Source organism: Fistularia commersonii, chromosome 5 (genome assembly GCF_037954325.1).
Source record: "Fistularia commersonii isolate RoL2024-O1a breed Wild chromosome 5, RoL_Fcom_v1.0, whole genome shotgun sequence".
NCBI lineage: Eukaryota > Metazoa > Chordata > Actinopteri > Syngnathiformes > Fistulariidae > Fistularia > Fistularia commersonii.
Window position 1 is genome coordinate 12,751,099 of NC_141288.1, and position 288,358 is coordinate 13,039,456.

Genomic DNA, 288,358 nt, shown 5'->3' on the forward strand with positions numbered 1-288,358 from the left:
AATGTTTCTCTTGTGTTTTCATGCACTTTTAAAACCTCCACTAGCCTTATCAAATTGAGAATGTGCAGCCAGTCATAGCAGAGGAACCCCTTTCACCAGGAACCCCTTTGTGATTATATGGCTCAAAGTGCGTAAACAATTTCAAAACTACCAACAAGGTGGACACAAATCTTTTAGAAGGCCCCTGAATTGTTGCCCCAACCATCCCCCCATCCTCCGTGTCAAATGAAAAAACTGAACAGAAATGGCCCCAAACTGTTTCCTCTTAGAGGTTTATGTAAAGACTGGACGTAGTTTACAAGAGAGTGGGCATGTACAGTACAACACTTGGGGCTGTGTTTAAAGGCTTTTTTAACAAGGGAGTACTGATGAGTAGCCATTAAATATAATGAGAGGCTGTACAATGAATGCAGGCAAGTTATCTCTGCTTCTATTCGTCCATGTTCATGTGTGTCATCATCCCATGCTATATGTTTAGGATATGTGAGTGCTCACAGGTGAGTATGCACTCACATCTGGGACTGTTGTCAACATGCCAGCTTCCATTGCCAAAAGCAGTTTTCAAACATTTTCTGTAATCAGACAGTGTTAAACTACCATTATTTGAGCTTCAACTAATGAGGGCAAGTCAGAGCATCCTCAGGCCATAGCCACAGATGACACCAGTATGTGTTTATTGGATGAGCAGACAGCAAACTGATCTTGTTTTAAAGATGAAGGTTAAGTCTATGTTCTATACAGCATTGAACAGTAATGAGGTTTAAGCTACTTGGATTAGAGAAAATTCAACTTTTTCGTCATTGCACATGTACAAGTACAATTAATGAAACACTGTTTGCCATCTAACCAGAAGTGCATCAAACCGTGAGTGCAGGATATACTTTGTATAGGAAAAATACAGAATGTACAGGATAGGGGCAGGTGATTATATTATTGGGCAGACTATTTTATGACGCACTGATGGTTTTGCTAAAGACATAATACACAGTTCGAAGTTCTACGAACATAAGGATTTGGGCAAATAAATGCATTTACCGTATGAACTAGAAGGGGAAGCTATGAACAAAATTTACAATCGATACGTGCAAATGTGATATTAGGGCATATTATAAAAGCATTGCAATACAGCCTCTAACCAGTCATTAATTAGGTAACAGAGTACAGTCATGAGACAGCTATGGGGAGACCGCTGCTCCTCTGTCTGCTGGTCTTGGTCCAGAGCCTCCAGAAGCATCTGCTGGAAGGCAAGAGGGTGGGAGGGCAGGGTGGAAGGAGTCCTTAAGAATGTTGCAAGCTTTAAGTAGATAGAGTTTTCTCTGGATGTCCTCAATGTGTGGAAGTGAAGCTACTGTGACGCACTGGATGGTTTTCACCAACACTACCACCACCACAGGGTCTTGCAGTCTGTACAAATGCAGTGTCCATACCAGTGCTCTCAATTGCACTATAGTAGAAGTTCACTAGGATGGATGTAAATAGGAAGAAGAGCTACTGGAGAGCCTTTCTGACCTGACTGGAGGTCGGGGTGATCCAGGAAAGGTCCCCAGAGATGTGAATTCCCAGGAACTTGAAGCTGGGAGTGATGTGATGTTGTATCATATCTATTTGCTCACCAAAGACTGCATCATGAATATTGTTTACTGCATTGCATGCTATGATTCGGTATTCAAAAGTAAACTAATGTCAGCTGAACAATTACACAAGCACACATCATTAACAAGCTCCCATCACTTAAAAGTAATTTTAAGTAAAATATGCCCTCTTTTCAAAGGGGATTTGTTATTAAAATTAAGCCTGCTTTAAAAAATATTGTTGTAGTTTTACGGTTGCTTTTGTTTTTGCCTTGCGGATTTAGTGCTCCGCTTAAGCATTTTGATGCAATCTACATTTCCTCGCCTACTTCTTGATTCGGCATGAAGCACTGCTGGATTTTATCATATCCAGGTGTGAAATCCAACATTTGTGTAAGACACAAGTGTTTTACAAGTGTGGGATCTTTTGAGGTTTGGGCTAAGCATAAAGAAGGTCATATCAAAAAACTAGAGGGCTGTGAATGTTAAGTTGTAATGATTTATGTTAACTCAGCACAGGAATCATTTCTCTTTGTCATTCTCAATATAAGTATGGTTGCAGATGAGCGCATATTGAAACATAAATGGGGGAATTCTATGAACAAATCATAAAAGTACCCAAAATCATAAAAGGTCAAATAACACAGATGAAAATAGACAAAAAAAATGAAGCTATCAGAATGGGCATAATCTAAGACAGGAACAATATACTTGTTCGAATGCCATATGATTCTTTATGCTGTTCTCACTATTTAAAAAAGCTAATCACTCTGTCAAGTATGAGAACAGCATGCTGATTTGAGCCAACTTTGCCTGCCATCTGCAGACAGTTTATTGAGCAAATTACTGAAAAGAAAAAGAAAAAATGTAGAGTAGTGTATACCATTGATGTATTTGTAGGCAAACAGAAGACACCGGCTTTAAAAGAGTGAATGAGCAGAGAACTGCGGTTGTTCACAAATCTTACATGAAAAGCCTAACAGCTGAGTGAACCAGAAAGTACATGAATGTCAACTGGAGTCTCTAACAATGGAAGAGGTAGAAGGACCGGAAGAGTCCGACTTTTCCCGACCCCAGTGCTGGGGAAATCCTGCTTTCAGAGTTGATACAAATACTTCCTTTGATCCATTGTAGTATTGCTGCAAGTGGTCTACATGGCATTTCAAGTACATTGACTGAGAGAGGAATTCAGGAAGCCTTGACTTATTTTAATTAATGAAGTTAACTTTTTTTTTTTTGTGTTCATATCTGGATTTATCAAACAGGGCATTTTTGAAATTCCAAAACTTCCCAAGTTATGTGTTCATAAAAGGTGTAACCTCTGACACAGGGTGGGGGATACAAACCGAGTATAATGGATAAAACAGAAATTGCTCCTTAAATTCACAATACTTGAGTGTAACAGTAAAGTATATTTGTAGAGAAGTTTTGCTCTGTTGTTTAATGTCACTACATCTCACAGAGAAGCTATATGCCTTTCAATTGTCAGCCAACTGTTAGTGTGAGGAAATACAGTAGTTTTTTAAACTGCACTAAATCTTTTGTCATGCCCTGCTATATAAATACAACTGACTTGCCATGACCTGATTACTTGCAGGACTTGCAGGTGTCGACATACTTGCACTCAGAAAACAAGACAGGCTTACATTTACATTTTACATTACATTTAAACTAGTCAGTGTGGCGGAACGGAATGTGACGGCTTCAAAGGCCGTTTCTTTTCATCAAACTAACTGTAGTGGAAATCTATTTTGTGGTGCATTCAATCTCAATTTTTTTATGCTCTCTGCTTAGCTGTTCTTTCAGCGTATTTGCAAGATGGAGATTGTATGGCTGTCATATATTCAATTCTTATTGTTAATCTTTCGCTTTAGTAAGCACTTTAAACCTTTGTGGAAAACTTATGTGAATCAATTTCTGTGTAATAAGACAATGCATTTTTCCTGCATGCTGGAGCCTGAGATAAGATTTGGAACTTTCAATGACAAACGGATATTCGTATTTTAAATGTATGAAATTTCAGTCTATCCAAACCAAAACAAAATATAAGCTTGTGTTCCAGCTCCATCCCTGCAACGGCTGCAACTAAAATTGTGGTTTTGTTTACTCAATTAGTAGATGGTTCAACAAAACGTTAGATGATGGTAAACACTAATGATGTTTTTTTTCTTGTGCAACACAACTTTTCCAACTGATAATCCAAATAGTTTGGGATTAAATAATTAGTTGTCCATTAATAGAGAAATGTTTTGTTGACAGCTATTTAGATTACATTGTTGACATCTTTCCCTTTGACTGTTTCCATCAAGGGTTGCCATGGCAAATCATCTGCCTCTATCTAAACATTGCCTCTGCATCATCTTCTCTCACATTAACGTACGTCATGTCTCACTAAATCTGTAAACATTCTCTTTTTTTTGTATTAGTCAGGCCTCCTGCCTGGCAGTTCAAATTTCAGCATTCTTCTACCAATATATTCACTATCCGTCCTCAGTGTATGTCCAAACCATCCTAGTTCTGACCTCTGACGCTTTATCTAAAACAACTAACGTGCTGTCCCTCTGATGGATTTATTCCTGATCCTATCCATTCTCATCACTCCCAGAGAAACTTAACATTTTCATCTGGGCTACCTTCAGCTCTGCTTCCTGTCTTTTCCTCAGTGTCACTGTCTCTAAACTATACAGAACCGCTGGTTTCACCATTGTCTTGTACATTCTTCCTTTCATTTTGACGGAAACTTTTTTTTATTACACATCAGTGTAAGGGGCTGCATGGCGCAGGAGGTAGAGCAGTCATCTTTGGAACCGAATATTCCTGATTCCACTCTTTGTCAGCAGTGCTGGACAAGAGGAACCACCTTGTTGAGGAACCTTGGATCCAGGAGGAGCAGTGTGGTTTTTGTCCTGGCTGTGGAACAGTTGACCAGCTCTATTCCTTCAGAAGGGTCTTCGAGGGGGCATGGGAGTTTACCCAATCAGTCTACCTGTGTTTTGTGGATCTGGAGAAGGCATTCAACCGTGTCCTATGGGCAATCCTGTGGGGGGTGCTCCAGGAGTATGGGGTACCTAGTTATGGCTGTTCAGATCTGCTGATCTGCTGTCCTTTCCATCTCAATCGCTCTGTTTTGCCAACCTGTATAAATCATTTTTTGCCCCTTTCTGTCCAACCAAGCATACAAGTCATCATACACCCTTTGTTTTGCCTTTGCTACCCCTGTCTTTACCATATGCTGTATCTCCCTATACTCCCGTCTGTTTACTTTAGTCCCCTCAGTGTCCCACCTCTTCTTTGCGAACTGCTTTCTCTGTATATACTCCTTCACTTCCTCATTCCACCACCAAGTCTTCTTATCTCTTTCCAGACGACGCACCAAGTACCCTCCTACCTGTCTCCCTAATTAGCTGTAGTTTTCCTGTCATGTGGAAGCTCTGCCTGACCACCCAGAGCCTTTTTCAGCTCCTCCCTGAAATACAACACTCCTTCTTTTCTCAGCTTCCACCACTTTGTCCTCTGATCTGCCTTTGGACTCTTGAGCTTCCTTGTCACCAAAGTCATCCTAAAAGCCACCATCCTATGTAGTCTGACTACACTCTCACCTACTACTACTTTGCAGTCACTGATCTCTTTCAGATTACCTTGACTTTACAAGATGTAGTCAACCTACATGCTCCTATCTCCACTCTTACAAGCTACCCTATGTTCCTATCTTTTCTGGAAAAAAGTATTCACCACAGCCATTTGCATCCCTTTTGCAAAGTCTACCACCATCTGTCCCCTTTGTGATCCTATCCTGGATACCAAACCTGCCCATCACTTCATCACCTATATTTCCTACACCAACATGTCCATTGAAGTTCTCCTCTAACTCACATCCCACCTGTGGGGCATAGCTACTAACAAAATTAAGCATCACACCTTTAATATCCAGTTTCAGATTAAGTAAGTCTATCTGACATTCTTTCACTTCCAGAACATCCCTCATCAACTCCTCCTTCAAGATAACTCCTACTCCATTTCTCTTCCTGTAAGTACAATGATCGTACAACTTAAAACCTGCTTACTACTTTTCCACCTGGTCTCCTAGACACACAATATATCCACCCTCCTTTTCTGAATCATGTCAACCAACTCCTTATATGTTCCCATCATAGTCTCAATATTCAATGTCCCTATTCTCATTCCCATACGCTTGCCTCTCCTATTCTGTCTCTGTTTCTGAACACACCCTGCTCCTCTCCTTTTTAACCCACAATAGCCCAATTTCCACTGGTAACTTGTTGGTCATTGTCACCAATGGTGGATGTTAACCCAGGCCTCGACCGATCCGACATGGGATTCTAAGGTGACCCTAAGTATTTTGAATATTCCATCTTCTTTGTCTCCACTCCCCTTCACTTTACCATTCTAGTTAGGTCCCGTTCGTTCTCACGTATATTCTGTCTTGCTGCGGCCAACCTTCATTCCTCTCCTTTCCAGGACAAACTTCAGTCTCTCTAGATTTTCCTTTACGTGCTTCCTGCTCTAACTACAGATCACAATGACATCTGCAAACGCCATGTTAAGATCCTCTCTAACCTCATCTGCCATTCTCCTCATCACCAGTGCTAACAAGAAAGGCTAATAGCTGATGAAGTCCCACCTCCACCTTGAACTCACATCTACGGCATAGCTCACCACTATCTTACAGCTCTCACATATGTCCCGCTTCAATCTAACATACTTCTCTACCCCTTAAGAAACTCCCCACACAGTACCACAGTTCTTCTCTCAGCACCCTGTCATAATAGTTTTCTTAATCTGCAAAAGCATTATGCTGCTGGTCATTTTATTTGAATAACAACAACAAGCAAATCAACATCATGCTCATTCCCAAAATGTAATGTCTTAATTTGACATTTATTAGCATATTTGACACAATTGCTAATAAAAAAAGATTTGGCCACTTTGGATTTAAAAATTTGCTGGAGATATCTTAATCCAATTGCAGTGACTGAATTGACAGATTGGAGGTTGACAGCAATTTTGGTTACCTATTGTTTTTAGATTTGTAACATCACCCCCACAATCAAAAAACAAAAAAACGTATTACTCTAAAAATGTTGTCAATTGATATTGATTGAAACGTCCGGTATAGCGTTTTTATGTTTTATTTGTACATATATTGTACAAATTTCATTATGATAAATTTAGGTATGAACACAAGGTCTTTAAATTGATGGATATGGAAACTAAAGATTTCCCATGATGCTCCATTGTATTTTCTTGTGTGTGTGTGTTTTTTGTGTGTGGGTGGTTTACCACTGAGGTGCCAAAGGTTGACTGAGGAGCAGGAATCTCTGTTAATCCTGAACCTGAGAGACATCACGCGAATGAAAGTCAATGTGTGTTTATTTCCTCCTAGTTCATGCTTGATGTATATTAATGGCAGATGCCTGTGTTCACCGAGCCGCTGTACATCCCTCCCTGGCGCCTCTTTCTTGTGTATGAGCCAGCAAGTGTGTGTTTGTTTTATTTTCCGTGTTGTCCTCATGCGGTTGACTGATAGCATTCAGAGTGCTGACAGGGCCAGGTGCATGCCTATCTATCTGGCCTCCTGGGGGGATGTGTTTATGCTATGCGTGTCATTGTGAGTATGTGTCTATGCAGGGAGGGTGGAAGGTGTTTGACCCCTCTTATCTCCAGCACCCCAGAGTGTTTGTTTTCACAGCCTCAGCACACCCTCAATGATGACGTCATATGACCCTGCCACATATCTCTAATATAAACCTCACATGGGCACTACCTGGAACAAATGGCACCCCAAATATGATGTTTTTACTGACCAAAATAACTGTATTAGATGCGTTTCGTGCTCTAACCACAGCTGGATCAATACTGAAGTATCCATCAAAAAAAAACAGTATTAAGCGTTATGTGTTCGCATCTGAGGGGACTCATTTCGATGGAAAATATTCAAGCTGCTCGAAAACTGAGGCAACAGGTTCATGTTCAGATAGGTGGAATTTGGGTGACCAAATGTTGGTAGAAATAATGTTTGTGTCAGTAACAATCTGCAAACCAAACATCACTGGAGATAAGCAGGGAGTGAGACTTATGTAGTAGAATTTTTTTTCCTCCAAGCATACTAGAATATGGTTTGATTGCTTTTTCCGCTTGATTTTGTTTTGGTCCTTGGTTGAATAACAACCAACACAGGTTTTCCATTGATTACAGTGGTTTGATTCTTGGCTCTTGTTTGATATCTGCCCTTGAGCCAGGCTCCTAAAACAATGGTTAGACAATCATATGTCTTTCAAAAACTTTGTCTTTGGTCTTGGTCTGAGATGATTTATTATTTAGATTTGCTAAGTTCTTTTCCTAGACTTGCTCGAGTCTTTTCGAATTGGAACAAGGTCTTCATCAACTATGGTGGTCCCCACTCAGTATTGCTGATGGCTTTGGCTGCCACATGTTCTGAAATATTACTGAAAGATGATAACATAAAAAAACCAATCCGACGCATAAGAACTCGCCCATTTTCTTTCCACATTTCAACTGTGATACAGTTGGCTGTTAGACTATTTTTAAAGAGGTGGTCAGCCTTGGGAGCCAAACACAAAGGTGCTGACCTGCCTTACTCAGTTAGTGCGGAATCGAAGTGAACATGAGATCTGCTTTGCATATGTTGACTTTGGACCATTCAGTTGTGTGAAGAACTTTCAGTGCCGTATTACACCAATGACCTTTTTATTATGAAGCTAGAACAGTCACGCTCACTCCTGTTATTTTGTTGTGTAAGATGAATATTGCAAAAAATCTGATGAAAAAATGCAGGAAATTATGAGAGGGGTTCTGTGATCTCTGAGGTTTAAGATTGTTTTAGCTGAGCACCCCTGGGATGGGACCTCATTGGAGACAGGATTCCCAACAGTTTCAGGCAGTTCAGAAGTATTGGACACCAGCCAAGTTTGCCTCAATTTGTACAGCTCGGCGTTAGTCACAGTAAGAGTTGGACTACTGCCACTTATTCACATGTTATCCTGTTGATTTAGACTTGTCGTGATAGCCCCCGGTGCATGATTGAAAGCATGTTGAAGTTGGTGCTATTCTGGGTATAGCGAAGCAGCATCCATATTAAGGCAAATGACTGTCAAAGACAGTAAGAGTGTACATTTTGAAAGTGAGTAAAGGAGGAAGCTGTGGTGTGCAAAATGTCATATCTGATTCTTGAACTGAACCTCCTTAAAAAGTACCGAAGAGCGAGTTCAACGAAAAAGAAAGGACCCATTCAAACCCTCTTCATGGAATTAAAAATGGTATGCTTTATAGTCCCACCTGGGAAAGATTAATTTGATTAAATCAATTTATTTTTGAAATTTTGTATGGATCCGCTTGTAAGAGACGCATATTTTTAAATCCTTCTTCTGCTCTTTTCATTGGACAGTGCCATGGTAAAAGGCGATTTTCCTTCTCCTCTTCGCTTCTTTCAACCAAACCAAATGGAACCATTCCATTAAAAACTTTTATTCCAATTTATATGTCTTACGGAACAGGGAGCGCTGAAAAAATTAAGCTACATGTCACATTATGTCAAGTTAATGCACTTTAAATGCAGGTCTCATCTGTCTTTCTATGATAATATGTAGTAATTACTAATGTTGTAGCCAGTGGAAACAGTAGAAAACAATGATTTTCCTTCATTTTCTCCTTCAAAATGTAAAAAATTAGATTACCTCACTGATTCTGGACTTAAAATAATCAATACACATCGAGTGCAGCTGATGATATCATTGTACTAATAACAGGACACTACTATAATCCTGCTCCTCTTACTACAGACAAGGAGCTTTTTTTTCTTGGAGCTGTTCCTTTGGCAACTTATCATGCTTTAAACTGAAAAAAACACTAAATCACAACAATCATTTTTTTTTTTATCTTGGTTTATCTTTCGTATTTGAGAGATGATCAGTTTTGACCATCAAAAAATTCCATGCAACAGTAATTAAAAAGGTCTAAGACCTGACCTGACATTGAAGATTTGTTTTGTCTGTCTTGTCATTTTGATGAGCAAATAATTGCAAACAGTGACAAACAAACATCACGGTACACTATGATTTTTATAACCACACCCTCAGGTTAGGTAATACAATCGTATATGCAACTCAGTGAAGGCCATTAATGTTGAGGCACAAAACAACCAAACAGGTGTTTATTGCCAAAGACTCAAGATTCAAAATTCAAAGCATTTATTGTCACATGTACAGTGTAGGGTCATGTTTCCCTGTACAGTCGGAATATTGAAATGCCAGTAGATAGGAGTCCGCACCTGAACAGACAAATACTTAAAACAGTAATACAGAACCATTATTGAAAAATTCACAATGGATTCACCACACAAAATATTAACTGGTAAGGATCCAAAAGTTCAAAATGTGGTACCACAACTGTTACCGTAGCATGCGTGTTGAGTGAAAGTGATCAAATGAACTGAATTTGCTGCATCAGATTTTTGAACATGTTCAGTTTATTGAAAATTAGTCAAAGAGCAACAGTACAGCCCAAACTACTTGAACCACAGTTGGTATTTAATCAAAAGTACATGGAAAAAAGTTTCTGTTCTCACTAGATCTCTTGGTTTCACATTTCAAGCCTCAAATGGTGAAATTTAATGTTCCAGTTTTGGTACAATCCTAAGAACATTACTCCCGTCTCCAACACTATTCTCTGATCAAAGGCCGGGATACTCCAGATGTAGATGTGTCTATTTCCAGTGTTTGCGTGAGCAGAGAGCGAGAGAGGGACAGCAAAAGAGGTGCTTTGACAGTTGTGTTCGGGAGCACTAAGCACTTTGACAAACACACACACACACACACACACACACACACACGCACAAACACACACGCAGCCAGGTCTCTATAATCACAGTTTTGCAGAGTGGTGGTTATACCTTCCAGAGGAGTTCACGTCCCCTTGAACTGTTTGGCCGACTTTGTGGTGCACATCTGACAGTGAGAGAGAAAGAGGGAGAGAGAGAGAGAGAGAGCGAGAGAGAAAGAGAGAGAGGGAGGGGAGAAGAGGGAGGAGTGTTCCTTGTGGGAGGAGAAGGAGGAGCGAGCGAAGTGGAGGAAAGAGAAGCCTTCTCAGTTTCTGAGTCCCGCTTACTGTCGGCTACAGAATGAACACGGTTGCCTCCCTCTCAGTTTGAGAGGCAACTGTTATTTCTTTCTTTTTCTTCTTTTTCTTTTTACTTTTTTATTCAGTGTTGCTTTTCTTTGTACTGGGACATAACTTTGTTGTCCTGTGTGTGTCTGTCATATACTTTCTGGACTTTTGTCCCACTATCTTGATATTATTTGAATCTGGGAAGTACCATGCCGGTGGTTGGTGTAGCCTCCAAGCTCAGGCAACCCTCCACGGTGGGCACCAAGCCGGTGCACACTGCTCTCCCCATCCCCAGTGCAGTCAAGACAGCCACCTCACAAGGCTACATGCACCGGCAGCAGGATCTCAAGGCAGGTGAGAGCACCCCAGGGCTCTCCTGCCAGCTCTCGGTCACATCTGATTACCAGCGGGCACGAACACCTGAAGGGAAGCCCAGAGATGGATCTGAGGAGAGCAAGATCTGTAAGGTTGGTTGAGGACCTTTTCTGTCTGTTTGAAAGCCATAGGAGATGGATTTGAGGCAGTCTGAATAACTCTTTTCCCGGTGTCTTTCATGTTGTTCTTGCTGTGTCAGTATGAGCAGGTGTCTTTTGCGCTAACAAGACATTTTGAACCTGCTTTTATGCCATAGTGGGATTTTTAAACAATTAATTGGGGGATTTGTTCAAGTGTGTGCACCTCATATGTCTGTGTATTTGGCCAAGGCTATTACAAGCTTTTCTGCTGATGCCAGTGGGGAAGAAAGCCAGTACAAATAGGTGCTACCTGACAATCATCAAAGCATGGTCTGATTACAAGGTTTTAAACCGTATGTTTTCTCCTCCTGCATAAGAATAGTTCAGGAATACTAAAGCTCTGATGCTGATTTTCCAAAGCATTCTAACCCTCAACAGTGATAAAATGATTCAAAGGGTGAATTAGACGGTAATGATTCCTTGTTAGCTGGTTTACTGTATTGAACTGTAAGTCGGTGCCAAGTTTTGTCAATAACGTTTGGCTTCGTGTCTCGGGCGGTAGGGAAGGTGGGCTTGCTGTGTGAGAATTTTCAAAACTCCCCGCCAAATAGTTGGAGCCGTACCTCGTCACGTCCCACATCCTGAGCTGTCAGAGCACAAACTGAAACATTCCTGTTTGGCCGGTTGATCTGTCCTCCTCCCCTCCACCACCTCTTTCTGTCATTACAAGAGTTCCTCAAAGACACACTCACAAGAGTGCAAGAGTGCTTCTTCTGGTTTTTCAGACCTCTGATACAGAACAAAGCTGCCGATTTTCCTCGTGACCAAGAGGAAACGTGGGCCGAACACATCAAAGCGTGGGTCAACGCTCCCCTGCCTCTAAATCCTTCCACCGTGTCCGTGACTGAGTCTGAGCCTACAGGGCTACTGCTTGTGTGTGTGTGTGTGTGTGTGCGTGTGTATGTGTGTGTGTGTGACCGTGTGTTTCTGTGTATGTGTGTGTCTGTTTGAAAGGGGAATTGTTTTATCATTAACCTTGCTGCTGATATCGTAACTTCGGCTTGACTTTCAGCTTGTTAACACAACTGGCTTCCTTAAAACCCTTAAAGGTCTTTTTCTGTCTGAGCTCAAGGCTGACATGATATATGTCCATATAAATCCCCTATTCATTATGTAGATATATTTTTGTGTGTGCTGCGCTTTCCGACGTGCTTTGCAGCATCTGCTCAATAGGTCGACATGTATAGTCTCCGTAGCCTGCTGTGTTCTTTGTCCCTTGGAGGCTAGAAGCCAAGCAAAAATCTGTGACCTGCCCCAGCCTGTTGGAGTGGGTGAAGAATGGGTGGTATGGAGGGGGTAATTAGTCAGTCTAATTGTGTTGTGTAGTCACTTAAGAACTCCATTCTCTGGGCTTTTCGGGGTGAAAAGGCAGGAAGGTGGAGTAAACACTGTCATTATTCCTTCTCTTTAACCAACACTACTTGTTTAATTGTGAGACCTATTATCAAGGGGGATCATGTGCAGGAGTGAGTATGTGCACAGAGCCTTACTGCTTGGTTGGGTGTAGTCAGCATGTATAGTCTTGCTTCCCTGAGGTTATCAGGACTTAATCTGGACAGTATTTGTCACAAAAAAAACTTTTTTGTCACTGTGTTTACTTTTTGGGGTATCTAAAGCTCAGTATTTGCTAGATATTAAAAAGATGTATAACTAGTATTCTTGTCACATTCTAATGATTTGATTTTCTATGAATATTAGGTAGAGTAAGATGCAATAATGTCATTGAAGAAATTGGCTTTGAGAAATTCATTGTTGTTTTCCATAAAGTCAAGGAGGAGCTTCTTGTTCGTTTTACAGCAATCCAATCCAACCGATTGATTAGAATTGATTAGTTCATTTTATTCATACGCTTCAACATGTTTAGAGCATTAAAATCGCAGTTTAAATGTGTGAATGGTTATGTTTTTGACACCATCCAGTATCCATCACCACAGTATTATTTAACCATGTGCGGTATGTTTTGTGAGGCAAAATAATCCCTTGAGAATTTTCACAACAAAAGACTACACCTAGTTTCACAGGAGTGTCCTTTAGATGTGTCTGTGTATGGGTGTTTGTTGCACATGTATGCCGGAGGAGCAAATACATGACCAAACTGTATGAGGTAACTATAGGAGAAATTGCAGAACATGAAGCATCTTAAAGAGGGTGTAATCTGACCACCAACATGCCTGTCAGCATTGTCGCTTGAATGTGGAATGCATGCAATTTGGAAATCTAATTTAACTCTTAATACCCTGCTGCTCTCAGGTGACAAGATTTCTGTGATCTATAATATGAGCCTGTTCTCATCCCAGGTCTTTAGTGCCGCGATTATTGTCCAAGTCTATCATGTCCATCATGTGTCCTCTGCATGTGACGTCAACTTACAAAGTACTATTTTGTGTCTCTTGACTCACCAAGTCCCATTGGGTTGTTTACAGCAGAAGCTTCAGCAACCAAGCATATCATAACTCCAACCATGATTGTAGACTAATCTTAACCATTTGTTTTACCTGTGTGGCCACCCAGACGCTCACACGGGATGGTTGATTTTACTGGAATAAAGAAACCCATGGTTGCAATTTGAAGCCAAACACCTGGCTCCAGCTGCAATATCCTGAACTTGTGGGATCTATCCACCATCCTAGCTTATCCCCTGACACTCACTTTTTCTGAATACTAATGCCAGAATTGGTGCTTGTTCGCGTCAGAAAGTGAGGGATCTTTGTTGAAATTTGCCACTGCTGCATGTTAGGAAGTTGTTTTTTGGCAAGAAGCATCGTTTGGAAATTTAGAGCTGAGTTTCTTCAGTCACATATTTTTAAGGCCGTGTGATACAGTCGTTTCATATACAAGGCTGATTTTAATGTTGTCTGTTTTCCAACATATATCAACAGGAGATAGCATGAGTATTTAGATTTGCCCTTTTCTCTAACAGAAAACCCGCTCACATAGCTTTATATATCAATCCATCTGATCTTGACTCTCAGGCAGTTCCAGTTTGTCATCTTTGATAGAAACGAGAAGAAGTGATGACATCTGCTTTTCAGGTAGTTTACATTTTTTCTTCACACCATACATCAGTCCCTCCTTCTTGCACTTTGAGTTGACAAGCAAGAATGAAGGGCTTATTCGAGATTCCTCAGCTTTGATGCAGTGTCTGCCCACAATCGATGATAGGGATTTTTTTTTTTATGCATAGAAAGCGTTTTGGCAGTTATCCAAATCACACAGCTCTGGGACATATTTAGTTGGTAATTTAGACATGATTTTGAGGTAGAACCGAGAATAACTTCAAACTCCCAGATTCACTTTCTGGAATAAATGATACCAATTCCTTTGAGTCTGATGTCTAACAATATAACTTGAGAGTGCCTGAGTGAGCTAGTCCCACTCTGTTTTTTGTTGTAATACCGCTTTGTTCCTCAAGAGGCAACATTTAACTTACAGTACAGCTGTCACCTCTGACTCAAATAAACTCAATATATCAGTCCTGCAATCCACCCACATGTCCTGACTGATAAAAAATAGAATGGATTCATTCTGTTAAGAGTAGAGGTATGGTTGTCTCCAAATTCCTGGTAATTGTACACTTAAGTTTTGACAAGAGGATGCTTGTCATGTATGATGTCAGTTAAAAGTAGTCCTGTAAGGTTGCTCCTTTCAAAAAAGTACATGGTCCATCGTGCAGAAGAAAACCACACAGTCTCCCACTTAGGGACCAAAATACATCCTGTTGATTTCCACTCTCATGGACACCGGAGGAAATAATCAGGGTCTGTTGTTATATATTTTCCTGTTTGGAGCATCTCTAGCTGTAGCATCTCTAGCCTGGGTTCAAAGTAAGAAAATGAGTTGGCGTACCCAAGAAAACAATGTCAAGGTTTAATGAGTTTCTCTGAGCAAGTCGTACGTAAACCCTTCTCTCTGCCCTTCTTTCTCTTAAGTGGGTGGGCTTTATTCAGCATTTTTCTTTTGTCCATTTTCTCTGCTGTTGTTTTTTCTCCTTCAACATTTTTCTCAATTGATTTTAACCCTCTCTTGTAATTTATATAGGCTTGGAGGGTTTTACTGCATAACAGTTTAATTTGCATGCATATGCTTTAAGCATTGCAAATATGCTGCCGATTCCAAGACTTAGAGTTTCCAGATATTTTGCATAGTTATCACCCTTAGATCCAGTCCAGAGTCAATATGCAATGTGACTAAAGTAAACATAATTAGCAGTATATAAGGGTACAGCCTACTGGGTCGGGTTCTGTCATGTCCAGGCGGTCATGAGACTCCTGGAGCAGATTGGGGTTATTTAAACAACTATTTGCTTGCAACAAAATTGCCAAAGTGCGTTTCAAAAGCATATTCTTAACCTTATCAGCGAAAACTGGAACACAGTCCATTTTGATTGACGCGCTGTAAGATTTTGCACTGTCTATTTTAGTTAATATTCCAGATGTTGATTGTATATCAAGGTGTTTTTTAGGAAATGGAAATAATGATTGCAAGTCAAGTATACTGTTTTAAAAAAAAACCCTTCTCTGTTACAACTTGTGTACAACCATATCTGTTTCTTTTATCATGTAATAAAAAAGCACAGTTTCCTCTCAAATATTTATGTTTGTTAGTGTTGATTCTCGCTGCTCTGGAAACATAAGATGTTTGATGAGAGTTTCACGAGTTCACTAGTACAAATACAGATATTTAGATTTAGACAATAACATTCTTAATTATGAGCCCCTTCAGTTCACTACATATAGTGGTGTGTGTGTCGGGGGGGGGGGGGGGATATGTAGACTATACTCACTTAGTGAATAAAAATTCAAGAATTGACTGGTTTATTATCATTCCAACAAATGAATTGTCAGAGCATGTCTCCCTGTCCCTCTAGCTCACCCCATTCTCACGTTTCCCTTTCTAGTGACTCTGACATCACTGACATAACAGAGGCAACCAGAGGGGGCCAGCTTGTTCCAGTCGGAGAGGGAGGGGTGGCGGTGGTAGTCATGGGTGGTCTAACTTGCTGTGTCCTGGTCTCTGGTCATATCTGGAAGTGAGGCTGTGAAGGAGGTGTGAATGTTAATCAGGAGAAAGAGCAGCATTGCTATATTTGCACTTTCTGAAAGCAGGAGAGGAGTGTCTTTTTTTTCCTTTTTGTTTCCTTTTTTTTTAGATTACAGTATACTGGCATGAGTTGGGGACAGTAGTAAGTACTGATGAAAACAAGGTGTCAATCTAGAACAACAAACCACATCTCCTTCGACTTAATATAGAATGACAGAGATGATTTTTAATGTCGGCTTTGCTCAAACCACTGACACTCAGGAAGTGGTAGTTTTTTGCCATATTCATGTTCTGTGAGCTTCTGACTGTAGTTTGCTCATTAATAATATAATTTCAAACATATATACATTCATACATTAAATCACAATTGACTTGTATAACTTTAACTTTTAAGACAACTTTATAAAATGAAACCAAGACACATGTAAAATTCAGTTAACACATGTGGAAGCTGACTTGTGAATGCTGATGACATTTCCCCACAATGCTGAGATTCCTGCAGACCTCTGGTTCTAAATAGGCAAAGTATTTGAAACAATATTTTCCTTCCTGTGCTGTCTCTACCCCCTTCTCCCTCTTCTTTTTTGTCTAAAACACAATATTTCCTTGCCTTCTGTGCTGCGGGAGCTTGGTGTTTAAATTTTGGAGTGAGAACACACAGAGGTGTTTACAGTAGAGTCACACTGGTTAAAAATACCCTCCCCTGGAAGTACAGTCACAGTGTTCTCTCCAAAATGCTTCATTGCCAAACAAGTAAAAGTATGCAACCATAGCAGCAACTAATTCCTCCATAAAAATTCATAAAAAACTCGTGGAGGTTCAGTTCGGTTTATCGAGGGAATTGATGATGAAGAAAAAGGCAGATTGTTCTTGGCAGTTTTTAATGGCTTTATTTTACTAATAATTATAAAAACATGACATACTTTCCATATGGTTTCCGTTAGTGTCTTGCTCAAGGACGGCTACTGACATAGCAGTTTGCACCTGGGTTTTACGGTCTCAAAACACACTTGTTTTGCTAGAGGCTCTATAATTCAATAAATATCTTAGATTAAAGAGTGGAAACTCTCCTGCTGGCTTCTCATATTGTGAGGCATTTCTGTCTTTTTTCCCTACTATGTGTTGTGTGTGATGACACTGATTGGATGCAGAAAAATGTGTAAGGGAGTTTTCCTGCTTCCATGAGGAGGCAAGTATGGGGCTTTTACACAAACATATACAGACACACACACACCCTCGAGGAATTTGCTAGTTCAAAGTTAGGTTCCTAAATTACCCACCTAAAAAGTTATAAAACAAGAGACCCAAACAAATAGAACAAAAAGAAACAAGTTCTGCACGCATATATACCGCCATAGAAAGTTCAAATGGGCTCAGATTGTCCGCAGTAATACATTATTAAGTTTGACTACAATATTTCCTCGAACATACAGCATAAACAAACAAACACATGCAGTCCATAAGAAAGTAGGCTCTGTATTGTGTCTTTTTGTACCCACTGAAGCTGAGATTATGGTTCTCCCAGTGTCTGAATGGGCCTCTCCAGGTTCTCCAATTTCATCCCACTGCCAAAAAACATGCCAACAAACATGGGTCAACTAACGACTCTAAATTTCCCAGTCGTGAATGAAAGTGTGTGTGATTGTATTGTCAATATGTAGCCCAGTGATCAACTAGCGTCCAGTTCAGGCTGTACCCTACCTGTGCTCACTACTTTTACTTGCAGGATTGCCTACCCCGCTCCAAGCCTGAGTGCAGAATGAGTGACAATGAATGAATGAATGAGGTTGAAAAGCCATTTTTACACATGTGCCTTTTTTGCCTGAAAAAAAAAAGTTAACCATCTACTTCTACTCAAAACCTGGTTAGTGCAATGCTAGTGACCCAGCCAAGTGTAGTACTGAATTTATTGTTTTCTATCCAATTTGTGGATAGGTTTAGATTTTTTTATTTATTAACTTCCTTATTTTTAACAGATATACATTTAAGGTACATTGTAAAATGTCAGTGCTGACTGAAGCAGCAACAGCGCACTTGACGGCTTGACTATCCCTTATCACGGCTGTAGTTATAAGAAATGTTGACAGCAGTACATGCTATGATACTCTATAACAAAATCTGGCAGCCTTTGTAATTAGATATTAAAACACTGACTCTGGAAACTTCATCTGTTATATAAATTGCTTATCCTGGCTGACATTTGGCAAGTTCATCCTGGACAGGTCGTCTATCACAGGATTGAATTATTAAGACACATAATCATGCTGAAGACATGAACTCCAAACAAAAAGGCCCTCATCGACCAGCAATTGCCCTGGCCTTAGACACCGCTGGAAACCACTGCTTCAGCATGCAGCCCTCAAGTTTGTGAAAGAACAAAAATTGATAGTGAGCGAGAGAGATCTGTATATCTGTATAAGATATATCAATTTCATTAAATTCTAAACAGGTATAGCATGCCGCATTCGTGTTTCATCTATAGCTGAATGCTAACAGTTGACTTGCTGATGACTGAGGTTTAACAAAAACAATCGTTAGGGTTAATAGACCAAAATGACAGTATGTTGCTTTTATAAATAATGGATCCATATTTCTTCCAACCACACAATATGGCCAGAGTGTTTTCTATTATTTAACTTTACAAAAAAAAAGAAAGGAGTATATCCCAATGTCCTGTCAGAGGGTGTAGCTTCACATATGCAGTCCCTTAAAAAGTGACCTTTTTACCCATTATTAAGAATTATTTCAGTAAGTGGTTCCAGGAACTGAGTGACTGACTTTCTAGAAATCCTCCACCCACCTGATAGATAAAGGCAACTACTTGAAGGTTAGGGATGAAAAAACACATCACAGGTAGATCTTCATGACCTGCACCTCAAATTTCATCCATTTGTCTCTCCACAGCTATCTGCCAACACTCTCACCATCTGCTGTTTTTTTAGCCTACTCTTCACTCTTTCCTTTATTCTTCCTCAATCCCACTTTTTTCACATATTCCCACCACCTCTTTTTTCCACTGTCTCCTGTCACTGTCTTTCTGCTCTTTCCCATTCCCAGCATTCCTCTCCGAGTCCTTCACTGGCCCCCTTTTTTTGTTCTCCTCAGACTGGAGCCTTTCTTTCTTCCACTCCCTCCAGCTCACTTAACTGGTATTTTCCTTTAACCTTTCTTCATAACCCTTTCTCCGTCGTATATTTTTCCATCCTCTCCTACCTGCATCTACCTTCCTTTCACTCGTCTTCCTCTGTCAATCTCTCCTCCCTTTATGATATTTCTAATGAGAAAAGCAGCAGGGGGAGAGTTAGCACACACCTGGCCCAGTTCTGTCTCTCCAGCTGTCACCTCCTCTCTGCTGAACGAATCAATCTCTTCTCCTCCCTTCCATTCAGTTTTGTCTGTGCAGTCTGTCTATCTTCGACCCGGGCAGATGCAGGGAAACATCTGGCCACAACAACCGGTGTCAAAACTGTTCGGCCAAGCCTGAGCAGGCGGCAAACATCCGAACACGTCATAACACATGCTGACAAATGCTCGTGCTCTGTGTGTCCGTCTGTGTTGCTTTCCGATGACTGCCGATGTCACGAGTCTCGGCCGGCAGACCCCGTGGTGTTGATTCAGCGGTGGCAGTAGATCACAATCAGAGAATTAAATATTTTGCTGAAGCTTTTTCCAGCAATTCTTTAATTAATGTTTCCTGTGTAATGTTTCTGTTGAGACTTTATTAAGTCCAAACACAGATGAGAAGATAAGATTGTCACGAATAGGGTAAAAAAAAAACAAAAAAAACAAACAACAACATACAGCTTTCGTCCTGCAAGAGGTTTCTTTTCAAAAACACGCTTTGAAGAACAGGTTCAACTATTTTCTTGTTTCATCCTCCAGACAAAGTGTAAATACCCTTTGATGAGATTAAAAAAATAATGATTTTTCAAATTCATTCTTTCAAACACACAAACGTCAATTCCAGCTAAACCCGGAAGTTTTATCAAGTGACACGTCCCATATGTGTATGTTTGTAATGCATGACTATGAAACCTTATGAAAAACAAATAAAATGTTTTTTTAGGATGAACTTGTCTGATGAATAGAAAAACAAGCAATCGTCAGATGCAGATGTTTGGATGAAACGGTGGTGCTTTAGTTAGTGGTGCTTGGTTGCCTTACCCTCCCTTGGCATAAACTTTTACAGGATGGTTAACAAAGGAAGCATAAATGTTGTTCTTTTTTTTCCTTCGAGGTTTGTCCTCAAATAGACTCATCATTACCAAGAACCAAAATCTACTTTCTTATCGTTTTTCCAGACACGCCTTGTCCTCAATTTTCTGCATTTGCAAGCGTTTGTGTGGGTATGTGCGGAATTATTAGGTTATCAAGCTCTTGAAGAAATAGAAAATGTTTAACTTTATAAAACTTATGAAGGCACTTTGATATCCTGTACATCAGTTTTGTTGTTGGTCTTTAAAGTTCAATAAAATTTAGTCCTTTTTCACAAATTTTTTAGAGGATCCTTTTTGTATCTTAAATCTGGTCTTCCAGAGGCACTTCCTCTTGACATTTAACAGATGTAATTAGGACATCTACTGTATCCTTGTTGAATCTGGGGCAATGCTAAAAACACCAGGATTCTTTGTTGTCAGAGGTTCATATTTACAGACAGATAATACAGGTTGAGTCAGACCCTGTGATTCTCATACAGTCATGAGCTCATGGGACGAGTCAGTGGTGTGTGACCCCTCAAGACTCGGGCCAGTCAGTACAACCCTGTGGCAGCATTTGATCTGTCCATGGCCTTTTGGTTACAGTAAATCGACTGTGAAACTGCATGTTGCATAGCTTCAACTGGAGCCATGTGGGTGTGTTTCTATGTTTGTCAAAAAAAGGCAGAAATTTGTTTTTTTCAGCATAATGTAAAGTAAAGAATTTTTAATAGAGGGAAGCTTAGTGGTTCCGTTTTTAATGTTGCTGTCTGACACCATGAAAAACCGAGTTTTTTAAAATGACAGCATTTCTCCTGGTAAAAACTGCTCAGCCTGCTTGTGTGTTGTCTCATGCAGTCCCCAGTAATGTATATCAGCAATGGCTAAATTTTGATTTTAGTCACTGGAGATAAATGGAAAAATTTGCACTGTAATTTTTGTGGCATTTGATCATAATATTTGTTAGAAATTTGGGGTCTGACTCATTCTCGGGCGGCAAGGTTGTGATGCTAGATCTGTATGGCAGGGATCTGAGGAACTATGAAGGCAGCCAAGAGATTCTCATTGTGTGTTGGAACGTGGATGTAATTTCTGAAATATGTTTTTCAAATGATCAAACATGCAATTATTCTATACATTACCACCAAATTTACAGAATTTTGCACATACTAATTTCTGTCAATTATAAACAGAAGGGATACTGTTTTGAAAATAAACTTTTGACACTTCTTGTGCTGTAATACCTCAGCTTTCCTCTAGAGGGAACGCTGAGTCACTGAAAACCTCGGGATAAGTGGTTATTAATCTTGCTTTTCCACGACACACTTCAAGCATGACCTGGTCCAGTTCAGGTGTTTTTCCATTACTTCATAGTACCTCCTCAAAGGGGCAGGGTCGTCATAGCACGGTGTCGCAAAACTTCTGGGATTCCAAACACAAAAACAATGAAGGACATCAAGTCAAGGGTGCACTTGATACTGCCTGTGGCTTATTGTCACACACAAACAAGACAAGAGAGCCAGAGAAGGAAGACGGGACTATAGATGATGAGACACAGCAACAGCCACACTAACACGTAGCTCTCTTACAGGTTTTCTTTTGAATGATTGGTTTGATACTATTTCTGTCAAGCGCTGCGCCTAGTGGCGACACTTTCTGGCCAATTGGTGGTCAACAGTCTGTTGACATCACATTTAAGTATCGCTCAGCTTGCTTGGAACCTCACCAGAGCAGGTATTAAATAAGTATTGGGCACCAGGTGGTGTCACAGATGGAGACACAAAAAGAACCGAGGCAAGTCGAGTTGTGCTTGAATTGCGTTGTGGAAAAGCATCATATGTATATTTCTACAAAGCTTAACACTGGCAATGTGAGGCTGACAAAAGAAACTTGTTTCAGTCACAGAGGGGACATTCATCAAGTTACCCACCAACTTGTAATCATTGATGTGTGGAAATCAGCGAGTTTCCCCCTCAGCCCATGCTAAAGTACATAGCATTTCTTGTTTCTTACAATAAGCTGGCTTTCCAGAGGTTTGTACTCATGCTGCCTGTTGGTTTCAAGTGTAAAATATCAAACACTAACTGTTCTTGTATTGACTTCTGACACATTAACTAAATGCAAAGGGGTTATGATCTGGAATGCTTTGTTGTATATCATTACTGTATAAATGATCTATTTCAGATCAAAATAAGAATGGAACTACATGGTCATAGTATGATCAGTTATCTAAGCATGGCTTGTCATCATAAAACACTGTAGCATTCTCCGGACTAGAAGGACAAAAGTACAAAAAGCAGTTTTATTTAGCCTTCAGTTGACCTGAGGGCCCTACTTTTGTTGCCTTCATACCTACCTCTCAAAAGGTATTTTTGGATTGAAGAAGGAGAAAAAAAAACACCCCCCTTCGACATCCCAGTTTTATTGCTGCTGCCATTCCGTTGGACCAAAATTGTCCAAAATGTGTTAACTTTGCCATGTATGAGTGTTCAACACAAAACTGCTGACCCTTGACAGAATCTCAAGGGTTGGTGAGCTAACTTCTGAATACACCCCTCTCTCCTCCCTCTATCGGTTTCCCCACTTGGCCAACAAAGCTTGGCTGTTTCAGGCCAGAGCAAGTTTTCTCACACGATAGGTCTCCTGACACACATTGGAGTTTGGCTTTATTTACAGCCTGCTGTTCTTACTGCTATGTAAAAGACTTATGCTTTTTTTAAAACATCCCAGTGTCCTCAATAAGTCCTCTGGGGTTTTTACTGGCCTTCAACAAGCTATGGATTTGTTGGATTGGATCTTTTGTGAGAGCTTTACTGAATCAGACTCTCTACTGAACATGGTCTGCCTACCTGACATCTCCATCGTCACTCAATAAGAAATCTTTACTCTGTTTTCACTCAAGTATGGACTTAAAAGCCTATTCTGTGTAAAAGAAGAGGTGAATCTCACAAAGGAAATCTTTCTCTGAGAGCAATACATCACAATACAGGAGAGATTTGTGGTGGTCCACCAATTTGGGAAAATGAATCAACATTTTCACTCCAAATAATAAGAGAAGACGGTCAGGAGTCCTTAAGATTCATTCCTGAAGTAATGAGAATACAGAAGTTTACTTGTTGCGGTCACTTGGTTCACATGCTGACAGGCCACTGGCCAGAAGTTTGTCCAACCAAAGTCAGCTGCCACTACAGAGATAAATCTTAGCGTCACTTGATTCTGCTTCCAGTAGCAGATTTGTATAAAGTATCCAAAGATGGGGTAAGAACACTTTCTATCTCAATACAAGGGGGAAAAAATGGGAAAAAAAGAATATCATTGCACTGCTTATCTACTAGTTCATTAGTTCACTAGTCCACTCAGTTTCAAGACAGATTTTATTTCATTTCAAAAAGTAACTATTGCAAAACACCGAACACTACAAACACTAAAAAAAAAATATGCTGTTTCAAGTCTGGGGGACAAGAACAGGTGAAAGGAGATTTCAGGACAGTTTGAAAGGGGAAAATTTCTCATCAGCAGAAAGGCTGCTTAGAGAATCAAAAGTGAGTTGATATACTGCTGATATTTTGAAGAGAGTCATGTCACCCTTTAGAAATCATCCATTCATCCATTGTCTGTTGTTTGTCCTACCCAGCTGCCATGGGGTGAGAGGCGAGGAACACCCTGAACTAGTCACCAGTGTCTTGCAGTGCCACATATACAGACAGACAACCATTTACTCTCTCATTCACACGTCCGGGCAATTTTCCCAATTTAACCTGCTGCATGTTTCTGGAGAACCTGGACACACGCAAACACGGGGGAAAACATGCAAGCTCTACACGGAAAGGTCCCCTGTCAAAATCGAACCAGGTTTCTTCGTGCTGTGAGGTGGACTGTTCCCCCCCCCCCCAAGGAACCATTAAGTAAAAAATAACCTTGCAAAGATGTGAGATTGATGGAGGTTGTAGTGACAGCACTCTTTCTTTTAGTCTTCATTTTTTTTTTTTGTCTTAATTCTAAGAAGATGAGGAAGGTAGGAGTTAACTTGCCACTGGATTGGAAGCAGATGCAGGCACCTCATTCAGATTTAAACTTTAATCGCTCTCAGCATCTGGCTCCCTCTGTTTTGGCTGTTTGGGAGGGAACAGCTGAAGGTAAGCCTACCTTGAGGGTGGGAGGTTAGGGTAAGGGGGAAGGAAACTGGGAGGGCGGGAAGGAAAAGTGTCAGTGTCATGAGAATCGAGAAATAGTAATAGTGTTAGGAACACTGAGGAACTAAATATTACTCTGCAGGTTACAGTTGGACTCAAGCCATTTGAATTAAGCTGTTAAAGGGCATGAGAGCAGAAGAAGGAGAGGAAGTGGATTGAGGGTGGAGGTCTAAAACCATATGCCAGGATGATCCTATGGGATTGGGAGTTGGAAGCAGTGTGAGCCAGGTGATTAGAGGGAAACTTTTCAGATTTTCTGCCAGCTTTGTATTATTGCCATGTGGGTTGTAATGCAAATGAATGTTAAACTTCCTTGGTTATTGCCTGCACCCAAAGTTCACAAATTTACTGGATGACAGAAAACAGATTATTTAGCTCACTTGTTTAACCTACAGTTTTTACATCAGAATTAAAAAAAAACACCTCTCCCTTTCACATGGCTCATTTCTGTTAAAACGGATTGCCTTTTTTTTATAGCTAAAAGTTATTTGATGCAATGGAACAAAAAAACAAATCTAAACATATTTAAATCTCTTAATGAGGTTGACCAATTGGCACCAGTTTGCATTTGTCGGTGTCTTTTCTGGCCAACTGAATAAGATCAGTCACCATTGGGGGCCTTCCCTGAGAGAAACACTCTTTAGTGGTCGATCAGCTACAGAGAGAAACGAAAGTGAATAAAACTGCAAACGTCTTTTTAATGGGTGTGCGCAACAATTTCTTCATAATTTAGTGCAACCTGAACTTGACGATTACCAACAGTTACAACTTCCTCAGACTTTTCACATTGCCTGTGTGTTATGTGTGTTAAAAGCATGTTCTTCAAGTATTGTGAAAAGGATGCGCCAATGCTGCTACTTTATATCCTACTGTGCCAAGGCTATAGCTGTCCCTTTGCAACATGGGGTCAACCGCCACCTGCTGGACAGGGGACTTATTTTCCTACTGTCCAATCCATAAGGTGTATGTATTTATAAATGAATGAATCTTTTTTTAGGAAACATGAGGGAATGTGATATCTGATGTCAGTTTTTGTTGGTTTTGGCCTAATACCTTGTGATTGAGAAAGCGTTTGCAAGGAGTATCTGAGACAATAACTACCAATGACCAAGAATCTCGTGCAATCTTCTAGATTATTTATTGCTTTAGGATCCTTACAGACCACCTTCTAACCACCTTTCCTTCCCACCCAGAAAGTGGTGAAACATTTTCAGTCCCACTGACTCATCCATCCATCCTTGTAGTCTTAATCACAAGGTTTGTGGAAGTATGGTGACCAACAAGATTTGTCCACTCTCTGCTCACATTCATAAGACTGTGGCAAACAGATTGTAGTCTCTATGAGTCTGACAGGGTCCATTAGCCTTTTGGGGAGGGGGCTTGTGTTACAGTATCTTCAGGGCAAGGATCCTTTGGCGCAGGTTATGGTATATACTGTTTGTGTTATACAATAGCCCCAACCCCAGAGAACGGAGAGAGAGCTAAGAGAATTACTGAGCTGATAGCCTTAGAATTGTTGGAAAAAAAACTGGACTCAGCCAGTTTGTCTCGTATATCGACAGATGTTTGTAGTGATCTGCTTCTTTTCAAGAAGAGCTTTTGAGTGGCTCTTAATACGACCACACACACATATTATAGACAGACAGACAGACAGACAGACAGACAGACAGACAGACAGACAGACAGACAGACAGACAGACAGACAGACAGACAGACAGACAGACAGACAGACAGACAGACAGACAGACAGACAGATAGATAGATAGATAGATAGATAGATAGATAGATAGATTTTGCATTTTGAAGCATAAGGAAAGAAAAAACTAAATCCTGCTGTTGGCAGACTGAATCCGAAATGACAAAGGCTGTAGGGTTTCTTCTATGTCCTGAGTATGCTGTTTATCAGAAAGTTTAAGTTTACTGCATGAATGCTATCCTGCTCCCCAGATGTGTTGAATGATAAGGAGAAATGGTTGCTCATGGAACCTTCTGGTTGACTTCCGGTCATATCCCTTACAGCATTTTCCCGGGTACAGAGTGTAGAGTCAAAGGAAGAGAGGTTTGAAAGGTAATGTCCTCACTATCATCCAACAAATGTCCATATGGTGATTGATATCTCAATTTGTCCAGCAGGACATACACTCCCACCCACTCGCCACTTCCTTTTTTCCGACTCACACTGAAGGCTCCTGGAATATAGCATAATAGGTGCTCATCTGATTAATGTGATTAGATAGTAATAATAAATCTTGCTCACTTAAATGATTCAGACCTAAATTTGTCTGGTTATCTCTCTGTAAGAGAAAACTTCCACCCGACATTCTTAGGCAAACACTAAAGGACAGTAATGTAAAATCATTCCAGATGCAAGATGGTTAGACTCTGCAGACAACTGTTTCACCTGCTGTGTAGACAATTCCTGTTTTTGTAGTGCAAATCACTGAAGCCAGCAAAGCCTGAAAGCCATATTGCACACTGGTCCTGATTTCTGTTCATTTTATTATTTTTTCATGCAACTATGCCTATTGAGTATATGTAGAATTGTTATCATATTTTTATGTCGTTAAATACTTTTGGAGACTGTAGCTTTTGAATACAACAGGATTTCTGCCTTATAATATATCCTAAAGGGCAAATGGCTTTTACCTTTCATGTACTCTACCATTTAACATGCATATACGTGTGTGTGTGTGTGTGTGCGTGCGTGCGTGTATGTGTGTGACTCTTACCATGTATTTTCCTCATTTGTGTGTTTGACTGTTGGCATCTGAAAACTGAGTATATTGCAAGCATGTGAGAGAGGGGGGAGGGGGTGTGTGTGCCTTTATGTGTTGGCGTGTGTGAGCCTCATTTTTCCCAGGTCTCCACTCTAGAGTAGCACTTGGCACTGAAACCTTGGCTGCAACACTTTAATAGCTGAGTTGTTTACTTGTTATACCAATCCGCTTCACCCCTGTTTTAGGAGGGTTCCTGTGCCTTTGGCATAGCAGCATGTAGACATTTTTACAGCTTAGTATGCTCAATACCATCTTGGTCATGTATTTTATGGTCCGTCACTTTGAGCTGAGTTGTGTGTGTGTGTGTGTGCGTTTGTGTGTGCAAATGTGTGTGTGTGTTTTTGTAATAACTGCAGGTTATGCAATCAAACTTTGAGAATGTCAAAACAGTCTAGCACCTAACAAAAGTGTCTTCTGTAAAGCCAATAGCTTCTTAGAAGTGTAATTGTGTTGGTGCTTATAGAAATGCATGTATACCTATGATAAGGTGTAAAAATATGTACCGTACAAAGCCCATTTTTAACCATATATTTTTGACTTTGACCACGTGTGTGTGTGTGTGTGTGTGTGTGTGTGTGTGTGTGTGTGTGTGTGTGTGTGTGTGTGCGCGCACCGGCACATCAGGATGGGAATGGGGGGGTGGCTGGAGGGGATGAAAAAGTATTCACAAGGAGACATATCGTATCAGATGTCTCTAATTTCAAGCTGTGTCTGGATGGAGTTCCGAAAGCCAGTCATAATTGCCAAACAAGGGTTTACTCGGGCTGAGTAAAATAAAAGCTCTAATGTGAAAGTCGCCATTACATAATGACCCTGCCTGCATTATAAAAGTCTATACATATGCAGGAACCACTGCAAACAATACCAAAAAGTACTCAATGAAACATTTTGTCAGATGTTCCTGTGAAAACATCAAAGAAGCTGAATTTAGCACCGTGACAATATAATTCAGTATTTGAATGAATGTTTCCAGTCGTGAAATACCAATATGGTACACAATGGTACACAATACCATAGCCCAGGTATTACTTTGTGCGTTGTATTAATATCACAACTGCACTAGTCATGCATGCTTAATCTTCAGTGTTATTCCACAGGAGTCTGTGGAGAGGGGGATGGGTGGTGTAATATGATGTTTCAATGTGGTCAGAGCTTGCCAACAAGTTGACATTTTCACTGTTTGGCTGAAGTAACAGAACTCATATTGCATGCACGCCTAAACTTTTATTCATCTTGTTTGGGGGCAATAGTTCTGAGCGGAGCAGTGGGAACATTTCTTCTGTCTGTGATTGCAGGGGAAAAAAAAAGATACATTGATTTATAGATTGTGTGTATGTGTATGTGCGTGTGCACACACCCAAGCCAGATCAAAAAAATGATCCTATCCTCATTTTCGGAAAAGTTTAATTTTCCTCCTTTACTATAGTTTGAAGTATATCATATACAGTAAGTGTGAAAAGTATGGTTTTTTTCATTGTTTGCAGATGTTGGTGTCAATTAACTACTTTGAAAATCTAAATCTGGGCTTCTCCATTGTTCCTTATTTCGAACACGATTAGCAGTAATGATATCAAAATAAATGATCCGCTAATAACAATTTCTCATTAGCATGAGTTGCACTTGTCACCGCATTGCCATATAAATGGAAGAGGAACATTTTAGGCTAATTGAGTTGTATTCTCAGTAGACAGTCGACAGTCAGTTTATTTTAAGGTGGAGGCGATGTGCATGACGGAATTATGGGTACATTTTCCACCACTTTCGTCAAATCTGCCAAGCCCTCAATACCAAGCTGAGGCAGCAGTTAGTCAGTGGCTGCACTTTGTCTGTCCTCAGCATAAGACCCTTTAGCTAATGTTTTGGGCTGGAGCATTAGCCGTGCTGGGTAAAAATATGTTTGCCTTGGAAGTGACAGCATGGCCAACGTGCACTGCCATCTGTGTTAAGTGGTATACCGTATAATACCGTACCAGGCAAACTTGGACGCTGAAAGTGAGGAATTACATTTGCGGTTGTTTCAACACAAGCCTGAAGTGGTGGGCTCAGAGGCTTCATTGAATCCAGAGGTCAGAAGGGTGTAATTAAGGGAAATCTTTTTAAATATTTGAGCATATTTATTGATGTTCTGTGACATGTGGAATTATGCCCCTCTTGCGTCATCACTGCAAAGGCATCCTAGTAAGTTTTATTATTGGGGAACTTCCATCTGTCCGCTCTGGAAAACTTGAATGCAATGTCAACTGCATGTGTTACCCTATCAATATGCTTCTTGGGATTAGATAAGCATTCACCTCAGGTAGTTGGATGATAGTGTTTCCTGTTTTTTTGTCTTTCTGGCATGACATCAGAACCTTTGTCTTCATTTAAACTTTGTAGTGAAAGCACAGCTGTCTTACCCACTGGTCTCTTATCAGTCTTTCTGTCCTTCTTACCTTCAGTTTTTGCCATCATTTCACACACAGTTTCCATGGCTAATACCTTGATCGTACACTAGTGCTTTGTCAGAGGGCTGCCCTGACGGTCACAAAAACAGTGTGACAGACATAGAATATGAACAATACCTTTTCATCCTTAAGCCAGTATTGCTACAAGTACTCAGTCAACTTTTCCTCAATAAATAGAGAAAAGAATAGGGTTCCAAGCATCCTTGCGAAAAGGTGAAAATACATTAAGAACTCAATTATTATTGAGTGTATTATTATATCTATAATAATAATAATAATTATTATTATTATTATTATTGTTATTGTTGTTGTTGTTGTTTTTATTATTATTATCATCATTATTATTATTATTATTATTTAAATGGAAGAACATTTTTTTTACAAGTTATTACAAATAATCCTTAGCCCCTGTCTTCTTCTAATTCCTCTATCCAGTGCACAAACAAAAATTTATCAATATTGAAAAAACATTGGCTTTCAAATGTCTGGAAATTTAGGTCCTTAGAGGATTATTAAAAAAAAAAAAAATCCCTGGGCGGTTTGCTTTTTGGTACACTAATGGGTCAGGGTCAGCTGATGGAGACTGTTTATATTAGTCAGTGGCTGGGAGCTGCCTCAGAACCATTCGTTCATCCATGCAAACATGGCACACATTATCTGAAAGTGATCTCCCCTCCTGCCTGGACACAGAGCTGGCTGCTTGTTTTATTCTGTGTGGACTTTCATCAGAGGAGGCTTTGTTTGTGACCCCCGCCCCCCCTTCTCTTTAAATGTTTCCCAAATCTAAAGAATATTTAATTTGCAATTAATTCCTCAAATGTCATATTAGTTTTTCCACGGTCCGGCCACATTAGTGTTTCTTGATGAGACAACCCTATGATTACAGTTGGGTTAGGTGACGTAAATAACCGAGCTGCATCTTTATTCGTGGTAGGATTAGGTGACTTTTAATGTAAAACGCATGGTTTCACATGGGAAACAAATGGTCATTCCAAAAACAACTCAAAAACACTTTGTTCATGACAGCAAATAAAAGATTTCCAACTTATTTACCTCCTCTCCTGTTCTCCCTATTTGAACTTTTTCACTCCACCCTCTGATCAAATCATTTTTTTTCACTTGGGCTGAGGAAGGCATCTTATATGTTTTGAGGTAAACAGGAGACTTGCATTCGTTAGGATGGTCAGTGCTTTTCATATTTAATCACTAACTATGTTCGTGCAGTTAGGCCACCTCGGCAAAGTTAGTGAATTGAGGTGTGGTACTTTTATATAACGGTATTACACACAGTATTACACACAGCACCAAGAATAAATTGGAGTTTAGTGTCCAAGTGTTTGATATTGTTAGTATTACAAGTACATGACTGTACTCTGATGCCTGCACAGGTGATAGATTTGAGGAAACTTCCAGGCCAAGGTTTTGATTTCCCTCCATGGAATCTTCTTTAAAGGGTCATTCCATTTATTGTTATTGTTGTGCTGCTATGACAAAAGAATTTCCCCTATGGGGATCAATAAAGTATAAAGTAAGTAGTAAAGTAGTACTTATTTTAGACGCTCAGAATTTCCAACGTTCTGACTGAATGATTCATAGGGAAACACAAACTCACACAGATCAGAGACTGTGAGTTTGGCAGATATGTACAGAATTAAAGTGTGGCCTGGCTAGTGAACACAGTGCAGAAACACAGAGTGCAATAGACTTGGAAGCAGGTAGTTTTAGCATCCTGTGAGAGATTGCTCTCACACCTCCACATTGTTTTATGTTCTAAACATAAGCATCTAAGTGTCAACATGTGGATGTTTCTAAATCAGTGGTGTTGTTTTCTTTTTGTTGTCTGTTTTTTTTCTACAATAAAAAACATACTGTGAACCATAACATTAGAATTCCATTCCCAGTGGATGTTGGCAAGTTGAAAGTTACTTCTAAAAACAGGCACCTGAAACAAGACCTGCTTTGAATGCCAAAATAATGATGATGGTTTGAATCATTGCATGTGGAGACTTTTCTTGTATAAACTCAATAAAGAACCTGCATCCCTTGAATCAATCTGGAGAGCAGGGGTCTCAGACTCAATTTACCTGGGGGCCACAGGAGGCAGAGTCTGGGTGAGGCTGGGCCCATCAGATTATCCACAAGAAAAGCTTTGTTAAAAAAAAATCCAATCTTCTCAAATCTCTTTATTTTTTAACACAAAATGAGATGAAATTAAGAATGAATAAGAAAATCAATCAGTAATAATAATAATAATAATAATAATAATAATAATGATAATCATAATTTGTGTTTCGCCATGAAAAGATGGCATTGTTGTGGAGGAATTTAATACTTTAATAAAGAAACACCAACAAACAACACTAAACTTGAACATCCGGTATTGCCCAAATATACCCAGCTTAACCACACCCCCCAGCCCTTAGTCCCATCTGTGAGAGGCCACACCCTTTCGTGTCTGCCACAATAATAATAATAGATTCCTCTAGTCAACGGCTATATGTAGTTTCTTCAGTCTTCTATATCGTCTGCTATATGAGATTCAAATGTCTGTATTGACAGTTTTCCGTGCGTTTCGCCGACACACAGAGAACGTCATTTCCGCTTCTTTGTCTTGTAACCGCAGCACGGCGGACAACAGAAAAAAGCCCAGTAGCAGTCTCCTTTGTTTTTACGGTTAATGTTCATCTCTTTCATGATGACACGAACACCATGGCATTTGTAAATTGTACTGGGATCGCGAGCGCAAAAAAGGCGACTGCTCACGCATTGTTTTCCGCCTTGCTGTTGTTACAAGAAAAAGAAGCAAAAATGACACTGCGCTGGTGTTGACCTCATTTGTTATGACTACTTTTACATCACATAGAAATATATGTAATGGTCATTGTGTGAAGCAGTGCAAATAGCGCTATGCAAATAAAAAACAATGACCCCCAAATAACGGTGCAACACTATAATTTGTCGCCGAGAGCCATATACCCCACAGGGTTTGTTAGGTTCGCTCAGCTCCGCACACAACACTGTAAAGTGCCATACATACACTCGCAGGCCACAGTAACATTAATCTTTGCTATTAAGGCAGGGGCCACAAACTATCATCCTGCGGTTCAAATGTGGCCCGCGGGCCGTGAGTTTGAGACCCCTGCTGTAGAGGGACTTAAGTAGTTACAAAAGGAAGGACCCCCCACTTCTCCCATGAACTCCATGAGCCTTTAAAAATGTGGAATGCTCGATCCAGACTTGAGGAGAGATATTGCCTTTGAGAATCCGGGGCTCTTCTCCATGACTCAGAGTAAGTCGGAGCATTTGAGTAGATAAGTGGTTCAAAGCAAATTCACCTTATTTCTCTGCTACAATATACTCTACCTGTTGACAGTTCTGCACCTGCAGAAAGATTAACTTGTTTTTTTTTAACAGTCTTCCAGTTAAAAATATAAAGGACTCCCGTGCAACAGAATTGCCAGGTCCATTTGTCAAACTGCTGAGGCACTTTCATGCATTAAAAGTTTATACACCACATTAAGTCAGCGGCCTCTTTGGTCAGTTTGCGTGTTCACTGACAGTGGTCACATCTTTTTAATTTATGTGGAGGTAAGAAAATCTGGCACATTGAAGGACTTGTCATTTCAGCCAGAGACACATTTTGCACAGCTCTTACTTGGAAACAGTTTCATAGCAGCATAATAAACAGCAACAGTGATGACCAATCATAAAGCATATGGCACTTACTCAGACACTCTGACTTTGTAAGCCATCCAAGAACACTGAAGGAGTTTTTCCTGGCCTCTTTTATAATAAGCACTGATGGAATAAAATGAACTACATTTATACAATTACTGTACTTGACTATATTATTGAGATACTTATTTCTTACTCAATTATCTAGGATTATGCTACAGCAGATTCCAATTAACTAATTTGCAATAATCATGCTCCGACCTTTTAACATACTATACTTATGTAGTAGTTTTAAGTGACTGAATTGCAAAATGTGCATTTACATAATGAATGAAACAAGTGACAATGCTCTCTCTCTCTCTCTCTCTCTCTCTCTCTCTCTCTCTCTCTCTCTCTCTCTCTCTCTCTCTATATATATATATATATATATATATATATATATATATATCAAGCCCTCTTGCGCGCCAGGAGCCATGTCTGTTGTGGTAGACCTCAGCCTCAATGGATCTTGCGTTCAAGGCTATCTCTTGTTCGGCCATGATCAATGGCTGTGTTCTGTCTTTCTGTCCAGCCTTTACCAGCCACTGGCATGTTTTTGCAAAATCAGCTACTCCTTCAAGCTGTCAGTGGTACACGCCATGTAGGGGCTCGTCCATCCACGGCAGCCCTTCTGGCTCTTTCTTACTGGGCTTCTGCTGCTTGAGGAATTCACTTAGTAGGTCATCATTGGGGCTCATCTTCCTGATGTACTCCTGGGGGCTTGCTGTTTCCTCCTGGATAGTGATTCTGGCGCTCGCGAGTCTGTGACTTCCTGTTTTCCACTTAGTGTATAGCTTCAGGACACCGGAAACCATGAATTGTAATGAGCTTCCTTGTCTTGATATTGGTAACTTTCATTTCTTCCAGTGGCCAAGATATTACACCAAAAGGGTACCAGATCAATGGAAGGGCGTAGGTTTATTGAACCCTCAAACTCGCAGACCTCTGCTAATGGATCTGTAGGAGCCATTATTTTGTTTTATGGTAATGACGCCTGCTGGCAGACTTGTGTATCTTTGTGGCACAACAAGGGCTAAATGGCCCAAGTGTCTCACCTTTGCAAATTAGGAAAGCCTTTGCATGAGACGAAGAACTGTGATCAGGTCAGAGTTAGAAATGGTTGGAGATGCCAGCAGGCACATGGTTTTTCAATTGAGTGATTTATGTTTTGGAGAGTTTGTGCGGGAAATTTGAAGTTTCATTTTCCATTTTGTCTGGAAGTGTTTGATGATAATTTTAGTTCACGTGAAACGTACTTAAGGAAGGAAAGACCTGTCTTGGAATCTTGGGATCTATTGAAATCTATTGAAGCCGCTGAGGCGTCTTGATGAAGTGACTTATTGGATGGCACTACAGGTTCCGAGTGGGAGGGAGATACAATATTGCCCAGATGAGACTCGAAGGGGATATATATATATATATATATATATAATCATTTATATTTATTTTTTATACAATATGAGTGAGCATTGCCATTGTCGGCAGTGTGAGGGGAGCGGCATGTTATCTCCTCCAAATCCAAATTTTCCTGATTCTACTCATTGTTCTTGACATTCACAGCCACAGTAAAAGCATGAACTGGGAGACACTTGAGACACGCTAACAAAGTTTGACCCTATGTACTTTTAGTTTATGCAATTGCTTCCATCCAAATGGAAAATCCTTTTTGTTTGTTTGTTTTATTTCTTTTTTTTGTTTGTCCTCATGTTAGATTTTGGTGGGTATGTTAATCTGTTAGTACCTGACAAGGGAACATTCTAGGGGACATTCCTAGATGTAAATGTAGGAGAATCATTCCGCTTGTCGTTGCTTTATATGTCTTAATTTGTTAAATCAAGTAAAGCTTTTGTTTCCAGGACTCTGACACTGGCAACATTAAGGAAACACCACTGATAGATTGTGCAATGCGGAGTAGACGCTGGCTCTCACATTTTGTATCTGCTTCAAACTGTACTCAGGCATTTCATTAAACAGTGTGGGAATGCAGACCACAGTCCTCTCCCCCATTTCTTGATGGATTGTGTTTTTAGGGTGGGTGCTGTGGGGATAATTTAAATGTGCCCATAATTGTTTTTAGTGGTGAGTTTTTGTAGTAGGAACGTAAGAGGGCTTAGTTTGCCAGTTAGCAGATATTTTGCATGGAGAGAAATCAAAAAAACATTCACTTGGCTACGATTCTCGTCTGCTTCACAATCGTCTCCAGCTCCACATGAGGAGTACCACTATCAAATATTACTCATCCGTGATGTTAAGTAAATATGCACACTAAAGAGGTTGTGTGATTTTATGGAAATTGAGCATTTTACCTCTTTTGTTAATTCATTGGCTAATTCATGGGTCATGCTTTTAAAGCAAGTGGTAAAATGTATAATATGGTCTTTGGCATTCACCAGAAACTGAACTGAATCCCCATATGATGCGGTTGCTGGTGTTTGATATCTGCACATGCATATGGGATTCAAATCTCAGCATTTCATCATGATAATAGCAGCCTTTTTGGGTTCTAAGTTAATGTGTGGCTGGCGAAGTCTCCTGTTTAACATGCTCAAGGACTTTTTATTTACTTTTACTTCTATTTTTGTGGAATTACACTCAACTTTTCCATGTCTGCTGATTGCATACTGTTGTGTCAGTCATTTATTTTTTTTTCTCCTTTATATTGCTCATTGATAAAAGTTGTGACCAGTCAATGAACACAGATGCATTTATGACCCCTGAATTTAAGTGGTGGTCAGTGAATGAATCATAACAAATATTTGATTACCAAACTCATATTGTAAACATCCAGCTTCTAGTTAAAATAATGTACAGTAAATTGCTTTGTCTTTTACTCTCCACTGAATTTTAAATGTTGAAGAAACAAACATTTTATAAAGCAGTTTGTATGAATCGCTTATTTCAGCCCACTCCTTGCAGTGGTTTAAGGGGAAAAACATGCAAACAGAAAGCAGACTGTGAAAAACATCAAGTTAAGCACAAGTTGGGCTCCTTCCTGGGACTCCTACTGCATTCATCTGCAACTAACAACACTAAACAATGAAGAAACACTATGCAGCAAAAAGTAGACGTTTGTTACACTATCTGTCACTATCTAGATTTTTATCACTCATGACTGGTAGCCAGCCAATTTGCCTCGGAGGTTTGGCCCCAGTCATACAAGAGCTCAGCTCTGATTTGATGTCACAAGGTCGTGGCCCGCAGCAGGAAGTGACAAGAAAAACTTGCTTGCCAAGAGGACTTTGTCTGGCTGGCTGATAGCTGTCTGGATACAGAAAAGGAGAAGACAGACATGACTAGAATTGATCAAAGTTCATCTGTTTTATCTCTTTGAGTCAGATTTAGCTGAAAGATAACCTCTTAACTTGCTCTGTTGTGCTCTGAGAAAGGAGGGAAAGTGAAGGCCTATTTGTAAAATGCACATTAAATGTAGAATTTAGAGCTAAAGGCTAAACAAAAATAAACAACCAAAAACCCACTGGAATTTAAATTGAGTTTAATTGTCTCTCATTTTCACGCCATTTTTTCCACACTTCAGTATTAGAAGAGATGCCAGTGTGGTGGGAAGCCAGCAAAAATAAAATCTGCAAGTCTGTGAGAAAATCAAGACAGCTGTTACATTTGAAGCTATTATGGCTGGTGTATTGTGCTGATGTGTTGTCACGGAGGAGCTTTACTTTGGAGCTGCAGTCTGAGCATGGCATGCCTGACAGACAAAGCGCTGTCTAATGTCTCTGAAGTGGCACTGAGATTCTAAGTTTGCAGTCTGAAACTAGATCGCAAAGATACTTACAGTGCAGCCTCTGGAGTGTCTGTGTGTGTGTGTGAGAGAGAGAAAGATGGGGGCGGGCTTGCGGAAGAAATGCACTCATCTATTGCTCAGACATTTAGGTGCGGAGCAAGCAGATGAAATAGAATATGGCAAGAAGGCAAACACAACAGTCCAAGTTGTGTGTGCATGTTATCAGGTGAAAGATGATACCCCACAAAGACACCAGTGTCACTTAGATTTATGTGTGTGATCACTAATAGACAAAATAAGACACACCTCAAAGAGCTAGCACTTGGGGTTATCGTTGGTGTGAATGTGCGATCTGCCAAAGAAACATGTTAAACCTCAGAGGCCGGTGTAATATTTGTGGTTATCTCTTCTGTGTGTTCCCTGGAAGCTGTCACTGTTAACACTCTCAGCCTTCTTCTCTGAAGTTTCCTCCAGTGGTTGACTTGGGTTGCTCAGAATCCCACCTGTGCTCTTGATGCAAAGTCCACTGACAATAACTGACCCATCAATACCTGTCGGTTTGTTTCTGAAACCAGACGTCCGCCCTGCTACACTGGGTAATCTTTGAAGTCTGTAATAGGTTTTACCTGTTTCTTTTCATGGTCCCATTTATTGTACGCACTCATGACTAATCCCAATCGGGATTTTTTTTGTTAATATATTCATGATATTTTGTTGTAACTCAATGAAACCGGCATCAGTTGATAGTCAGAAAGGTGACGTAAATGTTATCATCTTACATAACTTCAAACAAATTACACTTGGGACAAATGTTTGTGACAGAATTCAGTTATATTGGAGGATAAATCACACTTTTGTTTTCAAACGGGTGACAGAACAAGATTTGGTAAATAGTGAGAGAATAACCATTGCTTATTCTGCTGTACCAGAGTGCTGTCATGAAATTGCTTTCAGCCATTTACTCCAAATCCAAAATGGTAGTAATGCATATATTTCAGCCCTAAAATCACGACAGACACATGTTAATTGGGCAAGAAATAGGTGCCCAATTGTGTCTTTTGCCGTGTTCTCTACTACAGTAAGGTGACTGATACAAATACATGTAGAATTATAATCAATTATCCTCAAAAAGTGTATATCTCATTGTATTTCAATACAACGGCTTACCTCCTCTCCCAAACACACACACACAGCAACAGCCGCACACCTGCCTCATCCACAGCCTCCTGTTAGCTGTAAAACCATTGCAGCAGCACGAATTTGGAACTGTTTCAGCTCTTTTTAAATCGGACGTCCACTGTAGCCTTTCATGTATTTTACAGGCCTGTAGTTCCGTCCTTAGAACAGCAGCTCAGTTGTTTTGGATTCCTCCCCCTTATGACTGGTTCAGCACCTGGCAGCTCAATACAGCAGCTGAGGGTAGATAAACATGAATCATGAAGGGCCTCCTCAGCACACTTGTTTTGGATGAGTGTTACCCCTCCCAAATTCACTCTCTTTAGAAAGTTTGAAAAAAAAAAGGAAATTATGTATAACTAGCTATCTTTAAAACCAGTTTCCAGTGTGCTGAAAGACTACAAAACAGCCTTTTGCTTATCCTCCTTATCTTGCACACCCCCCAGGGCCCCAGCTTTAGTTGTTAACTACATTCCCAAGATACACTTCCACCATCAGGCTCTCACTCGCACCGAAATGGTGTCCAAGAGGGATTGCCTCAGTCAGCAGGAGTTCCTGTGTTGCAACTGTTATCTGTGCATGCGAAAGTCAATTTCTCAGCAGAGAAAGGAGGAGGAGGATGGTGAAGATGCTCCAGGGAAAAGTAAGAACTGACACTCTGAGTTCATGAGAACGGAAATCCTCTCGAAAGGACAGGGACATATCTGAACATGCATAATCTCAGGCCCTTATTTTCTCTTTTTAAATTTTCTCTGTCGGGAATAAAAAGAAAAGAAGACTTGTTTGTTTATTTGAGCTACAGCATCAGGTCACATAATATGAAAGGGTGAAAACTTATAAACCACACAAATATGAAATTAAGCTGTCATAAAGAAAAAAATGAAATCAAATGTTTGTAGAAACTGACATTTGATGTATTTGATTAAAAATAAGAAGTTACATCTGTCAAGCATGGCACCAAACTAGCATATCTGCGATATCAAATCCTGTGTAGATTGTATGCACAACTAATAAGCAGTATTATGCATAAAATGCCCTCAACTATGACCAGATCCAAATTCTGCTGAAGCAACAATGCAATGTTTCTGCACTAATTTGGGCATATGCACCGTTAATACAGTGGGACAAAAAGTATTTGGTCAGCAACCAATTGTGAAAGTTCTCCCAGTTAAAAAGATGAGAGAGCCTGTAATTTTCATCATAGTTACACTTCAGCAATTAGAGACAAAATGGGGGACAGAATCCAGGAAATCACGTTGTAGGATTTTTAGTGAATTAATTGGTGAATTCCTCAGTATTTGGTCACCTACAAAGAAGCAAGATTTCTGGCTCTCACAGACATGTAACTTCTTCTTCAAGAAGCTCCTCTGCCCTCCACACGTTATCTGTGGCACCTGTTTGAACGGGTTATCAATATAAAAGACACCCGTCCACAACCTCAAACAGTCACACTCCAAACTCCACTATGGCCAAGACCAAAGAGCTGTCAAAGGACACCAGAAACAAAATTGTAGACCTGCACCTGGCTGGGAAGACTGAATCAGCAATACGTTAGCAGCTTGGTGTGAAGAAATCAACCATGGGAGCAATTATTAGAAAATTAAGACATACAAGACCACTGATGATCTCCCTTGATCAAGGGCTTCACACAAGATCTCACCCCGTGGGGTCAAAATGATCACAAGAACAGTGAGCAAAAATCCTAGAACCACACGGGGACTGAGTGAATGACCTGCTTAAGCCAGTACATGTCCAGCCCCTCTAAAGTTTGCCAGAGAGCATTTGGATGATCCAGAAGAGGATTGGGAGATTGTCCTATGGTCAGATGAAACCGAAATACAACTTTTTGGTACAAACTCAACTTCGTGTTTGGAGGAGAAAGAATGCTGAGTTGCATCCAAATAACACCATAACTTCTGTGAAGCATGGGGGTGGAAATATCATGCTTTGGGGCTGTTTTTCTCCAAAGGGACCAGAACGACTGATCCGTGTCAAGGAAAGAATGAACAGGGCCATGTATCGTGAGATTTTGAGTGAAAACCTCCTTCCATCTGCAAGGGCATTTAAGATGTATCGTGGCTGGGTCTTTCTGCATGACAATGATCCCAAACACACACCACCTGGGCAACAAAGGAGTGGCTTCATAACAAGAATTTCAAGGTCCTGGAGTGGCCTAGCCAGTCTCCAGATCTCAACCCCATAGAAAATCTTTGGAGGGAGTTGAAAGTCTGTGTTGCCCAACGACAGCCCCTAACCATCACTGCCCAAGAAGAGATCTGCATGGAGGAATGGGCCAAAATACCAGCATTACTGTGTGAAAACTTTGTGAAGACTTACAGAAAATGTTTGACCTCTGTCATTGCCGACAAAGTGTATATAACAAAGTACTGAGATGAACTTTTGTCATTGACCAAATATTTATTTTCCACCATAATTTGCAAATAAATTCTTTAAAAATCAGACTATGTGATTTTCTGGATTTTTTTTCTCATATATTAAGTGTACCTATGAGGAAAATTACAGACCTTGCTCATCTTTATAAGTGGGAGAACTTTCCCAATTGGTGGCTGACTAAATACTTCTTTTGCCGCACTGTATATTTTAGGCTAAGGTGTTTTACATGATAGGACTAATAGACTGGATTTAGAAAGAATATTAGCCAGTTAGTCAGATATTTTTTTCAAGTCTCAAATATCAGGATTTATATCACCTCCGTTCTGGTCTGGCTCTCCATTCATGCCAAATATAATATTGACACGGTAATACGTTACTTGCACATTAAACACAACTCCACATTGTGCAAAGGCAATAGACATCAGGCGTGTGAATCAGCCAGCTTTTCTTGTCCTTTCGATAAATTTGCAGCATCCTCATGACATTGTCGCCATGTTACCCAACACAATACATGCTTGAACCATCTTGATTCCAAGAAAAAATTGAGAGATTAAGGGACTTTTTTTCCCTTTCCCATGTTTAGTATTTTTTTTTTTTTGTCCAAATACTTCTTCATTTGTTTTGAGTTAATTGTTTTTAAAAAATTCAATGTCGCCTAAGTGAGAAAACTGTTTCCGTAAAGTATTCTATGATGACAGTTTGCCTGAGCATGCTGGTGGTGTTGTGGTTGGTTGAGAGACACCCTAGACAGAGTTGCCTTACCACCACAAGATCAAATATTTTCAGAGGGTGGTTGTGTTTTGTCTGAGTTTTACAGCCAAACTTTCAAGGTCCTGATCTCTGTGGCCAATATGACTTTTACTCAGTTACTCTCCCCACATTTCAAGGCCTTTGACAAACTGAGGCTGCCAGTAACCACTGCAGAGAATCTTTCCTCATGCATGATTCAATCCAGAATAAAAGTAAACCATACAAATAAAACGGACGGGCAGTTGAGCTTACCCAGTCAGAGACATAAACAAAGTAAAATTAAAAAGGATATGAAATCTCCACAGAGAAATAATGACTCCCTTTTATTCTTAAATTAAAAGTTTCTAGTTTTCATCGGATAAACAAGACGACAATGGTCTGACAACAATGAGGTCTCTGGCCAGTGAACCGTCAGATCTTACATCTGGTCTCATTTCCTGCTTGACACAGATTGAGGGAGATGAAGGGTTGCGGCACGGAGGAGCTTGACTCAGGAAGGAAGCTTTATCAGGCGGATATTGAGCGAGGATGCTCTGCGGAGTCATTTGGAGGCAGCAAATATCGGGAAGCAACATCTGCCCTCCTCCTCCTGGGTTACCTTGGTGACAAGCCCTACTAATCTACTGACACACTTGCTAGATCGCTATCTAACTTTGGATTCAATTAGCTGCGTCTGGTTGGGAAGAGATAAATGGTCTTTATTATGGCTTTGATATCCTAATGAGAAGGGATTGGAGGCATATGTTTGATTCTGTTAAGAAGAAGAGATAAGAGATAGAGGGAGCTTATCAGTGACATTGGAGGAAAGGAGATTAGTCTCAGAGCATTAGAGGCAATGTAACATGATACAGTGGTTAATGATGTGTAACAAACATGCTTACCCCTGCCTCTGCTTTGTTAAATATGGAAGAAAATGAAAAGAAAATGGGATATATGTTGTTAAACCTCAATCCACATGACATGATTGCCTCTACAGCTTGTTCTAAGTGTGTAATTCCTTTTGAGAATTAAACAGGCACTCCATTCATCTTCATAGGATGATTATTGTGTTTACTGTCAGTCAGAGAGGTTTTTTTTGCTGCCTGCTTTTACTCATCCATCCATTTAAGAGGGTCAATCCTCAAAATGTAGATTTAAAAAAAATCAAGGGAACAGTGCTCTCATAGTTCAAATACTCCATTGCAAAAAAAATTAACTTTTTTACATTCAATGTATTGCCCATCAGTCATTTGTCCCTCTTCTCTTGATTTTCAGTTAAGAAACTGAGTGTAGTAAAAATGACATCTGAAGGGTCAACAAATCAATTCCGTGATCCTCCCGAAGGGCAAAATCAAATCCTCATTTGTATTAAAAAAAAAAAAAATCCTTTCTTCCAGGTAAGCAACTCTCTCCCTGAATGTCCCCTTCACTTCCTTTTGAAGTATCATGTTCCAACTGAGCAATGAAACGCTATGATTTCTTAATGACTGAATGCTGTTTGTGATTGAACCAGAGTTGAATCTGAAGGGTAGGACAGGATTAAAAATGTGATGTGCCATTGCTCACTGACATTCCTCTTTCTTTGCTTCTAAATCATTGAGCCGTAGTTATTGACGTGTCCCCTGAACTGCATTGCCCCTCAAAATTGTGGCACGAGACTGAATGAAAAGCGAAAGCAAACCAATAGTCTCCATAGAAATGTGAAAAAAAATCAAGCAATTTATCACAAAATGTGATATCATCTTTTCTCTATTTACCTCATTCGTGTCTGTTGCACTTTTAATGATGGTTATTGATCAGCTTTTACTCTGCTGTATAGCTCAGGTGACTTGAGCTGACACTAGGACAATGTGGACTGTGCACATCAGTTTTTACAATGTGCTATATGCCAACAGGTCCCTGTTACAACAAGCTGTGTTCTCATTCCCCCGCCGTCTCCGGGGCTTTACATTAGTAATGGTCCATATCGGCTTTTGATGTGCTTCACTGTTGCACAACTTTCCGACGTTGCAAGAGTCACATTCCTCCCAGGCAACAGGATAGGTAAGGCTGCTTTCCATTCCCAGAAATGCAATACTGCTAGTTTGCTCAACAAATGATTAAGGCTAAGAGGTTCACCCCTGAGCAGTGTGTTTTATCATGGAAGACAGAAGCAACCTTTGGCTAACAGCATGTCTCGATAGAAATGGATGCTTAACTTGATTAATGGGAAACTCACATTTAATTTCCCTGCAGAGATCTGTGTTTTTGGCAAATTCACTTATTCAAATTAATTTTGAGGGTTTTTTTTTTTTTTGATTATGTAATTCTGGCTGAGTTGATGTGGAAATAAGTTTCTAACGTGACGTGTGGAGTAAAGCATGGTACTTAAAGGTCTTGTGTTTAAGTAATATACGCTTAAGCTTTATTTACTGAAGGTCTTTCTGTTTACATGTGTTAGATCTGAGTTCACTCGGTATGTGGGAATTATACCTTCACTGCTGGTTTGGTATTGTTAGAACTGCCACCTTGGCCAAACATTATACAAAATGTGAACATAATATTGTTTTGTTTTGTTTTGTTTTGTTTTATTTTGTTTCCCTCATCCATTTTTAGAAAAGCAAGATGTTCCAGACCATGCACAAGTGGAAGCAAGTATAGGGATATGTATTTCATCTTTCATAAGTTCCTATTAGGTTTAGAGATTACAATTTCGATCTGTGCAGATTTTAATAGACACAAAATTATCCTAACTATGCAGGAGTTAATCATTCTTGTGTAAGTATTAAAGGTGCAATAATTGATTTATAGTAGACCCACTGAGCAAGTGCTTGCTAGAAAGTGCTTGCCAGAAAGTGCTTGCGTCGACGACATCTTTATTGTGAGCTGATTCACTGGTCCGAATTTCTGGTACCCTGTATCTGTTGTGTGAAATGCATTGTGACCCCCATCTAATCCCTATTACCAGAGACTGCTCATGTGCGTCTGAAAGAGAAAATGCTTCTCCTCTTTCACCTTGCAGTTACTCATTACATCCTGTTAATCAGGTCCACAGACAGAAAATTGAATTGCCATGACTCACAGAATTATATTGGGAAACAAAAAAAAATTACTAATGATCACTTAACAGTCTTTAACTGAATATATCTTCCTTGATCTTTAAGAGCTTATGAGTGGACCCTCTTTGGCAATGGCAGTATCTTCTTCTCCTTTCGGCTTTTCCTTTTTCCTTCCACCAAGTTTCCTTATCTACTTTCCTTCCAAGGAACTTGGTTTCTTGGAAGAAAGTATTCCTACCTGTCTCCCAGATCACATTAGCTGTAGTTGTCCAGTCATCTGGATGCTATCCCTGCCCACCCATGAACCTTTTCAACTCCTCCCTGAAAACCGTACAATACTCCTCACTTCGCACGTTTGCTTTCAGCCAAAAGATTTTCACCGTATACCCTTCCTGACGCAACCCTCTGCATTAAGACAGACAAACCGACAGAAAAACTTTATTTCTCCCTAAAGGGAAGTTGGAGAGCACATGGAGTAGCAACACCAAAGTTGTAAACATGTGAACATCAAGAGTAAAGTAAAAAAAAAAAAAAGAGAATTATATATATAAATATATATATATATATATATATAAATAGAGAGAGAGAGAGAGGGAGTAAAGTTAAAAAAAAAAGAGAATTATATAGATATATATATATTATTACTATTATTTATTATTGTTATGTTTTGCTTGAAACTCTTGCACAACAATTTCCTTCGGGATAAATAAAGTTGTTCTTATCTTATCTTATCTTATCTTATCTTATCTTATCTTATCTTATCTTATCTTATCTTATCTCATCTCATCTTATCTTATCTCATCTTAAATTACTTTACAAAATTGTGCAACTGGGGCTTTATCCGGGCTTGGGACTGGCTTAGGGACACACTGGCCTATGGATGCATTGTATATTTATATATATGAAGGATAAAATTTTGTTTCTCACTATTGCAAAAAAGGGGGGTGAAAGTCCATTCAATTTGAAAAGAAATCCTGACCGACATTGCTTCCGACCGAGTCACCGGTCAACAGATAAAGCAGCATGGATCCAATTCCACTTCAATCAGAGTCACTGACCCTGTTGAAAAAGAGCAAGGTGGAGGGAAAAATTAGAAAGCTATACAGTGTGTGAGTATTTGTGAGGAGCTGGCTGAATGTGTATGCTCTTATGAGCTGATTTGTGAGTGAGCCTTTGAAGCTTGCAATTAAGTTTCTTCATTTGCAATAACTCACTTCATCTCTCTCTTTGTGCCCTCTCCCTCTTTCCTCCCGTGGAAAATCCACTGAATATTAGGGTAGTAAAATGAGGTTTGTGGTGATGAGAGCAATTCTCCTGTGGCCATAAAAAATCACTTTATCCCTGTTGGGGGGAGGAATTACTGACATGCACCACAAAAACCAAGTGTCCCGAGGTCTCAGGTTTCAGGGGTCTGTAGATTCAAAACCCTCGATTTGAGAGAAGCATATCGTTTACAAAGCATTCCCTTGGATGGCAGTTTTTATCGGTGAAAATGACTCACTGTTTTAGGGTGATTTAGTGTCAATTTGAAGAGAAAACCATCTCGACATCACATGGTTTCTAAAGCCATGTAGAACATTCTGGGTTTAAGTGACAACTAGGGGGTTGCCCTTTTTCTCAAAAAAAAAAAAAAAGATTTTTCCCCTCTTTGTATCAGCTTCAATCCCAGTACATATTTTGCGCTGACGAATGATGTTGGTTGATCAGTGAAAAAGTTGCAGGGACCACAGAGGAGGATGGATGGAATAGCAAAGACACAGAGAGGGACTGGAGGAAAACGACAAAGAAGTGTTTCTAAGAACAAAAGTTTAAGAAGGATGATTTTAGACAGGCCAGAGAGTCCAGACAAGCAGAAATAGAAACTTGAAAAAACTATGGTATGTTCAAACAAAACTTCGTTTTTCTCCAAAACGTTTAATTTGATTATACTAAAAAATATTAAAGTATTAAATCACTGATACGTATTAAATTTGTTGGTGATTAGGAATGCATGACTTCCTCTTTGACAGTACCCAGTTATATTTGGCATGAATTTCCAAAAAAAATAAGAATGCAAATGAGGACTCCTTCACTTAGCTGATGAAATCAATGAAAATACTTTATAATGATAGAGAAGCAGTCATATGGCAACCAGTATTTTCGAAGCTAAAGAAAATGTGCTGCTGTTCACATTATGACTGATACACTTTTAAATGACCAGTGTCATGTGTTTTGCAAAAAAAAAAAGGATTTGTGCTTGCAATTTAGCATAATATATCTAGACTTTACATTCTGGATGTGAGTATTGTCCTCAATAGAATGTGTCAAAAAGCAGAGTTAATGTAACTCAAGAACTGCATTTTTTGTGTTGTGTCGATGTCAGATTTGTAACAGATTTCATTCTATTTGGGGAAAACCCTGGGGGTATATGTGCAACAGAATGACATCAGCTGGATAAAAGAAAACAAGCATTCATAGTAGATAAAAAAGGTAAACTTTAAAGTATTTGTCTTTTAGAGTTAATGAACTCTCTTGGCTGAGAGTTGAAATGACTTCAAGGAAAGAAACTGATTCTAGTTGCCTAGATAAGATTTATCAGTTTTCTTGTTTTACCTTAAGGCTTGTTTGTTAGGAATAAGCCTGTTTGAAATGCACCCGAGTCTTGAAGTATCCAATTTGTGCATTTTTTAAAACCTGACAAATATATTCCGACCCTTTAAGCAGAGCCACTAAAACAAATGTGTACAGTGCACTGTAGAACAGTTCAGATCAACTGAACATTGTTGAACATTGATTTTACCGTGGTGGCAAAAGGGGCACCATGGTTAGCACTTGCAAGGTGCTTCCTGGTTTGATCTTGATTGAGCTCTCTCTATGTGTATTTTCTCGTGTTTTTTTTTTTTTTTTTTTTTTTTGTCGGCTTTCTGTATTCCTCTCACAGTCAAGAAATCTTCTGTGGATTAATTGAAAAACTCTAAAATGTCCATAAATATGACAGTGACATAAGACACTGTTTGCACTGTGATTTATTGGTCCACGGTAACCTCTGCCTCCCTGTGAATACAGGGACTGGGTCCAACAGCACTCTGAGCAGGAAAACTGGTAAATTAAATAGATGGATGGATGGATGGATGGATGGATGGATGGATGGATGGATGGATGGATGGATGGATGGATGGATGGATGGATGGATGGATGGATGGATGGATGGATGAATGAGACCGTATCAAACCAATGAAAGGCAAACCCCAACCGAACATTTCTGATATTCTCTGACTATGCAATGCTTTTTCCAAACATAGCTTTGCACTCATAGAATAAACAGACCTGCTTAAAGTTCAGGACGTCACTCTGACCATGGAAAATCTTTTGTTGGTTGAAACAAACCTTTCCCTCAAGAGGAAAGACCAGATATCACACAAACCACAACCTATAAATCAATAAATCTCAAGTATGGTGAGAGACATTCAAAGTGGGTGTGTAATGCTGAGGTCCTTGGTATTCTCATAGAATCTGCAACATAAAACCTAAACTGACAAGATCCAATATAAACCTTGGTTTAAACTTTTGATGTGAACCATTTGTGTGCGATGCCCTGAAAGTCACATTGTTTGGCTCAACAACATCTCCCACCCTTTTTCATATCAGTCTCCTTTTGACACAGAATCAATCCATGCAGTATATCAGTAAAGTGTTACTTTTTGTTTCAATCATTTTCATCATCAGTTCTGATACGCATACACTGCTTACCATCTGTGTTGTGTTGGTCTTGCTCTTAAAACAAGGTGATCGTGACCAGGGGTTTTATGGGAAGAAAGTTTTCATTTCGAGAAATTCAAGCCGTCTGTTGATTTACAGGGTTGGGGGTTTGATTCCCACTGGATCTCCACCCTCCGTACTGAAAAGCACTTATGATTATTGCCTACAAGATATGTTTCAAGATATGCATATGTTTTACTGTATACAGTATTTATAAGTCAAATGTACAGCTGCAGGGAGGGGAGCTCAGAGTTTCTATTAAGACTCCATTCATGAGTGAAATGAATTGCTATCTCTTCCCAGAAGCGTTGCTTGACTGGTCTCTGTGGCGCCCACGTTACATTTAGGAGGTAAACCAGAAACACTCCCTGGGATCTCCCCTGTTGCCTCATGCTGAGTTCTTATTTTCTGAGCCACGGAAACTGAAACCTTTTGACCTGAATTAGCTCAAATGTACACATGGGGGGGAAAAGGTAGAGCGCCTGAAAAGATGTAGAGTGAAGATGATTTGGAGATTCTACATCAGACACTAGTGTTCTCCCAGAAATAATGGGAGGGGAAAAGTTGGCATAAGAAACCGAGGCAGATAATTATATACTGGATGTTTAATACCAGAGCCTAACAGAGAACTGTTGCTTATTCAGACACATTATGTCATCCAGACGAAGCACCTGATTCTCTCATTATCTCCCTCCCTCATAGGCGAGACTAGGCTTCCCTCCACCCCTCTATATCTCACCAGAGTACATGCATGGCTTTGTGATTACTAATTGAAGGAAAGTTGAAGGCTTGGAGGAAAATTGTGGCCGACAAAAGCCAGATTTAATGCAAACCAAAGATGAGTGGGTGAAGAAATATATGGAGTATGGTGAAAATGTTCAAGAAATGAGAGAAGGGTGGGGGTGTGTGAGACAGGCAAAAGGGAAGAGATGCAAGATCAGAGTTTGGCTTTATTTTACAACAATGTGCAAAGCTTCCATAATTTTTAATCCTCTATGGTTATTGAGTTGCTACAATTTAACACGCAAAGGACAAAAGTTATTATGTCAGCTTTGTGTTCTAAGACCTTTGTGGTTATTATAAAAATCTTCCTCATGTCTTTATTACTACACTTCTTATCTTAGCACTCTTTGTGGGTTGAACTCAACAAACACCAAACTTCAACTGGTAAAATAAAGGCAATGACTCAGGTTGATCAGGTTACCCTGATCCTGAATCATCTCATAAATCCCTGCATATATTTACAGTAAAATTCCAACTTGACAAAAACTTAAAATTGAGTGAATGACTGTGACCATTTGGCAGACTTTGTAAGTCTCCTTCTTCTTCTTCTTCTTCTTCTTCTTCTTCTTCTTCTTCTTCTTCTTCTTCTTCTTCTTCTTTTTCTTCTTCTACTTCAAGTAGGTTTGAAAGTTATCACTCTAAAGTGAATTAGTTGCCAGATTTGCAGACTCATAATTGAATGAAATAAATTTTTGCATGTTTCAAAGATCACCGAGATGGCAATGTCTCACATTCAAAAATACACCGTGAGCTAGTTTTACAATTTGGTTGCATTGCTGCTTGAACGTCCTTCCAGTTATATCACTCATGGTTTCTGATCCCTCTGCCATATCATTACTGTGGTGCTCGTTGAGCTGTATTATTGCATGTGAAAGCCTGATCCTAATTTTTGGTTAGGTAACATTTGCTAATAATAGCTCTGGCAAATTTCATAATGCTCCACGGTGATTCTCTTTATCATGTCAGCCCATGATATGTGACATTGTAATTGTTTTGAAAAGAGTTCATTGTTCGGGGGAAGCCAGCTACTGCGATCAGAAAACATTGCATTTGCAAATTGTACGCCTTCAGCTTCTGTTATTAAAGATGGAAGATGCTGTTAGAGCTGCTCGAGGACTTACATCAGCTGATTAATATATTAAGAGGTGAAGAAGCTGTTGTTGTTTCTATAACATTTTGGAAATGAGTTAAATTTATGAGGACATACAGTATATTGACTGTGCTACCCAGATTAGAATGTGCCTGCGAAAAGTGACACTTTCACTTTGAGTTATACACTGACAGCAGAATGTGAAGCTAAACACATCTGCTCTGCCTTTTGTGAAAAGGTCAGCCGTCAAAACAAAGCAAGCATTGAGGACAGTTGAGTTTGGGTGCAAAACTATGGTTCAACATGGAAGGGTGGCTTGATAAACTTGTGTTCTCCTGCCTTTGCAGTGCAGCTTCAAATTAAGACCTTCTAGTATTTGAATACTTGTACACTTTTGTTTCAGACAAGACAATACTTCTGTCCTCGGCAGGATACTTCTAATGCCATTTATTCATAGATTAGGCGTAAAGATCTTTTTTCACTAAAGGAGATCCTCTTTAACCAATGCTATCTGTGAAACCACTTTGAAAGGTAGATTATTGTTCTGCAATACTGCCTCTCCAGATGTGGCTGGGGTCACCTGCTTGCTATTCCCAGCAGGCTGCAGCATTTGATTAAACACTGAACTCTTGCTATCAGCTGCTCTCCTCTGCACTGACTTGGACGATTAAACTGTTGATAAAGGGATTCATTGCTACCTCTACCTATCTCTCAGACCGTCCAGTTGAGCTCATCCCATCCATTTTTCATGTCTGTGGAGGAGCACAAGAGACAACTCAGCATGTGCCCCAGTGTTTTTAGAACAACTCCAAATAGTTTTGTCTCTCAGTATTTCATTCCTCAAATGCAGGTCAGCTTCAAATTTCTTACTTCTTTCGAACTGTTGCCCTTTAAATGACATAATACTGGTGCAGCTCTAACACCTCTGGCCATGCGTCACTTGGGCGCATGACCCCCAGAACTTTTTCAAGGTGGTTTTTGCATGCATTTCGAGTCATAGTTGCCTTTGCCTCCCGTTGTGGAGGGAAGTTGCCACTACTGAAATATTGAAATGTACGTAGTGACAGTATACTGAAACAGCAGTAAAAATCGCAGAATTAATTAAACATATACCAAACCTGTTGCCATAAAGCTTCATATCAAAATGACTAAAATTATTCTGTGGGGTTCTCATGCATGCCTGCATGCTGCAAAAGGACGCAAAGGGTGATTTTTGGAGGGGACCTCCCTGTGTGAGCATCAAGTTTACAGTAGGCATTCCCCATGTCGAAAAGATTTGACAGTTTTTTGCTCTGATTAGTGATAATAGGACCTATCCTGAGTAGTGGTGGTTTGTTTGGAATATCCTGCTTTGCAGCTTTTGTACAATGTACAATGTTATTTTTTTAAACTCTGAGCAGTTATGCGGCACTGCTTTATAGTAGAGTCTGTAGAGAGTTTGGTACTATACTGGTGAGTTCAAGGGGTTTTGTATATACGATGTGGATGACATTCAGAAAATGGGGGACTGGGTTAAAGCACAAGTCCCCCTTTTTAATGTAATAACAATCAGAACCTCACAGAAAGCAAAGGCTCACATATTTTTCTTAATAAGTTTACCCCATAGTCTGTCATCGCCATCTGCCAGCCATATTTTCAAAATGAACCACTCTAATTTGACCCCGATGACTTTTACTAATATCTGGTTCACCCAAAAAGTAGAAACATGTCGAACAGACACTTTGCTAATATTTTTTCTGCTCACAGCACAATCATATTCTCTGTGGAAATTTTGATTTTTATACCCAAGCCTTCCAAGGACTTGTCTTTTCTGGGATGGATTTGGTTTCTTCTGACATCTCATGTTTAAGTCGTTACACCGAATACTGATGTTGAAAAGCCTCTTGACAGTTTTGGCTGACAGATTCTCTGTAATACACAAATAAAGCTTTTGTAGATGTCCTGTGCTTTCCTGCAACTTGTTCCTGTTCAGTTGCATTAAAGATGTTCTATGGTGCATGAAAGGTGCATTAGAAAAGAAACTATACAAAAGCTTAAGAATTTGGTTCACACTTTAAGATTCTTACTTCTGCTGGCATTTTTCACATTCCCTCGCACATAACTTTTCTTCAGACAATAAATTAAAAAAAAAATAGTCAGCTAGATATATCAGTCGCAGTTTAGTGCAGGGACTCCCAAATGTGCTGATTTGAAGTCAACTGAGGAGTGACCAGACAAGTGACTGCTTGGAAATTCTCTTCTGCATACAGTTCATTATTCAAACCTTGATGAAAATGCTTGGTTGAGTTTCGCATTGCGGCTAATGTATTTTAAAAAACATGAATGACACTAGATTGTTCTTGTCATTTCTTTTGTCTTTTGAGTGTGTGATTTTGTGCGTGTGTGTGTGTATCTGTCCCCCTTAGGACTATATAGCCGAAGTCATGACTGAGAACATTTACAAAAGACCCTTTAATAACCAGGTGCTGAAGGGGAATTGAAACTCCTACCCCAGGCGTGGCATTTGTTGTTCATCTCCCTGATCTCCCAGAGAAAAGGAGTCTTGATGACTACATGTAATCGAATTTGAGCACCATGACAGGGGTCTTTGGTGTTGCGGAATCTTGCCCGCCATCAATGGACATCCCGAAGTACAGGAAACAAATCTTGTCATTGGTCAAGGTACATAAACTACTTTTTTCTGAAGATACAGAGTTTAAACCCAAATTTCAACATAACATTCAAATCTGATGATGGACTCAGAAATTATACTGTTACTTTTATATCCCGTTGAAGTCTTCTGATTGTCTCCTTCCTTGAAATCTGATGGAATAGAGGATGGTTTTTTATTCTATGGTAGTAAGCTGTTCATATCTTTCAAGCTTTATTTCCAGCCCAAACACCAAAGGACACCAAATACATCTCTTTTTATGCATGCCATACAGTTGTTGCTCTCCCAGTTTCTTATTTGGGTACTCAGTTGGGCATTTAGATCTATAACCCCAGTGAACTAAATCTCGGGGACATTCTGCACTTTTTCTCTCCCCTGGTGATTTTTCCCTCTCAGTCTCTGGCATGCAGAAGCAAATAGCTAGACTTTTGAATGGACCTTTGCCTACTTTAATCCCCACTCGGTACATGAGTCAGTTGTAAATCTGACCATAGAACAAGTGCGCAGATGTGGCCAGATGAGGTTCAATAACACTATGATACTGTATATCATGGATAGCTAGCCTCGCCAGCTTTGAAAACAAAGTCTACCAGGGAACATTAGCTTGCTAAGAGGGCTCATAGAGTATGAGGCAAAAGTCCTTAACTAACAGTAGCTAGCCAGCAATATAAGGGGCTCTACATGCTCCATGAAAACTGTACTGCGCCTCATTGCATTCTGCATTGCAAACGTCGCTTTCCCAGCATTGAGTCTCTTTCCTTTACCTGAAAGGCTCGATACTTTAGGAGTAATGCCAGTGAACAAAAATATCGAGATTGATTTAACAACTTCTTAGAAAGTTCTTGTAGACAAAGAGCTCTCTATTTTTCCCCTTTAATTATATAAGCAGTTTGATTTCAACAACGATGTGGTCTACATCAATTCATAAGGCTATTTGGTTACTAAAATGGTATATTTGAATACATGAAATGTGGTAAAGGTTCCTGGTGAGATTCCCTGTGCATATGTTCCATCTCCCTTACCAAAAATGAATGTTGTCACAATTTCTATGTTGCTTGCATTTTTATAAAACATAAGAAAGGCCCTGGCAAAAAAAGGAATCAAATTTCTCAATAAACCTATGCACCTTATCTGTGTAAAAGTTGTAGCAGCTCACTCTAACCATTGCTGGAAGATGAACTGAGGACAGGAGAACTCTCTGTGTTCTTAGTTACTTCACAGTATCAGTATTTTTGGACTCTGTCTATCCTAGTTGCTGCACTGTAATATTCACCCTTTTTATTGGGCCTGTCCCGTTAACTCTGGGTCTAGACACAGGGCAAATAGACTGGAAAAATGCTTGCTGTCTCATCCCAGACACATCTCTCTCCATCAACATCACTCCTCAGAGAGAAGAAAACTTTCCTCTGCTGCGTCCCCATCTTCTAATGTGTTCACTTCTGAAATTTTCACAGCTTGCGCTCCATCCACTCCCACCAGAGAGGGGCCAGTTACACAACTGCGCATTAACACTGTCGTCTCAGACTTGACCCCTGCAAGTGGACTGAAATGCTGTCACTACAAAATCATTAGGAATAGGTCATTAATAATAATGTCAGCTGCTGGGTTCTTGCAATCTAATCACTAAGTTGTTCACCCTGGGGTCCTATTTGCAGAGACCCCAACCTTTTCCCGTGTCAGATCAGTGGTCATATCAGATTAGGGACGCTAATAGGTATCTACATAAGCATGGCAGCAGCAAAGGGGGTCGGACTGCTAACGCTTAATTTCAGAGTGCTCTGAAGAAGGCCCCTGAGATTCTTGAGCATGATCTTTTGAAAAAAAAAAAAAAAAAAAATCTACCATCTCAACACAGCATATCAAATTCCCCTTCCAAAAACAAGGCTGACAGGGACAGATAGGAAAAAAGGTTGCGCCCCTCCAGTGATCATGACAAGCTTCTCTTCAGACGAAAGGCACAAAGCTGCGCTCCCTCCAGTGCGCTTGAAGTTCCATGGAGGTTTGGCAAGGATCAACTCAACCTTTCAGCAACTGGCACACAAATGTGTCCTGAAGCTGAAGCTGTGTTTTTTTTTTTTGTTTTTTTTTGCTGTTTTTTTTTCTGCCCCAAATCAAAGTCAAACAATAGAACTCGGGAGCTTAAAAGTACAAAATCACAGGCAATTGAAATGTCCGGGCCATTTGTCAACTTGACTCAGGTCAAAAATAGCTATCCGTGTTTTCACTTTGCTCTGACTGGAAGTCCTGCAGGTTCACCCATAAAAAAAAAAGAACATAGTTCTTTTATTTCCCCTTGTTTTGTTTTTCATCAGCAAGCCAGCCAGCGGTGACATTTGGTGATTGTCTGGCTTCTTGCAACCTACCTATGTCCTTACTTTACTTTTCTACTGCAACAAATGTGTTGAAAGAGCTGAGGATCAGATGAAAAATCTCGATCTGCAAAAAAAAAAAAAAATCTATTAGCTGAACATGCACAGAATTGGTGCATTACACGTGCATGCAAGCCAAACTGTTTTGTCTCTTTTTCTCAGCACTTGCATTGTCCATTCTCTGGTTACCTCTTGCCTCATTTTCTCCTCCTGAATGCACATACACACACACACACACACACACACACACACAAACACTCTCACACACACAGGCACACTGCCTTGCCTTTGTCTGGACTTTTTTTGTTATCGTAGCTGTGTGAGGAACAAGCTGAAAGCCAAGACCAAGCGTGCGCGTGCGAGATTGTGACAAAGACAGAGCCGGAACCCTGCTTTTGCTTCACATCAGCAGTCATCAGGGGTGAAAGCCTGACAGGGAACTCAAAAAGGAAATCCTAAACACAGTGTCGGTCAGAGTTTGTGCGTGTTCTGGCTGTGTCCAGTCCCCATGTGTCTGTCAAGCTTTTATTTTCCCATTTGGCTGAGGCCACTTCTCAGCTAATTTTTTTAGCAAAAGGAGGAAATCCTGACAGAGCAAAGACTGAATGAACTTTAACCTGTTAAAGTTGTAACAGCTGCATATTGTGGTCTGTTCAGATAGATGAGGAAAAACAAAATGGGATCCAAAGAATAAGTGACTCCATCATAAAATATGTGGTTAATTTTTTACAGGCATGCCACATAAGAACTAATAACGGTAAGGGTAGTAGTAGCAGCGAAGGGAGTTTGAGCAATGGCCTCAGTTAGAAACACAAAAAACAATCTCCACGTGTAAGGAAGTAATCAGTCAAGAGAGAGCAAGAATAGAAATGACAGCAGAAAGCTGATTGCAACACTGACACACAAAAGAAGAATGCAACTCAGACTCTTTTTGCAAGTGAAACATCCAGCAGCGGCGCGTAAGACCCCGCTCTGAAGTCTCTGTGACTCAGCAGTCACCTGTGATTCAGAGCCGAGTCACCGACCAAATGGATCTTACAGGAAATGTCAAGGCAGAGGGGTACAAGCAGCCACACTTACCACAATGTTATTTAACCTGTGTTTATTGCCATGTGTCTGTGTGACTATTTGATTCTTTGATGACTACAGCTTACATAACCAACGAAGCTGTTACTGGAACTGTGTGTCTGGTAGTGAAGTTGAGTTTGATATATATACATATATATGTGTGTGTGTGTACATACAGCATCTGCATTAGACAACAGGTCACCAAGGTTCTATTGTTTTGCAAATGGTACACATCTGACCTGTAATCATCATCAAAAATAATGCGCATGGTCTTCTGTAGTTTAAATGTTTTCTTTATTCAGAAAATACAATTTCCAATTTGGCTGATGTAATATTTACAAAGCAATTGTTGCAATGATGCATTTACGGTGAAGTGCTTGAACGTAGTCTCTGAGGATTATTTTGCTCTGTACTGGTAAATTAAAGGTTAGGGGATTGATTGTTTTTGTGCAAATCTACTTGGCAAGAAATAGCAATTCATGTTTCTCTCTGAGAACAGCGACTCTTTTTCGTATACAGAAGAGAAAGGAAAAGTTTCCTCAGATGTATTGATTTCCCCGACCTGAATTCCTGTGCTCACAACACAAAACAAAAAGAAAGCAAACTCTGTCTTCCTTTGACCCTGTTCACGGCACAAATAGAGAAACCCAAAGACTCATTCAGTCCCAACCACTTGAGGGTCATGGCCTCAATCTTGCCCTTTAATTTTTTTTTCCCCATACTCAGCAGCACGCGCGGCACTTGTCACCTCTTAAGGATAGTTATATTCTTCAACATAAATTAGGAACCAACTGTAGAGGTGTGATGAGGTAACTGGAGGTTATAATAAGGTCACATGGGAAATGAACAAAAGAGGACATGGGGTCGCCTTTAAAAACCTTATAAACTATCAATGTATTGGGTTTTATTTATAATCTTGAAAAAAAAACGATCAGGCTTTTTTGGTTGGATATTTTGAGCAATAATATCAAACCTGCCAAACCTTCAAAGATGTTATCTTATACATTTTAAAATAATTCTTGCGAAATATTCACTTGATTTATCTTGCTTGTCAACTGGAAAACTGCATTTCCATTAAATCCGTTGACCTGATGCAGTATTATTTTTCTACTGGTCGATCCATTCCACAGCATATGAGTGCCAGTGAACCCATAAGCCACCATGGCAGTTGTTTCTTGAAATTAGCACCACTTGTTGTGTTGCAGTCACTCTTTATGTGGCACTTATAATTCACGAGGCAAGCTAATTGAATTAGAATAATTAACTTGTAGCAAAATATGATTTATTGAAATAGTGATTTACTACTGAACTCCCATAAAGTTGCGGGGCTTGTAAAAGAATCATTTTCCAAATCATGGTGAAGTTTTCCCCCACGATGTAACTGGGTAAATAATTGATTTTGGTTTGTGTTCTGGCAGTTTTGGCTTTTACTCTTGAGCAGTGGATTTGCATCCACGAATGACTCATTAAGTTCAATTGACCTGACCCTTAGCTCCCCAAAAGGGCTTCTGGAGTTGAATCTGCAATTGCACATAGAGACTGGCCTCAGTGTGGTAGAGCCCCCTGCTGGTTCTACTCCAGAATACATTTTAATCTGAAAGGAAGCAATAACTTTACTTTTGTTTTTGTTTTTTCCCTCAAAGCTGACACTGAGCCAGTGAGGTGAATACAGTAGGATTCTTCATCTCTCACCTGTTTACTGACATGTAAACACTGCTGGACTTTTCCAGCAAATGTGGTGTATTTTTATTGGATTACTGACATGATACAAAATAATTCACAATCCACTTGGCATCATAAGGTTGCCTGTAAATATTTACGTGTGTCAGTTTTTGACTTTTCTTTTTAAGTCATTCATAGATACATGATTTTCCAGATAAACAGCAGTAGGTTAATTGGAAATCTTTTACCCTTACTTGTTCTTGTATTTACAGCGCTTTGTTGATAAGTGCTTTATGAAAATATTTATATTTGTTACTTTTACCATTCATCTATCCTTCATTGAAAGGTATAGAAAAAATAACTTGAAGTCTATATTACTCATCTGCCCTTTAGAAAGAAACATGCAATTGAATCAGATTTTATGTATATAGCATTTTTCACACCAGAGTGACACCCACGTCATCTCACACATAGAGTGGGTCAAGATGACACTCCTAATTATTTTAACAGGGACCTCAATCCCACATGAGCAAACACCGGGTGGTGATGCTGCGGAAAAACGGATTTTTACCAGGCGGAAACACTGTGGGTAGCTTTCTGTCTCGACCAGTCGTGGAGAAAGTGAGAGACAGAGAAAGAAAAAGACAGAGGGGACGACAGAAAGATAGAAGGTAATACTAAAGGACTGTATATGAACAGTCAGCTGTACTTGACTGTTTTTATTTTGAATGTGCTTGTGTTTAATTTGTACAGCTATCGCTGACTGTTGCACAGTGGCTGTCAAACTCATACATAGGTCTATCTATGTAGTTTAGATTTCTGCCTTGTTCATATATATGGTGTCTTCTTAAATTACTTTTATAATGTGTTTATTTTATACATAGATTATACTGACAAAGAATTTCCATGTACAGGGAAATACGGTATATTTCCTTATTGTGCATGTGACAACAAACACTTTGATTCTTGGATGTTAAAGAGTTTGATAGAGAGTTGGGGGGTTTGGGAAAGGCAGGGACAATTTGCAGTGGATCTATAACTTCAAGTTGCAACAACACTTAAATGGGCAATAGTAGAAATTCTACAATAATAACTTCAATGTCCATAAAAAAAAAATTGCAGCGGTGGATGTCTGGCAAGCCACATCTCATGAGAACCTGAGACATAAGAGAGAGACCAAGGACTTGGGAGAAGATATGAGGTTACCGTTGTGCATTTTAGATGGCACATGGGAGCAAGGAGAGCGGGGCATCATCGGCAATCCTTCAGAGGCCGAAGCCTATTGCAGCTAGCCAAGCCAATCTCAGCTAAAGTGTACGTGCACTGAAGATGTCTTTTATTCAAACTAAAATTGCAACATGAAGATTAAGAAAATAAATGAATAAATATACCGACACAATTTTTATTAAATTTTTTTCTTAATTTATTTATTATCAAACAAATCTCCACATTAATGATGCCCCCTGGACGCCAGCTGCTGAGACAGACTTAACTTGTTTACATTATCTGAGGCCTCGACGTTCAATGTGGGTTTGGCGCAAGGCGGTGTCGCGGTTTGCCATAGTACTTGCAGAGGAATCCCTGACTAATGTATGCTTCGCGTTGATGTGGTACTTTAAGCTGGAAGTACTTAGATGAAACGAAAACTACTTCCTGTAGAGTGTGCAAAGTACTTTATATTGGTCGATTGTCCTGTGTTGGTTTTTTTTTTTGAACTCCATCCTCCCATCGAGAGGGCTAATGTTGTTTAAAGTCATCCATCTTTATTGGGCTCTGTCACCAGATAGTGTTGGAGCACCAATCCAGTGCAAATTAGTGGAATTGTGGGATTTGGAGACATTGCATGCTGTGCATCTGTTAATTGAATTAACATTTGTAATCAAATTATTCACAGTAATTGATTAATCCGGATGAACATGTTCATTTTGGCAACCCTAATTACTATTATTGCCATAACCCTATGTGTACGTAATTGGGGTGGTTATCATATTTAATTACATGATAAAACTTCACCTTGTCTAAAGGTTCGCTTTTCTTGAATTGTCCTGGTTTTTGTCTCCTGTGTTATTTTTGTCACCGACTACACCAGGGGTCGGCAACCTGCGGCTCTTTTATCCTTACACTGCGGCCCCGAGTGGCTTGGGAAAATAAATTATAAGTATTCAACTGAAGTGTATTTTATTTGTGTTAGTCCCTTTTTTTTTTATTTTAGCTCTAAATTCAAAGATTACTGTGATCTTGAAATATTAAAGTTGAATTATATTTGTAATTTTTCGACGGTCAAAATAAACGTTACAATCGCGGAAGCCAGTATACCCGCCAAAACAATTTGTCGAGACTTTCAACCCCAGGTAGGCAAAATATGGAAAATATAAGAAAGGAAATATATCTGAAGAAAATAGAAAATTTTTTGTTTGTTTCAACAAAGTGTAATAGTAAGAAAAAGCAATATATACAGTGGTACCTTTATTTTAGATGTCAAAAAGTAACTGCGGCTCCCAGTGTTTTCTTTTCCGTGGAAACTGGGTCCAAATGGCTCTTTAGGTGTTAAAGATTGCCGACCCCTTGTGTAGTCACTACACCATCAACTTTGCTCGTGTAAATGATTGTAACATTAGAATTCATAATGGTCCTTGAAAAAAACATTGTATTATTTGTGTGTAACTGGTAAAGCAGAAACAAAATTAAACTGCCCTTCATTGTCATGAACAGTTTCCTAAATGGTGCAGGTACACGGTCCTGTCTTGGTCCTCTGAGAGGTTTGTTAATAACAAGCGAATGGGGTCCAGACTGGCATCCATTCAAAGGCACATTCATCTAGGGATCCACATTAATTTGCTTCTTAGCAAGCAGATAGAAGGGCTTATTCAAATCTAACAGACATGTGCTCTTTTGAATATTAATAGAAGTAGTAATGGACCTCTTTGTAGAAAAAAAACCCCAAATGATATATGATGCTTTCTTTCTTGATTTTTTTTTTTTCACATTTTAAAAAGATGCTGCATTTCCTGGAATTGAATACAACTTTTGAGTTGGTAGAAAGAGTGCTTCTGAATGGTCAAACAACAGCATCGAGGCAAACCCAGCAGCTGACTCATCTTGATTTAATGAATAGTGAGCCAGTCAGATGCTGAGAGGAAGTGTGACTACACAGCTTTGGCCAGCAGTGAGTCACACCAACACAGATCATGTCCTCATGATTCAGTTTTTGTTGGAATCCATTTGCAGAATAATTTGAACCTTCTCGGGGAATAACATGATGGGATCATGTCACCCTAGTTGTTTTGTGTGTGTGTGTGTGTGTCTGTCTCTGTCTGTGTCTGTGTGTATCTGGCAGAGCTACTTGCTGCAGTGAGGCTAGTTAATAACATGGTAGCCTCCTGATTTATTTGTGTTTTTGAGTGGGTGGAGCCTACAGAGGTCTGAATGAATGATTACAGAGCCCTGCGGCATCCCAGAATAGACGAGTGTCAGCTGGAAGCTCCTGGATGCTTGTCGAGTTCACTATTCACCGCCTTAGAGCCAAATGTTGGAGTGATGTACAGTGATGCTGAACTTGTGAGCTAACGGCTAAACAGCTAATTAACACAGGGCCCCCCACAGGTTCCCTGGAGACTGAGAATGTCACACACATATCTGCCAGCTATTTTTAATTGTTTAATTGTGCTGGAGCTTCCATGTGCTTTATCTGACATAGTCAGAGCCGGAATTAAATTGGACACGGTTTCTCTATTTAATTTTCTTTTTTTAATTTTGTTGGGCTTTGCATATAGTAGCTGTTCTGTTGTTTTGTTGTGTTGTTTTTTTTTAACAGAATGGATGCAGGAGGTGGTTGAGAGCCCCAAGAGCTGATAATGACTGCATGCGTGTGTCTATGTTAGCGTGCATGTGTTCGTGTTTCTTTTAACAACATGATGTTGGCAGTGTTTGGCTCATGTGCCACAGAGCCGGCCAGCCAGACACTGCCTCACACGCTGTGGTTATCATGGTAAGGTGAGATATTGCCTCTGTCTGTGTGTGCACGTTCTGTCTCTGAGGATGCAGAGTACAACTACCATTGTGAGCTTGAGTTTTAAACCCTATTTGTCAAAAAGATGTTTTAACCGATTTGGACACTTGTCCGAGGAAGATTTGGCTGTAATGGTCAACTTAGAATTTTCCTAAGAGTTGCATAAGGATTGGAGTTTAGGCATTAAGCTGAGGTGGTTAAGGCTTGGGGATGCATTGAATAAATCAATGCTGTCACATCAATAGATGCATAAACAGTGGTGTGATTTTGATGACTTCAGCATCTGCTGAAGCCTTTTAAACATCAGTGCTTTAAGGCTCTAATGATTTATCAGGTCTGTAGTATTTTAATACTAGTGATATAACTTATAGAGGTGAATAAAAGACATTTCTTTTTTTAGCAAAATTGTGTAGGGGTTACATATATAACTGCCAAAAAGCTTTTTGGAATGCACTCTTTATTTATTTGCATATTCCAATTGGAAAATAAAAATAAAGACGAAAATAAGATCGGGCCTACTTCCCATTTTTCACAGCCTTAGAAGACAGTTTTGAAAAAATTGATACTTGATTAAAAATCTGACAAAACCCACCGTTTAAAGTGTCTTTTCCGTTCTACAAAAATATCTTAAAATAGAACCATAGAATACATTAGTATATTTATGTCACCTCACTGGATATAACATCAAGTGTACTTAAAGTGTATTTTCAGGAAGCTTGGCTTTGGAAATAACTCCTCAATTTTTATCTATCTATCTTTTTATTTATGCATTTATTTATGTATTTATATATTTATCAATCTATCTATCTATCTTAAAACTTGACATTTCTTCCAGTAAATCAATTAGAAAAAAAGTCATTAGATGAATTATACAGCTCAGGAATCTGCAGCATGAATCTCCTCAGACTGACATTATCATGAGATGGCATTTTAGAGCATGATGCATCATTCATGTGTCAAACTTGCAATATAAACCACACTTGGATATTTTAGCATTTTCCTGGCAAAACATAATGGAAAGCTACTATACTCTATGTACTATTTCCCCTGTTTGCTACCTTCAAATTTTGCTCTTTGGGCAAATGGTTGGTTGTAATTGGCACTTTAAACTGCTGACAGTTTGTCAAATTGGTCAACAAACGTAGCTGCGTCAGTGTGCATTTTACTCCTGTCTGGTTGTCGCTGTCTGTCTCTAATTTGTGTTTGTGGTCATCTGCCTCCAAGCTGTTTTGAAGCTGTCATTTCTCCTCTAACCATCTCCTCTTTCTCCCTGCCTTACTTCACTCTGGCTTTTCATGATTGCTGTTCTACACATTTTCAACATAGACTGACGAATGCTCATGCATCCAGAACAGATTGTGTGTCCAAACTTTTCTGAGCCGTGCACTGATGTCATTTTCTGCTCAAGATTTTCACGTGAAGCGACAAAGTGGCTTGGCAGAAAGCTTCGGGTTTTTGGACACACGCTCCTCTATTCAGTTATCTCTCGATCAAAATGAAGTCACTTGGTCTGAAGCTGCTGGTTTTGATCTTCCACGCTGAAGATGAGCGCAAACCCGGTTTTGAAGGTAGAAAAGCCCAAATCTGACAGCAGCTGCAACAATGAGCTTCATGGAATAACATTAAGAGTACCATCAGAGCCATTACTGATGGAAATCTTTGTTTGCATCTGGAAGAGTCACACAGATGGCTTTTATACTCTTCCAGGGGTCTCTGTTTTTTTCCGTTGATACTGTACAGGGTGGTAAACCCTTGGTAAACACTTTTTCTTGACTTTTCCATTATCATGCCAAATAAGAAACAACATGCTAGGTCCTCACATTCTTTATAGTTGCTTATTTTCCTAATTTCACTCTTATTATCCACTGGGTTTTTGTCTGGTTGGCTTATTTTGGCTGCATTTTAGGTTTTAAATCAGTTTTCAATTGCTCTGCAGCTTTCAAGTCTCCTCTTGAGCAGGAAACCTATTTATCCAAGTTTATGTGATTGATTACAGATAGAAATCCTTACAAATAGAAATCAGTGAAAAAAGACAGGTGAGATTCTCAAGAACTTATGAGCACAATTTTGGCCTAGAACTTAAACATGTTTTGGAAGGAAGTTGAGCCAAAGCTATGTGTTTAATGTCCCACACCTTTGTCTTTTCAAGCATGATCCTGTCCAGCCACATTTATCCGTTCACCTACCTCATCAGTTTTGTAAATATAGCTGGAGAGATCTCTCTCAGATCTAACATGCCTTGAATGCAGCAACATCGGATGTGACTGACCGCTGGCTAAGTGACAAAGATGCTTGCTGCTACCACACATGGTGCGCCGATTGCTGTCCATGGTAGCCACTTGAAATTATTATTCTGAACAATGACAAGTAAATAAAGACTTAAAGAGAGTTTGAGTCCACCGTTCAAAAATTGATGCCTATGTAGACCCGCCCTTGGATGTGAGATTGGTCGAAAGCCATGTTGGAAAGTGCTGTTATTACCTCTGGACTCAGTGGGTCTGAGGGAGGCCTCTCTTGACAAGATAATTATGTTTTTTTGGGCAAATCATGCATCTGATTCCTACCGAAAAAGCTTTGTTTTCTGAAAATTACTTCCAGACACAGAGTTATGTGACAACAGCTGCACATCTAAGATGTCACACTGATTGGACTATCATCATTTCTCTCAGGCCAGAAAACAGATTCACATCTATTTTGCGATAAGAAAGTCCACAAGTTTTAAAGAAAGAAGTTATTGAAAACTTATTGAGTAGTCAGAACCATTTTTAATACAGATTACTGGTTCTTTAGTAAAAATAAATGTATAGCATAACTTGGTATTTCTTTTGTATTCGCTTCAGTAGAGTATCTGCCATCAGCTGCTCTTCGTTGAGCATATTCACAGATTAGAAACAGCTTAGCTAGAGTTTGTGGGTTTTTTTGTGTTGTTTTTCCATAGATTGTCTGGACAGTTACACTGCCGTCCAGTCCACTGTGTGCTGTTTCCATCAGCCATCATAAACCGAGGCAGACACTCCCAGAGGAAGCTTTTTCATCGATTCATCCATCACATGTTTAGTTAATATAACTTTATATTGTGTCAAATTTAATTAGAGTGGCATTGGTGCCAAGTTTCAAGCTGATGCAGCCACATAGAAGATTTTTCTCTCACTTAGACAGGTTTAAACTGCATTACACAGCTAAATGTCCTCAGAGTGATTGTATGCACGCTAAACTCCCTCCTGAATGCTATTTAGCTCTTAATTTATTTCACAGTGTTGGAATGATGCCCTGATTAAAGAGCCCTTCCACTTATAGTTAATAAATAGTGGGCCTCCTCAATGAGTACAGCATAGTTCCCATCGCCAAACTTAGCTGCTTTCTCCACTTACCCGGCTCCCCCTGGAGGCCCTGCGGAGCCATTGCAACCTCTGCCAATTATACCTGCGTAGCTGAAGTCACTGCATTGTGATCAGGGCTGAGCAGTTTTTCTGCTCCGGGGTAAGAGCAGGCTGTTTGTTAGCAGTGTTCTGGATCCCTGGCGCTAAAGGGGGATAGATCTGCAGAGCAGGTAAAAAAAAAAAAGACAGAAGGAGAGAAAAAGAGAGGAAAGAGATACTTCATGTCACATCAGTAAGGGCATCATCATCAGAGAGGCAGGGATTTCTGCTGAATGATGCTGGCTGTCGCAAGAAAGGGAGTGAAAGAAAGGAACGAAGAGAAGAAGAAGGGTAGTCGAGTGCATGGGGTTTGTGTGTGTGTGCGTGTGTGTGTGTGTTTGTGTGTTTGTGTGTGTATTTGTGTGAGCTATTTACAGAGAATATGCAGGTTGTTAATATGTGTATTGTGTGTTGTCTCATCCACAATGTGTGATGTCACTGGTCTCTGCCAGCATATCTGAAGGCGGATGATGTTTTGCATCTGTCGTAGCTCTGGTTCTGCTTCTGAAAGCGAGTGAAGTGTTAGTTGCAGAGCAGCACAAGAGTGAGTGGTTCAGTGAGCCGGTGCTCCTGCTGGGACAGGAGGTAGGCTTAGGAAAAAGTGTATTGGATGTTTCTGCTTTTTCAGAGAGTTGAGAAAAAGAAAGCAAATGATTGGTGACATGTCTCTGGCCTGGTCCGAACCTTGATATGATGTAATGATTGTACTTTCTGACGCACTTCAAAAATCTAGTATGATTTTTGCTCTTACATGTGTCTCCCTCTTACATTTACTGCGTCCTTACTGAACATGTAACTGAGAAACAGGACTTTTGACCCAGTAAGATCTAACTTAGGTTCAAGTCGATCATCTTAATGCAAAGACTGCATAAACAACTTGTTTGAAAATCAAGTTCACAATTTCTTCAAACAGCTGCAGGTTTGCTCCGTTGCCCTTTGTAGTATTTGACAATGTCTTTCATTTTCTTCTGAGAAAATGTGAAAAAAGTGTTTCGTACAACCATGGATACCAACTGAGATTGCAAGTGATTCAACAAATTGCTGTATTTTATCATTAAACTGAATTCAGGACTTCAACATGAGCTTGTCAGGACCAAAACAAATAAAGAAAATCAGCATTTTTGTGAGCTTTCACAGTTTGATTTCTTGAAACTAATATATTTCACTTTTTCCTGCTTTGAAGGAAATGTGTGTTTTATTGATATTGTGGATGTTTTACACCAAACTGACTCAAAATAGAACATGGAGTCAAAACCAAACCTTTAATATTTTCTGATTTTTAATGTTCTGTTTATCTTGGACACAGCCTTGAACCTTAAAACCTGAGCACCATGGCCGCATCTGATCAAAAAATACAATATCTAATTAATGTTACTATATTTTATTTGAACAGCGGATTTAATGAAAATATGTATATTTATTGAAAATTAAAGTTAAATGAATACACTCATCCAAACTAAGTACTAAGCATACTCGGTGTGTGATTGTCAGGCTACATGTGATAGATTTTGTTACATCAGCTAATGCAAAAATAGGCTTGAAAATAAGCAAATACTATTCCTCCCCTTGGTTTGTGTCTCTAGATTTGTGTTTCTTAAAACGTCCTCTAGCTGTAGCCGATGGAAGTGCACCTGGCACCTTGAGCCACAAAACCACTCTAATTGAATTAATCTGCTGGGCATCACAGCTTCCAGAAAGTATTTCAAAGTCCTGTCCTCTCTTTTCCCAATTGTTTTTTACTCCCTATATAGGTATAAAGGGAAGTGATTGAAGAGCCGCCTTGTTTCCCAGAAACATTGCCGGCGAGAGACTCGGTCATTCTCTCGCTCTGTGTTTCTCCACTGTAACCTGGCCCTTGTTCAATTTCAGTGCATAAAACAAGCAATATACAAAATCACTGAATCTTCTTCATCCTCAGTGTTTCTGGTCCATGCCTTAAGCTTGCTCCCCTCACATGAAGCATGAAGTTCAGCAGCAGCTTGTGTTGAAGCACCAGTAGGGTATCTTGGCCTGGTGACTGAGGTTGTCTGCATCCCCTCCTTTGTGAGACGGTGGGCATTCATGGTGGTTTTGCACATTTTTTGCTGTTCTCTCAGTCGCTATGTGTTTCTCAGTGCGTGTATTTTAATGTTCATTTCCAAGAAACAGCTACGCATTTCTATGGGCTTGCAGTTTACGACTCCCCCGTCATGGAGAAAGTCACATAAAAAACCACAACAGACAAAAACTTTTAGAGGGAATGTCTTTAAAGAGGCAATCTCTCCAAGAAAAAAGAGAGTGAAGGAGAAAATTGCTTTTAATTGAGACTTGTGTGTGAGGTAAATCATAAAAAGATAATTTCATCATGAGAAACACTGCAGTGAATGAGGAAGATTTCTTAGTGTACGTCTACCAATAATAATGTTTAATGACTTCCCATAGTCATAACTTATATGTCATTAAAGGAGCAGATAAAAACGTTACAGAGCTGCTCTATCTTGATTCCAGAAGAAAAAAAAAGGAAGAAATACTTTCATAAGCCTCACTTGACATGTGTCTTGATTCTTCTTTTTGGCATTTTTGACAACTGACATGTGGCAGATCTGATCACGGTAAGATTTCCACCATTCAAGGTCCTATTAGGCCTACGCTTCTTTAGTCTGGGGATGACAAGAAAAGCTTAAGGCATCACACAGCAGTCTCTTGACATGGGCAGCTACACACACACACACACACTTATGTGTGTGTGTGTGTGTGTGTGTGTGTGTGTGTGGTTTCAGAATCTTAATTCAAGCCAAGCAGGATGAAAGAAATTCCTCCATGGCTGTCTGTTGAAATTTCAGTCAGTCTCTGCACAGTGGGAAGAGCCCTTTTTTAGTATGTTGTAATTTACCAGGTGCTGTGTGGTTCTGAGTCAGAAGAATTTTGAAGGAAATACTTGAAAGTGTGGTGATGGTTAAATAAAAAAAAAAAAAAAAAATTAAAAATCACTTGAGGGAAGTTTTACTGTATATGCAGCAGACTCAACCTGGGAATGTCGGTGCACCTCTGCATTCAAGGGACTAATTACACACAAGCCAAATGTGATTTGGATCTTTTGTCCACGAAGCCTGGTGAGACGCCAGCTGTCGAGACCGGTCTGTTGTTCGAAGGACAAAGCGCCGCTTATCAGTCAGCCCGTGGGCTCCAATGAAAGACAAAGTGGCTGTTAAGAGGTTTTGGTGACAATACAAAGGATTATCCTACATAATGCTCTTCCGGCTTCGGAAACACACTTTCGAAAGTATATCTGCCTTTTTTAGTAAATGTCTCAAGTAGAATTGTATTAGCATTATCCATCTCAAATAATATAACTTTTAATGGTTTGCAGTGCTCAGGTAATTTTGTTTCCCGAAGCAACCTCTACATTGTGATGTTTTTATTTGCATTTGAGGAGTATTATTAACTTTGAGTCTTACTATTGTAATTGAGTGTTGAAAATGTATGATGAATTTCCCATTGGGTGCTGTGTTTGCGCAACATGGGGCGTCGGACATCATATTAATGTCCAATTGTTTGCTGGGATCGCTTAGGAGTCCCGTGATGAAAGATTATAAACATGTGCCGAGTTTTTCCCGTGCTCCCAAGAACCAAAGCTCAATGAAATATTTGTGTTGAGTAGCAGAGATGTGCTGGAAGCCAGTGCACTTGAACGGAATTCCCTCGGAGGATAGTTTACCACTTCACAATGCCGAAGACTGAAGGCAGAGCAGTGTGTGTTTTAAGATCTGCATTTATGCTTCCATCTGGTGAGAGGTTGTATAAAATGTTTGCTGTTTCTATATATCTTTCTGAAGTTTGCTGCAGAGGTTTTGCAGCAGTGATCTTTGTGAAATGAATGCATTTTTGGCTGAGCTTTGACCATTTAAGTGATGTGGTTATTACAGTCAACCATGCCTGAACTTAACATTCATACAATATATCGCTTTAATGTGGTGCCTTTTGGCAGCCAGTGTCGCTGCACTGGGTATATAAATGCCATGTTGGACGGGAAATTTGAAACAAGAATTTCTGTCAAAAAAAAATTGATGATGCTTTTTATTTAAAAAAAACAAAAAACGATTGGAGCTCAGACAGTGAACAAGACAGACAGTTGATACAAACTTTGGATTACAATGCTGTTTTCAACATTCATTTAGCGTAAGAAATCATTTAACTGTTAGCAAGCAACCCCCTTGATAAAAATGTTGTTTTTGCAACTCAATGGAATGCACTCATACAGTTATTAATTTAGTTTCTTGTTTTAAATGTATTGTACCGTACTGCAATGTTAAACCCTCAAACACCTACGATCTGTCTGTAATTCTTATATCAATACTTACAAGATATTTCAACTATCATTGCAGATTTACACAGATTGGGCCAATCACTACCTGGCCAAATCTGGCTGTCCACGCCTCATCAAGGACCTGAGCCAGGACGTCACCGATGGAGTCCTGCTGGCACAGATCATCCAGATAATAGGTAGAGTTACGCACGCACACACACACACACACACACACACACATACACATACACATACACACACCACACACACACACACACACACACACACACAGGGTCTCTCTCCCTCTTTCTGTCCTCAAGACAACCTGTCTTTGATATTCTACATCACCAGGGCCTTATAGTAGCCTCACGCAAATCATCTGAATGACTGGATTCAATTTAATTGTAACTTCAACCGTAATTGTAAATTTATTACCTTAAATTTATTACCTTAAGATAAATCCCTTTTCAGATCCCCAAGATATTCCTTATTGCTGTCCTCAAGACCACCTATCTTTGATTTTTTACATTACCAGGGCCATATAGTAGCCTCACGTAAATCATCTGAATGACTAGATTCAATTTAATTGTAACTTAAACCGTAATTGTAAATTTAGTACCATAAAATAAATCCCTTTGAGATCCCCAAGATATTCCTTATTACTGGTGGGCAGACTCCAGGAGAGCCCACAGCCATGTTTCTGTTAGTAACCGTAACTTTTTTTTTACATCAATGCAATGATAGATAGTACAGGACTTGAGATTCATCTCAAAAGAGGTCCAAACAGCACACATTTGAATTGTAAAATAATTTGACAATGCACATCTGTATAGAGACTGTTATTATTGTCCATCCACTAATTTGCATGGAACATTAAAAGAAAAAAAAACGCCTGAAATAACAAGCTTTATTCATGTAGACCTTTTTTAGAACACAATTTACAAAGTCCCTTCAAAAACAAGAAAGATAAAATGGTATTTGATGGTCATTGGTGATTGGCATTAATTCATTCATTTTGATGCGCTGAAATTAATGATGAAATGAAACTCTTGTGTGAAAATCTGCGACACATTACAGTGAAGTAATATTTAATCTAAGGGGGAACCCTCAATGTCTTTGAATACCTTTTTCTTTTTTTAGCTGATGAACGGATTTTAATTGAAATGTGAATATTGATATGATGCAATGTATCATCTGCACACTTTCATTCACCACAATTGCTAACCGTTGACCATTTACATAACCATTACCAAACTGTTCCCATAATGCTAAATCACACGCTCTCTTTCTGCCTGCAGACACACACACACACACACACACACACACACACAAGCACACACACACACAAACACACGCTGTCTGGTCTTGGTTGTGGTGAGTTGGAGAGGAGCTGCACCTCAGTCTGATATTTGGGCCAAATCACAGCAGGCTTCCCTCTTTTGGGTGCTTGGTGAGATGCAGCAGCAAAGATCTATGACTCTGGCACCCAGGGGTGCAGAGACATCTGTCCTCACCACAGCCAGGACCGTCTTCTCTCTGTCTATCTTTCCCTCCACTCTCCTTTCGTTCAGATGCTCTGCTTCTCTCCGTCTACTTCACCATTCCAATTTTTCCAGCCTGTCCCCTCTTCAGTTCTTTTCTCTGTGATCATACTTTGTTTTTTTCTCATCTCCTCCTTTTTCCATCTTTGTAAATAAATATGCTCTCACCAGTGTTGAGCAACACTAAGCAGTAATTGGATTTTGGATTATTGCTGTAAGAGCACAGCATTGCACAAGAATTCAGTAATTTCATTAGTTTAAGTAGTCTCTGTATAATACCTTTACTTTGGTATTTTGAGAATCAGCTTGCTGGCTGTATGGGGTTAGGTGAAGGTGTTATGATACAACATCGCAGTCAATGCTTTTAGTAAAACGAGGAGTCTAATCCTCCTCTCAACAGGAACACCGTTTTCTTATTTACCTGTTGCATTTACCTATCTAAACTTATATCTCACTGACTATCTGTATAGAGTATGTACAATAATTCATACAGTCATACAATCAGGGTGTTCTCTGTGTGTTCATGAAGGTTCTCCATATATCCTCCCACTCATCTGTCAGTGCAATGTCAATTTTGCAAATGTGTCCATGTGCCTCTTGCAGAATAGGGAAGTATGACACCAAATGAGCAGCACTTGCTATTCTGGGTCTAAATCTGACTGTATTGCTGCATCTTCCTTAATTCGGTACATCTGTACTATTTTTAACACACAAGAAGAATGTGACTGGCTTGATACATGGTGATATTGGCTTGTAGTTAGGAATAAGTGGAACCTTGATATACAACTGGACTAATTGTTGTGTTATCCCCAATTTCCATATAGCAATATCATTCCACTGCAGCAATACCGTTCTACTGTTCAAATGAATGGGGATTACTGGCTTTTTGCCTGATCCTGTGTGAATATGGCCAATGTCCTGTCAGTGACGCCCTAACCTTGATAAGGTGCTGGTCTGCTGGTGGACCTTTCAGCAAAATATATTTGGACATAAAGGTTTTCGGCTGAAAATCCCTCTCTGGTGGAAATAGGTTTTCTGTCACTAATCTTTTGGTAGAAAACCTTTGTGGCAAAAATCTTCAGGTTTCTCCTGCCTGTTCACCGAGGTATCAGGCTGGTCTTTCAATACTTTTTATTATGTCTAAAGAATTTTCCATTTTCCCTCATGTACCACCTCAGTGTTTAATTTTTTCATTTGTAATTAATGTAATTCATAATGGGTATATAATCTTATGAATCATCAGAAAGCATGTTTGATGGAGCTTGGCTGTGCAGAAATAATGGAATAAATACTCTTAACAGCTACAAACAATACTGAATATATAATTACTTTTCAGTCAGTGATGATAAGTAGTAAATAATTGACTACATTTGTCATGATGTGTGTACAACACTCAGGCAATTTTTTATTCGCCTTTGATTCTTCTTTTTCTTTTTTTATCTTGACTTTTTTTTTTACTTCTTTTTTTGTGTCAACAACTTTTCCTTTCCTCCTCATCTGTCAGCTACACATTAAACACATTTCCTCTATGGCCCTTCACACTCATGCTGTCCTCCCAAGTCTATTATTTTTAACCTTTGTTTTATTTCCCAACACTCTAATTCTTCTTTCTGCCCCCCCTCTTTCCCTCTGTCTTTCTCTCTCCTCTTTCTCTCTCTTTTCTCTCTCTTTTCTCTCTCTATCCTCTCTCTCTCTCTCTCTGTTGAATTGAAACTTTACCCTCCCCACTTACTCGAACAGACAATGAGGCCAAGCTGGCCTGTCAGTAATTCTCTGGCGGCAGCTGAAGAATTAGGCAGCTTTGCTTCCCAGACCTCTCCTAGACCACTCTGCACCTTAATACGCACACGCACGTGTGCACACACACACACACACACACACACACACACACACACACACAAAACCATGCATAAACCCATAAGTTATAGTTTTCCTGCAGGATTTGTACACCTGAACACAAAAGACACCGGACACTGGGATGTTCAGCTCAGTATTGGATCATAGTGAAAATATTGTTTCCTTTCTCACACAGCCAATGAGAAGGTGGAGGATATCAATGGCAGCCCCAGGAGTCAGGCGCAAATGGTAAGTCTTTATTGGTATATATTTAAATTGAACCCTTGATGCACTGTTTCTTTTGGAGTAAGAACAATGTCAAAGTACCTTTAGGCTCTTGAAATGTAGTAATTGCTGTATGGATTGCAATATAAAATCATTTTGTTATCCTAAGCCATTGAAAACAACTATTATTTCTGTTTACACTCATGGTGACTCCTCATCTGCAACAACTGTCCCAAGACAGACTTTTGGAGGAAAAGATCCACTTAAAAATGGACACAGGCAAAATAATCACAAAGATCTTAAACATGAAATAGAAATGTGTATGCATATTATTATGAAACCCCCCTTGATCAATTTTAATTGTTTCAGCTCAAATTAGGTTTCCATGCTCTGCTCTGAATGCAATAATCAAGAGATGACATTATGCCAGGAGATACAGCCATCGGATTGTTAAACTATTGTACTCATATAATAACAATGAAGGAATGACAAGATCAATTATGGCAGGAAACTGTTTATCCTTGACTTGGATGGAAAGGTGGACAGAAAAGTCACAACACTGGAGTCACTGATAATTACATTTGTCTATGTTGCAGAAACAAATCGGTTTTGAAACAAAACAGCTGAATCTGCCATATGAGAACACTGTTTATTCTATTTCCATATAAAAGCTCCATATCACAACATAGGTAGAGTTACGCACGCACACACACACACACACACACACACACACACACACACATACACATACACATACACATACACACACCACACACACACACACACACACACACAGGGTCACATAGTTTTAATTTATCTAAAAATTTATTTAATGCAGTATATTTTATTTTATAACTATTAAATATAAAAGGCGTAATGGTTAACGCTCCCAACCCCCAGAGGGACCCTGGTTTGATTCCCACAAGAAGCCTGTCTGCGTGGGTTTCCGCTGGGTTCTCTGGTTTCCTCCCACAGTCAAAAAACAAGCGGAAGGTTTATTGTAAAAAATGCCCACATGTGTGAACGAGAGAGTGAATGGTTATCTCTTTATGTGGCCCTGTGATTTTCTGGGGACTGTCCACGTTGTAACCCGCCTTTCACCCAATTACAGTCGGTATAGACTCCAGCCTCCCTGTGACCCTAAGTGCAGGATAAGCGGTAGATAATGGATGGATGGATGGATATTTAAATATCAGTCAACCTTAAGGAAGTGATGAGTTAAACTTGTGCTGCTATTTTTTTGCGGAGCAAGAGCTTTTTGTATCTAAACTTAACCAGATCCCATGAGCCCAACCATGGAATTCACACATCATCAAACGTAATTATTTTTTTAGGGGAGTGTTGTGTTTATTTTCTAAGACCACATAGTTTGCCCTAAACAGCTACTGACCGAGCGTCGGTATTCTGTGAGGTGTGAAACAAACGATGTCTAAACGCTGATTCTTTTTTCTTAAATATTTTGCGGTATGCATACTTGCATGGGATGGCATTGACGAACACTTTGATGTCAGTGAAAATAAATAACTTATCAAAGGTGGGTTTAACTGTAATTTGAAATTTCAAAGACAATTTTACAAAATTATGTGAACACTTATGGAAGGAAAACCTGCTTTCAGAACTCTTAACTTCTATCATAACTTGACAGAAACAACATTACAACCCAAACGAACTTTGAGTAACTTTCACTGAAAATGCCTGCCGTGCAGCACAGGGATGTTGGCAGTGTTAATTTTTTTTGTTTGTTTCTCTGTTAACCAATCACAGGCTTTATAACCTCTGATTGTCGTCATTCTGAGATAAATACCTCTCTCCTAAACAAGAGCTGACTAAGTGTTTATGCATTGTTGGTTTGTCCTGGCATCTGCCCCTTATCCATTAAAAGTTACTAAAGCTTTTTAGATGGTTTCTGAGTAAGACGGCGTGGGTGAGCAGTTGTCCTGACTGTGTGTTTATTTGAGTGTTTTAATATGAATTACATATAATTTTAGCCACTATATGGCCGCACATCACCATTTTTGCTAGTTAGTTTCAAACAGTTCTTCCACAGAAGCAGTGAATGGATTGGATGAATTCTGATGGGACATCAGGAAGCTCAGGAAGTCTTTCCAAAGGGGGATGTATTGCAAAAACTGACTTGATGCATTCAGTGCAGCTTTCAGCTGTTTTTATTTTCCCTCTGTGGTAAGGCCAGCTGTAGTGGAAGCAGACTGTTTCAAAAACAGCATTAAGGGGTCTCAAAGGAGGAAAATATTAAAGTAATGTGAACTTTGGTTACCTTTTGGTTGCGCTTGATGTTTCCAAACTCTTCTGCATTGTTCAGTACTGTTAAATACAATGGTTGGGGTCATGGTTAGAAACAGCTGAGGCCAAAATGACATACTGGCCACTGAGGGTGAGCGGTTGCAGCGTGTGAAGCAAGGGGCTCGATATGGCAGCAACCTTTGCGTATGTGTGTGTTTGTCTGTGTGTGTGTAGTTTTTCTCAGTCACTTATTAAGCCCATTGATCCACCACCTGCTCTCACAGAGGCTCCGGCCAGCTTGGGAAACTTTAGGGGAGCATGGTTGCTATTAGTCTGGATGTGTTAGGAAGGAAATAACTGACAAATGCATTCAAACACAGAGAAGCAGTTTAGTCAAGATGCATTTCGGAAAAATCTGTTTTTTTGGTCTCCTGGAGTTGAAAATAACTTAATATTAATTTTTTTATTTGCCGCAGTGATGCCATGTCTGCATCAAGCTTTTTTTTTTCCTATATTTTCATTAGACATTCACACGAGGAGTTATACGTTTTGGAAACTAGCCACTGGCCACCAAACACCTGGAGATTAACCATCATGGCCTGAGACATCACAGTAGCAGCAGCAGCTGTCAGTGGACGGGCTGATGAATCTGATTTACTTCCTTTGCACAGATTAGAACCCACTAGAGACTTGAAACTGTAGTCCTCAAAAAGCCTGCTCCTCTAACGGGTAGGTCGCTGCCGGTCTAATGAATGGACTCAGGCCAAGCTGAGCAGCTGCTAGAAGTTCCAGCGCAGAGCAGCAGAGCATCAGCATCCGCAAGCTTCTAAGCTAATCTGCATGCATAATTTGCTCTCCAAAGCAATGTTGACACTACAAGAAATGTATTTCCTGCAGAAATTGTCCAACATCCAATCTTGGCCCAGGAGTGAACAGCCATTAAGGGTTTTCTATGGCATGTTTTCGAAGTATGTGCCTCAAAGTTGCCTTTCAGTGTTACTGCCTGAAGAGAGAATACTTTTGCATTTTTTTTGTCCAAGATCAAAATCGATCAAAAATCGCGCCACTAACCTTTGCTCGGCCACAATCAGCCGGTCATGTTTTTGACCTCAATTGGCCAAGAAGACTTAAACATCAGTAGAATTATGAATTACAAGCCTACCTTTTTGAAATCCTTCCCTCGAATGCTCATTCAGAAAGATAAGCAGAAAAATCTTTGTATAACTAGATATGCATTGTCAGCATGCAACATTTCCTGGCATCTGCAGGAACAAGCAGGTAACAAATGTACCTGTCTTGACCTGCAGTTGTAATTTCAAGAAGTGATAAAATTTAACGCTCACTTAGGATGAATGTACAAACATCCATCCATCCATCTTCCCCTGCTTATCAGGAGTCGGGTCATGGGAGCAACAGCTTGAGGAGTGAGGCCCAGACCTCACTCTCCCCCGCCACACTGTCCAGCTCCTCTGGGGGGACCCCTAGGCATTCCCAGGCCAGCATGGAGACACAGTCTCTCCAGCATGTCCCGGGTCTTCCCTATGGTCTCCTCCCAAATGGACATGCCCGGAATACCTCCCACATGAGGCATCCTGACCCAAATGCCTGAGTGCCTAAGCCACCTCATCTGACTCCTCTCTATGCAATGGGGGCGGCTCTACTCCGAGCTCCTCCCAGATCACCGACCTTTTCACCCTATCTCTAATATCTATCTCGGCCACCCTCCGAATAAAACTCATTTCGGCTGCTTGTATTCACAATCTCGTTCTTTTGGTCACTACCCACAGCTCATGACCGTAGGTGAGAGTGGGAACATAGATAGACCGGTAAATTAAGCGCAGCTCCCTTTTCACCAAGACACAACAGAGTCACTGCAGACGCCACACTGATCTGCCTGTCGATCTCCCGCTCCATCTTTCCCTCACTCGTGAACAAGACCCCAGGATACTTTAACTCCTCCGCTCGGGGCAGGACTTCTTCCCCGACCCAGAGTGGGGCATTCCACCCATTTCCGGTTGAGCATCATGGTCTCAAATTTGGAGGTGCTGATCCTCGTCCCGCTGCTTCACACTCCGCTGCAAACCATTCCTGGGAGAGCTGGAGATCATGGCCTGACGAAGTCAACAGAAACACATCATCATCAGACTCCTCATCATGTACAGTATATGAGTTATGTAACCTTGTAACTGCTTTCAAAAAATCTCTCATATCATTTGTGTTCATTTTAGATAGCTACTTTTCTAGTCTCGCACACACACTCCCTCATGCAAATCCTCGTGCCCTCTGACAGTGCAGTTTGTCACAGTGGTGCCGACATCCAGAGTAATTAGATGTGCCTCCAGGTTTTTGAATGGGGAATATTTTTTCTTTCATTTTTTTTTTTCCTCATCTGTCTTGCTCCTGCTCAAACAGAAGAATGGCAAGCAGGGGATGGCAGAAGAGGCTCATTCAGCAGAAAATATTAAAGCCTTGCATCACTAATCCTCATTATAGACAGTCATCTTGAGCAAACCCGCTGAGCGCTTCCTTAGAATATGGATGACTATGCAGTTTTACTTTTCTCACTTGTTGTTGTTTTATTTTTTATTACTGTATTTATGACTGGGAAGAACAAACACTTGTCAATATCACATAAAGTACAGCAATGTTACTCTCACCGGAAAACATTTGACCACCTACTTTATAATTTCACACAATTTTTAATTACTTTTGAAAGAAGGGAATTGACACACTGTCATTCATCCACATGGCCTTACAGTTTCACAGAAATTAATAAAAAAACACGCAAAAAACAAATAATAACAACATTCTGAATACTGAACTCTTTGCAGCATAAATCAATAAATCGCCCCATAGGTAAAAACATTGTTTTTACAATTGTTGATGACTTTTTTGTGATTTCATCTGACTAAATAATGGCTTCCCAGCTATGCTGAGAAGCACAGAATTTAAAATTATTTTCAGCAGGTGTTGTGGTTTTATGAGAGGAAGAAAATTATATGAAACCTGGAGCCAGGTATTTTTCCAGACAGTTGGGGGACATTGCACATTCTGTAAGGACTGTTAAGAGGGTAGTAGATTCTTGATAATGTCAGGCTGCCATTTTAAATCTTAGTAAATGTTTGAGTTTGTATTATTTTGCAGAAACATGTAGCTTTCCAAAGCTGAAGTCAGGGAGGGACTGATTATGAGCTAATTATGATAACATTTTATGTGTAGACAAACAGCAATAGGTTACTTGTCTTCCTGTCTTGGACACGGTGTGCTGTTTTGAGGCCTAATTAAGTCTGGTGTATCTTGGAGACAATAAAAGTCCACCAGGCTCATCTGGATCACATCTGTTTGCAGCCTGAACTGTAGCCAAGCAAGCAAACAGCACAAGCTACTCCACATTAGCATCTTCATGGACCTGATGCTCCAGTGTCATCAGTGCACCTAATAAACTCTGTAACTAATTGGTCATGTTTCAAACCAAGCGACGTCTATGTGACACGGTTTCCATGGTTTGATTACAGCAGCCCAGCTGTTCGGATCATCGGGTGAACTCTGCACACACAGCGAAACGGATGATGAAACATCCCTGATGGCATTTTCCGAGCCTAGCAACTTGCAGCAAATTGTTTCAAGTTGGCAAGGAACGACTGGCTTTTCAGACTGCTTCGATTACATTTTTTTGGGGGGTGTCAGTTTTGCTATTCCCAATCTAGATGTTGTGACGAAGAGGAGATTAATTTTTGATCAGTACCTTTCAGCAAGTATTTGTTGAGTGAGAAGTAATAAATAAATGAGAAGTAATAAATATGTGTTAGATTTTACAGCAAAAATGTAGCATTTATAAGGCTGTTTTTGGCCATGAACAACATTAATCACCGTAAAGAAATAATATAAAGGCACAAAGATACACTGTTTGGTTTGCTCTCACAGCTCCCATCTGTTTTGTTCCATATTCAGCAGCTGTTTCAGCAAAAGCCCTGATAAGCACATTGTATACTTGCGGCAAGAGCTCAGATAGACAGACACAGCAAGAGAATAGCGTAATGCTTCTCTATAGCCGACGAGACCTGAGGGAGAGTTTTGCAGCATCGCACTGTTATTTTCTACCGGGACAATTAATTTGGGTAAAAGATGATGATTATTATTATCATCATAATTAATATTTTTATTCAGTTGCTGTTGCTCATTGCTATTTCAGCACTGCTCTTTTTTGGTGAAATGAAATAAACTCTTCTATTGATATCTATTGATTTCAGAAAAAGCAGAGATTTTGATTTCAACCACGAGCTTGAGTTAGAGACTCATTTCAGTGACTTGATAGTGCTTTGGTTTCTCTGTTTGGAAATCATACATTTTTTATGTTTAAGTTTCAAGAAATTTGTTCTTTATTGACAAAAAATGCATTAAAACCACAGAGAAGAAAAACACAACAGACAGTAACATAGTAAATTTTACTGCTATTTAGTTCATGACATTAAAAACATTGCTGCAGAAATAGGGGTAGATGCTCACGGCTTGTCTGGCAGTACACAAAGTGGAAAGCTTAAAGAAGGTGAAGGTTTTATTTTTTGCTTCCTGCTTCATGGTTCCCAACATATACATTTTACTGTAAGGATACTACAATAAAATTCATTGTTGGTGTGTCTACTAACAGGAGACCAAAATAATGACACCCTGTTTAAACCAGAGAGAAATGTAAACACTTTTGTCAGAACCGCTTCTGCAGCACATCTGCTGGTGGAATACACCCAACAATAACAACTAGGTATTAATGCAAGCAAGAGTAAATTTCAGAAAACCGCAGACCGGCACTTCTTTATGTATCAGCTTCATATGATTTTATAATTATGTTCCAGCAATTAATTAGACACATATGTCAATCTTCAAATAATAAAAAAGAATACAAAGAAAACATTTAAGTTGAAAGGAAGAAAAAAAGATAAAAAAAACAGGGTTATGGGGTGGTTGCCTGTTTCCAAAACTGTTGAAATATTAAATTTTATGAGGTGAGCCTTGCACATCTATTCCAATAATGATTGTCCCTAATTATCAATCGGAAGCCAAAACATAATAAATGTTTTACTGCTAATTGGATATTTGGTTTTCATATGTCTTTCTATTCCATCCACGTACTAAAAAGAATATAATTTTGAATTTGCAAAAATGAGGGCTCTGTGACTGTGATATTTTAATATGTGAGGTTTTGGTGAAAAAAATATTTGTAAGAAAACACACCGGGGATGAGGATTTTTATTGTGTTTTTAAGACTCATTAATTGATTCCCACAGGCTTGTTTGAGGTCCATCATCAGCCACGAATGTCCCTCTGAAGACTTGGTTTCATTTCATAAGAAGCGTGTGTTCTGGTGCAGAGGTTGACCCCATCATATGTCAGCCAGTTTAGCAGCTTTAACAAAGCACCCAAGGGCTTGTTACAGGCTCACTTGTAGCTCAATTGGAAGCTTTTAATCACTCATTATAACTGAACGACATCAGCAGATGTTCTGTAAAGGGAGGAAAGGGCTTGTTAAAATGCTTGCAATGAAGGACAGGTTACCTTTGATCTAGCTCAGTTTGCTTGACTGCAAAGCCCAGCTGCAGTCTCTCCTACATGTGTGCATAACTTATTTACTCTGAGTAGGACTGAGCATTTTACACAACCACTTAAACGATATAAGTCACATGAAACAGAAAATTCCATCCACGCATTACAAAGTTAAAAATAAAGTCAAACCCCACAAACCGAACAATCATTGATTTTGCTCGAATAACGAGCTCAATTTGCCACGTATTCATTTTTCGTCATTATAACTACAAAATGTACGTTTGCGTGTTTTGTTCAGTTCACCCGCTTGGTATTCTCCTCGGCCACCTGCAGTGCGACATTGCAAGTGCCGTGGCTAAAAGTGATTGTTCAGCGTGCTCAAAAAGTGAACAAAAAGAGGCTTGTACTTTGCTGTGCAACTGTGTGTTGAGTATTCCTTAAGTCAGGGATTGTGTCTTTGCTTCTATTTATTTTTGACATTCTGTCCCAGAAATGCAGTTTGAGTGTGTGTCGCTGCACAAACAGACATTGGCTCTTCTAAAAGCCAAGAGTCAGTAAGTGCACATAGAACTCACTGGTGTTATATAAACCAAAGTGACAAAAGAGACAGAAGATATTCTGAGAATCCAGCTTTTTGTGGTGACAATTTCCCCTCATGGACTTTTTTCAAAGGTCTGTAATTTGATTCTCTGTGATTCCCTGCAGCTCAGCACACCTGATTCTGTCTGAGAACCTGCATTGGGATTTAGGATGATGAATGAAACTTATGGAAGGTTTAAAAGTCTACTTGTTAACTTTCAAGCCACAACATGCTTAAGGGTTTATTCAGACTGAAATATATTTGTAACATTCATAGTTATTGCTGGTCATTTATAAGCCCTTGAATCAAATGACGTTAGTCAAATCATGTTAGTCACAACATTGAGTTTTATTGTTTTTATTTATTTAACTCATCAAGAAACTTTTAAGTTGCTGTTTTCACATCCTCTTTTTTAAACTATACATGATAAACAGTGGTATTTTTTTCAGTTTTTGAGATCTAAGAAATCAAAATCATGATCCATTGGAGTATGTAGCATATAAAAAGACTTTTCTTGGTGAGATCAAGATGTGAAATACAACGAGCCACTAGGATTGTGCAGGTATCAGCAAGTTATAAAAGTCAGTCACTTAACCTTATATGCCTTGCGAAAAACCAGACTGAAGTGACAGCCGAGTCTGTTGCCTATGATCAGTAATGCTATTCATCATGTGTACTTACACAAGGCGGACTGTGAGGCATGTAAGTGAGCGGTAGGCAGGACACAGCGGAATTATCCCTTGAAAGACGTCAAGGACATCGTCCTCTTGCAGCTAGAAAAACAACTACAGCTCGGTCATTCTCTCACCACCTGATTTGATGTACTCTAGTGTAGATAAATAATACTTTCCTCTATTGTTGATAGCCACTCGCGCTATAGACTGAAAATAACTACTTTCATCCTCCTAGTTTTTATATTGTGTTTAGCCACTGTTTTGTAGTTGATTAGTGCCCTGTGTGTTGCTAATAATCAACGAACAGCTGATTTATGTATTTTTTTTGTCCCTGAAGAACCCAATTCATTGGAGAACTGCCAGTGTAAATTGGTGCCTCAATCACATTTACCACCTTAGCTGCTGTTAGCTATCTGTTCAAAGACATTTATTTAGAATGAGGCCTTTTAACCCAGTGTGGAAGATATTGGGAAGAGAGATTCAAACAGGTTTGCACATGCATTGTCATTTACCATCCAAGGAGAAATTTCATTGATTCCCTGCCTGTAGAAAAAAAAAGTTGAGTGAAGATGCTCATCTGCTGTGCACTATTTCCAGAGCTGTTACTGTAAACAGAGGTTTATAGCACTGTAAAAAAAAAAGACAAATTTAGTTTTTCAATCTGTACAGGTATTTATTTGCTTATTGCACTATTGCTTCATTCAATTGAATTTATATATTCAAAAATTCCCCCATAGTCTATTTGAAACGAAGAAGCCTCTCAAATGCGAGATGAAACATCTTCAAGGGAAGAAAATCAAGTAGCCACAAGAAGATCTTGACAAGAATGGACCATGACCTGGACGACAGAGAACCTCGACAGACATTGCTTCATATTTTTTCAGTTTTTCTTTCTTTTTCTCAGAATTTTTGACCGAATCAAAGGTCTGTATATTTTTTTCAATACTATTATGTTGGCTGTTGCTGGGTCTTATGTAGTTCTTGAATTTAACATTTCTTTTGCATCATTTGGATTTCTGTCCAAGCTCAGATTTACTGAAACCCTTCAAACGAGATCACACATAACTTTGGTCAGTGTCAGGATTACTAAATCAATATATTTTGCATTAAAATAGTCAATAGGGTTGTCCTTCACATACACAAAAAAAAAACAGGAGAACAGTAGATAAAGGACAGTAGCTAAAAAAATTGAGTGATGTTCTAACATTTTATAATGTGCATATTTTCAATTTGGAGCAGAATTAGAGATTCAATTATAATATATAAAAAGGATTAAAGCAGTGATGAGGGACAGCAGCATGTCTGTCTTCATATTTCAATATAAATGTACCCATGACTTTATAGGTTCAAAGAACATAGTATATTTCTGCCAGTGAATGTTTCATGTTCTCCTTGTTAAAAAAAATCTGTTAAACCAGCATGAAGTGAAAGCGATAGTGAACTCCCTGTGCAGAATCTAACAGTGCACTCCTTACAATGTACGGCGTGTTGATTGAAAATGGCTGTGACTTTAATGGGTACAAGTATTTCAGACATCTCCCCAGGGTTATGGACACCCGATTCACACTTCTAAACACCCAATAAAAATAATGGGATCCTGCTTGTCCATCAGAGCTCAGGACACTCTGTGGGGAAGGAAGAATTTTCATCATTTCCGCTGGGTGAGGTAAATCCTCTATATCCAGCTGGACCTGGCGGTGATCAGGCTCCTTCAAGAACCAAGTTTTCTAATTCACTGAACATGTTGGTAATACGCCTCTGAAGTATTTCCTCAAATCATACTTTAGTTCTGGTGGGAGCCATCATGGTTAAGCATACTTCACAAGGACATTTGAAAGAAAGCTGCACTGCAGGTCTGGGAAATACTAGAGAATACTCACTGAGGATTGATAGTTGTTAAAACCTTTTTACAACATCCACACACAATATTTGTTCTGGTAAGAGCCATCTTTGTTTTTGAATACTCTGTTATGCTTTGACAGTTGTTTTTTTTTGCAATTTTGGACAGCCAGTTCATCTGACCATTGTTAGCATCATATAAAATCAGCTTGCATTACATCAAATTAATCAAAAAATCCTAAAAACTAAATTAAACTACCCAGCTCTGAATCCAATTGAACATTTTATGGTGATTTAAATGTATGAAACCTCATAGTGTGACTTGCTCGCACTCAGTCTGCACACACGTGGAGACCACTGGCCGTCTGTACAGCAGATGCACAAAACCACTTGAAGGTCGTTCACGTTATTTGATGCTGTAAACACTTGAAAATGAGCGATCATATATATTCGAGGCATCTGGATATATCCATGTGTTGCCATGTAGAGCCTGTTCATTATACACTGTGTGTTTACATGCCAAGTGAGTGAGAACGGTAGTACTGTAGTAGAACTTGCGACATCATAGGCAAGACTGTCTTCGTTTCAGGGTTGAGGAGGGTATGCCAAACACAAAGACACTCTGAAGTAAGGGCATCTTAAGGGGCTTATTTGTTGAGGAAGGTGAATGGAGAGTTGCGCTGGGACCGGGTTGTCTCTTGGGGATGGCAAGAACAAGGAGAGGTGTCAGGAGAGGAAGTGAGGAAGCGCAAGACAAAAATGCAGGGGGTAATCAACTAGCGAGGGAGAACCAACAATCTGGCACCGAAAAGCTGGCAGCAGGCTTCTCTTAACCGTCGCTTGATGAGGCCAGGTCAGCTGCAAGTGTGCCAACTGCACCCAGAGCCCCAGTCCTGGATCCTTTCATCCCCTTCCGCCTAACCCAGAGCTGGGGTCTGGTTCCATCTGAAGCGCCTGGTTAGTAACCTCCTCAGTGTCCCAGGAAAGAGCCCAAACAGTGCAGTTCGGTGGCAGGAGGTCTTGTCTGTATCATCTGCAGAGGACTGGCAGGAAAGGTCATCTGGCTTAGTGTTCTGGGCACCTTGGCGATCAGAGATCAATAGGTTGAATCAGGAAAAGAGACCAACGGTATTGACAGAAATTGGCTGTAGGGAAGGCAGGCCCTAATGATTGGTCCAGACCCCCAATCATAATTTCTTTCAGCAGGGGATAACCTGTGAAAAGACAAGAGGATGAAGTCCTTCCCCTCCCCCCATCAGAGTCCATGCATTGGGCTGGAACTGCACCGACCCCCGTTTCAGAAGCAAAAACCTCAAGAACAAACTTTTTGGGGGTTGGGCTGGATGAAGACAGGTGCTTAGAAGAATGTCATCTTCAGTTCCAGAAAAGCTTAGTTGGTTTCAGGGGACCAAGAGAAGGTGGTCAGCGGGGAAGCAGTCTGGCTGTAATTCCTTATGAAAGGGCGGTAGAAGTTTGCGGATCCAAGGAACCTCTGGAGCTGTTTGTAGGTCTGTCCACTCCAGGACTGCTTTCATCAACTCCAAATCCATGCAAACCTGGGATGTGACCAAGGAAAGAGACAGATAGCTTGTGGAACTCATATTTCTCAGCCTTAACATAGAAGTGGTTCTTTAGCAGTCACTTCAGGACGTGCTGATGGTGGTCCGAGAGACTTTGAAAAGATGAACGTCATCCAGATAGACAAATGTTCAGAAAGTCACGGAGTACATCATTATCAGGGCTTGAAACACAGCTGGGGCATTGCACAGGCCAAAGGGCATGACCAGTTATTGAAAGTGCCCAATGGGGTTCTTAAAGGCAGTCTTCCATTCGTCTCCCTGGCAGATCCAAACGAGATGGTAGGCGTTGGAGGTCGAGCTTGGAGAAAACAGTCACACCTTGAGCGGGTTCGAAGGCTGACGACAGGAGTGGTAAGGGATACATATTCTTGATGGTGATTTGGTACAGGCGTCTAGTCGATATATGGCCAAGCAAGCCGTCCTTCTTAGCGAAGAGGAAACCTCCCCCCAGGGGAGATGAGGAGTGGTGGATAATACCAGCAGCAAGTGATTTGTGGATGTATTCCTCCATGGCTTTTCTTTCTAGACAGGGAAATACAAAAAAGTTAGCTCGTAGGTAGCGGTGCCCCATGGACAAGATTTATGACACAATCATAGGGGCGGTGTGACAGAGACGCACACACGTGTTTGCTAAAGACCTGCTGGAGCTCATGATATTCTTCAGGGACAAGTCAACCGGGTCAGCCTCTTTGGGGTGAGTGAGTGACAGACTTGTCAGGATAGGGAATTAGAGGACCACGATTCAGCTCTGTGCTCAGACAACTTAAGGTGCGGGTTTTGGTGTTGTAGGACAATGGGTGAGTGCAACGTGGGGAAGACATAGAAGGATATTTGCGAATGGTGATTTCCAGAAAATGTCATTCTAAGGGCATGGTCTTGTGGGTGATCTGGGGTAAGGCTCTACCATTTAGGGCAGAAACGTTCAATGGTGCGGACAGAGATTGGTTTTTATTTGGACTGCAGGACCAGAGAGTGAGCGACCAGACTCTGCTCGCAACCAGAGTCAATGAGTGCAATTAGGCCAAGAGCGTCGCTGTTAAACACAAGAGTAGCAGGGAGCATTAACCGAGAAGGTGCCTGTTCTGAGGTGGCCCAAGAGCCTCCCTGCATCTTCTGGCAGACCCTCTTCTTTGCCAAATGGGACATGAGGCTACAAAATGTCCAGAGGATCCAATGTTCCATGAGGCATTTGTTGGAACGTTTCCGCTGCTGTCGTTCTTGCAGGGACAGGCTGGAATCATTCATCTGGTCAATCAGATTCACTGGTGCTGGGGGATTGCACTCTGGGCCCCAGATCCCAACAGGGATTTGAAGGGAACTCTTTCTTTATGCATTACTTTATATAACAATAAGACCTACATTTGGATAAAAATGAGGTTTTGTGTGTGTGTGTGTGTGTGTGTGTGTGTGTGTGTGTGTGTGTGTGTGTGTGTGTGTGTGTGTGTGTGTGTGTGTGTGTGTGTGTGTGCGCGTGTGTCTTTTTCCACGATTTTTCTAATTAATTTCATAAGTATATGTCAAGAGTAAACTGGCAATTACTAATTTTTCTAAATTAGTAGATTTCAAGAAAATATCTTGAAAGTAGCTAAAAACCACCAGGTAATCACTTGAAAGCCCAAAAAATGACTTCTGAATTAACAGTGACAAATAAAAAAATCAGCAAATGATTGTCATTTTGTGCAAAAGTGAATTGCAGCCAATAACATAAGGGACGATGAAAAAAGTTCAGATTTTTTTCTTCTTTTTTTCTGACAAATGTCCAATACAATCAAATACAAAACTTTTATCTTACTGAGCACTGATATGAATCAGTATTTTAGAAAATAGTTCTCGCCAGATAACAAAATGGTGTCTTTTCATTGGCTATTGCCATCATGAACCATGATCCTTGGATTGTGAGACTGAATCTTTAACCCAAACTCCTCTTTGCCAGCAGCTGCTTTAACCTTTGTCCCATCATGATCCATCGTCTGTCAACAGCTGTCTCCCTGCAACTGTTTGGGACGAAACCAATGGAAACACAAGTGTAAGACCCCCGATCCATGAGAAGAGATATCTTAGCGGTCGTAGACAGAGGGAAAAGCAAAGAGAGGGTTGAGGGGTTATTATTACAAGTTTATTCAAGTTAACCAGTTATTCATGAACTTTGAGAATGCTAAGGGAAGTGCAGAGGCCAGGGGGAGCTGCATTGCGTTTTTGTAGACCTAGAAAAAGCATATGACAGGGTGCCAAGAGAGGAACTCTGGTATTGTACGAGGAAGTCTAGAGTAGCAGAGAAGAATGTTAGACTGGTGCAGCACATGTATGCTAGCTGTGAGACAGTGGTGAGATGTGCTGTAGGGGTAACAGAGAAGTTCAAGGTGAAGTTGGGACTTCATCGGGGATCAGCTCTGAGCCCCTTCTTGCTTGCAATGGTGATGGACAAGCTGACAGATGAGGGTAGACAGGAATCTCCATGAACCATGACATTTGCAGATGTAATTGTGATCTGTAATAAGAGCAGAGAACAAGTTGAGGAAAATCTAGAGAGGTGGAGGTATGCTCTGGAAAGAAGAGGAATGAAGGCTAGTCACAGCAAGACAAAGTATATGTGTGTGAATAAGAGGAACTCAGGTGGAACGGTGAGGCTACAGGGAGTGGAGATCAAGAAGTTGGAGGATTTCAGGTACTTGAGGTCAACAATCCTGAACAGCGGAGAGTGTGGAGAAGAGGTGAAGAGATGGGTTCAAGCAGGTTGGAATGGTTGGAGAAAAGTGTCAGGGGTACTATGCGATAAAAGACTATCATCAAGAATGAAAGCAAAGGTGTACAAGACAGGGGTGAGACCAGCGATAATGCATGCCTAAAAACAGTAACAATGATGAAAAGATAGGAGCCAGACCTAGAGGTTGCAGAGATGAAGATGTTAAGGTTCTCTTTGGGAGTGACCAGGATGGATAGGATCAGGAATGTGTCTATCAGAGGAACAGCACATGTTCGACGTTTTGGAGAGAAGGTCAGAGAAGCCAGACTGAGATAGTTTGATCATGTACAGAGGAGGGATAGTGAATATACTGGTAGACGGATGCTGGAATTGGAACTGCGAGGCAGGAGATCTAGAGGAAGACCAAAGAGAAGATTTATGGACGTAGTGAGAAAGGATATGGAGGTATTTGGTGTGACAGAGGAGGATACAGAGAAGAGGGTTAAATGGAGACGGTGGATTCGCTGTGGCGACCCCTGAAGGTAAAAGCCGAAAGGAGAAGAAGATTATAATGGGGTACTGATAGTGAAAGATTACTTTAAAATTGAAGTTATGAATTTATTTCTGGCTGTGACGAGGAATTTATAACACATTGTCTGTCCTGTGTGAATAGTTCTGTATTGGTTACAGCTGTTTTGGGTTGGCAGGCCCTGGACCAGTGTTCAGACAAGTTATGCTGCTCGTTTCATATTGCACAATACTTGATTAAGTAAAGGGAGTAAGAACTACTGGCTTGAGTCACTGCAGGTTTTTTGAGGCCAGACAGTATTTTCAGGCAGGGGACCATAAGGGGATATTTGGTGAATATAATGAAAATTGTTTTTAGTCAAATAGCATAGACTGTCTTTCGTGGATAGAAACAGCACTTCCCTCCCATCGACATTCCTCTATTTGCGCTTGTTGGAGGGAAAGTGGCGTGATGCTTTTACCCAAGGTATTGATTGTTTTTTTCTTTTTCAATTCATCTTAGCCATCAATTTAGGGTCCATTTTTCAGCAAAGGAAAATAAATTCAAAGATGCAGCACAAACCAATCAGTTTTGGCTCTTATGATATCCTTGCGTAACATAAAAACCCACAGCCTCTCCTGAATGTCTGTGACCTCTACTAAGTCTGGAATCTGACCGTTAGCGTAAGATTTGAACTCCACTTTAATGAGGGTATAAAATATTAACACTAACAGTGTCGAGACAATAATCACAAGGTTGACATTTTCTGAAAAGTAGCTGAGATGAGAAGGTTGAGTCATCAGTTTTTGAAATACTGACTTAGGGATTTTAGGTGGCATGCAATTTCCAATGAATTTCTTAAAACCCCTCAATTATGAGGCAGAAAAAAAGAGGAAAAAAAAAAAGGCTAACGCCTGGTTTTCCAGTCATGTCTTGACTGAGGTAGTTTTCTGTACTATAGGAAGTGGTACTGTAATTGAGGTGTTTTGTATTTGTATTTCACAGCAGTAAGGTGGATAATACTTTTCTATCCTAGCAATCATCAGACACTGGATACAGTCAGTTGGCATCGTAGCTTTATAAAGATATGATGCTGCAATTGCTGGGATGTGTTATAATGTACGTAGATATTAAAGTCTGAGTCTATCAACATGCTTTGGAACTATCATGACTAGATTTTTGAGCAAGATGTATCAAGCACGTTTTATGCTTTTAATTAAACATGTACAAAAGTAACCTAATTTATGAAATCATTTTAAACTTGGAAGTATCTTTCAGACTGAGAAATCAAGGACATCCATGCAGTTATGCAGTCACAAATTATTTAAGGTAATTGCAAGGCATCGTGTTGAGTTCAACATGGAAATGATCCGACCTAGCCCCGGCGTCACTCACTTGATCAGTTATATAAGAGCCACAAGCAGGTCAAACTTTCAAAAGTTGGATGGGGAAAGACAAATGATAACTCATCAGCTTTCAGTGTTTTGTTGAAGAGAATGCTCAGGGCAGGTTTTATGTTGAAGTGGTTATGTATTCAGCGTGCCTTGTGTCACCCAGCCCCAATACAAGAGTGTTCTTTCTGTGTCAGATTGAATGTGATATTTTGATTTGTAGTGTCGCTCAGTAAATGTAACATTGCTTAATTGGAACTGATTATCACTGAAACTTTACTGCTCCCTCATCATTATGTGTCTATGCTTTGTGGCAGTTTGCTTTCCCACACTGGGTGCTACAACCAAGCCCTCCTGTCACTCCTCAAAATGTGCCCTTTTTCTTGCTTTAACTACTTCATGATTGAGTGAAGTGTGCCTCATCAAAATCCCCCTTTCCAAATTGCTTTTAATGGCATATGTGGATCTGTCTGATGCCAGCTTGCATTGGAAAAATAAATGATGTTGGTTCTTCGAGAAGCTGTTACAGGATGCCACAAAGCCAAACCGCCCGCCAAACTAACAGTTAAACATCGCCAGAACCCTGTGGAACATTACTGCCCCAGCCATCATCAACCTTCAATCATTATTGCTCTTGTTTACGTCATTTTAGAGCTGAGGCCGACTAAAAACAAACGGCGGTTTCGCCTAAAAGCCTCAGAATTATTTCTGTTTGGAGTGTCCCAGAAGGCTCAGAGAAAAGTATACATGTGATTCACCAGCATGGTGCTCTATGTTTATTGAATCACAGTCTTTATTTTATCTATCAACTAACCTAACTGTCTGTCAAACGTACATATTGGCTGAAAAGAGGCCGGTATGTATTCTGAGCTCAAACACTTCTGATATTAATGCTATCAAGCAAGTACCATTTGTGCTTATTTGCATTATCACTTTGGGGACCACTTCTCCACTTTAAGCCCCATGCCTTCCTTATGCCCTCCCCAATTAAGACCATAATATAGAGCAAATGCTGTTTTGCACATGGAGACATCTGAGAGTGTTTGGGATGATTAAAAAAAGCGAGGAGGAACACATGTGTTTGTCAGTGTATGAAACATGTGGGGAACACTATGGAAACCCACATGTGAGGGAGGCTTCATCCCTCCCTCACATGCCTCCCTCCCTTCATGAGGAAAATGTGTGTGGTGTTTTAAAGATGTACATTGTGTGAGTCAGAAGGCGCAGCTGTGTGTTAGTTGCTCTCTTACAACAAAAAATTTATTTATAAGTACAAACTTATGTACAATTGTTAATGTGATCACTTACATATTCAAGCCAGCTAAGGGGAACTTCTGTAAATGGTGAATCATTGAGAATATGCATAAAAATGTATTTTATGCCTTTTGATGTCCACATACCAAAATATTCTTGCTTAAATAGTGGATAGGGATTAGAATTTCAGTAAAACAATAATCATAATAAAAATAAAGGAAATAAATAAAAGTAGCAGAGAGTCCATGAATCATCATCACCCACAAGCTGTCTGTCTGAGTTGCCCAGCCTGCCCCTTGTGTAGCCCTGGCACACTGCATTTTAACCTTTGACCTCATTGTGAAAAAGACCCTGAGGGCCAGTGGCAGCTCAGCACCATGCTAATGAACTGCCCGTTAGCTGCTGCCAAGGAATGGAAAAAAAAATCCCCCCAAAAAGTGCAACCTCAGTGGGCCTGAGACCAGTTTGCATTTGTTGATGATGTTGACAAAGGTCTCTCTGACCCACGCACCCTGAGCTTCTGCATTTTATTGTATGCGTCTCCCTGTCTGGACATGCGTAATTGCCAGTATGGGATTGTCTTCAGATGTGTGACTGTTTCTGGCTGTTAACACGAGCCCAGTGGATATGACTCCATGACATACAAGGGCAGGCTTCACTCTGGCTGTGTAGGTTGAGATACACTGTGGTCAGTATGTCATGCAGGCGGGACCCAAGGTCAAGCTGGGGCCTGGTAATAACCACACAATGATGTGCTTTATGGGTAATAACGCTGATAGTCGCCGTCCTCTGAGCCCTCTGCCCTGAGACATTTAAGCTGATTGAATGTTAAGTATTGTGACATTCTTGCTGCGTCTGTCCTTTGTGCGGACGGTCTCCCTTCTGCTCTTTTTATTTATTTATCTATTTATTTATTTTTCGCTGCAGATCGAGAATGTGGATGCTTGTCTCAGTTTCCTGGATGCCAGAGGAGTGAATGTACAAGGGCTCTCAGCAGAAGGTAAGGAATCAACAAGACACCATTTAAGAAGAGATATGTAATGCTTAATTGAGTCAGTTGCATTATTCTTAATTTTTAGACATGGAACATTAAATTGGCTCCACCCAACCTCCAGCAGACTGCTTTCCATTTCTTCACATTGCAGAATATCTTCCAAAAGGGCTTAAACCCCATTTCCAAGACATACTTTTATACTTCACAGCATTGGAATTTACCACGTTATCCTTATTTCTCCATCTCAGGCTTTCACTATGGCAGTGTAGGCAATCATTATGGCATCAAACTGGATTGTGGGAGGCTACAAATTGCAGAGAGAGAATTCATCCCCTAAATATCAGGGTGTACAGTACATGGCTTTTATGACAGTCATGACTACAGCAGCACTTTGTAATAAATGGGTGGCGAATTTATGAAACTGAAACCATTTTGAATTATTTGGAACCCTCTTTCTCATTATTCCGCCTTGAATGTCTTTTGAATTGTCTGACTGAAACTAACACATGGGCCAAGATTAGAATTAACCTTTCACAGCTGCTATTATTGCATTTAGTATTTCATTAAACTCTTAAAACAGGAGCCCACGCTTCTCTCACAGTTAATATTTCATTGCAAAGTTCCTCAAATTCTCAAGAGTAATATATAGTATATTATACTATTATATAGTAAACTTGTTTGGTACATCATAAAATACACTTACTTTGTATTGAGGGTAGGGTTTAAAAAGGGTAAATAGACCAATTTTGTATGATCTGGTTTGCATTAGTTCCCATATGTATAGGTTGAATACAACCACATCGCAACAACACATGCAGAAAGGGTCCCCAGCTGTTCTTTAGGACTTAGACTTATCCAGACCCCATGTTGTTTCTGCCCTCCTATAAACAAAAAAGAAGTGTGTGTGCCCTTGACCTCACCAGCAGCAAAAATAGTCTGAGAGCCTGACACACTGACCGACAGCTCTAAATTCTTCGCAGCCCAGCATCACTCCCCTACTCCACCATACCCACCCAACACACTAACAAAAGCAAAGTGACTCCGTCAGTCTGGAATTTCAAAGTGGGTCTGTAAATTCACGGGTTATTATGCTATGTTACTTAATCACTGTCACTACATCATTTACCATTTCCGTCACTGGCCTTCTCCTTTTGCCCACTGTCTTCTCAACAGTCTGGGCTGCTTATGTGAGTTTCTAAGTTAAATTAAAAGTCCTCCACTATAAATAAATGACTACTTGTTTTTTAGGGAAGGAGAGGGAACATCCAGTCTGTAATATCTTTCGACCAGGTGTTGGAATACAAAGTAGCAGGATTTGAAACAGAATTCTTATGAGTATTCAAGCGCTGGATTTTCATTTTTCCCTTGAGAAAACTAACTTGTTGCATGATGCATCCTTTCATCTCTCTGTCTGTCGTTCGCTGGCTTGCTCTCTCTTGCTCTCTCTCTCACTCGCTCTTTTTCTCTCTCTCTTGGATGCCCATAAACTGAAATTCTGGGAAAACTAATTTCTCTTCAGTCGTGTTAAACTTTCCACCTTAAAATGTTACCTACAGTCACACGCCATAATGGAAACAAATCCAGGGTTTGTTTGTTTTTTTTGTTTTTTCTCCCATGCAATCCTTACAGTAGTGGCTTCTGAGAGTTCCATCTATAAGGGCCAGGAAAAAAACTATTTAATCAGAAACCAATTCAGAGAACCTTAAGAAACTCTCCTGAAAGTTAATCTCAGGGGTTTAAAAGATCTTCTGTGTTAGTGTCTACCTCTCATCTTGCACTCTCTACCTTTTGGCCTGCACTTGACCCTCTGAGTGCAACCCATGCCCAATAATTCCAGTCACTTTTTAATACCTCGTATGTAGCACCGGTAATTATTCTCAATGGATTTATCCCAAAGTTTCAATTATAAAACAACAACTGAAAAGCATGGAAAGACCCATTTCCTGCAGTTGATAACAGGTTGCAATAAAGGTTTATGGGTCGTCGAATGCTTTTCATTGCAGGGTCCACACAGGTGAGACCTTAGACACCCCTTTTTGATCATAGTAGTATGCGCTGCTTAATTTAAGCATTCCCCTGAGGCTAGAAGGTGGGGCCTGGGTTGAAATAAAGGTCAGAGTGTATTTTTAATGGTGACCATTCTGTTGCAAAAAAAAATCGATTACAAAAAAAAGGTCGTTGAGCTTCATATGTGTGGTTCATCTATAAACAGATATGTATGAGTGTGTGCGTGTGTGTGTGTGTGTGTGTGTGTGTGTGTAAGACCAAACATCAGCTGTTGTTATGCCCTAAATTGGGTTGTGGAAAAAGCTTGCAAACTGTCGCATGTCATTTTATTGACACAAGTGGAAAGCATAACACAAATCAATATCTTTCCATCTTCAGATCCAAAGACTATAATATAACTGTAATAAAGATCAACCCAAACGCCAGTGTTACTCTGAAAACCCTAACACAGACACGCACACTCTCCTCCCCCAAAATTTCTAATCACACAGTGATAATATCAATCAAATCGTCAGTACAAGTCAGTACAAATTAAATAAAGAACAGAACAATTTGAGGTGAGCATGCTATAGTGCATAGCAAATGATCACAAACTCACTACTATAGGTCAGTGTTGCATCAGTTTTCCTTTTAGTCTTTTCAATGCACATATTTTTAAAGCTGGGAAGTCTGTAGTTGGGAAGTCACTTACAGAGCTGTCTCAGAAAATTAGAATATTGTGATACAGCTCTTTATCTTCTGTAATGCAATTAAAAAAACAAAAATGTCATACATTCTGGATTCATTACAAATCAACTGAAATATTGCAAGCCTTTTATTATTTCATTATTGCTGATTATGGCTTACATCTTAAGAAAACTCAAAAATCCTATCTCAAAATATTAGAATATCATGAAAAAGCAACTTTTGTTTTTTTAATTGCATTACAGAAGATAAAGAACTTTATCACAATATTCTAATTATCTGAGACAGTCCTGTTTCGTGACGCTAGAATAAATACAACATTATAGAGTGAATACAAGGGAAGCAGTGGAAGCAGAGATACTGATTAACAAGCTGTGGAATGGTGAGTTGGGCTCAAGGTGAATTGTTTAGGGATTGAAGCTGTGAAAGGTAGATTAAGTAGGTAGAGAGAGAATGTATGGCCTCATCCTCTGTGTTACTCAGCCACTCGGGAGACTATCCTTTTTCTCCTCTAAAGTCTATTGTGACTCACCTTCCCATGTAAAAAGAGGAAAAAGACAAAAGGGAACTATGTCAGTCACATCCAAGCCTCCGGAAGTAAACCAATGTGTCATTGAACACTTGCCTCCTAGATTGTGCCAGAACAGTAAGAAGAACCGAGTTTATAGTTAATGAAAATGCTGTTATTGACACAAACACACATTTCACACTTTCAGAATCCTGTTAATCTTTCCAAAATCATCAATATTTTGTCGGATTCTCCCTGAAAAACTGGAAAATGCACCAGATAAATGATAGGAAAAGACGAAACCTTGTGTGAAATGATCAGTTAGACAAGCTATGTGCCAAATATTTTCTTCATTTTAAATGTTGCATTTTTTTCTTTGTAGCAAGTAGAAAGCAAAATTTGAGCACTTTACTGCCAACATCTCTCTCTTATAAGGTGCCATTCATATGCACTACATGAGGGTAAAATATGGAACATTTTTATCAAGTTAAAGGCACTGTGTGATTTTGCCTCACCCCTTGGTTACCTTCCTCCAAAATGTAATCAGGACAAATATTTGGCCATAACTTCAACCAAAGGTTTTCACTGATTACACCTGATGGTAATACATTTGACTTTTACAAGTACGCCACAAATTAATGTCACAAAGTTTCACAAATGATCAGTATCCTCAAGAATGCAACAGTCTCTCTATTACATATGTCAATAAGGATTAGTTTAAATGAAGTGTAAGAGACCAGGCAGCTGCATCAGACATCCAAGACACCTTAGAGGAGGCCAGCATACGAAGTTGTATTTGCATTTTGGATTATATGAACTGTATGATAATCCGCTTTACTGTTTTGTTTAGTGACAATCTCTTAATATTTTGCCTTTTTCTATCCAAGGTGGTTGGCCTGTTGTCTACTTTTCAGCCAGACCTTGTTGTTTTCAGTATTTCATGTAATTCTCATGTACCTGTTTAACCGTTAAATCAAAGGCAAGACCAGCAAAAAGTTTTTCTTGCTAAACACCTTGTGTTCACCTTGATCATTTAGTTATTCAATGCACCAGCCATTTTTTCTGAATTTTTGCTGAGTAGGTATCATTTGTTTTATCTAAGTAAATTGCATGTATTCTGACTATGTATGGGAGCCAGTGAAGTTATTCCCCCTGGGTGTTAAGAAATGTGTGTTTAAAAAAAATCTAGCACATCAGTCTTCAATAAGGTCTTGAATCTCTAGTTATGGATGGCTGGGGAGAGTTATTTGAGCCTAACCAGATTGTAAAATCAAATAAAAATCCTTGTGTCAGCTGCTGCTCCCCGTCCTGTGCTAGTGCGTTCCAGCGCTCATGTGGGTTTTATATATAAAGTCAATTTCACAAATGAGTGCATTATCCACAGTGATCAGTCCTTCCTCCTCTGTAACTGTTGATTCTTATGCGGTATCCGGCTGCTGTTTTTAGGAGGATTATTCTTGATGTGTGTGGGATGTTTCTATTTTGCAGTTTGATTGTGCATTGTTTAATTTATAAATTGTAAATGATTTTTTAATAGATACTGAGATTTACAGAAGTGAACAAGTAGTCTCGGAAAATATAAAAAAAAAATGTTGAGATATGAGCAAATGTAAACAAATGAAGAATTGTGGGCAAAGCTCTGTCAATGTATAGACAAATCTGTCAGTGCAAGAGTTTAAATTACAAACACTATTTCTATTTAAGTCTTGAAATTCACTCTGGTATTAGTTACAGGTCAAACAGCAGGTGTTTTACAAAAAACTTTTGGAAGGGCAGATCCACAAAGAAATATCTGACCCTTGATAGGGAGCAAGATGTATTTTTTCTGTCCAAAAGCAGAACTTCCATTTAAGGTCCCCCATCTATATTTTTATCATTTTCAACTTTGACTTCCCCAAATGCAAAGTTCTCATCATTAGCATGATGCTTTTGTTTCTGTGTTAGACAATTGAATCTTGGTCGTCCTATTGTGCAGACAGAAAAAGGTTTTATTCATCTAAAAACCTTTTTTTTTCATCAAACTATTAATTTCCTCTCAATTTTTCTGTATAAGATATCAGTGCATAGTTCTTACATCTTTGAAATTGAGTTGAACAGTTCCTATTTTTTTAGATGCAACCAGTCAAGCCCTGTCCTCAAATTAGTAGTTTGGAAATTATATCTTAATTCATCTTAAGCTTAGCAAGAAAATGCTTTGGTTGACAAAATAATTTCAAGAAAATCCCAGTTTTGTCAGGGGGGTGCAAATGCAGGCTTAAGCGGAATGTATGTAGTAATGCATGATAAATGTAGGATGGACATGATTCAATTTTTACACAGTAATGACCATAACACTAAGCAGACTCTCAAGCGTACTGATTGACTGATTTCCTTCCCTTGGTTTTTTTGCCCTCCAGAGATCAGGAATGGCAACCTAAAGAGCATCCTGGGTCTCTTCTTCATCCTGTCTCGCTACAAGCAACAGCAGCAGCAACAGCAGCAGTACTACCAGTCACTGGTGGAGCTCAGCCAGCAAACCAACAGCAGTGCACTGTCAAGCAGCAGCCTCAAGACACAGGAGATGCAGTCCAGGTAGATTTCCCTGCTTTAGATACTTGGGATGTGCTTGTTTACATAATTGCTTGGGATGCTTTTGGGACAAATTAGAAAACTCAGAAGTAAACTGACTTTATCAATTTCAGGATGCATGCTCTCATAGATCACAGATATATTCTTGTTGGTTTTGAAGCAGGAAGTTATTGGGTATGAGTTGTTTCCAGCACAGAGGGTATCAGATGCCACTCCTTCACTTGCCACGTTCAAAAGAATGATCTACCCCAGTATTTAAAAACATCCTCTGAGAAGGTTTTCACCTATTTTGTCATTTGAATAGCGCTAACAAACTCTTAATATTATGATAACACCGCATTTCTTTTCTTTTTTTTTACTGTATTTTTCATCTCGACTTCATTTGGAAAAAGTTTTAGCAATTTTTGTTTTTTTTATATCTCAGTAGGTCAGCATTTTTTTGTCTTCATCAAGTAGTTCTTAGTTTTAAATTTGATACATTATGTGTGTAATAGTATATCATAATGTAACGACATGCAGTTATATGTACTGTACTGTACAGCTGATGAACTATAGCTGTAAATAGCAGTAAAAGCAAAAACAGCTTGCTGTGTGATGTAAATAGATGGGGTTAAGTATTTGAAGATGGGCCTGACATGCCACTCATGAAACGGATTCCCCTCAACAGATTGAGTTACAGTATCCCCCTGTACTTTACTATGATGTGTGTGTATGATTCTGTTGCACTGTGTAAAATAAGTGGAATAAGAGCAGCTAGTCTCCGCATTGAAAAAGAAGGTACGTGAGTAAGATGATATTTTTGAGCGCTTTAGTCTCCCTCAGTTTTGCCAAGTGACCGGTTAAGTCAGTGTATAAAGTGTGTGCATGTGTGTGGAGGTTATTACAGGCGCAGCTGCCTCCTATTCCCACCCTCCTGCCTCTCCTATCCCGACAGGTGGAGAACGCACTCGCATGCTCGCACACCAAACAGCAACATCTTAAGCAAATCACTGCATAAGTCCAGGCATGTCAGACCCACTCTCATACACTTCAGTTATATTTTCTCCAGTAACAGCTCAAGTATATGTCAAGGAAGGAGAGATTTTTTTTAAAACTATGTTAAAATGACAAAACTATGTTAAATTCCAAAGAGATCCTCTCCCCTGGTTGTTCACAGATGGCCCAGGTAACCTCACTTCATTCACTTTAATCGGGCCTCAATGCTGAAGGCCATAATAGAGGACAGAGTATCGGTCCATGTCAGTGTAAAGTAAGCTCTTTCTATATATATATGTGCACATGGATATATATAATCCCAATTGGATTCTCCCTCTATGGCACTAGACATTCTGAATTGTGTGGAAAATGAAATTGATCATTTTCAAGTGTAAAAAAAAAATTGGATCAGCTAACATACAACTTTCAAGTACGTTTACTTGAGAGAAAATGACATTAAAACATTTAAATGTGTGAAAGTATAATCGATACCAAGTTTGATGGTGGGTTTCATCTGTGAGCTGATGTTCCTCCAAGTATATACTAAAAGCAAACAAATAGGCAGTGTGAGCGAGCCAGATGACACAGATACAGATGATTTGCTGTCACGAGTCGAAGTCACATTTCGAAAATTCACACTGCGTTATATTTCAGTGGCATTTAAAGAAAACAGGAAGATTGCTTTGCATGTATAAAAGGTGTTTGCTGATGACATTGATTGTCAGATATATGTTACACTATGCCAACATTCCCACTTCAGATTAAGTGTACTTAGATTGGGGAAATCTACAAATTTAGAGTCAATTACCCAACATAGGAGGGCTTGCTATAAGTAAAAATATACAGCATCACCATTTCACATTCCAGTCCAGGTAACCCCAGTTAATTGTTCTTTTGATCCCACGAACGACACCCCATTAGCATAACAACCCCTCTTACACCTAGTTTCTGCAGATCAACTCTTCCATTTACGCGACAAGCCACCATAACCTAGACCAGCCCAAAAACCTGCCAGTTGTATTCAGAAACTCCGCATGGGTTATTAGAACTGAAGAAGCCTCTTGGATGAGGGGTGAAACGTCTTCTATTGAAGACGTTCAAGTCCAGTTGCCAAGGCAATAAGATGTCAACAAAAAAGCACCACATACACTAACAATGAAGAATCTAGAATGAATACAATATGAAGCTTGTAACTACAGACCAAATTAATATTTACATTGTGTTAGAAATACATACTCAAAAACTCGCAATGGCACTTTAAAATCTACATCACAATGCCTCCAATATGTCTATGAATTTGTGTACATTTATTAATGTAGGGTAATATAATATTTCATGGAGGTGGAAGGAAATGGAAATGTAATAAAACCTATAAATGGGTCAATGCCAAAATTTAAATTCGTATCCTCAAATGAAAAGGCATGTGGGTCACAATGCATTTTACAGAAGAAAATTTTTTGTTGTCATGTTGAGCACATCTGGCCCAAAAGTTGGTTCCCTATTTATCTTTGATGAGTAGATGTTTGAAATTGTTATTGTTAATTGGACATGTTAGCTGTCTAGCAGATTTACACAGACTTACAGACACTCAAACACTATCACACATTTGGCCTTCCACACATCTACAGTTCTAGAATGGGCTGCTTTCTATAGACAGCAGCTGCTGGCCTCAATGGTCTCTCGATGGCAGAGGACTGGATCTGTGTTATTGTGGCTCGCGTGTCTGTGTGTGGGGGGGCGGGTGGAGGAGTGGGGGTGTAGAGAGAGAGAGACCAAGTGGAACTCCCCATTGGACAAAGTGCGACAGCCCGGAGCCACAGGACATTTTGTGTGTTCTGCAAGTCAGGGGCCCCAGGTCTGGTAGGGTACAGCAGCCCTCCCTCTTTAACTCACCATGTCCAGGGGCGAACAAGTTGACCCCTTGGTCTGGCGTACCTCTCGGCTACCTACTGCTGTGTCTCGCGACAGGAAGAGCCGCTTGCCATATGGGAGAGCCAGTACCTCAGCCAAGCCCGACACGTCACCTAGGTACAGTTGAGATGTTTGCTATTAGGGTTTGGAGGCGTTCAGTTTTGGATCTTTTTGGTAAATGTTAGATGGCAGGTGGAAGAGATGAAGAATTTAGCATTGTGTCTGTAGCACAGTGAACTGGTAACATGAATTTGTTTATACTGGTCATAACTGTCAGACTGGTGTCAGTTTTGATGAGGATTGTCATAGCCTGTTTTTAAGAGAGTGATTTGGAATGCTGTCGAAGTCGGGGATTATTTTTTTAAAACTTTTGGTTAAAGTTTTTTTTCGTCTACTAGATCCACTATTCTTATAGCTTTATTACATTTTATAAAACACTTAATGTTCAATTTTATCCAGTTATAATTTTTCCAGTTGGAAACCAGTTTGGTTTTGAAGGATAAATTTGAGTTAAATAGCCATTTGCCCAGTTTCTGCTTAAATAATATGACACAATTCTGTATGAAAAATTATAGTAGACTTGACTTGCTATCATGGAATGATGTTTTTTACATGTAAGTGATTTGGTTTCTCTGCTTTTTTAAGCATCAGTAGAGATTGTTGACATTGTACATGATCTGTGCTATTAATTACAACTTGCAACCTAGTCAAACTTAAATTGCCGCAGAATAATGTCCTTAATGTTCTTTTTTTCATTTCAAGAATAGCCTCATCAATTGATTTTCGGATATTAAGCGCCAAACAAGTTTCCTGTATAATGACATAAAGTACAACACAAGTTCGACATGCCTGAATTCAGGCAGAAACATTGATTGACCAGTGCTGACAGGAGGGACTTTATCTGAAAAATCCTTCCAGGATGATAAAGTCAGGTGACATGTCATAATCTGCTGTCACCATACTGACCTGAGCAACTCAGCACTTGCACGTGTGGTCTACATCTCACTCGTTGGTTTCTCACAACTTTGTTCCTGGCATCCATAATTACGTGCATATACTTGTTGAGTGTCACTGTCTATTAGAAAGAGGCGTTTGATTTACGTTGTTTTTTATCAAGAGTGATAGGCTGCTCCTCCTCACTCCTACTCTCCAACACCACACCATCATCTCTCTCCCCACTCCTACATCCTGACCTCATCATTTGTCCTACTTCCAAGTTTGAGAAAACCTAAATGTCAGGTTAGATAACACGCCATACTGTCTTATCACAATTTTGTACATATCTATTGCATCCATGTGTCATTTCCAGATGCCCTCATTTCTCTGTAATCTTGTGAAATAGATTTGAATTCCATATGATCTCTGCAAAATCCATTGCAACAGTATTTTGTCATGATCCCCATACGATAATCAACTCTCTGCTGTATTTTATAAATGTTCAATATAGGGATATGACTCCTTACCCAATCTGATGCCTGCACAGATCATCCTCCAAGGTCAATAATGTGCACTCTGTGCATTATCTGAATGTGAGAAAATGAGACCACATTCACTTTGTGTAAATTCAGACTTGCTCCTTTGTGTGACAGCTTTTGACAATCTGTGTCAACATGACTATTGCGTGGGGAGCAAGAAGTCAGTCATCATTAAAATGACTCCCCCATGTCTTGCTTTCCCACATTTAGCCTATAAGCATAATACTGCATTAAAAATATTGGAGATTTAAAATGAAAGGATAATTCTTGTGTACTTCATTATGGGTCATTTGGAATCAATGTTAAATGTCTAGCACTGTAACTAGAGAATGTGTGCGTGATGGAATGATAGAGGGTCACTTTCAAGAGGCTGCTAATTCAGATTTTGCACCCTGCCTTACAGAATAGCCCTGTCTATGACACGGTGATCTTATGCAAAATATTAATTGTGATTTTGGGATGACCTTACTTAATTTTATGCAAAACCACCTGAGCAAGGCATGAAACTTCCTCTCCAGCCATCTAGTTATTTATTGCAGTTTAGCATAGGAGTATGTTATACAGGAAATTGATCCAATTTTAAAAGCAACAAATGTATAAGGTTACTGTGTTGTTCACGTCACTGTATGTTGTACCAGTTTATACCAATGATAGTATATCTGCTGCCTACAATAGCCTTTGTTTCTTTGTAATGGTTTCATAGCCAGATAAATTGTTTTAGTTCCTCTGTGGTCCTTTAGGAGCTTCTCATTTTTATTCAGTGTGGGCTGTGTCTTCACATAACTGCCTGAAATATTAAGATCCTAAATTTTAATGTCAAAGTTGTGATATCCTTGGTCCTATGTCAAGTTCAGAATGGCATACAATGGGAGCAGATGTCAGTAAATAGGATGTAGTGCATCATTCTGCCGCCCAGTGTATTAAAACTTTATTGTCCAGTTTAACTCGCCAACGCCAAACCAACAGCCCGCAAACTCAAAACAGAGAATGACTTGTTCCCCTTAGGCTGAGAAATATGCTGAAAGCGACTAGGAGTGTTGCCGCTTCTATCTCCCCCCAGTTGCAGCAAAAGCTGAATGCATTGGTCATTTTACAGGACTCCATAAACTTCTTGTATTGCCGATAGTGTGTGGATTCCTTATCAGGCGCAATTATTTGGAAAATCTAGCAGTGGTAGAGGAAGGTAGGCTAATGAATAATAATGAGTAATTATCCTGGAATTGCATATTAGCTAATCGTCTCTTTCTACACCGGACGAGGGGAATATATCAAAATAGGGTGAACAAAGGTGAAACAGATGTAATTAATTTCTGTCACGTCTCTAGTTTCACGGCCATTCCACGGAGCCACATTAACAGAACTGGTAAGCTAATTAAAAAACTCACAATTGTGTTTCTCGTTGTCCTTATACTTTTATAAGGCCTTCAAAAAGGTATGTTCCCACCAACTTCTGTTCTCTTCTTTTTGAGCCAATACGAAAAATATGCTTTTTAATTACAACCTTTGCTGGGCAGCAAACTTTTATTTTTTTGGTAGTTTAATTTCAATGCTGTCAACTGTGACTAATTGATAAAGCTTCTGGTTATCATGCTCCTTTTGAGTTTATTCAATCTGTTATGTTCTATTTTTTTTAATTCTACATGTTTAGTGTGAAAATAGGTCAAAGCTTAATTTGCTCATGTCCATTTTCTCTTAATATTCTAATTTTTTTCACATTGCAATTACATAGTTAGATGAATCCTATATTTTTTGTGAACCGTGAGTGAAATATACACAGCATAGCCATTTGTGTATAGTCTAATGATAGTTAGAATTTTTAAACTCTTGCATATATGATTGCAGTTTTCTTGTCAACAAACGGGTGCCTTGTAAGGCATCCCTGAAGGTATATTTGATGAATGCCGTTTTTCTCATAACCCTTTTAATTATAATTTACATTTATGTGAGATGTGACCTCTGCCATTGCTGTGTTGTCAGTAAACAGTCTAACAGTGACAGTTAATGGGTCAGGAGTATGTTTTAAACAAAAATATTTCACCAAATACAGGAATTCAACACCTTCAACACCTGCCAATTTTTTGATTGTTTTATTTTACCTCTTTCGTTTGCTTAAGATGCAATTGCCTAGATCTTCAGATAATGAACATTTTGGAGTCACTTGTTCTCCCTTCCAATCTAACAGGTTCAAGGATAATTATGAGGAAAACAGAGTTATAAATACTGTTGAATTTTCATTGATAACTCTCTGTCATACTAGACAGCCTTTTTAAAGTGCATTTTACCAATTTAATGGCACCCAGAGTGATAAAGAGTGAGCAACACTTGTGTGGCTTGTGAGTCATATGCACAGCCCATGACACACAGTGCATTTATTCTCCGTAATAAACTATACAACCAAGTAGTTAGTTGTTGACTCTTAGTTTATAGGTTATATGTAGGAAAATTGAAGGCATGCCTTTGTCCATAAAGCAAAAGTAGTCGACTACTACCTGTTATTCTTGAACAGAGAGACCCAACTATGACCACATGAGCAAGCGTGACTGTTCGCTTGTTAAAAGTGACTTCTCCTCTAGGTATTTCCTTTGCCAGTTTCATCTTTTGTGGTGCTTTCTTGAAAGAAAATTAATTGCAAAACATTTAGGGCTGTTTTTGGTCAGTTTTTGTAAAAAAGGCACTGAGAGATTTTCCGACCTCGTCATATGCATATGGTCAAAAACCTGAAATACATAAATACATAAATGTGACCTGGTATATTACTGTGTGCTTCCTCTCCTCTCTCATAGGTGGTCTCTTTGCCCTCTTCCCCAGCCTGAATCCCTCCATTTTCTCACATTATTGCATCAAGAATTTGATGTTTCTAGAAAAACAATGGTTTCAGTCCGCACTTAACTCTGTTAACACTGCTTTCCTCTCTGCTGTCCTTAGTCTCACAGCCAGATATGCAAGTCCTCCAGGCCACAGTGGAATAGGGTCACAACAGAAGAAGAACACAAGGTAAATAAGACAAATTCAGCAATTGAGGAATATGTAAAACAAAATGAAGTGTTTAAATGGTAGGTTTGCATGCAAATATTCTCGGACGCTTTTATCTTGAGAATGTGTTAACACAGCATAGAGGTCAGAGATCAAATGATGGGGTCGGTTAGAAAACAGCTCGTAGGGATTTAATGTTTTAGTCGAGAATACTTCAAAAGTGTGGGTGTGACTCATGAAGTGCACAATGAGAGGGCAGTCTATTTTAATTTTCTCTATGTTTTTTATTCTGTCCCATATTTTCAACATTAGCTATGATTTGTATCCATGAAAAAGCAAGTACATTTTAAGTGCTCTGTTCTGATAGCGATGAATGAATGACTAATGTCTAATTGCATTTGAATAAGTAGGTAAATAAACTTGTATGCTACTGTTTCACATACATGCTTCACATTCTACTGACAACTAATTTGGGGATATTGGTGTAGATGCTAATTCTGCAGACTCTGTTATAGATCACTCTAGGCAAGCTAGCCATTAGTTAGAGACACAGAGGCATTGTGCTAATCCACTGTCAGAGTGGATAGACTATAAAAAGAAGAATTACTCCCCATACAAATGTAATACCACTATCATTAATCCATAACATAAGATGAACATGCAAGCTTTGAAACAGAAATACAGAACCTTTTTATTTCTAGTTGTACAAGCCGTGCCTCCGAAAATCTAAACACGCACTGTAGACCAGTTGTCTCATACTCGCAGCATTTGTTCAAGCACAGAAGCAGTGGGAACCAACAACGCTGGCAAATAGTTCCTCTCTGGGCACCACTGAGAAATGGCAAAAATGCTTTAGCAAGCAGCTCCTGCCCTAGAGATGGTAGTTTGCCATGGCAAATCATTGCTACTGCTATGCAGAAATAGCACTTTAATTCTTGAAAAGACTTTCATGAACACTGTTTCACAATACCTCTAATGACCTTGGTAAGCACAGTGATGCAAGCTGACTTTATACGAGTAAGATAAGTATTTCTTTTATTTATATCAAATTATCTTGGGACCCCCCCACCCCTTCTCAGGGGCAAACTAACAAGACAACTCAGTAGCTTGAAACCATTAAAAATGTTGTGACTATATGAAGAAACAGTGCAAGTCAAAGATAGAAAGTTCCTACTTTTACCGCTGTTTATGCATGGCAGTTTTTGTTTTTTTTTTTGCATTTCCCATCCTTTATCATGGATTGCCTCTGGACATATGTTCTCATTTCTTCCTACCTCTGTTGTTTATGAGGATGAATTACAAGAAAAAAGAAAAAAAAGAAAAAAAGCCAAAAAAGCTGGAAAAAGCTTTACAAGCTGAATAAACTGATCCTGATATATCATGTAGCAGTGGACTACACCCTGATTTTAAAGTTTTATCTCCTCAACGAGAAAGAGGCTATTCTTGTTACTAACCATTGTGTAATGTTTGACGTATGCAATTAAATTGTTAAGATGTACAGATCAGAAAAGTCAGTGAGTTCAATTTCATTTTGTACAAAATTCATAAATAACCCCCCTTTCTTACATTGTACAATTTATGACTAGAAATCAAATATGCACTGATTTTTGTATTTGTTTTATGAGAAAAAAGAAAAGGGAAAATATCAAATGAATACAATGAGAAACAAATAGCCACATTGAGAGAAATATGATATTTAAAAATAATACAGTGTTAGAAAGTTGTTGAGCATGACACCTCTGCAAGTAGGATTCTGTGATAAAGTTAAACAAAGATAATTATATTTCAGTCTGTACAATTCTATCCTTTTTTTATTTACATATTGAGTTGGACAAGAGTGTATTTCTGAGACAGACCACTAATTAGAATAATATTTGACATCTGAACAGTTTCTTTCACCATATCCTCACGGGTGTATCCCTTCTCAAAGACAGACTGTCTAGATCGTCCATGGAATTCCTTTCTTAATCCTTATTATGCTGTTGCATAAAATGTGCTTTGTGAAAGATGAAAGAATTTTAATATAATAATATAATAAAATAATATAATAATATTGAATATAATATAATTTTGCCATTTTCTTTCCTTTTCTTTAGTCAAGATTGCTGCAATAGTTTCTTTACTATCGTTCTGTATCTTTTTGCCCTTTTGACTTATTTTCTATCACATCTTTCTTTTGCTCTTTTTTTTCTGTAATTTCTTCATTTTTATATGTTTTGTGTTTGTTCCCATGAGAACTCCAGGCATGATCAGTAGCACTGTTAACACTGTCTTGAATTTGGATGTAAAAATGTGTTGTTTTTTTCCTCTATGCAAGTACTACTGTCTGTCTTGTTCTGTTCATTTGTTTATTTGTGTCTGCATGAGACACTCATAAGTACACAATAGATATTAAATCTGGTATATTGATAGTGAAATTTTACATCTTTTTTTAATGTTTTGGATACACAGCGTATTTCATCTGAGCATAATTGCCTGTTTAAAAGTGCATTTGCATTGCTCAGCAAACTGACTGCCTTATTAGGCATTTTTGTCTGGATACATGCTTTGCAATCCTTGTGAAATCCCTGCTCCTTGTTCCATTTTTCAAGGGAGGCACCAAAATAAACTTTTTTTGTAGCTGGAGTTTGCTGCAGTAGTTGAAGAGTGCAGGGTTTTTTTTCTTGCATGCTTTCAATTTTAATGTGTTGCATCAGAAATTTAGACAGCTTAAAGGCTAGTTCAGCCTAGATTTGCCTTTTTTACAGTTCAGGATCAAACACAGAACTGATAACAACGTAATGGCCTTGCAGTCAAACTTATAGAAAACATGCACTGTTGCAAGATTTGGGGAATTTCCAATGCTTTTTTCTACTTGTTTACTTGGACTTGTCACCAGCATAAAACTATGTCCAGTTCTATTGTAAATGCAAGGCATCAGCTGATCAAGAACAATTTGAGACTCAAAAAATAAAAGTATATATTTAATATTCCATTCATCCATCTTCTTCCGCTTATCCTGCACACAGGGTCGCGGGGGATTTTGTGAATGTGTATATATGTGTATATGTAAATATACATACATATATACACATATATATATGCAAAGCCAAGCTCTCCATTAGTGTATGAAGATAGTGTTAGGAATTATACAGCATGAAAAACATTTAAATATTCAATGAATTCATTCCACAGATCGCTGATTCTGTTGCCAGAACTGTATTTGAATTTGAAAATTCCAGAATATTCAGTAGCTTGCAGATAATCTTATTTTCTAAAGGGAGGGCAGGGTGAGATAATTGTTTTGCCATCCTTTGGGGTTCATGGCAATCCTTCCACCGCTGCGGGAGTAAAAATTCACTTTGGGCACTAGATGTGTTGACTTTCAAGAGGCTAATGCAATATAAGGAGATAGAGACAGAAAAAACAAACACGATTATAGTTTCGGAGGAATTTGTCACTTCATTCCATTCCAATAAATTAATAATAAATGAATAGTTGCATAATGTGACTCTGAATGTAGGAGGATAAAAGAGAGGACGACAGATCTGCCTCATGAAACTGCTAATCTACATGAGCGTTATTTTCAGTCCAATTCAAATGTATCACCCCCTCTACTTTGTCACATAACTCCCACCACTACATAGACTGCACCTCCAGCTCACCATTTCTTCCTCTCAAGCCACACGATCATCTCGATGGATGACTCTTCATCTTAGTTCAGATTAAAGCTTCATGATTCAATGACATCTAAGTTACTATTAGTCAGAATTTCACGATTTCTGTCTTTCCAGAGCGAACTATTAACAAATAGATTTTCTTCAACCAAACCTTTGAATTTAGAGCGTGACCATCAATCAAGATTTTTCTACAAATTTAGTCTTAGTAATGCAAAACCATGCAAGATCATCATTCCTCTAAAGGTAGAAATAGGTTCACCATCTAAGCTACATTAAATTGTTAAATGTACAACCCTTGGGCTCAAAAATCAAATCTATTTTTCTTCATAAAAGTAGTCATAAAATGACACCACCAATGAACTCTCCTCACTTTGCTGTTCACCCACAGGTTACCGGGACCATCCAGGGTACCTGCTGCAGGCAGCGGGGCCTCCAGAAGCCCGGGATCATCCAATCTAAATCGTCGTAGCCAGAGCTTCAACAGCATTGACAAGAGCAAACCTCTCCAGTATGCCAGTGGTAATGAAAGAGGTAAGAATATTTCATCATTTCCAGGAGAACACTGTCTACCTGGTAGTGATTGGGATGGAGGGACCATATATTGGTGGGGGCGGAGGGTTGTTTTCTATACCAGCCACTTGAGGGCGCCACTAACTCATGCAGGTTAGCAGTGAGCAGCAGTGGAGCCCATTCACCTACTTTACCAGTCTTGTCCAGTGTGCTGAATCATCCCTAGCTCTTTGTTCCATGGGAGTTATAAGAGATACCATTGAGTGAAGGCAGAGACAAATTTACAAAAACATGGCAAAAGCCATTTGAGAGACGGCCAAACGGCATTCAGGCAGCCACTCTGTCAACCATGATAAAGCTAATGGGAATGATAATATTTTTGAGAGCTTTCCCAGTGTCTCGGACTTGGTCTGTATATTTTTCATCTAACATAAAATATAAATTTTGGAAATGTTAATGTGAATGCAGGTTCTCATGTGAAGTGTTGATATGTCAGCTCACACTGTTTCATAAGTGAAATCAGAATCAGAATCATTTATTAAAGGCCACACAACAGCGTTGGTGGAATTTTATTTTTGGTACAGCACATAATGTTCACATCTCTCCTGTGTCAGTTCCATCGTCAACAATACAGACAGAAAATCGAAATCTTAACTAACGGTTCACAATTGTTATTAGAAATACAAGACGCCCTTTGTCCATGTTCGATATTCTCAAATGGTTATAAAAATGAAAGCTGTTCCTCCATCATAAAAATATAATCAGCTCCTGATTTTTGGTTATGATTTTTGGTTAAGCCAATAATGAGATCTTGCTCTTATTATTCAGGAGCTTCTCAGTGAAAAGAAACACAAACATTCTGCTGCTTTGCGAGAGGAAAACAGTAGGAAGTGACAGAGGGATGCAGTGTTTGAGACTAAACTTTTTAAAATGTGTTAATTTCAAAATTCCTGTTTGAAACAGTTTGTTTGCTTCAGTCGCGTTTCATACATTGTAATTACTACCTGCCATAATTAGTTGTCGTAGTGGAGCCTGATGGAACAGACATGCTTTGAACTTTGCCATTATAACCTCCTCCTGAAACTGGGCACATTAGTGCAATTGATCCAAATTGTCATTTAGCTTTAAATGTCAGACTGTCAGATTTCAAACATTAGCTAAATTTTTTCGAACAACGTTAACCTTCAAATCGCACCTATTCCTTTACCTGCATCATGCAGATAGTTTACGGTTGCCTTCCCTGCTCTGATGAGAGAAAGTTCAGCGCACAATCATGCTGCTAGTTTGTTTTTGAAGCCTTGACCAGAGAGAAGAAGGACTCAAAGGGCACAAGTATTTCATCATTGTAGTTGCCATGCAACCAGCTAATTAACTTCAGTCAACTCTGACTTTGACTTCAGCATTAAAGGGCACATTTTCATTAAACATGGCTGAATATTGCTTAGTTACTGGTAATATGTTTAATTTGTTACCAGTTATTCAGATGCTGACTGTGTCTAGCTATCAGATCTTTTATTTGAAACTAAGTAAAAGCTGCAAGCAGCTAAAGGTAAAAAGCATTTCGTATGGATTGGTGAAAACCCAAATATGCATTAATGTAGGCATAATTTATTTGTCACCTTAACACAATTGGTTTCGTTATGTCATTTGTCATGTAGTTACAAACAGAACGGCATGTTTGAAATGTGCATCTGCCACCGCCCAGGCAAAGTGACATTTCATTCCCTGGCCACGGTGCAAAAATATGATGATTCTGTTGCTATGGCAACAGCAAAGTCACTGCACAATTACAAGCATGGCGGCTTCGAAACAGCCTTGAGATGGCAGAGAGAAAGGGTAAGGGTCTCTGGAGTCGGGGCTAATTGACTGGACATGAACTCAAGAAGCTTGTTATGACTTTCACACTCAAACTTGCTTGATGGCCGCTTGACTTGTCTTTTAAAATAAGGCAATACTATCAAAATATGTAAACATCAGATCCACTGTCCATACACACACAGTCATAATGAAATAGGAAATAAGAGTCTTGATAAATATCTACTGTGTACTTTCACCCATTGAAGCAATATTGGTCAAGAAAAGCAACATCAATTTCCTGACATCACAGCAGTCTGTATTCTGAGTCATCTCAGCTTTCTGCTAATTCAAAACAGGAAAAGAACTAGGCAACCAAGCTCCCCACGCATATGGAAATGGAACAGGTGCAAGTGAAAGTTAGGGATATGTTCTGTTTATCGTAAAAACACATTCATATCATTCACGGGCCAAAGATACACCGAATGGGCATCAGAGAAGTGTTTAATAACCTTCCTTGTGACTTGGTTCTTTACCTCATGAATCAACACATGAAATGGTGTTAGCTAATATTTTGATGAGTGAACAATGACTTCTTTTGCTGGTTGAGCAGCCAGACAATTTTGCTGTAATATCACTGATTTAAGACTAAAGGCGAATATAAACGGCTGGAAAAAATGTGGCTGATTGCCGGAGAACTCATCTGTCTTCATTAAGAAAAAACATCCAAGTAGTTGTAGTTATTCCCACCAAATCCAATAGACTAAATGACGAGGGTCTATTCAGGAATTTAATGACAATACACCCATTATGATTTACCCTCCATATGGCTGGCTATAGATGCAGTCATTATTTCAGGTAACATACATCCTTATTCTGAATGTCACATTGTTAAAATTAGTCTTACTTTAGCACTGCAAGGAACAGAGATCCCCAGCACACTTCTTTTTTTCTTATTTTCCTCACATACGATCATCTGGGAATCATTCTCTGCTCCTGATACTGTCATCTCTATGTTTAAATGGACTAATGTAGTACAACTCTAGCTTTTCGAGTGTTGGCATTAATTCAAGGACAGAAACTCAGCAATGTCAAAGTTGGCAAGGTTAACAAAAGTCTACTACATGTTAACTCCTTAACTTCTACAACATTTAAAAATGTTGCTGTGTGTGCTTTTGTTATTGTGGCTTGATAATATCCTTCACAATCCCTGCTACTGACTTGCAAACTTTCCATGACATACCTTTGTAGAAGCTCAGGTAGAGAAGAAGCCTTTGACAATGTGGCACAACAGACATGAGCTGAGTTTGCTATAAGGAAAATAAGTCTTTACATCCCAATGGCTTGTGATATCCAATCAACTGGGAATAAACTATTTTTTATCTTTAGAAAATACTAAAATCCTACAAAGATTTGTCCCTTTTTTTACTTGACATTCAAGCTGAAAGTATGTAAAATTCAAAGGAGGTTAGCAAGCATCTCTCTGTGACTTAGTTTTCAGTTACTTGCGTCAGATAAAGTCTAGGTTACAAATTTTCTGGAAATGTAAAAAATGAAAAGGCTGATGGTTGAGACAATACATTGAAATGGAACAGATCCATTTGAAATAAATAGATCTACTGGAGTGGTTATGCATTACTGATTCTGTTTTGTCCATTGAAACTCTCAGGAGCAGTTCAATGTTTCGGTGGTCTATGTACAATGGGGAGAACAATTTTCTGATACACTGCTGATTTTTCAGCTTTTCCCACTTGCAAAGCATGTAGAGGTCTGTAATTTTTATCATAGTTACTCTTCAGCTGTGTGAGTGACAGAATCTAAAACAAAAAATGAGAAAAACACATTGCATAATTTTTAAGTAATTAATTTGCATTTTATTCCATAACAAGTATTTGATAACCTACCAACCAGTAAGAATTGCAGCTCTCACAGACCCATTAGATCTTCTTTAAGAAGCCCTCCTGGTCTCCACTTATTACCTGTTTTAACTGCAGCAGTTTGAACTTATTGCCTGTATAAAAGACACCTATCTACACAATCAAACAAACTCCAACCTCTCCACAATGGCCAGAGAGCTGTGTAAGGACATTGGGAATAAAATTTTAGACCTGCACAAGGCTGGAATTGACAATAGACAAGCAGCTTAGTGTGAAAGCAACAACTGTTGGCACAATTATTAGAAAATGGAAGAAGTTCAAGATGATGGTCAATCTCCCTCAGTATTGGACCTCATGCAAGATCTCACCTCCAGGCATCAGTGATCATGAGGAAGGTGAGGATCAACCCAGAACTACACTTCTGGCCCTTGTCAATGACCTGAAGAGAGTTGGGACCACAGTCTCAAAGAAAACCATTAGTAGAACACTATGCTGTCATAGATTCAAAATCCTGCAGCGCACGCGAAGTTCTCCTGCTCAAGCCAGCACATGTCCAGGCCTGTCTGAAGTTTGCCAATGACCATCATGGAATGGAAGTAGGTCATGTGGTCTGATGAGACAAAAATAGACCTTTTGGGTCTAAACTCCACTCTTTGTTTGGAGGAAGAAGGAGGATGAGTAGAACTCCAAGAAGACCATCCCAACCGTGAAGCATGGAAGTGGAAACATTCTTTTCTGCAAAGCGGACAGGACTGCACCGTATTGAGGGGAGGATGGATAGGGCTCCGTAAGAAGCATCTCAAGGTCCTTTAGTGGCTTAGCTAGTCTCCAGACTTGAACTCAATTGAAAATCTTTGGAGGGAGCTGAAAGTCCATATTTCCCAGCAACTCCCCCAAAACCTGAAGGATCTGGAGAAGGTCTGTATGGAGGAGAGGACCAAAATCCCTGCTGCAATGTGTGCAAACCTGGCCATAAACAACAGGAAATGTCTTGTCTCTGTAATTGCCAACAAAGGTATCAAATATTAAGTTCTGTTTTTCTGATGGTAGGTGATCAAATACTAATGTCATGAAATAAAAAGCAAATGAATTACTTGAATCATACAATGTGTTTCTAAATTTTTTGTTTAGATTGTCACTCACGGTTGAAGTACTCATAATTAATAATTAGCACTACATTAACCCTACATGGTTTGCAGGTGGGGAAAAGCTGAAAAATCAGCATTGTATGAAATACTTGTTCACCCCACTGTATGTATATCTATGTATATTATGTGATTGATTCTACAAATATTATTGACCTTGGTTGGATTCAGACGGTGTCAGAACACTGATAGTGTGCAATTGTGTGGAGGGGTCAGTTTTTAAAACTGTATCATCAAAAATGATAATTGTTGGTCATTGTTCTCTTTACAGAAGCTGTGAGGGGTATTCCAGTACCTGGAGGTATGAATGGAAGTGGTATTGGTGGGACTGTTCCCACCAGCCTTAGTGGGCAGCAGCTGGCCTCTGCCATCCCCTCACCCACAGTTGGCAAGACTTGGCGCAGCAAGTCTATGAACCTAAAGCACAGTGCCACTTCATCTATGCTGGCCAGCTCCACGCATTCCACTTCCCCTTCACCTCAGAATCTGGATGGTCTTCAGCATCATGGAAGTGATGGTTCAAAAGTAGGATCAGCTGTTAGCGGTGGACCTCACAGGTCTATGCTGGACAAGTTTCGTCTAATTAATCCACGGTCAGCTTCACGAGCGTCACCTTCTGTGGCAGAGATGGCTCTGCAGGAGGAGGATGATCTCTCGGAGTATGGGGAAGATGGACTAACACCCACGGGGTCTGTGTGCAGCAGCAGCAGTAGTAGTGCTACTGCCAAACAAATGCCCACCAAGACTACTGCATCCTCTCTCACTGCACCAAGCAAAACCTCTTCTTCCTCCCCTTCATCCTCACTTTCAAAGGGTTCTACGAATAGTAGCAAGTCCATGACCTCTTCCAAAGACAAGGAGGAAAAAAGCAGATCTGGCAAATCCTCTAAAGACAATACTCCACCCAAAGAGGAACGGGAATCTTTTACAGAGTCAAACAAGAAGACATCCAAAATTGCAAGCTTCATCCCCAAGGGAGGGAAGCCATCATCAGGAAAGAAAGATAGCGGCGCCTCTTCTGGTTCGAGTGGCATTCCAAAGCCAGGACTTAAAACACCCTCCACCACAATGTCCAAGTCTCAGAGTCAGTCACAGACTCAGAGTCAGGCTGCCTTAAACAGCAGTGGTAATCTGCGGGGAGGAGAGGGAGAGAGAACCAAGCTTACAAAAGGTGGGCAGGGTGGAAGTTTCTACATACAGCGCTCAGCAGGGGGCTCAGAGGGCAAACGTTCCAGCATGACCTCGTCCACCAGCACGTCAGCCTTGTCTGGATCCAGTGGGATGCTTGTTGGAGGAGGAGGAGGAGGAGGAGGAGGAGGAGGAGGAGGAGGAAGTGGGGCCCCTGGTGGCAATGGAGTTGTTCAGCTTCCTCAGCAGCAGCAGCACAACCACCCCAATACTGCCACAGTAGCTCCCTTTATGTACAGGTGAGGCTTGTGTATTTAAACTCCCATTCACTCACAGGCGCCTTGATGCTCTCTGCGATCAGCTGTTTCTTCAAACTGTGCATCTTTCTCTCGCCTCCACTTCTGTTCACTGTAATTATAGAACAAATTAATATCCCCTCCCTGCAGCTTGCCAGAGCTTATTATTTAACTGTCTGGGTTTCATCTTTGATGTTAGAATCCAGACATTGGCAGCACCGAGGAAGACTCTGCATTCTCTTTATTCAACTGGTGTTATTTTGATGCATGTAGCTGGCAATTGGTTCCCTGATGTTACAACCCTCAGAGATGCAGGAAGTGGGTAAATCTGCCCAGCAGGGCCGATTTTCTTTTACAACATCAGAGGTAATCCAGGGAAAAATGGAATAGTGCCAGAGTCTTTCAGATGCCTTTGTACTCAGAGAAAGAGAGCTAGAAATCCCATTGAACAAGGCATAATCCCTCACCCCTTCCCCCCCTCATTCTTGTACCTCCGCAGTTGCACATAGTCAGCTCTGTCACATTCAGTGATAACTGTTTTGAGCAGAGGTTTCCAAAAGTTAAACCATAGCATTGACCTACTCAATGGGCAAAAAGTAAATGGAAATCTATTTCGGAAAAAAAAAAACTTATTCAGCTACCTGTGACGTCATCCAGTGGTTCCCAATGGAATATGGGAACACATTACGAATCTGGCTTCTCAAAGTTGATGTGGAGCAAATTAGTAACCTGTCTATTAAAAAGCTTTTTTTCTTTTGTTTGTCAAAAAAAAAAAATCATAAAATCATCAGTCTCAAGGGATTTTAATGTGACAATTAAGATTGTATCTTCATCTTTCAAGATTGATTCTTGATTGGCTAGGCGACAGCAAGCACTACTTAATGAAAGTGCTGTGTAGGACAAAGTGCTTTGAAACACATTGCATTGCAATTTGAAGCTACTGCCAGATTTGGAGCTGCCAGGTAGGAGGTCTTGAGGAAGACCAAAGAAGATTTATGGATGCAGTGAGAAAGGATATAAAGGTAGTTGGTGTGAGCGAGGAGGATACAGAGAATAGGGTTAGTAGGGGAAGGTTGACTCACTGTGGCGACCCCTGAAGGAAAAGGCAAAAGGAGAAGAATCATAGCTCCTATGATGTATTCAAAATTCACTTTATTTGGCTATCCTCCATTCTTCTAGGAAAAAGTTGACATGATTGTTTCCTTGGTTTGTCATACCAGTTTTATTAGCTTCTTCAACTTTTTTCTGGCTCTCATCCTAGCCAAGACCACTCTACTTTTGATTGTGGAGAGACACTGGCTTTTGAAAACTTTAATGATATCTGGTTTGTGAAAAGCTGTCACCACTTCAAGTTTAAAGTTGTCATCTAAGAAGCTTGCTGACTTAGACATTGGTAAGGTAAACACTTGGTGAAGTGGTGTGGCCAGAAAGTAGTGCTGGCCTGCCAGTGAGCCACGAACACATCAAACTTTGCTGAACGAGTTGGTCACTTTTTTTGGTATTTGTTCCATTCATAATAATACAGCGAAACTAATCCTCTGCTGTGCTGCCTGGCTGTACCAAAAGCAGTATGAAAATGTTGGTGCGGACACAAATGTCTGCCTTAAGCTCCAGTGCCAAGATAATTATTTTCTTTGGGAGCCATGAGCCTGATCCTATTGCTCATCTTCATCATTTTCTTTGTGTTCCCATCAGCAGGTGTAAAGGCCTTTCCTTATAGCAGTTCATCTTAATTTATTACCAAAATATCAGAGTATCCATCTCAGTCAAGATACTGGATGTGGTTTCATGACTTTACTGCAGTTTTTGTGCAGGACTGATTCATGCCCCTCCCACACAGAGGCTAGAGGCTGCACTGCTGTGTCAGTAACAGATTCTTCTGTTTCCTGCCCAACTCTTCTAGCCTAATCTAAACCAAGTAGCTGAGGGGGAAATAAGTAAAAGTACATATAAACAAGGCTACTAATACTAGTGGCAAGTTGTCTTTTTTTTTTCATTTTTAATATTTTCTCATTTTTATGTATTTGCTTGTTGAAAAAAGAAAGGAACTGCTGCAGTCTTATTACTGTAGATAGTTGGTGGATGTTCTCTTTCTTGTATTCTATTCTAGTGAATTGCCACCTACTAATGTAATACTTTCACAAAATAGCTTCAATCCAATTGCATCATCAGCTGAGATGTCTTTCAGTTTGCAAAATTGTTCAGGGAAGCTACAGATGATCGGTTGAATATCACAGATTCAAATTAATGTAGCAGTCATTTATATTTGGTATTCTCTTTTGGGTCAAATTTCCTCTATGCAGGAGTAGGGAGTATCAGGATGTCTGAGAATCCACTGAGGTAAGACAGTCCTGCAGAGAAAAAATAAATAAAAAATAGCTTTCACACAAAGTGAAGTCACACTGATGCTGCTGCTGCAGAAGACAATTATCTGTAGCTTTGCAGGTGGTGGTTGTTCCTAGTGTGTGTGTGTGTGTGTGTGTGTGTGTGTGTGTGTGTGTGTGTGTGTGTGTGTGTGTGTGTGTGCATGCAACAGCAGTGTGTGTGTGTCTCTTTTACACATGCCATCATGTAAACAAGTTTTTGTGTATATTCTTGTGTAAATCAGTAAGACTTTGGCTCATCAAAAGGTAATCTTTTTATAATGTTTAATTCGTGCGTTTTTTTACCATGAAGGATTTTGTTTTCTTTACACCAAGAACATGTGTGTGTGCATTAGACTGTCTTTAAATCACAAACAAATAGCAGAAAGAAAAGAGAAAGAACTGGCAAAAGCTCCCCCCACACCGATTTGGTAGTCCTATTAATTTGTAAAAGACACCAAATCTTAATTTTGAAGGGAACACAATCAAAACTTTCCCCCAACTAAAGGCTCTGGAGAAATTTCTACTCCATCCTTTAAACTGCTCTGTTGTTTATTGTTTTCTTCAGGACATTCTCAGAAAATGACTGCACCATGGTGGCCCCAGCTGACCCCTGCCTCAGCCCCACCAAGGGAGAGTTGGTTTACAGCAAGACAGCCAAACAGTGCCTGGAGGAGATATCAGGTATTGTAGATCAGCATACATGCTGTGGCATTATATATGTGATAATTCTCATGCTGTGCACACAAGCTTCGATAGTTCAATGTATATCCCTGGTGATACTCATGTACTGCTGTTTAGTATCTGTACCCAGTAACTAAGAAACTTCTAGGTAGATTTTTTTTTATGCTATTGTAAGAACAGAATATTTGTTTGTGTGTGGAAGAATGGATTCACATTTTTGGTAAGACGGTTGTGTACATGTGTGTGTGTGTGTGTGTGTGTGTGTGTGTGTACACGTGAGCATGCCTCGTGGATTCATTTGTAGAAGTAAAAGCTCGGCACTGACAAAATTGACTCAAGTTTTATGTGATCTCTGGTAATGTTCTTGAGGCTGCCATCATTGGTCATGATGTAGAGCTACTATAACAATCATATGAGCCATGATAACTAGAGCATTGTTATTTTCAGTCCCTCATTTTTTAAACCATTCCACATTTGCCTCTTGATGAGATTTTCATCCCAATGGCTTCAAAATGCCATGTAAATATTTGAGCTATAATGAGACGTAAGAGGGCAGGTGATGCACATAACCTTTGAACCACACTGATGGAAAAACTCGGTAAATCAAGCGTTTTGGGTCCTATTTTTAATATCATGTTTGGATTGATTGATGGGATGCTTAATCCACCAAAATACAGCGAACACATAATCAACAAAAACTTGTCCGGCTATTTAATTAGTGGACCATATGTTACACTTAGTCATCTAGTTGATAACTCAAATTAAAATTTACAGGAATCTCAAATTATAATCTGTGATTGTAATATATTGTAATATGGCATAATAGTCTGTCATTTGCAAACAGCCCTGGAAAACCTGACTTGATGAGTTTGATAGTATTCCAATTCACTACACATAGCCAATGACTGTCAATATTTGGAGAACTGTGATCAGGTTGACATAGCTGAATTTAAAAACAATTTGTCTGAAACTAGGATTTATAAGTTCATATTTGTTGAGTTATCTATTCACTCATTCATTCAACCATCTGAGTACTTGAGCCTCTGTGGATGAGATCTCAGGAACAAGATAGTCTCCATTGTTTTTGTTGGCGCTTGCCTTTTCTAATATGGGGATACTGTATCGTAAATCCACTAATTCCATTACATAACAAACAAATGAATACCATCCTTGCATTGATCTATCATCTTGAGGGGAAATTTAGAATTCTTGGCAATTTACTGTCCTTCTCAGAAAAGGTATATTTAGATTTTAAACTTACTCCTGATAATACCAAACACATTGTGCACATACAGCTCCTGGTTACAGGTTTTAGGGTGTCAGTTGGGTCTGCAACATTCCAGATGTTTTGCTTTGGTTGTGGGTTTTCGAGAGGCTGTCATTTGAAGGGCAAAATTAGATTGTGATACTGGCTGTTCCCTTTGTTTGATGTCCGTATAAAATACTTGTTTTTTTGTTGTCACGTTTGATGTTTTTCATAACCTTTACTTTAGTTTACATTTTATGGAAGGCTGGAAATCTGTAATTGAAGTCTCTGTCTACCATAAAAGCCACAAAGCGAGCCTTGCTCATGTTAGTAGCAACAGAGAGTTTTGATAATATCAGAACATTGAAGCTGCATGTTTGGATAGTCTTGTCTTTCATTGATTTTTAACCATTCCTCTCAGATGTTTTTATGGAATGGACAACGAGCATTGAAGTGTGATGTTCTGATATTATTGCTTTATCATTATATTCTATATTTTTACTCCAAATCTGCCTATTTATCATCTGATAATTTGCAATATCTTATTGTAGTACTATAGTATATATGTATTTTATAGTGATCACCATAATGTTGGCTTTTTGAGGTTACTTCTATAGGTGTCTTTTGGAAGTTGGGATAAAAATGTGTGAAAGACATCTGTGACCGATGGCAGCAGGGATAATAAAGCTTGCACTGACTGATGAGAATATGTTTAGTCCATGACCTCATTGTTGATCTATGATAAGCTGTGGGCTCACTGTTTAGCTCCTCAAGATAGCATTTAATTAAGTCGGGCAGCCAGTGGTGCAGCAGGGGCTGCAGGCTTACAGGTGCACTGTCCAAACAACTCACTGTCACACTGTGAGATAGATAGAGAGGCTGAGTGTTAGATTGAAGAAGAGACGATGATGGCTGGCTAGAGAAAGTGACGGGGATTTAGAGAGAGAGCAAGAGAGAGAGAGATAAACAGGGAGAGTAAGAGCGGTGAGAGAGTAAGAAAGATCAACAGGGGGAGTAAGAGCGGTGAGAAAGAGAGAGCGAGAGAGAGCACAAGAGAGAGAGCACTGCAGGCTGCATGCTGGAATGAACTGGCAGGCTGAGAGCTATGTGAGCCTGCTGCTCGCCTGCTTCACCACCCGCTCATTCTCCTCTGTGAGGAGAGAGGGACTGTCAGAGTCAGAGGGGAGGCAGAAGAAGTGTGGCAGTGAGGTTGTAATTAAAGGAAAGACAGGAGGAGGAGGGAGGGAGATAAGAGTGCACAGAAAGAGACAGTCGATTAATAGGGGAAAAGATAGAGAGCGATGTGTGAGTGCATGGGGAGGAAGCAAGAGGGAACGTGTTGGTGAGGAAAAGGGAAATGTTGCGACTCGTTCCTCCACGCCCCTGACAGTGTTAAAGGAAAACACTGGCGCCAAGGCAACAGAGAAGGCATGAGGACAGGAGAGGGACTGACGGAAGTGACTGCCTCCATCTAATTTTGTCACCAAGAGTATGGGCTGGTTTGAGGATGGATGTGGACTCTATCTACACGCTTGAGTGGGAGCTTTTGTCTCCTGCCGCTGCCCTGTGGTTGCATTGCTTCCAGCCTGCTCAAGCAGGGACCTCACCTGGCAAGTGTCGGACGTGGGGACAAGTCTTTTTGTCTGCTCCATCCTCTGGTACCTGCTCCCAACATTTTACTCCTTTATACCCAGTGCAACAAAGATGAAAAACAGAAAGCAATGCACAGGTAAATCTCCTCGCTTGTCCTGTGTCTATGACTGAAGTACCAGTGGTGAAGAGGCGAGCCAAAAAGAGAGGTGAGCAAGAAGAAAGCATGAAGAGAGGTGCAGAGTTCTCGGTCTATCAGGGAGGCAGCCCAGCTCGACGGGCTCCCCAGCCACTCCTTGACAATCTCAACCTACGGATCAAGCAGCGTTCCCTTACAAACCTGACCTTACTCAGTGATGGAGAGCAACGTCTTTACTCCTTTGAGCTGGACGAGCTACCTCCGCACCTTTCCCAACCTCAGAACTCTTCTTTGCACTCATCTTCCGCACAGCGTCCAGGAGGCAGCCTACAAGGAAGCCCTAGAAAGGAGGTGATGGCAAGGGGCGGAGGAGTCCGGGGTATCAGAGCTCGATCCCTTTCCCTCTCCCTTACAAAGGTGTTTTCGCAATCGGAGCACTCCCTCATCCCTGTCCCTTGTCGATGCACAGCTGCAGGTGGGCGGCCACAGCAAGCTTCGTACAGTGGCCACCCACGGGCAGAGCCGTTGCAGTCATCCAGAGAGGAGGTTGTAACGGATGAAGAGGGAAGCAGCGGGCGTTCAGACGAGGAATCCACAGGCATCGCCAGTGGGAAACAGGGAGGCAGAGAAAAGGACGGCGGGTATTGGGCAGAGGAAGAGGTTTCGGGGGGAGGGCCTCGTGAGGGAACGGCTCAGCTTGACAAGGATGTGATCCTCACTATGCTGGGCGACCTGGAGCAGGTCCTGCACACGCAACCTCGCCCACGTAAGTCAGCACAGTATCAGAAAGTGAGCATTGTCTTTGGTGAAAATTATTTGCTCAGATTTAGGTGGTAATAATACCAGGAATAAAATGTTTATTTGATGTGACGAAAGTTTTGTGTGAGCAAAAATTCGTGACAATAACCCCGCATTAAATGCTCTGAGTAAAATAAATTCAAATACTAAATATCTAAATACTAAATACCATTTATAAAAAATTCCATAATAAATCCATTCATCTCACAAATCTTTATTTTGCTCATTGGCTCTACATCAAGTGCAACCACGGACAAAAAAAACAACCTTTTATAGTATAAACTGAATTGATCACCAATAGCAAGACTGAACCACAAAATCTGACATATACCCAATGGTTTTGATCAAGGAAAAGTGTGTTTGCACGTACGCATGCTTTTGTGTGTGCGAGATAGGGGGCTGGCGGGGCGCTGATAAAACGCACAATTTTATCAAATTGTGAAAGCAAAGGCGATTATTGTGGTTGCGCACATAACACAAAGCAAAATGCACAGCACAGCAGGGTGAGATTTAGCGACAGACAGATTATTGCTGAGTCTGATTTCAGAAGGCTGAGGTATGATATGACAAAGCAGAGAGACCTTGAGAAAGAGAATTTCAAATATCCCACCCTTTAATGAAAAAGCAAGGTTTTTGTTGGTTGCACACAAGTGTACGTGTGTTCTGTAAACCCATTTACTTCCATTTAAATAACTGTCCAAGTTTTCAAAATATCAAGCTGCTGTGATTGCAGCTCGTCCGTTTGGCATTTGGGAGACGTTGTCATTTATGTTTATTAACAAGCTCTCAATGTGCCGGGATGTCAGTTTGAAAACACATACAGCCATTGCACCCTAAAATTGCTTTAGGATCCAACTGTGTGTGTGTGTGTGTGTGTGAGAGAGAGAGCTGCCATAGCAGAACACCTATCAGTGACAGCCAAAGCTCATTGAGGCTGAGCTAATGTTGCAGCAAACCTCAAGTTTGCATACAGTTATGTCCTGCTGTGTGCATTTTATTATGTGAATTATTGTGTGGGCTGGCAACTGTGTGCATCGTAATGAAATGTTTGGGATTGTACCTCACGAGTTATCAGCTAGGGGTGGATGCGCCGCTACGGAGTGTTATGCATTATTGAAAGACAGCGTGACATAGAGATTGAGTATCGTGTGTTGAAATTGAGTGGACCTTTGTCAATATGATACAGCACATTTAGTTTATGATGTGTCAACTCTTATCTCTTGCAGGATTTGTTACTATAACCTCAAAGTGTGTGGTTGTTGTTGTGTGTACTAAGGATACTACTTTCACCACCCATATACTTGAATGATGACTGCAGTTACCATGACAAGAGCTGTAAAGACTTGTTCAATTAAACCAATAGCTTCTTGTTTTTTTCTTAGTAGCCTGTCAGCAGCTAAACCTTCATTGGGAAACAAAAAAAACAAATACATTTTATGTCCATCTATTACATCTGACTCATGGGTAATTGAATGTCGGATAAGCGATACCAATTATGCAAAACGGAGAGTAGTTGAGTACACTTTGCTTTGCTCTGCCAATTGCTTACCAAAACCCTTTGAATACTCTTTTATTGGGATTCAAATGGAAATAATTGATGCAAAATTACACATCGTTTTTTCAATGTATAAATGTTATACTTTTATTATTTAAATTATCATTATTTTAGATATTTAAGAACAAGAAGATTATTATTGATTTTTTTTTAAACATTATCTCCCTGGTCATTTTGAAATAGTTACTAAGTGTAGGTTTTTAGTAAATTCAGGAACATTTTCTGTTCATCTCATCTTCCAGTTGCAATTGAAGTTTTTCAAAAAAAAAAAAAAACATTGCTGATTTTGTGGCAAATTTTCTTGGCACCATGTAATATTATGCAAGATTTTTCAGTCATTTACCTAATTCTAAAGGTCAGTTTACTGAGGGCATTTCCCAATATCTCAAAACTAAATCTTGTGGGAAACAACATCACTACATCACAGGAAAATTATATATATTTTATTCATTATATGTTGCTATATCACGAGTTCCTATTTGGATAGTTGCTTCCTCTCAAACCTATCCAAATACTGGATAGGAGTTTTGAGAAGTTAAGCTTTAAACATGTCTCATTTTGGTTCTTCCAGTAATGGCCACTGGAGTGTCAGAATGCCGTCAGGTATTTTGAAATAAATGAAAGCCATTTGCCATTTCTAATTTAGAACCATCCCCTAAGTGTCTCTTTTTTGATTTACAGTATATGTTGTTCTGAATTTCAGCATGTTGCTATTTGCAAGTTTGTCTCTGCTCCTAAACCGCAGTAATGCTTCAAGACACACAAATCCATAAAAGCAGACGTATGCCTTGAGCAGCTTCTCAGCGTTACAAGAGGTATCCATTTTTATGGTGGAGACTTGAGGCCCAGATTTCCTCGTCACTTTATAATGGCATTGTAATTGGATCTTTGTCAAAGGGGCTCCAGTGAGAGGAGCAGAGGGCAAGCGCTAGATATTTAAAGAAAAAAACTTAGTGAGAGAGAAGAATAGGAATGGTAATACTTTGAGTTTTGGGTGTATTAAATTTATGAGATGTTCTTTTTTTTCCGGCAGTTGAATACCATCCTGGTCTTCAAAGATTTTTTTTTTTTGTGTCACGATTGTCTCTGCCGTTTCAGATGGGTTCTCCTCCTGACAGAATACATTAAAAATACAGAAGCGTGTGATGAACACAATTACTTTCCTGCCTTCTTCTCTCCTAGTGAATTTTAAATGAAGCATTTTATTTTTTTCATGGGTTTCTAGTATATAGCCAAAGATCTAATGTGGGTCTATATAGTTAGGTTTTGAGTTAAACTATGTAGTAGGACTCAAACTTTCACCGCAATTTGTGTGTTCTTCCAAGGCAAAATCAGACATCAATTATATCGGACTTTTCTGTCACCTTGAGGATCATTATGCATTCTGGTATTAAGGTCAAATCTTGCTATAATTGGGAAAAACACATTTTGATAAGACAAGAGGACTGACAATGTTTGCCAGCACCACACCCTTTTAACGGTGCCCAATAAAATCCCAGCCTCTTTTTTGCTATTCACTCACCTGTGTCCATGCAATAATAATTTTTTAGCTCAGACATTTTTGTGTATGTTCTTGGTTCCCGGGATATTTTAATCAATACATTAACTCAGAATGTTAATTGCATTTTGTGTTCCTAGTGCTGGGTATTCTTAACTGCCTTTGAAATGATGGAATGCAATATGCAAAATTCAAAGAGTTGACCTATAAAGTTATTGGTAGTGAAATATATCATGTAATAATGGCCTCGATCAATATAAAAAATGCTTTAACATCGTTATTCAATAAAATATTTATCTTCTATGATGAGAATTTTTTAAAATGTTGATTTCTGGTTAAATGCTCGATATTGTATTATTTCTAATGGACCTTAGACAAACTTGAGGGCTAATAACACCGTAATAGTATTTATATTTATCATTATAAATATATTGTCCATTGCAATTAAACAGTGTTCATTTCTTATGATAAGACAAGAAGTTTCATACTAATTTTGCATATGTCATTGAGGTTTATATATCAATTTCACTGCACTGGCATATTATACATCAGAATGTTTTTTGCAGGATAGTGACAAAAAGAACAGTTGAAATACCAAAGAAAATCCAGAACTGTTTCTCAGACTGAACTCCTGTTTGTGTGTTTTTGTATGAAAGTTTATCCAAGTGCCCTGAGATGAACTCCTAAATTGATTTTCTGAAACAATAGTCATCCAGAGGGACCAGGCTGAGTATTTCTGTTTATTTTCATCTCAAACCTGCTTCATATTTCAGGGTATAATCACCTGACACTATTGTCCTTCCTGTGGTGCCGAGCTGTGTCACGAGAGCCTAGAAACACTTTCAAGACTCCAAATCCTGGTTGCCTCACTCACTTTCAGGACAGTGGCATGCAGTATTAGTGCTGAGATTCACAAGAAAACAGGACAGTGACAGCTTCTCTCACTCATCTAACCAAAAAGCTGTCATGGCATTTCTTTCTGTATGCTTGCTCATTGGCCTGTATCATCATCTTTTTTCTTTCTTTTTTTTTTTCCTTTTTTTCCTCAAAGCATCTTAAAATGACCAGCATGTATTCTGTCTGATGACACTTGTTAATTACCAATTCTGTGGTACCAGCCTGCGGATATATGCCAGCTTGACAAGTTAACAGGGTAGCTTGATTGGAGCAGACAAGCTGATACCTTTTTTTTTTTTTTTGGAGCGCCTGCAGCTCATAGGTCTGCAATGTTGCAGGGCCTTTTCTTGTTACCGGCACTTGTTTAGAATAAGCTAATTTCTCATCTAAACAAGTGCTTAATCTGTAAAGGAGCCTCTTAGACATACAGGAACCATATGACTTTCTTTTTATATGTGTTGGAGTGCTGGAGAGGAAGAGTGGACAGAGGACACAGTTTTTCCAGTATGCCTGAGACAAACAAGATCAACAATTTCTCAATTTCCTTTACTCAGAAATTACTGTGGTTCAAATTAACTGACAGAGTATGTGGTGTCATGCCACAACAGCGCTGCATTTGCCTGAAGGAAAATTGTCAGTATCGTGTAGAATAATATATCTGCTTTCCAGGGTAAAGAAATTGCATACAATGCAGGGATCATGGCTGACAAACCGATTTACTGTATGGTTTCAAAATTGTCAGGACAGTGTTTAGAATTGTTTACCCATGCTATTGGTAATCATTCTGTTTGTCTACTGAGACGCATAGTGACATCTGATGAAAAACTACATGTCAGATGTTCTCTTCTCCTGCGTCAGTGTGTGCATCCAGGTATAAACATCTTTGAGTAAATCATAAAATGTGTGTCTTCAGGAGAGGACCCTGAGACAAGACGCATGAGGACGGTAAAGAATATTGCTGACCTGCGGCAGAATCTGGAAGAAACCATGTCCAGTCTAAGAGGGACACAGATCAGCCACAGGTAGGCAGTTGGTACTGACCATTCTTGATGAACAATGATGAACAGTTCTTGTTTTTGTATGTTCTACCTGTAGTTCACCCTGTGTTTTAAGGGTATCAAAACTGCTCATTAATTATTGTTACACTTTAAAAAATAGCACTCCATTTGAGGAGGTTTCATGAAATTTTAAAAAGTATTTTCAAAGAATTCACTTCACTTGTCAACTGTATACCCCTTTTGTTCATTTATTTTTGCCTTTTTTTTCAACCAGCAGAATTGAGATGTTTGAGCAGGACAACCTGTATTCGATCTCTCAAGTCAGGCAACTTTTTTCATGGTATAATCGCTAGAATAAATAAATAAAAGTAGCTTTCCAAAATGTCTGATATTTTGTTGCCTAATGTCCATGCCATCCAGCCCTAGAGTGCAAATGTCCAGTTCCACATATAACAGCACTAAGATGGATGAAAGTTATACAAATATGACCTTCTGTGGTCACTTTTGTCCATCTTACCTCTAGTCAGTTGTAGATTCTGTTCAGCAGTCCTTCTGTCACATGAACCTTGTTCAAGGATTATATTGTTATGTTCTCAGTATTTTGTTGTTGCAGCACTGTCATTTAACTATCTTTCTTGTCCTAACAGTCATTGTGCTGCAATGGACTTCTGCATTAGAATTAGATTTTGAGTTTTAGGAATAATAGATGAAAGTGTAATGCAGCTTTGCAAGTTTATTTATATGTGAAAACTTATTCGGTGCAAAAAAATGCCATCTGCTTCTGATGATGAAGATGGTGATTATTTATAATCTTACTTGCACTAACACAGTGTTACAGGATGCTCTGCCAAGCCTCCATGGCAATATTTTCAAAGAGTCCACCCCCCACCTGGTGTTCTTCATGCATCAACTGATTTCAATCAGACGGTTTTTAGAAATAAATCAAATGTGAAGAAAACCCCAGTTTTGCTGCCAATGGGTTATTTTAGGACAGCAACATGTTCAACCATCCACTTATTAAAGATACAGTTACATCTATAAGCCATACATCTTCATTGACCAAAGTTAACAGATTCGGCTTGTTCCGGTCAGGTGGGTTTTAAGATCTCAAGTTTCGATACACATGCAGGTATACTATAAAGATGACCGCACAATGCAATATACAAAGTTTCTTATGTGACCTACACTATGTAAAGAGAAAGTTCACCATTATTTTGCTCCCACTGTAAAGACCAGTCACAGCGAGCGTTCATTTGGTCAAAGACAGCCTCAACTGATGGGTCTACTCTGTCCTGACAATTAGCAATTAAGTTTAAAAGCTGCATGAGGTGTTTGTATATTTTTCATTTGCATTAGGTAGCGAGTCACAATTGATGTATAACATAGTTACTTGAAGAAAATAAAGCTAAGATCTTGGGAAATGATCTGTTGAATTGCCGGTCTGTCAAGTCACATGTTAATCATCTCATTTCTGTCCAACTTACATGCACACTGTACAATTAGCACTTTTTGTGTCAATATGTAAAAGTCTACATTGATTTGTTTGGCCACTTAGATGGGGCACACAGTATAAACACAGCAAGGACATGCAATCAACATGTTAAATAAATGTTGGAAAACAGCAAGGTCAAAAGAAATTAAGGAGACAAAGTGTTTTGTGTCCTTCTTCATATTTATTGATTCCTACCACTCCAAAATATTTGGCTGTTTACATAATGGATTGTCCGTATGTTGACCAGCTTATCCCATGCTGAGTCCTTGCTGGTTGCAGCATGGAGGGAGCATTAAAAGATTTATTTCCTCGTACACCATTTCTTTGTGCATCTGGTGTCCTTTGCAATTAGAAGCATAATTCATTTTGATATCCCTTATTTTCCCAACATAGTTTATCATGTTGATCAAACTGCAAGGTCTGTCTACAAAAGCTAATGATGTTTCCTCAATTTTTTTGTCATCCTCTCCATCCTACTTATAGGACTTAATTAGAAATCCACACCACACTCATCACCAGTTGACAAACACAGAAAGGCTCCTTTAGTTTATCGATATCCAGTGTGGTGGGTCGTTTTCTCATCAAGGTATCGAGAACTAAGGGTCTAAAAACACTCAAGGTGGAGACTACAAATCCAAAATAAAAACCATTGGTTCAAGTCAGTTCCGTGGGTATCACTTCTCCACTCACGTACCTCCCTCTCTTGCAGTACATTATTTTGTCCCATTTATCGAGGAAGATGGTAGCCGGGGGGGCTGACACCTATGATAGATGGTTGTCTGTTTGTGTGTGCATGTGTTTTCTACTGTTTTTCATCTGCAGTTGTAGCCAGTCTTGATCAATACAGTGCCGTTGCCTTATGGCGTTATTAATCCTGAGTGCTCGTAGAAAAGAAGCATCACATTCATCATAAGTACAAGAGCATGGAGTATTTAGAAATGCATCAATGCACCTCTGAATTTTTTTGGACAAAGCTTGTTTTAAAATAGTGTTAAGTTGTGAAGGCATTTTATTTATGCTATAGTTAACTATACATTTTAGTGTTCTGAGAATGATAACCGCCTCAATATATGTAAGCTAATTTTGTCTGTGACAAAAGCCTTGCTATACCATCTTAATCTCTGCCCTGGATAAGAAATGGGTATAATCACCATGAACCACCTTGGTAATTAATCATTTTTGTGCGGACATGGACATGATTGTCATATTCCTTACCCTGCTGTTCACTTTGCTTCTCTTTTAAGGGTTTTCCCTCTGTACCAATAAACAGTCAATATTGGTGTATAGGTCCACCAGGAGCAAACATCCAAAGCTTTGACAACCCTGAAAGTGCAGGCACAATATGTCTGAATTAGTTACTAGAACAAAAATTATTTTTGATGGTGAAAATAACATACTGTAGCGACCCCAGAATAGAAGATATAGGCTGTAGACCTGTCATTGGGGGCCGTGGGAGTGGGAAGATTTGAGAATGTAGAATTGGTGATATACAGTCTAGGACAGTTGTATCAAGAGAAGTTGTTTGGAATAAAGCGTCAACATTTGGAGTCAAAGCTTCGAACGAAGCAAACGAAGATATCTGCAGTGAGGCTTTCACTATTTTGGCTCAGTTTATTATCTCAGTAATGTTATGAGGACCATTAGTCCAGGTAGTTTTGACCTTTCCTGTCATCTTATTTATATGTGTATTTTGAAGAAATGTTTGTGCATATGTTTGGACTTTACTAGATATAAAATAGACAACTGTCCTGTACATAAAAATGATTTACTGGATGCAACATTTCATAAAATTACATTCTTGTAATTGCAGTTCTTGTAGTAATTGTACATGTAGTTCCTTAATCCCAAGGAACTGACCTCTACAACATTTCAACCTATTAAAATCTCAAACTTCATTGGCAAGTGCAATGGATAAGTTGAGGGCAATTTCTATCTTAAACAGCTTTGCAATATATAATTCCTGCTGTCAAAATGGATTCCTCAGCTAAGCTCTTCCCTAAACACAAAACATGTGAATGGATTTATTTTATCTTTATACCAGATTGTAGATCAAGAGACAACACATCGGTGGTTGTGAGATCTTGTGATCTTTTTAAGACACAAAAATATCAATATTTATTTAAGTCACATTAGATGATCAAAAATGCAGTCATTTTTTAGGCAAATATACATTCAAATAGAGACTGTAGTACTCATGGTAACCTGTTGGTTTGCAGAATAATCATGTTTGTGCACCTTAGTTACCGAGGTACTTGAGATGTTGTCCCTGATATCTAAGGTCTCTAACCTAAGAGCAGGGCCTTTGTTGCCTTAATGTTGGCATCTTTACACAATTTGGTATCTTGTAGCATGGCAAACTGATTTCCTGTTGATTTCATTTGATAATCTGATTGTCAGTTGATTTTTGCATTGTTTTATATATTTTATTTTTTCATTTATTTATCATATTCGTCTTATTGATACTGCATAATTCTGTCAGTGTGGACATCAGGCTGCTAATGGAAATGTGTTGTGAAGATGCCCGGCATTGTTGCAATTCACATGTTGGCACTTTGGTCTTCCCTACCCTTTCTCACCACACACACACACACACACACACATAGACGCTTGCTCGCTCAGTTGTTTCTCCTTTTGACTCCACAGTAACTGCTATGTGTGAGACACTGCTTCAAGCCATGCACAGTTTTTCTCATTCCACCTCTCTTCTCCTCTTCAACTGCTTCATCTGAAATGATCACCCACAAGTTGTCTTTTTTCACTTTCAGTTAAAAAACTCAGAGCAATATTTATGTATTCATATACAATTATTGCGTGTTGGTAACATCTGCTAAGTACTGACAGATTGCCAGTGTCGATACACACATGCAACAACGATTTAGTCCGTCATCATATTCTGAAATTATATCATAAGTAGCATTTGTTAACACAGCAACATCCATTCCGATTACAACATCGGGGTTAATCCTGTTTGCAACATGCAAGCTCTGCTTTAAATAAAACTGTGCAAAGAGGGACAGTTAAGCCTTCTTTAAAGAGAGCTTTCAAAGTAGCTTGAAAACAAATTATAAGTATGAATGAAATTATATGTACGGATATAATTTATGTTGTCAGCTACTCATTATAACGACAGTTTGAAGCTGGTCTTTGGGTTTTTGTCAGAATTTCCTTTCCCTGAACATGCAACTGCAGCACACTATTTCACCAGCAGAGAGCGCTCTAGCCAGGTACCACCACTGTCAAATATTGCTGTCCTTCAATCATCGCACGCACTGCGAGCGGTTACAACCCTTTTTTTTTATGCAATAAAAGACCCGAAAACATTACTTTTTCCACTTCCCTGGAATCAATCCTAATGTAACTGTATTTGGTGTTGCAAGACAAACATGTTACAAATTGTTTTAGACGGTACAAGCTGATCCTGGTCGGTGATACTTATATACCGCCGAAACATCCACCCATCCATCGTCTGCCACTTATCTTGCACTCAGGGCTGCGGGGGATGCTGGAGCCCATCCCCGAGAGGCTGGGTACACCCTGGACTGGTCACCAGTCAATGACAGGGACACATGTATGGAAAAAAAAACACATTCACTCACGGCAATTTATTCCATTTTTTTCCAATTAACCTGCTGCATGTTTTTGGACCATGAGTGGAAACCCATGCAGACACTGAGAAAGCATACAAACTCCACAACCCTAGAATCTAACCAAGGTCCTTCATACTGTTAGGCTGAAGCACTAACTACTTTGCCACCATGCCGCCCAAGCTGTGAAACACTGAAGCCAAAATTTAGTGCTGTGACGGTTGTAGGCCCTAATGCAGAATATTGAGGACAGTGAGTCAGTCTAGCAGGATTTATACAGTGACTTGACAAGTCTCTCTCTCTCTATCTCTTGCAGTTCAACAAATACTGCTTACTGTCTACAACATCAAGTCTTCTTAAAGTTCTTAACACTGACAATATTTGATAACAAATTTGGAGTGCATATGTAACCCACCTAAAAGCCACTAGGCATACTGCACAGGTTGATTTTTTTCAATAGAATGAATGAAGAAAGGAAGGAAGCTTAAATGCAAAAATAAGTCTGTTTTGATTAAGTGATAGTTCAGGTAAAATTATGAGTTCATTTGTTGATTTCTGATAAAAACAACGGAGATGACAAGGATGGACAATCTAACAAGAAAGCAAAATAAGTGTAACCGGTCAGCTGTGGCTGCGACTTCCCAGTGGAAATACTAAGTATTGCACCTACACCCTAGAAGTAAATAAGCAACCTTTTTGGGAATTCACTCCATACAAAATGTAGCCAGATAACAATGGGAAGTTTTATTCACTCCACACCAACAGGAGCCTCGTCACAAAGGCTATTCACAACACGGCAAGCAGGAGCCACATTCCTATGCACCACAGCATACATAGGAGGTGCAAATCCCCAATCTACTTTCCCCTTTAAGTTCCCCAGCAACAGCATAGACCAAAATTAATATAGCAATAATTACACAATGAAGCACAATGAAGCAATGAATTACACATGAAGCGGAGGTGGTTCCACAATATACCTAGAGCTGCTGGACAGAATTCTGAGCACCTGATGGCAGACAGATTAACACATACTAAACATCACCAGGTTGAGGGTTTTAAGTGTTGTAAACCTCAAAATAATGGTGGGCAGAACAGTGGTTACACTATCTGTCATGACTTCTGTAGTTTGCCTTGGCTTTCCATCCAGGTCAGCTCAAGGAAATGGTTAGTGACCTCTGTAAAGTTCAGTCCTTCAGGAATGTTGTTCTAAAGTGCCATTTCCCCTGTTTCACGTTCAACTGAATTTGAGTCACTAAAATCCAAGAAGATAACTGTCTTGGTGTGCTGTTTTCTCACAACCGGCACATCTAAGTTGTACAGGTGCTTGCCTTTTGGCTTGCCGCGTCAATGTAATTTAAAAGAACAAAGAGGAATCCTTACCAGTGTCGTGTCACATGACTATAAGGCTACCTAAAAAAATGAAAGGGCCATATATTTATATATGTATTTCATCATATGGCCAAAAGTATTTGCTCACCTGCCTCGACCCTCATATGAATTTAAGCAACATGAGGTTTTAAGTCTGTTGCAATTGACGGTTCAGAAAGTTGCCGACCTCTTCGCACAACACGCCTAAGCATCCGCTAACCACACTCTGTCAGTTTACTTTGTGACTGTGTTGCAGTCATTCCCAAACACTTCCATGTTCTTATATTACAGTTGACTGTGGAATATTTAGGAGCTGGGAAATTTCACCACTGGATTTTTTTGCACAGGTGGCATCCTATCACAGTTCAACACTGAGCTCCTGAGAGCGACCCATTCTTTCACAAATGTTTATAAAAAAACAGTCTGCATCCCTAAGTGCTTGAGTTATTACACCTGGGGCCATGGAAGCGAGTAGAACTCCTGATTCCGAATATTTGGATGAGCGAGCGAATACTTTTGGCCGTTCACACACACACACACACACACACACACACGTGCCTATGTATATTGTATTTATATATACATACACACACACACACACACACACACACACACACACACACACACACACACACACACAATATTATGTTCGAATGAAATGATGAATGATTTGTTTCATTCCATAAATCCTCTATCAACCGCAATCAAATTTAAGGCTCTGTTTTGTTTTTTTAAATGATGTTTTCAAAGAAAAGAGGTTGTTTTTCTCAGTTTTTATGGTTTTCTTGGTGTGTTCTCATGGGAGCTATTATTTTATTTCTGTCGTCCTCCCTCAAGTTAACATGGTGGAAGAAACAACTTCTCTGAAAGGTCACATTCAAACACACACACACAAACAATTACACACTCAAAAAAACATGTACCGAGCAATTTGAAGGGAGTGGCGTTTGACAGATATAGGCGACTGTCTACCTAAAATATGACTGGTCTTTACACCTGAATGACTTGCCCTTCACACAGGCTGTTCCTCATATAATTCCCTTACTGTCTTGAACTTCCTCGGTTTATTTCAGGCAGCCTGAAATGCTCCCTGCACGAACATCGTAAATATATCTAGCAGCTATACAGGTTGTGATAAGGACAAGGGGCATGCTGTATCAGATTAGAGGCTTTTTTTTGAATCATATTGATTTTTATTTATTTCTCTCCTTCTGTCGTCACAGTACACTAGAAACAACCTTCGACACAACAGTAACCACTGAGGTCAACGGCCGAAGCCTCCCATCTCTTGCCACACGCTCCTCCCCAATGGCATGGCGTCTAGGTCAAACGCAATCACCTCGTCTCCAGGCTGGCGACGCCCCCTCAATGCCCAGCAGCTATGCTGTGCCCAGGGCAAGCACGGCGGGCGCTGGCACCACTGCAGGGCGTTACAGCGGGCACTCTGACCCCTCCAGGTTTGTGTACAGTGCCCCCGTGAGGCGAGCAACAGCAGCAGGAACAAAGGGGGCGGAGCAGGGAGAGAAGGGGGGAGGAGGAGGAGGGCCGGAAGGAGGGAAGCAGATGGAGGTGGCAGGTTACATGAGTGATGGGGACATCCTAGGGAAGAACGTCCGGATGGATGAGATCACCAGCGGGTAGGATGAATAATGCTAAGAATATTTGCTTCCTCACAGCTGCTGACTAATGTACTTTCCTGCTGTCATCCAATCATTAACTAACATCTGAGTGTCTTGAGTACTTTCTCTATTGACATGAACGTTTTACACCTACATTCAACAAAGCAGCTACATTTGTCAACGGTTTGGATGAAAATCAGGACCAATATTGGATACGATGTATTGTTTTTCCCTCACATGTTCTCAGTAAATAATGTCAATACAATAGATATTTCAAAATATACATCCATCAGATGGGATTGGCTCTGGCCCCCATCTGAACTTTTTCAGGATAAGCAATTTAAATGTTCATTTTATCAGGTCACCATCTTTAGCTGTACTGAATTGCACTATAATTGCTGTCTTGGGCACTTTCAATGCATAGTGACATATTGTGGAAGAGTATATAATGTATTATTGTATTTCTGTGTATTGGGCATGGGGTGCCCAGTAGTGTAGGTATTTTTAAAGAGCAATTCAAGTACCACATTCACATTGAAAAAGACCCCTACGTGTAATCAATGCAGTAGGGCCATGTAGCTCTACTGCATTGGAAAATAGGATGGAAAATTGGGACGTGAGTGATGCAAAGACATATTCAACGAAGCGTCTGTAAAATGTAAGGCTTGTACCAACACAATATGAAGAAAAATAATTGGCTTTGCCCAATTAGCACAACAATTGGGTCTTAGACACATTTTGTCAGCCATGTGGGATTGCTTTCTATGCTCAAAGGCCATATACACATCGTCAGGCGCATCAATTGTGAACACATTGCTACATTACCAAGACATGCACTTTTACACACAGCTGCTCAAAAATGATTAACTGTTTTGCAATCAGTACTCACCAACAGTATAGCCATCATTTTACTAATTCTCTGTATCCACTCTGCTTTGCTGTCTCATCAACTGCTCCTTTTCTGTTATGCTAATTGTATGCTTGCCATCATGAGTTCTTTCTTTTACAGATATCTTACAGATGGGGGACTGCATCTCTATGCACGGAATGCAGGTCGGGCATCAGACGTAGCCTCATCCCGAGAAATACCTCAGAGGGGCGGAAAAGAAATGCAGGGCGACATCGACAGGTAAAAATTGCAGCAGCTAGTTAAAGCGTGCATTTGATTTTGCTGTCACATTTTAGATGTCTCAGTGGATAGAAAGCAGCAAACAGCCTGCATCACAGAGCAAGTTCAGCATTAGGTGCTTTATTGATTCAGGGTTTAAAAACATTCAACAATTTTTTTTTATTTTTTTAGGTATAGCTTTAAATTTGAAGAACTGTATTAGATACTCAATAAAATGTATGCTCAAGTATTTATTGCTATGGTAAGGGGGGGCAACATTCAGCAAAATATGAACCTAGAAACACTTAGCCTTACAGAGATGCTGGACTTTTTTCAAAAGTGGTTCAGCCTGTAGGCTTGCGAGGAGAGAAGCCTGAAGCGAGGTGAAAAAACAGTGAGAAGTGTCCATCAATGTGACTCTGCAAATGCAGCGCCGTAGTGTCAATTATATCAAAACTGGAGAGGTGAGGAAGATATCTGACAGACGGGAACTAGCTGAGAGGAAGATAGCCAAGTATACCACATACAATTTTGGGACTTGTGTAACTATCTCAAGTGCCATGTACAAACTTAAAAGTAATGCACGGATAATTATTTGAAGCCAACAAATACCTTCATGTATTGACTCCAGCAATATGATCATTAGAAACTTGTGTTTTGCTTTTGTGGCTCATGGTCTGAAAAAGGATATGTTTATTACTTTGAACAATGTTTTTGTTCTTAATAGTCAGATAATTTCACTGGGATTTTCTGAAATGACAGTGGTTAGTATTGCATTATGGCCTCTGTGTGTGTGTGTGTGTGTGTGGGTGCGTGCGTGTGCGTGTGTGTGTGTGTGTGTGTGTGTGTGTGTGTGTGTTTGTGGATGCTGTGGGAACAATGACAGATAGGTTGAAACAATGTAAAGCACAAACTCAGGCATATCCTCTCCAACATAGATGATGTAACTTATCACGGAGATGCTCTTTGTCGATAGAAAATATTGACGTAACATGTGAAGCAAACAACCAGGAAAAGGCATTCGGGCACAAGCCCTCAAGGGGAAAATGTCTTTTCCAGCCAGAACCAGGGGACTGAAATAAACTGAACATTTGGTGCTAAAAAGTTTGTGTCATGGTTACACTATGATTTTTATATTCACTCTGCTTTTTTGTTTTGTTTTGCAATTTTTCATTTACATTTTTCAATTCGTGCAAATTTGCAAATACTGTCCTACTACCGCAATATTATAGTAATGGTCAGGGCAGGGTCAGGACAGCCCCATACTGAAAGGACATCCAAGACTAAATGAGCTGTAAAGAAAAGACGTTATATTGATTTAATACTGTCAAGCTGATTTTACGGTGACTAGCTCACACGGAGCTTTCTGGAAATCAAATGATGCAGTGACATTTTCCAATTTTAAACCTCAATTTCTGCCAAGACTTTAATGAGTGACATTGTTTAGAGGCGTGGGGGACATGGAAAGCAATCAGACTTACCATAATGCAGCAGCGTTTTAGTCAAGGAAAACACCTGGTTAGCGGTAAAACGTCAGTTTAATAAGCAATAGCTATTTTTGGCCACAGCCACGACACACAAGCCTGCAATGCAACTAACTGTTCCCGCTCAATTCCAGGTAAAAAACCCAAGAATTCCTTGCACCCCAAACCACACACACAAAATCCCAAGCAAGCCCCAAAATCACACAGAAAACAAGCATCAACATAAACCCCAACATTTGTGACTGGTTATTAGTCTTTTAAATTATGGAATAGGTTGACAGCTGAAAATTCTACTTTCAAAAATTTTACTTTCAAATGAACTTGGATTAATATTCAATTTATGTAGAACATACCAAAAAAAATGTGCGAGGAATGCATGGTATACGAGGCTAATTTAAACAGTATGACGAGTCTGTGAGAGACTCATCACTGATATTTTGCATTTCCCTGTATCTGTGACTTGTGTTTGCCATACATCAAGATAATCCAATTGTTTCAGAGCCCGGTTCATGTTTCATGTCTCAGAAGTCATTCGTCACGGCAACCAGTCATGGCTGTCAGCTAGGGGAGAATCTGATTAGATCTGCAATCGGCATGCATGCAGGACCCTACCAGAGGTTGAGAATAGTCGATTAACCTGCCACTGTCAGTCTCAAACTGAACTGGCTGTCAGTCCTGACACTCAAGTGAAGAGACAGCTCAGATAGAACCAAATATGAACTTCGTGACCTGTCTCCTTCATATGTCGAGTGTGAGCTTCACCCTGCATACATCGTATGTCTGTATTTGAATACTTCGCTCAAAGTAATTTCCTAGACCTTGAAATAAAGACAGAAAATAGCAATTTTTCTTGAGCAAAGTCTGTGTCAGTGTTTTTGGCCCAAGGGGAGATGAAGAAATATTGATGCGTTCTTCCTTTTACGATGCCTACAGGCACATTGGATCTGATTTTGAACTCTGGAAGCCTGGTTTGCTTCCTTCCTGCTTTTAGGGAAAAAAAAAACTGTAACTTGGGTTGAACACACCAACCTGAACCCGCATAGCTTTAATGCCTCCCTCAGCCTCAGTCTGACATGACAGAAGCTTAGCTGACACTTCCCACTGGCATATGACAAAGCTCAGGGGAAAATTCATTTCCAAAGTGTTTGCTCACAAGGCTTCACACTGTATCTCAGCTTTAGCTCCCTCCGTAGGACAGGATATACCTTCCATGATTGCTTCTTTCTTCTATCCTACAGTGGTCTTATTTTTCACATGACCCCCCCCAGCCCCCCGGCTTTAAGTGAAATGAGAAGCGGATAATAGCCAAGTTACAATAATCTGTTCTCTGACTTTGAAGAACTTTTCATCTCCACAACTTCACACACTACTATTCTAGGAACAACAAATAAATGCAAGCCTTTCTTATATTTTAGAATGCATTGTATTACATGATTGTTCAATTGTTGTTGCTTTTGGGCTTGTTTTTGTTTGTTTGTCACCTCACTTTACATCAATGCACTTTAGCAAAGGCAATGAGTTCTGACTGATATTTTGATAATGGAAAAAAAATGTAGTTCACAAAAACAAATGCAAGATTCTGTAATTTTCATCAGTTAAGGGAGTGGTTACAGGTGATATTTTTCAAGCTGCTTATTCCCCAAATCCTTAAAACATCTCTTTAGAGTCACACATAGAGTTACCACCATGCACAGTATCCCTAACAGTTACTGTATGGGGGAAGGGATAATCACCAATCCCCCTCTCTACTGCATTCCCCTCATACTGGTAGTTGTAAAAAGAATTTTTGGCCGGTAGAGAGGTTGTGTACATGAAGCAACACCCATGAGACTCATTAGGCTTCACTTTTCTCTGTTCAAAACAACTCCCTTGACTCCCAAACAAGCAGAGCCCCCGAAGACAAGCATACAAATGACTCATTGCATCAAGTCTCACGACCAACAGGTGATTGAAACCATTTGGAAATTTGGAGTGGTGCATTCCTGCTGCAGTAATGTCTCTATGTATGTTTGATTTAGCTGTAGTTTCTTTCAGAAAATGAAGCAATGACAGTCTTATAGGGAGAGGTTCTGCTGTGCTGGAACCGTCTGAGCTGCTCTGTTGGGCAAGTGGGAAACAAGGAAGTCAGAACTTACATGGTGTTTTTATCACCATTACCTTAACACACTTATTGCAATTAAATTCCAATTTGCAGAAAATACAAACTGATTTGAAAAGCATTTTCTTAAATCAAACCCCTGAGCAATTGAGTAAAAAAAGGCAAGACATATTTTTTTATCAGATCATTTTAAAACAATGGTGAATTTAGTCTTGGCTAAAAGCCCTTCTAAAAATACTCCCCTGTCATGCAACATAGATGAGCACATGCTCAGTGCTATACTGTCAAGAAAAGATGCCAAAGGAGAATGTTTTGACACTGACAGGCTCCCTGTTCTCAGCAGACCCATGAATAAATAAAGGGGCCTCGCTTTTAGCATCCAGGGTGTGTGGTATGTTCTTTCTCACCCACCCTCTTGTTTGAGAGCTGGACTACAGCAGCTGCCTCTGCATTTTTGGCTATTTGAAAAAAATAAGCTGTGGGGAATTGGAGACAAGTTGGTGTGTTGGAATATGTGTACCGTTGCTCGAGCTTGACAAAAGTAAGCCTCGATGTATGCTTTTCCTGCACAGATTCAGATTCATATGTGAGCAGTAGGATCACAGCAGCCGCTGTGCATGGCAGTGACAACTGAGTAAGGCTACACGGTTCTTCATTACTGCTGTAAGCAGCGAGAAGATTTGGAAGAAAATCTTTTTCCATCAGTGACGAACTGTTTGTTTATAAGTTCATATGTAGTTCTTCTCAGCCGGAGGCGCCACTTAGAAGAAAAATATCCTCACTCACATTACACCTGAACCCACCATGATTTCACGCATCTGCTGCTACGATGAATTTCTGAGGGTCTCTGTCTGGTTTTCCTCCTCAGACATTTGTCTTTCTTTGGTCTTTTCCCATTTATGAAAAGTACACCGCCACACAGACAAAACTCAGCAAACTGTGATGGTAATTGGAAGAAGTTTTTATTGGAGAGTCAAGTACCCAGCTGTTTCGTAAGTGAGTGAGTGAGTGGATGAGCGAGCGAGCGTGCGTGCGTGCGTGCGTGCATGTGTGTGTGTGTGTGAGACAGAAGGATTTATGCAAATGTGCATCCTCACTTCTTGCAGGTGCTCCCTTTTAAAAAATAGAGAATTTTCAACATCCATAAATTCTCATTAATCTATTCAAGAGACACTTTCCTGCTTTTGTATTTTATTTCATTTAATTTCTCATAAACTGGTTTGATTCAGCTGTGCCTTTCTGAAGCTCTGTATTTATCTATTCATCCAAATAGTTCCCATAATTTCCTCTCGGGGTACTTCGGCATTCAGATTAATTACTCTGTAAATTAATAGGTGAAGTCAAGTTGTAAAGGAATGGGCAATGATAACATGAAAGGAGATCATATTCCACTTGATTTTTCCGGTTTTTAGTATCCAGTGTAACCCGCTATTTAGCTAGAAAGAAATCTAGCCTAAAATGAATAGCACAGTTGTGTAGTATACAGTTCAGCCTGCTAAAAATCACCTTACAACTTGAATATCAATAACTACCATAATTTCTCTTGTTTTTTTTTTCCTTGCTGACTTTTCAGTTTTGTTAGGTTTTTGGCTCAAGCAGATGTAAAAATGATGATCACTGAGCCCAGTTATTGTAGCATTGTGAGGTTGTTATGAAGTCTCGTAGTCTCGTATAGGTTGAGGTCCGGCTCAGCATACATCAGATGTCAAAGTTACTTTTGTATGCCTGTACCTCACAAGACTTCAACAGTTAGACACATTATTGAACATCATTGGAATTTTATTTCAAGCTTTTTAATGATAAGTCTGTTGTAGCTGCCCAGAAAAGTTACACTGTGTGACCAGGAATTTTGTATGTCTGCCAAGAAAAACGAATCTAAATGCCTCTCCACTGGCACTCTTTCCATAGTACTGGCCATAGTATGACTCACTGCGCTATCAATATGAAATGTTATAATGTAGAAGGTCTTTCTACATGTATATTTGTCCTTGCACATGTATATACAGTATCACAAGCATTCAGAGATTCATGATTGAAAACAGTATATGGGATCTTGCTGTTGATTTACAGAGTTGCATAACAGTACACCGTGTGATCTTCAGATTTACATCTTAAACCCACACACAGAAACTGCAGCAGAAATAGCATGTAAATGTCCTCAGTCACGGAGTTGACCGCTCTTGATGAGGCTGGATGATGTCAGACCTGTCTGTCTGGCTCTCCAATTGATGAAAGGTCAGACTGCAGATCAGATCAAGTGTGCCGTCTCAATGCTCAAACCTCCTAGCATTAGACTGCATTTAAAATTCTTAAGCCAGCCATTATAAAAGATGAAAATAAGATTTCAATTGTTCATTTTAAGCATTCGATTTTTCAAAAACTGTCATCACTTCACCTTCCAGTTGTTCATTACATCTGAATTCTGATTATCCATAAATGAGGTACAGATTTTTATTTTGTCTTAATCTATATCTTTTAAATGGGGAAAATTATGATATCCTACTGATGACATTTTAAAAGACTCAGATTGACATGAGATGTTAGATATTCATGGTAGATATGTAAATGACATCCATGCTGCATGGTACGCAAAGACATGCCTTTTCTTTTCACATCTTGCCGATCATAGTGGTGATGTATATGTTAACTGTATTTTTTTTTTATCTAGATGAGTAAAGCTGAGATTGCATGTTGATGATTCACACTGGTTCGTAACTGTAAGGTTGCCATGGCGTTTTGAGATGCATCATTGTAATACATAGGTGTGGTTTCTCATTGTTCGGGGAAGCGTGGAAGGTTTTCTGTGTCCTTTGACTGCACAGCTCTTTTGTGCTATGTATTTGGAATGTGTCAGTGTATCACAAAATTGAACACTGTTAACGTTAAACTTTCAATCAAAAGAAAATGTTCCACTGAATGGGTGAGTATTTGCAAAAGTTAAGCTTACTTTTCTTTGTTTTTAGCTTTTGTCCCTGAGAGCTGAGTGAGTGAAATAATTGAATTCTCTGTGTTTGATTAAATTCAGGACTGTGGCAAAGAAATTATTTTATTTGTTCAGTGGGAAAGAAAGTCTGAAATGAAAACCTGTTACATCTGTCTTTTTTTGATGATTTGAGCATACAGTACCCAGAAGAACGCTCAGTTCTTCAAACATTTGTGATGCTGGATTTATCTTATAAATATCCAGTTTTATGGAAGGGAAATGCAGAATAGATATTTGGCTAGATGGGATTCTGCTGGAGTTCTATCATTTCATTTGGCTGAAAATTTAGTAGTATAAGATTCTATTCATCATCTGACAGGCTTAACACATTTTTGAAGATAAGAATCAACAAAGCTCTCATCTTTGCTAATTCACTTTAGTTCAATGAAGCCTGATTCTGATGTGGATTATAAAAATGTAATCTTGTTATATGGTGAGTGTTATACTGTAATTATATTGATAAATGTGCTGTATAAAAGGCATTGCTCTTTTTTCCCCTCTTTCTCTTTTTCACTTCAACTCAAGCCAAATATAGACATTGAACCAGCTGCCTTAAATATTATTCAGGAAGGCAGATTGTGCACACAAATTGTACAATTAATTTACAATTAAACTGAAAATTGAACAATACAGTTTAAGCAGTCAAGATGTTTTGATGAAGACAGCGCATTGTTTTGGCCAAGTAGGCCAAGTTACCGCGATAACTTGTATCCAGCTGCCTAAATTTAAAATCATATAATTTATTCACACAACAGTATGTAAAATGATAGACCATAGTACACAGTATGTGATTTGAAGACAGCATCTGTCTGAATGTGTCTTGTCCCAATTGGGCTGCTCGGGGTTTCTAGCGTTAGGACAGTCATGTTGTTGTCAGTTTCTAAGAGCAGTTACTCAAGTCCACTATTCTGTATAGACAAAGGCAGACACTGGTTGCTGATCATTATTTTTGCACATATACCAAGATCACTCAAGCAGCAGCCGAGGCAAGTGGGACATCTGCCTCTGTGCCGCTCAGTCTATCAAGCAAATACCATAATCCACCAAAGATAACAGATTTGGATTTTGTCTTTTGCCAAAATGGCAGACCATATTGGGTCAGGTGGTGAACAGAAAGGAGAGGCAGAAGGCTGCATGACCCCCCTGATGCCCCCAACCCTTTTTCCCTCCATTCAACCAATTCAACATAATCCTACCAGGGTTGATTATTAGTTCTCATGGCTTGGTTGCTCACTTGTGTGTTTTGGAGGTGCAACATAATTCTATGCCATTCACATTGTTGTTTGTATGGATGGGTAACATTTTATTGTGGTGAATTATGATTGCACATTTTATGTCAGGCTATTGCAACATTTGGCCATGCTTATATTGGTCCAGGTGTTATTATTGTTACACTTTCATTGGGGTTCATCATTAAGTCAATGAGGTCTCTGTCATCTGTAAAACCACATTTATGAATACAAACTGCTTACAGCAAAAGAAAAAACGGAATCTTAACAAATCAATATTTGGTTTAAGTGTTTGATAGATTTTGCATTCAATGGTTTAGGTCTTCCTTGTTGTGTACTTCCTTATCTTGCATTTTTATGCTATCATATTTTATAGACAAGATTTTAAATATGCTGTAACTCCCATAACAGACTTTTCTTTGTCTTGCACGTGAAGTCAGTTAGTCAACTTCCCATCAGGCTAGAGAGGAGGGGTGGCTGGCGGCTGAGGCTACAAGCTGTTTGTTTGCATGTTTGCCAGACATTTACCATAGCGCTGAAGAAAACCTGCTGGGTTTTATTAGATTGCTTGACACCCCTCACCGCTGTTTTTGTGGTTGTCTTTGACTGCAATGCGGTAGGTAGCCTGGACATCTTTATCCGCCCCGCTATCATCCCGCTGCCTGTCACAGCAACAGACAATTTTGCAGCTTGTCCCACCAAGGTCACTCCTGGCCCTATCTTGTATTGAGTTGGGCTGAGTGGGATTGAATTATACAGTTGGGGGCAGTTATTATTGGACTTTTTTTTTTTGTCAATAACCAAAAATAATTTCTCTTCCTGTGATACAGCATTTGGTAATGGCAATCTAAGTGTTTTAAACAAGTATACTTTTTAAACAAGTTTTGTATATCTTGTTCCCACATACCATGTATTTTTTACATATTTTACAAATTCCCATTTTCGATTTATTCAATGAGAAACTCTCCTCTGATGATGTAGTATTACTATTTCCAGTATCTTATCCCAAGATTTGCATGGTACTCAGGAGTAAATCTGGCTTGAAATATGTAGTACAGGAAACCTTTTTAAAGTTATCCCCAGATATCCAGATCAGATAACACTCCCGTTTTCTGTGACAACTCATTTCAGTTTTGACTTTTTGAGAACAAGCAGCTTTATGGAAAAGCCAATCTGGATCACAAGTCGATGGCACAAATGTGAGTCTTTCGTACTGCCCTGCTATTAGGTTAACACCACTTAATAGATGACAGTAATGAATAATGTCTCTGCATGGAGTGATATGGGCAGAATATACAGTCTCACTTATGCGTCAAATCACTTCCAGTCAGAGACATTTGCCAAAAAGAAGGCTGTTGGCAAGCTGGTCATACTCACCCTCCTCCTTGATTTGGCTCAATTTTGCATTGTCAGCCTCCTTTAATTAACCCTTGCCAACCCGCCTCTGACGACATGTCTGATAGCCTCTCCATGGGCTGGCAGGCCAGTCTTGGTTTGAAAAGGAAGGATAGAGAGAGGAGGGGTAGCGAGCAGCAGCAGCAGCAGCAGGGGGTGAATGTGAAAGAGTGAGGTAGTCCTTTCTTCATCTCTCTTTTGATGCTATTTCATCTTGGGACTCAGTCACTTTACAGCTTCGAGGTTCTCTGACAGATGGGGTTTTGCCTCCTCTTAGTAAACGGCATGGTAAAGAAATATGTTGGCCACTTCTAAGACAAGTCACCAGGAATGTGAATCAGATTAGAGGTGAGTTGATAGAAATTGCAGAACCTTTAATTAATCCACAGTTAATATTTGAAATAGATTAATTGCACTTTGTCTTGCATGTTTAAGGCAATTTTTTCATGAAGTGCCAGTTTATGCCTGTGCTTGGTCTACTTTTTTTTTATGAGCCAAGGGGAAACTGGACACCATTGCCTCACAGAAAAAGGCAACAGAAGAGCCAGAATTTATATATTATGGATGTATTGGCAAACAATCAGTCATATTAAGTCAGATTTGTTTAATTATGTTATGCTTTGTTTTGTTGTGTATGCATGTGTGTGTCATTTAGAAGCTTTTTTATGACAAAATGTTGCCACCTGAAACCTGAAAGGGATGTCCCTATGATGGTGTTGTCAATTTTTCCCACAGATGGCTATGTCTACAACTAGTTTTTACTTTGCTTGATTCAAACATCTGCATAACTTCAAAAACATTGCAATATGAGGTGTGTTACATTGTTTTTAAACCACAGGAGTACATGGTCTTAAGTTGATATACTTTCACCACAAAAATCATCAAATGGGGCGGCCAGTGATGCTAAGAGACAAGACATTAATATGTCAGTATATGGTATTGCTCTCTCATTCAATATGATATTGACAGACAAATGTAAATTTGACATATTTGTATCTGATTTGGTACAAACACATTTCCTAGTGTTTAATAGTGTCATAGGTAAAGTTCATCAAACACGTACCTGATTGTTTTATTTGTGTCTAATAACTTTTTGCAGGTTTCAAGAAATGTTATTTAATGATGTTGCTATCATCGGTTGTCTTGTATTTTGTCAGGGTAACAATGAGAAGTTAAGAATGCACTGGCACTATTGGGGTATCAAAATTCAAATTTCAAACTAAGTGAATTTGGTCAGTGTGATTGACATCCAATACCAATGTCATGCCTAAAGGTTGCTGGCTCATACAAAACACTGCAGTCATTAATTGCTTCAAAGCATTATCCAAGCTCCTGTTAAGAGTGGTTTAACTATTTATACACCAAGTGAAATGAAATGTTTGGTTAACTAGTCAATGTGTTGCCCTTTAATTAACATTCTAGATTGCTTCATAATCTTCTTTACTGACTATATCTTGAATTCGGAATTAAAAACCCTTTCATACATTGATGTTTTTTAGTTGCTTCATTCAAAAGTGTTGAATGTATTTTTCCCATCCATTAATGTGGGTAAAACAAAGTTGAGGAAAAAAAATGTATCCTTTTTTAACTAGTTTTCTCTGAAAACATTTTTCCAAACACATATTACAAAATGTCTTAAGATGGCACAAATGCACGTGTGGTTCTGTTATGTAATAAGCCCACTGAGGGAGTGGTGTTTTTCATCAGTAGATATTCCACCCTTGTGTTCTTCCTAGTTTTCGTTCCCAAATATCTATTAATTTGTCCTCATAAAATTCTAATTTATTTTTATAATGAATTGTAATTACTGATTTTATCCCTTGTTTGTGCAGAAAATATTACAAGTGTATGTATGCTGCTGAAAGAAGAAGGCCTGGTGTGTTGAATATTGTATGAGATAATCTTTGCACGGCTGAGTGGAGACACAGCATTGCATTCATAGCATGAGAAGTGATGTGGTGAAATGCTGTAGGGGAAAAGAAATGGCTTAATGTGATTGAATCTGTAAAGGCAAAAATCAGCCATTCTTGGCCTAGTCTGGCTATATTATACATCATTTGACACATACACAGTCCAACAGAAGCTTGATGCCATAGTTTTCACAGCTAAAGAAGACGAGGTGCTTTTTTATAAATGTCTACTTTCCAGCAGGTTTCAAGGACTTTAAACACTAGTACCACCTTTTATAGATCCTGATTTGTACAGTTGTTATCCCCATTAACACTGACAAAGAAAGCGTTACGTAATTTCAAAAAAAGGTGGTACAGTTGAGTGTCTAACAAACAAGTAAATCCTTATGGAAACTGAATGATACCAGAAGAATTTTGAGCCTTAGACCAGTTTCTCACCAAGGACCATTTTCAATGACTCACTTATGAAACACTCTTCATGCCATGGCATTCTGCTCTTCTCTGCTCACTGCTGAAGTTGTGACATAAAATATAGCTTCACTGCCTTCGCTGTGGGGTTGTTGAGTTCACCTGTGCTATTTCGTAATATCTGAGATGCAGTAACGCATCTGAAAGCTTGCAAGTCTGAGGGGAGGAGCTTAGTTAACCACGCTGTCAGAGCGGTAGCAGCTGATCCAGTGAGTGGAAATATGAAATATTTAGTCCATCACAGGACTTCCCGGGACTCTCAGAGGAGGACTACAATTCTTGTTTTTTGTTTCGTCAATTCTTTTTTCCCAAAGTCAATGAGCAGTGATGCTTGTCTTCAGTTGTTTCCTGCTTCCAGACAACACACAGTCACTGTTCACATTCACCGTGACGCTCCAACGAGTTAACTAAAGCTGCAATAATGAAGAGGTTTTCTTCTGTAACTGCAGATTTTACAGACCTGTACATGTCAAATATAGTAAGGCAACAATCACATTTTAAAACAATTGCATCCCCCTATTATAAAGCAAATGACAGCAATTCACACAATCGTATTTGCGGTGTTGAGTTGACGGATACTGTTTCAGACTATATCAGCTTCGGACCTGAAAAGTCTTCTTAACTTGCGAAGCTCTGACAAAAAGCTTCAATTTACAATTTAGAAAACATGTTGCTATACACTCTGATATAAATGAGGAACCTTCTGACAAATCCTATTATGATCAATTTTTATTAGGAAATGTACTTAAAGGTTCTCAAACTGAATCACAGCACAAGAAACAAAATAACAATACTTTAGATATTTTTGCTCAAAATCATTACCACTACCAAATGTAACTGTTCATAGATAATCAATAAGCAGGTTAACCTTCTTTGAAAAATTTTCTGAGCATTTCAAAAACTCTACAGAAAACTATAAAAACACCCAGATGAGCTTCCAAGAATATCTGTCTGCATGTCTTGTTGGATTTCCATTGTGAGCTCTTTTCAGGGTTGTATTATGAAACCTGATTTAATTAGCTTCAACAATTAAATTGACTGAATAACTCATAAAATTAAAGAACTTCTTCATCGTCATGATCATAATTATAAGAACCTCTCATGATGTCTTGTTATGTTAATTAAGTACAGATGACAAAAACTAATTTAATCACTGTACTAAAGATTAGGACTAATTCACTGTAAAGAGCATTTCCAGAATTGTCTTAGGGAGACCACTCTGGGAGGCAAGAACACTGATATTTTCCTGCCAGGGGAAAGAATGTGAAATTATTCTCATGTTCAGATAAGACATGCAAGTCACTGAGCTCCTCCTTCACCATATGCCTCTGTTTCACACATTATGATGATGGACTCATGGAGCATAACCATCTTCTGTTTTCCTTACAAGCCCCATTTGTTATTATCCAAGTAAACATGTATGCATTGTTATCAGAAGCCTCCTGTGACTACAGAAGAATACATTTGATTTTGATTCCTCTATATCACAGTGGTCTACTTACTTTGACATCAATTCATATATATTTATATATATATATATATTATTATTTTTTTCCATATATGTGTGTGTGTGCGGGGGGGGGGGTTGGTTTTTATTATTTTTCCTTTCATGATAAATCAACTTTTTTTGACATGGCATACATATTTGAAAAAGAAATGAATGAGTTGCACATTATTAAGCTGTTGATTAGGAAATAAATACCCATGTCGATGTCATTTTTAGAGTAAAATCAACCCAATTCCTCCATTTAAGTTAATTATTATTGTTGTTTCGTCCTCACCATCAGTTTGTTTGTCCTACTAGGATTTACTATTTACAATTCGCCAGTGCAAATATGAAACCAAACCAAAATTCATAGTTTAAGTTACCACAGTTTTACATCTCAGTTGTGGAGCTTGATTTAAGTAGCAATATTGTAAGAAATATTGTTAAGTATTTCCATTCGCTATCTGCTAAATTTCATACTGAAACCATCTTTTCTTAAGAATCTATCTGGAACCAAGTCAGTTTGGATTTTTGTCTTTTGAGCATTTTATTTGTCTCATACAGCCACCACACAGTGAAGTCCATCACAAAGTGAAGGCTGGTCTCTGAGGAAGAGCAGAATGCTGCCTGTCACCTCTTAAGCTTTTGCCCAGCCAAGGGTTGACTTTGAATCATAATGCTCAAGAGACCTGTTCACATCCAAAAATAAATCCCCCACCCTGCGCACCAATGCCAATTACCTAAACAGCGATTTAAATTCCTCTTTCTTTTTGTGTGAAAGGATCGCTCTGCAGCTGCTCTTAGTAGAAACTCATTTTCAATCAAAATGGGCTTAAGTAAAGATGAGTGAAGTTGATAAAAGCTGTATTTCTAATCCAATCCGTAACTTTTGTTTTCGAAACGGCGATGTCTGCTGAAAAGCAGCACAGCGAGACAATGGAGTTCTTTTGGTTCAAAGCTCCTGTGACATTGCTCTGCAGTTCTCCTTCATTATATATGGAACTGTGGTAAATCAGTTATACAGTATAGCTCTAGCATAAATATTGACAGGCCATTTTTAAATAGTATGCTCAGTGGTTTAAACATACGTCTCTGAATAATTTCCCTGACGATGGTTTTGAGCTGAAGCAGAAGTGAGATCCCACATTTTGCTTGATTTGTCTGTCATGCTTTATGCTGCTGGAAACCACATGAAATGTACTGGTATTTTATTTGTCTTTAAATTTCTTCAGACATATTGGGCTGTCTTGTTCCTATAGAACATAAGTTTGATGACATATTTCATGATTTAACAGAGGCTGCAATTTTGCATTTCTGGTGATTTGTTCATAAATCTGATCAACTATTTTGCTGGAAAATTCATTTTTTTATGGTGCTAATATGTTGTATGCCTCTATGATCACATCTGTGTGATCATGCAACGCTCGACAGCCTAGTTACTGTATTTCTCCCTCCATGTCATGATATTAATTTCATGTCTCAAGTGAATCGGCATTGATGTGTTATCCATCTTTACAGCACTGCAGTAACATTCAAATTTAATATGAAAAGTAAGCATGTGCTTAAGCAACATTTTAATAAGCAACATTTTGATAACTATTCAAGCCGGGTTTATGTAAAGGAGGAACTACTCTTATTGAATGCCCCCTACATGCCCCCCTACGTGCTCAACATTTTAATATTTTCTAAATAAACATAAGAAAATGAACATGGACATTATCTTCGTCGGACAGCTACTTGTCAACACATCTCCGGCTTGTCCACATTTCCCTCCTTCCTTCTTTGTAAGCCTTTTCAAGTGACTCACTATTCTGTCATTTTCAGCCTGCCTTCGGGTTTCATCCTTGTCTCTGATGAATTATAGATTGCAAGGCGGAATTGACTTGTCGAAAAGTGTAATTAGCTTTAGGAAGTTGTTTTCATTTCTTTGTTATTTTGAGTGCAGGATCTGTTGAAGACCATTCAGACTGAAAGTTCACATCTGATGCAAGTCTTACTACAGAGTTTGGATCTGTAGATAAATTAGTTCTCTACAGTATAAATATCCTTTCATTTGCCACCAAAACTTTCAAAGCGTGTTGCGATGTAAAAACACTCATTAATTTATATTACTCTTCAAACATGGTCGAAAATATGTGAATACAATATTTCATTTGAAATGGTCAAAAAACTGTCTCACAGTTTTAAAATGTGAACAAATCTGGAATCTGCCCATTGGTATGCAGTTCTTAGAAACAGACCGATTCTTGGTTCTTCCATCACCTGTCCATTCAGTGTCATAAAATATTCGGTTTTGTTTAATTCAGCTGACAATCAACAACAAAGTATGCGGTCCGTAGTGAAAATATAACATATTCAGGAACTATCATCCAGGGTGTCAGTCATCCAAAAGAGACTTGTCATGTTGGCATGGAAACCAGTCTGTACAGAAAGGCTCTGCATCAATAGACATGGGGGATGGGAGACAGTGAAAGGGCTTGTATTGTTATTAAAGGTGATTTATCATGGCCGATGGCAGAAAATTAGTTCACACATTACAGAAATACCATGCATGAGTCTTAATTCTGTTGTCATTAAAGACTGCTTTGAAATTACTGTCTGATCCATACAATCTCATTACTCATGTTGACTGTCAGCCCTCTACAGTCATAGCTGCTTTATTGAAGATCATTTTCTCTTTACCACTTATTCTTTCAAGGAGCTATTATTTGTATGAGTTATGAAAAATTCAACATAATTTCCTTGGTTTTTTGTTTTGTGTTGTTTTCAAACCAGAAATCAAGCACTGGTACTCAAATTAATTGGGTCTATGACACCGAAAAAGGTACACAGATATGCAATGTTCCTAGGCATTTGTGCCACATCAAGTCTGTTAGTGTGGCTGATAATTAGGCATTTAATTAATTAAACTCTGTTCCATGATTTATTGCTGCAGTTTGAAGGGGTTTAAATAGTTCATACTACTTCCGAGATAAAAGATAGTGATGGCAGATAAAAAAAATACAGTTTGTTAAAAGCTCACCCACAAAACATACACTGCTCTGTTACTATTATAAGTACTGCAGCTACATCTGCTGTCATCTACTATTAAAAGATATATTAAAACTCAATGTATGACTTATCATTGCCATATCATTACTTATACTCTTCTTTATCTGTTCCTATAGCTGGGATGACAGCAGTTCAGTAAGTAGTGGCCTGAGTGACACCTTGGACAACATCAGCACCGATGATCTGAACACACCTGCTTACTCATCTGTCAGCTCATCCCGCAAAAATAGAGCAGCACAGGTGAGGAAACGAAATGCAAATCTATGTCCACAATGATTTGGGCCATAAATTGCCTGGCTTGCTGAGGAGTTCTGTAATTTCATACTTTATCAGAAAATTGCTAAATGTAATCCCAAATGTGATAAGTACAGTAGGTCTAAATAAGTTTCCCTTACAATAAGCAGCAAAAAAAGTAATCTGGTCATTTAGATTTATAAGACATAAATATAGAGAATGTGTTAAAACATTATAAATAAACATCAGAGGATGTTTCATTGTTGTCAATAACATCAGATCTATTCTTCATCAAATGCTGAGCAAAAAGAGTGTTGAGTCAGTCTGTGTACCAGCTGAGCAATTTAGAAACAGGCTGAAGGCCATTGCTCCTCTCTCCTAAGAGAATATTGCTGTATTCTGCCAAGTACATTTGGATCCTTATGAAATACTCAACAGACTGGGATCTTAAGAGACACTGGTGTTGCTAGAGAGACTGACCATCTGTCAAGGTGGGCTAATTATCACTGCCCTGCCTGTCGACATTTCTGTGGCCATGATTTTATGTTAAAAGAACAGCTCTGGTCTGTCCAAAAATAACTAATTTCACACACAGACATACCTCTCACTGCTCTCTTTGTCCATAGATTTATTTCTATGTACTGGTTGCAGGTGATTAACTATTCTGAAAATACCTTCCTACCAACACAGAAGGAAGGTCTGGTTCAGTATGATTTTTAAGTAATTCAGATAAACTTGCCTTAAAAGGGTTATCCAGTTCAAGTAAGTTATCCATTCAGTTCTTCATGATTTTGGCTTTTGTTTACTGGATTATCAGTAATAAGAAAATAATCAAAAAAGCTCCCTCTCTGGTGCATTTAGGGAAATGCAGGATTTAAGAGTCGAGCCTGGCCGGGCATATTCAGAAACAGGACTTCGTCACTGTCTTATTTTAGAGAGCTGTCTATTTATCTGTGTGTTTCCTTTGACACCCACCCCTGAAACAAATCTAGTCCCAGAGAGGTAGCAAATCCAAGCATGCTGAGCAGGAAGTGAGCAGCAGCTGGGCTGGAGCAGAGGACCTGAAAAAGGTGGAGGAAGAGCTAGATACAAGCATGGACCCCAGCAGCGGTTCTTCCCGTTGGAAGCCTTCCTCATCTTCTACTCAAGCTCAGGGCCAGTATGAGGATGCTGGTCAAAAGGCAACAACATTAGCCCAGATTTCCCAAACTGGTTCATTGAGGAGGGGTATGACAGCCCAAGTGGGTATCACACCACCCAGGACTAAGGGTACAAGTGCAACTCTCAAGACACCTGGTAAGACATGAAAACAGTCAGCTAAAGTATTGACAAAGCATAAAACATCCTTATTCTGATGTGAACTGTGTAATGTCATCTGCCACTCTGTCTATTGGTAAATATGTCCTGTATTTACCACTAATTTGCTTTAAAATTAACAAATTCGGAATTGGATTAGTAAGAATAGACACTGAATGGTGCACCCGTTTTGTGGGATTGATGGAAATCTCATTGAAGATAAAAATATCCTAATAGCCGCAACACATATATTATTCATTAACTCAAGAAGGGTTTGACACAACACTCACCTTGCAGTTATTGAGAGAGCCATGTAACATGTTACATGTAATCTAACACAAGTGTAGTCAACCACAGGGGCACTGACTTCTCTTTATTTAGAATGTAGATAGAGCAAGTAAATCATTTGCACATTCAAAAAATACAGTAATAAAGACATTCATTTTCCAAACAACCCCTAGAGTCAGAGTCAGTGTACGAATTAATGGCTGTGCCAAAAGAACAAACAAAAAAAACGTTGGCGATTGATATATTGATACACCACAAGACTTTGCAGTTGCTCTTGAGTTTTCAGTCCAGTCAACAATTTTGCCATTGCTGTTGCAGGGAAGATTGATTTTACTTTTGCTGAATTGTGATAGACTTCCGGCTGTTTGCCAGAATTTGCACTACAGTAATCAAGGTTTTCTGAATATTGCCTCAAATGTTTTGCCAAGAATCTGATTTCACTTTTTCTTTATTTTTCCTAATGCATTTTCATGCAAATTTATAGGCAAAACAGATGATGCTAAGGCCTCTGAAAAGGGCAAAGCAACCTCCAAAAGTTCAGCTACTATTCAGCGCTCACCCTCAGATGCTGGAAAGAGTAGCGGTGATGAAGGCAAGAAACCACCCTCTGGCATTGGGCGCCCACCAGTTACAGGTTCTTTCGGTTATAAGAAGATTCCTGGTCCCCCTGGGACCTTAATCACATCCAGTGGTGCTACACTAACCAGCGGCTCAGCCACCCTTGGTAAGGCACCCAAATCCTCAGCTGCCCTTGGCAAAGGAACAGGCATCAGTGGTGTTCGCAAGACTAGCCTGGATGGCTCACAACCTCAGGATGATGGAATTCTGCTTGGTTGTGGCGGCTCCAAAGTTCCCCTACAGTATCGTTCTCTACCACGACCAGCCAAATCTTCGAGTGGAGTGGCGGCAGGACGCAGCGGGCACCGCTCTAGCTCCAGCAGCATCGACTCCAATGTTAGCGGCAAGTCTCTTAGTGGTGGAGCAGCGACACAAGCCGGGGCCAAACGCAGGGATGCAGGAAAAGTGGGTACAGACCGTTCAAGTCCCATCAACATCAACCAGACGGACAAAGAGAAAGTGACGGTGACAGACCAGGACTCAGCGGCAGGGCTATCCACTTCTCCCAAGTCCAGCCCTACTTCAAGCTCAACAGGCCAGTCAGGCCTCCGGCAGCCAGGTTCCAAGTACCCAGATATTGCCTCTCCTACCTTTCGGAGGTCAGAAACACACATCATGCTCACTACTTTCATCCTGTCTGTGTGCCTCATCATGCATGTTTCCACTTTAATCAAGCATTTCATGTTATTCAGTCCATTCGGATTTTTCAAATTTCAATGATGGTGATGCTTGTCCTCGTGCAGCAAAGAAGCCTAAGCTGTAATTGGGAGTTTAGCTTGGATTTTAAATTACTTATCCGATGTGCTTTATATTTTCCAGAGTAATATTTTCAATTAATATCCAGGCTGATGAACAGATGTTTATGCACTGGCAAAGTTTTCCTGATGTAGGGTGTTCCTGTACCAGGTTGTGAATTTTGGACATGATGCATAGTGGTAAAGACCTACAATTGCAAAAAAAATGTTTGTTACGCATCTGATATTTCTATTGACGAGTATGTACGTCTCTCACTGGGTCCCAGAGTATCATATATTTTAGGACTTTCATAGGGTACTTTAAGTTCCATCGCTCAGCTGCACGGACAATGGTTGCCCTGCTGCATTCGATGCCACCTCAAGCAAAATATTCAGTACCTTGTCCTTGAAGATAAAGTTCTTTTTTTTTACAGGATTTTCAGTTCAGGCACGGCCATCTCAAGGGGATTTATTAGAAAAGACCAGAGACGAGAATTTAAAAGCATGCCAATCAGTGGCTCGGTAAATTCATGTAATCAGCAGGCTATGTTCCATCTGATCTACCAAGCTGACACTATATCAGCTTGTTTTCGAAAGCATTTTTTTTCTAAGAAACACTCACCTATTATTTTTTGTTAGGGTGTAGTGTCATTGTGAGAAAGGCACACTTCAGTTACAGCCTGTCTGCACACATGTGGGAGGCAAAGAGTGGCCTGATAGATTGGTGTATTTAAAATCATCATCAGATTGATAGATTACAACAGTTATTGAGACAGGCACTTACATGTCAATTGCCAAACTCACAGATAAAATTAGATTTCACTCATCTTATTTTTCAGACAAAGGAATGGCAAAGTGTTCTTTGAAAATTGGTGTTTATAGAAGCTGTTTCAACAGAACATTTAGTTTGTGATGTCGTTACCCAATAAAATTATTGTCTCAGATATAATGTAAAGGAGGCCTTTAAGATAATTGCCATGTTACCGACCTTTTCCCTGCAAAAGTAAACAATTTGTCAAATATAATACTGCAGATGCTCAGTACTTGCCCTTTGAGCATTTCTGAATGATTGCACCCACCTCTCTACCCTCAGATTGTTTGGCGCCAAAGCCAGCAGCAAGGCCAGCTCTCCGGGCACGCCTGACTCTGGCAAGTGCCCCTCAATACTGGGCAGCCCCCACGGCACGCTGACGAGGCAGGCCAGTCTGGACTCACCCTCCTCTGGCACAGGTAGTCTGGGTAGCGCTGGAGGACTGAGCGGTGGCAGCAGCCCACTGTATGTGAAAACGCCAGACCTGTGTACTGATTCCCCAGCCTCCAGCCCAGCCTCTGGCCTCTCCCTGCCTTCCAACGCTCGGCCCTGGCCTGCCTGTAGCTCCTCAGCTGGCAGCAAGGACACACTGAGCTGCCAGAGCATGACAAGTCTGCACACAAGCTCTGAGTCCATTGACCTGCCACTGGGCCACCATGGGCCCAAGGTTACACGAACTGGCAGTGTCAAGTCCACCCTGTCTGAGGGGTGAGTAACAGGGAATACGATTTGGCCAAATCGTATTCATTGTTTCATTTGAGAACACAGACAAATAATAGGCATCTTTCTCAGATATGCAATGATGGCTGAGTGGTCTGAAATAACATTATAATAATAACAGATCATCCACCATACAGCTTCACTGAAGTTTTTTTTTTTCATGGCATGGGTCAAGCATTATTATTAGGATATACATTAATAAACATAATATGATTTGTTTTGCTATCTGTAGTTATATAATGGAACTTTTTGAAAAGCAATCAGCATTTTCCAATATCTTATTTTTTTAATGGCTAAAAAACCATACGGCTACTGTCTTCACAGCAGTGAGTGAGGATCAGATAACAGTTTTAGGGCCCATGCTGTGCCAGAAATAAATATCACAACAAATTCAGGTCATTGAAGACTTCATTAGAATTCCTTATTCAAGTGCCCACTGTTAGGCATACAAACCACTCCAGAGCAAAATATGAACAGGGCAACTATCTATCACCCCCTTACTTTGGTAGAAAACTCTCAAAATGAAACAATTGATTTAGATATTTCCTGAGTTTGTGTCCAATACCATGATGCATTTGTTAATGTCTTTAGTGTTTTGTGTCTTAATGTCTGTCCGCATACAGAACATGTAAGTGCGTCAATTGACAAGTATGTTACATGTGAAGAAAGCCATTTTCTCATGCAACGCAAAAACAAAGGTTTTATGGTATTCGTTTAATTCACTCATCCTCTGTGTCTTAACAGCATGCCCCTTGACAGAAACACGCTTCCAAAAAAGAGACTGAGGTACATCAACTGTAGCCTGATCTTTATTAATTCATATAGACCATAATTATTGTATACACCTGCATGAGGATAATCTTTAACCTTTCCACTGTTTGTTCATGGTTGTATCGCATGGTTTACTTCTTCAGATTTTATGCCTATTATATTCAGCATTCCCCCTGCAGTAATTCAGTTCAGTCTCATAATACTGCTCAAATCGGATGAGATATGGACCCCTCTCGGTTATACCTGTAAGACATATCAGATAAAATATACAGGAAAAATTATAAAGGGACGCATTTATTAGTCTCTTTTGACCTCACCTCTCAAATGTAATAAGAGAATGTGATGTTGGACCCTGTGTCTAGAATCACTTCTGTCTACAAATATGAACTATCAGGAGCAGTATAAATGTAGGCTCATATGATAGGGCGGGAATTCATGATTCCAGTTCTGTGTGGATGCTCCTGTCAAGGTTGTCATATGCACTATGAGAAACTTGGAAAATGTGTTGGTCTTTAACTATACCTTTAAATGTTTGTAACCTTCTAAGACTTTTTTTGGAAGGGGGGGCGCTCAGCTTCAGTTAGTCTCTCCGGAAGAAATGAGAAGTGGCATGGAGCAAGGCAGCGAACAGGTTTTGTCAAGAGGGCAGGCAAAAAAATGTCATTATAATATCATTTTTCAATACATCTCATTTCATCTCATAGTGTGGTGCACTGCACAGTGTTTCCCCTTCCTTAGCTGAAGCAGAGAAGATTAAAAGGAGAGCCGGAAATACCATTCAACCTCTGTAGGGAATCACCTCTCAAGCCAGTTATACAGTACTGTGCGAAGTGGAGGGGTTGGATGTTGTCTGTGGATGTTCTCAGTCATCCACGTCATGGTTAATTCTTGTCAAAATCTTCCTCTCATGGCAACTGGACCTGTATTTCTTCCCTTGAAGACCTTTCACCTCTCATCTGAGAGGCTTCTTCAATTGAAGTCAGATCAGAAGTGAAGATGCTTATCAGATGAGAAGGGAAATGTGTTCAAGGGAAGAAAATCAAGTCCAGTTGCCACAAAAAGATTTTGACAAGGGTTAGATGTTGGTTCTACACCAATCTTTTTAATTTGTATAGCAAAAGGAGTGACTCTTTTCTAATTTGAAAAGCGGAGAAGAGTTTTACCCCTTATTATACTGGTTGTTCATGACTGTTTGTGCTGACTTCAGAATTCACTGAATGCAAATTTATGCACATCTGTTTAAATTTCAAACCCACCAGCATAATGTTTGTCAAATCCAACTTTCTAGAAAAGGAGCTTAGACTTATAATTACACTCTCTGATCAAACAAACAAACATGCTGAGTCTGCCTAAGCAGTAAGATATCTCAGTTAAAAACAATCCTTGAGATCTTTCAGCTGGTCCTTTTCAATTCTCATCAATACACCTGTTCCCTAAATCAGAGAATATCAAGTCCAGAGTGAGGTCATATGTGACAAGTGTAGTAATTGGGGCACTGGAGGGAAGACAGTCATGAAAAGGGATGAGAGTAAACTCAATTATCCTCCTCTGGGGATTAAATATGGCCGATTGTCACAAATGTGATAAGGGAGCCTTCTGCTGCCGAGCCACACTGGAACTGGGGAGAGAAGAGATGATGAGCAATGTGTTGGCAGTTTTAACCCAGAGCAGTGTGTGCATATAAGCGACTGAATGTGTGAAGACCCATGCATGTCAAGTTTTGCATGTCGTGGCTCAATGCAATTTCACTGTAAGCTTAATTGTTTTTCTCCTGGCTGCAAATCTCCGCACTCATTCAATAACTACTGCGTTGCACTGTTTTCAACACATTTCTTAAAGTTATCGTCGTATTTGGGGATTTCAGGTATCCTCCATCCTCCCGACAAACATCCCATGAAGAAGGAAAGGAGTGGTTGAGGTCCCATTCAACTGGGGGGCTTCAGGACACTGGGAGCCAGTCCCCACTGTCCCCCCCTGGAGCCTCCTGCACCAGCACTGGAAAATACCACTACTCCAACCTTTGTAAGTCTGTAAACCCGCTACACAATTTATTGCATCCAAGACTGTGGATCTGGTTGTTTTCATGTAAAACACTTGTGTCTCATTTTCATACAGGGTTGTGTATGTATTCAAGTCATTAGAGTTTTGAAAAAATCTGCACACCTCACATGCATGCGCGCTTATTCTCGCATGCATCCCAGAATTCGTTTTTGTTCTACATGTAAATAAATCATCAGTTCTTTTTGGAGCATCTTTGGCGTGTGGACTTTTTCAAAACTCAGCTAAGTCAATTTTTTTTTTTTTTTGATCCAGCACCCATCCCAAATTTGGCGGCGAATGTGCGTGTTTTTCTTTTCTATGTATTCAAGTCACCAGTCCCACTTCTACTTACAAGAACCTCCACCTCCACAATCTCCTGTTTACCAAAGTTCTCTTGGCCTGTAATCTCTCTGAAGTACAACTTTTAACATGGATTTCAGAAAGACTGTATGGAAATATTAGAGAAATTTAAGCCGAGCAAACATACTATGTCCCAAATTTCAGTCGAATAATCCAAAGCCTATCCAACCGAGGAAAGATGTCAAGTCTCAAAGGCATTACTTTAAATATAGCAGACAAAAAGACGTCTCTTTCACTTTTCTGCCTCTGATATTATAAAAATATTCCATTTTAAATGATATGGACCTGTGCCCATTGTAATATCTGTGCAGTGAGCCCAACCAACATCAGCCAGTATAACCTGCAACCAGGCAGCAGCAGCATGAGTCGCTCTAACAGCATCCCTGCCCAGGACTCTTTTGACCTGTATGGAGAGGGTCACCCACTGGGTGGCAGCGCAACCTCCCTGGAGGATCGCCCAAGGGCTATCAGTCGCTCTGGTTCCTTCAGGGACAGTACTGATGAAGGTAGGCCCCCCATAAGTATCTAGAAAAAAAGATAATAAAAAACATGTTTTTCTCTCTCAAAAGAAGACCACAGAAGTAATGCAACACACTGACTACAGCTAAGTCCCATCATTCATTGACTACTTACGTAAATACCAGATTTAATGAGCTCCCTGTGTGTCAGTTGGCTGATGCTTTGCTCTTTTTATGTGGTGTTTTAAATGGGATGTTATGACATTTGTGTAGAAGTCACTGTTGAACTAGCAAACGATGGTCCTTTTAAGCTTTTCACAGTTTACGTAATTTTGATCGCATTGATACCAAAGCCTAAATTGAAAAATAAATGACTAGTGTTGGTCACATATATTCCGTGATCTGTTGTTAATCATTCAGTATTCTCTCAATGCTCACAGTCCATGGCTCCTCACTGTCTCTGGTCTCCAGTACATCTTCTCTTTACTCTGCGGTAAGTTCCATTTTCTCTTATCTATTCTCAGATTATGACAGTTAATGTTTTATAGCTATAAAACAGTAAGGAACAAATTTTGCTGAATGCTGCAGATGTTGCTTGCCTCCAATGGAATTTTTCCAACTAAGAAGCTGGAGCAGAATGAGGTTTCTAATGACACAGCTAGATCTCCAGTCAACATGATCAGTGAGGCAGCAGATTAGTTTTAGAGCAGGATATCAATTGCTGCCCAGCTCGGTCGTTTTCCAATTTCACTTGCTTGTTGCCGAGGAACATGCACAGATGAGTGATGGGGATAGTTTTGTGTACAAAGTTTCCCCTCAAGCCGATAATTTGTGTCTTCCCTAGATGCCAGGAGCCATTTGCTATTTTTTGTCTCTCCGATTTTATCCTCTCAAGTGCTTGTGATATTTTTGTCACTTAAATAGCAATGTAATTAAAAATTTCCCCATGTGTTCCTGGTGTGTGTCGACAATTAAATCCCTTATTTTTGCCATCTATTGCTTCTCATATTTTGTTCTCAAATCAACATCAATAATCACACGTTAAGTAATGTGTACTTTTGTTTTTACAGACTGAGGAGAAAGCACATTCAGAGGTAAGGTAGAATGCCCTCATGTCTCTTTGATTGCATGTCTGCTCCTTTTTTTATCTTCCTGCTTCACATTCATACACTAAGATATTTGCACCCTGAAGCTACATGGCAGTTGGTTGGGTTTACATGCACTGCCCATGACTATGTCAAATAACATATTTTTGTGTATGAAATCTGACTTGCCATGTTTTTGTTTTGATTTTTGTTTTATTGTTTTTGGGTGAATTCAGTCCAACAACTCCTGGTTTACATGCATGCTTTGCCACCTTTGATTGACTGCTACCACAATTTTGTGTCTCATTCTGTGTTTGTGTTATAATAAGTTTCCCTGACATTCATGTTAACATATAGCAATGATTTTTCAATGGCTTAATTCAGAACTACTTGTTGATTCTACTCCTGTAGATAATCATTTGAGAAAAACAAGCCTACACACACACATAGGCATGCACAAACACACACAAAATGAAATGCAAAGTTGTACAAATGAGACATTTAACCCTATGTTGCATTTTTCTCTTGCATTTGTCTCTTGCATTTTTTCACCTAAATCATAAATAACCACACATCCTTACTGTATTCCATAAACTACATAATTTTGTCATTACAAAGCTCACATTACACAAACAAAATGCATGTCTTAGGGTTTGACTGGCTTATGTTTGTCTTCATTTTTCTTTTTTTTTTTTTGTTTAGTTTTTTCTTGTCATATTGTTTTGTTTTTTTCCTGTTTTAATTTTCTAGTTATGTTTTTAATTTTCAGATTTGGGTTTCAGTTATTTCTGTCTTTCTCGATATTACCTGTGCTTTATTCTCTAAGATATTCAAATTGAGATCAAACAGTAATGGCAAATACATTGTAATATTTCTTTTAACCTTTACCAGCAGGAGTCTATATTTATCCTTTCCAATGACAATTACTATTTAGTAACTCAAACAATCTGGTCATGAACCTTCTAAGTGACACGTGTGATATTTTTTTAGCATGAAAAGGAGAAGGTTGTAAATAGCAGCATTAAAAAAATGTTTAGAATATTGAGATGAGCCACAAATATAGATATCCTGACAGGCAGCCTACACATGACTCGACTCTTGAGTCAGCTAAGTCTATATATATAAGATAGATAGATATGTGTGTAGTTTAAGATGTAATGTGTTTTATAACTAAGTACACTTTTTTTCACAGATTTTTTCAACAATAATCGGTTCATTTTAGGCATTTGTTTGAAGGTTTTTTTATATATATATATATAGATAGATAGGTAGGTAGGTAGGTAGATAGGTAGGTAGGTAGGTAGGTAGGTAGGTAGGTAGGTAGGTAGGTAGGTAGGTAGGTAGGTAGATAGATAGATAGATAGATAGATAGATAGATAGATAGATAGATAGATAGATAGATAGATAGATAGATAGATAGATACTACTTAATTCTGCCACTGAGCTGGAAAATGGTTGCAGGTAGAATGATGAATGAGAATGAGTTTATTATACCCTGTCACGTGGTCAGTATCAGTGAGAATGTATTTTCAATTAGATGTTCTAATATTACATAAGATAAGGGGGAAGTTATAAAACTTTTCAAGACCTGAAATTTGTGAAAATCATGCCAAAAGTATTTGTGATCATTTCAGCTTTTATAATGCATTTTTGTTTATTTGGGGTTTTTTTTTGTCTTTATTTATTTTCAAGTACAAATTTTGAAGAAATCTGCAATATTTTTATTTCTTGCCAATTATTTGAGCAATTCGATGTGAAGTATACAAAATTAAAAAATTGGGAAAAGTTATTACAAAAATTATTGGGGGAAATCAACAGATTTTAAAAATCAAAATAATTTGGATTTCTTGTTTTTTGTCTTTTATTACTATTATGGGTAAAATCAGCTCTATCCCAATCCCTTGTTTTTACTAGCTTTATCAAAATAATCACCCAACCTATCATACAGGATTACGATCTCTGCTTCGGTAATCTTTGATAAAAGGGTTTAAGTCAATATCAGAATACACCGTTTACTTCTAAACAAGTCAGATATTTGTAGGTATTTGAAGCTCAGCTTTATTATTATTAGTGTAAAGAAACCATAGATTTTCATGTTCTTATCCGCAATTCTTTTCTGTGTCACCACATTTTGCAAATTGAGTTGTCTCTTGCTTCATATGAAAGAAATCAGGTATTTGCAAATACTATTTGACCCAGGGCAGGAATACTTACCCCTTTTGCTTTGCGCGTCTAACCTTGCGAGAAGTATTGCCATTTCTTGTAATAACCCTTGTTTCTCCAGCCTCATCCTGTTTGATGGAGGCATGCAACATAGTGTTAATTTTTACTCTTCTCTTTTCAATCAAGGGCCAAACAGTCCAAAATTCCACGGTAATCCCCCTCACTTTATGTTCACACTTCACCCCAGTTGTTTCAACAGTAATACTATGTATCAGCACAGTTTTTACATCAAAGCTATCAAAATTAGAGTTGCAATTTTAAAACTTCTTTAAAATTTTTATACTTTACGTTCTTTTTTTATTTTCACAGAAGACTGAATTATGCATTAACATTTGCACTTTTTACCCAAATCAGCAAATCAGGAAGTTGCGTCGGGAGTTGGATGCCTCTCAAGAGAAAGTGGCTACACTTACGTCTCAACTGGCTGCCAATGTAAGTTTTTTGCTCTTCAAACCTGTCGGGTCATTTGTTTGTTAACCTGCTGTTGCAAATGTTTTATAGGAAGCATTGCCTGTTGAAGTTCTGAAAGCAATGGTAATCTTTCCACCAAATTCATTTCTTTTTTGAGGATTTTGTATGTGATTCTTTATGCCTTCAATTGATTGCTTGCTTCTTTGATTTTTGTGGTGTGTGTCTGTATTTTTGTGTCTGGCGCATAGACATAATAATCTATGTGTTGCTTTCTCAGCGGTACAGTTTTCACCAGAATAGGTTCCAAATTAATTCAAGCGGAGAGCATTGCATGGACACACAGGCAAGGACAAAGAACAGGGAGATGAGGATAAATGAATCCAGACCGAAGTGCGTCATGCATGGATGAAAATAGGGAGCGATACGAAGACCTCCAACCCCCCAGACGAAGCTGTCTTCGAGCTGAGATACAGAGAGATCGACAATATTCCAGATCTGTTCTGGTTCAGACCTCCCCTACCACACTGTCTCACCTTCAATGTCAAGTGCCTGATCAAGCGTGGAAGCAGACAGTCTTTGCAAAACTGAAACTGTATGAAATCAAACTAAATATATATATAGGCAGACATAACTTACTGGATGAGCAGGGGACAGTCAAAAGCTTTGTTTCTTTTTAGCTTTGTAAAATGCATTATAATTAATTGCATATAGTTTTGTTACATTACAGCAAAAATACTGAACAGCACTTCTGTGTATGAGGATTGATGAATACATAATCATTTCAGAATTGGCCTCCTGAGCATTTCAACTGAGCCATACTCAGAAAACTGTTGCTTGACTTTAACCTTACCCCTGACACAGGTGTGTATTAATAACATCCCTGAAAATGTTCCAGAATTAGCCATAACATTTATATCCATCTGTAGTCCCTGGATAGGTAGTAATTCAATAAACAAATGTCAACCACCCACTTTAGTACCAGTAAGGGAGCCAAAGTAGAGCCTTGTTGTCTCTATCTGTAAATAGCAACAAAAAAGGTTGACCATACTGTGGTTTTAGCCTCCCAGCTATATGTGATCCTTTAAAGGCAGAATTCAGATGAATATACAGATGAGCTATCCTCTACTGCTAGATGTATTCCTAAAAAACTTGTTAATTTATTTCATTGGACCTTGCATTTTTGTATTATTTTTTCTAAAACCACAAAGATAGCATGGCAAGGTAAGGATCCTCAACTTCATATTTCACCGTCCTTGCCAGGTTTGTGATTAAAGTAATAGCAGTATCACAATAATATAATTTAGCAATCAAATGTCTTGTTTTTAATTTTATTTTAATCTCTACCAGAATCAAAGTCACTCATAAGCTGTGGGCAGTCCAGAGATTGTACCCCAAACTCTGAAATGCAGGGAGTCATTCAATTTTACCATCTGTTAATAATTTAATTAGTATAAATTTCTTTAAATTTGCATTGGTTATGTAGCCCTTTTTTTATAAATAAATCATGTACATCATATGTATCTAATATTCATTATCAATTGTTTTCTCGAGGATCACTGAGTATCACAGTAGAAATTAAATTGTTTTGGTTTTAATTTTCCATGCCATATATAAACCCCTGCACAAAAAAATCCCCTTGGTGTTTTAAAGTTCCCCATCTGTGGGTAAAGCCTTGGGATTTCTGCCTGTGTTGGAGCTACATCACACTGTATCTACATGACAGCACGGTGGGTTGTTGGTGTGATAATCCCATCTTATCCTCCCATTGGGGGGCATGGCTGTGGAAATGTCAGCCTCAGCAGCCCGTTGCACGCTCTCCACCCACGAATCAAAGATACTCACTTGGCCCTGTTGAAGACCCTTTTATGATCATCTTATAGTCATGTTTTCAGATATACATGCAATTGCACAGCCATAATAGAGCCCAAGAAATTTATAGCTCAAGACATTTATACATGGACAAGACTTATTAATACATTTATATAATTGTCACAGTACGTAAAGTTAAGAATTCACTCAAATGTCCTTCTCCCTTTTCAAAATGACCCTTTCCCATTGATGTTCAACATCAGCCCTCTTTTAAGGCACCATGTATGATGGTACACTATTTAATTTTTTTCTTTTTTGAATGCTTGTTAATCCCTTACAGGAAGTTGTTTATCCTTTGCATTTAACCCATCATGGGAAACCCATGAGCACTGTAAAGCCACTGAACAGCACCTGGGAAACAGTTAGGGGTTAAGAATCTTGCTCAACAGCACTTTTAACTATTTGGAGGCACTCAAGAATCAAACCAAGAACATTTGGTTCCAAGATGACCCCTCTAACCTCCTGAACCACAGCACCACAGCTTCATTTCCATGGCCCACAGACAACCTCTACCCCTGATTCCAATATTACGACTAGTCTAGAGAAGACCCAGGTTCAGGTGACAGTCTTAGACACGAGGGCAAAGTCCCCAGAGCAAGACCGATGGTTCATCAACAAGGCATGTCAGAGTCTGTTCAGTGGCTTCTTCATGCCGGACAGGTGGCCAGGGCAGGATAAGGTTGGAATTCACAGGTGGAGTTGGACAGAGATGCTAAGTTGGAAAGATTTGTGGGAACAGTTGGTATTTCGAAAGGTCAAGTCCTATGCTGACTCAGCTTGGGACAGAGAGGAAAGATGCAGCTACTGTGAGCTACTATATGAACATTTGAGTCTGCAATATCTGTTTTTTGGTTTGTTAACTGAAATTTGTAACACTGTAAGAAAAATCAGCATACAAGAAAAGCCACACATTACATACATATGCTTGCTTATATGTTTTGAAGTGAAGAATGTATTTCGTGAACACTGCTGGTATTTCCGATCTTTAAAACTAGTTTCTCTGTAATCTTGAGCTGGAAATGCACACATAAACACAGAGACTTAGACAAGTGCAAGCACAACTATGAAGATAAGACCTCTCTATACACAATTATACACAACCTGTGAACAAAATGTGTCTGGAGACTCATACAAAAAAACACAAGTACAGCAGAGCAGATGGTGTGACACTGCTAAACAGGTGCCATCCCTTGGCATGTCACCATCACATCTTCAGGTGACAGATAAAGTCAGTGAGGGCAGATCTTCCAGTTATCATAAATATTCACCAAGACCTCCGTGTGTGTGTGTGTGTGTGTGTGTGTGTGTGTGTGTGTGTGTGTGTGTGTGTGTGTGTGTGTGTGGTCTTTCAAAGAAAAGACAGAAATGAAGAGCAACAGCAGTTACTTGAGGGGAGGTGGGACTTTCCTGGTGGGGACATTGTGACAATCAGCAAATTGTGTGTGGGTGACAAACTCTCCACACAATTATTTTTGTCCTCTTTGGTTTATAGGAAAAAAAATACTTCGGGGCTTTCTTCACTCACTACCAAACCATCTCCTTACTAGCTCCATCTTCCATAGAAATTTAAATGAGTACATTAAAAATATAGACCATTTATTCTTACATTTTCTAAAGAGCAAATGTATTTTCAGAATATACTACACACCCTGATCTGGAAAAAAAAACCCTGAGTGATATGATAAAGCGGCCTCTTGTTCACATGAACCAATCTAAACGTGACAGTGACTGGCTATTTTGCTGAAGCTAAATATGTGTTTGAACGTGTTTTCCTTTCTGTGCCTGCAGGCTCACCTGGTTGCAGCCTTTGAGAAGAGCCTCAGTAACATGACCTGCCGCCTACAGAGTCTCACCATGACTGCTGAACAAAAGGTGCACAATGTTTGTCCTTATTTGGGGAAAAAAAAATCATAATCAAACCCACTCCGGTGCAATGGGATTAGAGAGGGCTGCCAGGATTGGAAAAAAATTAGAGCTTTGATATTAAAACAGTTGAAAGTAACAATGCAAATGTTTGTGGGTGTGGATTAATGAAAATACTTCTTCTTAAGCTTCAGCTTGTAACTCAGCAAGAAGTCTAAACCAGGACAAACATGACAGTTCCTACACAGCTTTCAGTCAAGGCAAAAACAAGTTTAGCTTAAAATAATAGCTTCAAAATTATTATGACGCTCCACTGACCTGTAAATGATGTACAGAAAGCCTATAGCTACATAATCCATGTTTATCACTGTAAGTCACCTATTTTCACATATTATTCTACTATTCTGAGTAGTTTTCCAACCAATTTATTATAAAATCAGCAAAAGAGGTGCACAAGTAGTAAATATATTCTATGACCATCCTGTGATACATCATGTAGCATTAGTGGTTGTTGCTGGAAAATGCCATCTTGGAATGTGATCTAGTAAAAACAGCTTTGCGTTGCAGGCCAGTGACAAAATTCTGCACAAGCAAAGGCTGACCTTTTCAAATGTAAAAAAAAGAGGGAAATGTAAAAAAAAAAAATATATATATATATATATATAATAAAACACCACAACCTCAGATTTATCTGCTAAAACATTTACTTTCAGATATTTGCTTATAGGTATCTTTTGACCCACTTGGCAGTGAGAGACTGATCTGCTGCAGTATCAATATGTGCAATTGCATCCAATTCTGAAGCCTTCCCTCTGTTCATACTCCAACACACACTTGAGTCCTAACAGCTTTTTAATCCTCTCTAAATTAAACCTGACTAAGATCTGCTGGGATGTCTTTTGTCAGACAAAGCAGTCCAGACATTTAATTAAAGTGGAAACCCTATCTGTGGGCCTTGATGTTTTTTTGGAAAAGGCAGAATAGAAGACTCCCTCTGTCTGAAAGTATTTATTGAACAGCAGGCGGGGCTTGTTTTATTTGAGGCAAGTGATGCTTGATGGGGAAATCCACCGACCTATTTAAAATACTTTCCTTTATGTTTTTACCTCTCAGTCTCTTCCAGGAAAGACTTATGACATTTTGTTACTTGTGTTGCATCATCCTCACTTGAAATGAAAATTCCTATCTCACAGGAATCTGAGTTGGCTGAGCTGAGGGAAACAATAGAGATGCTGAAGACCCAAAACACCGACGCTCAGACAGCCATACAAGTGGCACTTAACGGCCCAGATCACCTACACAAAGGTAATGAAGAACCAGGTCCTCACATACCACTTTTGGTGTTGTTGATGTTTTAGTATTGTTATGTTTTGTTTTTACACAAATTGCATTTACGGTGAGTGAAGGCATAGAAATGTAAGCCCATCATAATGAGAGTTTGTGCTGTATCAATGAAAGACAGGAAAATAGTGGTCCTTTTAGAACTGTCTGTAGAGCTCAGGTCTCATCTAATAGGTGCAGTAAGGAGAGTTCTGTCTTTTACTTCCAGACCTGCGTATTAGACGACAGCACTCATCAGAAAGTATGTCCAGTATCAACAGTGCGGCAAGCCACTCCAGCATGGGCAGCCTGGGCAAGGATGCTGAGGACAAGAAAAAAAAGAAGAAGAGCTGGGTAGGTGGATATACCTAATAACCCAGACATAAGTTCTATTCAATAGATTCAAAGCAATAATAAAATTTGTGAAAATAAATAAGTAAATATCTATGAGCATTCACTGTATCAGTTCAGAGGATTGGTTAAGCTTTGACTCATTGTCTAATCCAGGAGACAATATTCTTTTAAAAAAGCAGGCAGTGCCTGGCACTAGGTCAATACACCGAGGACACAATTTGAAGAGTTACTTCTTTTAACTGAGAGTCAACTGAAAATATTGACCAAATATTTCAGGAATAATATGTTTACTTGTGATCCCATTTAACTTTTCAATTACTGAACTGTCATACATTTGAATGTGATTATCTGCAGTTTCATTCTCTTCACTTATTTTACCAACTGGTTGTATTTAGAGCATGAACAGAGCTGGATTTTTCCAGCCAACATTACTTGATAGTGAAAAGGTGCCGATATCAATTTTCCTATTGACATCCTGCTTATACTTGTTGTACATTATGTAAATACAGTGTCCATTGTCAGAAATCAGTTGATCAAAAATACAAGTATGCATTATTCAAAATGTGACAATTATTATTTGAACAGTAATATTTAAAAAGTGGATTCATATTTGGTATTATTTGTAATGCAATGTTCTATTACAACCAGCTTAGTTTTAAGGTCCAAAAGACATCTCTTTGAACATTGCATCATCAACTCTAGTATTAACGTGTGTTGACGGGGTGTTTGGGAACTATTTGGGGTCAATTTATCAATGTGTTGCTGAAAGAAAGTCATTCAGTTTATGTTAAAATTTTTACCCTTTCTGAATACAAATTGTGTTGCAGAAACTTGATAGTATATTCTGATTCCTCTAGTAATTTAACATTAAGATCACAACATCTAAATTGCATCATAGCCAGTTGTTGTATTGCCCCTGAAAAATAACAAGATTTCCGGGTGGTTAGCTGAGAGCAAGTAGAAATTTAAAAGGAGGTTCCTGCCATTCTGCAATTGTTGTTGAGATGTTTTTCAAGATGCACTTGGAATTTCACCCTGAACAGCAGTATGCAGATTAGATTAGGAAGGAAATTATGGATACTGAGGTTGATGATGAAAAGGGCAATAAATGTTAGAAAAGTGCTGGCTCAGCCACAAGAGCAGCCTGGAAAATTCTCAGCAGGAATTGGGAAAGTTAAACACTTTCAACTAATTTAGAATCTCTTGTCAAAGTGTTTTTTGAAGAGCCTACTTATCTCCCACACACTCGAACAAAGGTCTGAACCTCTTGTCTGAAACAATGTTGCTCATATTTTACTCAGTTTTGGCAAATTTAACTCTATCCTTTTTCAAGTATTAAAATAATTTCGAGTATAAAATTATGCAATTGGCTGTGGAAATGCCAAAGATATGGATAATTGTGGTTGAAAAAAATGTTTTGATATACATATAAATCTATAACCAGAGCAGCTTCCTCTTTTTCTGCCCTCTTTTTCTGATGCATGCTGCCACATCAGCTCTCAGTCCCTGGCTTGTATGCAGCAGCCCCCTGAGTCAGACAGCTGACATATGAGAAGTTCAGTCTCCGCCAGAGCGCAGACAGCTGGTTTACAGATTCCACAGCAATGCAAAATGCCTGTCCTTGAAATGAAATGCATGGTAACAACTCAAACCTTTAGCATTAACTGAGGCATCCATGCCACATTCAATGAATTCACCCCAGAATCCAAGTTGGCCTCATGAATACATATTAGTACCTTATTTAAGCAGCAATTAATTATTCATTTGCATAAATACTGCCTCAGCGCACTTACAGATGGATAGAGTGGAATGAGGCTACTGAAATGGGTGTGAAGCCTTCATAGCAGAAGATTATGTGCACAGTGCGTCAGCACTTACAAGGTTATAAATAAAGTATGGCATCACTCACAGGAATTGTAATGTGAGGGGTTCAGGTTAAGACCTGGATTTTTATTGATCTTTGTGTAAATGTAATTGGACCTGTGACCCCATGAAGGATTTCCATGAAAAGAATGCTATATTATATAATTACAGTATTATAAGTCCACTTATACTCACCACTGCGATTGTACCCAAGGTCCTCCTGCATGCTTGAATACATGGCACATGTTACTCTGACCATTGTGACAACATTACACTGCCTGAATCAAGATTGTACTTTGCATCAAACTTAAATAATCTGTCTGAAGTGATGCCATATCTTAACATCTAGTCTAAAAATCACATTTGAAATGAATGCAATACATACCGTGGATTTTTATGTGAGGTGATGTATTCCCTGTCTCAGCCTTTCAGCCATTACTGCATGAGGATCAGGCTACATTAACCTCAAGATACATAAGGTTTCTAACACACTATCCATCTGATATGCATTTGTTTGTGTATCAGCCTTCGCCTAGAATACATGAATTAAATGCAGTAAAGCTGTAATTCTACAGCAGAAATTTGTAGTAAAGTTGACAAAAATTAATTATTTGTCAGTTTCCTATAAGGCACACATGCATAATATCTTGTAAAAAGCCTCACTGTAAGAAAAAAAATAGGTCTAAAAATAATAGTATTGAGTTACTGGCAATTTTACATTTCAACAATTATACTTACAACAATTATAGTTGCACCTAGGAGACTTATAGAATAATTTGGGGCTACAGCACATCACCATTACAAGATCTTTACCAGAAGTTCAACCATTGTAATTTAAGGACAATGAAACCACTAACCAATTCCAAAGCTAGCTACAGCACTTAATTCCTGGAGACCATTCTCCCAAACATTAGAAAAAGACATTTTTAAGCAAACTCACTGACAATGTTGCAGACCAATTACCAAAAACATCACTCTCCATCAACTGTGTAAGTTAATGTTTTAAACAATCAATAATAATTAGATGTACCGGTATGTATAATTGTAATGACAATGGGAACCATTGACATGGTTCAGCAGAAAGTACTTGCTTTTTAAAAAGTTCTGAAACTATTTCCCCACAGTTGTCAAAAATGTGGTGAGAGTTTTCTCTGCCTGGTCAACAGAGAATGAGCGTGTGTTTGTGTGGGTTAACATCGGGTGTATTTTGCATCTTCAGGTGGCTGATTCCATCCCAGCTCAGGTCAGTGCTTCCTGGAGTACCTTCTGTATGTGTGCAGTGTTTCTTCCCCAGTGTCCCTTCTTTTGATCCATTTGCTCCCTTCTGTTTTACTTCTCTCCTCTCCGAGCACGCGCTGCTCTTCCTTTTTTCCGGAAAAGTTGGCATGGATGAAGCAACACTTGTCATAATGCCTCTTCCCTCCTTTGTCGTGCATCTTGAATGCCTGTTAAACCCTCATATCCTACATCTCCCTCTTTCGTGCCTATCAATACTTACGGCCTTGCTTTTTACCTTCCTTTTTACCGTAACCAGAAAGAGACCATTGCTTTTTAAACAGCACGGAGTATGTTCCTGATCTGACAGGATGTGATGTCTCCAAAAAACGTGCCCTACGGCGTGATATTGTGTGGTCGAAGGTGAGTAATATTAAAATCTGTATTTGTGTTGCCTCTCTTGCAGTTGCGCAGCTCTTTCAAGCAAGCTTTTAGTAAGAAGAAAACCAAATCCCAGTCAGCACATGATGAGATGGACGAGATGACCGATTCACTGCCGTCCTCACCCAAATTGCAGCACGACAACAGACAAGGCAGCATTGCTACGCTACGCTCATCACCCTCCACCACAGAGTGAGCTTTCACAGACAAATATAAACATGCATGCATAAATACATGCAGCCAATTGTTCATTTGCACAATTCTTCATCACATTTGAAATGCACAAAAGCTTGATGTGTTATCTAGCCAGGGTATTTGAGGGTCTGTACACTGGATTCTATCAGACAATATTATTATATACTGTACTTTCAGTTTGCAATCATTTGTCCATTTTTGCTTTGATATTTAATTTATGTCATGTCCAATAAGATTTAAGAAAATGGTAACAAATGTCAGCGTTATCTTAAGTTATAAACTTGCTGTCACATGCAAAGAAATCATAATCTGTCCACATTTTTCAGTTAGAACTACAGTCATAAGATATTTATTTTTTGCTCAAAACACATACAGTGGGAGGATTATATTTTTCAAAAGTTAATTTTTAAGTTTGATTAGTTATTGTATCTCTAAAAAACACATCGCTGCATACACCAAATATTACACATAAACACACATTTGCCTATTTTGTTAGTATCAACCTGTTAATTTCATATTGACAGTTTTATTTATACTTTCATTTGTCTTGGAGATTACTTTACATAAATGTCTGTACAACCTTACGCTATTTTCCTTTTATTTCTCTACCACCCTCTCTTTCCATCCTTTTTTTTTAATGACTCTCCACCTGCTGTAGCAAGTGCTTTTGCGATAGCAAGTCCAACCCCATTTGGACTCCAAAGAAAAAGCAAAATGGCCATGTTGTCTACAAGCACAGATCTCGGTAACAGGCTCTGTTTGGTGACACCTGGAGTGCTCCCATGGAGTGTGTGTGTGCAGTGTGTTGGTGTGACTTAGCTCTGCATCTTTAATGCCATAATACCCTGGCATGTCAGACCTCACAAAAGTACAGTTGTGTCCAAACAGATCAACACAAAGCTAAATGGCTGTCAATGCAAAGGAGGAACAAGCAAAAAAAGAGCATGAATACATGTTTTATTTCAAGAACAGTAATATTTATCTGTTCTGATAGTCTTCAGGGAAGAGCATGACAACTAGTCTGTTTTTCTGTTGACAGTCAGCAACATTAATGTATTGCAATATTAATAATGATATTTTGGTCTGAATTAGAATGCATTAGAAACGCATAGAATGCATTAGAATGCATAACATTTCACTCTAAACTTGAAAATAAAGACAACACAATGGCAGAGGAATCAAACACAGCACACGGTCAACCATATAACATTAACCTGTTTTAATAGTTGGGCAGTGTAAGTTGTGCATTGTTCTTGACTCCAACATTTGATCTACAATTGCAATTGACAAATTGCTTTTTTAAACATGGGAAGGATTCGCTCTCTCAAATGCTGGAGTTCCCCATTCACCCCTTCACTGTACCTACCTATGAAGTTTTCACCAGTGCCTCCAGATTCCCTCTTTTTTCCAACTTAAATGTGTGTATATGTTCTCCAGATAGTTTGTGTTAGTCTATTTGGTATAACGACCTCCCCATCCCCTCCTCCACCCTGTGCGAAACCCTGGTTGTAGGCTGTGCGAATGCTCTGAGGCTGAAGCTGAAACCATTCTCCAGCTGAAGAACGAGCTCCGGGAGAAGGAGCTTAAACTGACTGACATTCGGTTAGAGGCTCTCAGCTCCGCCCATCATCTGGATCAGATCCGTGAAGCCATGAACCGTATGCAGGTGAGGTTACTTTCAGCTGCTGAATTTAAGGTTTTGCAGACCGATGAGTCTTGCTCCCCTTCTGATGGCCTTTCCTCCAAACTCAAACAGTTTGCAGAATGATTGTTTCACCAATAATGTGTTTTAGAGAGCAGAGAATATATATTTGCTTAAATATCTGATTTCCTAAATGTAAGGGCAAGAGAAGCAAAACTGCTGCATTGACCCTGCTAGTGCCAGTGTTTCCTTTACAGTAAGAGCAAGGCAGCCCCTTGAAGGTACAATTTAATGAACATTTAAATGACTGCTTGGTCATTACACACAAATGAAATCAGTCAGTATGATAACAGACACATTGCCTTTCCCTTAATTCTTCAAGCAAAGAATGGCTATAACTCATCAGTACAATTCATCAGCCTCAAGTGGTGACTGAAATATTGATATGGTATAAAAAAAACAGTCAAAATTATATTTTTTCCCAAATTGACAGGCCAAGGTAGATACCCCTCCTTGATTCAATGACTAATCACTGGTTGAGGTGGTATGAAGTGATCAGTACTTGCACACAGAGAAAAGCTCCAGCTTGTCCACAGTACACTGGCATATTATTGCCTTTCAAAAACAAACTGATATCACAAGACAAGTCTGAGCAGAGCTCAAGCTTTTATAAAAAGTCTTTCCAATGCAGTGCTATCTATTAATGAATGGATTTTGGAGTGAGATCCTTCCTCTTGCTCTCAGACTCGTATTTCCATCATTATAACTCTTAGGACAATTAGCCTTATGTTTTTAATGACTGTGTAAAGTGTCAGAGCATCTAAAATTCTAAAAAAAAAAAAAAAAATGAATGTATGGTGATAGCAAAAACAAGCCAACTAAATTTCGAGTCCTTGCAAATGCAAAACATAAATTATAAATTCATCATTTTTATTCTTGAATGTAGAGCCTGAAGCAGGGGAACAATAATAGACGTTCATCAAAGTAAATAAAGGTCTTCTTTGCGCAATAAACGTACGTTCTTCAACAGTTTTATTCTCATCGATATAGCTCAATAATAAGCTACCATCACTTCAGAGGATAATTTTCAAAGATGATGCATCATTTTTTATTCTTAAAAGGAGCACACGTTCAAAGAATATCATGTATCACCATGAATGTTTCAAGTGTATCCTTGTGAATGAGGGTTTCCGTGTATATAGAAGTATATAGTCTCTCTTCAGATCTAGGGATCATGTAAGGCTCCTTATCTAAGACTTAACATTCACTACAAAGAGAGCCTTGAACATCAAAAGCCACTCACAGCCTCCAATTCCAATAATCCTGACCAAGAATAATAAAGGCAGCCAACTGTTACCTGAATCTACTTATTCAGTTTTTATTTTCTGTTTTATTCCAGCCTGGTGTCACAGAGGAAAATCATGCATTAGTTGTATTATGATGAGTCACTTTCAACTTATAGACAACTTTTAATGTATCACACTGTACTTCAGGTTCAGCGTGTGTGTGTGTGTGTGTGTGTGTGTGTACGTGTGTGTGTGTGACACTGTAAAGCACTTGTAATGAGCAGAGTATAGCAAATTTCAACAAGGCCAGTCAACATGATTTAAAAAATGTTTTCAAAACTTTAAGACAATGTCAGAGCAAATGTGAAGTACAATTAAATAAAACACAGAAAAAATGTTTGGTTATGCAAACAAAGGCAACACCAAATACAACAAATCAGATATAAAAAAAATTACCAACTTGTGGTTTATAAAAGCAGAGGTATTAAAATGCCTTTCAGCTTTTATCAAGAGATGGACTGTAGTTTCTGCACCATCATTTTTCAATTTCAAATAGACTCTCCTTTCTGGTTTTATATAGGATCGTCATATCTCAGTTAAGAACCTATCTGTGGTTCTTATAAAATGAAGCCATGAATTAACTTGCTTAATTTTCACCCTTTCTCCCCTGGCCAGAATGAGATCGAGACACTTAAAGCAGAGAATGATCGCCTCAAGTCCAGTGGTAATGCCACACCGACGGCCACTCCTGTGAAAACAGCCCGGCCACCCTCTGAGACCTCCAGTACATCCTCGTCATCTTCCCGACAGTCCTTGGGGCTGTCTCTCAATAACCTCAACATCACCGACACCATCATGTCAGGTCAGTTCAGTGTCAAATTCGGCGTCTGCACTGTGGTCCAAGTGCTGGTACAAGTCTTTGTTAGCAGCCTAAAATTATCACTGAGCAGCAGTGTAAGTTTATTGAAATGGAATTCTGTCTTATTGGGCGTTCAGACAATTTTGACCAAAAAAATGTCTCAATGCTTCCATATTGTATATTTCTTTTTAGAGTTGCATGTCATTTTAGCCTCCACAGCACTGGCAGCCATCATGTGACAGTCATCCACACTTCTGTACCTTTTTGATAAGTGCAATACGTCATGAACTCCTAAAGGGGATTTTATCCCTTTTGGCCAAAAGACCTTCATCACTTAAAGCAGGAACTCATCGTATTAGTTAAATGTGACTTAATGCTGAGAAAACTTTAGGGGGAATTACATTTAATTTAATATAAATGTTCCTTGACCTATTAAGATAAAGTGAATTCAATGTTGAGGTCAAAGTCACACATTTACCTGGACATGTGTTGAATACAGTTTTTCTTTGAAATTTAGTCTCCATTCAGCCACTGTGAATTAAAAAAAAAAGATGCTGAAAGTGCAGTGTGCTTTTGTTCGGTTTAGCCATAGGATGTGGTTTATGGTTGGCAGTAACTCACAAGGCACAAAGGATTTTTTTTCTTTCCCTGGCATCAAACTGGATTATTGGTCTTCAAATGTGCAGCAGCTAATGTGAGAAAATTGTTTGCAGAGACAAATTATCTCAAGGCGCTGCATAAAATGATGAAATCACTGCTGTCTTGATGATTTCCAATATTGCAAGTCACATAGACGACTGGGCTGAAAATCGTCCCCGGCCTGCTCCATTTGAGAAGTGAAAGAGTTTGTCTGTCTCTTTTGTCCGGTAATTAACATAGAAGGCATAGCTTTCCTCCAAGGACCTGGGCACTTGTTAATTGATGAAGGGATGAGCTGAGAGCAGTGACGCATGAGAAGACGAGTTGGCCAAAGGGTCCTTATCAACCCAACACAGAGCCGTCAGCAATGAGACGCATGTGGAATACAAAATGGCCAGTTCCCTCCAAAATGGAGAATGGGACAAAGAGGGTTATGCAAGAGTTAGGATGTGAGTTGTTAGTTGTTTGGCAAAAGTTGTTGCCGAAAGTTCGGGTTGACAAATACTTAACTGTCCCAAAATGTTTCTGGAACACTGTGTTTACTGCTTCATTGTTTCTCATGTGATTTATGTTTATAATTGTTAATGGATAATATGATTCAAATTCTGTCAAAGATGTTGCCATAAGGAAAAAGTTGGAAGTATCACAGTTTCCTTACCAGCTTCCAGCTTTTACCCACATGCCATCAATAAAAAAAAAAAAAATGTGACTAGTTAAAAAAAATATAGATTCAAACTTTCTTTCCTCTTCCAGGAGAGACCAACAATACATTTATTTGGGCTGAGAAATAATTTTCTCCCACCCAAGCAGATAAACATTTAAATTGTGTTTTACAAATAAGTGGTATTCAGCCACTATGCTGCTGTGAGAAATCTTGGGTGTATCACTGGAAAATATCGGATTTCATTTGATTGGTCCAATGTATTATTTAAGGACTGCAAATAATTTGTCATTGTTAGTTGTCTGTGCTTGCAATGTAGTGATAGACAGAACAGTTGAATGCTTTTCTACTACTTTGGATGGCAGCTGACTATAGCTATGGAGTAGCCTCCAATGTTATCGCATTTTTGTTTGCTGGTGTGCAATGGGATTTTTTTCATCAAGAATATGTGCCATTCCTCAAAAAAGGTTGAAGCTCAAAAATCAATGTTGTAAATAATCAGCATGGATGTGCAGAATATTACTACTTTCCTTTATTTTTCATTCCAAAACTAAATCAATACATATGTTTCCTACTAAATAAGAAACCGTGTCTGATATGTCCACAATATTAATCTTTTAAGGTGATACTTCAGCATGTCAGATTTGTTAGTAACTGTTTTTTTTCTGGTTGGATTTCTGCAGTTCAATTAAATAGCATATATCTTCCTCTTATAAAAATGTCATCATACCACACTAAATCATAACGCTAAGCTTTTGACTAAATCCTCTCTACTACATATACAACTATATAAAACCTTCTAACAATTGCCTAGAACGGACCAATTATGGTTCAGAAGCCTGTGTAAAAAAGTGTACTTAGCTATAAAACACATTAATTCTTAAACTGCACAGTGTTCTTATTCAGTTATTCAAGGCACTCAGTTCTCTGCATGAGAGCATTGGTTCAATGCAGAAGTAATTATTACTTCAAAATGCTCATTAAAAAAATCTTTGCGGCTCCAAAGATTGCTTTCCCATTTTTCAGTGTGATTATTTGCTAGCAGGCACAGAAACATTTTATTTATAATCAAATACTTAAATGACTCAATGTATTTGTATTTCCTAAAAGAAATCTTTGTTTTCCAGATATCCTGCTTGATGACAGCTATGAGGGCAATCTGCGCAAAGAAAGTCGTAATGTGCGAATAGTGGTTACCATCAATAGTGGGCCAAATAAAACCAAGGTTAGTCGATGATAATTTCACATCCTCGTGAATTTTCTTCCACCTACAATTAAATTACCTTACTGAAATTACATTTGTACTTGTATTTGATCAATCCCTTAGGGTATACAAGGCCAAGAGCACCTTATTGGATCTATAGGTGTAAGTGGGAAGACCAAGTGGGACGTTCTGGACGGGGTTATTCGACGTCTCTTTAAGGTAAAGATATTTTTCCTCACTGTTATTGTAAATATTATTCATCAAGCCAGATAGTTTGTTTTTCCACAGCAGACTTTGACTTAGTCTGTGCAGAAAAATCTCATGTGCAATCAGCAATGTAGGTGAGGTGACAGCCACAGTCCTTTGAGTGTTTAGATTGATGTTCCTGCCAAGCATGGCACAATATTGCATCTTGGCTGGACTATAACCACATAGCAAATCTTTATAACCACATGTAGAGCTGCTACAATTGTCATCTGAATAATCAGAGGAGACTGTTGCCAATTCCAGAGTGGTACTTTGGAAATGGCTTTGGTGCCAAAATATACTAAAATAGAATATTAAAATATACACATCTTCATTGTATTGTCTGTGTTGTTTCCAAGGAAAGCTCAGGAACACACTGAAATCTAAAAATATATGTTCCCAGCCGAAAAAAAAAAAAAGACAGAAGTTATAGCTTCAGCTGATTGAGCTTATTAAGTGGACCATTTCATGACAAACATATAAATCTAGACCCTTTTGTGGTCACTGAATGGCAGCAAAAAGAGAGGTAAGAAAAATTACTGCGTTATGATTCACCATGTGAGGCTAACTCTGAAAGGTCAGGAATTTACTAACTCCAGTCTGTAAGATTATTGGTCGCTAAAAGTCTTCAGCACCAAACAGCTCCTCCTACCTCTGTTTGGTCATGTGTGTCAGGCTCAAGTGAGAATAAGAAAAAAATCAAGATAGAATACATATCCCAAAGAAAATTCCCCCTGCCAGATTCAATCAAAAATTAGTCATATTCCAGTATTTTTTTTTAAATACATTTAAGTTCAATGCAGTGATAATGTTAAATATAATTTAGATACAAGAAAAATTTAAACAATGCATCACCATAAAAAAAAAAAATTGAAATCAATACAAAGTCAAATTGATATTGGCATCAATATTGAGCATAACATAACACATGATAACCAAATCAACATACATTTTATAACTGTAAAAGAATAGATCAGATCTAGCATCAGTGAACATGGTTTATCGAATGGCAGTCATGTTTTGCGTGCTTAACTTCCCCATTCAGATGTTAGACCACAGGCACCTCTCTCTCCACCATGCAGGAGTACGTGTTCCGGGTGGATCCTCCGACTAGTCTGGGTCTGAGCACTGACAGCATCGTCTGCTATAGGATGGGCGACGTGGTTCGCTCCCATGCCTCCGAAGTGCCTGAGCTGCTGCCCTGTGGCTACCTGGTGGGCGATAACAACGTCATCAAGGTCAACGTCAAAGGTAAAACATGGAGTGTCAAAATCAGGGCTGTTGTTGAAGTAAAAATGAATTGACAGACTAGACTTTGAAGAAAAGTGTGGTTAATGTATGGTTTATTGACTTTTTAGGTGTTAAGGAGAACAGCATTGACAGTCTGGTGTTTGACACCCTCATCCCAAAGCCCATCATCCAGCGGTACCTCAACCTATTGATGGAGCACCGTCGTATAATCCTTTCAGGACCCAGCGGTACAGGCAAATCATTCCTAGCCACCAAACTGGCCGAGTTCATCATTTTGCAGATGGGCCAGAAGGTGACCGAGCACAACGTGGCCAGCTTCAATGTGGACCAGAATTCCAGCAAGGTAGGGAAAAACATTCACTGTTTATCATTTACATGATATTCTGGAGTATTAATAGATAAATCCCATTGTCAGATTTTTCTTAAGCTGCAAAATTTCCCTCTTTTAAGGTGTAATTTTAATTCATAGCACTTATCATTGGCTTCTTCCAAATATGCGGTATGGCTAAGTTTGTCATGTAACTTGGAAAGCCTGAAAAACACTCGATCATCCGTTCAGGAACAGAAGTATCTTTAAATGATGAGCTCTGACATGGACAATATCAAATGATAGCCAGACCACCTTCAGTTATTGTCACAATTTTTTTTTTTGATAAAAGGTAACTACTTTTATATATCTATCAAAACTGGTTTATCTGAATAGTTGATGGAATAATCAGTGAAGTGTTCGACTACTCAAATAACCAATAGCTTTATTCCAAATGAAGACTGTTGTCCTCTTAGTTCTCCTAAGAGAAATATTTTGCCTGGATGTGATAAATCTGGAAAACAATCTCTGAAAAAGAAAACACACACAAAATGAAATGTATCAATTATGCTTAAGGTAACCCAGGTACAGTTTGAGATGCTGCATCCTAGTGATTTTTTTTTAAATAATGACCTGCCATTGCTTCCTCATCCAGGACCTGCGTCAGTATTTGTCAAATTTGGCAGAGCAGTGTAACTCTGAGGACACAGACACAGAGCTCCCCACTGTGGTCATTCTGGACAACCTGCACCACATCAGCTCCCTTAGTGACATATTTAACGGCTTCCTCAACTGCAAGTATCACAAATGGTGGGTCCCAAATTTCTGTAACATCACGACAGTTCAATGACACGTTGATTGCTGACTGGTATGATTTTGAGCAGACAGGGGATTGCATTTGTACTATTTCACATGCAACCAACAATGAGGAATTTAAAATCTGTATCAAACCATTCAACTCTCTTTTCTGCAACTGCAACAAATGAACGCTTTTGTCTCCAGCCCTTATGTTATCGGGACCATGAACCAGGGTGTCTCCTCCTCTCCGAACCTTGAGCTACACCACAACTTCAGGTTTGTCAACATAGTTTAACTACAACTTTGACCTTTAATGCGAGTTTTAGCTAAATTTAATTTTTTTTGAAGGGTAGATGGCAATTTATTGCTAAATTCAATTTAAAAGTAATGTAAATCCAACGAAAATTCTGCACTGTCCTGCTTCGTAATGTATTTTGAGGGGAGTTGTTGATTCTTAGCTAATTTCTGGTCATATTCTCATTTATATCTAAGATATAATACTGTATATTTACACAGTTAGGCCCAGAAATCTTTGGACAGAATTTTCATGATTTGGGCTCTGCATGCCACCGCATTGGAAATTAAACAACTACACCGGAATTCAAGTGCAAATTTTAAGGTTTAATTCAAGGGGTTGAATAAAAATATGATTAAACATGTAGGAATTATTGCTATTTTTATACAAATGCTCCTCATTTCAGGGGCTTAAACGTAATTGGACAAATAATCATCAAATAATCAAATAATCATCATAACCCTTAGTTAACTGTGACCTATTGATATTTTGTTGAGAATCCTTTGCAGACAATAACTGCCTGAACTCTGGAACCCATGTGCATCACCAATCAATCAACTCCAGACCCTTTAACTGCTTAATAGATGACAGGTTACAGAGGGAAGAGCCCATGCAGCCTTGTTCTTTTTTTGCAGCCTTCTGAGTCAATTGTCCAATTACTTTTGGTCCCATAAAAAAGTGAAGACTACATATTTAAGAGCTGTAATTTACTAAATCCTTGCTCCAATTTGGATGTGAAAACTCTCAAATTACAGCTGAGAGTCTGCACTTTAAGGTCATATTGATTATATATTTGTAGGTCCTGAATATGCTTTGTAAACCGCTAAAATAACAAAACTTGTGCCACTTTCCAAATATACCTGAGCCTAACTGTAATTTTTTTGATAATGTCCAACTGATTCCTTATTAATTTCCTGGTAATTTAGTATATTTTTAAAGGTGATTATTTTATTTTCCCATCATTTTGACTACAGATTAATTTCCTGATTAAAAAAAAGATGTGTTTTGATATTCAATTTTAAAAAAGAAAAAAACAAACTGACATCACACAGATGATATTTCATGAAAATGTTTCCCAGCATCCTGGTTGCTTGAAAGACATATTTATACCTTATCCAGCATCAGGAATGGACAGGGGTTCAATTTCTTGGTTAGAGGTTCCTGAACTAAACCACATGAGCCAAGTCAAACCTTTGTGTATACATGACAAACAGAGGACGAAAATGCTTTGTATAATCTCCCTTTTAAAGCAGTTTACTTTCTATGATTTCTACGTGACCAAGAGCTAATGAGAGAGGTGTGCTACATTTTCACGTTTAACATAATTAAACTAATTTGATTAGATTGAATGCGAATATTTGGAAACTGCTTGACATGCAGCTGATAATATGACAAATATAAAGTGATTATGAAAACCTGACAATAAGCAAGGCATTAATATCATATAGAGTGAAGTGAAATAACTCTAATTTAAAAATGCATTGGATCTGGATAATGAATCCTTTTAGTGACCAATCATTTTTGAATCACTCCATTTGGTTCCATGAGCCTCCACTGCTTTTGCCACCATACTGATCATTTGTCTTCTGTCAGGTGGGTCCTGTGCACCAACCATACTGAGCCAGTCAAAGGTTTCCTGGGCCGTTTTCTGCGGCGGAAGCTGATAGAGACGGAAATCCATAAGAATATGCGCAGTAATGACCTGATTAAGATCATCGACTGGATCCCCAAGACCTGGCAACACCTCAACGGCTTTCTCGAAGCCCACAGCTCATCTGATGTCACCATCGGTCAGAGAAACAGTATTTCAAAATATGTTGATCAACATGTTTCTGGACTAATTGCTTTAAAAAATTCAGTCATGTGCATTCTTACAATGAAAGTTTTAAAATGTATTTGTTTTAAATTCATGTGAGTTAAGCCCAATTAATTCTCTATTCATGATCATGCCATGTCTTTTCATATCCTATTTTCTATCCACTAAACACTTTTTATCTGAACTTTTGTCCCCACAGGTCCACGCCTGTTCCTGTCTTGTCCCATGGACGTCGAGGGCTCCCGAGTCTGGTTCACTGATCTGTGGAACTACTCTCTGGTGCCCTACCTGCTGGAGGCTGTCAGGGAAGGACTGCAGGTAAGAGCTACAGGGAACAATATATGTATTTGCATTAATGGTAGATAAACCATCATTTGTGCACAACGATGTTGATTCTTCAAACATTTCAGAAGTATTCTCACTTTTTGATTAAATGTTTGGATCACAAGGTTTAAAATATAATTACTTTCAAAACCTGCGGAAGTGTGTACTTTCAACTGTGGTCAATAAAAGTAGTCAGAAATCTTAAACCATAAGTAAAGGCACTTCCATGCATTCCTTTCATACTCGTGAACATCCTTTCTCACGCCACCTGCAGCTGTACGGCAAAAGAGCAGCTTGGGAAGATCCATCCAAATGGGTGAACGACACCTACCCATGGAACGCCGCCTCGCTGCAGCAGGAGGGCCAGTCGCTGCTCCAGCTGAGGCCTGAGGATGTGGGATACGATGGTTACAGCTCTTCTAAGGAGGGAGCCTCATCCAAGCAGGTGTCCCAGAGTGACACAGAGGGAGACCCACTGGTAGGGGAGACTCAAAACACTTGATGCTGAATAATGTCATGCAGTTATTGAGAGTTTATTACTTCCGCCGCTGTCTCGGGCAGCTGCCTGCCAGAGTTTCTCCCCACCTTAGTGTCTCTTTTTCCTAAATTTTCTACTTTTTTTTTTCTATTTACTTCCCCTTCCTTTCTACTATTATCTATTATTGTTATGTTTTACTTGAAACTCTGGCACAACAATTTCCTTCGGGATAAATAAAGTTATTCTTATTCTTATTCTTATTCTTATTCTTATTCTTATTCTTATTCTTATTCTTATTCTTATTCTTATTCTTATTCTTATTCTTGTTCAGTTTCATTTTAACTTTTAAAATACTGGAACACATCACAAAATATGATTATAAACTCATAATTACCAATATAATATTTTGTGGAGGTTTCTGGCAAAGGGGATATATGTATTCACAATGAGCAGCAAATGTTGATATGAAAGAAAGCATCCTTGACAATGTGCCTTTGTTTGTATATATTTACATTTTCATGCACATGTTGTTGCATGTATGTTTGTAGATGAACATGCTGCTCAGGCTACAGGAGGCAGCCAACTACTCCAGCACACAGAGCTGTGACAGCGACAGCACCAGTCATCATGATGACCAGCTGGACTCCTCACTGGAGTCAGCACTATGAGTCCAAGATCCGTGCTGAGAGATCCATGGAACACCCATCACTATACAACATCCCCATATAATACAAAATAAACATATATGTAATATGTAATGCATGTGTGCACATACACATGTATTATGTCTTAGATATATGACAATGATATTAAAGCTTATCAATAATGTTATACATACCTTCTTGAAAAATCCATCCAACTTTATATGGGAGTGTTGCAATATTAAGTGATATTATCATTTGCTTAAATGGGCAGTAGTCAAGGTTCCTTCTCATTGCTCCAATTATTATATTTTACAGACCTTTAATGGATGTGTAACATTTTAGAACAAAACTTTACATATGTGACGGCACGTCTAATAAGTTCCTCTGAAGTCGCTTCCAGTGAGAAAATCCATAGTTTATTGTTCATGAGAGAAAGCAAATATTAACATCATGTAACTGGATTTTTCTTTTGTCTAATCCCAGTAATATCAGATGTTTACAGCGGGGGAGGTTCTGTTCTTAATGTATTTCCTTGTTTACAGAGGTGCTTCTGACAGACACATACATGCATACAGATGCACTTACAAACTGGCAGCAGGAGGAGATGCTTCAATTGGTTCAAGGCTCAATTTGACCATCAATTCAGCTTTCCAAAGTGTCCTTGAGCAGGGCACTGTATCTTAACTGATGTTTTAGGCAATGTGGCCAGGTCAGAGGTGCATAACTCTGCAATTAGAGTTAAACTGATTGCAGATGTGTCTTGAATTTACTTTTATTAACATTTGTTCAAGTCAAAGCCAAATGTGTTTCTGGGAAACATCACTAGCTCCTCACAACTCAGAGATGCAGTTGAGGGCTAAGGCGAATGTTTCTCCATCACATTGTTTACTTCTATAGCCTTTTTAACAATGTTTTCTGGTAAAATGTCAGACAATTCTGCAAAGCTCTGATGCCAGCAGATGTCGCCAAAACATTTGCAGCCAAAATAGGACAATGATAAACTTATGTAGGCTATAGTTATGTGGCACACAAACGCTTGGCATCAATTCTCAATTACTCATTGTGTGTCATGAAGCATCGAATCCTTTCTCTCCCTCTCTCCTGCATGTCAACAAGCACAATGAAGTGCATCATTTGTGTCATCAGCCACATTGCTACTGTGAAGAAAATGGATAAGTGCCAATGTTTCCCTTTGACTTACTGCCAAATGTATGTGCACACACACACACACACACACACATAATCAAACACATACACACACAATGTAGAACAATCTCGATTATAAACTTTTAAGGTGTCAGGCTTTAGTATAGAATACTCAGTGAGCACAGCAGGCAGCACCCTCTCTCGGTTAAATATTATAAAGTGCAACTATTGCAACAGTGTCACTTTGTCTTTTTGTTACAACTTGCATGCAGGCGACCTTTTCCTGCGACAAGGTAACTAAGACCAAGATCTGACATTGATCAATAAACAAAATGTAAGTAATTTTGAATTGAATGATGTGAGCTGTATACTAAAGTACACGACTTTGTAGCACTTATGTTACAAGGTTTTGTCCTCATCTGATATTTATAAGAATATTATGTAACAAAACACAATGGAACAATGATATTGGTGCTTTCTCACTGCCTTAAATGTGCAAGTGTTTGGGAGGCATTTCCTGCCCCCAGTGGCTGTAGTGAGAAGATGAAGTGTTCATGTTGGATGATGATACTTTTCTTTCTGCTATATCAAAGATGCTGCTTGTCATAGAGAAAGACAGCCTCTTTTGTTTTCACTCCCTCTTCTTCTTTTTCTTGTTTAAAGTACACAAATGTTCACGCTGTATCTGAATTAAAAACGAACCAATATTGTCTAAAAAAAGGAAAGAAAAAAAAAGAGAGTAAAAGACATTTAAATGGGTGGGGTATTTTTTAGTTGTTTTCTGGCCCAGTTGAGCTGGGCTCACTTGAACTGACAGGAGCACAACCAAACTGTTTGGGTTTTCTAGCCTGATAAGCATGTTTTGAGCCTTTTAAAGGGGATGATTTGAGAGAGACCTTTACCTTTATGTATGCGTGTATTGGATGGAAGCCATTTTGAATTTTGATTGTCCTCTATTTGTTTAACAAGTGGGTTGGTTTTGCACACTTGAGGTTGGGATGGGTTGTAAATACTTAAGTCTTGCACAGTGACTCAAAGATGCATTCGCCCTGTTGATGTTACAATATGCTTAACCCGCTGAGTAAATTATTGTACTTTGAAAACAAAAAAAATTGCAGAAACTCAACACGCTGTCAGAAACAGGTATGTGTCTTGTGGTGGTTGGATGTCTTGCCTATGCAGGAGGCACACGGTGTACAGTAAGAAACTGTTTTGAAACTCACCAGACAATGCAGGTTGCGAGAAAGAAAGGTTTTTTTTTTCCAGTATTCCCATTCTGACATGATATTCTCTAAATCCTCTTTGTCATAGAAAATGCTTGAAAGTCTTTAGAATAACATCTCTCCAGACATGAAACCCAAGCTCACCGCCACGTCTGGCTCGCTAGCTGTGTGAGACACTGAAGCTGACCTGACATCGTACTGTATACACTTTGAACAACAACTAAACAGGTGCTACTGGTCAGTCAAAGCCCAGAGACCAAGACGTCATATTATCACAACCTCAGGACAATCCTATCTTCTATAATCCTACCTGTGTTCGGCTTCACGTGTCCATGCAGCTAAGCCTCTGAAGGATTGCACATGGTCTGGCCACCATGGCCAATTTTCTCTCTGCATGCTAAGGGTTACAAACATATTGCTCCTGACCAAGACGTTATTTCATGCATCAAACCTGAGCTTCAATCTCCCACAACACAACCAGCCTCACCCTCTCAGCTCCACTGCACTCCCGTGGTAACCCATTAGTACCTGAACCTGCAGAAATTTGACACAGTTAACAGTGTACACCATAGTGTTGATGATCAACTACTATTTTTCTCACCTACACTTGCAGTTGCATCTCAGTTGAAACCATAGCATTTACTCTGAGAGAAGATTTTCTTGTTTTTTGGGTGAAACATTTGTCCTTAAATGTTTTATATTTTGTACATTTGTATGTAACATATCATGTAAATAGACAGAGACAGTGATTTAACTCATCTGGAGGATTTTGTAGTCTTTGTAAAGCCCTAATAAATGGTATTTGGTGTCACACAAGCAATGAAAAATGCTGAGTTTCTGTTTGGCTCTCTTCAAACGTCTGGATGTATTTTTATGCAATTTATGCAAGGCGTTTGGAAAACATGACCGCAAATATTATTTTTCAGGAGAAAAAGTTTCTTTGGACCTTGAAGAACCCTTACACTATTCAGTGACAAAGTAAAAAAAAAAAGTGATGATTTTTTGAATGTTATTCATGTAAGCACACAGGTACAAACCTAATCCATGTTGCAACTGAACTTAAATCTCTTTGACTATAAATTTAATGAAGAAAAAAAACATTGGGACATGAAAACACAAATCTCTCATCTACTAATGAGAATACACACAAAAAAGTCAACACCTTTTAATAAATAAAAAGGGTTATTAAAGTAAAATGAGTGGCTGCATTGTAGAGGTTGAAATCAAACACCACCAAGAATTAAAAGTTTATGGGTACAACTTCCAAAAATAAAATGTCAGAAAGAAGTATGAAAAATAAAGATGATATTAGCACTAGTTAGTGGGAATCAATCATCCAAAAAGTATTATGCATCACTGTAAATGGGAAAATGTTTGGTAATGTGGTTCAACCACACTGAAGGGGCATATCTATGGCTATCAATAGCTTTGTTTAATCCGGTTTTGAATAAAACATTCACTGTATCACCAAAGTGATTTATTCATTGGATTATTAACTGCTTTCTATGTAATCATTGATGCCTATACGCCAGTGTGTTATGGAGAGATTGTCACTCTAAGCCAATGCCATTTGTACCATTTGGTCAAGAACTCAAAAAGAATCACAAGATGAGAAGTCCATACATTACACCCTCATTCTGCTGTCATTCTAAAAATGCATTTAAAGAAATGGAAGCACAAGATTTTCTTTGCTGTTCTTGCCTACTTTATTTTCATGCAGACTGACCTTTCCTCTGTGAGTGACATTTAATATCATCCAAAATGCTTCATTGCTCTATTGAAGGAAAAAGTTCAGGATTCAATTTGGCCCAGCAGCACACAGAAAAAAGAAAAAAAAATACTGATGTGACTTTTGAGGGATCTGATAAAAGCATATATTTCTTTGAAATGTGTTATTTCAACAAGAGTATCTGATAAGAAAGTAGAAAGATGCTGTGTGGCAGGCGCTGACTGGAAGCTTTAACTAAATAACAGTCAGATGTGGCACACTTTGGGATGTTGTAAAATGTCTTTGCAAGACAGTCAGTCTGCAAACCGAGCAGAGACAATGAATTTCACAGAAATTGTCTTGTTGATACAGAAAAAAGCAACAAAACAGGCATTGAAACAAGAAAGGAAAAAAATGAAAAGAATTCCTGTAGCTTTAAAATTCCCATCAATATTCAGCAGCCCCCAATAAACATAGGTTACTTTGTCACCAATACTTTGTCTTTATCAACCTGACAAAATAAGAAAAACAAAAAAGCATGTCTTCTACATTCAAACTAGGTAACTAGACAGAGTTTCTGTTGTAAAAATAAAATTTCCACAAAGCATCTTGCTTAATTCTTAATGTGTAACATTTCAGTATAGATATACAATCTCATCATAACATCATGGTGGAGCAATAACAAGTTGTCGTATAGTCATATAGTGGGAGAATTTGAAACTGTTAGAAGGTTGATTTGCTTTGGCAATCCTTGAAGGGAGACAACAAAAGGAAAAGACACTGGCATTGGCCAGTGTCTCCCTGAGCCGGCCCCAAGCTCTAGGAGATTCAGTGGTAGTGTTTCTGACTCAATTACTCAACAGGATCTTCAAGAGTGAGAAGATGCCTAAAGAATGGAGACAAAGTGTGACGATGCCCATTTTTAAGAATAAGGGGGATGTGCAGAATTGCTGCAACTACAGAGGGAAAAGTTGATGAGCCATACAATTAAGTTATGGGAAAGAGTAGTGGAAACTAGACTGAGAGCAGAAGTCAGCATTTGTGAACAGCAGTATGGGTTCATGCCTAGAAAGGGTACTACAGATGCAGTATTTGCTTTAAGAATGCTAATAGAGAAGTACAGAAAAGGCCAGAGGGAGCTGCGTTTTATTTTTGTAGACCTAGAGAAGGCATATGACAGGGTGCCAAGAGAGGAACCTTAGGTATTGTATGAGGAACTCTGGAGTGGCAGAGAGGTATGTTAGACTGGTACAGGACATGTACAGTATGCCAGCTGTAGCCAGTGGTGTTGTGTGCTGTCGGGGTAACAAAGAGGTTGAAAGTGTAGGTGGGACTCCATCAGGGATCAGCCCTGAGCCTTTTCTTGTTTGCAGTTGTGATGGACAGGCTGACAGATTAGGTTAGACGGGAATCTCCATGGACCATGATGTTTGCAGATGACATTGTGATCCGTAGTGAGAGCAGAGAACAGGTCGAGGAAAATCTGGAGTGGTGGAGGTATGCGCTGGAAAGGAGAGGAATGAAAGTTAGTCACAGCAAGACAGAGTACATGTGTGTGAGTAAGAGGAACTTGGGTGGAACAGTGAGGCTACAGGGAGTGCAGATCAAGAAGTTGGAGGATTTCAGGTACTTGGGGTCAACATTCCAGACAAGCGGAGAGTGTGGAAAAGAGGTGAAGAGACTGGTTCAACCAGATTGGCATTGGTGGAGAAAGTTGTCAGGGGTACTAAAAGATAGAAGACTATCAGCCGGAATGAAAGGAAAGGTGTACAAGACAGTGGTGAGATCAGCGACGCTGTATGGCCTAGAAACAGTTACAATGACGAAAAGACAGGAGGCAGAGCTGGAGGTTGCAGAGATGAAGATACTAAGGTTCTCTTTGGGAGTGACCAGGATGGATAGGAGAGAGTCTATCAGAGGAACAGCAGCACATGTTAGATGTTTTGGAGAGAAGGTCAGAGAAGACAGACTGAGATGTCATATACAGCGGAGGGATGGTGACTATATTGGTAGACGGATGCTTGAATTGGAGCTGCCAGGCAGGAGGTCTCGAGGAATACTTAAGAGAAGATTTATGGACGTATTGAGAGAGGATATGAAGGTAGTTTGTGTGGCGGAAGAAGAAGAAGAAGAAGAAGAAGAAGAAGAAGAAGAAGAAGAAGAAGAAGAAGAAGAAGAAGAAGAAGAAGAAGAAGAAGAAGACTTGCATACGTCACTTCCGCTTACGACATCTACAGGAAACATGGCGCTGTCCACTACACGCCAGGATCAGGAATCCGTAGGAATGATGAAGTCCAAAGCAGCTCCGGCCTCTTTACCCAAACACTCCTACTGGTTTGACTTCTGGGTGTTCGTCGTCTTTGACATCGCGTTTTTCCTCGTCATGTATTTCGTCGTGCCTTAAATATGTAAGTAATTTGACAGTTCTAATGCCTACGGTTTCAGGGCGGCTACGGAAGTTGCTAAATGAGCGAGCGCAGTTTCTTCTGATATCAAGCAAAGAGGCAGGGAATAACGGAATTATGTTAGTTTTTCAACTCCCGGTATGTCACTTTAAATGACTGTTAACTTTTCTTTCCACTCTTATCAGTATAAAAAGTCACAGTGGGACACGCAACTTACCGCACCATCCTTTATGTGTAAATAATTAACATTATCTTATATTGGTCAAACCCTTGAGGCACGGTAGCGTTCACTGCTCACCAGGACACTACACTTTATTCCAAGATCAACTTTATTGGGAGCGAATGGCAACTGGGGCACTTCCACAGATGCTAAACGGATCATATTGTTGTCATGCTTGAAAAAAAACTGTTGATTTGTTAAAGTCAATAATCTTCATGCTTCATCCACCCGCATGTGGTTTCAAACATTGCAAAACACTCTCCAATGTCAGAATCATGTCAGAATCGATCTGCATGCAAGACACACCCAGGGATGTCCTGGTACTCCATGGAAGGCTGGTTTCTCTGACCAGCGTAGCTTTCCTGCTGCAAATATCATTAGTAGTTACACTTGCAATATAAATAAGTGTAACACTACAACTCCTGTCTGCAAATTCAACCCTAGCTGAACAGCCTGTTGTAACCTGTTGTACTTTGGACTGATGCTTCTTACTATAAGGATGAGTAGCTTTGAGTGGCATAAATAAGCGGGTAGCAAAATAAACCCAAAATTGAATCAGATTTGTTTCAGGCCTGATTTATAAATGCCAATAAATCCAATGTGAATCAAACATTTGCTAGTGTGTCTGTTATCACAAAGTATTTTCTTGCAAGACTATAATGATTGTACAGTTTTCATTGTAACTGTTATCTACAGTCGGCTGTGAGTGTATGAAATGTAAGTTTGGCAACATCCCCGGGTTCATCCTTGCACAATCATCACCAGCAGTGAGGTTATACATTTGTCATTGGTTCACTGTGAAGGCGACAACAGAGCAACTTAAGAAACTTAGTGTGAAAATAGTGTCCTTGTTAACTGGTGCAAAGTAAATCAAGCCTCCAGTTGAATTATGATAATGGCTGAAGGTTTCAGAATGTTTTTCTAACCGGTGTTTGTTTGTGAATTTTTTTGTCAAAGGTTGGTCCCTTGGAGTTTAACGAAACAAATGAAGCACTGGTCCTGCTCTGCTGTCAAGAACACTTAACATGAGTTTATCTGTATCCAACTACCATGACAGTGTTCTACAACTAAAACAGCAAGCAAGAGTTCCCTCAAGTGGCATTTTGCTTCAATGTCAGAAAGAAATTGTTGCAGTCACCACTGTGGACTCTTCTCTGTTAAATGTTGTGATTTCATGACAACAAAAAATGCTTGGATGATTGTCTTTTGTTGTCCTGATCGTCTATTCATTTTTATTAGTCACCAAGCCCTGGGGGAGAGGAACATAGGGACTCAAATTGTGTGTCCTATTGAACCCACTTGATGATCCAGGATGGGGTCTCTGCTCATGGACACTGAGAAGAACAAAATTTTATTAGCACAATACAGTGCTGCACTCTGATTCCATTTTCTAATCATACATTCAAATAAAGCTTCTTGTCTGTCTACTTAATTATGACCAAGTTCTGTCAAATATTATTTCAATTTACACAGAGCAGACATTATGTTAGTCTTGATTTGATTCTGTATATTTGTAAATGAAAGCCCTTTAAGTGCTGTAAACACATCATCCTTGAAAAAAAAGTCCCTGAACATCGGAAAATGCTGTTATTTTCCATTTGACAAACTAAACTGCCTGAAGCAAGAACTGTCTCGTTTTAGCATAAAGTGTATACCCACTGTTCCCAGCATCATGTTTCTACATCCCACCAGTGGTGGCCGAGTATTTAATTAGGATTCATTTCTGAACATTCACGGTGTTAAATGTAATTAACATAGACCAAATTAATCAAAAATTATCAGATCGTTACAACTTTATGGTGTCTTTGTTGCCATGCCAATAATTTTACTGTTCATCTCAAGAAGAGATTTGTCATCCTGTTCGAATTATCGGACATCATGAATCCACTCGTTCTTAGCAGAATACTTTTTATCGTTCACTTTTTTTCTGTAAATCCCGTATTATCTCTACATTTTATTCCGCGGCCCACAAACCCAAATGTATCCGCATGATCCAAGTTTGAAATATTATTTACCATATATTGGTACCATATATTGGTTATTTACCATGAATATTATTTACCGCCAAGAAATTATTATTTTCGTGGCGTGTTCTCAAAATATTCCCATCATCAACTTTGATTCGGCTTCAAAATGTACTAATTTACAATTTAATTTAAATGTATTTTGAACTCAGTTTACGGTGTTTCCGCTTTATCCGGAGTGGGATGCCTTTCGTCCTCATCCTCTCTGTATTTAGTTTAATTCAGTGATCTATTTTCCTTCGGCGATGGCGTCGACTCTGAGCTCCAGTCAGTTGGAAAACACAGGTCCGATTCTAGGATTTCGTCAACCGGGATAGTAGCGATTTGGCGGCGCGGCGTTGGCTTAGATCCTGGATGTAGCTAGCTAGGCTACGTCATGTAAACAGCTAACGCGCACGAAGGACTTTTCCGAAACACGACTTTTGGGTTTACTTCGAGGAAATGTCCATTTTAGAACTTAAAAGAATTTCTGCTGTGTTGTACAAGTACTTTTAGCATCATTCCGACCGCATCTTAATACAGTAAAGGCTCCCACACAGCTAAAGGAGCAAGAAGAAATGGGCTTCTGTCCTAAACCACAACTGTGTGGTTGAGTTAAAATGGGACGACACGTTGTGTCTTTAAAAAGATTGTGATCAACTGTTCGTAGTTTCGGAACTGCATTTTTTAATTTATTTACGGGTGTTGTTGTACAGATGTTTTCCTGCCGCTGACATCGCTGCGGCTGCTGATCTCCAATCTGAGGCTGCTCTCCGCCGCGATGTGGCAGGTCGATCAGAGGAAAGACGTTCACGATTATGAAAAGATGGAGGAGTTTGTGACCTTAGTGACGGCGACGGTTCCAAGCCTTCTTGATCCAAAGCAGAGAGGTAAACTCTTCCGTCTGAGAGCAAAAATGAGTCTGCCTTTTCAATGCAGTAAAGTTTGGGGGGGGGGGGAATGAAAAAGTTTCGCAGGATTCAGAGATCCAGGGCAGCTGAGCTTGAGTGATAGGTTTCAGTTCAGGGATGAGGACCGAACATTGAGAACGTCTATATCATCTAGTCTGTATTTTATGTGAAAGTAGGAGTCATGTTCTCTTTAATGATTCACTGCATATGAATCATTGCTGACTGACTTATCTCCTCGTGTCAGTCATGATGACAACTTTTCCTTTGTCGATGAACAGACCTTCAAATGGCTGACCTCTGCCCCCTCAGTGCTGAGAGAGTGCTCACAGGCCCTCAGCAGTCCAGATTGACCTGACGTCCCTCCTGCAACACCACAAACGCCTTGAGCACCTTGGAACCCAAGGTAGGGTGGTGAAATTGAATCTTGTCTCACTATCATGTATTGTTTGTTTCAGGCAGACCACTGCTTCATTTCAAGCTTCAGGTTTAACTACAATTTCTATGAAATATGTGTGATATTTATTTTCATGTATTGATCAGTGTGTTACAACTTTTATTGTCTGTATTCAGACGTTTTTTTTTTTTTGTTTTTTTTTTGCTTTTTTCATAACTAATTTCCTTCTATTTAAACATTCTTCCTTGAGTTTATTTAACTTGATGGGTTGCCAACCAATGGATTCATGGGAGAAGTTTGTCACTGTTTAAAATATGTCAAGAAATCTCTAAAAAATATTTAACCCTGTAATGGTTTGTTAGATTTTTGTGTAAATTGTAAACAAACAGCTTTCAAATTTAGAATCCAACTTTCACAAGCACTTTAGTAATGCTATTTTTCATGCTATCCAGCTCTAATGTCTGAAGTCTTTATCATCACCTAAGTGCTATCAATTTAGAAATGTCACGTTTGGGATAAATGCAGGAAATTAAATCTGTTTCCAAAGGTAATATCTAAATTGAACACGCATCCCTTTCTCATAGTTTTGAACCTTTTTTTTTTTTTTAATTTATTAAGCCACTGGTTTCTCTAATGTATAGACTGATAGAAAAATCAAGCCAGACTAAAACTTAAGAACAACTAACCTAAATCGTATGTCTTCGATCACTAAGACAAAGTAGCATACAATGGTTCTGGCTGACCTCTGCTATAGTCATCAGTGCTAACTGCTGCCCAGCAGGGCTCCAAATTCCCAAAGCTTATGCCATTTTAAAAAATGTGGAAGTGTATCCCTTACGCTCCAGGGTACATGACTCAAACTTTAGAGATTAAAAAAATTCAATTAATCTTGAGCTTCACTGCACACAGCACTTGAATCGATACTGAACAGGCTCAAGAGTTGGATTGAGTCAAAACGTTGAGACAAGGATAATGTGACGCTTCTCTTGCAAAGTGTCCAAATTAAACCATGTTATCAGGAGGCTAATATAGCTGTGTTTTAATTTCATTAGGTTCCTGTTTTAGTGACCTCTCATTGTATAGATTTTTGGTTAAGTGCCACCTACACCTTTTTATTTTTGCTTGATTTGAAAACAATCAAGCAGAAGATTTATGGACATATTGAGATAGGATATGAAGGTCCTTGTTAGAAAGGAGGATACAGAGAATAGGGTTAGATGGAGAAAGTTGATTTGCTGTGGCGACCCCCGAAGGGAAAAGCAGAAAGAAAAAGAAAACAATCCAGCAATTTAACCATGGGCAAATTTTGTAAAACACCCACATCCCCACCATGATTTTAAACACAGAGATGATGGAAGTTCATGATGCTAACAAACATTTAGCTATTCCAAATTAAGGAAAATGTAACCAATTTTTTGCCTCTGTTTCTGTTTTGCCTAGACGCCACTGTAGAGATGTCCTCTCAGGTATTTGCTTGCTCCAAGTGTTCGTTCATCCACGTACAGGAGTCCTGTTTGCTGCAGCATATTGAACACAGTCACCTGGAGAAGTATAGCAGACTGCAGAGGACACTAGAAACATCCGAAACTCCAACAAAACCCCAGTGTAAGGACTTCCCCATACCTTTCCGCTTACATGACAGACCTGACCCTCACACATGCCCAGAGTGTGGTAAAATGTTCAGGCGTGTCTCAGATGTGACTCGTCACTGGCGGACTCACACAGATGAACGGCCCTACACCTGTGAGGAATGTAAAAGAGGCTTCAAGAATGCTTGGGATTTGACTAGACATGAGCACATCCACACCGGAGAGCGGCCCTTCCTCTGCTCCCAGTGCAGCAAATGCTTCACCCAGATGGGTTTGCTCAACCTGGTTTTTGAGAGAACATCCTGCGGCCAAATGTGCATCCCCTTGACCTATCCATCGAGGTGGTGGTGGTGGTAGAGGACACCTCAGCAAAAGGGAGCAGCCAGTAAAAATGTCAGAAATGTAATGAGAGCTTTAGCAGCATTCTGGAAAGGCTGAGACTTTGGAAAAGACATGTGCGTCAGTACATGTGTTCCATGTGCAAAGAGATCTACAGTCGAGCATTAGACCTCAAGAGACACCAGATGAAACATACCGGTGAGTCCCCATTTTCCTGCAAATGTGGAAAAAGGTTCACACATGTGGCTCCTGAACAAACATCAGCAGATCCATTCCAGGGAGCGCCCATTCCCATGTACATGGGAATGGGCGCATGGGAAGAGCTTCACACAGCTCCAGATCCTTAACAAACACCTTCTTACTCACAGCAGTCAGAGACCTTTCCGGTGCTCCTACTGCAAGAAGAGCTTCACCCAGATGGCAAGTCTCATGCAGCATGAGAGAATCCACACAGGCGAGAGGCCGTATGTCTGCAACAAGTGTGATAAGACGTTCCTCACACACGGAGAGCTTGCCACAGCAACCTCTGCCTGTTCAGCTGCCCACAGTGTCAAAAGAGCTTTAAAACCAAGCGTGCTCAAAGTGATCATCTCAACAGTCAAACAGGAGACCGTCCATTTCAGTGCATGCGCTGTGGTAAGAGGTTTGTCAAGTCCACATCACTTGTCAGGCATAAGTTGACTCACACCGGGGAGCAACCTCACCAGTGCTCCCAATGCGGGAGGATTTTTCTCACCTCCAGCGAGCTCCCTCTCCACCTGCGCACACATACAGGTGAGAAGCCGTATGCCTGCTCCCACTGTGAGAGGAAATTGTGGTGCTCCTCTGACCTGAACATGCATTTGCGGACACACACTGGAGAAAAGCCACATGTCCGTTTGCTGTGTCAGAAGAGCTTCTCTTCACTACTAGGCTAAAGAGACACCTGCAAACACACATGGAGAAAGGCATTGCAGTTCAGTCATTAAGTCTTCAAGATGTCTGAAGATTATGCAACATGATTATTGTTGCTTTATTTTTAATAAAAAAATTTTTAATCAACTATATGGTTTGGCTTATTTTTTCTTCAAGTAAAAGATAATTAGAATATTCTAGCTGGATGTAAACCCCAGTATTTCATTGGTCTTTGTTTGGAACACGCTTAAGTTTTTTATTACATTATTCGTAATAATACATTTGATATTTTGATTGTTGTAAATACAGACATGTCAGTGATTTAAATATATTATTGAAAACCCTGCTACTTTAAGTGCAGCATTGTGTACGGAAGAATCGCTCTGTGGTTGCGCGCATGTGTGTGTATGTTTTAAGCTCTAGTTATGAAAGGGTGCGGAAATCAAGTCTTATTGTGAAATGAGGATGACTGGTACTTAGCCATTCTTAATTGTGTCAGGTTGTTAGGATAAGGATATGGATTGAATAGAAAGTCTGCTGTAACTAACCATCTAAAAGCTTTTTTTGGAACTAGAGGGATAAAACTTTGGAAAAAGTCAAAATTGGTTTATCTGGATTATTTACTGGCATCAAAATATTTATAAACATTGTTGCATCCCAATAAAACAAGCTGAAATTATGACAACAGCAAAATATTTGACACAATGGAGAAAGCTAAGATATTTTAAGCTTTTTAGTCAAGCTTTCAGTCAAGATGTGATTGGATTTTTATGTTTTCAGTTTAAGATTCTGATATTGCCCATTCAGTAATCCTGGCTAAAATATTCCTAATACTGATCTTTGAGAATATTTAAAACAGATCAATGAAATATTTGTCTAAAGAAAGGGGGGCTGTGCTACAGTGAGTTTATTTAATGGGTTTAAAGAAGAACCTCACAAAGGTTTAATGATTAAAGCAAGAAGAAGAAAAAAAGCAAGATTAAAGAATTTTACTTTACTTAATAAAACACTTAATAGCTTTAAATAACTTTAAAACACTTGATAGCTTTAACACTTTATATTTTATTGTATTTCTTTTTCTCCCTCCTTCCCACTATTATCTATTTTTGTTATGTTTTGCTTGAAACTCTGGCACAACAATTTCCTTCGGGATAAATAAAGTTGTTCTTATTTAAAGAAAAAAAAAACTGTTTCAGCTAGTGACTCACGACCCTAGCATTTGGAGTCGATAACAAAGCATACTAAACTCATTTACAACACTGATAAATGTCATTGTAATGTGCTTTACTGACAAACATTCAGCTTTTATTTGAATTAAAAAAAAAAAACAGGCTTGTCAAATCCGCATGCATTCTTAAACTGAAATGGAGGAAACTGTTTTGATCACTTTTGGTTTAATATATGAATATTCCTTTGTAGTAAGTTAATGCAGTGAAAACTTTAAGTTTACAGAGCATTGTTGGCAATCAGCAAACTGACAGCAATGGTTTGTTTTGTGGGGTTTTTTTTATCGGTGGTTTACTGGGTAATCCATCATATGTGCAGATGTATCAGGCACCAAAAATTGACTTTTAAAAATTTTCTTGGTTCTTCGAAGGTATTAACACTATCTTCCAATAGAACACTCTCGCCACATCAGGTTTGTTATTTAACTTCCCTTCACGTTTCCCGCCGGACCGCTTATCTACTGGGACTTCCTGTCCCACCCACATTGTCGTGTTGCTTCCGGGTGGTAGCGAGATTCCTCCAGCAAGCCGACGTTATTTTAACGCTGTAAACAAAAGTTACTAAACGGTTTAACCACGAAGACATAGTGAACAAAAAGACATGCATATCAAAACAGGTAAGCCTGAAACACTTTTTAAAGTATCTCATTTAAACTCCTTGCTTTTAAAGTTGTTATTTTATTATATTTTCGACGGTATTAGCATAGGTGCTATCCGTATCGCCAGCGGTCCGCTCATCTTTTTGAATGGGCTGTTACGAAACTTTGAGCGTAGCTAACATGCTAACTAGCTTTCCCTTCGCGTAAACGACTTAAGTTGAGTAATCTTACTGGCACTTATTTACTTCGATATCTTGCTTACCTCGATTTTTTTTTACGTTTAATTCATTCGATCACACAAATGCCATGAAATTCGCCATACCATGACGTTGCTAATTGAAGTTTGCTAACACCGGCGCTGGCTTGAAAGCGTTTCGGTTCACGATAGCGCAATATAAAAGTGTTGAAAGGTTATCGTATAATTGTTTTCTTAATGTGAACACAGTTTTTCTTACATTGTTATGGTTGTGTTTGTACACGCCAGTTAAGTTTCCGACTCTTAATGAAAATTTTCAAAAGCAACGGTCTTCATGAATTGGCATTTAGGCGTCAACGTTATCTTGCCAGTTTTCTTTAAATGTGACGCTGCTCAAGCAAAGATAAACGTGTTATTTCATTTCATTATATAAAACTTGGTTGAACCGTCGGGAAAGATTTCGATGTACTCCGAAGGTGACGCTTCACGGAGAAGTCGTGATCTTGCGTAAATTGAGTGTTGTCTGGTATTATGCAGTGACAGCATGTAGTGTAGTACGTCAACATGTACATTATATGTGCATAAAGACACTCAGATGGGATTGTTAACATTAATTAGAAGGTTATCAGAAGTTTCACAAGCTCCTTACTTGACAGCTGTAAACCGGAGTGGTTTAGAACACTGGGGAACAAGCCAATTAACACCATGATATTATGTAATAACAAATAGAAACTCCTTAACAAATAATGTCTCGCGATCAGTCTTAAAATATCAATACTCCACCTGCATGTACTTAATTTACTTATCTCTGGGTCCACACAGAACTTTAGAAGAGCAATGGCATTTCACAATTCAGTATTTCCCAAACCTCTAGCTGTTTTACACAAATCACTGGACATATGACATGTGAATTTTCCTTTTTTCTTTGGACCAAAAATTAAGCTACATTCTTACATTTTTTACATATTTTGACAAAATGCTCATTAAACTGATTTTGATGTGTTGATCTTGATCACTTGGTATTATCAATAAGAGCACTTGTGACATTTATTTGCATTACTGAGTTAGAAACAATGTTAACAATGAGTTTATAAGTTGAAACTGTTATCCTCCACTCATACATTAAGACATTTAATATTTAACAACTTGTTTTATGTCATGGTAAAAAGGACAAATTCCCCCTTGAATATGTCTCTTGCAAACGTTTAACAATTAGAACAATAGAAATTCATTTTTGACTGAAGGGTCAAATTTTGTCTTAATCTCCACCTTTTACAATCAGTAAAGACCCTTAATGTTCTTGTATCAACTATCAAAATAGAGAATGCAACTTATTTAGGGATCTTGTTCAGCAGCTGTAGACAGTCATGCATCCCAAGGCTATGACAAGATGTCAATGTTTTTTTAGTTGTGACTTAGCATTCTTGAAATAGTCTCAAAATTTTTGCTTATTTCTGGAAGGCATGGGTACATGTATATCACTGATTCATGAAATGTAGATAGTGGATGTTTAAGCCAGAATCCTAATGCCTCTTCCAGGTACATGGGAGGCCAGCAACACTGTGTGTGAGTCAGATACCCTGTGCGATCCAGCAGTCCTTGTTTCCACCACCAACTCGGAACCACACATTCGCAACCGTCGCCTGTCCCCTGGCTCGGGCAACTGTGGAGGTGGTGGGGGTGGCGGCTGCATTTCTGGAGGTGATCAACAATCTCAACAGCTGTCACCTGAGACGGAACTAATTGGACCGGGCCACACGCACGCTTTCAGCTTCCGGCGAGAAAAAGAACGCAAGGGTCACCAGCACAAAGGCCGCGGCGTCCGTAGAGAAAGCCAGAAGGGCAGAGTGAGCGACCGGGCCCAAAAGGCAAACCAAAAGGAGCGGTGGGTGGAGGACAGTCTGTCTCTGCTCAAGCCCCCTCCTGCGTTCCCTGTGCAGGACAGCCCTGCGAAACTGCAGCCTGCCGTCAGCTATGCATCTAAGGTTAAGGCAGGTGCAATGAGTGGCACACTGGAGGAGGACCGCCCTGCCATTGGCGTGCTGCTACAGAACCAATGGGGTCTCAGTTTCATCAGTGAGACGAGGCCAGTCACAGAAGGCTCCAGCCTTCGCCCTGCTGACAACCCCCTTCCACCTCCGCCCACAAACGCACAACAGTCAGAGCCACCACTCGAGACACTTCTCACAGTTCAGCCCCCTGAGGAAACCCCCAATTCTGCTGCTACCTCTGTCAACCCTTCCATACACCCTGAGGCAAATGAAAGCAATGGGAAGCTGCTCCTTAGTTGTCGCCATCTAGTGGAGGCTTTGAACTTTCACAATAGAGGTAGGAGAGTCTCCATTCCTGAAGAAGTTTTAACATCTAGCTATTGTGTTTTTTCTGTAGTTTTTAACTAATGTGTGTTTCCATCCATAGAATGGAATGCCATCTGCAACAAACAGAAAAGAGGTAAGTCATGTCATATAAAAGTGGGTTGATGCACCTTTCATCTTGAAAAACGAGCGTTGCCTATGACACTAGGGTGTGTAAAATGGTAAAGGTAGATCATTTCCTCTTTGCCTGATTCTATTAAATTGGGCCATAAAATTTGCTCCCCTTGCTACATTTGCACATCTTTGTGATATCATGTCTTTAAGATGACATCACAATATTGATGCCTCCCATGTGACATCATAGCCACCAACTGTTCCCAAGCAAAGCATTATAGAAAGCTGACATATTTATTTTACCTTTTATTTTCTAAATGTTTAAATCAATGCATCTTGGATTTTTCATCAGCCAGCAAGAAGAGACCTCATGTGCTGTTGATCTTTGCCGCTGTCTCTGTGCGCCTGCTGTGGAGTTGGCATCCACTTTGTGAATGGCTACAATGTAATAAAGGCCATACAAGCATGATACATAATAATTGGCAATATCTGCAATGTAATCCAGAAAACTAAAGTGTACAGAGGATGACATAGAAATCTTGATGGTTCAATGTTCACTACAGGAAATCACTATTTCTAGGACCAGTGCATTAGGGCAGTGCAGAGCTTGTTAAATGAAACAGTAAAAACTATTTGAATTACATTTGAGAATACTGTTAGAGGTATATTGGGTTGTAGAGGCAGTGAAATTGGGATGTATTTTAAATCTGGACAGGAATGTACAGTTTCTGGGGTTAAATCTTGAAGTCGGCAGTAATGTAGTTCCGTGAATGCCAGTGGTCAAACACATCTGTCAACGACTATCCTGTCTCATTGAGGATAAGCGGGACAGTTTGGGTCTTCCAAACCTTTTACTTTATTTGCCAAAAATATATTTTCAAGCGTTTTAAATCAAAGCTCTGTTACTAATTTATCTCAAGAAATGTCATCTCCTCATTGAACTGAACTGCTGTCTGTGCATGTTGTGAAAAGCAGTCAACAATGATTCAGCTGCTCAGAATGGTGGCAGATATAGAGCCAGGGAGCCAAGGATTTTTTTAAATCAACAATCCTATATTACACTCAGCGGTTCTTTGATATTACAATCTGATTTTTAGTCATTGGCCAGCTCAAATAGTGGCTGGAATATGGCACAATTATGTAGCTGTATTTTGTAGTCTGGCAAACAATTCTCTTACTGTTTCGATGGGAAGACAAAAAAAGACAATTGTGTTTAATAACATGTTTATACCAAACAGTTTGAAATCCGAAAATTTGTTTTTTCAGATCCAAAAAGAGTTGTTTGGTACAAGGACACCCAGGAGCACCCAGCCTAGCAGTGTGAGAAACCAAAAGCATATAACACACACACACATACACACACACACACACGTACATGCACATTTAAAACAAAGATGGACAACTGGAGTCCTCTTTCACACACACTGCACTCAGGATGATGTCTTCATACAAAGCCACACTGAGACACTTTGGACTAACTCCTTTGAGATCTTACAGCAATGGACTTTTTTAACGCCTTACAGAAAGCCTGCCTTAATTAATCAGACCCTTGTTTCCATCACCTCATTACAATTTTTAGCCTGTATGCATAGAGCTGGTCTTGTTTTTTTTAACAGTCTGAGCTGTAATTACCCCAGCCCCAACCCCCACTTTTTTTGAACATTTCAGTTTTGTCAAATGTCCTCTGTAAAGCGAGTGGTCAATCAAGCACTTTGTTTAAAAAAAATCCGTTGTGACCAATCCCTGTGTGACAAACCCTCAATGATGATCTTCACCCCACTCAATTCTAAAGAGAAGAATGTCTTCTACCTGCTTAAGTTTTACTGTTATTGTATGCAGAGGGCTTGAAAGAGTTTACAGAGGGGGTGCAGTTGAAGGCACAGTAGAGTTCACCCTGTTCCCCTGTCAGATCTTAATGCTGTTTTCCAATTCTTTGTTTTTATTTGGTTCCTAATCGGGTGAATGTTGTTCATAAATCCATAAGGGATCTCACCATGTTAAGTATGTTGATTTTTGAAAAGAAATTATTGAATTTAAAAAAAAAAATACACTGGAGGAGGAATGTAAGTGAACAGTATTGCTTAATAAAAATGAATAAACTTGACTTGTTGGTCCATTTTATTTGAGCTTGTGTTCAGTTTAACCTGCTAAGCAGACTTCAGGTCATGTGGTGTATAGTAAGCAGTGTGTGACTAGGGATTTGCCTAAAATCTGTCAGTTATCAAAACATTAGGGAAAATGTTAAATGTACAATACTATATACTTTAGGGGCCATATCACTGACTTAAAGCAGAATTGGTAAGCCGCTATTTCTCCAAGCATATATTTTTTCTATTTTAAAGCCTGATTTCTGCAAAATATTTTACAAGGGAACAAAGAGCTCTCCAGAGGTTTAAATATAGTAGTCCTCTATATAAAGTCATGTCAGCACTCTTATCTGACCCTCTCACATTATCTCTTGTTTGGAGGGGGGATTTTGGTGCAAATTTGATGATGATCAACATGCCTTCCTTATCATTCCAAGGAAGGCTGGTCCCATCCTTAATGATTCAATTTGCCAGAAAATATCTGCAACACCATCTCCTCTACTCTCATGTCTGTGCCCTCTTGATTTATAGGCGGTGCAATAGCTCAGAAAATCAAATCAACTCTTACAGTTTGTTTTGTCAACTATCCAAAATAGAGGTTTGCTGCTCACTGCCTAAAATAAGTAAAAAACAGGGGTGAAGGGTCTACCCAGAAATCAAACATTTGAACATTTTATGTTCAATTTGACACATTGATGAAACAATGCTGGCAGGTCTCTTAGAATGCGGAAGCAGGCCTGCAGCTCATCAGTCTCTCCATGTCACCTCCACTTCATCTGTTCTGTACCTGGAGGCAACAGTGTAAGACATTAAAAATTTTAATCAAAAGGGCTGGTGCTTAAGTTTGTCAACTACTTTCACATTTTTTGATTACAAAGCAAGTTGGATATGCTATTTATATAATCCAAATATGTGGAAGTCTACCTTTGGGTGATCCATGAGTCTTCCAGCTCTGTCACCTGACCAGACCGAAACATCTCCCAGCCGGCCTGAGCAATCATGGCTCCATTGTCAATGCAGAATCTGTAGCATGAAATAAATGTTATCTGGGCCGAGCGTGGAGCACAGTGTTGCTGGCAGGCTGTTGACGGTTTATTTTAGGGAGTGAGGACACGGTCTGCAGAGAGAACGTGTCAGATTACTCCTTTCAGATGTCCTTCCTACGAGACTAGTAAGGGCAAGGGCAGTTGTGTACACATATTTGCAACAGTTTGCAAGGTATAAATGTTATTGTGTGTTTTGGATGACTACTAAGAATAATAGCTCAATATAGATCATCATGACCTTTTGAATTTCAAAGTATTTGAAAAAGCTCTTCACAAAGGTATTAGAAAAAAAGCAGATTTAAACAATGTTTGGGAAATCAAGTTTTTACATACTACACACACACAATTATTGATGACTTAATATTAAGAGTATAGAGTTAGAGGTCTACAAATGGGAAATGTCTTGTTGTGAGGAAAGGCTAGTCTACCGTTCATCTGTGGCAAAGAGAGTGGCTCCTCTCTCTTTACACATCACTCCCATCATCTCCTGCAGACGCAGGTTACCTGCAGACACAAGATGGGGATGCCTATCATTCCAATAAATTATCATTCAAAATGGTAATTCATACATTCAGCACATTTTTCTGGACAGCTGGAGCCTAAGCACAGTTGAGCTTGTGTTACCAATGAACAATTTAAATGCAAAATGCTGAAATAATTTTTTGTAGCTGTTGCCAATTTTCTCAGAATGATGTGAGCCAAAACCAACATGGATAATTTGTTATGTAAAAAAGGGACACATTAGGAACACACAGAACAACTTGTCAAGCTCTTAAAATGCTTTGTATCTGACTTTTTTAATACTATAACTAGTTGTATGGTTAAAAAATGTTCATATTACAGAGGAATAATAAAAAAAATTCCAAGTAGGATTGAAAGGAAAATCATCCTTTGATTTATCTCGGAGCACTACTCGATGTCTGAAGATCCAGTATTGATTTTTCAGCACTTACAGCCTACGCCACCGACAATGAGGACCTCCTGGGAGCCGCAATGAGCCATTGCCCTCTCTGTGATTTCCACCAGCATTGAGAACACAGTCTCCTGCAGACACATTTTTGGACAAAATATCACAACATCAAAGGACGCATCAAATTCCAAGACAAACCGTTGTTGTCTGATGCTGTTGGTTTGTTGATAGACATTTCCTTTATTTCTTATCAGCTGATCTTTACAATAAATTTGATGGAAGCTTCAAAAGGACTGATATCTCCACAATTCAGCAACTCACACAAAAAATAATCCTTATGAAAAAACAGCACTGCAGGCAAAGCACTGTTTTTTGGGTAAACTATCCTTTGACTGTGGTTCTGAATGTAACCCCATGGTTGTGATTGTGTGAAGGGCTTATACCCCGAAACAGTAATTTAAATAACAAAATATTTGGGAAGGAAAAGACCACTGTCCTCAACAACTTTAACACTATCTAAAAACTATCAAGGCATTGCATGAAAAAAAGTTAAAATAAAAAAAAAAAGGGGACATAGTAAGACATTAAGATGTGATTACACTTGTTCACTTATGCTTCAGCCTCAAGTGTAATTCCACCCACTCTTCTATGGCTTTGATGACTTTTATGTTTCTAATACTCCACTACAGTAAAGCTTTATTCTGAAAATGTATTCAATACTCTGGTCTTGGCAGCTTTAGATGACTTTCATCAAAAAGGGTTTTGTTTTTTTTTGGGTCCCTTGAAAATATTCGAATTGCGCTCCATTCTTGTGCTACATCAGATCCAACAGAATGTAGTACTGAAGGGTTTAAATAACAAAAGCTCAGGTTCTGACCTGCAGGGAGAAACACAAGTCCTCTGCTGTACACTGACCACTACTCAACATCTTATGGGCAGCTTCCTGTCAAAGAAATCAAGTATTTTAGTTTATGCAAAACAACAGCCTGTCAAATGGACCCAATACTGCTTATGACCACTTACAGAAAATACCCACCTCTATGTAGGATAAAATCCCAGAAAAAGACACATCCATTCCTTTGACTGTATACGGCAACTCCAGATACTGACCCCCCCTGCCCGGAAAACAAACATCCCAAAAAAAAAGAGTTAAGAAAACAAGACTCAAACATCTGCTTGTACCCATACATTTACTTACTTCTTGGCCATCTGTTCTATATTATAGCCTGGACTGGGGTCATTGGAAATCTAAAATGGGAGAAACATCGAATCATAGCATATCTGTCTCTTACGGTTAAGTGCAAGTTATTTCTATAAGGACCACAACTTGGGTTGGACAACAAATCAATATCTGTGACTATAGGCTGTCATACAGGATATGTGCAAAATATATTGTCATGTTTTATATTTACATTCACTTTCTTAGTACATTATATCTTTCTTCCTTTTTAAAACTTTACCTTCTAACCTTTTTCACACAATGACAAATTAATGTGTATTGTTGTCTATAAACTGCTTTTATTGCCTTGATCTATCTAGCTTTCTATCTAGTAAATTAATATGTGAAACTGAGGTCGTACCCTAGATTGTTTTAATCAAAAATTACAATTACATCAAAAATTTTACATCATTATCTCGATCTGAATTTCTTCTGTGAATTCAATATTTCATTTCAAAGTATATGATATAGAGTCAATGGGAATGTATTTATAATTTAAAAAGATGCGTTAATATGACTGTATATTTAGGTTGAAATCAGCCAAAAATTAAAAGAACTATTATGGAAAAAAGAGATTTGATGAATGTACAGGAAATAGTGTGTATAAGATTACTCAAAACTGACCAGAGGTGACTGGAACAGTACTAGAAGTAGGAAGAAAAGCTTTTTTTTTATTAATGTTTAACTACTAGCGTAAAATATTTAAAAGATCATACCAGTTATGTTGGATAAAATGTTTCAATCCTCACAAATGTTTGTCAAGATGTATATTCATCTATCTCCAATGTCTGATTATCCACTCAAGATTATTTATTGTGATTAATAGTAATGAAGGAAAAATATGTTTCTTAAGTTGGTGATTGTCAGTCTTCACAGCAGCAATATAACAAACCTTAACAACTCTGGCGAACCGGTCCAGACAGTTCCCAACTGCGATGTCAATTGTTTCTCCAAATATTCTATACCGCCGCTCAGAATATGCAATGACCTTGAAAGGAAGAAATTGACAGAGATATGCTGTGTCTGAAGCAAAGAAATGTTATTTGATGGCTACGGAGAGGTTTCTTAGAAAAGAACCAGGAATGGACTTACCTGTGTATTGCCGCCACTGACATAAAGCACGGTGGGATTGCTTGCTTTGGTGATTAGTCGGCCCATCTCGATGTGTCCTACACAGTGGTTCACACCAAGGAGTGGCTTCCCCCACAGCTGAGCAACTGTACGAGCAACTAGAGCCACCGTCACCAAGGGTGCCCCCATACCAGGACCTGAGGGGACATTTGTAATTTTGAGTTGCCGCAGAGGTCAGTCTCCATTAGGCAACTACTTAGGAATCTTAGTTGTTTGATAAATATATGATTTCATTAAGTAGTCTTTGTTCTTTATCTGTTCATGATTCTGACACTCATCGGAATGACACTTGAGACTTTCTTGTCAAAACTATTTCTTTTTTAAAAAAATGTCCTGTTAATATTTTAGTAACTGGCATTTTGTTTAGAAAATACTGGATACATGGAATGAGGAACAGTGAATGACAAAGGCACCTTATATGCTAACCTCATGAGTTTTAATTCAGCAAATATACAGCATGATCCTCTTGCTATTTGGCATTTACCTTTTGTGAATGCTACGCAGTCTATATCTGAAGGTTTTAGCCCTGCTTGCTCCAGAGCTTCCTTCAGCACAATCAGGACAACAGCCCGATGGTGTCTAGCTGTGTCACTTGGCAGAAAGCCTGATGGGTAAATTATCATTCTGTCAACTTTAGCTTCATGTTCATTTTTGCATTCATTGTATAGCTGAAGACTTGCCTTGACCAGGAGGGGTAATGTAGGTCCGCCTGGGGTTGGAAAGCACTTCACCGTCCCTTATAATTCCTATGCCAATCTTATTGGCACTGCCTTCAAACCCAATTACGATAGTCATGATGGCTGAAAGAACAAGGTGGAAAATAAAACAGTGTAAATAAGACTTTTTTCTGTAAAATTAAAATCGTTTTTCAAGTCTGTCATTGAAAATCAAAGACAATGGAGAATGTATTGTACGTATTTTCTTCTATACATATATATATATATATATATATATATATATATATATATATATATATATATATATATATACATATATATATATACTATTGTTTATAATGTTACACACCCCACATAGATTTGGGGATTTGAGAAATCACAGTAATTCCTCTATTAGTTTCTCATTCTTTTTTTTTTTAATTTTTTTTATTTTTATGACAAACTATTCTTGCTGTTTTTTAAAAAATATATAGAATGACCTGTTTCTAAATCCAGGGTTATGTTATTGTTATGTATAAGAGAATCAATATCACAGGAGATTAAGAATAGTTAAGCATTCAAAACACCACACTGACCTCAAAGTTTTAAAGTTGTTTTGGGCAAAGTAAATGTGCAGTGCTACCCATTTTATTTCGGTGTTAATAGGATCGTAATATAATGCGGTAAAGTCTTTTACACTGATCCAAATCATTCTACAAAAAAGTTAAAAAAAAAAAAACAGAACAGAAATTTGTAGCTGTTATGCTAGCAATGAAAACATTCCTTATTCCTTAGCTCAATTGAATGACATAAGACAAAGAAAGAAAATGAGAAAGAAAATATATTACCTCGCTTTTTAATGGTACTTTATTTTTGGAGCTCACATGAATTTAAATTCACCCAAAGAGTATTTGAAGTAAATCATTTTACTGCTTCTGCTAACTTGATCTACTTTAGCCTCTCCATGTGAACATCGGAGGACCCAAATAAAGAGCTGTCCATTTCACTTCATGAACTAATATATTCTGAAGCTACCAAACATTACATTTTGGCAGTGTCTCTGACTGGCGTATTATGTTGCTGAATTCAGCAATATATGTTTTTACAACTCAGCGAAAAAATAATAGTTTATTGTGATTTTTTTTTTTAATCAGGCACAAATGACGACGTCACTGAGTAAGTCGACCACGTGGCCAGGAATTGTTCTTGTTCGTTTAGCTGAATTTGTGGGGTCCATAAGTGTGTGTCTCTGTGTTGGGTATAAATCGTGTTCACTTTTTTGTGAGAACGCTTGTAAGAAAACGTATTATAAATGTATTTTATAAAAATATGACAGTGTGTGGGTGTACACATGTTTTGACTGTAAGCCCTTGAATCATCATTGGGTAAAGTAGGGGACATGTCTATAATGTCCTCGTAAATGTAGAGACCCCGTGCTCAAGAAAGCACCTTGTGCGAGTCTGCGTGTGAGCTGAGCGGAAACAGCGAGCGTTTGTCTGGTCCGTGCATCCTGTTGAAAAAAAGTGCAAGTATGAATATTTGCATGTATTTTTCCTAAACCTATGTCTACTTCAAATGTAAGCGATAATTGGCATTATTTGCGTTCGCTGATGCGTTCGGCGAACCGTCTAGGGACGCCGAGATCGCTGCCCGGGGTTTCATTCATTCTGAGCAGAGGCCGTCCGCTGCGGCTCCTGTGCTCTTTGTCACTCATGCTAATCTTAGCATAGCTAGCAAACAAAAAACATTTCGGAAAGCCAGCATTACTTTCTGCATTTAATGGCTTCGCTCCTCCCATTGTGCATGCTTTTAAATTAGTTTTTTAACTAGCAAAAACAGATTGATTGCTAACTGTAAGCGAGATTAGACGTGAACCAGGTTGGAATGCAATATGCCGCCCTCTTTGTCAGATTTTTTTTAAAATCCAAGCTTCCTAATATTTGCACCTTTCGAACATCGATTAATGCTCCAAATTTTCCCTTTAACAAGCATTCGTATGAGCGTCAGTGCACCTCTGTTGTTAGATTCTTGGATTTTCGCATTTGACAAAAGTAGACGTTTAGGGTCCGGTTCCTTATTCTAGACTTCACAAAATAGCAGCCAGATGGTTGCAGAATGATAAAGTTTAAAAAGGGAACTTGATCTTTTGTGAAACGTGTAGAGGTTGATTTTGTTTTAAATTCCCCAATCGTTAAGTTAATTCAAATAATTGATTTTATCTGTGATCTGGGAACAGAAATACTCACAAGAAAAACATAATCATAGAGTTCCATATTTTATTTTTAAGCTGTGTCTGTGTCCCAAGAATGACTTGTGAAATGATTTATCTTGATGGGGCAAAAAGCAAGCTTGAACACATGAAAAAACCTGCAATGACCATGTCCTTCCTTCCACCTGCTGTTCGACTGTTTAACACCCAACTCCGCTTCCACTGGAGTTCATTTCATGTATTCATGTAGTAATACATACACACACTTATTTATACACTTACTCATGTTGCTGCTCTAAGCAGATGATCTCGGCCACTAGTTTCCTAATTCTGCACAAGCATTTATAATTATTTTTCATATATCATCTGATGCTTTTGTATGCTACTGTTTAAATTTATATTTATCACATAACTGTCTTTACCACATTGTCAACTTTCTGCTGTTTGAAATTGAATTTCCCCATCATGGTGATGATAAAAGGCACATTCTATTCGGTTCTAAAAACTAGCATTTCAAAAGTTCCCCACAAAGACTAATTTCTGACAAATACCACTTTTCTCCAGCGGTGCGTGTGCTGTTTTGTGTTCGTGTTGTGTGTCTGCGCAGCTTGTTTGCTGTCAGAGCGAGTTCAAGCATGAAGCGAGGCAAGCCAACAGAAGAGGCAACTGCAGATGGAGAAAATGACGCCAGCCCTGGTACTACAGTGGCACAAGTGCCCTTTTCAGTCATATTCACAATCTTGGCTAATGATCTTAGCCATTAAGATCATTAGCCATTTTCTGACCTGATCTGCCTCATCCGCCATATCCCCAAAGCAACAGCAAAGAAAGGAAAGAAGACCAAGGAACCAGATGCCCCAGTGTTGTATGATGACCCCCCTGACAAATTGACCAGCAAAGATGAACGTAAAGCCAACATGAAAATTACCTCCTGGAATGTTGATGGGCTGAGGGCTTGGGTTAAAAAGAAGGGCTTGGATGTGAGTTGTCAATTAGTACACAAATTGTCTGCAAAGTTTTTCTGTTTGCTTTTTTAACTAGCATAAATCTGAATTCTTCTTCCCCAGTGGGTGCGTGAGGAGGCTCCGGATGTTTTGTGCCTGCAAGAGACCAAGTGCGCAGAGAAAGACCTGCCTGCTGAAATCACCTCAATGCCCGAGTACCCACACAAGTACTGGGCTGTATCTGATGATAAAGAGGGTTACAGTGGCGTGGCAATGCTCTGCAAGACTGAACCCCTCACAGTCACCTATGGCATTGGTGAGAATCATTTTATTGTACTTCTAAAACAAATGCATACTCAAAAGCTTAATCTTTGGGTATGGAAATACCTAAAAGTACTTTAGGTAGTTATAATATTCGTATGGTTTTAATGTGATAACTTCAACAGTCTTATCTCACTATTGTAAGAGATGGTGTTAAGCAGGCAGGAAGTCTCGAGGAAGACCAAAGAGAAGATTTATAGACGTAGTGAGAGAGGGTATGAAGGTAGTTGGTGTAAGAGAGGAGGATACAGAGAATAGGGTTAGATGGAGAAGGTTGATTTGCTGCAGTGACCCCTGAAGGGAGAAGCCAAAGAAGTGTTGTGTTGAGTTAATTAACAGAAAAAAATACCCTCCACTGTTGGTTTTTATTTTAGAGTTTTCCATCGGAGCTTCAATTAGATTAATATTGTTTTATAGAGAAATTTTGTATTTTACCTCCACAAGATGGATCTTAATAACTCAGGTAATATTTTTCTTGTGCAACAGTGTATATGCCATTTGTGGTACCAGGGGAACTAGGGTGGATTTTTGTACGTGTTATGTTTCTCTGTAGTGGAGGTGTAACATTTACTCTACTTAGGGATACAACGTTTTGTGACCGTGGTTTAAAAAATCACTAATCACAATGAGAACAGAAATAGTATATTATTTTTTGAGCTTGTCATTAATCCTGTGAATAGCTGGCATTGTTTGAGCTTTTTAGTGTTTAGTGGCTGTCAATAACTTGAAGCGCCCTTTGACAACTATATGCTTCAGATAATAAAATCTCCAGTAAACAAAGAGAATGGACTCCATTAGTATCTTACAACACATGAAATTGAATCTTTTGAAGAACTTGTCCGCATTGGTTGTGCATTTTTCTACAAGATCCAAGACGCATGATACTAGTCTTCAGTTTGTTTTGACATATGCGTCTGTCAAAGTGAATTTTTCAGTATTCTGGTCAACTGTATCTCCTGATCCCCCAGGAAAAGAGGAACATGACAAGGAGGGTCGTGTGATCACTGCAGAGTTCCCCAGCTTCTTCCTGGTTACAGCCTATGTACCAAATGCCAGCAGAGGCCTTGTGCGCTTAGATTATCGCAAAACCTGGGACATCGATTTCCGAGCATACCTGAGTGAGCTGGACAAACAGAAGCCCCTGGTATTGTGTGGTGATCTAAATGTTGCGCACCAGGAGATTGACCTGAAGAATCCAAAGGGAAACAAGAAAAATGCTGGGTTTACCCCAGAAGAGCGCGAGGGCTTCAGCGAGCTGCTGGCATCCGGCTTCACTGACAGCTTTCGCGAGCTCTACCCTGAGCAGGCCAACGCTTACACCTTCTGGACCTATATGATGAACTGCCGTGCAAAGAATGTGGGCTGGCGGCTTGATTATTTCCTGCTGTCATCTGCTCTGCTGCCAGGCCTCTGTGACAGCAAAATCCGCAACAAAGCTATGGGAAGTGACCACTGCCCTGTTACCCTTTACATAGCAGTGTAGGTCACTGTGGATAACACAGCTTCTACTCAGCTGAGCTCTGTCACATCACCTACTTGAGAAGTCCTGTACCTGTTTAAATTTCTCTTAAGGTGAAGTTATACCCTAAAACTTAGACCCAGCAGTACCTTAGATACGTAGTGTTATATTCTTTTTTCATTAAAAAAGTAACGCCACTAAGAAATGTCTTGTTTGTACAACTGAAATCACCTAAAACTATACTTCAGTTCCACTCGGCTGTCCTGCTTAGAACAGCTGTCCCTCTTGTAAGCTGATGTTCAGTGATCAGTCAAACCTTCTTCATGGCTCCTACCTGTGCTACTGGTGACACTGAAACAGAAGCTTTTGTTTTGTTTTATTTACAGGCTGTTATTTTCACATCAAATCCTTAATGAGGATATTTTGAACCAGTTTACAGCCATTACTCTCAGCCAGTGTTTAAGTGGGTCTGTTGTAATACTAGTCATAATACTGTTAAATTCCACATTTTCAAAATAAAGACATGATTTATCTAGAGGTTTCTGTTTACTACCATATGTGAAAATCAAGCCCAGATGGTTGGGATCAAGGTGTTATTTGCCTGGTGTTTCATCCATGCAGATGTGATGGAGTCTTGGTGTTTTAAAAAAGTAATGTGATTAATGAACAGTCAGAGGCAGATGGTATCCTACCACATTTGCAAATGGATCGACTAAAATATGCACCAGAGATTTGTTACAAAATTCAACTTTTAAACATACATGTCTAGCACTTGGCTTGAGAATCACTAGAAAATGTCAAGTACCAGTACAAAGGAAATAAGTCTCACAAAAGAAAAAAAAAACTCAAATAGAATACCAGGGACCAGTTACAAGAAAATCTGAAATGATCTGAACATTTGGGAACACAGATTGCTTACAAAAATACCCTTATAGCCAAAACTGGGCAATAAACTTTGACTATAATAGAATTATAAAACAAAATACCTGTAAAACTCATCAGGATTTTTTTGAACTAGAATTCTTGTGAAAAGTATCATTTGAGTTTTACAAAGTTGAATTTGTCTAGTTTGCTCAGCACTGCAAGCCAAAACAAAGACACACTGCTATGGAGTGAGGACACGGGTTGGTAAATGCATTCAAAAAAAAAGGGCTTTTCTTTATAAGGCCTCTTGACCAGTAATATTTAAGGACACATTTCAGCTAACATTTTTTTAAAATTATTACAACTAGGATTGAACCCTACAAATTACACACAGCTGGTCCTGCAATCATTTGTCTAACAGTAAAGGGTGAACCCCACCTCTCGCCCATTGACAGCTGGGATCGGCTCCAGCATCTGTGCAACCCTCTTTGTAGGATGAGCAGTAAATAATGAAATGGATAAAGTTACACCAGAGGTCTCCTAATACCAAATGAAAAGACAAAATGTCACTACCCTTGACAGTTTAATTGCAGCAATGCAATGACATTTCATGTATCAACCAGAACAAAAATGAGGATATTCAGTTGACACCTGGCCTTCTATGACCAGGTTTAAGACCAAGTCTTGAACCTCTTTTATTCCGTATAATTCCATGACTATTTTAACTTGATGACATGTGTACGCTGATGCATTTTGAGATGGTAAGACTGCCTGAAGCCTTTCCCGCATTCTCCACAAAGGTATGGCTTTTCCCCTGTGTGTGTCTGCTGGTGTCTTTTTAGGCGGTTGGCGCTGAGGAAGCTCTTTTCACACTGAGTGCAGGAATAAGGCCGGACCCCTGTGTGGTAGCGCAGGTGAATAGTGAGGTAACAAGACTGTGTGAATTTCTTGTCACAGTGGGGGCACTGAAAGGGCTTGTGGCCTGTGTGGAAACGCTCATGTTTCAGAAGCTCAGCGTGGGAAAAGAAGCCCTTTCCGCAGTCGGAGCACAGGTATGGCCGCTCACCTGAGTGTGTCAGCTCGTGTCGAGTCAGAGTTGCCTTGTAAACAAAACTTTTGTCACATTGCGAGCAGCTGAAAACATTTTCCCGTGTGTGGAAGCGCTCGTGCTTCTTCATGTTGGGCTCTCTCTTAAAGCACTTACCGCAATAGGAACACATGAAAGGCATTTCTTCTGAGTGGATCTTCATGTGGCTCAGCAAGCCCCCCTTGTAGAGGAACCCCTTGCCGCACAGGGTGCAAATGTGTGGCCGCTCTTTTTGATGGATGCGTTGGTGTGCAGTGAGAGCTGCACGGTAGGCAAAACTCTTCCCACAGTTGCATGAGTGTGATCTCTCTTCCTGGTGGGTCTGGAGGTGCTTGCTGAGGTAGCTGGCCATGCTAAAGCCCAGGTCACAGCGAGGACATTTGTAAGATCGCTCTGCCTTGTCAGCATCTTCACTGTGGGTCTTCAAGTGCCTCATCAGGGCCGACTTCCAGGTGAACGTGCGGCCACATTCTGAACACAGGTACTCCCCATTTTCCATGTGGGTGTTCTTATGCTCTCTCTGAGCCAGCAGAGACTTGAAGCACTGCCCGCAGATCGTGCACTCATACTTACGTCCAGACTTGTGTGTCTGCTTGTGTCTCTCAAGTGACTGTTTGAAGGAGAAACATCGTCCGCATTGTGAGCAGATGAAGGGCTGTTCTCCAGTGTGAATGTGCTGGTGGGCTTTTAGTAAGGACTGGAACTTGAAGCTTTTGTCACAGCTTAGACAGCTGAAACGTCCCTCTCCATCAGTGATAGGTTGGAGGGGCAAGCTCTTGTCCTCTGTCCAAGCAAAGTGAGCCTTCTGGATGTGCAGCTGAACCTGCATCTCCTCAACATGATGGAAGGGGCACTCAGGACAGGAGAAAGCAGTGGATGAGCAGTCTGCCACACAACCTTAAAATAGACACAGCTATTAGCAACTGAAGCCAGGAAATGCTTACCTATCTGAAAATCTTTTCTCTTTCGACGGGCATCTGACATCAAAACATTCTCAATTTGATGCTGGTTTAATTCATTGTGTGGCATAACTAGCAACTCCAACAACTTAAGGGGCTGTTCTGGGATTAATAAGGCACATCAACCCATCTATCCATTCTCATGGTTCAATTGTGTATTTCTGTATCTGCATGTGTTTTCTGCAAATTAACTTGATTTCTTCACTTGATCCAATCCATTATTACTTAGAGATGACTTATTTTAAAAAAGTTATTTTCCATTTCCATCAACAATTTCTAATGGGTGACACATAGTTGCCTCATGGGAACACTAACATTTCTTTTTGTGGAAGAAAATGTATGTAATTTCAATTGGTGGATATTAAAGATGTTATAACTTATTATACTATATCATTATATATATCATTAAATTATCAGTCCATTTGGAGAAAACACACTTTTGCCTTATGAGGCAATAACAAAATATACAGATAGAAAGCTTTAAAACTCCAAACGTCATATTCACAATGTATAAGTTCAATTGAGTTTCAGTTTATCTTTATGGTTCAGATGAAATAATTGCATTCATTCATCAATAAAGAACACTTCAATCTATCATTTAGCTCTTAACTTCTCCATTCGGCTTCTCCCTTCAGGGGTCGCCACAGTGAATCAACCTTCTCCATCTAACCATATTCTCTGTATCCTCCTCTATCACAACAACTACCTTCATATCCTCTCTCACTACATCCATAAATCTTCTCTTTGGTCTTCCTCGAGACCTCCTGCCTGGCAGCTCCAATTCCAGCATCCATCTACCAATATATTCACTATCCCTTCCCTGTACCTGACCTCGCCACCTCAGTCTGGCTTCTCCTACCTTCTCTCCAAAACATCTAACATGTGCTGTTCCTCTGATAGACTACTGTAATTACTGATCCTACCCATTCTCATCACTCCCAAAACAAACCTTAGCATCTTCATCTCTGCAACCTCTAGCTTTGCCCTCTGACTTTGCATCATTGTAAATGTTTCTAGGCATTATGGCATTGCTGGTCTCACCACTGTATTGTACCCCTTTCCTTTCATTCTGATGGTCTTCTATCGCATAGTACCCCTGACACTTTCCTCCACCCATTCCAACCTGTTTGAACCCATCTCTTCACCTCTTCTCCACACTCTCCGCTGTTCAGGATTGTTGACCTTAAGTACCTGAAATCCTCCAACTTCTTGATCTCCACTCCCTGTAGCCTCACCGCTCCACCCGAGTTCCTCTTATTCACACACATGTACTCTGTCTTGCTGTGACAAACTTTCATTCCTCTCTTTTCCACCGCATACCTCCACTTCTCTAGATTTTCCACAACCTGTTCTCTGCTCTCACTACATATCCCAATGTCATCTGCAAACATCATGGTCCATGGAGAGTCCTGTCTAATCTCATTTGTCAGCCTGTCCATCACCACTGCAAACAAGAAGGGGCCCTGATGGGGTCCCACCTCCATCTTGAACTTCTCTGTTACTCCAACAGCACACCGCACCAGTCTCACAGCTAGCATACATGCCCTGCACCAGTCTAACATACTTCTCTGCCACTCCAGATATCCTCATACAATACCAGAGCTCCTCTCTTGGCACCCTATCATATGCTTTTTTATCATTTAGCTTTGAACATTTGTTGTTATGCAGATAGTTGGCTCATCTCTTGTTCTATATAGGTAGCCATGATGAAAAAGATCATTTGTTTAAACACTTACTTCCATCACCATCCTTGGAGGACACAATGGAAGAGCCATAGGAGTGCTCAGCACTGCTAAAGAAAGAGAAGATGTTAAATCATATCAGATGTAAAATATCAAAGCTTGCAGATTTTTATAGATCTCAAAGTCTCATTGTAACATACAAACTAAAGATGCAGTTTGGTTCTCTAATTTTTTTTCTTTACGCTACATTGTTATTTATTATTCTGAAAATTATGGCTCCTAATTTAATAATAATAGCAATAATAATAAGAATTAATCCTTTATTAATCCCTCATGGGGAAATTCATTCTCTGCAAATAACCCATCATGGATGAACCATGACCAGTAGGCTGCCGTCCACCAGCGCCAGGGGAGCAATTAGGGGTTCAGTGTCTTGCTCAACAATGTTCAGTTCCACAGATGATTGCTCTACCTCCTGCACCACATGGCGCCTTATTTAATCATTAGATTTCTGTCTAGTAGAAGTCATGGGTCTGTGTCATAATTCCTTAGTGATAACATATATGTACCGATAAATGTTCTACTTTTCTCTGACAGTCACTTGGCTGCGCTTAAACAAAACAGAAAAATGACTTGACTAATTCAGAAATTTATCATCTACAAGAATCAGCAAAATGATGGCCTAAAATTTGGATTATGTTAAATTAAAAAAAAATATATTACATAACAACTGACAAAGAAATGCTGAATAAAACAATTACCTAGACCATCCACAAAATCCAGCAAACAGCTGACTAAAAAGAAGTGTACTAGAAATTTGGAAGAAAATACAGTAGAACTTGTTTGGAAAAAAACTGAAAATTACCTTGAAATTCCTTGAAATTTGACAAGACATTATTTAAAACTTGGTTGACAAAACTAACATGAAGATACAGAGGTAAAAATGTTACAATTACCAGAAAAAATATTGAAAAAAGATGGAAATATTGGAAAGGAGAGCCCATTTAAAAAATGATGGAAATATTGGAAAGGAGAGCCCATTTGAAAATATCTGATGACCATTACAGTATGTTGAAGGATAGCGCAATGAGGCTGTCTGACTTATTTTGTTAAATATTTGGGAAGGGCATCAGAGCTCTCTCCAAAGAATAAAATTATATTCAGTGCACATAGATATAGTACATTGCACCCAGCCCAAGTGATTTGATGATACTGTTTATTTTACCAGTTGAAAGGCACACACTTCAGTGCTGCTGGACTAAGTCTGGTGACTTTCTTCTGTCTCCCACTGGATTTGCAGTTCTGCAGGTTTATCACTTGGACCTTCATGGTTGGTTTGCGTTTACGTGAACTAGTGCGGACTTTGAGCTGGGAAATGACTTCACTGGTGTGTTCAGGAACCACCAAGGTGGATTGGTCCTTGCAAACATCTTTGTTCTCTGAATCGCAGCTATCATAAACTTGTTGGCTATCAGGTACAGTGGCCACCATCTTCTTCTCACAGACTGCTGCATTTTTGTTGAGGTTGTCCATGTGAGTTTTCAGGTGCCTTGCCAGTGCCACTTCCCACTTGAATTTTTTTTTGCACTGCTGACATGTGAAAATGCCATTTTGCTTGTGAGCTTGCTTGTGCTCTGTGCGGGCAGACAAGGAGTGGAAGGTCTGTCCACAGATAGCACAGTCATATAACCGTCTTGTTTTGTGTGTGTTTCTATGCCTGTCGAGTGACTGGCGGAAAGAGAAGCAGCGGCCACAATCCATACAGCAGTGGGGACGCTCACCGGTGTGGATGACCCTATGAGCTGTTAGCGAAGAAGCAAACTTGAACTTCTTTTCGCAGTCTGGGCAGTCATGAGGTCCCAAAGGGATCTCAGGCTGAAAGGACATGTCCTTGTTAACTTCCGATTGGATGCCACTCATCAAACCACTTTGGGGGATGGTCTGTGTCAGTTCCTTCCCAATTTCCATTACATCATTCTCACTGCGAGTTTCTCCATCCTGCTTTGACGATGAAACTTCACGTGTTGACCTGTTGACCGAACTTTCATTGGAATTCTCTTCCAACATCAGCTCAATATCGGCACTTGCACCAAGTTCAACCTCTGCATAATCTGTGACTGTGATGATTTCAACCTCATCCATTAATATTGTTTGAGAGTCAACAGTGATGTTTATTTGTCTATTGTGTTCTTTGGGTTCTGTTGTACAGCAGGGGGCGGCAGCAGAAAGGGAGGAGAGAATGTTGTCACCCATGCTTGATGGTGGAACTAAAAGAGTGAGACAATATATTACCATTACAAGCTTACAGACAGAGCATTCTGTATAGGTGAATACAAAAGTTAAAAACAAATAAATAATAACCATGTTGCTCTAAATGCCCAAGACCTTTGTGGTGCTGCAGCAGAGTTGTTATGTCTATAGAGTCCAAGACACAATCCAACACCAGACAACCTTCTGGAGCAAGCCAGCACACAGTCTGTGGGTCAAACACAATAAAACTATGAGCAAATGGCATAAAATATTACACTCTAAATTACTGAAAAAGGAGAAAACTGCCGAGAGACAAATTATAGGCAGCATTTATCAATAATTCTATGGTAAGACACAATGTGCTGAGGCATTTAACTTCAAGTCACATGGCCAAGTTCTTTACATTCCTACCAAATAGCAAACAGAATATCAACATTCAGCAGCTTTAGGTAACGTCAATGACCTAAGAAGTGTTGTCATTAACCGTCACATCTATCTCTCACCAGCCAATTCATCAGCATTAGTAGGTTCCCTTTTTTCCATTATATTTTGACTATACATTTGAAGGCTGAGCTTTAAGCTGATAAATCAAATATTCATTATTATCAATCTATTACAGACATCGATGACAATTTTCAAATAAGAGTTACTGTCAATACAGAGGTGCTCTCTCTGTGTATACACATGTGAGAATCTTTACACCAGGATAAAAACTTTATCAAGTCTATTTTGACAGTTTCTCACAAAAAACTTGGAGCTAGGGGGGAAACTTAAAGAGGATAAACTGGGAGCTATGCTGTACAATCTTTTCCACACCCTGCGTGACAAACTGTGGCTGATGGGCAGCTCATTCAGCCAACGGCTCATCCCACCCTGGTGCAGAACTGAACGCTTCAGACGCTCCTTTATGCCCACAGCCATCAGACTGTATAACAGCAGTCTGGACGCCACACAACTCTGACTGGCCTGAGTGCACCTGTGCTGATTCCACAAGTCCACAATCTCACTACCCTACCCCGTTCACTACCTCACCCATTCAGGTCAACTCTGCTGCCTCTCTTACCCTTGTTTATCCCAGCCCACACAAATCCTGCCAACATTTGTTTATTAATTATATTCATTGCTATTTATTCTTGTCACTCTATTCATATTGTTGTATATTTCTAGTTGTGTATTTTTCCCCCTCACTGTTCCTTGATATTGTCATCCCTCTTGTGGTTGTTGTCTGCTCTCTATTTATTCATGGATTTTTTTTGTCTTGCTATTTTCTGTCTTTCCATTTATCTTCATATTTATTTCCTTCTCTCTATGTCCTGCTTGGTGGTGGTGATTATTTTGTCTCGATGCATAGAAATCTTATCTTCTTTTTCAATTCTGACCCCGATGACTGGATGCATTCTATTAATGTGGCTTGTGAATTCTCCAATCATATTTACAGAATTTACAGTTAATGAATATCCTTCAAAAGCACGTTTTTGTTATTTGACTTTTATTGTGCAACAAGGTGGACGGGATGAAAAAAGAGCAGGCCAGGTTTGTACAACCTGATTGTATGCAAATACAGGGACTTACGACTTAGCCACAGCCCTCAAGCCATCTGTTCGACTATATTTGAGCTCTTAACTGGACCACTTACCTTACTATCTCAGCTGCACTTTGCACATGTATGTTAATGGCACAAATCCATGAGCTACCCCTAATATTGTTATATTTATATGATACAACTCTGCAGCTGCATGTCGGCTTTTTTTTTCCAAGTAGAGCAGACTCCTCCACTCTAAGGACAACTCTTTCTATAGTGCTCGAATGCCTCCACTATCTTACAGCAGGCAGAAACTTTTGGATATCGCGAACTATCAAATACAGACGAAATATACAGGTTTCATACCACCGGAGCAACAGATCATTGTGGCCTTAGAGCACCGAGCACCTCCGGCCGGAGGTACAGGAATGTGAAATGTAGAGCGACACGATAAAGGCATCATTCTACCCAACTGCCATCAGACTCCTGAACAGCTGACATTCATTCCTCTTGCACATGTAACTGCCGGCCCATTTAAACAGCACTCATCCTTACACCTGCACTTTTTGAGTTGCACACCAAGCTGCAATCAAATGTTTTACTGCGCTGCCACTGTTCTGTTACACTGTTCATTTTCATATCTATGATCATATGCATAACTCTTCCTATCAGTACATATCCAAATGTACTGTGGAAAACAAAGTAGGAATTGTACAGGGATACACGTTTCTTCACTGTGCATGTGACAATAAACGTTTTGAAACGCTTTTATATTTTATAGTTTTTAGATACAGTTTTATTCTTAATCTGTCTGCAGGTTCAAAAACTAATGTCACTGCACAGTGTGTACTATGTGTAACTGAGCTTGTGACAACTAAACCTTATCGTTCTGTGAAGGTTCTCAATCATCCAAGTCAAGGTCAATCATGTGAGATCTTGTGGCAACTGGACTTAGTTTTTCTTCACATCTGAAGAAGCCCCTTGGATGAGAGGTGACAAGAATGACTCTCTCCAGTGGCTGGTTTGGGTGATTCCATGGAAAAGTAGTGTACTAACCATCACTTTTAAAATAGAATAGACTTTAATCATCCCACAGTGGAGAAATTTCAAAGGGCTGCAGCAGAGTTAAACGCAGTTCTGGTCTGGCTTGGTAAGACCTTTTAACTAGCTCTTACTCTGTGACCAATCATTTCAGTCAAAAGGAACTAATGACATTTCTTACCTGCTCAAGGTCAGGAACTGGCAGCAGTTGAGTCAGTCGACAGAGAAATTCCCAAAACAACGCCTGCAAATCGCTGTCATACTGTTGTCCATAGTGGGCAGGGAAAACCTCCTGTCAAATACAATAAATGTCTTGAATGATATACTTTAAACTTTTTTCACCACATCACAAATATAACTGTGAATAACCTAATTACATATATTATTAGCCCATGTTTAATTTCATCAGGAACACTGAACACTAAAGGAACACTAAGCAAACACTAAGCAAACAATAATGTTGTTCAGCTTTACAGAGTTTGTGTTAACCTTCTCCAGGCAGATGTTGCAGATTTGCGACAGCCAAATATCAGATTTTTCCTGCAACTACAACTTAATTTGAGCCTGAGAGGGTTAACATGCCTTACCGAGAAAAAGATATGTCTCTCTTCGGGATCCGTGAGCAGAACTGGAATTAACTTCAGAAAGTGAGCTGTTACCTTATCCTCTTCTTTCATCTGTAAAATGCATATGGGACATTGCACATTTGTTTGACAAATCTTTTTCAAATAAACAAACATAACCTGAGAAACTGATATTGATGATTTAAATATCGATCTTATGATAGACTCACATCTGCTAGGGCAGTGTCTTTAAGTTCAATTTTGTGCAGGTGTGACAGGATGAAGTCATCCTCCTCCAGCTCTCTTCGACACAACTCAAGAATATACTGATGAAGAGTAAAAAGCATAACAATTTGCCATTCACTGACTGTCACTAAATCAACATTAACCAGCAAATGGATAAGGGTAACATATACCCCCCTCTTTTCTTCTCAAGACACATACCCTAGCTCTCAACCCCAGGTTCAGCTGCGTACTGTGTTTGCACAATAGCAGCTCTGGTACCATGTCTGTCACCAAAGAGACAAAGTCTGCCACTTTCCAATAGCTCCTCACATCTTGTTTCTTCAGTGCCTGCCACATGGAGGCTTTCAGGAGCTGAAAAGGGGGAGCCAGCAGGCGAAGAGATGCTAGTGGTAACGGACTGCCTAGAAAACAGAAATTAATTATTCTAAAATAGGTCATCAAGTCCACTTAATTTAGCTACAGCTACTGCTTTTTAAACATGTAATTAAAAAAAATCAAATGCAAGTCCTTCTATGGAGTTTTAGATAGTCAATACCAATCAATGAATTTCAGTTGACCACACAATCAAGGGAGAACGTTGAATCATCTAATGTCTGTCAGCTGTAAAATTACCAACTTAAACTGGAACCTGGTGTGTTTTGGGAAATTGAAACAATGTCAACAAGTGTAGCATGCTTTTACAGCTTACTACTTTACATCCTCAGAATACACATATACTTTTTTTTTTTTTACAAAAATATGTGATTTATTTAACCCTATATAGAGCACACTAAGCTAATTAAGCTTGTGTGAAAGCAATGATAAACGTAAGTTTAATTAAACAAGCACTGACTGCATCTATGGGCTAAAATCGTTTTTATCAAATTAGAAACAAAAAAACAGACCTTTGGAAACAGTTTGGTTCATCTTCTCACAACAACGCTGCTTTAAGTTCGACCAGCCGCTGTTAGCTGCTTTTTGCCAGCTAACGTTAGCTAGCAACGGTTTATGAGCAGGAGTAGTAAATACATGACAAGCACGGAAAGACTGGGTTCACTTAGCGACCGAAAAACTTCAAAACCTTTTCTGGCAAACTCCCCAGATACGTCTTCATAACCAGAATCGGAAGCCACAGTGTATTATTAAAAGGCGTTTTCTGAGTCTTGCTCGCTCTTAAGAATAACGGATACATATACGCCGTACACGACAGTGTCACCCACAGGCCATACTTTGAATTACATTTATCATACGAAGAAAGTTACGGGTCATCTAGCTTTGTTTACCTTTTGTTTCTTAGTCTCTCAGCTGAAAAGCCACCATCAAAAATTCATTTTTATAATTCATTTATTTGTTTCTTTGTTGTTCTGTATATTTATTTATTCATCTATTTATTTATTTATTTATTTATTTATCTATTTGTTTGTTTGTTTGTTTGTTTTTATTTATAGTGAGTGGTACTTTCAAACAAAAACTTCTGTGAGAGTTCTGAATAAGCCATAGTTATTAAAGACTAATTTAGAAAAATACTGCCCTTCAAGTCAAGTCAAGTCAGGTTCAAACCACTTCTTCCTCTTCTCCTTTTGGCTTTTCTCTTCAGGTGTCGCCACAGCAAATCAACCTTCTCAATCTAACCCTATTCTCTGTATCCTCCTCTCTCACACCAACTACCTTCATAAATCACATTCTTTAAAACACTTAGCAGAAACCCACCATTAAACTTTTGTTTTTTGAATGGACTGTCGCTATTCAAAACCTAAAATGTCCTTTCTATGATTTCAAACGATTCTTGCAGAAACATGTTTCAACAGACCTCTTGGTACATTACACCACATTCCGACCTTCGTCTCCATTTTCCTTGAGGTGTGACACAAAAGATTGCGATAGATCTGGAGAATTTAGCTTGGTTGTTGGAATGGATGGATTTTACTATATAGATCTCGCTCGCTTCAGGGCTGGTTGGACTGGCTGGCTGACTCTTAATTTCAATTATGGACATTGGTATTTGGTATAGTGTTTGGGGTGGCATGGTGGCACCGTTGTTAGCGCTTCGGCCTCACAGCACAAAGTACCCTGGTTCAATTTTGACAAAAATGGGGGGGGGGGGGGGGGGTTTCTGACCTTTCTGTCCGGAGTTTGCATGCTGTCTGGAAAATTGCCTCAAATGAGTGAGTGAATGGTTGTTTGTATGTATATGCGGTCCTGCAATTGTCCAGGGTGTACCCCACCTCTCCCCCAAAGAGAGCTGGGATAGGCTCCTGCGACCCCGAGTGCAAGATAACAGCAGACGATGAATGATTAGATGGATGGTATAGTGTTGACAATTCTGGTGTGAACCACTGCTGTGCGGCCATAATAATCATACTACTACTACTACTACTACTAATAATAATAATAATAATAATAATAATAATAATAACAATAATAATAATAATATGTTGTTGTTGTTGTTGTTGTTGTTGTTGTTGTTGTTGTTGTTGTTGTTGTTGTTAAGGCCAACGCTTACTTTTTAATTATCAAAATCAGGACAAAATGAACAGTATGGTTTGAAGCTGTGGGTTGAGCTTGGCCTTTCATTTAACCATGACAGTGGCAATATCACAATTTCCCAAACTCTACTTCCATCCATCTTCCCTCGCTAAGCCAGAGTTGGGTCGTGGGGGCAGCAGCCTGAGCAGTGAGGCCCAGACCTCCCTCTCCCCTGCCACATGGTCCAGCTCCTCTAGGGGGACCAGAATGAAAACCACACAGCAAGTCCTGGATCCGAGGTTCAACGACCCAGCGAACCCTCTTCTCCAGCACCACTGAAAAAACTTAACCAGGGAGGGATGCTGAGTAGTGTGATCCCCCTGTAGTTGGAGCACACCCTCTGATCCCCCTTTTTAAAAAGGGGCGATCACCACCCCAATCTGCTAGTCCAGCGCCACTGTCCCCAACTTCCACACAACGCAGCAGAGGCGTGTCAGCCAAGACAGCCCTACAGCATCTAGAGCCTTGAGGAACCCAGGGTCGACCTCATCCACCCCCAGCACCCGCTACTGAAGAGCTTTTTGACTGCTTCAGCAACTTCAGCTGTGGAAATATGTGTGTCTGAGTCCCCTAGCTCTGCTTCCTCATTGGAAGGTGTTTCAATGGGGTTGAGGAGGTCTCGGAAGTATTCCTGCCACTGATCTAATACGTCTCGAGTTGAGTTCAGCAGCACCCCACTCCAGCTGTACACAGTGTTGATGGAGCAGTGCTCCATCAACAGAATCACCTGGACCAGACTCTCCTCAATGTCCACCGGACGTCGTTTTCCATGATCCCCTCGAACTCCTCCCACGCCTGAGTTTTTGCCTCGGCAACCACCGAAGCTGCATGCCGCTTGGTCTGTTGGTACCTGTCAGCTGCCTCCAGAGCCCCACAGGCCAGAAAGACTTGATAGGACTCCTTCAGTTTGATGGCATCCCTCACTGCTTGAGTCCACTAGTGGTTTTGATGGTGGCCGCCCCGCCTTACGGCTGCAGCTCCAGTCTGCCGCCTGAACAATGGAGGCAAGGAACAAGGCCCATTTGGACACAATGTCCCTTGCCTCCCTTGGGACATGATTGTAGTTCTGCCAGAGGTGGGAGTTGAAACTCCCTCTGACAAGGGACTCCGCTAGGCGTTCGCAGCAGACGCTCATATGACGTTTAGGTCTGCCAGGTCTGACAGGCATCACACCATCGGAGCCAGCTCACCACCATATGGTGATCAGTTGACAGCTCTGCCCCTCTCTTCACCCGAGTGTCCAGGACATGCGGCCGCAAGTCTGATGATACAACCACAAAGTTGATCAAAGAACTGTGGCCCAAGGGGTGTTGGTGCCAAGTGCACATATGGACACCTTTATGCCTGAACATGGTATTCGTTATGGACAATTCATGACACGCACAGAAGTACAATAACAAAACAGGTTCAGATAAGGGGGGCCATTCCTCCCAATCACACCCTTCCAAGTCGCACTGTCATTGCCCACGTGAGTGTTGAAGTCTCCCAGTAGAGCGAGGAAGTATGAGCGCCCCAAGAAGGGTGGGTAAACTGAACTGTTGATGGGTGCATAGACACAAACAACAGTCAGAACCTGTCCCCCCACCTGAAGGCGGAGGGGGGCTACCCTTTCATCCGCCAGGTTGAACCCCAACGTGCAGGCGCAGAGACAGGGGGTAATCAATATGCCCTCTCCTGTCCGGCGCCTCTCACTGAGGGCAACTCCAGAATTCCAGCCCCTCTTGAGAGCCCTGGTTCTAGATCCCACACTGTGCTTCGAGTCAATCCGGCAATATCTGTTGATGAGTGTGTCATATTTGAGGCAAATAAGCTCGGATACAAAAGGTCTGAGTAAATTGTTGCATTACCTGTTCAGTTGTCATGAGAGATATGATCTGACAGAGGCTGGACGGCGTTTCAAAAAAAGTGGATTGGCAGTCTCTTTTATGTAGAACTGGTTACCATATAAAGACTTTGGAAGCCTGGATTGTAAGTAAGGGCAACCCAATGGGCCTTTATTGATAACAAACTCAGAAGTTGCAGGATGACATCCTTGAATATTTTCTAAAGGTCAGGAATACTGAGGTGACTATTCTTAACATTCCCTGTCTTTCCTGCTCCCTCTGCTACTTGATGTTTTCCCACAACTTTTTGCCTCACAGATCATATTACTACCTGTCATTGATGAAACAAACACCTTTGTTGAAAGATTGGAGGTTATGCAAATTATTGACACCATGATCTTATCTGACTTCTCTGGTAACTCCCTTCAGGTGATCACTGGCTTGGTTTTGAAAAGGTTACACTTCTGATGAAGGACAAAAGCAAACAATGGACACTGAGGATCAACTTGTGGGACCATGAAAATGGCACTGGTATAACAGAGTACAAAAACTTTGAGTGATGAAGCCTTTAGACTGAATGTCAGAGAATAAGAAGGCGATGCAGGTAAGACAGTCAGTTCTAGCAGCTGCGTTTCAATTTTCCCTAAGGTTACTTTGCACCTAAAAGACCCATATAATGTTGACAATTATCTTTTTTCAATATTTCCTACTAAACTAAACAAATTAAAAAAAAAAAACAAATAGAAAATTCCAGAAACAAGGACAAAGAAAACTTCATTTTATTTTTCAGTGAGCAGGGTTGAGAATAGATTTTCTCAACTACATTGAGAAGTTTCATGCCTCTACATCAGGGTTGGGCAAACTTTTTGGCAAAAAAACAGCTTGGTTTTGAAGGCTCTGACATTTACTTGCATTTCATGCCCAAACTATTTTTTCCCTTGTGGCTTCACATCAAGTTCATTCATGTGTGTCAATGGGTTTGAATAGGATCAAAATAGCAGAACATCTGACTAGTTTGCCAAAATGACCCAATACTTAGTGGGTGGAGGTTTCTTTCTCTGTTTTCAGGAGTTATCTCCGGGGCTTTCAAAATGCTTGGTTAAAGCGCAAGTATCATACATACACTAATATTTCTAAGTTCAATGAAAAAGCCTGTGATGAATACATTATATCATTATACATTATACATTATATTATAATTCGAAAAATTTATATTTACAAACTACTAAAGGTCAACACTGAAGCTGCCTTCCTTCTTTGGGTAGTAAAGGTTTTAAACTTATCAATTTATCATTGATATTAGCTGTAACATGAGTGGGGATTCATCAAAAACTACCATGTGTTAACTAATTTATAGGTAGAAAAGGCCAGGTGTTTTTTTATTGTATAGAAAAAGAGTTTTTGACTTAAAGGAAAAATGAGAAAAGAATTATTGAATCATAAAAGAAAGTCATCTCCCTTTTTTCGTTCAGTATCAGTCTTACACACTGTACAAGAAGGCTTAATACTTCAATTTACACACGAATAAGTCGTACAATGTCTATATTTTGGAATGGGTTGTGGAGAGACATGCTTGTAAATAGGTCTATATATCAGTTAATCTGTGCAAACTCCTGTACATTCATTCAGTACAAGGGCAGGTTCTGAGCAGAAGTAAGCAGGCGAAAGCTGTTGTGACATTTTGTGATTAACGTGTTAAACACCATATAATGTACCTTGTTGCAAAGCAGGATGAACAAGACCAGAAAATACATCTAAAAATCCTCCCTATTTAGGGCATATGTAGGACAATATAACATTGATCATGTTCTTGATAATCGGTGGGCCTGGATGGAGATTATGTGGCAGTTTGTGGGCCACAGTCATCCCCCAAGCATCTACTATATTGACTTTCAATCCTTTGAAAACAGCCCGGAGCACCTTATCATGCTGCAGTGAGTACCAGTCGCTGTTGGTCAGTGCATCAAACAGTTTCAAGGCTTTGGGATTAGCTGTCCGAATAATAACCACTGTGGCTGGAGCCCTCTTCAGAAGGCGAATTACTGCCCTGCGGATGCTCTGTAGTCGCCGAAGGTAAACCTCAACAGGATATATGCTAAAGTGAGACCAGATACCAAAAATCACAACAGTGTTCTCTCCGCCAATCAAGCTATCCAGCTCATTGGCAATGTACCGAAGCTCTTTGACAGGAACGTCAAGAAAGCGGATAGGGGGCCCATGACAACGAAATGTTAGCAGAATGTTGTTTTTTAAGTCCACTGCCATGAAGGGTCCAGACTGCAAGCTACTATGCAGATTAAATTCCTTGAGCTCTGAAAGAGATTAAAAAAAAATGAAGATACAATATCCATTTACTAAAGATTTAAATCAAGTACAAACCTGGTAATGTGGTGGTTAGGTATTCGAACCACTGTCTGACTGTGGAATCTCCATACAGGTGAATCATCTTGTTTTTTAGACACTGGGTGATTGCAGAGGAAGAGCTGAACACACGAACAGTGTTGCCATGCAGGGCTTGCCATAAACCCTGGTAGTAATAACCTGAGGGTCCAGACAGCTCCCCTCTCTTCTCCACTTGGGAAGAATCTGGAAGAGGTTTGCAAATATGACTGTCATTATTACAGGTTTTCATAATAATCAAATCCGATCAAACCCCCTCCAGTCTCCAATAACAGCATTATCAGTGTAGCTGTTATACTATTGTAATGTTTTATGAACCAGGTATCAAAAAGTAGTTCTTACAAATTAGAAAGTGATCCCAAATATACTTGTAATTGAAGCAGTTTTTCCTTACTGGGTCAACATTTCATTTTGTTAGCGATTATATGGTGTGTATTTAACAAGCCCTTGGTATATGGAAACGCAAAGTTCTCCCTATTAATGTTTGTAGAAAAATGTTTTATGGCAATAAAGTGTATGGTTTAAAGCATGGGTGCCCATACTTTTTTGGCTTGCGAACGACTCTTAAAATGACCAGGTCCAAATGATCCACAAGCAATATATATATGTGTGTGTGTGTGTCTGTTTATACGTCTGTGTGTGTCTATGTCTGCATGTGTATGCATTGCTTCCCCTGATGACAGCATGAACATATATGGTACAATATAATTGTGTACATTTTTGGACTATACATTACATTACATTACCTCCATTTTTGGAGGTAGCCCAGGTAGCCCAGCCTCTAACACACATCCAAATCCATAAGTCATGGTGGAACGGTATTCGTATCGAGATCTCAGATTGGCTGTACTGTATGTCAATGAAGCGCGTCAATGCCGCAGTGGGGATGGATGATGGATCTATCCACACGACTTATCTTCCACTTCTTCCTGTCCTTACAGCCTTTCCCTTCAGTGGAATCAATCTTCTCCATCTAACCCAATCTCTGTATCATCCTCTCTCACACCAACTACCTTCATATCCTCTCTCATTACGTCCATAAATCTTCTCTTTGGTCTTCCTCGAGACCTATTTATTTTACTTTGAGGTCTACAATAGCCACCTCTTCTATCCTTGCCTATCTCTCATTTCCACATTCATCAGCTCTTCAAAGAACCCTTTCCATCTTCCCATCACTCTTCTTGCATCTGTCAAAATGTTTCTCTCTCTATCCTTAACAGCCTGGAACTGTTGTACATCCTTTCAATCTTTATCTCTGTGTTTTGCCAACCTGTATAGATCATTCTCTCCCTCCTTACTGTCCAGCCAAGCATATACAGGTCATCATAAGCCCTCTGTTTTGCCTTTGCTACATCTATCTTTACCTTACCTTACCATTACCCTGTACTCCTGTCTGTTCCCTCAGTCTCTTCAGTCATCTCAGTAGACAACTTCTTCTTTACTATTTACTTGGTTTCTCTGTATATTCTCAACGCCTCCCTGAAAGCCATACAACCCTACTCCCTTTTCAGCTTCCACCACTTTGTCCTCTGCTCTGCCTTTGTCCTCTTGGTCTTCCTTGTCACCAGAGTCATCCTACAAACCCCCATCCTATCCTGCCTAGCTATGCTCTCACCCACAGCTGCTTTGCAGTCACTGATCTCTTTCAGGTTACCTCGTCTGTACAAGATGTAGTCTACCTGCATGCTCCTACCTCCGCTCTTATGCGTTACCCCATGTTCCTGTATTTTCTGGAAAAAAGGATCACTCCAGCCATTTCCATCCTTTTTGGAAAATCTACCACCACCTGTCCCTCTGCGTTCATATCCTGTATATCAAATCTGCCCATCACTCCTTTATCTCCGCTATTGCCTTCACAAACGTGTCCATTGAAGTCTGCACCAATTACCACTGTCCCATCTCTGTGGATATTCTGCATCACATTATCTAGCTCATTCCAGAACTTCTCCTTCTCCTCAAACTCACATCCCACCTGCGGGGCATAGCCACTAACAACATTAAGCATCACACCTTCAATTTCCAATTTCAGTCACACAAGTCTATCTGACAATCTTTTAGGCCCCAGAACGTTCCTAACAAACTCCTCCTTCAAGAAAACTCCCATTCCATATCTATTCCTGTCAGTATCATGATAGTACAACTTAAAGCCTGCTCCTAAGCTTCTCGCCTTACTACCTTTCCACCTGGTCTCCTGGACACACAATATATCCACTTTCCTTCTCTGCATCATGTCAACCAACTCTCTACCTATTCCTGTCACGGTCCCCAATATGCAAAGTCCCTACTCTCAATCCCAGACTCTTGTCTTTCCTCTTCTCTCTCTGCTTCCGAACACACCTTCCTCCTCTCCTTTCACCAACAGTAGCCTATTTTCCATTGGTTCCCTGTAGGTCATAGGTGCCAATGGCGGTTGTTGTTATTTCGTGCCTCGATCTGATTGTTATGCATGATTCACATGTTTGGTTTTGGCAACTTTTTTATGCTGGCTGTCCTTCCTGACACAACCCTCTGTATTTATCCGGGCTAAGAACCGGCTTGGGGAGACACTGACGGGTGCCGCCCTGAGGCTACATCTTATCGTCACTACTTGTGCTGTTGTCTATTGTGCAACTTGCTGTTGAGTTGTTTTTAGATGTTGTACGGTAGTGCCTACTTTGAAAGGCAGGGCTCCGGGATCGACCTGTGCTGACTTTCCGATCGACTTTGTTGCCCAGCTCTGGTTTAAAGTGATAAAACATTTGAGGCTAATTGTACTTAAATAGCATTAGTAATAGTTATTCAAATATTTTTTTGATTAGTTTGTTTTATTCTTCACTGCTATTCATACAGAGGATGTTCATAAACGTTGTGCAAAACACTGAAGGTTTAATGATCTCAACTATCATTTGTTGCAGTCAAACCTCAGTCATATGTGAGATGAAAGTGAAGTATCTGTTTTGCCTACAATCTGTTACAATCAATGCTTACCATCAAGCTTCAGGCAAAATGGCTGCGGTTCTGTTGCTGCGTTTTCTCAGGTTTTGTTCATTTTTGACAAAAATGGCACAAACACACTCACACAGTCTACCTTCTTGCTCATTAGTTGTGTTTTACCTTTTAGTTTTGCCCTCACAATAACACAAGATGATCCTGAGGCAGGAATACTGACTTTCATATTTTCTCCACTGAAGGGGAAAGAAAAATATTCTTTGTTAGTGTAAATGTATTTTTCGTCCATAACTAACTTTTTTCAGTATAAAACAAACACTTTATACACAATTTCCTGTGTGATTGTTACTGTTATTGAATTCTAGATGTAGCACTAATTAGATTTTCCCTGATATAGAACACTGTCACGAAATATCCTTAATATTGTTCGATCAAAAAAATGCCTCATGTTATCTTACTTTTGAAAGAGCTTCTCCTTGGTGGCTTCAATTCTTTTTTTGAAGTCTCCTTTGTGATGGCTGATCCTTGCTTCACAACTTAGCTTTTTTGGCTTGTGGCAGAACCATGGTTCACCTGTTTGGAGATCTGTGAAGTTGCACAGTGGTTTCTTTGTTGGACGCATGCAGATATTACAGAGGTTTTTTTCAGAGATGGGTCCTGATCGGAAGAGACTATAAAAGTCAATTCTGTCTGGCTGTTCCTGGTTTAGTTTGTGCAGCACTGTGATAGCCTCACTGGAGTGAACCAGTATCACCTGGTAGCAGAGACAACCAGTTATTCCTCAATAAGTCTGCACCTTTTAACTGCTGAGTTTCACAAAAACATTGTAGCCACAAAAAAATGTATAGATAATTTTATTATATCTGTAACAATATAGATAATTAACTAAATAGTCTGTAAATCAAGCCTGTTCATCTCATCATACTTATGTGATTCAGAATGTTTAACATATTGGACCCATATGCTTGGATAGACTAATTTTGGTCATTTGAATTCCAGACAAAATTCAATCTTCATAGATCACCTCAACCAAGTATCATTCGTCTGTCATGATCATAAATGCCTCCAGATGATCACTTCTAATACGAGGTTTGTCGTTGCTGGATTAAGATACAGCTCTCCAGCAGAAAGCTAATTCAACTTGACAGTAATTGCTGAAAGTGATTTAACCAAATTGAAAGCAAGCAAGTTGAATTATTTGTTAAATCATATATAAAATGTTTGAGTTTTACCTCAACCTTTGCTTCTCCCTCCCAGAGTAAAGGAAAAGCAGCAGAATAGGAGCCATTCAGATGATCCACTACTTGTCCAGCCACACCAGCATTAAGAGATGAGTTTTGGAGTTTAGCTATTAAGAAGTCACCCCCATATTTCTTGGGATTCCCATTAAAATCATTGATATCAATCATGATTTCAAGCTGATCCCCCACATGCCATTGTTGCCCTTCCTTCCCAGGAAGAATTCGGAAGGTGCTGTGAGCAGGATGACTTGTCTGCTTTAGGTCAAAAGACTTTTTCAAGGATGGAATTGCAGGCCAAGCAATGGACTTTAGAAGGAGACGTTCCTGCTCAGCATCATGGGGTAACAATGGCTGGAAGCTGCAGAAGCGATTTTGAGATTGTGGTTTGGGGATCATTTGTTCGGCACTACTGGTGTTTTTTATTTTTTGTAGAACCTGACAGGGGGAATCAAGAGTCAGGTGCTGACAGAAATATATGACAAGTCATATCAAAGTAAAAAAAAAAAAAAATCAACAAAATTATGGCAACTATGAAACTCGGCCTGAGTTGTGATAAAGATTACAAATACTGATAATAATTTTGTTTATGTCTTTTGGAAGAAGCTAAAAATGTGAACGTTGTGTCTTTCAATAACTAGATTGGGGCACAAAAAAAGATATGAGAACAGTTGAGACAGGAGGGGGGAAGCCTATCATTCAATATTATCCCATCTGTTGTTTTTTAATTCAAATTAACATACATTAGCATGAATGAACATGATTAGACTGGTGATCACTAATTTTAAATCTGAGTTCAAGTAAGTAGTTGCTATCATGAGCTTCACTTTTTTTTTTCACAAGTTGGAAAATAAAACAACATGAAGGTCTTACCTCACTGCTGTCTGAGTAATACATATAGATGACCAGAAAGACAAGAAGGAAAGTAAAGATGGCAATGACCTTTGGAATATAATTATTTCTCTCACTTCCCCCGCAAGTACCAATATTCATGATGATGGTTTCTGGTAACAAAATAAAAACAATGTTAAGAAATTACACCTTTTCAAAACAATTTCTTTGCACATGGCGTGTGTCACATTACATTTTACACCTCAGCCTTATTCTCCTTTTTATGTAAAATTACAGATAGATAAAGAAGGATATTTAATCCAAAATGCTGAGTTGTTTTGTTTTAAAAAAAAAAACACAAGTATTTGTTGCGGATATTGTTTGAGAACAGGGAGCAGTAGATGGAATTGTAAGCTGTTTTACTGGTTTTTCCTTTCTGCCAAACCCAACAAACATGACAAAGAAATGCCTAATATTTAAATCAGATTTAGTTGTCTGAAAACTTAAAAAAGAAAATTCTGTTGTATTTTTTTCGCTTTTATTCGTTCCCTTACTGGGTTTTGTTTGAGCTCATTTCCATTTATTTGGGTCCATATTGGTGGACAAGGACAAACTGCTATTCCACACAAATATAGATGGACTTGTCTCAAAAAAAGTACATTTCACTTTGGACACCCGTTACTGACAATGCACAATCGCCATAAAACAGCTATAAACTACCACAGAATATTCTAGACTGCATGCACTTGATAGTTACCTTTCAAGTCACACTACTTGCACAGGTCCAAACTTTACATTTCCACTGCATATTTAACTCGCTGGCTTTTGTGTCGTTACTTATATAGTTATATTATGTCCTTAATAAGATACCTATTCAAAAGGTTTATTATCACATGTACGGTCTCGAAATGCGTTTACATGAACAATGTAATTTTTATTTTGCTGTTCACAGTGAAGCCGGACAGGTATCAATAATTAAATAAGCACACTGTTAAGCACAGATATAAACAATGCTGATAATTTTAAACAGTATTGAAAGGATGTACAAGTTATGAGTACATTTTCCTTCACTTGAATCCCTTGTACCACTGAATAACAGAACCATAATGTATCTTAAAAATGTTACCATTTAAAGTTCATGCAGCTGTATCTTCTTACTTTTAGGGTGCAATTATGGCATATCTGTCCATATATCGATGGAGATGACTTAGTGGAGAAGGATAGAATGTATTTCTTAATCTGGAAATGTATCACAGCTAAAATAATGCACTGATAATCAAATGAGATCTATCAGTCGCTTTAATACAGCTCAGCAACACTATTTCCTTCAGTATCAGATCTTAAACAAACAGATTTAAAATATTAAGTTATACTTACCTCAGACATTTAGAATAGTACTTTGTAAAAGAAGCAAAGAAAACAGTATCCAAAACTAGAACTACAAAGTCGCAAGGTATGAGAACAACGAATTCAGGACTAAACAAGAAACAAGAACGGCCAAGAGTGATAGGCAATCCCTAAATGAAACAACGGGTGGAGACAATGAAGAGGAGCTTGAGGAAAGGGACAGTGTAAATAGCTTTGCATGAACAAAAGCACCTGGGAATTCCTTAATGCCACCCCCCCCAACCCCCACCCCCATTAAAAAAATCAGTTTCTCTAGATTCTACAGGACTGTCCCAGAAAATTAGAATATTGTGATAAAGTTCTTTATGTTCTGTAATGCAATTACGAAAACAAAAATGTCATACATTCTGGATTCATTACAAATCAACTGAAATATTGCAAGCCTTTTATTTTACTAATATTGCTGATTATGGCTTGCATCTTAAGAAACCTAAAAAATTCTATCTCAAAATATTAGAATATCATGAAAAAGTAATTTTTGTTTTGTTTAATTGCATTACAGAAGATAAAGAACGTTATCCCAATATTCTTATTTTCTGAGACAGTCCCGTAGATTAATTGTCAAAATAAGTTAATGTTTTCATCTTCTAGACTAGAAGGGGATTGCAACATTATATAGTCATTCAACCATGGAGTTCTTTGATATCGAACGAAAAGAAGCTCCCAACAGTCATCATCATCATCATCCACTGGCCAGTCCCTGCCCCACGCTACAATTTTGAATGTAATATAATCTCTACTAAAAACACAATCATTGATTTTGTTCTTTCCGTTGATTCTGTTTATTTCTATTTGTATTCATGTATGGCATCATCATTCTGGTAAACACATGCCTTGCTCTTATTTGTTAAAATACCACCAACCTTTTGATATTAGAGGAAGTCCCAAATTACATTTGAAGTAATCACTTCATAAAGTGGAAACAATTCAAGTTGTGTTCCATGGTTCAGAACTAAATTTTTGCAAACGAGGCAACACAGGATTGAAATATCCCTTTCTTTTATTGCTTCTCAACAAAAGAAAATTAAACGTATTCATGGGAAAAAATATATAGACAGAAATGTGCAGTGTCATTCTATCATTATCCATTTATTAAACATGACTAGATAAATTAATTCTTGTTTTCATATGAACTTGAATACACAGTGTCTTTGAACTTCCTGTGGAAAAAAAGAGGTTTTATTGTTTAAAGTTCTTCATATGTTTCCAAAGGGCCGCTTGACTGCTGCAGCTGGATGCTGATGCCTAACAGGTGTATGAAATTTTGATTCTCCATGTTTGGTTCTTGGTCTTCAGTGAAGAAATCTGTCTGGCCACATACATTGTGATGTGCCCCACATGTGACCAGTAGTGCCCCTAACTCAGGAGTGGGCAAACTTTTTGGCTCAGAAGCCGCATTGACTTTTGTAATTTGACAGACGCGCCGGGTCACCACAAGATACGATACATATAAAAAAGAAAACATATTTGTCAACAGTACATATCAGACTGGTCTGACATAGCATGACATTTGCTTTGAAAATGAAACCAGCTTGGTTTTGAATGCTCTGGCGTTTGCACAAACCAGTTTTTCCCTTGTAGCTTCACATCCAGCTCATTAATATTTGTCAGTATATCCACAGTAAAGGCCAGTGGCGGGCCGTGCATTTTACACCTAGGCCTTCAGTAGTGCTCCGAATCAATCAATTAGTTTATAGCTATAAAAAAAACATCTTATTATGCAGAAATGCAGAATAAAGAGAGGTGCATCGCAGATGAATAACTCGTGTAGTGTCAAAATTCGCCCGCGGGTGCACGTCGCGTGACAACACACTGACACGACCCACGCGTAATCGATCACACAGTCTGCGGCCTTGTCCGGGGCACGTCCCGGCACCCCAATAGCCCAAATTCCAACGGTGTGTAAAACAAGTCATTATTTGGAAGTAAACCCGACCGTTGAGGCAATGGTATAAAATGACCGTGCCTGCTCGCCTCCAGGCCTCAACCTCCTCACCTGCACATCCGCTGGACGCATCTCGCCGGTTGTGCAGGGGGGTGAACCATCCTCTTGGGGTGACATTCATTCTGGCCCGAGATATCTCGTTAGTGTATTTCCTGACTTTGAATAAACCATTCTTGCTTGATCAGTTCCTGACCTTATGATGTTTTTCCCTGAATTAAATCTGAATACACCGTTCGTTCTCAACAAAACATTTTTTGTATTGTGAACAGAAGCGTAAAATGAAATTCAAGTTTTTTTCTTTACCATCAAGTTTATGGCAGTCTCTTCATTACAGGCCACCAATCTCTTTGACGATGGGGTAATTGCTTTCTTTGTAGTTTTCATGGTAGTTTGGGGTGAGTTTCACACTAATCTTTGTAAGATCTACATCACTTCTTATTTTGGCACTAAATAATTCACTAGATCCATTTGTAAACTCACATTGTTTTGCAACTCACAGGCAGCATGGCTGTAAACATTAAACAGGTGTTATTTGTATGTATATCAATTAAGTTACATGTCAGCTTAACATGAAATGGGACCTTATCTTTTATCATAATACATTGTGATGAGGCCGGAAATATCGAGATACTGTCAGTACTGAACAAGGTCCCATGGCATAGAAGGTCCAAACGAATAGTTTGTGGCGGGTTGATATTCCTCATTATCTGCATACACTGCGGGCAATGGAGCAGCTTCATCATCCAAAATCAGATGATTCCTTTCTTTAAGGGATTGATATTGGATGACTGTGGGGGCTATAGTGAAATGAATGAAACAGAATCTAAGAACTATGTAGAGGAAAAGACCTAAAGAATGTATATATCTTTTCAAATTACGCTGTCTGATATGATATCAGCTTAAGTTAAGGACTACTAAAAGATGCAATTTTGTACATCTTAACCTTTTGCTATTTAATCATATAACATAATAAGTTATCTGAAGTCCAAGATATTCAAATGATCAACATAGACAATTTAGAATCATAAAAATCACAGCAATAACAACAGTTCTCACCAGTCCACAGTTCCAGCTCGGCGTTAAGGTGTTTGGCAGCCTCTTGCACATTTTTGTCCAGCCTCCAATATCTCAGCATGAGGAACAGAACTAAACACAGCTGAAGGACAAAGGTCAACACGCCCAGCATGACGATTGTATTCTTAACTGCTGAGGGGGAAAAAAAGAGAGCTGAACTTGTACCTGTATATTACGAAACATTGTTTTGTCAATGTTGTATATTCAGCTCATGCACAGTACATTTACTGCACTTTACATTCAGCACAGTCAGTGCGGTGCTCATCTGCACATGGAACTACTGGCCATTTAAACTGCACTAATCCTTGCATTTGCAATTTGTGAGTTGCATACCAAGCTGTACTTAAATGTCTTATTGCACTGCCAGCACTGTTCATATTTATAATAATGTTTACACTATCATTATTTCTAATCAATACATATCTATCTGGAATCCGCTGCAGTCTTATAAGTGTTATAAATGAATTCCAGACAAGACATAGTTTTAAAAAAAGATGACAACATTTACAGGAGAAAAAAACAGCAATATAGGCGAAAAAAAGAAAATAAATGTGGCTGGACATTAAATCTTCCATCAGATTAAAGGATGTAAAACAACAATGTTTTACATTTTACATCAATGTGAAATGCAGTTACTCACCCCCTGATGATAACTGTGGCACAGACTCCCAGTGAGAAACATCGTTCTGAGAAAAGCCAAAAGTCATGTTTGGATTCTGGAGCAATCCCATCCCTGTTTTGAGGAGATGGATGTGCTTGGGTTGAAACAAAGAACACCTTTGGAAGAGTAGTTTTTTTTGAATTACCTGATGTTTCATTTGAGGAATGTATTGACTCCCCACAAACGAAACAATAACAACGATTTCATGATTAATATTTTTTCCAAACAGATACTAGAATATTGGCATATTTAAATTTGATTGATATTTATAGAGACATTTTTAAGTATTGATTACATTGGCAATATAATCCTTGTTGTTCATTTTGTTATCTATTTTTATCTTAGTTCTTGTCATTCTGTTATCTTTCTTTTATTCTTGTTGTTGTCATTACACTCACCACACTTATTTTTCTGTCTGTGACACGGAATGTTCTTAACAGAACTTGTGGGAAAGGTTACTCTGGGTATTGCCACTTGATAAAGGGCATGGAAGATGCCATTGAGACGCACCTCTGCCTCTTAGAACTAAAACAAAAAAGAAAACTAATAAAGCATAACTGCCTTCAAAATGAATATATATATACAGAGCAACACTCTGACGTTACAAATCTGCAATAATGATTTTAAGCTTTATGAAGAGGACTAGAATTTATTGGAATGGTGGGGTATTTGAACAGCTGTACAGAAATGCAGAGCCATGTGTCATGTCACTAAACACGTTCGATGTTTTCATATCTAACAGATTTACAGTTTAGCCCAATTTTTTAAAAGTTCCCTAAGTACTGACCTTACCGTCACTGCCTGTAGTTGCTGTTCTCTTTTGTTATCCAAATCCTTATGTTTTTGGCTTCAGTCACAGCAGAGGTTGCTCTCTAATCCTTTCTAATCCATTAACTGTCCTGAGACGCTCCCCTGCCTGCTAAGCATGGGAAGCAGTGCCCCTCTCACACAGCAGAGCCTTCACATTCAAAATATACCTGCAATTAACAGGCAACAAAAAAATAAAAGATCAACTTAAAGCTTTAGTTTTAAAATTCTGTGGAGATTTGCTTCTGGTCAGAGGAGAGTTGCTTATGCAGTTAGTAAGCTAACAATAAGTTGCAATAAGTAAGCTATCCCTAGGACTTTGTTCAGATATCCCTCCATACCTGAACAAAGTTTCTGGCAGCAACCTCTTCAAAGGAAGGCTTTTTATATTATATTCTCAGTCTTTCCCTTTGCTTCTATTGTTTTTATGCAGATCCATTCTTTTGACACCCAAGCATTATGTTTCATTACTAATCGGGATGGTGTATTTCAATAGGAAAAACGGTCACATGCATAACCATTTGGGTGAAAACAAGTTTCACAAGTTTTAACTCAACACTGAGATGCGCCTAGCTGCAGTTTCTGTTTCTCATTTATATTCAGGGCATCAATAAATCACTCATCAAAGAAGGGGGGTGTAGCTCAGGGGATTAGAGCAGTTGTCCTTGGAACAGAACATTCCCGGTTGATTCCTGCACCCCTCCTATCCAGATGTCGTGTTGTTGAGCAAGACACTGAACCCCCTAACTGCTCCCCTGCTCACTAACTGCCTTCTGCTCATGGTTCATCCATGATGGCATGATGGGTTAAACACAGTGGTCAAATTTTGCTGATGTTGTGCTGTGGATAGGTCTCATTACTGTCTTGTACACCTTTCCTCTCATTTTGGCTGATAGTCCTCTATCGTATAGTATCCCTGACACTTTTCTCCACTCATTCCAACCTGCTTGAATCCATCTCTTCACCTCCTATCCACACTCTCCGTTGCTCTGGACTGTTGACCCCAAGTACCTGAAATCCTCCAACTTCTTAATCTACACTCTCTGTAGCCTCACCGCTCCACCTGGGTTCCTCTTATTCACACACATATACTCCGTCTTGCTGCAACTAACTTTCATTCCTCTCCTTTCCAGCGCATACCTCCACCGCTCTAGATTTGCCTCAACCTGTTCTCTCATAAGTCTATCTGATTTTCTTTTCACCTCCAGAGCATTCCTAACAAACTCCTTCAAGATAACTCCTACTCCATTTCTCTTCTTATTAGTTTCATGATAGTACAACTTAAAGCCTGCTCCTAAGCTTCTAGCCTTAGTACCTTTCCATCATGTTAACCAACTCTACATTTTCCTGTCATAGTCCCAATATTCAAAGTCCCTACTCTGTCTTGCCTTTCCTCTTCTCTCCCTGCTTCCGAACATGCCTTCCTCCTCTCCTTCTTTGACCTACGGTAGCCTAGTTTCCATTGGTTCCCTGTGGGTCATCGGTACCAATGGTGGTCGTTGTTGACCTGGGCCTTGACCGATCCGGTATGATCTAGTTATTATGTTTGATTCGCATGTTTGGTTTTGGCAAAAGTTTTACACTGGATGCCCTTCCTGACGCAACCCTCTGCATTTATCCCAGCTTGGGACCGGCTCAGGAAGACACTGACTGGCCCGTGCCCCCCTGAGGTTGGCTCAGGGAGACCCTGGCCCATGTCGCCCTGAGGCTTCATTAATAAAAGGTATTTCTTTAATCTGTAAAATAATGCGTACATAGTATATAGCATAAAATTCCAGCTGTGGGGTGAATCTCCAAAGTTCTTTTTTAGTCCAAAATGGCACCAATATCTGGCTCTGTACACAGAACATGTACAGGACTGTCTCAGAAAATTAGAATGTTGTGATAAAGTTCTTTATCTTCTGTAATGCAATTACAAAAACAAAAATGTCATACATTCTGGATTCATTAAAAATCAACTGAAATATTTCAAGTCTTTTATTATTTTAATATTACTGATTATGGCTTACATCTTAAGAAAACACAAAAATCCTATCTAAAAATATTAGAATATCATGAAAAAGTAATTTTTGTTTTTTTAATTGCATTAGAGAAGATAAAGAACTTTATCACAAGATTCTAATTTTCTGAGACAGTCCTGTACATATGTGAGAAAAAAGTACAAAGTAGAAACAGGGAAAATTAATTGTACATCATTATTGCACTGAAGGCATATATCAACTATATCTAGCTCTTGACTGGATTTATCCAGACCACTACTCAATTTTAAAGAGCTGGAAGTTCATTTCTATTGTGATTATAATAGTATCTATAACAAGCAGTTGACTAGGAAACCTCTTTGCACCATCTTTCAAGACCGCAGCACAATATGGTTTCTGTTTTTTCCTTTACTCTATATGACATGCAGTAAGTCCATTAAGACTATCCATTGCTTATACCTGAATTAGCTCACCATAGTTTAATCAAACACGTTAACACTACAGTCTTAAGATGCCAAAAGTTTTGATCAATGAATGATTCCAGTTTTCCTTCCTCAAATCCTTTTGGGGCTTTTAAGAATCTTTGAATGTGATGTCCCAACAACCTCCATGAGTGCCATGTGAGTGGGAAATCTTGATAACTTTAGCAACAGTTACTGGTTGACTCAGAACCAAAAGTATAGATTTTAAAATTTGAAGAAAGTATCAGGCCATGTCCTGTTCAAAGAAACGAGTGGGTTGGCTGCTGTTGATTTAGAATTATATGAATTGTGATTTTTTTTTTTTATGATGAATTCAGTAATTATATTGTATGATTGTATACTATTGGCTGCTAGACTGCCTCAGCCAGAGACTACAAGCAGTATCTGTCGGCAACAACACCTCGAGCACAGGAGCTCCGCAATGACCGACAGGACCAGCAACCTTGTGCAGCATGCAGATGACGCAACTCTTGTGGGTCTTATCACCAAGGGCGACGAGACACACTACAGGTCAGGGGTAGACCTGCTGACCACATGGTGCAGAGACAGCAACCTCAGCAAGACAAAGGAAATTGTTGTCAACTTCCAGAGAGGCCACACCCGACACCTGCCACTGACCATCAAAAATGCTGTTGTGGAGAGAGTGAGCAGCACAAAATTCCTTGGGGTGCAAATCAGTGAGGACCTCTCCTGGACCACCAACACTGCATCACAGGTTAAAGCCCAGCCCGTCTCTACTTCCTGAGCAAACTGAAGCAGGGAAGTGCCTCACCATTCATTATGACCACATTCTACAGAGGAACCACTGAGAACAACCTCACAAGCTGCATCACCGTGTTGGGCAGAAGCTGCAAAGAGCACATGAGAACCCTACAGGGCATAGTGAATACAGACAGAAAAAATCATTGGTGCATCTTTCCCCTCCCTGCAAGACATATACACCACCTACCTCATTCGCAAAGCTCTCACATTTGTGAAGGATGAAAACCACCCTGCATCCAATCTGTTCAGCCTTCCGTCCTCTGGGAAGAGGTACAGGCCTCCGTTCCCGCACCACCAGACTCACCAACAGCTTCATCCACTGGGCCATTAGGATGCCAAACTCTCTCCCACCACCAACAGCCCCACCCACTTGGCTGCCAAGAAGTTAGGATCGGCCCAAGAACAAATAACTCTCCAAAAGCACTGGGACACACTCAGCATTCTTTCTCCTCCAAAGACAACAGGTTGAGTTTGTACCAAAAAGTTTTATTTTGGTTTCATCTGACCATAGGACATCCTCCCAATCCTCTGGATCATTCAAATGCTGTGAAGAAAACGTCAGAACCTGGACATGTACTGGCTCAAGCAGGGGGACACATTTGGCACCGCAGGATTTGAGATCTTGTGGCATAGTCTTTGTTACTTTGGTCTCTGCAGGTCATTCACTGGGTCCCCCAGCGTGGTTCTGGGATTTTTGCTCACTATTCTTGTGATCATTTTGACCCCACGGGTTGGGTTCTTGTGTGGAGCCCCAGATCGAGGAATATCATCAGTGGTCTTGTAAGTCTTCCATTTTCTAATAATTCGTCCCACAGTTGATTTCTTCACACCAAGCTGCTTACTTATTACAGATTCAGTCTTCCCATTCTGGTGCAGGTCTACAATTTTGTTTCTGGTGTCCTTTGACAGCTCTTTGGTCTTGGCCATAGCGGAGTTTGAAGTATGACTGAGGTTGTGGACACGTGTCTTTTATACTGATAACCAGTTTAAACAGGTGCAATTAATACAGGTAACGTGGGGAGGACAGAGGAGTCTCTTAAAGAAGAAGTTACATGTCTGTGAGAGCCAGAAATCTTGCTTGTTTGTGGTTAACACCTACAAAACCATTACCCATTAATTCATTAAAAATCCTACAATGTGATTTTCTGGATTCCCACCATTCTGTCTCTCATAGTTGAAGTGTGTCTATGATGAAAATTAAAGGCCTCTATCATCTTTTTAAGTGTGAGAACTTGCAAAATTGGTGGCTGACTAAATATTAAATTAAATTGATAAAAATGATACATTTTTTTTCCCCACTGTCTTACCCTGACTCTAACGCTACCCACAACACCTGCACCTTGTTGCGGCTGATGCCTGATCTCACTTGACTTGACTGCACTGTATTGCATACCAGTATTTCTCTGTAGTTTTAAATTTACTTATTTCTGGTTACAGTAGTAACAAGGCATAAATGCTATTCATTACTCTTGTTACAATTGCTACACTTGTCACACTTAGATTAAAACACAATACATCTCATTACTATATGTTGTCCTGTCTTGCATTTTATATTCCGTCCTGTCTGTCTATGCATGGAATAGTAATTTCAACTCCTTTCTCTAGTGCATGTGAAAGGAATTGACAATGAAAAGCTGACCTGATAATGGTATATTATTGTTGAAATCTTCTGTCATGGCAACTGGACTTGAATTTCTTCACTTGATGACATGTCATCCTTCATCCGGGTGATTTCTTATTCCAACGACCCGTAGGGAGTTTCCAAATATATCTGCCAGGGTTTTGGGCATGTCTGGGTTATGGTGGTTCATTATGTAAATGGAGGAGAATATCGGCAGAAACAAGGCCAAAGGAGGTTGTTATGCCAATGGGGCTGCGGGGGGGGGGGGTTGTCTAGAGTAGCAACTTTTTTTGGATCACCTAGATTTGAATGCGAAAAGGTACAGTCAGACTGGATGAGGGGTGAAACGTCTTTAGCTGAAGAACAGCAAGTCTCGTTGCCACGACAGAAGATTTCTACGACGATTCACCATGACCTAGATGACTGATAACCTCCACTAATATATTGGTATATGGTCCCCAATGTAGCTTAGCTGCGTGTATGTATTTTTCCTGTTTGCATTATGTCGGCTGGCATTTGGTTTTCATTGTGCATTAAAAACAATAACTGTTTCATGCTTTACACTAGAGCCCAATATCGTCCTCCTACCATGTCAAACCAGCACCTCCGAATGGACATGCAGAAAACTGCACCTAGTACGGTCACCCAAACTGTGGAGTTACTCATGCAGATTCCTGCTGGAGATTTACTAATCTTGCCAAAGTTTGTCCAGATAGTTTCTACCACTTTGAGCTTTTTACACTACGACTTCAGATCCTGAATGAAGACTGTAGATTTCAGTTTGGAAAACACGCCTCCCTCAGGCTTACAAAAACGAAACATCATGTTTACTCTTATCCTCAGAGGCGCTCATAGTTTTGTTTAATTGTAAAATAAAAATATTGAAGTGAATATCAGTTCATCTGCTCTGTTTGATGTGTAATGAAAGAAAAAGGTATAATGCAGCATATAGCTATTTAGTGCTTATAAAAAAAACTGTCATTCTGAATCATTGTCAACAAATGTATGTGGATGAGTTGTGTTAAATAATTTCATATATTTGATGTATTTCATTCATTTCAGATTACTTGCATTCCTTTCTATTTGGAAAATGCATTTTAAGCAACTAGCTTTACAGGGTAAATATAACAATTCTGTCAGTTCTGTAATTTATCCTTTCAAGGGATATAGAAACAGCGGACAGCTCTGCCAATTACCAAGACAGTTACCATTAATGCTTTAGGATATAAATTGATATCCTGTGCCTGCTTCCATATGGTTTATCACAAGGGACAATTTTATGTTTCCTGAAAAAGTCAGAACAAAAAAATCTCTGGCGGTGGGGTAAAAAGTTCCCATATTCAGATCACTCATCTGTTTTTGTGTAATTCTACAAAGTGTGTTACATTGCACTGCGATGACTTTCTTCTGTGGCTGATGGATTTCCAACAACCCTTTGGTCATGTTCATGCAGTTAGTTAGAAAAAACAGAAACCTAATTTTATGTTCTCAACAAATCATGCAGCGATTGAGCAGAAATGTTGTTCCTTTTTTTCTTATTCTCTGACTCTGATATTCTCATCCTCTCAGACTAATATGAATAACCCTATGCAATTTTCAACCAGATTGTGGGCAAGGATGCTCACAAAAATTAAGTGATGCTTCTACCAACACTATCTTATGAATATAAATGAGTTTTTTCCTCACCAGTCTTCATCCTACATTACGTGGAATGCCTCGAAAGGCCAAATGCAATGAAAGGCCAGGCCCAGATGACCTATTACATCCACCTCCGTCCCTTGTGAGGTGTCCCTTGGACTTTTACATTGCCCTTGTGTAACTGTGGTTATCCATCTCACCATCAGAGGGAGTCAAAGTGCTTTGATGGAGAATTAAATTTCAAATTGCGAAAATTACTGAAACCCAGTTGTACAATAATGAATACATGGAAGTAAGGTGCTACTAACATTTGTGTTGACTGAAAACTTGTCTTTTCTTTAATGTCAGATCTCATTAAAGTGATTTTGTCTGTTTAAATACAAATTATTCAGTTTTGCTGCACATCTTTCACTTCTCTTTTCTTCCATGTGAGGGGATCATATCACATACTCTGACATCAAGGCCAGCCAGCATAACACAGATAAGCAGCTCATCCTTACCACGCCACAATTTGAGAGGAAGCTCAGCACTGCCCTGAAGACATCCTGAACGTATCCACTCACAAGATGATACGATCAGCTGCATTTAGGCCATTTTAATTCACGTTAAGTCATACACCTTTTAATATACCAACCCAAACAATGCCACCGTGATTGTGTTGAACATCCCTGTGGGAGCTTTTTAATACCCTAAACACATCTGTTCGTCTGATGTCTATCATATTTAACATACAAATAATCATAGATTAGAGAGCAGAGGCTTGCACAGTGCTGTGGATTACTCTGCTGTCCTGGCCGTCATACAAACTCCATTTTGATTATTAAAAGCAGAGGACAGGGGAGGCAAACTGTTTTGTTTCCTATAAAGGCGAGGCGTCTCCCACTAAGAGGATTATCCCCCACACACGCTCAGGAGTTACATAATGCTGTCAAGAGATAATATTTGACATTTCATCATGTCATCATCTCCTGCTTTATCGCAGCTTGGCCCCTTTGCGAAATCACTGCAACTAATGTGAGGTGAGGTGGAACAGAGCAAGAGGGAATATGGCCTAAATTTGCCACCACTGGATACTGATGTGGTTTAGATTTGAAATGTAGACCAGAGAAACCTCACATTTCATAAGAAAAAGAGGAATAGCAAGAAAAATTATCAATTACTTATCGGAGTGAACACTTTAGATGTGCTATGGCTTAATCATATCAAAAGACATTGAGAGAGTGATCGATCTCTTACTTCCTGATACCATTATTATAGTATAAGAATAATAAAATAGAATACATTTTTTACTTTTCATTTGTGTTTTTGTAATCCCCATTTATGGTCAAATATTCCTGACTGCATATAAGCAGGCTGTCTGAAGTGTTTCAAAATATTTTGTCTGGCTAATTTGCTCACAGAAGGATTGGCAGAGGAGTTGATAAATGGTAAAGAAGTAATGATGATATGGACAATTCCAATATAAAATGTTAATATTTGGAACACAAACATTTCAGTGTAAAAAAAAAAACGGAATTTCTGAAGAATCTAATGTATCTGGTCAAAAAGAAAAACTAAAGCTGCACTCCTTGTGCACTCCTTATCTTTCACTTGGTACTTAAGACCTTAAGACACTTTATAGTCTTCACTTGTTACTTTAGACACTTTATAGTTTATTTGTATTTCTTATTCTCCCCCCTTTTTTTTCAGTGTTTATACACTTTTCTACAATTACTTATTATTGATATGTTTTTCTTGTAACTCTGGCACAACAATTTCCTTCGGGATAAATAAAGTTGTTCTTATTCTTATTTGTATTTTTATTATATATATGTTTACAGAAAATGCCACTTTTTTGGGTGGGAGGTGTTTTTTTTTTTTTTTTTTTTTTTTTTTGCATTTCCCTCAGACCCCTTACCAGATTTTCCTTCCTCACTCCTCTGAGGCTGCAAGGAAAATAATTTAAGGCCTGACGGCAAAAGCAAAGAAAAGCAGACATGAGTGTCACTACAAATTTTCCAAAAAGATTTACACCTTGATGTTGCTTTATTGTGTCATTTGGCTGAACACATTTTTCTTTCTAGTGTTCTGACAAGAGTCCTCTTCTCCTTGCTGTCAGTCTTTATTGAATTGAACCGATGATATTATTAGATCCTTCCACACCCCTGCGTACAGGGCATTAAGTGATAGTTTAAATTAATGAACTGACATATTAACAACTCTGTTGTTTCATTAATTTGCCTACCACTTAAAATGGATAAAACTTAATTTCACTCCTTTTTTAATATATTTAGCATATATTAAATTTTATTAGAAGTGATAAAATTGGACATATTACTGATCTCAGGTTTGTATTTGCAGGTGTTTCATTCATTCATTATCTATACAGCTCATCCGGTACTCGGGGTCGCAGAGCCTATTCCAGGGGTCAGGCAAGAGGCAGGGTTCATCCTAAACACATTCCCCAGTCAATCATAGGGCCACACATAAACAAACAGCCATTCATTCCATCATTCACTCATATTGAGCAGGCGTGTCAAATTCAAATGGGCCAAAATCCAAAATTTGGACAAAGTCGCAGGCCAACATTGATATTAATTGGAAAAAAATCTTCCTCCAGATATAACAATGAGCCTTTTCATATGGACCCAAAGAAGTTTGGCTTAAAAACGAAATATGGAACAAGCATAGCTTAATACTATACAATAAATTACTTAATATTGCACACACACCAAATCCTGTTTTCTGCCTATGTAGCAGGGTGCCAGTATTAGCATAAGGTCGCTGTGACTACTGTCAACAGAGGAGAGGGTGTTAATGGGTCCTGTTGTGATTTTCGTGCCAAAACACCAGCAGAAAATTCTGGGATTTGTAACATTAGCAATACATGCACTGTAGACTATACTGGCGGGCCAGTTCTAATAGTTATTTGGTATGGCTTTGCGTGCCAAATATAATTACAGTGCGGGCCAAATTTGGCCCGCGGGCCAGAGTTTGACACCTACGATTTAGAGACATACTGTACAACCACTGATTCCCTCATTCACACATCTGGGTCTCCATTGAACCTACTGCATGTTTTGAAACATGGGAAGAATGCAGAGAATCTGGAGGAAACCCACACAGACACAGGAAAGAATATGCAAACTCCACATGGAAGGGCCCCAGGGATGTGAAGCCTAAACCACTGGTCCACTTTGCTTGGTGGTCGCTAAACACTGCACAACATTTTGAATTTTAGAAGCTTAGAAAGACTGCAGCTCTTTGCGCTCTTGCACCCTTGTATGGATAACCACCCTCCTCCCCCCAGCCCAATCAAGGTCAAGGCTTCTGGCTGCATTGCTCAATGTTTTAGATATCAAGTACTGCTTACAAGAAACCTGCCAGATTGTTTGCACACTGATATTAGACAACGAGGCTTCGATGTCATGTCCAGGATAATTCCTGCACATGCCAGGAAAATAAAAACAGCAAACAAGATCAACAATCAACACAAAACAAACCCTCCCTCTGTTTCTTGCTTGCAGTTGCCAGGGTTACACAGCTGACAAGTCCATCTCCTCTTCCTGCCTCCTGCGTTGTCATTCTTTATTCCTGTCAATGTGTCCATCACCCCTTATTGTTCTCCTGTTTCTTTTTATCCCTATCAGACTCTACTCACATAAAAAGATGACATTTATAATACAGTTCTCACTTTGTGTAGTATATTGTTCAAATACTTAATGGGGAATTTTCTTTCTTTTTTTCTGCAATGACAACAGCCACTACGTTTGTGTTCTCTATGGGTTTTATTATAATGAGTGACAATGTGAGAATGATTTGATTTGCGCAACATAAGGGCGCAAAAGAAAATATTTACTGGCATTGGAGCTCCTCAGGCTTCGTTGACTGAGGGCTCTGTTTCAACAATGTCATAGCAAACAATGTGTTTCTGCTCTTTTGTAATGACAAGGCAGGAGGTTTGCTCCTTCAGCCTCTTATTTTGAACACAACAAACACAGAACAATGGCTGAAGCCCAATGAACCTACCTCACTTCCAAATAAAATGACTTATGCAAGATTTGACAACATGGTTAAAACACAGCAAAGCCATAACTGAATGGCATCACTTAAAATCCCTCTTTAAAACAGTGCAGTGGTCCATATCCCCATGTCCCACATTTAAATATCTATCCTCTATCATATCCCAGAGGACGACTCCAGCACGCCACAATATGAACATTTTACTCATGCTGACCCACTAACCTAATTATTGTAAGTGAAACTCCAAGACAATATATGAAAACTGTTCTTGAGCTCTAGAAGATGCATTACCTGGTGATGGTACCTTTTTTCTGTTAATGCTCTGAGATAGGTAATGTTTTTATAACAGTAAAAATAACAAAAATTCATTTTATTGTAATAGGATATTTTATTCTATTTCCTGGCAGATGTCTCACTCCAATGTGTGAGATTAGAAAAGAACAACAGATAATAATGAATTAAGAATTAATAATGAATGATTTTCATTCACTTCAGCACTTACTCATACATACATAAAGTTAATCCAGAAAAAAATCATTGAATACCATTTGCATACATTTGAATCAATACAGAAGGTGGCCTTGCATACACCCTGCTGTTTGATATTTGATATAATTTTTCATCACTGTAAATATGTAACTTGCGCACACACACACACACACACACACACACACACACACACACACACACACACACACACACACACACACACGCACACACAAGCACATGTACACACACATCCACATAAACACACACGCACTCACACACACACAAACACACACAAACGCGCGCGCACACACACACACATACATCCACAGTTTGGTGTTAGAATAAGTCTAACTGAAGAGATGGCTAACAGCACACACTCCTCATTCCCGGTGAAATGTTTGATCAGACAATTTTAAGGACAAAGCCTGCTTCAGAGCAAAAGTAAATTACTCATCAGAAAAGATGCTCCTGCATGTGAGTCAGTCTCATCTGCTGCTCCAAATCATCTGTCTTTCTTTGGTCCCCTCAGTATCAAGACTGAATAGCTATTTACAGCGTTAATTTCCTTCATGTGAATTGCATTAATACATTATCTTTTGTAGTGAGTGAAAACATAAAAGATGAAATGTATCAGGAATTACCATTGCTCACAATGAAGTCCAACATTAATGTACAATCCTTCTCAGTCATACATGTGCATCTTTTGACTATTTTGCTCAGTGTTGAGTGTAGCAGATGTGACTTTCTTAAGCACTGTAAGTTGTGCAGTACAGGAAAGGAAATAGTATTAAATCAAGGTGATAATATGCAGGGCCCCAGTGGTTAACAGTCAGTGTAAGACTATGGTGATTGTATATGGTGTAAACACTGTATAAACCCGAGAGATGAAGATGTTGAGGTTCTCTTTGGGAATGACAAGTATGGATAGGATCAGGAATGAGTCCATCTGAGGGACGGCACATGTTAGACGTTTTGGTAAGAAAGTCAGAGAAGCCAGACTGAGATGGTTCGTGCACGTACAGAGGAGGGATAGTGAATATATTGGTAGACAGATGCTGGATTCGGAGCTGCCAGACAGGAGGTATAGAGGACGACCAAAGAGGAGATTTATGGATATGAAGTTAGTTGGTGTGAGAGAGGAGGATACAGAGAATAGGGTTAGATGGAGAAGGTTGAAATCGAAGTGAAAAGCCAAAAGAAAAAGAAGAAGACTGTACAAATCCAAGAACTCAATCCGGAGGCAATCTGAATTTCCCTATTTGAACTTGTGCACCTCAGACACTTAAGTTGTATCACAGATGTAGCATTCTCTTCTGATGCTATAGCCCAAAACTGTACTTTTTTTGACATATCACACTGCGAAGATTGTCATAAGTGAGATCACTGCCTGACATTTTATCAGATAATGCCAGAGGTACTCTCCAAGTCAACTGCAACACACACATCTTTTTCTTCAAACATTCATTTCAGTTCATTGTCAAGAAGATCCAAAACTTCAGAAGCATCAAATACAAACCTGCTTACATGCACTGTAGATATAAGCTGCTGCTCTTTAAGATTTCTCTTAGCTGTCTCTGTATAAAACCATGCAACCCTTCCTTTTAAAGTGTATGTGCATGTGCACACAAGCATGTGTGTGTGATGCATGTGCAAATAAAGTGATAGAGGATCCAAATGCAGGACGTATATGTATATACATTGTGTATTAATAGCTCCAGTGGTCGTGGGGTCAATACTAATGTGGACTAAGTGTATTTGCCCTACAACTAGAGCCACCCATAGGTTTTGCAAAAGGGGGTGCCTCCCTCTAAATCTTTACCTTCACAATATTAATACTGTGAGAAGCCTATTTCAAGGTTAGAGAATAGCCAGGTAATAAATCTTTCCCCCATTTCCCCTGTAAATACAGGGTCACATGAGAATTACCAGATCAGGTGAAACTTAGTGGGGAATAATATCAGATGTGGAGCAGGACCACTAAGCACAATGATAAAGCAGCGGTCTTTATATTCCCCAGAGGTCCTAAATGGTAAAACAATTACCTTCAACTCTGTTTATGACAGAAAGTGAGTCCCTTTCAAGGCTGAACAGAAATTAATTGAACATTACCTTGAAGGCCTGTATGTGTGAAAGTAAAAGTTTTTTGGACATCAAAATGGCTTGAACTAACCAATATCAAAGTGGGTAATATTGTCGGTATCCGAGGATTTGTGGCATTTGTTATGGGGCTGAAGCAAAAGCATCACTGTAAATGAGACTATACAGAGACCAAAATAACGAAGTGATGACACAATTTGGGAATTTCTACTGGTGAGGTCCAAGGCAATAAGATTTTCTGGGGTTTATGTGTGAAATGAGGGGTGAATACTTAAGAAGGCAATCTGAAAATTCCATGTATGATGCATGAGCTCAATTCTGCTATGATATTGACATGATGGATTCTCTAAGTGCCTCTGTATGAAATTACCAAGTCAGGAGCCTCTGATGCATATATGGTACATCTTCTCACCAACCTTTGCACAAGGAAAATCCTGATTTGATCAATTTTACCACTAAACCAAAGCTATTTCATTTCAAGGTCTGTTCAAGAATTAGGAAAGCAGCTTATAAAAACTCACCTGGATTGTCTGATGGAGTCTTGTTCGGCATCAGCAGGCAGGATTTTCAGCTGACATATTTAACAGGTTTAAAACCAGGTTTGAAAATCACATGAGTTAAGCAAAGGAGCTGAAGGAGTCTGTAACTGTGCGAACAGACTGAGCAGATCTGAAAGCTGACCATAAAAGGAGGGGGATGTCACAAAGCAAGACAACAGGTGATCTGACAGCACCATCACTGAGACAAAAACTTAAATGCAAACTTAAATCAACTAATCCATTAAAGATCTAAATGGTAAGACACACATGCAAGAGCAAGGATTTCTAATAAGACATACAATACATTGACTGAGAAGTCAGAACAACCCCTCAAGTCCGTCCAAATAGTGGTAGTGAAGTGTCAAATACTTGCTACTTGCGACGTCAAAAAGGTGTGGATATCTGGAACCCAGGTGTTGAAATTATTCCATTTGCATTGAAAGACAAGATGATCAGTTGTTTACTGAACTTCTGACCACATACAAAAAAAAAACTTGATATGCCTTGCCAATAATATCTATCTTTCATAATTATTTTTAAGGAAAATGTTTTGTGAAAATTCATTAAATCTAACAGGAGCCGTTCCTATTAATTCTGTTAGTCTATTTATTGAAAAAGGAAAAGACCTGTATCCTTTCCTTCTAACTGACTTACCATATTTTTGTAGTGCCCTCAGGCGTAGGTGGTCTTTGCTGGAAATGTCAACAAATTAGGTCATAACCATCCCATTTGTTTGTATAAATGTGTATGTGGCTAGTATTGGGATAGGCAACGGACAGGAAGAAAAGTTAAACAAAGACAAAAAAGTATCAACTGACAACAGGTCCTGCTGCAAACCTGACTGGCAGTGTTTTCTTGTTTGACTGTCTTCATTCAAGTGTGTGAAGCCACTTTGCTCTGGCTTGTTTACATCTGAAGACATTATGAGACAGGATGTCTCTGAAGGCGACCAATCATAATAAAGATGGATTAAGTTGTGGAGTGCAATAAAGTAAGTGATGTAATTTGTATTTAAGAAAAAAAATAGTTGTTTTTTTCCCCCAAAATATTACTTGCAATATTACTATTCATGAATATGGAATTGAGAATATATGTCTTACTATTATTGAGATAATGAAGGAGAAAAAAAGAGAAGTTCTCCTTGTGACTACGATTTATATCCAGGATCTCTGCTTTCCTCCCACAGTCCAAAATTGGTAAACAGTTCATATGAGGACTCTCGATTATCCATATGTTAGTGAATCTCTATGATGTATCCGGGCCCAGTAGTCCAATGTCAGCTAGGATTGGCTAGAGCCCCACCTTTTTGGCAGGCAAAGTGTTACAGACAACAAAACAACTAATGATCCTTGATCATCTTAGAGCTTTTTGTCTACAAATTTTTATGTTATGTCACACCTGCATGTCCCTGCTTCCCTAAAGGCCACAATATTGGGAGTTTTTTCCATCCAACATTCATCCTTGATTAAACAGCTCCAATTGCTCTCTTTTACTGTTGAATCAGCCCCCGCTCCATTAGCCAGATGTGCTCCATAGGCTAAATTAAATTAGAAAAACATCTTTTCAACACATCACTTTTCTGATCTTGATATATTGTGTTGGAGGGTTTTGTCCTCATCAGGTGGAGTAGTTTTGTTGAATCTGTACATCACTGTGGTCATACTGTACACTCATGTTTAAACTGCCCTACTTGGAAATCTTGGAGCACATAAAATGCTCAAGATTTTAATAATATGAATCCCTTAAATGGTTGGATTTCAGGGCATTGTATGTTTTATCGTTTCTATTTTTTAATTGTATAGCGGCTATACAGTTAAAAATAAAATTGATTTGCTCAAAGAGAAAGTCAGACATTTCTTCCTGTTACTGATTCCCATTAAAAGTGTACATCTGGGGTTTTTTTAACGTGCAGTTCAAAAGACTTTGTGCTGACTACAAGCATTCATTGAGAGTGTGTTCACAAAATGACATTTTCCTGTTTGCATCAGCACTTTAAAAGAAGCAGTGGAGGAGGAAGGAGCAGCCACAGGGGACATGTAAGACTTTGCGTCTGCCGGTGACAAGCTGCAGCTCAGCAGCTCACCTGACTTTAATTTGCTCTGCTGCTGTTTGGAAATTGGTCAGCACAACATGAGGTATGGTTTTGGCAATCATTATTGAGTGAAGTTTGCATGGTGAATAAAGCAGCTGTTGATTTATTGGAAAAAAAAAAGTCGCCTATGGTGTTAGAAAACACTTTCTATTACTGATACAACCAACGGGACTACCGAATAAAATCACTGAAGGATATTCTGAAAACGATGTTGGTCCTAAAGTTTTCAAGCATGTTGAAAAGAGTTGATTTAAAACAGGGGTGTCAAACTTGTGCCCCGCGGGCCAATTGCGACCCACGGGATGATAGTTTGTTGCCCCTGCCATTATGGCACTTTAAATAGCAAAGTGCCATACATATCAAACTTACGAACCCTACTAACATTAAACTTTTCATATTAAGGCGGGGGCAATAAACTATCATCCCGTGGGTCGCAATTGGCCCGCGGTCTGCGAGTTTGAGACCCCTGATTTTAAATATAGCCATCCTTTGTGTGTAATCCCTGTATTCCCTCTAGTAAAAAGGTCCAAAGCTCTACATAACTTAAACCCAATGAAAAACTGATGTGTCTGACCAGTTTTCTTCCTCTCAAACATGGATTTTTCAATTAATCTGTTACATTTTTTTAGTTTATCCAAATGGTTGCGCTCATTGGAGATTGAAAAAAAATAATGCACATTGCTCTAATGCTCACCACATCAATAGAAGCATTGGACTTAAGTCTTAGAACTTAAGTGTGATATCTGGAAATGTATCTGGAAATGTCCCCTCCATGAGCAGCCACCTTACTTTGATGGAGGGGTTTGCTTGTCCCAGTGATCCTGGGAGCTATATGTTGCGGGCTTTATGCCCCTGTAAGGGCAAATAGATCCCAGGGGACGAACCAGACAAAGCGCAGCTCAGAAGACCCCCATGATGAAGAAGAACATTGGATCAAGTCTTCCGTTGCCTGGACACGGGTCACCGGGGCCTTGACTTGGAGCCAGGACCGGGGATGGGGCTCGATGGCGAGCGCCTGGTGGCTAGCACTTCACCCATGGGATCAGCCGAGCACAGCCCAAAGGGACGACGTGTCCAGCGGCACTGTCCCCGACATCCACGCAACACGGCACAGGCATGTCAGCCAGGACAGTCTTACAGCATCCAGAGATGTGAGGAACCCAGGGCAGACCTCATCCGCCCCTGGAGCCCTGCTACTGAAGAGCTTTTTGACTGCTTCAGCAACTTCAGCCCCGGAAATAGGTGTGTCCATTCCAGATTCCCCCGGTTCTGCTTCCTCATTGGAAGGCATTTCACCAGGCTTGAGGAGGTCTCAGAAGTACTCCTGCCACCGATAAACAACGTTTCGAGTTGAGGTCAGCAGCGCCCCGCTCCCACTGTACACAGAGTTGATGGTGCTTCCCCTTCCAGAGCCACCGGATGGTGGACCACAATCTCCTTGATGCCCACTGGAAGTCGTTCTCCACAGTCTCCACGAAATCCGTCCACGCCAAAGTATTTGTCTTGGCAACCACCAAAGCAGCATGCCGCTCGGCCTGCCGGTACCTGTCAGCTGCCTCCGGAGCCCCACATGCCCGAAAGGCCCTATAGGACTCCTACTTCAGTTTGAAGCCATTCCTCTATGCCGGAGTCTAGCGGCGGGTCAAGGGTTGCCACCCCGACAGGCGTCGACCATCTTACAACAGCAGCCCTGGTCTGCCACCTCGACAATGGAAGCACGAAACAAGGCCAATTTGGACTCAATGTCTCCCGCCTCCCTCAGGACGTGGTTGTAGTTCTCCTGGAGGTTGGAGGAGATACTCCTTCAGACAGGGGATTCTGCTAGATGTTCCCTGCAGACCCTTCCATTATGTTTGGGTCTACCAGGTCTGACCGGCATCCTCTCCCACCATTGGAGTCAGCTCACCACCATGTGGTGATCAGTTGATAACTCTGCCCTTCTCTTCACCCAAGTGTCCAGGACATGCGGCTGCAAATCCGACGATACAACCACAAGGTCTATCAAAGAACTGTGGCCTAAGGTGTGTTGGTGCCAAGTGCACATATGGACATCTTTATGCCTGAAGATGGTATTCGTTATGCACAATCCGTGACGCGCATAGAGGTCCAATAACAAAACACTGCTCTGGTTCAGATCAGGGGGGCCATTCCTCCCAATCACGCCCTTCCAAGTCGCACTGCCATTGCCCACGTGAGCATTGAAGTCTCCCAGCATAATGAACGAGTCCCCGGTAGGTGCGCTCTCTAGCAGCCCCTCTAGGGACCCCAAGAAGGGTGGGTAAACTGAACTGTTGTTGTCAGAGCCCATCACCCACCTGAAGACGGAGGGAGGCTAACCTCTCGTCCACCGGATTGAACCCCAACGTGCAGGTGCAATTAATATGCGCACACCTGCCTAGCACCTCTCACTGTGGGCAACTTCAGAATGAAAACAAAAAAAGGGTCCAGCCCCTCTTGACGGGTCTGGTTCCAGACCTCACTCTGTGTGTCGAGATGAGCACCATGGTTATTTATCAATACTATAACTATTACGCTGCTGTGACAAAAGAATGTCCCCTGTGGAGATCAATAAAGTTTCCTATCTTATTATTTATGCATGCTGTTAAGAGCGTTTAAAAAGATTTAGCCTTGTGTTTTTGTGCTGTGTTAAATTTTAGTTCCAAATGAAATCTGAGTGAAAAATATATATACAGCCACTTTTATGGAATTATCGAAGAGTGAAATTGTTGATGAATGATTCACAGAATTGGTTTTCCGGAGAAGCAGCACAGTGGGCCCACAGGAGACATGTTTGCCAGTAGTGTGGTGGGATTACAGTGACTGCTCAGGTTTAACATTAGATCAGTCTAGACTGAACGTTAAGAACATTCTGTCGGAACCAAATGGCCAAAAATCAAATATTAATACAACCTTGTTGATTGGACAGTAGCGACCATTTGCTAAATGGTGTTAATCTTGTTGTTTTTGCTCTTTTGTCTGTAGGCCACACTTCTTTTAAACTCCCCCAGTGTTAGAATACTGAGACTTGGGAAATAATTTATGGAAATAATAAGTTTAAACGTCTTCTCCATTCTGTCTTGGGGGTGTCCAGTTCATGTCATGTGAATGAAATCAGAAATATGAAAATATATTGTTTGATGACTCAGAATTGAAAGCTTCTTTGTCAATTTCTGATTAAACTTGAATGCACACACTGGCTTGTGGAAAACTGTCATCTCACACCTGTTCACATCTAAAGACAAGTTTTAAGTTGCAGCTTAGTCTCAGACTGAGAATTAACAAAAACTGTGGATCATACAGGGTCACTATTTACGAGACTACAAATAGATTCTTTTAGCAATTTTTCCCCATCATGTAATGTCCTGGTGATTGCTTGTCTACTAGGTTTCCTCTTTCTGGTTTTACAGAGTTCCTCTATTGGTTGTTGATTGTGTTACATTACCATGAAGGCTGAAAGATTTGTGATAATGTCATTATACGTTTGATCTTGTCGTAAGCCTAAGACTAGAAAAAGATCGATCTAAAAACAGCTGAGATTAAACACCTTATCCATAACAATTGAGATGACAGGAGCACGCCATGACTCCAATAAAACTCGTAAAATTTCCTTACAACTTTGAGGTTTCATTCTGTAAATGTGAAAAGCTTTTGTTGAAAGCCCAGCATAATCCATAAACTTGAGACTCCTCTTTGGTTGTGACTTGTGATTCAACTCAAGCCTAGTCCAGACCTGAAACTCACCAACAGGGAGATTCATTTCCATCCTGAATCAGGCTCTGATAACGATAATAGAGGTTGTTGGCTGTGTCTGTTATTCATTCACCAAAAACATACATAAAAACATGAAAGAAAATTCAAGAACCTTTTACATGTGCAAAAAGGGGAAAAACAGAAAATTTGATTAAAGGAAACCCCTCTTAAAAAAAAAACTGACAATTCAAAAATAGATAAATACAGAAAGGCTGTATAAAGTACACTTTTATACTACATCTGCAAAAACAGAAATAGTAAGAGCTTACTTTAAAACTTACGATTGCAATTTTCAAAACTACGCTGAATGCAGAGTCAAACCTCTTTGCTTCCCTAGAGGGATTTCCAGCAGGACACACCGTATTTGGATAATGTTTTTTTTTTTGTAAGATTTATCTGCTCACAGGGGAAAGGGATTTGTACCTGGGTGTAAAGGGTAAACCATGCAATAGAATCCATTGGAATCGCACGCTTCAAAAGCCTACGGTATAAGCCCCCGTCAGGGCCAGTTGTGCATTGCGAAATAATGAGATAAGGTCTTGTCTGCGCTACTGGCATCAGGATGGAGTCACAGTGGAAAGTAAGAACAGTTCCAAAGCGTGACTTCATGTCACAAAGATAACTGGGGCTTGTTACGTTTCTGATATTGTCCTTTCAAGGATGGAAATATCAGCAATATTTTTTGACATTTTCATCCCATCAGCCGTCTGCTCAATATAAAGTTTTATATTGTGTGCTGGAAAAGAGACATGGCATTTGTAACACTATGGTTGAAGTTTTCCAAGGTAGGTATTCAAAACCTGATACCATCTTTTCTTCACACAACCAGGATTCAAAAAGTGTCTGCTACGAGACAGTTGTCTTGCATTATTATTTGCATTATGTTGAACGCAAATGGACATACTCCTTTTACCCTGTCCAGCTTGGAATCCTCCAACCAAATTGTTCTTAGCGCTTTTCATATTTTAGCTGCCAATTAATACATTAATTTAATTAAGAAATCAGTTCGTCTTCTTCTGTCATGTTTAAGGAGGCTGTGCCCGACCGAAACATATTCAGGAGGTTAGGTGCTTTGAGTTTTACTTACAAGGGGATGAATTGAGGGCTGTGAACGGTCCGGGTGATTTCTGGGGAGGGGATGAGGGAAGGAGCCCGGTCAACTGGCCTGGCATACACCGAAAATTGGAAGGAGCTCGGTCATGGACGGGCAGCTAGCGTACACAGACGAGGGAAGGAGCCCTGTCAGGGACGGGCGGCAAATTCAGGACTCCGGAATGAAAATGGATCTTATTTTGGGGGAAGAATTGCATGGTGAGGGGAGGCTGGCCCACCAGGAGGGGCTCAAGGGACTTCAAGACAGGGGTCCGCATGGCAGAACCCACTCAAGACAACCATCTGGCCCCAAAGGGTCCTCTTGAGCTCTCCCTGATGAGGCCTAATGATCCGCAGGTGCTCATTACACCCCAGCCGAACTCATTCTCCTGCTCAATCAGGCTCACTGGTGAAAGACTAGGGTGAAAGGAGCTTCACACAGACACACAACCCTGGATCCCGACATTACAGATAAAACTGCCTGGTGAGTGATGGGTATTACTTCACACCTAACAGCGAAACAATGAAGGCGGTGTCTAGTTGAATCTAACAGAATCTAAATGACGAACAAACAAATGGAAAATGGAGGAAGGGATGCTGCTATGTAGTCAGTAATAGACATCACATGATGAACCTCCGGTTTTACTATAAAAAAGAGCACTCTTACCCTTGCCATTTATATCTGACCCATCTGTCTCTTTTTCCTGGCGCCAGGTCTGCTTAGATACCAGGAATGCTGTGTATCTGATACTTGATGCACAGTGCTGTTGTTTCCCAACACGGAAGCACTTCTCTTACTGAGGATGACGATCATAATCACATTTATACAACTTAGCCAGGCTTAAAATATCTTTACTTTGATAAAGAACACCTACATGAAAGCCTTTTATGCACATGAATTTGATCAGGAATCAGTTTGAGATTCATTTGAGTACTGAATCAATAGCTATAATCAGGAAAGGGAATGGCATCAGTTTGATTTCCTGGACTACAAGCTCTGAATAACCAGCAGTACAGAATGCTTGTCACACTAGCGCTGTGCTGCTTACACACAGTCATACAGGGAATGGACTGTACTGTGCAACAGGGGACATCCTGCATCCAGCAGGTAAATGTCACCATGTTAACCCATGAAAAGCACCTCGCTGGTGACGGAGGATTAAATTAGTCCCTATGGGATCCATTACGACCCGAGCCTGGGTTCAAAACTCCATAACTCCTTCGAACATGATGCTGTTGTTAAAGCCACTATCTTTGTTCACTTACTGGAGGAAGCATAGAAACAGCAGTGTTTTCCATGATGTTTTTCCACTTTTCAAAGTACTGACCAAGTTGTAGTGTTTTTTTTTTTTTTTTTTGGAAAAGCAGCAGAAAAGGCTTGTAAGAGGATTTTTGAAAATGTGATTTGCTGACTCGCTAAGAGGTTATTTGCTATCTTTAATCCTTTTGATGGAACACTACTTTTCATCTTTCACCCAAAACGACTGCATTCATTTGAGGTCAGCATAGCAGCGGGAAAGATCCCAAACATGATGAGCGATGACATTAAACACGTCGAGCATAGGTATCATATCAAAGAACATGCTTATGACAAAATCAAACATTAACATTTATGTTGTTACAGTTACAGCCAAATTGTCACCTCCACGGGTCAGGAGCATATTTCTATATCAGCACAGGTCTGCTTGCGCAAGCCTGAACAGCACTCTTGGTGCCTTGGATATGACACCAAATATCTATAAAAATCTGACAAAGGAAGGCTGAGGTGACAAAGTAGATTGAGGACAAGCAGCCAAATCTCCTTTTCAGTCTTGTGACACTGATGCAGGTTGACTGCAGTTTAATACCAGAGCTCATTGGCCTAAAGTAGACATATTATGTCCTTTATCATTTTCAAAAATGCATGTTTGTGGTCTACTTGAATATTTTAATGTTTTAATGTTAAAAAAGTTTGTAGTTATCACAGAATAATGTGTGCATTCAGCTTCTTTCTAAAATCTGAGCAAGCCATCTTGATTCCACCTCCCTATTATGATGAACAACTTTTTCATTGTGGACATACTGATTCAGGCATTTGGAAGTGTGCTGCCCCTCAACAAGAACAGCAAGTGCCTGGATATGACATCACACAGGCTCTAAAACCTCAAATACTCATAAAATATCTATCTCTATCTTAGTGTTGACAAAACTGACCAGGTTTTCTTACTTCACTTCTTGGCCACTGGTGGGAAAACCGGAGAACCTAATACTCAGAGGCACTGGCCGAAGCAAGATTTTCATAAAAGGGTCCCTTTTTTAAAGGTGTGTTGTATAATTATGTGCTTTAATTACGACTGGTTTGTTTCTATCTTCCTCCGATGTTTTCTCATCAGGTAAAAAACCTATTGAATTGACATCTTACATCAAACTAGTTTTTAGCAAACTACAGTCCATTGAATGGTGGCATTGCTTCTTTGAAATTCTTTTGCCTAAAAATTGTGACTTTTTTTCCTGACTAGTAATTGGTTGTTTAAACCTGTGTGAAATCCCATGTACTTATCAAAACACTACTTCCAGGAATTTGTTCGTAAAACATAAGGATAAAGGCTGTATTTTCTCTTCCATAGATGGATGTATGAACGACGATGATGGTACAGAGGTCTGAATGCGAGTTTTGTTTGAGTACAGCAACCAGAACCACCTTCAAATCAACATCACCAAAACCAAGGAGGTGGTGCTGGACTTCAGGAACAGGAGGAGGAGGAGACCTATACCAATCACCATCCGGGGTGAGAAGGATGGAGATTGTAAGGGTGAAGAGGTGGAGATGGCGCACTGATAAAAGTACCTTGGGTCCACATCAACAATAAAGTGGACTGTACAAATAACATAGAAGCCCTCCACAGGAAAGGTCAGAGCAAGATGTTTTTCCTGAGGTAATTCGGTGTCTGACGCAGCCTCCTCAAGACCTCCTACTAGTTTATGATAAGAAAAGCCGGCTTGGTGGTAGGGAGGGTGAAGGACAAACTTGGAGCAATCCTGGACAATCCTTCTCGCGCCCTGCGTGACGAGCAGTGGCTGATGCGCAGCTCATTCAATTAATGGATCATTCAATACCAAATACTTCAGACTATCCTTTGCCCACGGCAATCAGACTGTACAACAGCAGACCTGACAGCACACAACTCTGACTGGTTAGAGTTGCACCTGTACACTGACCCCTATCTGCAACTGCCACTCACTCACATCACTTTAATGCTGTCCTCACATAGCAGTTTTTCATCCTTCTACTGTTGTTATCTCTGTTCTTTTCAATGTCTCTATTTATATTTATTGTTACTGTTATTGTTTGTTTTCTGTTACCTGCCCCCTGCCTTGTGCTGCTGCAACACCCAAATTTTCCCTGCGGGAATCAATTTCTTATCTTATTTCTTATGAGCTCCACGTGCCCCTTTTGAAGAGACCCATGCAGCTGGAGCATAACCTGTCTTCCTGTATTTATGCATGTGGAACAACTCAACGCAATCATCAGGCAATGATTTTTATTCATGATGATATTCCATACCTAATATGATTTTGGTAAAATAATAAAATGTTTTAGCCATGAAACCTTACTGTCAAATTCCATTACAAAACAAATAGCATGCATTTTGAATGATTTTTGGTCAGGAAAGAGAGCTGAACATCAGAGGTCAACAGTGTGTTGAGACAGAAAGTGACCTGAAGTCACAAGTAGAAATATTTCATTTTTCAAGATCACAAATTTTAATTTACATTATCTAACATGCACATACTTTGTGTCTTGATCACTTGCTATTTGATGTAAAACATGATATTTGACTGCCTGAGTAAGATTCCTTCATCAGAAACATCTGTAAATACCAGTTCTGTTCAATGGCCATGGTTTGGGTCTGTTTAAGGATAGCTTCATTCACTGTTGTGTGTTTCTGAAGCAGAGCAGTTTGTCTGCCTCAATTTGATCACTTTCCATTACATTCTTGATATTCTTACCTTCACTTTGTTCTTATGTGTCTACCAAAGATAAATAGCCATATGTATTAAAACGATTTTTCTACTACATATCTCTTTCATTCTATTTCCTGTTATGTTGTTCTTCTGTGATCTGCCAGTCAATAGTTATCAAGAGTTCAGCCATAAGATAAACATTTTACTCTTCCACTGACCTTCTCCTCTGACTGGCAAATTTCTGGCCATATAGCAAACACAATGTTACCGAAGTGATGTGATGTACGATCAAGTGTCAAACTGCGGTAGCATCACAGTGGGATCCTGCAGGCGATGCTAAGAGAAGTCACATCTGCTGTTAATGACATCATTATTGCATATCTGCTTGCTGATGGTCTTGTTTGTCTTCGTGGATAATGCAGAGGCAACAATGTTAAACATGCTACATAATCAGTTAAAAGTCCTAATGATTAATATCTGTTAAAACAGAGATAACAGAGCAGCCATGTATATTCCCAATATATGACCTCTACATCAAATTTATGCTTGGACAAAGATAACAATAGTATACTGATCATTTGGCCTACGCTAAGTCATGAACAAAGTTTGTTGTTTTTTTAAGTACTGCCCCTTAATATAATATATTTTGTTACATACACGCACACACTCAGTTGCTAGCCTTCCCATTGAAAATATCTGAATGCTACAAACATGGTTAATGTGATAGGGGACCAAAACCCATAATAAAAACAGATGATTTTTCATGATAAATGATCTCCTCCATAAACAACAATATTACATGATAATACAAAAATGTAAAGTACTACAGGTTTAATTTTAATAATCAGGTCCGTAAACATCGCATGTAATCCTTGTGTGTTGTACACTGTAATGGTGAGGTCTTAGAAATTATGTAAATAACTGATCAGATCTGAATGACTACACACAACAACGGAGAAGAATCACTGTAATGTCCAAACTACTTAAACATTGAAAAGAAAATAGATCCAAATCCTAAACACTTTTTTTATTTTCACCTCACAACTAGATTGTGCTCGCTTTGAACTTTTATTTTGGGGGGGTTTGGAAGGAAATCTTTGGAGTGTGTGCAAAAGGGAAATGGATTTGCCTTTAGACGACAGTGTAGGGGAAACATGGTCTGATAGGTTAAACAGCAACATACATAGGACATACTGGTGTATTCTGTGAAACTGATAAAATTAATAGACAGCTGTCAATGGTGTCCTTAATGTTAATTCTATATATAACAAGAAATATACATAACATCTATTGACTTGGGTGGGAATATACATTTCATCTAATTTAAAACACCACCTACATTTACATGTTGTTTGTGGCCAAAGTTTCCTGCAATGACAGGAAGATTTCAGCGTAAACTCTAAACAGAAACAACAGACAACACTGACAGTCAGGACATAAGTTTCACTTTTCATGTGAACTTGAGTCCAAAACTAAATAGATTATTACTTCTTCGGCAAGACTGTTCTTTCTTCTTAAAGAACAGTAAAAAAAACACACCAGACTGAAACTACAATGTCAGAGAACACTTTACAGAAGGGAAGGTAATTTTTCAATCTAGTCCATATCGGCGGTGTCTGTGAGGGTCTGACCCAATGTCCTGCTTCCATTCTTGAGAATCCCCTCAGTGGCAACATGACCTGAGTTCATCATTGGTAATTTTGCACCGCCAATAGCAGACTGCTCAGCTTGAGGGTCTAAAAAAGCCACCCTTTTTCCTTTTGTCCGCTGCTGCCCTGACTCTACCTCCCTGGGGTCAGAACAGAGGATGAATGCACGCCCGCCGCATCCCCTCGAAGCCCCACCTCTGCTATCTCTGCATCGACAGGGAGTGAGGTAGAGGTAGAGCAGCACCAGGATGATGCTGACCACACAGGAAGCCAAGGTGGTGAAAGCGGTGTTGAAATGTTCTGTGCCACTGCGATGTGCCAAGCCACCAGTGGAAGAGGCACTCGAATTTCCCACAACCACGCTGACCTCCAAAGATTTGCTGGGGTCATGATGGTACCCACGGGCAGCCACACAAAAATATGAACCTGAATCCTCCATCAGTGCTCCTCTTATCTCAAGGGTGCCATTGGGGAGGACCATTAGGCGGGCGTGCACATCGTCGGCAGATGAATTCAGCACAGTCCTCGGGGTGACCCAGTACACAGCCAACTCCTTCTTGCCAGGCACTGACGAAAAACCAGGACACGGCATCGAAACCCATTTACCTGGATCCGCTTTATAAGTTTGAGGTTCAAGAGGCATGTTTAACACTTCTACTCCCTCCTGGCTACAGTTTGGCTTTATGGTGGCGTCATCCCTACATGAGTACTGGTTTCTGAAGTCCACCAGGGGGCGATACTCTTTCCACATCCAGTACTCTAGCAGAGCCAGTAAAGCACAGTCACATAACAGTGGGTTTTCCTGCAAATAAATTCCACTTTGTCTGGTGAGGGACAGCAGGCTCTGAATGGGCACCTTAGAGATCCTGTTGGATGACAGATCAAGAAAGGTCAGATTACGGGGGCCAGCTGGATCCATGTAAAGTTCCGAGGGGAAGGCTTCCAGTCTGTTCCCAGAAAGGTAGAGTTTCACCAGGCTGTGAAGACCATTGAAGGCACCTGGACTGATATGGACAATCTGGTTGCCGAACAAAAGCAGCTCTCTCAGCTCGTTCAGTCCGGCAAATGTTGACAAGTGCAGTTCGGTCAGACGGTTTGACGACAGGTCGAGGTGGAGCAGTTGTGGTGTCACGACGAATGTGTTCATCGCGATTTGGCTGATGGAATTTCGGCTGAGAACCAGTGTAGTGAGCCGATCAAACGGCCGGGCTATCCAATCAGCAACCAACACGGTGAGAGCATTGTGGCTCAAATCCAAACTAGTGGCATAGTTCGGGAAATCGGAGGGCAACACGGACAGATTGCAGCCACTGCAGGAAATGATATCACTGGTACAAAGGCAAGAAGGTGGGCAAGTAGTCACAGAGGGAGGGAGGCCAAGACATAGGGAGAGCAGCAAGGCAGCAGCGGCAGACTTGCAACGGCTGCCTTGAAAATTCGTTTTGCCCATGAGCTGTGACGCAATGGGACACATCCTGGTTTTCCCTCAGGATGGGCTCCCTCAGGTTACTGTCTCACCGGAAATGCACATGTCAGGCTTACAAGCTTCTGATCGGGGACTGCTCTCATGAGCTGAAGGAGAAAAAACAAGGAGAGCATGGAAATGAATCACAAGATAAAATGATTTAAGGTGACACTCCTGCCTCCTGCGGAAAATGTAAATGCATCCCACATGTTGTATTTTCCATCAGTCCAGACATGAATAAATACCAGTACCAAATATCTATTTTCGATAAAAACACATTCTCAGTGGGTTCTATCTATCTATCTATCTATCTATCTATCTATCTATCTATCTATCTATCTATCTACCCTGTTTCAATGCATATATATATATATATATATATATGACACCCCACACACAAACATATATATGTGTGCCTGTGTGTGTATGCAAAGTCAGTCTTCAATCATGTCTTCAATTATATGATAATTTGTAATCTATTGAGACTATTGGTCCATAAAATGTCAGAAACTGGGGCAGGAATGTTGATCAGTATCCCCAAAGGCTTTGATGAGAGGAAAGATTCACAACCAAAATGCATTCAACTTACTGCCACAGAAATCCAGAGGGACCTGATCACTTTCCTTTATTACATCAGCGCACTGTATAAATGTTTGGCATTTCATTAATTGACAACTAAATGAATTATGAGTGGCAGTAATTCAATGCTAAATAATCCCAATTCAACTGTGAAAATATTAAGTACCATAGTAATAAAACAAATATTCAACATTCATTGTCTATATTTTATACAAACAATATAATTATACAAATTCAGAAAAATTGCTGCCCTTGTGTGATGTCTCTGTTAATGATCTAAAAAGTGCGCCGCATCAGTTTCATGTTCCACAACAAAATTTAAACAAAAGACGAGAAAGGGAAAACGGAATGGTGAAAAGTCTCCATTTCCAAATTAAAAGATGTTTGAAGACTTTTCTTGCAAAAGAAGAGGAAGACAGCACCAAGACGGGGAGCTCACCTTGACGCCTGTCCGAGCATCTTCATCCCGTCGGTCCGCCCTCGCAGCACCGGACCAGACGCGTCCCCTTCGCCGCCAAGCCTCTTTCACAACTCCTTTTCAAGGCGAAGCGCGTCGTTTTCCGCTCATGTTCTAGCGTGTGTGTGTGTGTGTGTGTGTGTGTGTGTGTGTGTGTGTGTGTGTGTGTGTGTGTGTGTGTGTGTGTGTGTGTCTGTGTGTGTACAGGAAACCGGGGGAAGCTGCGTCTGAACTGTTCACCTGCAGGTCGGGTTGCAGCGGTGGGGGTCAGGGGAGGAAGGGGAGGGCGGGTCGCGTCGCACCTAGGATACGGAAAGTAGGAGCCAATCAGATGACGGGATACTGCAATATGGATTCGGCGGGAGAGGAGAGGAGGAAGGTGGAGATGGGGGGGAGGGGGGGTCACAGTATTTATTGGCTCGTCACAATATTAACCATTCATTTTGCTTCTTATTTTCATTTGTTTTGAGTCACAAGATGTGAGTAAATGAAAAGTGACATCCTGTCTGAGGAAAATGTCCATGGGGCGGGTTGTTCAGTGAAGATAGTGGATGTAGAGGTGGGGAACAGCACATATTTCAGTCGTATATGAAATGTTGGCACATGATAATGAAAATGTTTCTTCTTGTTGTAATTGGGCATCGGCTTTTGTAATTGTAAGATTTTAAGAACCAAAGGAGGAGTGATATATTGTTCAAATTTCAATATTCAAAATATTGTAGCGAGTCACAATTGTCGGGGTTTATGTTGATATTTGTTTTCTGTGTGATTTTGGGGTTGCTGGGAAGTTTGTGGATGTGGTTTGGGATCAAATGAATTGTGTTTTTTTTTTTTAATCTGGAATTGAGCAGGAACAGTTAGTTGTACTGCAGGCTTGTGTGACGGGGCTGTGGCCAACAACAGCTATTGCTCATTAAACAGACGTTTTACCGTCACCTGGGTGTTCCTCTGACTAAAACGCTACAATATGTATGTATATTACATATTGCGGTCCTGCGGTGCCAGTCTGATCAAATATTGCATTCTACGGATTTAAGACATACATATTTTATCAGGCTTTCATGAACTTTGAACTGTAACTGTGCTGATGTGCTTTGCAATGCAAATTATTCATCACAAATGATGTGTTATACATAGATATGTATTTTCTATAACATGACAGAATAAGTTCAAAAAAGAAATGTTAATGAGTTTTTCCTCAGTGTGTTGCCTGACACTTTTAACTTCTTGCAAGACTTTCAATATTAATGCTTGTCAAGATTGCATTTTGGAATGCAATACCTCTGTTAAACCTCACTATGATATGTTATACAATGCAAATATACTCACGAGCAACACCATCAATCCAAAGTGACTTTTTTGTCTATTCAGTTCATCACTACCGTTTTTCAAGCTATCAATGTGTAAGTTTCTTGTAAGGAGGTATTATACCCATTGAGATCTATGGGTATAGCACTTATATTTAGGTGAACGTAAACCTTTTTTAGCCCTCCTCATCACCAGCCCACATGAAATCATGTGATTGCAGATGAACCGCCTGCCACTTTTTAAGGGATCTGGGATTGCGTGAATATGCAATTGAGCTATTTTGAGAAATAGCCCTATAAAGAAGGCAACATCGATTTTCCTTTTTGAGAAGCCCTGTCTCTGTAAACTAAAGTCTCACTGTGAGTGATGTTTACGGGGCTGAATTTATAAGGAAAGTGGATATTGATGTTCCATTTTCTATACGAGAAAGGTTAGAACCGCCATTTTTTTTCTCAGGGGACTAAAGTCTTTCAACATGTGCAGATGTTCTGTCACACAGTGTTGTCCAGCATCATCTTCGATCGTGTAGTGTGCTGAGGAAGTAGGTTTAAGCCATCTGACACTAACAGGCTCAAGAACCTCATCAGGAAGGCTGGTTCCGTCCTGGGAGTAGTACTGGAGTTGTTAGTGGGAGGTGTCTGAGAGGAGGATGTTGAGGAAGCTGCTCAGTATCAGGCACCACACTTCTCACTCCTTCTTTGCTACAATGGAATCCTACCAGATCACTTTCAGCTTTAGACTAAGACCACTGAGCAGCACAATAGAATGCCACAGGAGGTCTCCTATGGCCATCAAACTATATAAAACACCACCCCTTTCTGCACGAAGGAAAACTGAGACAACAATAATGTCAATATCATGTTCAGTAGTGAATGCTCTGTTGTTTTGGAGCATACTGGCAAAAGAATTTCCTTTGGAATTAATAAAGTTCTATGCTATAACGCCTTCACTGAGATCGCAGTGACCTCCTCCTGCTGGTTCCATTCCATCACCCAACTTGACAGGAATTGCCTGGAGTGCACCACGTTGGTCTGCTCCAAAATAATTGGTCACCCCCTCAGACCTCTCGCCAGCTTCCATGACAGTCAAATCTTAAAAGCAGCCGAAAAGATTCTCCTACATACACACCCGGCCTTTGAGTGGCTCCCCTCAGGTTCCCCACCTGCAAAACCCAAAGGAGAAGAGCTGTCCAACTCCTCAGTTCCCAGCAGCCCTGCAAACCCCTCATCGCCATACCACCCCGCATCATGCCACTCGTGATATATTTATTATATAAATGCGAAGTGCAGCTTTTTTCACAGTCTCTTACCAATGATACAATTTGCCTATATTTATGTCATGGATGCTCATTATGCTTAATGTCTGCATCTGTTTCCCTCTCCTCAGTCCCCTCTTGATTGCCTTCACCTGTTCCCCATTCCTGTGTTGCATGTTGTGTGTATCACCTTAGGTGACTGGTCTCCTTCCCGTGCCCCAGCTTCATGTCAGTCAGGTCTGTTAATTTTTAATTTGGTGACAGGCGGCATTGGTGGTGCTGTGGTTAGAGCCTCGGCCTCACAGCATGAGGGAACCTGGTTTGGTTCTGACAAAAGGGCTTTTCTGTGTTTGCATGTTCTCATGTCTGTGTGGGTTCTCCAGTTTCCTCCCACGGTCCAAAAACATGCAGCAGGTTAGTTGGAAAATTGCCCTGAATGTGTTTGTGAATGATTGTCTGTCTGTATATGTGGCCCTGTAGTTGACTGGTGACCTGGCATAAGTGTCAGCTGATGGATGGATGGATGGATGGATGGTGACGGTGACACTTCCTTCATTTTGAGTTTTTCCCCTTTGTGCTTTACTAAATACTAGATTTACTGAGATTTACTATTCTACACCAGCCTCAAGTCGTACATTTGGTTTCCCTGCAGCTCTTGTCAAGTCACCCTGAAGTGTGTGCTTTAAATTCCTGTGTCTACAGGTTCATAATATTGAATGGTAACTAGCACTTAATCCATGTGGACCTGCAAAAAGTATTAGTCAGCTTTTTTTTCCTCCTTTATCTGCATTGTGTTCACTGCTGTTGGTTCCAACAAAAAACACCAGAAATCAAAGTGCTGTAAGACCATAAAATCGTCTTGCCTTACAACAATAAAACACTGATGGTAAAAAATAAAGTATTAAAAAAATGGTTAAATATTGGTTGTGACCCAGACTGTCAAGACCTTTTGTTAAAATCTCAATGTCAAGGCTATTCGTCTTAAATTGCTAAAATGTCAAAGTGGTGTAAACTCAAAAGTTTTTTTTTATCATCTGGCTTTCTCTTTTAAAACTGCTGCAAAGTATTTTATTGGCCTATAAACTGAATAAATATCAAGAGATCATGTAAGTTGTTGACGTAAATGGATCAGAGTAATAGTGTTGTCTTTTTTTTATAATCCAAACACATTTTTATTGCAATGCCTTAAGCTTCTTTTCAAACATTTATAGGAATTATTTCAATTTTACTTTCATTTCCAAAATGCACACAAAGAACAGATGGTCTGAGGAAGAAAAATAATGCAAATCAGGGGTGCGTTGTCCTGTAAATATGAGGAGTTCTAACAACACTTCGTGGTAGGTGTATTCTTGGTTACATCCTTTGACCTCACATAAGGACATTTGAGGTCTGGTAACCCCTGACGCGATCAACTTTCTCATCATGCCAATGGGATATTTCAGAGGCTTTGCTGTTAATTGCGGCTCTGTAAGGGTGACCTTGTTCATTAAAGATAACTACATTGTAATTAAGCATTTGTGACGTTGAAGATTACGGTTTTATTTTCATCTAGGAGCCACACTTGTCACCACTTTGACTGTTTATGCAAAAGTCTGCCAAATACAGCCTACAACAAAATAATTTAACTTTTTTTTTTAAAGTGAAAGATGAGTGGCATTTTGGGATTTGCTTGATGAGGCCAAATATTTAAAATGTTACTAAGCTGTACAAAGGGTTTATATAATCCCTTTTTTTCACCTCTCTCTCCCCCCCAAACCATGGTTGATGCATGAACAGTTGGGACTCAAATTTCTGTCTGTCTTGAAATTGCCACATGAGCCACACTTTTTTTTTTTTCTAGAAAAATGTCCATTTAAAAGCTTGTAAAACTGTTTACCTCTAAACATTGTACAGATGATGTATTTCATCCATGTCCACTTTCTGCATTTCAGTTGCTTCTCTAAAGTTGATCCATGAGGTTGAATGCCATCATCACCCGCCCCCCTAACTCCTTTTGTTTTTTTTTTATTCAATCTTGTGCATCCTCTCACATGTGTGCGCATATATCCTTAGACTAGTGTAAAGGAAAAGAGAAAAAAAATCACATTAATTTCAAAAGATAAATTACTTTTAAATGAGGGAAACACAGTGGTTAGCGTGTTTTTAGGTCCCTGGATCAAATCCAACAGTGGGGCTTTCTGTGTGGAGTTTGTATGTATTCCCCATGTTGGCATGGGTTTCCTCTTACTGTCCAAAAACATGAAGGTTAATTGGAGATGGTTGTATGTCCCTCTAATTGACAGGTAACTGGTTGCCCAATGACAGCTGGAGTAGGATCCCCCCCACCCAACAGCCTGTTGACATTGTGCCCTTCCTTGTGGTTAAATGCAGGCCATTGCATCTATTTGCATCAAAGGTGTAAAATCTCTGGCAGAGGATCAGGGTTGAAGAAAACATGGCTGGTTTTCAACAGCCCAACTGTCAATCCACTGCCTCACATGTTACTTTTTCCTGATAAACAGAGCATGTGTCAGTATTAGTATATATCAATGTGCAAATCAATCTCGAGCTTGTAATTTGGTGGCGTGGCTCACCTAATAGGACAGACATCGTGTCATCTTATAAAAGGTTACTCATTCAATCCGCAGCTCTTCAGCAGCATGCCATTTTGCGATGCTGTGCTATTAGTGTAGGGATGTGCGTGGAAATGGCTGAATCTGACAGTGTTGTAATAGCACTTTGAGTGGTCAGTAGACCAGAAAAGCCTTAACTAAACCCTGGAACACAGCACAGCATGGAGCCCGGGGTGACAACACTGCCCCCTGCTCCTGTAAAATTTTATTCTGTTTATTAGAGCACATGTGACTTTTACTTAACATCAGATACAACAGTGAACACCTTGCCTTGAATGTACCTTTAATTGAAACTTAGATTAAACCTAAATTGAAACATTGTACTTTTTCTAGTCGTGTACAGCTTCTGGCGATTCACAGGAATTAACACTCATGGTCATTTTTGCAGGCTTTTAAGAGGGGGTTGAACACTTTGGACATTCAGTGCATGAGTTCTTGAAACTTGTAGTGACACTTGGCCAATTAATAATTTTTATAGTAAAATATAGGACTTCTTTTTGCCTTGCTCACTTCACCCTGCACACTCATCTCTAGCATGTGTTGATACTGTCTTTCTCTCCAGCGCACAGACTAACAATTTGGGGGAATTCGGCTGCTTTTCTTGCTGAAAGTTTGCAAAGATCATACACAGAATATTCCACTCTTCACTGTATGTGTACATACATACTATTGCTGTTCAGAGAACTAAAATATATTTTCAGTATAAAGTCTTAAAAAAAAACCCTTAGACCAGCCATGCACCTGACTTCCATTTCCTCCACTAGTTTGTCTCCTGATTCTAGTTTGTGCAACTAGCTCACATTATTTTGATTAACAGTGACTCCTGTTGTAGAACGTACTTCTCAGAATATGAGTTGGTTTTTATTGAATAGGCTTATGGCTTATGTTGAATAGATAAGTTGTTGTTGGGCATCATGCAATTTGTCAAATTTCTAGATGTGTCTTTTGACAAATATAAAATTAGTTTCTCTAATTCACTGTAAAATTTTCAATGAAAGTTGCATAATTACAGCTATGCTGCTGTCAAGACGAACCCATTTTAGTGTGACTCTCTTTGTATTCCAACCAACTGCCTTTCATTTGCTACGTTTGGTGCTGTAGTTAAATGGAGAAAAACTGAACATGGTCAACATGAAACAATATCAATATTGGTTGAATTATTTTAACTGGCCTATTTATGCATCTAATATGAATCTTTAGACCATACAAATCCTTACTCGTTCATTTCATCTTTACAAACCTTAATCTGGTAAACATTACAAGTTTACAATAGCTCCTTTTGTGGAAAGGAAAACGTAAAAATGAAAAAGGCGAAGTAAAAGACAATTCTAGATTCTAGTAGAAATAAAAATAAAGCTTCAATCATAGTGATGTTCATTACTGCTGAGTCATAACTATCTTTGAAGTGTTTCATCATAGACCTGTCAGCACATGAACATGCACACTTTAAAAGCTGTATAGAAGATGGATTAATTCCTTGATTCTCCCCTTAATGATTATATTTGGACAGAAACAGAGGTCTGTCTGAAGCTGGACACTCCAGGAATCCATCCCATCTACCTATGTCTGTTGTTGAAACAAAGTTTGCCTACTGTGAAGAATAACAAATTGGACCGTGGCTTGGACTTGGACGGCGAGTCCTTGTTTTATTTCTTTTATATCAAGATGGTAAATTCTAAAAATGTTTAAACTCACTGTGGCGTCCCCTGAAGGGAAAAGCCAAAAGAAGCAGAAGTTTAAACAATGATTTCTGTGGCTAAAGTTTCAATGCAGGCAGTTGGTTATCACCGGCACAAATAAAATGTCCTTTTTAAAGGATTTTGAAGATACTAAGTCAACCATATTAGCCCCATCTTGTGGCTCAAAACCAACTGAACACTGCAGAAAATACCTTTATTTCAAGACCAGTTGTCCCTGCATTCAATTCTTACCAAGAATCAATTGTGGGGAATAAAATAAAACCAATCTTTGTAATAGTAGTAAGAGTATGTATTGACAAAGCTTACTTTGATCTTGTTTTGAGACAGAAAATTACTTATTCACCTTGTTCAAAAAAGTGAATTATTAAAGTACTAAAATACATAAGTATTGATGATGGATCATATTATTCCAGTGCCTGAGAATGAACCATGTTTAATTATATCAGCCAATCTTCAAGTGCACAATAATCCCGGAATGGATTATGAGCGGCTCAAGGCATTTCTCTCCAAAAAACAGTGTATCAGGCTTGTGTTAATCTGGCTTTAAAGTAAACATGGTATAATCCCAGACATTACTTTGAACATGAATTATATTGAGGCTGGAGTAAAACAGTTTGGACCTTGGATGACAGAAGACACTACTCTGCCTCATTTACAAGAACTATTCAAAAGCATACTAATATCATAATCTTTGGCCTTGATGAAAATCAAGTTGGTTTCAGAGCTGTTAGTGTGCGTGAGAGGAGTTATAATTTTATTTTTCATAATTTCACAATGGCTGATCCAGTGTGTGCGCTGCATCTTAAAAACATTATCAACCGTGTGTGTATGTGTGGCATGGTGACAGATTGTTGTGCTGGGATTTGGTCAGATTTGTGCAACTGTTCCTCCGAAACAAGATTGCCATGCACATTTTCTCTGCCTCAGTGAAATTAACCTGCTGCTCCTTTGGCTTAGTTAATGATTTTGTTTTTCATTTATTTTGTTAAGATTTGCACACACAGATAGACTTTTTGTATATCTGTACATTCATGCAAATAACTTCCAAATATCTTTCTGAGGATTAATGTGAAGGACAAGCTTAAATATTCAGTACTGTGTGGTGTGATGACGGTTTTATGACTCGATGCCTCTATTTGCAGTCTCCTCTGACTTAATCAGGATACATATTGTGTGTCACTGTATACTCACCCTGAGTCAATTTCAAAAACAAATTGGTCAAGTTTGCATTTTCTTCATGTTTTACAAGCTTTATTCGAAGGTCTAGACTGACCTGAGAACAGAGAGAGCCTTACATCTAAGTGGTTCATGCAGTGACGATACAGCTGGATCAGTAGCGCTCATCCAGGTCAGACGATCAAGCAGGCAACAATATTTTGCAGTTTGATTTAATGCATGAACAGTGGGACTTTTCCATTTCTTTGCCTTCACATCACCCACAGACATATTTACATCACAGCGGATGCAAATTAGATCCTCTCTTGACCTACATACAGCATTAAGACTAAGCCCCATCTCTTCTACCAACTGTATGCTCTCATAAAGCATTTCCATCTTTGAATTTTGCTGTGCAGGTCAGATGATGCACTCAAAAAAAGGCTGCAACCTACAATTAATGACACATCTAAGTGGTTCTATTTTCTTGGAGTTCATTGTATGCACATATCAAATCTTGAGCCCCTGCATTTGCAAAAATTCTCTGACAAATCACAAGTGCGCTTCAATCAACATTAGCATTTTCCATTTACAGCTCTTGAACCAGGTGCATTGAGCGGTCAAAACTGAGCACATGTAATGGGAAAGACTGAATCCACCAATTCTGAGGATAATCCATTCACTGAGTGCAGAATATTGGATTAATTTCTTAAGCGAACAGTTAAGATCAGAAAATGTATCCTTGAAAGAATAAAATGAAATGGTTTCTACTGTCATCGGCTACCTAACTGACAAATGTATGTTGTGGACCATTAATCCTCATTTATTTATTTTAAACATATGATTTTTGTCCTCAAATCTAGCTGCTGCCGAGGGGGATTAAAAGGAACACAATAAAAAGACGAGGATCTGAACCCAACACTCTAATGATAGCTTTGCACATAGTGCTTCATCTTACACTTGTAGTGGCGCAGCAGCCTCTCAGTTAGCGGATGTTAATGATGACCCTTCACACACAGGAGGCTGTCACAGGCCTGAGGACCTGCAAGAGTGATTTTAATGGAAAAACTCGTCATACTTGATTGAATACAGCTATGCCACAATTACCGAGGGCATACAAGCTCAGCTAACTGGGAACTCTGTTAGGGAGTTTGCCTGTACGGATGTTTATTTGGGTCTGCAGTGCCACAGTGTTCTGCGGTTATCTAGCTAATGTTAATGAGCATTTTAGCTTTGGATTTGACCTCAGTTTGGCTGTATTTTTTTTTTTTTTTTTTATCTCTGAGTCTTCAATTTCCCATCAAAATCACAGCCCATAATCACAGAACTGATATTTGCTCCCAGCCATGGTTCCTCAACGCCATTCAAACAATTTAGTCCAGGTCCTATCAAATGAAGTTAAAGAAGAGCTTCCTTTGCTTGAAATCAGGAGCAATAATGACAAAGCTGCCTTGTTTATAAAAAAAAAAATACTCCACCAGATAGAAAAGAGTATTGGGAGAGGATGAGATGAGAGGTTTTAGATGCTCATCATGTGGCTGCTGCTGCTGCAAGAGGCAGTTGACAAGGTGTAGAACAATCAGCAAAGACACAAATATGCCCTCAAATGTTACTATAATTGTTGCTATATTTTTAATAACTTCCCCATTAGATATGCTGCTGTTGAATGTGGTTTGTGTCCGTGTGATTTCAGAATGATGAGGTTCATTCTCTAGTTTTACAGTTTACCTCAATAAGAGCATGGGTGTGTCTGGTTGGGTTTTTGATTGTGGTGAACTATATTGTATATGCATACAATAAAGCATACAAGTGTATATATTCTGTCTAGATGATTTATTTTGATTTAACTTCTGTCAAGGCAAATAACCATACAATTCCACTGGAAATCTGCAAGAAAAAAATGATGTGCTTTTTGTAAAACGCCTGTGAGTAGTCATTGATTTTTTTTTTTTTCTTTTCCTTTTATTGCAGCTCCAGACCATCAAGGTTCATTGGGCTCAAGATTAGATATACCTCTCATCATCTCACAGCAGGCAGTACATATAAAGTAATAGTACTTTCAGTACATCCTCAGGCGGATTCCTGTTACATTCCATTTTAGATGTTAGCTGAGGAATGAAATAGTTTTTTAAGGATAAGTCTCCGAAACATGAAATGCCTTGCAAGAAAGGTATAAATGAAAAATACTTTGCATGCTTTTACTCTTTGCTCACTTTACCAGCTTAAACTATTTAGACCATCTTTGTCGTGCTTATGTATATTGACTGAACACTGCTGTTAACACCTGCTCTTCAGTCCAAAGTTGTCTACCACCCTCTCTTTGTGTGTGTTTGTAAGATAATGTGTATGTTAAAATAATACATGTGGTTTGATGAATCCTTGTGACTACTTAGTTGTTTGAGGGGGAATGGACTGACTTTACCCACTGTGAAGAGGGTGGAAAGACCTCTTACTGCAGAACTAGAGGCATTTTTGTGTTAATTAATTTCAATGGTGATATTGTGTTGTATATGTATCACAAGCAGTTTGCTGTAAACACTGCAGAGACACTACAAGCACCAACATGTAGATCATGTGATCTGTGACCCTGTTTTAAGTAAAAGATGACACATCTCTTCTGTGTAACCGTAAACCAGCATGTTAACCCAGACACGCTTTCAGGGGTGGCAGTCACATGATGAGCTTCTCCATGCAAGTGTCAGCTGTTAGAACCACAGATAACCATTACAAGCAACGATCTTAATTATCAGTCATTAACATGTTCGCTTCCGACATTTGGTCTTACATTAACACAACTGTCTGATTGCAGCTTAAAACCCAGTATACTTAATGGGCACACTAGATGGTCGGATGTTTAAAAGAATAAACTTGGACAGAAGCTTTTTTAAGGATTTGCAGGATTTGGTATCTGCTGGTATCCAGAGATTTGTGGGAGTTTGATTTCTGAAAACTGTTGCAGGGGTTATCAGAAACTGCCGCAATTAAAATAATTGTCATCGCGCTCCATGTCCTCAGTGTCAATCTCATGTTGCAATTAAAGGTAAAGGAGATCTACATTAAGCTTAAATAGAAAACACAAGATAATCCTGTAAAAGTACCAAACTGGCATGTGTGTGCAAAGTGTTAAACTTGTCTGAGTAACATAAAGTGACAGTCACAGCATGTGCTCATTGCAGCAGTAATCTGTGGGCAAAGTAAACATCCAAGGTGAAAAGCATTACAGATTTATGGAAGAAACTGTGTGTGTGTGTGTGTGTGTGTGTGTGTGTGTGTGTGTGTGTGTGTGTGTGTGTGTGCGTGCGCGCATGCACGCGCACATGTTGATGGATATGAAGTGCCTGTCTGTGCTGTGAGGATGCTGAAGCAACACAGCCAACAATGTCCTCTGCTTTTTTTCAGAACACGCCTGAGGACTTTTTTGGCAGCTCGGTGCAGCTGCTTTACCAGGCTATTATTATACTGCGCAGTAGGATGCACTCTATTGTCCATCTGATCAGCAACTTTTGGGTGATGTACTAGTTTTCTTCGAAGCTTCTAATGAAATAACTTGTGCATCATCGTATCTGACCCCCCTCTTCTGCGATGCTGTCAGCCCGGTACAAGTTGTTGTCAAACACAGTTTGTCTGGGAAGTCCTGAGACAGGGGACTCCCTATAAGGCTTGGCTTTTGTTATGGGCAGGGAATGCATTTTTTCGCAAGTTCTTGATTCCACATTGATTCATTTTGTCTTTGTTGTTTGGGACCACACAGTTGTTTTCATACCACATTGTTAATCTTCTGTCTCTGTGGATTTAGCCTTGTCTAAAGTTAGCCCAGTGACAGACTAGACTGAAATGTACCCCGATTTAAAGGCTTTGTGTTTTACCCTGGGCAAAGTTTGATCTTACTGTTTATTAAGGTTTCTCACTCTGATCCAGTGGAATATTTTTTTGGCCACATGCAGAGCTTAAATGAAGTCCTCAGTCTGTTTATGAATCAAATACACTGTTACTCGTGTTTAAATCCATCCCTATTCATATTATCAAAAGCTCAGTGTTCTTAGCATGCAAGACACTGACTGTGAATGAAAAGGTGTGTCCAATCACAATTTGTTCATTTTGAGTACACTAAAAATCATCACTGTGTCAGACACCTTGTTCAAGTTGTTCATCGCAAGTTCCTTTTTGAATTCATGGGTGTGTTTTAAACCAAAGCCAAATGTCAGCTCTCTCCCCTTTTATGAGATTGGTGCACCAGCAAGAATGGTGTCTGGCCACCACAGTAACTTGGGGGCAACTTAACCAGAGAGAATACACCAATCACTGGCAGTGATTTTCTTTTTGTTCTATAGCAGGGACGTTAAAACCACATGATATCCCGTGCTACACACACAGTTATATATCCACATATACGCACCTATTGTAGTTAGTGTTTTTCTTTTTTTTTATATATATATATTTCTTGGTCAGCAAGGTTATGACATTTTTGAATTTTTGTAATGTCTTGAAACTGTGTTATTTACATTGTGCTTTAGACCAGGTGTGATCATTGGAGCCTCAGCCTCTATATTGGAGACAGAATGTCTCACATCAGGGCCGCTTCTGTGATTTAGTCAGTCCAGGTTGTGGTTGTCAGGCTTTCAAAGGCAGAAAAAAACAAATACTTGCCACTCATCCACCCAAACATCACAAAAAAAACTGTTTATTGGGAAAATGACAAGAACTTATTCGGTTGTACAGAACATGGGAAAACATGATCAGTGTCTTTTCTCTGATCATCTGGACAAATTAAGTATACCAAAAGCAGTTGGGGGGGGCTCCCAGTAAAAATAGAAAGAACACGTCTTTCTATTTGTATTTCTCAATTCTTTGAATACCGCTGCCTTCTGGCTGCCAGATCTGTTCCACTTGACAGATTCAGGTCTTTGTGAGGGTGGTCGACTTGATTTTACTTTCTTTAGAAGTGAACGGTATCCTCAGTTCTCATCCTGCGGCCCACCACAAATTAAAACTTGGAAAAATAGAAATACCACTTTGAAGTTTTCGCCTACTGAGACGAGTCAGAGATGCAGCCTCTGTGTGAGACCACTGTATGGTTTAGTGTGGAGTGTGAGATTTGCAGGCTTCAGCTCTAATTTCGGCATCTAATATACCTTACCTTCTTGCGATATGTCATTTACAGAGGGTCATCTGCATTATTCTAGTATTTACAGAAATGCTGCTCCTTCTTTTTCAAAACTTCAAGACCGATCTTCCGTTCTGTTCTAAGACTTATTGCTGGCGATGGCGCTCATCATCCTATAGGAAAATGTGTTTTTGTCTGATCCAGTGCAGAACGCTGATGTCTTTTCAAAGGAATTTGAAATCTATTTCAAAGCACCTAAAATCTATTTTAAACATCACAGAATAAGGGTGGCTGGGGTTAATATGTGGGACAGCTGGAACAAAATGTGAAATCATAAATTATAATTCATATCAAACTACCTGTGCTATGAATCAAACATAATGTTAATTATATAATATTTAACCTGAGGGAACTTTCTTTTTTATTCTTTTGTGACAAAAAATTTAGCTTTATTCTTGAATGTCTATCAATCCACAGTTGCTTAAAAGTAATTAATTTTAAATGGATCCGGATGATAACAACGCTGTTCTCTGATTGTAGATTTCTTTGAAGTTTTAGGTGTGTTAGTAAGAGGTCACTTACAGTCCCGTAAATGTAAAATGAATAATAGGGAATATAAACATGTTTTTTTTCCGGACGAAAGTGAACATTTAATCCAATAGAACGAAATTCAGAGGTCAAAACGTGCTGGTCATGTAAAATTGTGATAAAATAGCGCCCCCTGGTGAGAATTATCATATTAGGTCACTTCATTCTGATTTCTGCATGTAAGTTTTTGAAAGTGCTTTTCAGTATTAATGTCAAGTATTCAGAGGCATAGAATTTGAAGGCCTGGGGCAGATAATAAAGTGAAAACTAAAAATAACAGTGAAATGTATAGAGGTAGCCCTTTATTTAACAGGCAAAAAAATCATTTTCATTGAATCACAAATGTTTCATTCAGAGACTGCAGAAGAAAACATCAACCATTTTGTATGACAACATTGGTTTAATTTTGCTATATCATTGGTCAGATAGTTAAAACCAACCTACTGCTGAAACAACACCGGATGGGCAATTGAATCTGCAAACAATAGAATATTTCAAACTAAGCTGCTATTTTGTCATTTTCTTATTTTAAGACCCCAGGAGCACATCATATTGTAAATTGTACAAAAGGTAGCACAGGAATTTGTTTTCCCTTCAGAAAATGTCTTGCCTTCATCAGAGCTGGGGACAGTGGACACCTAGCCTAATATTTCTGGGTGGCTTATTACTCAGGCTTGGATCTGTTAGCTCTAATCCAACCCTTGGAATGCAGTCAGATTTCCTCAACATACCAAATCTGTGAGATTTCCAACCATAACATAGCCATATAAATTTTGCCCTGATATGATGAGCCGAAGAATTAAATAGTTCAGCTGGAATTTTTACTGTCTTCTGGAAAGAACAGAGTGAAGGGGCCACCCGGTTCAAATGGGCAAAATATGCAGCTCTGATTGTAGGGAGCTGGAGAGCTTATTGTGAACCAGGTCAAGTTGTGTGCTACAGCTTTTTTGCACACCCATCATGAAATCCCACCCAAAAATTGCTCAGTGTGAAGAGTCTACGGTTCAGTACATCCTTTGTAATGCCAATGTCCTGTTTTTCAGCTGCTTAAAATTGGTTATATATCTGAAACATGCATCGGCCTCTACTGCTGTTAGCCATGGCCAAAGGCATTCCTTCTGCTGTCAATTCAGCTGTCACATTTATATATTTTAGGAAGCCTTCAGTGATTGTTTTTAAATCTGGCAAGTGTTCAGTGGACTCCAAAGGAAACTGATTATATTTTAGCAGATAAAGTCACTACGATCACATCCATCCCATTCGTGACAGGGAGGAAACCTGACAAACTAAAGGATGATATGATTAGATTTTAGTTGTCAAAGGTATGAGGTTGGAACTGTCAGGCAGGAGCCCTAGAGGAAAATGAAAGAAATGATGTATGGAAGTAGTGAAAGAGAACATGAGTTTAGTTGGTGTGAAGGAAGAGGATACAGAGAATAGAGATAAATGAAAGAGGAGATTGATTCGCTGCAGTGACCCCTGAAGGGAGCAGCCAAAAGGAAAAGATTATGCCCTAGTAGATTTAATAATAAAAAATAAATAAATTAGGAAGAAAGAGCATGATTTGTGAGAGACTACACTGATGTTAAAGGATCTTTGAGGTTACAACAGGTTTTCATGATACCAGGACCGTTTTTTGTTTCTGTTCACTTTGACACAGATGAGCGGTTTTCTCCTGAGGTCAGATCAGGTATGGCTTATGATCCGGACGATATTTCTGAGCACGTAGTTTTTGGTTTGGATAATCTGAAAGACCCAGAGTTTAGTGTGTCAGTCAGCCAATATCATTAATTTTGCAAAAAAATATAATAAAGCTGAGGTTGATGGTATTGTCCACTGTGTCAGTAGGCCTCCAATGTGTTCCTCATAAATCAATAGTTTTCCTGAATCCATGTCAACCAGAACTACTACGAAAGGTAAAAACCAAATATTTGTAATTAATCTGGGATAGATAATGCATTTGGAACCTTGAAGGTTTCTCTTGTGGATTTTTTCCTCACAGACTTAAATAAAAATAAAAAAAACATGTTGGTCTTAAATGACATCTGAACCTTTCAAATAGCAACTAAATAGTTCATTTGTGAGCCAAATGAGACCATTTG

General features: G+C 39.5%; 7 protein-coding genes, 1 long non-coding RNA gene and 1 pseudogene across 15 annotated transcripts; 4 read left to right on the plus strand and 5 right to left on the minus strand.

The window, feature by feature from the left end:
* The first annotated feature begins 10,507 nt into the window (after nt 1–10,507).
* nav3 (neuron navigator 3) lies at nt 10,508–190,158 on the plus strand. Its single transcript, XM_086146866.1, has 42 exons — nt 10,508–11,182; nt 69,823–69,940; nt 73,317–73,369; nt 92,561–92,633; nt 98,223–98,397; nt 105,681–105,749; nt 109,776–109,918; nt 114,985–116,140; nt 119,069–119,184; nt 127,821–127,929; nt 135,573–135,986; nt 136,978–137,097; nt 153,297–153,420; nt 154,407–154,710; nt 155,483–156,215; nt 157,444–157,580; nt 157,665–157,869; nt 158,626–158,667; nt 160,517–160,674; nt 161,364–161,558; nt 161,951–162,003; nt 162,581–162,604; nt 164,945–164,968; nt 165,173–165,250; nt 168,887–168,970; nt 170,155–170,266; nt 170,511–170,635; nt 173,718–173,741; nt 174,180–174,346; nt 175,008–175,094; nt 175,862–176,015; nt 177,953–178,139; nt 180,564–180,661; nt 180,764–180,859; nt 181,969–182,137; nt 182,245–182,480; nt 183,100–183,254; nt 183,447–183,518; nt 185,131–185,327; nt 185,553–185,665; nt 185,946–186,155; nt 186,704–190,158. Exons 1-42 carry the CDS (start codon nt 10,925–10,927, stop codon nt 186,821–186,823), a joined length of 7,287 nt encoding a protein of 2,428 aa, XP_086002992.1. The 5' UTR covers nt 10,508–10,924; the 3' UTR covers nt 186,824–190,158.
* A 2,948-nt stretch (nt 190,159–193,106) lies between these two features.
* LOC147234107 (uncharacterized) lies at nt 193,107–199,722 on the plus strand (annotated as a pseudogene). The gene is made up of 6 exons (XR_015106206.1): nt 193,107–193,284; nt 194,459–195,810; nt 196,221–196,414; nt 196,694–196,818; nt 198,250–198,714; nt 198,756–199,722. The product of XR_015106206.1 is annotated as an uncharacterized LOC147234107 (transcript).
* Nucleotides 199,723–201,338: 1,616 nt separating this feature from the next.
* On the plus strand, nt 201,339–206,185 carry LOC147234108 (uncharacterized). 2 transcript variants are annotated; one of them, XM_086146868.1, is made up of 5 exons: nt 201,339–201,474; nt 203,192–203,980; nt 204,071–204,103; nt 204,434–204,526; nt 205,348–205,548. In XM_086146868.1, exons 1-5 carry the CDS (start codon nt 201,459–201,461, stop codon nt 205,395–205,397), a joined length of 981 nt encoding a protein of 326 aa, XP_086002994.1. In that variant the 5' UTR covers nt 201,339–201,458; the 3' UTR covers nt 205,398–205,548. The 2 variants fall into 2 exon arrangements, with proteins under 2 accessions (XP_086002994.1, XP_086002995.1); XM_086146869.1 differs by lacking the exon at nt 204,434–204,526 and having other exon boundaries at nt 205,348–206,185.
* On the minus strand, nt 206,182–212,121 carry osgep (O-sialoglycoprotein endopeptidase). Its single transcript, XM_086146867.1, has 12 exons — nt 211,979–212,121; nt 211,155–211,274; nt 210,959–211,078; nt 210,436–210,611; nt 210,236–210,331; nt 209,323–209,372; nt 209,161–209,239; nt 209,002–209,067; nt 208,168–208,258; nt 207,643–207,718; nt 207,093–207,191; nt 206,182–206,955 (listed from the first exon to the last, which is right to left on the minus strand). Exons 2-12 carry the CDS (start codon nt 211,267–211,269, stop codon nt 206,916–206,918), a joined length of 1,008 nt encoding a protein of 335 aa, XP_086002993.1. The 5' UTR covers nt 211,270–211,274; nt 211,979–212,121; the 3' UTR covers nt 206,182–206,915.
* A 274-nt stretch (nt 212,122–212,395) lies between these two features.
* apex1 (APEX nuclease (multifunctional DNA repair enzyme) 1) lies at nt 212,396–216,600 on the plus strand. Of its 2 annotated transcripts, none has more exons than XM_086146876.1 (5): nt 212,396–212,659; nt 213,947–214,035; nt 214,156–214,319; nt 214,407–214,599; nt 215,573–216,600. In XM_086146876.1, the coding sequence occupies exons 2-5, from the start codon at nt 213,975–213,977 to the stop codon at nt 216,085–216,087; spliced, it is 933 nt and encodes a 310-aa protein (XP_086003002.1). In that variant the 5' UTR covers nt 212,396–212,659; nt 213,947–213,974; the 3' UTR covers nt 216,088–216,600. The 2 variants fall into 2 exon arrangements, with proteins under 2 accessions (XP_086003002.1, XP_086003001.1); XM_086146875.1 differs by having other exon boundaries at nt 212,398–212,659; nt 213,904–214,035.
* LOC147234111 (uncharacterized) lies at nt 216,428–227,391 on the minus strand. 4 transcript variants are annotated; one of them, XM_086146874.1, is made up of 9 exons: nt 227,162–227,391; nt 226,476–226,678; nt 226,262–226,357; nt 226,056–226,145; nt 225,650–225,760; nt 223,041–223,131; nt 221,881–222,922; nt 220,710–220,765; nt 216,428–218,911 (listed from the first exon to the last, which is right to left on the minus strand). In XM_086146874.1, exons 1-9 carry the CDS (start codon nt 227,181–227,183, stop codon nt 217,644–217,646), a joined length of 2,979 nt encoding a protein of 992 aa, XP_086003000.1. In that variant the 5' UTR covers nt 227,184–227,391; the 3' UTR covers nt 216,428–217,643. The 4 variants fall into 4 exon arrangements, with proteins under 4 accessions (XP_086003000.1, XP_086002999.1, XP_086002998.1 ...); XM_086146873.1 differs by having other exon boundaries at nt 220,710–220,762; nt 221,899–222,922; nt 223,017–223,131; XM_086146872.1 differs by having other exon boundaries at nt 220,710–220,762; nt 223,017–223,131.
* Nucleotides 227,392–231,369: 3,978 nt separating this feature from the next.
* LOC147234112 (NXPE family member 3-like) lies at nt 231,370–239,544 on the minus strand. 2 transcript variants are annotated; one of them, XM_086146877.1, is made up of 7 exons: nt 239,380–239,544; nt 238,045–238,175; nt 237,166–237,609; nt 236,392–236,687; nt 236,099–236,169; nt 232,985–233,191; nt 231,370–232,917 (listed from the first exon to the last, which is right to left on the minus strand). In XM_086146877.1, the coding sequence occupies exons 2-7, from the start codon at nt 238,162–238,164 to the stop codon at nt 232,373–232,375; spliced, it is 1,683 nt and encodes a 560-aa protein (XP_086003003.1). In that variant the 5' UTR covers nt 238,165–238,175; nt 239,380–239,544; the 3' UTR covers nt 231,370–232,372. The 2 variants fall into 2 exon arrangements, with proteins under 2 accessions (XP_086003003.1, XP_086003004.1); XM_086146878.1 differs by lacking the exon at nt 237,166–237,609.
* A 912-nt stretch (nt 239,545–240,456) lies between these two features.
* LOC147234113 (uncharacterized) lies at nt 240,457–243,189 on the minus strand. The gene is made up of 3 exons (XR_015106101.1): nt 243,069–243,189; nt 242,411–242,560; nt 240,457–242,151 (listed from the first exon to the last, which is right to left on the minus strand). It is a non-coding gene; the product is annotated as an uncharacterized LOC147234113 (long non-coding RNA).
* A 24,838-nt stretch (nt 243,190–268,027) lies between these two features.
* On the minus strand, nt 268,028–272,794 carry LOC147234114 (amphoterin-induced protein 2-like). Its single transcript, XM_086146145.1, has 2 exons — nt 272,517–272,794; nt 268,028–271,605 (listed from the first exon to the last, which is right to left on the minus strand). The coding sequence occupies exon 2, from the start codon at nt 271,505–271,507 to the stop codon at nt 269,981–269,983; it is 1,527 nt and encodes a 508-aa protein (XP_086002271.1). The 5' UTR covers nt 271,508–271,605; nt 272,517–272,794; the 3' UTR covers nt 268,028–269,980.
* Between the last annotated feature and the right edge of the window lie 15,564 nt (nt 272,795–288,358).

Bases quoted from the DNA above. Each gene is read 5' to 3' on its own strand.
- nav3 (XM_086146866.1), top strand. From the start codon at position 10,925: ATGCCGGTGGTTGGTGTAGCCTCCAAGCTCAGGCAACCCTCCACGGTG. The intron at 156,216-157,443 runs GTCAGAAACACA...CTCTACCCTCAG, and splicing joins GCCTCTCCTACCTTTCGGAG to ATTGTTTGGCGCCAAAGCCA. The intron at 183,519-185,130 runs GTTTGTCAACAT...GTCTTCTGTCAG, and splicing joins GAGCTACACCACAACTTCAG to GTGGGTCCTGTGCACCAACC.
- LOC147234108 (XM_086146868.1), top strand. The intron at 203,981-204,070 runs GTAGGAGAGTCT...TTCCATCCATAG, and splicing joins TTTGAACTTTCACAATAGAG to AATGGAATGCCATCTGCAAC. The intron at 204,104-204,433 runs GTAAGTCATGTC...ATTTTTCATCAG, and splicing joins CTGCAACAAACAGAAAAGAG to CCAGCAAGAAGAGACCTCAT.
- osgep (XM_086146867.1), bottom strand. From the start codon at position 211,269: ATGACTATCGTAATTGGGTTTGAAGGCAGTGCCAATAAGATTGGCATA. The intron at 211,079-211,154 runs GCAAGTCTTCAG...TTTACCCATCAG, and splicing joins CATTACCCCTCCTGGTCAAG to GCTTTCTGCCAAGTGACACA. The intron at 209,373-210,235 runs GTTTGTTATATT...CTCCCATTTTAG, and splicing joins GGTTCGCCAGAGTTGTTAAG to ATTTCCAATGACCCCAGTCC.
- apex1 (XM_086146876.1), top strand. From the start codon at position 213,975: ATGAAGCGAGGCAAGCCAACAGAAGAGGCAACTGCAGATGGAGAAAAT. The intron at 214,036-214,155 runs GTACTACAGTGG...ATATCCCCAAAG, and splicing joins AGAAAATGACGCCAGCCCTG to CAACAGCAAAGAAAGGAAAG. The intron at 214,600-215,572 runs GTGAGAATCATT...CTGATCCCCCAG, and splicing joins CACAGTCACCTATGGCATTG to GAAAAGAGGAACATGACAAG.
- LOC147234111 (XM_086146870.1), bottom strand. From the start codon at position 227,183: ATGAACCAAACTGTTTCCAAAG. The intron at 226,679-227,161 runs GTCTGTTTTTTT...TCTGTTTTCTAG, and splicing joins GAACCAAACTGTTTCCAAAG to GCAGTCCGTTACCACTAGCA. The intron at 223,132-225,649 runs GTAAGAAATGTC...TTTGACCCACAG, and splicing joins CAGTTCCTGACCTTGAGCAG to ACTGTGTGCTGGCTTGCTCC.
- LOC147234112 (XM_086146877.1), bottom strand. From the start codon at position 238,164: ATGAATATTGGTACTTGCGGGGGAAGTGAGAGAAATAATTATATTCCA. The intron at 233,192-236,098 runs GTAAAACACAAC...AACCTCTTCCAG, and splicing joins TGTGAGGGCAAAACTAAAAG to ATTCTTCCCAAGTGGAGAAG. The intron at 232,918-232,984 runs GTTTGTACTTGA...AATCTCTTTCAG, and splicing joins CCTAACCACCACATTACCAG to AGCTCAAGGAATTTAATCTG.
- LOC147234114 (XM_086146145.1), bottom strand. From the start codon at position 271,507: ATGTGTCCCATTGCGTCACAGCTCATGGGCAAAACGAATTTTCAAGGC.